Source organism: Ciconia boyciana, chromosome 6 (genome assembly GCF_034638445.1).
Source record: "Ciconia boyciana chromosome 6, ASM3463844v1, whole genome shotgun sequence".
Lineage (NCBI taxonomy): Eukaryota > Metazoa > Chordata > Aves > Ciconiiformes > Ciconiidae > Ciconia > Ciconia boyciana.
The window spans coordinates 69230139-69515340 of record NC_132939.1 but is presented as its reverse complement, the minus strand read 5'-3'; the positions used below and the strand labels follow the sequence as shown (position 1 = coordinate 69515340).

The 285202-nt window shown below is 46.6% G+C and overlaps 9 protein-coding genes and 1 long non-coding RNA gene across 22 annotated transcripts; 6 read left to right on the top strand and 4 right to left on the bottom strand.

Annotated features, from left to right (window-relative positions):
* Positions 1–119644: 119644 nt before the first annotated feature.
* Positions 119645–120249, bottom strand: RPS29 (ribosomal protein S29). Its single transcript, XM_072864476.1, has 3 exons — positions 120093–120249; positions 119850–119949; positions 119645–119765 (listed from the first exon to the last, which is right to left on the bottom strand). The coding sequence occupies exons 1-3, from the start codon at positions 120152–120154 to the stop codon at positions 119757–119759; spliced, it is 171 nt and encodes a 56-aa protein (XP_072720577.1). The 5' UTR covers positions 120155–120249; the 3' UTR covers positions 119645–119756.
* A 1965-nt stretch (positions 120250–122214) lies between these two features.
* LRR1 (leucine rich repeat protein 1) lies at positions 122215–131497 on the top strand. The gene is made up of 4 exons (XM_072864613.1): positions 122215–122664; positions 122774–122872; positions 127131–127858; positions 130490–131497. The coding sequence occupies exons 1-4, from the start codon at positions 122485–122487 to the stop codon at positions 130740–130742; spliced, it is 1260 nt and encodes a 419-aa protein (XP_072720714.1). The 5' UTR covers positions 122215–122484; the 3' UTR covers positions 130743–131497.
* A 5232-nt stretch (positions 131498–136729) lies between these two features.
* MGAT2 (alpha-1,6-mannosyl-glycoprotein 2-beta-N-acetylglucosaminyltransferase) lies at positions 136730–138264 on the top strand. The gene has a single exon (XM_072865520.1). It carries the CDS (start codon positions 136806–136808, stop codon positions 138135–138137), a length of 1332 nt encoding a protein of 443 aa, XP_072721621.1. The 5' UTR covers positions 136730–136805; the 3' UTR covers positions 138138–138264.
* A 1240-nt stretch (positions 138265–139504) lies between these two features.
* DNAAF2 (dynein axonemal assembly factor 2) lies at positions 139505–155776 on the bottom strand. The gene is made up of 3 exons (XM_072866008.1): positions 154113–155776; positions 143569–143715; positions 139505–141357 (listed from the first exon to the last, which is right to left on the bottom strand). The coding sequence occupies exons 1-3, from the start codon at positions 155763–155765 to the stop codon at positions 140785–140787; spliced, it is 2373 nt and encodes a 790-aa protein (XP_072722109.1). The 5' UTR covers positions 155766–155776; the 3' UTR covers positions 139505–140784.
* Positions 155777–156944: 1168 nt separating this feature from the next.
* POLE2 (DNA polymerase epsilon 2, accessory subunit) lies at positions 156945–178418 on the bottom strand. Of its 3 annotated transcripts, none has more exons than XM_072866009.1 (19): positions 178270–178418; positions 176087–176187; positions 173676–173751; positions 172179–172256; positions 170822–170915; positions 168738–168812; positions 167453–167536; positions 166825–166881; positions 166369–166417; positions 165279–165351; positions 164525–164697; positions 162309–162398; positions 162058–162112; positions 160796–160855; positions 160621–160698; positions 160103–160211; positions 158147–158323; positions 157943–158010; positions 156945–157079 (listed from the first exon to the last, which is right to left on the bottom strand). In XM_072866009.1, exons 1-19 carry the CDS (start codon positions 178335–178337, stop codon positions 157061–157063), a joined length of 1584 nt encoding a protein of 527 aa, XP_072722110.1. In that variant the 5' UTR covers positions 178338–178418; the 3' UTR covers positions 156945–157060. The 3 variants fall into 3 exon arrangements, with proteins under 3 accessions (XP_072722110.1, XP_072722111.1, XP_072722112.1); XM_072866010.1 differs by having other exon boundaries at positions 160796–160852; XM_072866011.1 differs by lacking the exon at positions 178270–178418 and adding an exon at positions 177720–178025.
* A 10-nt stretch (positions 178419–178428) lies between these two features.
* On the top strand, positions 178429–212463 carry KLHDC1 (kelch domain containing 1). Of its 3 annotated transcripts, none has more exons than XM_072866013.1 (13): positions 178430–178700; positions 185802–185872; positions 188439–188556; positions 189501–189619; positions 191399–191477; positions 192397–192480; positions 194499–194582; positions 200787–200845; positions 205604–205716; positions 206497–206569; positions 210883–210967; positions 211308–211360; positions 211493–212463. In XM_072866013.1, the coding sequence occupies exons 1-13, from the start codon at positions 178581–178583 to the stop codon at positions 211665–211667; spliced, it is 1233 nt and encodes a 410-aa protein (XP_072722114.1). In that variant the 5' UTR covers positions 178430–178580; the 3' UTR covers positions 211668–212463. The 3 variants fall into 3 exon arrangements, with proteins under 3 accessions (XP_072722115.1, XP_072722114.1, XP_072722116.1); XM_072866015.1 differs by lacking the exon at positions 178430–178700 and adding an exon at positions 181522–181918; XM_072866014.1 differs by lacking the exon at positions 200787–200845 and having other exon boundaries at positions 178429–178700; positions 205551–205716.
* A 438-nt stretch (positions 212464–212901) lies between these two features.
* On the top strand, positions 212902–228575 carry KLHDC2 (kelch domain containing 2). Of its 9 annotated transcripts, none has more exons than XM_072866250.1 (15): positions 213019–213037; positions 213421–213531; positions 214822–214989; positions 215839–215918; positions 216947–217064; positions 218431–218546; positions 221039–221120; positions 221209–221292; positions 223383–223463; positions 223552–223610; positions 223959–224068; positions 224543–224615; positions 225809–225896; positions 227128–227180; positions 227479–228575. In XM_072866250.1, the coding sequence occupies exons 3-15, from the start codon at positions 214834–214836 to the stop codon at positions 227600–227602; spliced, it is 1224 nt and encodes a 407-aa protein (XP_072722351.1). In that variant the 5' UTR covers positions 213019–213037; positions 213421–213531; positions 214822–214833; the 3' UTR covers positions 227603–228575. The 9 variants fall into 9 exon arrangements, with proteins under 9 accessions (XP_072722356.1, XP_072722354.1, XP_072722352.1 ...); XM_072866249.1 differs by having other exon boundaries at positions 213021–213093; XM_072866252.1 differs by lacking the exon at positions 213019–213037 and adding an exon at positions 213075–213093 and having other exon boundaries at positions 213451–213531.
* Positions 228576–229093: 518 nt separating this feature from the next.
* Positions 229094–254473, bottom strand: NEMF (nuclear export mediator factor). Its single transcript, XM_072866247.1, has 33 exons — positions 254314–254473; positions 252566–252634; positions 251793–251895; positions 250749–250874; positions 250515–250663; positions 250234–250301; positions 245893–245979; positions 244869–244945; positions 244262–244332; positions 244100–244175; positions 242976–243038; positions 242560–242637; positions 241979–242187; positions 240325–240510; positions 239751–239814; positions 239133–239221; positions 238368–238471; positions 237873–237935; positions 236980–237092; positions 236271–236328; positions 235812–235870; positions 235196–235316; positions 234779–235052; positions 233859–233901; positions 233724–233773; positions 233201–233348; positions 232788–232865; positions 232512–232706; positions 231854–231886; positions 230862–230968; positions 230724–230767; positions 230549–230628; positions 229094–229413 (listed from the first exon to the last, which is right to left on the bottom strand). The coding sequence occupies exons 1-33, from the start codon at positions 254370–254372 to the stop codon at positions 229336–229338; spliced, it is 3222 nt and encodes a 1073-aa protein (XP_072722348.1). The 5' UTR covers positions 254373–254473; the 3' UTR covers positions 229094–229335.
* Positions 254474–266204: 11731 nt separating this feature from the next.
* On the top strand, positions 266205–268838 carry ARF6 (ARF GTPase 6). The gene is made up of 2 exons (XM_072864109.1): positions 266205–266363; positions 266448–268838. The coding sequence occupies exon 2, from the start codon at positions 266833–266835 to the stop codon at positions 267358–267360; it is 528 nt and encodes a 175-aa protein (XP_072720210.1). The 5' UTR covers positions 266205–266363; positions 266448–266832; the 3' UTR covers positions 267361–268838.
* A 2450-nt stretch (positions 268839–271288) lies between these two features.
* LOC140652826 (uncharacterized) lies at positions 271289–274727 on the top strand. The gene is made up of 3 exons (XR_012042953.1): positions 271289–271946; positions 272040–272183; positions 272646–274727. It is a non-coding gene; the product is annotated as an uncharacterized lncRNA (long non-coding RNA).
* Positions 274728–285202: the final 10475 nt, after the last annotated feature.

Genomic DNA, 285202 nt, shown 5'->3' with positions numbered 1-285202 from the left:
CCTGGGATGTAACATTTAAAGATCAGAATCCCTGTTATGTGAATAGCTAGTATAAAGTTAATAAACACATTTCTTACTTAAGTCCTGTTTTGGGGACTTTAATTAAAGAACCACAAGTTTTACCATACAGTAAAGATATCAAAGTATAAAAGCAAAATTGTTCCTGAGCCCTATATTCACTCACAATATACATTTCTTCTGCCCTTTACCTTTCATCTGTTTGTGTTTCCCCATGAGCTTGCTAAAATAGCAGTATCTGGTGCATGTATCATTCCCAGCATAATAGATCCCTATTTTGACAGGACTCACGCAATCTAAGTAATGGATGCGTTTCATAATCATCCTCATCACAATTAGATAAAACTGTACTCCAGGAGGCTTCCACTTAGCAGGTGCAGTACGCTCTGGGAAAGCATTTCAGAAGCAATCACAACAGCTCTTGTGGTACAGATCCATTTGTCAACTTGAATTCTTGAAATTAAGAGACATCACTTTCAGGACAAGATGCTGAATCCTAACTCCTGTGTTATCTTTTCCTATTAATAGGATTCCTGCCATCAAAGCGTTCAAGCAAATCAACACACACCGATTGATTTCAGTGACCTAGGTCACGGACTTAGGGTTACGCATGTTTCTGGGACCCTTCCTGGCACAAATATCCGAGAAATATATGCGTATACTGATGAAAAACTGGAACAGATGCTGGGCACCAGTTTTTCCATGGATACATAATTATTACTAAGTTTAAGAAAATGATATAAAGTTATTTTTATCCCTTTGATATTTGCTTCTCAAAATCCAGTTTTCAGGTCTGCATCTCTATAAAGGGGTTTTTTTTCCAGACATGTTAAATACTGCTATTATATCCATGGAATGTCCACTAAGAATAAACCCCAAGCTAATGCACTTGGAGTAGTAATAGTGACCATAACCTCCACATGTCCAGAAAGGACACTGGCTAGTTTGCTGATATAGGAATATCTTGATTGGAAAATACGGTGGATCAATTTCACGCAATATTGACTTATTTTGTGTCATAAGACCACTGGTGCAGTTCTTTGCTCTTCAGATTTGTTATGATGGGATAATTGTGCTGATCTGTAGGCTATGGACATGTTGTGCCGACTTCTGACACTCCCTACAGACAGCAAAAAATGCTTACAGAAAGTCTGCTTTGAGACAGAGCGCCAAGTTCTGCCTTAATTTACACTGGCACCAGCAGGTACTGAGGTACCAGAGAGTGCAGGGAAAGACATAATTGAGCCCTTGAGTCTTTTCACCTTTGAACGCTCCAAGGTCATTGAATCCATCCCTTTTCTCTGCCCCATCCATCATTGCTAGTTTATAATCATTATCAGCAATTAGCCTGTCATGACATTACATTGCAATATATGCTACCACATGCTGAATATTTTGAGCTCCAAGCCTCAATTTCCTACTTAAATCTTTAAAACTAAACTAAAAAAAACCTCAAACCCAAAATTACAGGGACTTAACTGATCTTTTTTCTTGGTCATCACAAGGAAGCATGTCTCGAAAAACTTTCATTTCACTTTTTGTCTTATCTGGTTTTCATTCAACATCGTGTGGGCTTCAGAGAATTCACAAATAAAATGCTTCAGAGCATTCCCAGTTCACAAGGAAATTCCCAGTTCACAAGGGAAATGCTTCAGAGTCTGTTAACTGGAAATAATAAGAAGCAGAGTCCTCAGTAACTGTCTTTGACAGAAGCATTGACCATGCCCATCCTTCCTAGATCATGCGACCTACCAGCCTCAGCCATTCTCCTTTCCAAACAACAACTAATCTTCTACTGCCTTAAGTATCTTTGCTATTATGCAGTAGCTGAACTTGTTTTGTTAAATGTCACCCAGCCCCTCTGGCACCTTTTTGGGGTGCAAGTGCATGACAGAGGTGGCCTTCTGATCACATCTGGATGGGATTGTCCAAGTGATCCTCAGCCCTTCAGTGGGGAGCACTTCCAGAGAGCCAGATGTTATCACTGCAATAGAAATCGACCCAGCTCTGGAGGCTACGATGCAGAGGCTTAGGTGCTCCATAACCCTTCCCAGAGCATTCAGAAAACAAAATGCAATTTTATTGTCCTCAGGCTTCTTGTCAGCACTTAGGAGTGAGGTGATTGCGCTGAACTATTCTTCACTTGCACCTTGTGTTTCACACAAGCCAAGCCAGGTCCTTTTGTCAGGTCTGTGCAGGGACTAACTTCTTCCTTTCTCCCATAAATAGGTTTCTTGGCCACCTACCAAAACTAGCAATTGTACTATAATATCAGCCTTAGCTTTAGAACAGGTTTAAATAGCTGGGTTGATGCTAGACTTTGGCCTTCTCCCGCTCCTTAAATTTACAAAGGGAATACATACAGATACAGAAAACATTAGTAAAGAAAACAGTGTAGAAACATTAGTGTCTGCATTGGCTGGGTGATTTAAAAACATGCTCAGAGTTAAACAGTGACCTTCAAAGCCCATCTCAAGGTCAGGTGCAGTTTTCTTTCAGCTCTATCATCACAGGGCTGAGTCCAAGCATCAGGCAACCACCGTCAGGCAGCAAGGGAAAGGCAAGCCATCCTCTAGAAGGAGCTTTCAGGGATACACATGGAGCTGTGCAGCAGTAAGCAGGGATAGGCAGTCCCTGGTAGCACGATCTTGGCAACCTGCCATCTTGGGATCCTGAGAATGCTCCACTGAAGGGGTCTGTTTGGCTCTCATTTGCTCCAAGCGAAGGATCCCCTATAATAATCTTCCTAGTTCTTTGTCTGAGACTGGTAATGTCTCTGCTTACTCATCACCCAGCTGTTATGCTCTTTTCTTTATCTCTGGTATTGCTTAGGAATTTGAATTACCCCATGGCAGCTAATCAGATCATTCCTTGGTTTGCTCTGGGCTCAGTCACAGGTTACTCATGCTAACTGTTGCTTATTTCAATTATAGGCTAGGCAGCCCACAGACCCAACGTGGTTGAGAAAAAAAAACAAACTTTTACCAAGAAAGAAAAACACTTTGCTCATGAAGTCTACAGAGAACCCATAACAGGAGTTTTGTAAAAGAGGTTGACAGGTTTTCTTTTTCTTTAAATAATGCTATAAACTTCTGTTGGTGCATAATGCTACAACATCTGTGATTTTTATGGAATTTACACAAGAGGTAGGATGTATAACTATTGGTCATATGAAATTAGGTGATATATATCTAACTTGGCTGCTCTTCCTCACTCTTGGAGTTCAAAGATCAGAGAATCATTTAGGTTGGAAAAGACCTTTAAGATCAGCAAGTCCAACCATTAACCTAACAGTGCCTAGTCCACCACTAAACCATGTCCCTAAGCACCTCAGCCAAATGTCTTTTAAATACCTCCAGGGATGGCGACTCAACCACTTCCCTGGGCAGCCTGTTCCAATGCTGGACAACCCTTTCGGTGAAGAAATTTTTCCTAATATCCAATCTAAACCCCCCACCCCCAGTACAACTTGAGGCCATTTCCTCTCGTCCTATGGCTTGTTACTTGGGAGAAGAGACCGACCCCACCTCTCTACACCCTCCTTTCAGGCAGTTGTAGAGAGCGATGAGGTCTCCCCTCAGCCTCCTTTTCTCCAGGCTGAACAGCCCCAGGTCCCTCAGCCGCTCCCCATCAGCCTTGTGCTCCAGACCCTTCCCCAGCTCCGTTGCCCTTCTCTGGACACGCTCCAGCCCCTCAATGTCTCTCTTGGAGTGAGGGGCCCAACGCTGAACACAGCATTCAAGGTGCGGCCTCACCAGTGCCAAGCACAGGGACATGATCACTGCCCTAGTCCTGCTGGCCACACTGTTTTTGATACAAGCCAGGATGCCATTGGCTTTCTTGGCCACCTGGGCACACTGCTGGCTCACAGTCAGCCTGCTATCGACCAGCACCCCCAGGTCCTTTTTTGCCAGACAGCTTTCCAGCCACTCTTCCCCAAGCCTGTAGAACTACATGGGGTTGTTGTGACCCAAATGCAGGACCCAGCACTGAGCCTTGTTGAACCTTGTACAATTGGCCCCAGTCCATCAATCCAGCTTGTCCAAGTCCCTCTGTAGAGCCTTCCTACCCTTGAGCAGATCAACACTCCCACCCAACTTGGTATCATCTGCAAACTGACTGAGGGTGCACTCGATCCCCTCGTCCAGATCATTGATAAAGTGAGGAGGAAGTAGGCATAGCAGGAGGGAAAGGGTTAACAAGATTGGAGTACTGAGGGTCTGGGTTATGCCTGAGGGAAGGAAGCTGTGTGTCAGGAGCAGGAGTGGATGGGATTGGAGAGAGATAGGCGAGCGTGTGATTTTTGTTGTGAAGAAAGGAGCTGCAAAGTTGCAAAAAGATAGCCAATCGTATTAGCTGAAGGAACACATGAAGGACACGTGAACAAGACATATAAACCAATAAGAGTTCTCTCAGTAGCGCATGTACAAACAATTAGGAAGTATAAGCCATGTAATAGTTCAATAAAGGGTCTTCGATTTACCCCTTGATCGGAGTCCGTGCATCAATCCGCTACAATAAAGATATTAAACAGAACTGGCCCCAGTTGTCAGCCCTGCTGAGCACCACTTGTGACCAGCCACCAACTGGATTTAACTCCATTCATGACAACCCTTTGGGCCCAGCCATACAGCCAGTTATTTACCCAGCAAAGCACATGCCCATCCAAGCCACGAGCAGCCAGTTTCTCCAGAAGAATGCTGTGGGAAATGTGTCAAAGGCTTTGCTAACATCTAGGTAGACAACATCCACAGCCTTTCCCTCATCCACTAAGCGGGTCACCTTGTCCTAGAAGGAGATCAGGTTGGTCAAGCAGGACCTGCCTTTCATAAACCCATACTGACTGGGCCTGATCACCTGGTTGTCCTGGACATGCCACATGATGGTACTCAGGATGATCTGATCCATAACCTTCCCTGGTACCAAGGTCAGATTGACAAGGCCTGTAGTTCCCTGGATCCTCCTTCCAGTCCTTCTTGTAGATGGGTGTCACATTTGCTAACCTCCAGTCCACTGGGACCTCCCCGGTTAGCAAGGACTGCCGATAAAGGATTGAAAGTGGCTTGGTGAGCATTTCACCAGCTCCCTCAGTACCCTTGGGTGGATCCCATCTGGCCCCATAGACTTGGGTGTGTCTAAGTGGTGTAGCAGGTCGCTAACCTTTTTCCCCTTGGATTATGGGAGCTTCATTCCACTCCCTGTCTACCAGCTCAGGGGGCTGGGTAACAGTAACACCAGTTGTTCTTGGGGTAAAGGCTGAGGCAAAGGTGGCATTAAGTACCTCAACCTTTTCCTCATCCTTTGTCACCGTGTTTCCCCCCACATCCAATAAAAGATGGAGATTCTCCTTAGCCCTCCTTTTGTTGCTAATGTATTTACAGAAACATTTTTTATGATCTTAATCTGGCTACTGCTGTAAAAGATATAGTTGGGCTTTGACCCTTCTAATTTTCTCCCTGCATAACCTCATGACATCTTTGTAGTCCTCCTGAGTTGCCTGCCCCTTCTTCCAAAGGTCATAAACTTTTTTTTTCCTGAGTTCCAGCCAAAGCTCTCTGTTTAGCCAGATCAGTCTTCTTCCCCACTGGCTCATCTTTTGGCACATGGGGATTGCCTGCTCCTGCACCTTGAAGACTTCTCTCTTGAAGAATGTCCAGCCTTCCTGGACTCCTTTGCCCTTCAGAACTGCCTCCCAAGGGACTCTGTCAACCAGTCTCCTAAACAGGCCAAAGTCTGCCCTCTGGAAGTCCAAGGTAGCAGTTCTGCTGACCCCCCTCCTTACTTCTCCAAGAATCAAAAACTCTATTATTTCATGATCACTGTGCCCAAGACAACCTCCAACCATCACATCACCCACAAGTCCTTCTCTGTTCACAAACAACAGCCCCAACAGTGCACCTTCCCTCACCAGCTGTGTCAGGAAGTTATCTTCCACACACTCCAGGAATCTCCTAGACTGTTTCCTCTCTGCTGTATTGTATTTCCAGCAGACACCTGGTAAGCTGAACTCCCCCATGAGAACAAGGGCTAGCAATTGTGAGACTTCTCCCAGCTGCTTATAGCATATTTCATCTGCCTTTTCATCCTGGCTGGGTGTTCTATAACAGACTCCCACCATGATATCTGCTTTGTTGGCCTTCCCCCTGATTCTTACCCGTAAACACTCAATCCTATCATCACCATCATTAAGCTCTAGACAATCAAAACACTCCCTAGCGTATAGGGCTACCCCACTGCCTCGCCTATCCCTTCTGAAGAGTTTATAGCCATCCATCGCAGCACTCCAGTTGTATAAGTCTTCCCATCATGTTTCCATGATGGCAACTATATCAGTTTTTCTGCTGCACAATGGTTTCCACCTCCTCCTGTTTGTTGCCCATGCTGCAGGCATTGGTGTAGATGCACTTCAGTTGGGCTATTGATCCTGCCACCTTTTTGAGGGGAGAAGCCCCAATTCCTACATGGCCATTCTTAGGCACTTCCATGGTTTCCAACACATCCATAACCCTTGTGTCTTTGCTGCCGCATGGATCTCCATCCCCTACCTGCACTGAGATGGCGGACCAAAGGACCTCGCTAGCACACCGTGCCTTGAACATTGGCGTGCCACCCCCAGGCTTATCTCTAGCAAGCCTGGTTTTATCCTTTTCCCCCTTCAAATCTAGTTTAAAGCTTTTTCAATGAGCCCTGCTAACTCCTGTGCAAAGATTCTTTTCCCCCTTTGAGACAGGTGTACCCCATCTGTCACCAGCAGGCCTGATGTTGTGTAGACCAACCCACGATCAAAAAAAACCAAAATTCTGCCAGTGACACCAGGCTCAGAGCCAGGTATTGATCTGCTGGCTCTTCCTGTTTCTTCCCTCATCATTCCCTACAACTGGAAGGATAAAGGAGAACACTACTTGTGCTCCTGATCCCTTAACCAGTCATCCCAAGGCCCTGAAGTCTCTGTTCATTGCCCTCAGACTTCTAGTTGCAGCTTCATTGCTGCCTACCTGAAAAATTAATAATGGATAATAAATCTGAGGGCTGTACCAGGGTAGGAAGTTTTCTTTTCACATCTTTTACCCAGGCCCCAGGGAGGCAGCAGACTTCCCTAAGAAGTTGGTCCGGTCTGCATATTGGGCCTTCTGTTCCCTTCAGAAGGGAGTCTATGATAATGACCTGTCTTTTTCTTTATGGAAGCGGTTCTGACACAGGGCATAGGCCAACTTAACCTCAGCAACACCTCCAAGCTAGATGAACCATCATCCTCGTTATTGTTCGGTTCCATTTGCAGAGCCTTGTACCTATTATGCAAGGGCACCTGGGAAGGTGGGGAGGTCACAGAGGAGACAATCCTGCTGCTCTGGGCAGGAACTTGTCACTATTTCCCCCTATCCCTTAAGTCACTGTCTTCAGCCAGGTGGAGCGAGGCTAGGGAATCCTCCGTATCATGCATTCTGTCTGCCTGTTGGGCCTGTTGCAGGGAAGGTAGGGTGCGATTCCAGCAGTCGGTCTCTCTCTCGCACTCCCTGATACTCCTCAACCTACTCCCCTCCTCCTGGAGCTCCGTCAGTAAGCGGAGGAGTTCCTCTACCTGGGTGCACGTCCTACAGGCGTGCTCGCCATTGCCATCTGGTACTGGCATAAGAGCAGGGCACACCCTGCACCCCGACACCTGGGCAGCAGCATGTTCCCACCGGAGCTCTGTCTGGGAAGCTGCGTCAGTTGTGGTGGATGCAGAGCTTAGAGAGGCCGTGGCTTTCTGCTGGGTGGGTACCATTGCTCCCTGGTTGAGCTGGAAGAGCTTCAGCACCCTTGCCACCATGCAGCACCCCGGTCGCTAGCACTCCCCAAGGGCTTCTTTTATACATGTGGGGGGGCTTGGCCGCCATTGCTTCTGGCCCTGCCCAGGTCTCATCAGCCATTGTGCAAGCTGCGGGTTCCTGGCTGCTCTCTCAGCTCCCCTGAGGTTTCCCCAGTTCAGGAAACCCCCCTGTGCATTGCGCTGGAGCACTCCGCTGCAGATCCTGCTGGCACTGGAGCTGCTCAACACATGCAAAGAGTGATTCATCTGACTTACCTTAGACATCTGCCAGAAGAGATGAATCACACTTTGAAGGCAATGTTTCACTCCATTGGCTATAAATGAGCCCAAGGTGACTAGCCTACACAGAGAGACTAAAAACTTACCTGAGGCAGAGTTGGTGAATCCCACTCTATCTAAGGATTAAGCCCTGTTCACAGAGAAGTTGAGTCAGGAGGTTCAGGGCTGAGGTAAGGATTCTCTTGTCCACATTCAATGGAAAGCTAATTAGGAACATTTAAAATGGATCTCTCCAGCTGAGGTACCAGAACACTCACAGCAAACATGTACGTGCACATAACTGCATTTCACCTTGTCTCCTTCTCCTACCACCAAAGCCACACAGGGGACAGAGTTACCATTCCCATTCCCCAGGGCAGGCCCTGGGAAACCTGGTTGCATCATTTCATACTACTTCTAGCAAGAAGAGACCTGAACTACTTATCACATTGTAGACAGTCTTTTACATTTTTACAGAAGTGTTGTCAATTTGACCTACTCACAGATTATCAACAATCATATTTTTGTTCTCAAAAATGCTTTTAACAAAAAGTGAATGTGGTATTTTATATATATATATAAAGTAAAATTGTTGCAGGAACCATTGGACCATCACCTCCAAAGGGACCATCATGATGCTTTTCAGAGGGTATTTCTGCACAGTGATGTGAGATTAAGCTTGCCTAAACAAAGTTCTCCAACCTCTGCACAGCTGACAGCACTCAGCCCTTCTTTAGTTTGGGTCTCTACTTTGCCTCTTAACCAGGCCCAAACCCAAAGGAGATGTCACCACCCTTTGCTAGCATACATCTGAAGTCTCTGTAGAAAGGACCACCAGACCACATGACATGTCTGCTGCTAAATGGGGCCTCATCACAGCCCCAGCCCAGGCCACCCCAGCAAGCAAGAATGGGTTGATGCTGAAGAGCCTGAGGGGCTCTGTACTTCCAGCAAGCTCCAGAGCAAGAGGAAAGGCTGCCTTCCACTGCAGGCTTGGGGAGCAGCCAAGGCTGCGCTTGGGCACACACTCAAAGTGCTGTTTAACAGGGACTGTAGGTACCTCCGATGAAAAATGATACATCCTCCATCTTTCTGAAGTGGAAATAGATACCAGTAAATCACAGTTTGCCTGTGCTTTGCCAAAAACAATTCCATTTTACACAGCTCAGCCACAACTGACCTGAGTTTAAGCTACCGAGCTAGGATGTTCTCTCTCATAAGCAGTGTTGACCAATGCCACATGGAAAATAACACCATTCAGCTTATTCTGCACTGATAGATAATTAAGTGGTATTACTTTGATTTTGCTGCAAAGTAAGAACATGCATATAGGCTGTTATCATACCTCAGCTAATGTTTGGTAGTAGGTTACATTATGCTAACAATATTTTGCCCGAGTCTTGGGTGCATTATATGCTCTATAAAATTGGTAGGGGGTCCTTTTCCATACAGATCATCATAAAATCAGCAATACACCTTGCTTATGAGAAGCCACTGGCCTGCTGAAGAAGTCACTCAGCCTTCCTCAAGAAAGAGATGACCCATCCTGTCCCCCACAACTAAAAGCTTGGCTGCTAAACTACCACTTACTATAAAGCAGAAACTGGGCCAGAACATCTACCTATAGATCAGCCATGGCCCTTTACTTCCTGCAGGACTCACTCAGAATCTACACACATCCAGACACAAGATGCCACTTGGTTGTCTACGTTTTTAGCTGTCTCCCCGGCTTGTGTCTGTCTGGTTTAAAATTACCATTCTTATACTGCTAATCATCATATGTTTCATGAAGTCCAGATGGGATCACCGAGGTTGGAAGGGACATCTTGGGATCACCTCATCCAACCCCCTGCTCAAGCAGGGGCAGGTAGAGCAGAACCCCAGAAGAGGGGTCTCCATGCAGTCTTCTTTTTTGGGTCCATCTGTGTCACATGTCCCATTTCTCCATCCCCCAAGTTCTTCCAGGGCCAGCTCAGAACACAGCAGAGCTCAACGTAGAGTCATTTGAATCTCCCTGGGTGGGAATCTGTGTAGGATGAGAAATGAGAAGCACCACCACTCTCAAACAAGGTTATTTACAGCATGCAACAGGAGACAGGGGCATGAACTCTCCCGAAACGTTGAAATATAGATCTGACTCTGAGCATTATAGTGCCTCACCAACAGTGCACTCAATCAAAATCAAATAAGAAAGATTTCACACTGCTGCTGCTGCTGTTGCTTCTATTTTACAGTGGCATTACTACCTGGCCTGGAGCCTACAAGAAAAATCTCTCTGCTGTGAGCTCTCAGGTAGCAAAGAGTTAAGAAGATCATCTCCAAAAACTAAAAAGCTTTCCTGAAATGGAAAACCAGTGGGACTTGCAAGGCCAGTAGCCATACTTTTAAAGTGGAAAGTCTGATAGCAAAACAGCTGAATCCAGGGCAAACACTCCATATCATCCCAAAGGGCATCCCCATCACTTGGCTGGCTGTACTGATGTTGGATGGCCCCCGAGACCCCTCACTGTCCAGATGTGACACTTTGCTCACCACACACTGAGGGATGCCCTTTGCCAGCTGTGGGACAGCTGCTGGCGATGACTGTTGGATCGTGGGTTATCCCAAGGAGCTACCCATGGCAGAGATTAGAGACAGAGCTGAATCCAAAGGAAGGTGAAAGCTTTGGATGGGTAAGAGAAGCATCTTCCAAACCCGATCCTGCTGGAGCGCTGGCATTACGGATTTTGTCAACCGCCTCTTTGCACAGGCCCCTGGCAGTAGCTCCTGTGCCAGGTGAAGTTTCCAATTGCTCTGGAGATTAACATTACTCTTTCTAGTACATGTAGCAGAAAGACTCACAAATCCTCATCTCCAACCCTCTGGGTCTCAGGGAGGAATTACTTAAAAAAAAACAGCCCTTCTCTTGTGGGACTGCTCTATTACCAACAGAAATTTGTCTTTCAGCAAACTGCACTTTTCATCCAAGATATTCTTCTAGAAAGGGTACAACAGCATTAGGATGAAGGTGCTGAGACTGTACACGATGGTTAGTATGTCCTGTAAAATGCAGAATATGTGCAGAAAAAGTGAGTGAACTTCCCTAAAGTCTTTGCTAGCTGAAGGAAGAATTAGGCAAAATGCTCAGGAGCTCATGTCTGGCTTTGAACATGTTGTCCCAAGAGAGGGGACAGGGTAAAACCAAGCAGGATGTCCCACTGCTGGGCAACACAGACATGTTCTTTCCGAGGCAGGGAAGGGTAACAGGAGATTTCTTTGACTCCACAGGCATGTGTTAGCCAGGGAACCAGGCACACAAATGCAGGTCTACAGCTAGTGGCCATGAATTTGCTCATGCACAGCCAGCTCAGAGCCAAGACGAAGGCGTTCAGGTCTCTCTGGCCCATATGTGTTGTCACATGCCTCTTGCCCAGCCCATGACAAGTGAGATAATGTAAGCCATGCACTTTGGAAGTATAGCCACCCCCTGTTACACCAGGATTCAGTCAAAGTCAGCAAAAAAAAAAGCCAATAGACTCCTTTCTTCGGAGAAAGGTCTCCTACTGGTCTCTTTTCTTGCCCACCACGGACTTTCCCATTCAGCAATAAAAACCTGCTAAATCCAAAGCATCATTCTGCAGCGGTAACAAAATCAAAACTGTCCTGTAACCAACATTTGTCATGGAGGACCTTAGAGATCCTTCTCCAAGAAGAATGAGCACCTGGTCATGGTCTGAGCTTCTGGTTACTCAGAGTTGGAGATCATGAGACACTCCCTGTCCTCCCTTCCCTAACAGCAGGAAACACCACCAGAATAACACAGAGAAAGCCATTTTAACTTATTGAATTAAATACTTTACAGTACTGAAGTCCTTCTACACCATCTGGCTGAAAGACCACTGAGCACATAAGTGCAAGATTAACAGAGTTTCCTTTGTTGTTTTCCAGGCCACAAGAAAAACAGCCTTTAAGCTAGTTATTAGCCCATGTCTTATACCCAGCTCAAGCAAACACAAGCAGCATTTAATGCCCTGCACTTCAGTTCAACTGATAGAAGTCCCTAAATCAGCTTGCAAACAAGTGGACTTCAGACCAGCTGTATTCTTACATTTGTCCTCAGGTCACCACTATGTACACAGGAGCCAAGGATGCATCTCCTGTCTCCAGCTCACGTTAGGAAATCCAGGTTCTTTGCTTTCTACAACACACTTTTGCCAAACAGGGCTGGTTATGCTGTTAACTAATACATCAACAGAAGGGTGGCCTTTTGATCAAAGTTCACACAAATACATCATTAAAGCTCTAGTGATCAGCAGGCTGCTTTGACGACGTGTTACATTAATACATCATCAGGATGCAATCTGGGAATGATGAATTAGTCAGATATGCCATCAGAGCTCTGTTGTCATAGGGATGCATTACTCTCCAGCAGGCCCTGGCAAGTCCAAAAGCACTGCCAATAATGTTTTAAAAGATTTTCTTTAAAAACATATAAATGAAATGTGTGCCAGTGAGAGCAAGTTGCACTTAGAGTCAATAATATGTCTGAGGATCCCATATACCTTTTGTTCCATAATAAGCACTAGCATCTCAGCTCTGTTCCAATACGAGGCTGACAAGAGATCACAATCATTTGATCTGCTTCTTTTAATACCCAGCCTGGCCTTGCTGTTGGAGCTGCTGAGCATGGACTTGGTTGCAAACCTCAAAAGGCAGCTTTGCTTTCCAACCATCACCTCTTCATAGAGCCCAGCTAATGATGAATCTCAGGGATGGCTTAGCATTTTTGCATTATTACTCATTTTTATTTCACTGATTAAGCCCTCTCTCTCAGTGCTATGTGGCAGCAGCCCTGGGCTGTTATCCTTTAACACACCAGCGCTGGGAAGGAGGGCAGCACCATGCTGCCAGCTTCTTACAGCTGTACTGCCAGATGCTGACTGGGTCCGAAATGGGAAATGTGGAACAGGTGGATGCCTGATGTTATAACATATTTTTGGCCGAGATCTAAGTGGCAGGTATCAGAAAATGTGTTCCTGCTAGGATGATGCAAAAATCTTCCAGACTCCTGAGCCCCCAGTAATCACCCAAGCTGTGGGGAGTTATCCAACAGGACCCAGCTCTCAATCTGGCTGCCCAGAGCCCCACTGGAGCAGTGAGAAGAGCCAGCTAGAGGAGATGCTGGCAGCAGGACAGAGGGATTTTTATTAGCACAGTTGTTACTCAAGTCACAGTCCCACCGACTGCCTTTCCCCAGCCAAGGTGGCAATCTCCTGTCTGAGACCAGGATCAGCCACACCATCAGGCAACAAGATGCAGTCATTCCCCAGGAGGCACACTCATCCCCATGGGGCTGACAGACCACCAAGACACCAGGGAAGACTCCATAATCCCAGGATTCCCACAGGATTGGGAAATCAAGCAACCTGCCCGGTCCTGGGATGCTCTCACATGATTAGGACCTCATTTGGGGTCCAGACACAGCTGATGGGCAGGATCAGCCACAGCCATATTATGTCAGTACCCCAAAGACTACCAAGATTTAGATAAAAATCAGGGAAAAGGTGAAAATGCAGGAAGTGCTCTGATAAAATTATTTATGTCAAAAAAATATTTTAAATTAGTTTTAAAAGGGCAGGTAGCAAAACTTCATGACAGAGAAAGCTGAGCATCTTCCCCCCCTCCCCCAAATCTTATTCCAGCTCTCCCAGCACTGAAACTGTCGCCATCTGCATCCCCGAGATGTACCATAAACAGAAAAGAAATCCCTGCCCAAACTTGTGATGACCAATTCTCTATTTGATGCTGCTCACCAGAAATCAAGAGAGCTACAGAGATTTTCTCCACCCTTCATTTCCGTTTGATGCCAGTGTCCCACCAGGCTTATGGATGGCACACGACCTGTGGAGGCAGCTTTCCAGCTTAACATACCACCTCTCCAGCACTTCATTTAACTACTGTTGAAGAGAAATTAGATTGAAACAATTTTAATTTTGAAGACTCAGATTACTCACATAGCATTTCTGTCTTAAGCCCATGCCAAGCTCAGCCTCGTTAATTGCTTATTTGGTCATTATTATTAGAGCTGATAATCATAATCACGTATTAAATGAGTTGACAAAGAGTGCGTATCATATTATAAGCCTGCCAAGACTGAGCTTGTTTTCTGGATTTTGAGCCATCCTTGCATGTGAAACTGGAGTCAATTTCTAAGTTTTGATTTTCATAATAGGTTAACATTTATGTTGCTCGATTACTTAATACACAGGCAGAGGAGAGGGAACGTTGCCTGTACCACAAAGCAGCTTTCCTAATGAATCTCTTATTGTCATGTAGGACATGCTGGCACTTGTGAGCACAACATTCACAGCTCTGTAATTAAGTTCCTTCTCCAATGGAACAAAGCAAAACACCCATTTTTACAGCTGAGTATGGCAATAATTAGAGATCATCACTACAAGACTGTGTGCGAAATACTGCCTGGTGCTCTAGCTGTATCTATGGCAAAAAGAGGAGATGTTCCACTATACATTGCAATTAGGGTGACCGTGCATTCTTTAGGAAGTCATAAGGAACCAGGCAGAGACAATAATCCTCCCATAGCAGAGCAGCTCACCAGAGGGGGAATGTAAGGAGCCAATTAAGTGAGCAGGAGACACTTATTCTTCTAGTTCAAGTCAATATATCCTCATCTTTGTTAATGGAAGGTACTTTAGTTTGAAATCCAGGAACGCAGCAGTCAGCACCACTGTCCTCTTATCAAGTCAGACTGAAATTAGCAGCTTAATAGCGCACAGCCGCTAGTGGAAGCGGACTACTATAATTTATTGCCCGCTCTCCTCTTAGTACACTTCTCCAGTGACGGCAGTGCAGCTCAGTCCTCTTCTTTCTAGCCAGTACCAGTTCATTTCAGTATTGAAAGAACTGAAATTGTTGATGGCATCATATAGTCAATGCCATCGACAGGGCACTGACATACTTAGGAAGCGCTACGCCTAATTAACTTACCACCACATGATCTACCTTTTCATTTTGTTTCTCTTCAAAGCTTGCAACCTAGACTCTGCTTCTCAAAGCTAGAGCTACCTCCAACTCTGCTGGGGTTTTACCACATGCCTTCCAAGCTAATTTCTTTGCAAAACAGAAGTTGCAAACCAGAGATGTGTGAGAAACTTTCCCCAAAGCTTTTCCAGGTGGAATTGATCCAAGGAGCAGACAGCCCTGGAGCAGCTCCGGGACCAGCATGGCTGGGCCAGGGCAGCGCGAGAGCCACTGTCGCGTACCCAGGACAAAGGCAGGGCTGTTCAGCCTGGGAACAGCACCCGCCTAACGCACATCATCTGATTTCCATGGCCAGCAGCATTTCTGCTGAGCACTGCAAAACGCACTGGCTGCACGGCTGGGTGTGAACACATCTGGCTCCAGTGACATGCCCAGCTGTGGTCCAGCCAGCCCTGCCATCAGCCCCCTCCCTTGGAGAGGGATCTGTCCCTCCGATGCGTTGCTGGGCAGAAAGAGTTCTGCTGAAGCCTTTTTCCAGCAGAAAATACTTTTTCTACAGAGACAGAACCAGTCCAATATTAATTACATTTTGCTCTACAACAGAAAAACTCAAAGTATTACCTTCAAAAGAACTAGTGTCCCACCTTCTGATTTCTCATTAAGTGGCACATATAAAATAAACATTTCTTAATAAGACATCTGAAAAATGGATCAGTGATAAAAAGACATACCATAAACCAAACACTTTTCGCTGATAAATTTTTGCTCTTCCATTTCTGTAGTCTTTTAGTTTTCCATTTTAATTTCTACTGACAAAGCAGCCAAGGTTCAAAATTCCCCCTCCCCTCCAAAAAACTTTCACAAAGCTGAACCTCTGCTCTCTGCACAGCTTCAGTCTGGGACTCTAAGTTTTCCTTCTCTCCCCTTCAATTAATGAAATATTATTAACCCTCATCAGCCAGCCATGTAAAACTGGTAGAAACCCTTATAGCCATAGCTATGTCTTGAGTTTGGCATGAAACACCCACACCTCAGCCGATTCCAGTACAACCCAGATATTTGTTTAGTGATGACTCCTGACAGGTTAAATCAGGATCTGCAAAGGTAAGACAGGGTGGGAAAAAGCATCTGGAAGAGAGTAGAATTATCTGCAAACCCAAAGCAGTCACAAAACACCAAATTATCCCATCCTTCCTCCAAAACATATTCAAAGCAATAGTGCCAGGATGCAAGGAAGCTGAAACCGTTTTGCTGAGCCTGAGAGCTACTCATCTCATTAAATATGCGACCTACAATAAAGAAATATAGCCCCCATACATCAAATCATAGCCAGATAGGGCATGCAACTATTTCAAACAAGTATCTGATACAAGAATAAGGGTGTGCTTTAGAAAGTGATGAGTGCTCTTGTTTCATAGCATTGAAGAGTACTTCTGAAGAGAGCATGCTGTGAGCATAGGAGGATGTCATGTATAATAGAGCAGCCTGCTGCTGGTGGTGATCTGCTGAATTACCAGACCTTTGATGTGGGAAGAAAAAAAAAAAAACCACAACACTTCATACCTCCCATGAAACACTGATGCCTTTGTAAAGAAAGCATCCATTTGAGAAGCACAGCTGATAAAACACTGGGGTTCTGTGCGGCAAGGTTGTTATCATACATGAAATAAAGACTCACACAAATATCCATCATGGAGTGGTTGGAGTGGAGGGAAAGTAGTTACAGCTGATCTCGAAAGAGGATTTGAGTAAGCTGCTGACTCTGGCTAGGAAATATCTCCAAGGCCAAGCGATTTTATAATCTCACACTTACAGCCTCAAATCTTATCCGGCCAAAGAAGAAGTTAATCCCAAGTACAGGAAAAGCCACGTGATAAGGGTATTTCTGGAGCCATACCTGTCAGAAACAGGAATTAGTACAAGAGATGTCTGCTTCAAATCTCAGACCAAGAAAAGCTATTCCCCCCCCTCCCAGGTACACTGACCCAGACCTGCATCTGCAACCAAGTTGTGCAGAAAATACCTCAAAAATGGGTTGAAATTAGGTGAAGTCCCACAGGCAGCATTTGCCCCATCACCTGTGCTGGTTTAGGGTTGTGGTGCCTGAGCTGTGTTCTGCCCTTTGCTCTGTCCCAGGAGAGATTTGTTTGTTGTTTTGCAAACAAATATCTTCCCTGCAGACCTAACTACAGAAAAACTAATTTTGTGTAGGTTCCTGTAAACTTTCCTCAGCCTGCTGCTATCACCATCTCTCTAATGTGCCTCCCACTCCTTACCCAGTAATATATCCAGTGTTATCCCACCAAAACAATCCAGCTGCAGTAAATGCCTCTCTGAGTCATCAATCCATGTCCATAATTCAGCGTCACCCAGGGCTGGCCAGCATCCTTCCCGGATGGCCCAGTGAGTCCTACCAGAGGGCACACATTTGCCATTAGCCACAGCAGCCAGAGTCATTCTGACAAACAAGACAAAAAAAAAATCTACTCTTCAAAAGTGCAACTCGGCAAGAAATGTTACCAATGGCCATCTTTCCTTCTTGCCATTCTGTATTTCCACTGAAATTGGGGGGCTGGTTTGGGGAATATTTTGCATGGGATTACATTAGGGCAGAAACCAACCCTGGTATCTTTATTCTGGCAACAAGGAAATTTTGGGGGGCTGCTAATGATGTTTGAACACCCCACCTAGGTCTTCCCAACTGTACATAGGGATAGTAAAACTGATCACAATCAGCCCAGGATATGATTGTCCTTCTGGACTGTAAGCACACATTGCTGGCTCATATCCAATTTTTCATCCACCAATATCCCCAAGTCCTTCTCCGCAGGGCTGCTCTCAATCCATTCATCACCCAGTCTGTACTGATACTGGTGACTGCCCTGAACCCAGGTGCAGAATCTTGCACTTGGCCTTGTTGAACTTCATGAGGTTCACATGGACCCACTCCTCCAGCCTGTCAAGGCCCCTCTGGATGGCATCCCTTCCCTCCAGCATATCAACTGCACCACTCAGCTTGGTGTCATCCACAACCTTGCACTCAATCCAACTATATCATTAATAAAGATATTGAACAGCACTGGGTCCCACTATGGACCGCTGAGGGACACCACTTACTACCGATTTCCATTTGGACACTGAGCCGTTGTCTACAACTCTTTAGATGCAGCCATCAAGCCAATTCCTTATCAAGTAGTCCATCCATATCTCTCCAATTTAGCAACAAGGATGTTGTGTGGCACCACATCAAAGGCCTTACGGAAGTCAAGATAGAGGACACCAGTTGCTCCTTCCTTATCTGCCACCACAGTCACCCTGTTGTAGAAAGTCATCAGATTTACTCTTTGTAAAGCCATGCTGGCTGTCTCTAATCAGCTCCCTGTCATCTATATGCCTTGCTTGATGCCCTTTATCAAGTGCTTTGGGACTGGCAAGATGAAAAGCAATAAAGGGGAACTAGGCAGGAATCATCACTAGCAAAAAAACAAAATAGAGAATATGTTCAGAGCTAGTCAAGGCATGGGCTCTGGTGGCCATGGAAATGCTGAAAACAAACAGCACTTCCCAGTGGAAGGGGAGCTCCTACCATATCTGGGATTTTTTGTTTTAGGCAATTCCCAGATTCTTACAAGATATAGCTAAAGAGATACAGAAATTTCACATGGGAATTGAAAATCTAATTTTATCTTGTCCTCAGATAAACAGCAGTGTTGAGAAAAATTGCTGAGATTTGTTTGGCCAGGAAATCTGTGTTCTTATTCAAGTCTGTTATTGCAGCCCTCCATTACAAGGGGACATAAAATGCATACGCTAGAAAAATAGATCCTCTTGAATGTGCATATCAAATCCTTTTTTCACAAGATACAGCATATTCAACATACTATTACACTTGTTTAACCTGTACATTGATAGCTTGTCCTCCTGCTTGAAACAACACTTGAAAAGAAGCCTTCAGACAACTCGCAAAAGCCTGAGTTTAAGCAATTGCCAATAAAGAAGATATTGCAATATATAGCCACAAGACATTATGATCCCCAGACTAATGGGTTTAAGGAAATACAATAAATAAAATTAGTATCACAATCAGACTCTTGTCTGTGTTCAAAGCTCTGAAATTAAAAAACAGCTCAAGGAAAGCATGGCTTGGGACCCACAATTAAAACCTGGTCACAGAGAGGGCTTTTTGTCCTTTCTGCAAGAACAGAGCAACACCCAGAGGCTTTGCTTCGCACCAGCCCATGCAGCACAGAGGTACCACCAAGTCATGTAGGATTTAACCCTTGCATCCTACTTGTATCAGCACAGCATCAAACACCTCTCCACAGAGCCCACAGGCACCTACAGTAGCACTTCAGGACCACCACAGCTTTGAAGCAGACAACTGGAACATCTCTTTATAAGGAATCCCAAAATTAAAAGTGGGCTTATCAGAATATTAGCAAGGATAGGTAACACTTAAAGCAAAGAAGGACTAAGCAACTTCATCAACCACAACAGAACTGCAAAGGGCTTAGGAGTCCATGTTTTCCTACCGTGTGTCTCTGCCAGGGAGATTCCTGCTTGTAGGTTTGGTTCCCAGCATCTCTGTAACATCCCAAGATGCAGCAAAGCCTGTGCAGACATCGCTTGCTCCAGAAAGATGCCTAATTTCCCCCTTCCTAGCAATACCCAGGGGCAGATAACCCACCCTGGTGAGGAAGCACACCCACCCAGCTAGCACCAAGTCCTCAGGCCCCTTGATGATGAAAAGCAGCCCAGCTGGGGAAACCCATAACTACAGCTCAGGCAGAGCATACTACAGCCACAACAAGCTCCTACCAGATAGGAAAGCCCTGAAACCAATTTATACTTTCCCAGTGGGCCGATTCAGAGCCGTTATGCACCTGTGTCTTAGGCACAAAAGCCCTTTCAGACGTTTTCCCTGGTAGCGCCAAATACATGTCCACGTGGGCATAGTCATGTGGGTGCTATTTTATACCCTTCACTCACCATCATCTATAGATAACAAGAAACTGGAGTAATAGCACTTCTGTTTCTTTTTTGGTCTTTTATCACAAGAATATGTATTTCCCCCATGTGTCCTTTTCTCTGTGCGGTGTGCCATGTAAAAGAATGTGAATTAATAATAAAAAAAAGCATACCAGCTTCTAAAGCTAGCAGCCCACACTTTGAGCCTGCTCAGGACATGACAAATAACTGGTTTGTTCCACAAGCTTATTTGCTGTCATTTTCTCTCCTTACGGGCTGCTCTTTTCTTACTGAAGTGCTAAACATGATTTTTGCACTCTGATGATGCACTTTTCCCTGCTTTCACATGCTTAATTCCCTGTTATACCCAAAGAAAGTCTCAGAGGAGAGAAAATGGTGAAGAAGTGTGAGTAGTCCAACCCAAAAAGCATTATTTCTGGAGTTATTGCTTCTCAAGTAATGATACTGAAAACTCTCTGCACCTTACGGCCCCTTCACTCTTACCAGCCATGTCCTCATATATTATTTTGCTGGGTTTATATTACAAGTTTCAGCATACAAGCAATTCCGTTGTTGTAAATGCATCAGGCATCAAAATACAGAAATCATCATCCGTGGCAACTTGTATCACTCTCCCCCCATTCTTGACTTTCTTCTCTAACATTTAATAATAAATAATGAAATATAGATATTGGCCCAATAGCAACTGGCAGTAACCGACAAGTTGCCTCCTTTAAATTTGCTAAACTACAAACCTTTTGCAGATTATTGTACCATTTTTTATTATTTTGTCATGTGTGAGATTTTTTTTCTGTCCTTTCAGTGGTATATTTAAGAATAAGCTTTGATATTTTAGAACAAATACAGAGTGTCAATAATGAACTCTTAACATTCACCAGCTGCTTGGTGCAGATATGTCAGTACTTACCTGTATTGAGAAAAGGGGATCACCCCAGTATCTTACATTTATACAATTAACATGTCCAACTTTATAAAAGAAAGGCAGAGTCCTCCTGATGTTCCTGACAATTGCAGGAAGATGCATGACTAACTTACGTATAAAAACCTGGAGGTGGGTCTAATTAAAGCAAAAAGGAAACTGTGCATTTTTTTATTACAATCTAGCTTTTTTTTTCTCCCCCCTAGCCTTGAAATGAACACCAACTGCAACGTACTTGTATTGGGTTTGCATGGCAAGGTTTTGGTAGTGGTGGGGCTACAGGGGTGGCTTCTGTGAGAAGTTGCTAGAAGCTTTCCCTGTGTCCGATAGAGCCAATGCCAGCCGGCTCCAAGGCGGACCCACCGCTGGCCAAGGCCGAGCCCATCAGCGACAGTGGTAGCACCTCCATGATAACATATTTAAGAAGGGGGAAAAAAAAAAACTGTGCAACAGCAGCCGGAGAGAGGAGTGAGAAAATGTGAGAGAAACAACTCTGCAGACACCAAGGTCAGTGAAGAAGGAGGGCAGGAGGTGCTCCAGGCACCGGAGCAGAGATTCCCCTGCAGCCCATGGTGAAGACCATGGTGAGGCAGGCTGTCCCCTGCAGCCCATGGAGGTCCATGGTGGAGCAGATGTCCACTGCAGCCCGTGGAGGTCCACAGTGGAGCAGATATCCACCTCCAGTCCGTGGAGGACCCCACGCCGGAGCAGGTGCATGCACCTGAAGGAGGCTGTGACCCCATGGGAAGCCCACGCTGGAGCAGGCTCCTGGCAGCACCTGTGGCCCCATGGAGAGAGGAGCCCAGGTTGGAGCAGGTTTGCTGGCAGGACTTGTGACCCCATGGGGGACCCACGCTGGAGCAGTCTGTTCCTGAAGGACTGCACCCCATGGAAGGGACCCATGCTGGAGCAGTTCATGAAGAACTGCAGCCCGTGGGAAGGGCCCACGCTGGAGAAGGTCGTGGAGGACTGTCTCCCATGGGAGGGACACCACGCTGGAGCAGGGGAAGAGTGTGAGGAGTCCTCTCCCTGCGGAGGAAGGAGCGGCAGAGACAAGGAGTGATGAACTGGCTGCAACCCCCATTCCCCGTCCCCCTGCGCCGCTGAGGGGAGGAGGTAGAGAAATAGGTGGTGAAGTTAAGCCCAGGAAGAAGGGAGCAGTGGGGGGAAGGTTAAGATTTGGTTTTGTTTCTTATTACCCTACACTGATTTGATTGGCAATAAATTAAACTAATTTCCTCAAGTCAAACCTGTTTTGCTTTTGACAGTAATTGGTGAATGATCTCTCCCTGTCCTTATCTCGACCCATGAGCCTTTCATTATATTTTCTCTCCCCTGTCCAGCTGAGGAAGGGAGTGACAGAGCGGCTTGGTGGGTACCTGGCGTCCAGCCAGGGTCAACCCACCGCAATACTTCTCCTTAAAACTAGACTGACACTCAAACAGTGTTAAAAAAAGGAGTGCAAATATCTAGGAAGACTGTATTAGGGAGAAATTCAAGTAGGCTGAGTACAATTTAAAGTAATTCTCTGTGCTTTGGATGCTTTAGAAAACTCAAAAGCCCACACTGTATTCAGCAATATCCACTTCAGCCCTTGGAGACTGACTTCAGCGTGGGATGAAAGAGTCACTGGAACTGCTGTTTTCTCCATCATTGCATGGTCATAAATGTAGCAGAAAAGAGTCAAAAAATCTGAAATTCTTTCCATTTCACAAACTTGGCAAATAAACTGATTTATTTGGGGAAAAAAAAAATTGTCTCTTTTTTTAAGGAAAAAAAGCACACAAACAACAAATCTGTTGGAGAAATACAAAAAGAACAATTTCTGATAGACGTTTCAATAAAATCTTGTGAGCAATTCACAAAAGAAAATATTCCTTAAATAGCAGCTTGATTGTAATTAGAAGAGTCTGACATTTTTCCAAATTTCCTCCTCAAGAGACTGAGGCTAAAATATTCTGATTGTTCAACGGGGGAATATGCAATCTTAGATGGGGGCTTTGACTGTAGACCTTATGTCCATTCTTCCACGTTGCTGCTTCGCCAATAAAATCTGATCAGGGTTGAACTAGGAAGGACAGGGGTGTAGGAGGACATGGTCCTGGTCACACCATGCCATGGCCTTTCCCAGTGTCCTCTCTAATGGCTTCCAAGGGGACCATGACACCGGGTGCACAAGCCAGGGAAAGTCTCACTCCAAATGGGGCTCACGAAGAGAAATGGAGCTGCAGGCAAGGGAAGATGAGCTCCTTCGGTGCCCACATGCAGAAACAGGCAAAGCCAGAAGCTTGGGACAGCAAAACACCCTTCTCCCAGCTCTCCAGTTTGCACCCACACCCAGTTAGAGAGATAGAGAGCAGGACTGGGCTCATGGGGACAGACAGACTGCTGTTCTACTCTAGAGTCCTTCTGCGCATTATTTGTGCTCAGGACCCTTTAAGTCACTTTTGATGTGCCTCCTCCCTGCAAGAAAATGGTTTTCAGACTTACCTCTGCCCAGCCACTACCTCTTCACCTCCTTCTTAGCACCCTTTGGGTGTACAGCACAACACCCTCTGTGCTGGTTTTGGCTGGGATAGAGTTAATTTTCTTTATAGTAGCTAGGATGGGGCTACGTTTTGGAGTTGTGCTGAAAACAGTGTTGATAATACACAGATGTTTTAGTTGTTGCTAAGTAGTGCTTATACTAAATCAAGGACTTCTCAGCTTCCCATGCTCTGCCAGGTGCACAAGGAGCTGGGAGGGGACACGGCTGGGACAGCTGACCCCAACTGCCCAAAGGGCTATTCCATACCATATGGCGTCATGCTCAGCATATACAGCTGGGGGAAGAAGAAGGAAGGAGGGGACGTTCGGAGTGATGGCGTTTGTCTGCCCAAGTCACCGTTAGGCGTGATGGAGCCCTGCTTTCCTGGAGATGGCTGAACACCTCCCTGCCCAGGGGAAGGAGTGAAGGAATTCCTTGTTTTGCTTTGCTGGCATGCGTGGCTTTTGCTTTCCCTATTAAACTGTCTTTATCTCAACCCACGAGTTTTCTCACTTTTACTCTTCCGATTCTCTCCCCCATCCCACCGGGGGGAAAGGGGTGAGCGAGTGGCTGTGTGGGGCTGAGTTGCTGGCTGGAGTTAAACCACGACACCCTCACCCTGGAGCAACCCTTCAAGAGCACCAGAGCTACTGTCCATTATTGCTGGAGGTAATGAGATTTCTTCCTGAAAGAAGAAAATGACTTGTCAGCTCACCCTGACAATATCTGTTTAGCTACAGAGTGAATATAAGTCACTTCAGTGATATCAGAAAGAATGTCATTTTCTGACAATGCACGCTAAGAACAATCATTTCAATTACTGAAGGAAAGGCTGCTGCCACCTAAAACCAGATGTCAATCTGCCCAAGTACAAATTAGCTTTCTTTGACACAATAATTATGACTGGCTCAATAATGCATCAAAGCATGCTAGCAAATGGCACGTTGAGCACAGGTCAGTGCTGCCCTGCTCGGGATCATCCTGCTTAGAAAACCTTGCGTGATTTATGTTGTCATCGCACACAATGCTTCGGTAAGGGGCAGATTTACATAGCAGCTTCGAAGGCTTGAACTACCTGTGTCAGCAGAGCCGGCACTGTGGCAGGATGGTTTGGGTTGCATTTGCTCTGGGACTGGCCCCCTGGATCTGGAGCTTCCTTGGGCAGGGCGCTACCATCCCAGCATCGTCCGGTAGCGCCCTGCCCAAGCTGGGAAGCACTGGCAGTTTAAGGATGGAATTGATTTTATGCTACCTCAGACATTTAGAGGTAGACTTTTAAAGTAAACCAGTTGTCTCCACTTCCTCCATGGTCAACAGTGTGAGATAACACCTCAAAAGATGACTGCATCTATCTGAGATGCCTGAGATGCACAAGAAAATATCAATGTAGTTGGGCTTGAGTACAACCGAATTAACACCATTTTGTGCTAAAGACTCCATTTTGCATAAATGAGATCATGTGCCACAGTCTCTCATGCTCCCTTTTAATCAGCAACACAAAGAAAGGTAGTTTAAATCAGACCCTTGATTACTGTGGATGGGATACTGTAAACAAATAGGCACAAAACAATGCCAAACACTGCTGTGACAGATACACTGCCAAACAAGAGACAAGGAGCTCAGGATGCAGAATTTCATCAGAGGAGAAGTTAAACATAAGAGTGAATATAAACCAGCTTTACTTGGATCCCTACACAACGAAGACATTTAAATGTGGTCAGTTAGATGTTAATGATATTGCAGTTTGGAAGTAAAAACCCAATACAATGAGAAGCTGAGCACAAGCAAGACAAACCATCCTGTACATTGCAGGAATGACCCTTGTCTTGAAACCGGAAACCTGGCCAGGAGCTCAGGGGCAAGGAGTTGCTTATGCTGTATGTGAATCTGATTTAATCCAGCTGTAAACCAGTATGCCCCATATAACCAACATGACTGGGGTGCCTAGTAACATCTTCTGTATATGCATCTACAGTTGTTGGTATAACAGTAAGCTGGAAGGAACCACCTTTGCTCGTGTCTTTTCACCACCTCTTGTTGGAGATCCCAGAGGAGCAACACAGGCAAGACATCTAGTTGATGAGATATAAGCCACCCGCATGTCAATTTTTTGTTTGACATGAATTACATCATTGGCCTGTCCTTACCAGACAGGTACTGGTTAAGAGTCCCAGTGATCTCATCCACCTTTGCCTTATCTTCTAACAGAGCTATAAAAAGCACCTTGCAAAATTGTAGTTGAGAAGAATTTCTCCTCCCACACTTACTAAGCCCATGAAGGACTGACTTTTGTGTGCACACTAAGCTGGTTGTACACATCTTGGTTTCAGACTTGAACAGATATTTAGTCCCAAAAAATTACCCCCAGAGATGATGAACAAACTGCAAACTATCCCATGCTAAGGGTAAGGGATGCTTTCACGTCTAATAATTCTGTCTGCACACTGATGAATCAGATCCTGGGAAAACTCTCTATCAGCAGGGATAAAGTATTTGTAGAGACTGTAAATCTACATTAAATTAAATATAGTCATTTAAAAATCCCCTCTGAGAGCTACTGCTTTTCCAGACACAGGCTGAAGTGGAAAACACCTTTCAGCTCCCGCAGGGCTAACCCTCAGAAACCACCATCCCAGCTATACCCAGACACGGCTCATCCCATTTTCCCTGTTTTTTCTCGGGATTCAATAAATGACTATTGGCTGCAGCAGCACCAAACTACCCCTTCTCATGCTGACCACTACTGCCAGCTCATGGTCTGCAAAATTGCACCCAGCTGCCCAGGGATGCCCCGGTGCTGTTTCGTGTACCAGAGCCTTGGAGCCCAGGCCCACCACATCTTCAGGAAGAGGTGGACATGTTTTATTTGTCTGCACAAGGTGCATCATTTGAATCGCAATCCACCCCGAGACAAGTTTTGTATTCAAAGATTGCTCACAACTGGATTTTTTTTAAGATTTATTATTTGGATCAAGCCAGTCTGCGCTTCTTTAATGTTCCTCCATCACAGTCCGCTGCTGTATCCATTAGTTACACCAAGACAAAAATATTAATGGATGCAGTAGCAGAAATAATTTTATACAGTCAAATCTTTTTACATAAATAAGTTCCCCACAGCCAGGTGGATTTGCTCTGAAGATATTAGCTGGCTCCTTTTGCAGATGTTTCTGGAAGCCAGGAATTTCAGGTCTCTGCAATACCCTTTGAGGAGCAGGTTCATTATTTTTTTTTAAAAAAAGCTCTATGTGTGTGTCTATATGTGTGTGTCTGTGTGAAGGAACAATTTATCTGGATGACTAAAACTCCAATGTGAGTTGACAAAGGATTGACTGCTTGTGTATTTAAAACCATGACAACCCTGACATTTTATAAGTTTTTTGCTCCAGGCATAAGATAATTTACATTACAATTTTAATATTTTGAGAAATGAAGGCCTGAGAGGTTTTCCTGCTCAATTATTTTGTTCAAAGTATCTCGGAAAAACTTGATAGGCTGTGATCATATTTCTTCTACAAAGATCAAGCTCCTGTTTTGTAAAGACAATGCAACAAACTTTGTTCTTGGCTCATGGTGCAATTCCCCACCCTCTTAATGACTGATGGGGCTGGAATGAAAATTCGGACCTCATTTGGCCTTACCTGGCTCAATCTCTCTCAATGCACTAATAAACATACAGCTCAAAAAGGACTATTCCATCTAAGTCTTGCCATTGGCACTTTTTCTCCTTCCTGCTGTAAAACAACAGAGCTGCTGACCTGGACGAGTGCGCAGCTGTAATGTGTTTCAAGTAAACAAGTATTGCGCAGAAGAGAATAGTTCGTGAGGACTGGTTTTATATGGATTGACTTCCTCTAGAACCAGTGCAGCACAACCAGCACGACTCTCCCGTGCAGCACAACCATGTCATCTCCTGTACCATGGCCCCATGGCTGTAGGCAGCAGAGCCAGGGGAGCAGGTGAGGCTGTGCCTGCCCATCCTCCCGGCCCCTGTCAGAAATGGGGTGCTGGATTTTTTATCATTATAGACATTTCTATACATTTTGCACATTTCTGGGTGCTGAACTGGAGTGCTTAAAGTCAGCTCAGGTACCTCTACCATGCACTGTAGCAGGGGGCGTAGACATACACCCATGAGGTTCAGCGGAACTGAAACCTCAATAATAGCAGCAATGCCACAGAGCAGGATGTGGCAACCACATTACACCCCACAGCTTCAGTGCATGTCCAGCTTCAGATACTGCATGTTGCATTTTAATTTCTTCATTCAGTTTGTTTTCAATAATAAACAGATTTCAGAAGGATGCACCTACAAGTTTGCTCTGTTAGAAAACCTGCAATGAGCTGCTCTCGCTCTGGGTTTGTGTTGTACATTCCTGTCGATAAGGGCGGATGTGAAGACAATGAAAGATGCAACACCAGGATTAAACGCATATTTAGAAAACAACAGTGGCTTTGTGAAGGGATACAGGAAAAACAGACCCAACCTAATGTTTTGGAACACATTAGTGTTATCTGCTGTGATACCGGACGCAGAAACCTGCTGAGTGTTAGGGCTTTTGGTTACTTATTATACTATGAAAGGTCTGAAAATGGCATTGAACCAAACATCAGAAAAAAGCACTGAAATAATGGAGCAAGGACTTGCTGTGCAGTTTCATTTATGATGAAAGTCAAACAAGCAGTGGGCACTTTTGTGACATGCATGGATCTCAAGAACATCCAAAAAAAAAAAGGACATTTTTCACCTGGCATTGATGAAAAGCAATTGGAGCAAAGACTGGAACAAAACAATTCTCTAAATAGAAGGCTCCAGATGGATTCTGGCTAATAGCATGAGAGAATTTTCATGTTCTACATCATAAATACAAGAAATTTGGACATTCCCACTCCTGACACCCTCCTGTCCAGTCCTCCTCTCCTGGGTCATCTCCAAGGGCTGCTGCTGCCCTCTGCATCAGTGTGACTGGGACTCCCTGTGGGGAAATCAGGCCAGAGGCTGCATACGGTACCATCCAACTCGACCAACTAAAACAAGCACCACTGAAATCAACCAACATCTTAAAAAGTAATTTGAAATCCCCAGCAATATCTGCCTCAAGCAAATAAAATCAGATGAAAGAAAATGAAATGTTTGAGAAATGCCATGACTGTACAACCTAGTCAATGCACACCAAAGACAACAGCTCAGTGAGAAAATTCATCACCATCACTTGGCTCTCCACTGGAGCGAGAGCAGAAGAACAAGTTCAACAGCAGCAGTGTGAAATCGCTCCCTTAGAGCCACACACCCTCTCTCCATAGCACGCTGGTCCCAGACCCAGGGAGCTGCACCAGAGCATCAGTGCAATCCAGTGTTATTGAGGTAGGGCCACGGATCCTCAAAACCCTGGGCACGGTCTGGCTGTGAAGACACAGCAAAATTCCTCTGTGGATATGGTGATTCTTAAAGTGCTTCCAGAAATATCATCCAAAACTGGAACATAGCCCAGACAATTACTGTGGCAGACACCTTGGCGTGGTGACTGCTGCCTGACTGAGCCTGAGCACAAAATAAGCAAGGATAAAAAGACGTGTGTGTGTGTGTGTGTTAAACAGTTACAACTGGAGCGAAAACCCTGGCATAGGATATTGAATATTAGCAGAAAATTACACCAAAAAGGGGTAAAAAAGGCTATAAATGGGAAGCAACAACAGGATCGCTGAGCCTGTCCACAACACAGCTCAACGCTGGAAGTGGCAATCTGTAGGCTTGAGGTTGCTAAACCCACCCAAGTCTCTCACACTGGCAATCCAATTTTCCTAGCATTAAAAGAGAAGGTTTATGCAGAATACATAGAATCATAGCATCATAGAATGCTTTGGATTGGAAGGGACCTTTACAGGTCATCTACTCCAACCCCCCTGCAAGAGCAGGGACATCTTTAACTCAATCAGGTTGCTCAGAGCCCCGTCCAACCTGACCTTGAATATTTCCAGGGATGGGGCATCTACCACCTCTCTGGGCAACCTGTGCCAGTGCCTCACCACCCTCATTGTAAAAAATTTCTTTCTTAAATCCAGTCTAAATCTGCCCTCCCTTAGTTTAAAACCATTGCTCCTTTAGCAATACCATAATAGCTGAATTACTGCCAATGCCCTGAAGAGATGATCCAAAGATTTTGCCAAGTGTGACTTTCAGCATCAGTTACAGACGCAATTTCTGGTACCAAGTCTGTTGTGAATGTGACCTGGGCTGAATATGACTGATCTCCTGTGCTTGGGGTCCTTCGGTGTCCTGTGCAAATACATACCAGTTTCAGAGAGGCAATGGGCACCTCCATGTACAGTAAAATATTATATTTTAGTGTCTTTCTCCTACCTTTTGCCGTAGTGGTGGGAACACCCTGCTGTTCATAGGGAACAGAAGCGGAGCCTACTAGTGCCTCTATTTCAATGCGACGAAGTATGTAGATGGAAATGTGCATATTCAACAAATGAACAAAGGCAATGGCCTTTCTGCAGGAAAGCTCCCAAAATTCAGACGTTCACCGTTCCCTGGGAATGTTCCTTTGGAGCAAATGGGGACGGTGGCATGGTCATGGTGTGCGAAGGGAGAGACACATGAGAAAAGGCTGGTCTTGGCCATGCACTATGAATAAGGAGTAAAAACCCCACTGAAAAAAGAAAGGAAGGAAAATAGCAGGAGTGAATAAAAGGAATGAAACTGCAGTTCTGTGAATTTTCATACAGCAATTTTTTCTGTGGTACACTGCATTTGGTTGAATGCCATATTTCATGTCTACTAGCCACCTCGGCAGGACCAAAGTACTCCCGGCCCCTCACACAGTCCCCAGAGCAGCCACGTCCCACAGTTGCGGGAAATCCTTGGAGCATCACGAGGTTTTGAAATTTAGCTCAAATCCTCCTCCATGGGAAACCCAGGTTTCTGCGGGGAAGAACATTTGGCATAAGCAAATCACCCCAGATAAATGGAAAAGCCTCATTTTTGCAGAAATTGGAAAAAACATGTCTCACTGCAGTTCTCTATTTTGCCAGCACTGCTCCTAAGGAAAGCAGTGCGATGCTGTGCAAAACACGCAAGCTGCGCGTTTTGATGTTGGCCCTTCAGAGCCATTAGTTTCTCAGGTGAGATCCTTGGGAAACGGTCAGGTTCTTGCAACATGCTTTGACTTTTTTCTCACCTGCATGTAGAAACAGATACTTGTCTTCCAGAAATGATAATCCCATTCAAGAACAAATAACCACTGCGTGTTACAGCCAGCACAGCTACTTTTGGCTGATGAAGACAGCAAAAAAAACCCTTTATCTTCCATGGCATTGCACCATTTATGAAGGTCTCAGAAAAGCAGAGAGCTGTCAGGAGACCAGGGTCTCCTCACCTGAGTTCTGGTGGGAATTCAGGATGAAAAATAAAAATGAAAATTTGGGAAAGAGCTGAGAAATTATCTTTGCGGCAACATATCGGGCTGCTGATGTCACTGAACATATTGTTGTTAGCGGAGTTCCTCTGGGCTCTGTTCGAAGCCTTTTTTTATTTTCTATACAAACGAGCTAGACCTACACTTCCAGAGAGTTAATTTGCATTTTTATGGGGATGAAGCCATTTTGTATGCCAGTGGGCCTTCTCCGAATAGCGCTCTGGTTACTTTTTAAAAGGCATTTAACATAATGAAGGGTAGATTGCTGAATATTAAGCCACTGAGTTTATTGAAGGAAATGTCAGAGAGTGCGTTTCATCTAGATGCATTAAAAATGGCAAAGAGCGTACCATCCAGTTCTTTATCAAACAAAATACATTCAGCTTTCCTTTCAAATACGCAGAATATGCAGCCAGGTTTCCAAATTTCAGACTTTGCAGTGCCTGAGTGTATCAACGTCCTCGCTGAGCAAGAGCTCACCAGCTCCAGAGACCCTCTTTATAAATAAAACTCGGTGGTATTTAGAGAGGGACAAGAAGAAATGAGCAGAAGGGTGGGGACATGGCAGTCTGCGGGGCTGTGTGCATGGACTAGCTCCCAGCAGTTTTGCAGCTGACTCTCCCACAGCCCTTGTGTCCTCAGGAAAGGTTGCCTGGACATCTTCAGTGTTGTCCCAGACTGCTGGAGAAAGCAAGTCCAGGGCCTCCAAGGGCATGTTGTTCAAGTATCTCCAATGATCAACCTTGTATCTATCTATATATCTACCTATATATATCTATTGCACACAGTAATGTGCTGCACCATTTCAGTAAGCCAATGGAGTATAAAACTGGAGACCAGTTCACAGCTTTTACATTTAAATTGTTATTGCTCTTCAAACTTTCGATCTTTTTAAATAAAAAGTAGTTACTAAAGCCTTTGAGAAAAAATAAACACCACCTACAAAATTCCCTCAAATTTCAGTTATGTTTAAAAAAAAATGAAGGATTAATAATCAGTATTCTGGACAAAATGGGGCACTGCCTAAGTGGGCTGCTATGTAATAACATTTTCCCAGTGTTCAAACCCAAATGAGTTGATACCCTGAAAGAAGAAGAAACAGAAGGACTCTATTCTTAAACAGAAATGTTTTTTGAAGTGTCAAGAAAGCACCACAGAAAGCAAATATAGCAGATTCCCATGATCTCGGCAGTGACCAGCTCAGTCTGGCACCAGTAACAGGCCACTGGGCTGTGGTGGCCCAAGCATGGGAAAGGGCCAGATCCCCTCCTCTTCAGGGCCAGATCCCCTAAAGAAAAGAGCCTGCTCTCAAACACCGGCAGCAAGAGCAGTGCTGCACAGAGACCCTGGGAGCAGAGCTGGTGCCTGCTTGGGACCCCGGTCTGCTGCACGTCCAGTTAAAGCAAAGTGCTGGTGCCCCAGGTCATCACCTCCTTGGTTTTTACCTTCCTATGTGGGAAGACATCGGAATGCATTTTCTGCCTCCATCAGCTCCTGTTTCAAGTACAAATGGATGATCACATCTTCCTCGGGGCTCTCAAATATATTTCCATCGACTTCAGCAGAACCAGTTCAGATTTACTCCAGGGCAGAGGAGACAAAGACCACACCAACAGGGTTTCATTCCTGCCGTGCAGCTCATCAGGATTTTAAACCTGCTGAACAAAAGGGGGGACATTTTCCTCCTGTTCATTCTGTCTTACTCCCATGCTGTCACCCAAGACACACAGTGCCTCAATGCCGCAAACAGCTCTGAGCAGTCACACGTGGGTCCCAACACGGACCCCGGGCCAAAATATTGCTGCGTACAAGCCAAGTCATACCAGCCCCTGTATTTCCCAGGTTCAGCAGAACAAATAAGACCTCTGCACTTCACACCTAGAAACTTTAACTCAGACCATGAGATTGTTAGAGATGCAAGTTCCCCGTGGATGACAGGCACTGGGAAGAATTGAGATAGATCGGCAAAGAGCGGAGAGCAGCATGAGCTCGGTGGTGTTTGCAGCTCCGGCCCGGCGCATAGCGCAGTGGAGTGGCACAACCCACTGGCAGAAGCAGGTAACAGGTACATCACGTTCTTATCTACGGGATTTCTATGGCACAGTGCAAACAGGGGGCTGGGGGAGCCCCAGGAGTGCATCACCCCCAGGGAGCGGGGTGCTGCCTGCCAGAGATGCAACAGGCAGCAGGGTGCGAGTATTTGATAGCTAAATATTGGCTGCTTGTAACGGTGCAGACCAGAATGGTACGGGCAATGGGGAATTATCAGCATGGATCGTTTCACCGATGCCTGAGCAGGCCAAAATGCCCCCAGGAAACAGACTATAATAACTAAATAAGTCTTCATTCTTTTAAATTAGCATTGTAGATTATCCTGTGCAGAGTTAAGCTGGGCATCACCTGTTTCAAGTAAGTGCTAAAGGAGCACAAGTGCCTCGTTGGGAGAAGCTCACCCCTTGCAGTGGGACAGGATGAAGGCTGCATAACCTGTGAGGTTAACGGGTACCGAGTGCCTTCTGCTGGTGCATAGGGATTGATATCCTCCTCTAGGCACAGAATAAAAAACAAAGTTAAAACTCTTATAAAATTTCCAGGAAGTGTTTGCAGAGGTTTTCTTGCTGTTCTTGCTTTGGTTTGTTTTGGTGTTGGGTTTTTTTGATTAAAGAATTTGGGCTGTTGCACAAGGCAAGGTGGGATGAGACAGGACCAGCAGCTCTGTTCCTGCACGGGTCCTGCTTCAGCAGCAAAAGCCGGGCAGGCACCTGCCCCATGGTCAGCCTTAAAGCTGACTCTTAAATACAGCTCTTAAAAAGCTGATTTCTTAAAATACAGGGCACATTACATGAAGCGGCCATGTCAGGAGCAAACTGCATGGGTTTCCTACAGTTTGCACTGGGTTTGGGGTTCAGTGGAGTATCTCTGGCTCATGCGCTCAGGCCAATGGAGGAAAAGGCACTTCTATTTCCAACCAAGCAGCAAATGCATGGATGTGCAGTGCCGAGGCAAAAATTGGTACTCAGTGTATGCCCTAGGGATGAAAAGCTTAGCAGCCACGATTTGCTATGCCTTGCACTTCTACCCTTACTTCTGTAAAGCATGGGAACTTTATAATAAATAAAGTCCTCTCCAGGCTGCTGCAAACCTTACCGCCATGCCAAGACATACGTGATGGCATTGCGGCTCTGCCCGGCAGCCCCTACTGCAGTCTGCCTCACACCCAACTTCAGCTAACGGCATAGACCAAGGAGACATGAAGAGATCTCCTCTGAGCAGGAAGGCAGAACCCACCAAAGCTCATTAAAGGAAAGCCTAATTGGCATCATCGGCTTTGCAGCAGGCTTTGACGTATTGCAGGAGCTCAGGGAGGCTGAAGGGTGGCATCCCATGGAAAGGAAGCGGGTGCTCCCCAGTGTAGGGTGTCTACTCAACCCTGATCCTCTCCCTGCCTCTGACAGCAGATTTTGGGGTGGAATAGCTGTGGTCCCATACTCAGGGTAGCGCCTGGAAAGCAGAACGAGAAGGATTGTTGCACAGTGTTAATATTACACACCACCAAGAAGCGGGCAGGGGCCACGGCAGGAGTAAAGGAGACCAAGCACACACAGGAAGCATGGAAAAGAGGGGCTGAGTGCTGGCTTCCACCACAACACCCAGCAGGGTCCCATTCCTAGGGCTTTCCTTTACATGGACATCTAAGCTGAGCAAGATGGATAAAAAATATCTTCTTTTCAGCTAGAATTTAATCAAGAGCTTGGCCTGCCCCAAAGGATGGCCTCAGCTATATCCCAAAAATGCGCATATTGAGTACCCCAAAAATAAAAGTGCCATAAAAATTGAGCAGATTTTGGGAACCAGGAGGCATATGCGGCCTCATCTGTGCCCAGAGACAGGGAAACCACCAAAGGTATTCGGAGAGGCAGAAACCCGGAGGCAGAGGAGACGGTTCATTGCAGGGTTTCGGCAAGGTGGCACCGCACGCCGCTCCCCCAGCCGCTGGCATGAGGGACCCCAAGACCTGCGGAAGGAGAGGGACCACCCTGGAGAGGGAAGAAGGGCTGAACTGGGGACTGCAGCTTGCTGAGAAGGTGCCACCACCGACAAGCTGCAGCTTTGCAAAAGCATTGCAAAGCATCGCCTTTCCATGCATTTCAGCACACCGCTCGTTCATTCTCCTTTCTAATGTAGATCAATGAGCACTGCTTTTTCTGCTCTGATGTGTTAATTTCTAGAAAATAGACAAAAGTCTGTTTAATTTAAACTCCAGACTTGGTGGATAACTTTTCCACGAGAACAGAGGAAGGAACAAGAACACAACAGGAAGCTTCTGAGGGCCCAAAGGTTGTTTGTTTATCTTTGAACTTTGTGCCAAAACAACAAAACACAATTATCCTAATTTTTGCATGCAATTTCCAGCATTGTAAATCCTTTATGTAAGAATACATCAAAATCCTTCTGCCTGCCAATCCCTTTGTTGCTAAGGAACAGGCAGGCAGAAACCCTGAGCTGGGAGACTTGAAAGTCCTCATTAAAAGGCTTTGTGCATCACTATCAGTGAAATGCTAATTCAGTAAGGCTGATTGATACCCCTGTGTTATCAAGTTCCAGCGATGAGGAAGCCGCTCTGGCTCACCTTCAGTCACTGTTGTTAACAGCAAAAAAAGGTTTCTCACTTAAGCAACTGGAAACATTTTAATCCTAAAAAGCAAGCAAAGTTTTCATGTTCTGCATACCTCATTTCTGCCCAGCGCACACAAGGCTTGGGAAATTATTTACATACATTTTAAATTCACTTAGCAACCCAGGCTGCACACTTAATTAAAATGTTTCCAGTCGTATAATCATAGGACATCCTTTTGAGCACCCTACCAGGCTGATCAGCACTGACTCGGAAGGAAAGCTGCTGATCCGGACAGAAACTTTCCACCAAGCCCATGTCTCCTTCCTCCAGGGCTCCCAGTCTCAACATCAGTGTAAAATGAAAGTTCTTCAGCCATTATTAACTGTTACTTCAGTCTCACACCTCTCTCATAGCTCTCCTGGAATGGGGCTCTGTATGCACAGACATTATTGCCACGTTCCAAGAAACAGTATTTTAGCCTCTTTGTTAAACCTCCTCCTCCTCCGTTTTAAACCTGGACCACAGACCTGAATTGCCATACTTTTAAAGTAACAACGTACATGTATCAGGGAAACACTATTTAAAATCAATCACTTTGCAGAGCAGACAAGGGAGGTGCAGGGTCATGCTCTCCATGCACACCTAAGGAAAAGACAATTTACCCCAAGTGCTTATGTAAGGGACTTTTTTTTTCCACTATAAAAATGAAGGGGCTGCAGCAAGTGGTTTCCAAGCCCAAATACTCCAGCAAGTCATGATTTATCAGATTTCATGTCCTTTTCCATCTCCTTTTGAAACAGGGAGCGACTGTCACCCTACCCCCCCCCCAAAAGTGACAGCAGCAAATCATCACCAGACTGTGCACAACTGGTTATCCCCTTATTAATTTGTAAAGCTAAATTAGGAAGAGAACACTTTGCAGTTTAATCAAAGCTACAACACTGCAATTAATGCACTGAAAGGTTGGAAAGGATTGACCCAGAAATGAATTCCCAACAGAGCAGGCACGGCTTCGCACCAAAATTAAATGGAGGGACGTGTCAGTGGGAGGAAACAAGCGCATTTGAAAGAGCTCAGGGACATTTTTACATTGATGAGGTAAAGAATTTCACAGCAATGTAGTCAAACAACCCATATTTCACTATCATGCCCTGAGCAGAGGAAGTCATTGTTTGATCTAGGTTTTAAATGAAGCCATGATTTGACCCAGCTCTCAGTGAGAGTGGAGCATTATAGAGCAATTTATCCAGGATTTTCTCAGGTAGTTCAGTTCATCCAGCCAACCTCATAGCCATCCCTGCGTCCCCTCTTCGGGCGGTACAAGCCCTGTCCTGCCACATAGAGACTGGCATCAGACACACCAGCTTTTTCAGGGACATATCCCTTATTTAAGGAGCAGCAAAGCCTGACCAAGCCACCTTTCTTCTCTGCCAAGATGTACAATGAGTTTTCACTCTGGTTCCCATCACAGCAATGCTGTCCAAGTTCTCACCAAACCCGTCACAGGAGCTCATTGCCATCTGCAGCACGTGCACATGCTATATGAGGTTAAGTAGGGCTTTGATATCTAATGAGGCTTCTTTCTCGGGGTTTTGGTGATAGAGAACTGAACTAGGAGTTGGCCATGTTGGAAGCAGTCCTTAGATCAGCCCAGATCTCCTTATCTCATCCTCTTGTAGGGGGCATTTAAAGTGAGATTGAGTTGGGAAGGGGGATGGTCTCCTGCAAACATCAGTCAGAGAACAGATGCGGTGCTGCCATGCCCCACGGGATGCCAGGGACCCACTCGGCAGGGGGAGGAGGACAAGTGACCCTGTGGCAAAGCTGCTGGAAAACACTTCTGGCTCTCAGCATCACCCAGGGAGTCTTCTCCGTCCCACTGTGAGCGCTTTCTACCACTTTGCATGCAACTAATGCAGGAAATTCACAGTTCCCACTGGAGTTTGGGTAATCAGAGTTGTGTCAGGTTGTGGAGATGTCCAGCTGATGTCCAAACCTCCTGCTCACCCACAGCCGCCCCCATCCAAAATTCCATGGCAGCGCCCGGGAGAGCGCATCACCCGCAGCGTAGAGGGGAGGGGAAGGAGTCCTGGCACTGCACTGCCTGCCGCCACGCTGCTTCAAACTGTTAAGGTTTATTAATATTGCTATTTACCCTGGGTTTTTCCATCATCAGTTCATGCAAAAAGATTAATATTTACCTTGGTGTAAAATCCAGAAAGCTGTTTACACAGCTCTTAATGCACAGCAATAGTTCAGCTGGGAACTCTGACCTCGGGCGCTGTGCATATATATCTGGGCTGTTCTCCATACACTCGGTGACAGTAGTTTGAGAGGAACAATTAAAAAAAATCAGAGGCAAATATTACCAGCTAACGGCTCACCAGAGTTGTCTGCTGGAGCTGCAAGTGCCACAGAGCAAATCGCTCATTAGAAACACGCACAAAAGGAAGGTTTATTTGAGGCAATTAAATAACAACAGCAGTTGTGCAGCTCAGGGCCTCGAAATACATTTAATTAAACGTCTTTATGTATAAGGAAAAATCAGGTCAAGCAAATACAGGCACATTTCAGAACCGTTACCAGATTTTCGAAGTTTCTCAGTGACCCATTTTTTCGCAGCTCAGACTTGTTGAATAGTTCTTGGGGCTTTTGGCTGTAAGGAGAGAACAAGAGAGAAATGGGGAGCTCAATTCATTTTTTTTCCCTTAAACTAATATGTAATTTTGGAATCACTCTGCTTGCAATTGAAGAGTTAGAAAACAGCAGAAATTTGTCAGCTTTGTGAATTTTTATGGACTCCCAGGACACAAACATGGCAAGAGACCCATCGGAGACCTTGCACAGGGCAGACGTCTCATGGACATCGCCCCAAGATCTTCCAGTTGTGGAAATTTCTTCCCTGAGGACACAAATACTGCCAAATCCCTCAACCTGCAGTTGGGCCAAGCTGCATCTTTCAGAGAGCCAGCATATGTCCCATTTTAAGGCTCCAGGTAATGATGCATTTACCACTTCCCTTATAAAGTGATCCATATGATTAATTACTCCCACTTTTTAACCGTTGCCTCCTAACACCAGGTTCAATTTATCTAACTTCAGCTTCCACCTGCTGGAGTGTGCCACATCCCTCCTGTCTAAATGAAGGAGTAACATCATTAGACATGAAGTTAAATTAAAATGTCATCGAGTGAATAACCTCACTGATGAAGCCGTTGCATTTTGCCATGCTGTTCCCCTTCGCAGCGGCACCAGGAAGCCCTTGCACACAGCAAAGAAACTCGAGCACTTCTGGAGGCTGCAGGGAGGTCCATGCAGAGGCACTCCAAAACACGGTGACCTCCGGAGCTGCACCACGCTGCTCTGGCTCGAGGTGGATTAACAGGGTGCAACGTTGCATTAACTCTGCAGTGCAGTTTCAGGACCAGCGTCCTGCATGGCACATCTCTGTATGTTTTCATTTTTTCCTCTTGACCTATTTCTCAGGATAAAGCATCCAGGACCCGCTAATGCCTGAGCTGTGGCATGGCCTGTGGTCTGGCCCTGCTGGTCTGATTACTGAGGACTCAACTCACTCAGGCACATGGAAATATATACATATACATATATATATATATATATATATGAAATATGGTGCACTTTTCCAAACCGGGACAATTTAGTCTAACAAAAGTATAGTGATTGGTCCAAACTTCCACAGAAAAAAAAGTCATGTTCACTAATCTATGACGATCAGGGGACTGCCTTATAAATGCTGAAGCCCAGCTAGCTGTGAGCCCCTGCAACAACCTACCCTCACTGCCTCAGCTGAAAAAGATTTGTATAACAAAGTATAAAATGGGAATGTTATAAGGAGAGTAGCATATCTATTAACCAGTTCAAAATCCCAGGAAATAAATGTCTGCCTGTCCCCAAATTGCAGTGACCTTGAATCAAAGCCAAAGACTAAAACTGGCTTATGCATAGGGTCCCCAGGAGGCTTCTCCCATACCCCAAACTGAGCAAGTTCAGCTCTCACGGTTATCAGGCACGTTTCTTTCTGGTATATCCTAGAAAAAAAAAAAGGCCCTGTAATGATAACCAGACTGAAACATCAGATCTGAATTCCCTTTGCATTCCCCTCCCTATGTCAGCTCACCATGAACCTAGGGATTAAGAAACTCACTTTGGAAAGAAATACAACGGTACGAAAAAAGCTGAATAGTTTCACCAAAAGGGGATGGGTGGGGATTAAATATTCTGACCCTAATCCTTGCCTCGTACCTCCTTTCTTCAGGAGCAGTCATGGGACTGATCCTAGCTTGCACCAACAAGCTGGACCTCTCACAGCAACCCTCAAGGTCCTCCCAACCTCCCCCATAAATGCAGCTCATTGGAGCCCTCACAGTGTTTTTGGAGCAGCCAGAGAAGTTTGCACAGATTAATGTCACGGGAGGATAATTCTTTGCCACCTGTGAATATCTTGCTTCAAAACCAAACCATATATAACGTAGTCCCCGAAAATTGAAATGGTGATTTTAAGTCACCATTTAAATTTTATATCTGCTTGGTAGAGTACCATGGGATAAAGCCCTGGAGGGAAGAGGGGCCCAAAAAAGCTGGTTTATGTCCAGGGATCACCTCTTCCAAGCTCAGGAGAGATGCAACCCAACAAAGAGGAAGTCAGGCAAAAACGCCAGGAGGCCTGCATGGATGAACAAGGAGCTCCTGGACAAACTCAAACACAAAAAGGAAGCCTAGAGAGGGTGGAAGCAAGGACAGGCAGCCTGGGAGGAATACAGAGAAATTGTCCAAGCAGCCAGGGATCAGGTTAGGAAAGCTAAAGCCCTGATAGAATTAAATCTGGCCAGGGATGTCAAGGGCAACAAGAAAAGCTTCTATAGGTACATTGATGATAAAAGGAAGACTAGGGAAAATGTGGGCCCTCTCCAGAAGGAAATGGGAGAGCTGGTTACCCAGGATATGGAGAAGGCTGAGGTACTCAACAACTTTTTTGCCTCAGTCTTCACCAGCAAGTGCTCAGGCCACACCGCCCAAGTTGCAGAAGGCAAAGGCAGGGACTGGGAGAATGAAGAACTGCCCACTGTAGGAGAAGATTAGATTCAAGACCATCCAAGGAACCTGAAGGTGCACAAGTCCATGGGACCTGATGAGATGCATCCATGGGTCCTGAAGGAACTGGCAGATGAAGTTGCTAAGCCACTATCCATCATATTTGAGAAGTCGTGGCAGTCTGGTGAAGTTCCCACTGACTGGAAAAGGGGAAACATAACCCCCATTTTTAAAAAGGGAAAAAAGGAAGACCTGGGGAACTACAGGCCAGTCAGTCTCACCTCTGTGCCATGCAAGGTCATGGAGCAGATCCTCCTGGAAACTATGCTAAGGCACATGGAAAATAAGAAGGTGATTGGTGAAAGCCAACATGGCTTCACTAAGGGCAAATCATGCCTGACAAATTTGGTGGCCTTCTGCGATGGGTGGGTGGATAAGAGAAGAGCAACTGACATCATCTACCTGGACTTGTGCAAAGCATTTGACACTGCTTGACACAGGCACGACATTCTTGTCTAAATTGGAGAGACATGGATTTGATGGATGGACCACTCGGTGGATAAGGAATTGGCTGGATGGTCTCACTCAAAGAGTTGCGGTCAATGGCTTGATGTCCAAGTGGAAACCAGCAACGAGTGGCGTTCCTCAGGGGTCGGTATTGGGACTGGCACTGTTTAACATCTTTGTTGGCAACATGGACAGTGGGATCGAGTGCACCCTCAGCAAGTTTGCCACGACACCAAGCTGTGTGGTGCGGTTGACACAATGGAGGGAAGGGATGCCACCCAGAGGGATCTCGATGAGCTTGAGAGGTGGTCCTGTGCGAACCTTATGAAGTTCAGCAAGGCCAAGTGCAAGGTCCTGCACATGGGTCGGGGCAATCCCAAGCACAAATACAGGCTGGGGAGAGAATGGATTGAGAGCAGCCCTGAGGAGAAGGACTTGGGGGTGTTGGTTGATGAGAAGCTCAACATGACCCAGCAACATGCACCTGCAGCCCAGAAAGCCAACTGTATCCTGGGCTGCATCAAAAGAGGCATGACCAGCAGGTCGAGGGAGGTGATTCTCTCCCTCTACTCCGCTCTCATGAGACCCCACCTGCAGTACTGCATCCAGCTCTGGGGCCCCCAACATAAGAAGGACATGGACCTGTTGAGGCCGGTCCAGAGGAGGGCCACGAAAATGATCCGAGGGCTGGAGCACCTGTCCTGTGAAGACAGGCTGAGAGAGTTGGGGTTGTTCAGCCTGGAGAAGAGAAGGCTGCGGGGAGACCTTATAGCAGCCTGCCAGTACCTGAAGGGGCCTACAGGAAAGTTGGAGAGGGACTTTTTACAAGGGCGTGTAGTGATAGGACAAGCGATAATGGCTTTAAACTGAAAGAGGGTAGAGTAGATATAAGGAAGAAATTCTTCCCTCTGAGGGTGGTGAGGCACTGGCACAGGTTGCCCAGAGAAGCTGTGGATGCCCCATCCCTGGAAGTGTTCAAGGCCAGGCTGGATGGGGCTCTGAGCAACCTGGTCTAGTGGAAGGTGTCCCTGCCCATGGCAGGGGGGTTGGAACTAGATGATCTTTAAGGTCCCTTCCAACCCAAACCATTCTGTGATTCTATGATTCTTTGATAAATCTGGTACTGTAAAACAATGAGACACATGGGGATGGAGTTATTTTACAACATTGGCTGAATAAAAGTTTGGGAAGGGGCTCAGCTATTCCTCAAGCCTATCTGAGATTCTTTGTGGAATAGAAATTATGGCAATGACCACCAGAAGCTGTTCATGATGCATTTGATACTGAGTTAAATAACAAATTAATATTTTCCCATTTTTCAAAAATTTAGCCTGCCATAATCAGTCTTGCGTCAACTATAAAGAAGGCTCAGGCATTCATTTTCTTCCAATGCAATATATATTTCAGTTTTCCTACTTGAATAGTTAAGTATCTCAATAGTAAAACTCAAGGAATTTATGGTTTAGTTTAAAAGCCTATGTAGAATAAGGCAAGAGTCCAGAGCCACAAAGCTTTATTTAGCTAGTTATAGCTTTATTTCCTAGCTATTAAGAAGTCATTCATTATACTCAGCATTATTCTAACGTATAGATTTTTCACTAACCTATTTGCAAAGTCACTCTAGAGCCCAAATTTACAAGATGAATTCATGCAATGAGAAAAGGACGCTCCTGCAGCAGTCAGGTGACATACCTGAGAAAGGCCTTAAGATCATGACCCATTTCCTAAAAACCCTGGTTTTCACCCATCCATGAGCAGTTATGATTTAACAAGCAGTTTAGCAAATTGTCCATGCTGTAGAATTTGCCTAAAAACCTATTTCCCAGCTGGGGGATGCTGCAGTTGTGGGGCAGCTTGCCAGAGGAGCACTGTCCAGGTGTGTTGGGGGTCATTACTGCCTGCAGTGAGACCTGGGTGCTCACTGGGTTGGTTTTATTCTTGGAAAAGCAAAATAAAATTAAGTGTAACCAGAGATAGATGGTCTTCAGTGGTGCATTAGTGACTTCCTAAAGCTTACAACTCCACCTTGGTCCAGCAGGTTCTGCAGAGGTTACTGCCAACGTGCAGAAAAGTGCAGTTACTTAGCAATTGCAAGTATTTTTCATCTTCAGTGCTATTTATCAGTGTCACCTTCTTAATCCTCATGGCATAAATATTCCAAGTTTATTAATGGGAAGCTGACACAGTGCAGTTGTGAATATTCTCTGCTTGAACCAGAGAGTCTGTAAGAACACCAGCACCAACCCCCAGCTGCATCGGCTCTCAGGGAGACCAATGTTCTCTTTGCTCGTAAATTAGAAAGCAGAGTCATCGGAGAATGCAGAAATGGAAGAAATTGGGGATGAGGGATCAGCCTTGTGTCTCAGGTTTTCATTTTCTGTGTGAATATTTTTCTCAGCTTTTTGGTTAATTGAATGTTTCATCCACTTTTCATCCAAAATTTGTTTACCTATATTTTCAAACTGATATGTCAGACATTCCCCCAGCTCTCACTAAAAGGCTTTTCTCCAACTTCAACAGCATCAAAAGCCAACATCCGTCAGCGATCAAGCCACGTGCACTGCTATTAGAGAGGCTCCTATCAAAAATCTCAGCCTTTACTAATATACAAGCATTCCCAATCTTGTCTAAATCCTCTCTCAGGTATACAGGTAAGACCACATAGCCAAAAAAGACATCATCCCACAGAGGCCAGAGTCTCCCCCCTTGCAGGACACATTGCGAGGACAAGCAGCAGGGTTCCCCGCTAACAATTAACAGTAGAAAAAACACATCAGAATACAGCTATGGTGATATTAACAGGTCTATAAATGGACACCGTACGGAGCCTTAATTACTGCACCATGAGTCAGACCACTGTCTTTAATCTGAGTTTAAGTGTCTATAAATTGATATATCTCTTAGTGAATACGCCAAGTGAGTGACCACCCAAACGCAGCCCTGAGCTTATGGCTGTCTTACGGTTAGGTTCAGCAGGAGCAGAGACGAAAAGTAAATCATATTATGCAAGGTGAGTATTCAAGACATTAAATTCAGTAATAAAGAAAGAACTCTATAATATTCTCACAGGCTGGCTTTCAAGTTGACTAGTTAATGGATTATTAGATATTTTTTATAGAGAGTGGAAGATCTGCCAAAAGCATGTGGATTCTTAAAGCCATACAAGATGAATGCTTAGTGTCAGTTAAACCTTTGAATAAATTATGCAAGCCTTTGGATAATATGCAATTAGACAAGTTAGCGTATAAAACATTGCTTCATCTGATAATAGCTGTAAATTCCCAATACTTAAAAGCACCCATTGCATGTTGGGCAATGACTTTCCCGTTTGCAGATTCCCAGCTGCACATTTCCACCTTAAAGCTCCCGTGCCAGGCCCCAAAGACTGCAGATGCATACCAAGAGCAAAGCCCTACCAGCCCAGCTGAACTAATGCATTTGTCTCCTGAAATTTGGCATGAAAATGGATCATTGAAGTAAGAGGGAGAGACAGGAAAATTACAGGTTTTCAATGACACTTTTCACAATGGCTTTCTAATCCACCATGCAGTCTTTTCAGCCTGAACGCAGTAAAGTCCATTTAGCTGGAATGGGAGCATTAAATCCTTAATTTTACAGGGAAGCTGTGATCGGATCAAAATACCATGTTTGAACAGAACTTTTAAATTATGTACTTGAACTGGTCGATTTGTTTAATAAAGGTTGCTCAGCACTGAGAACGCAGGTTTGGAGATTTGACAAAGGTGAATTACTGTCAGCGGTGCGGAGTGGGCTGCTGCCGAGCATCCCACAAGCCACCGGCTGCAGGAAACTCACGCTTAGTAAAATGGTTGAAGTGACACATTAATTACTCAGGCAAATTTGAACTGCAAGCAAGCGTGCTGTGGCTGGCACTGGTCCCCACACCTTGCCTGCACTGTCAAGCAGCACTCAGCCCCAGCGGCAGGATGCACCCCACACCCACAGGCCCCACAGCTACACACCATGCAAGACCATCTTCCCCAGCTCCAGCAGGCTCCAAAGCAAATACACAACAATTACTATCCCATTTCATCCTGGGTTTATGCCATATTTTTGCATCACAGCAACAGGGTGTCCAGACCTACGCAGTTCATGAGTGATGCACCTGCACTCAGTTTTCATGTGCCCGAAAGGAGAGTGAGTGAACGGTATAGTCTCAATAGTGCACAATTTCAGGGAAAACGTGGTTTTGCTTTTCCTCCTTTGCTCTTCTGCTGTCTAATATATTTTGCACCTCCTAACAGGACCACATGACCGACACATTCAGTACCGTACCCGAAAGACTAAATTATCAGCTATGCAAAAAGAGCAGCACGCTACCAACCAGTAAGCGGAAAATTATTCATCAAAAGTAGCTGGCAGTTGCTTTCAAATAACAAATGAGTACACACAAATTATCAAACCTATGAGGCAGCTATTTCCAAATAACAGAAGAGCATGCAGAAGTTTGCTAATCAGAGAGGACCCTGGGAAACCATTGCAATAAGTCATTCAAAAACATACACAGGTTGCTCACCATGTTAATAAATGTGTATATTACGGTAGCATATGCAGCCAGTAACAGAAGTGGAGTCCACGTGTACTACAACGTTCCAACATCACCACCACACTACAGGTAATTTTAAGACTTTGCACAATTTCAAGCTTATTGGAAGGGTTCAGAGCCCCTGCTTTTGAGCCAGACTCGTTCAGTGCTGTGTGATTTACTGAGCTTAGCCCCTGACACACAAATCCAGGATCTCAGCCTTCAGTGGCAATGCATATTGCATCATGGTTTGTGTTCAGGAATGCAAGTGTGGAGCAAAGGAGGGTTGCAAAGCTCAGGCGTCTGCATCTGGTTTTGGATAGGATTCACATTCAGCCATCTCAGCCCAAAGTACGAGGTCCTCAGGTGCCAAAGACATTGCTCAGAAATTGCTTGGTACAAACACTGCAAGGCAGAAAGAAAGAAAACCCTTTTGAGGGGACTTCTTTAAAGGATATACTGAAGATTAATCCAATCTTTTTTTAAGAGAGAAGGGAAATTGATTCCCTGGACCTGAAGATTCAGCTCTGCTCCCAAGCACGCAGGCAAAGCTTTATTTAAGCTTTAATAAAATATGGCAAGCATTCGTGCCTTTAGCACTTCATCCATCACTCATGGGAGAGCAGGGGAACCTCTTCCCTGGGAAGCCCAGCCCTGAACTTCCCCAGAAAGCAGCACTGAATGAGCAACATCCCCCTTTTAGAACATTTCATCTCCAGGCAGTGGGAATGCATCGGCCATTGAGAGTTAATGGAGAAGGTATTTAGGAAATACAGATTACTAATATGCCAAAAAATGGTTTTTTGTGTAGGGCATCTCTTTTGCTCTGATGTAAAACCTGAGCTGGCCTTCCTGCTGCAGCCATAGTCACATCATGTGAGCTGCAGGACATGCCAACAAGGCCAGGCAATGGCAATGGGGTGACCACAAGCCACAGGCGGGTTGGCACTACAACAATGCACTCTGTAGTCCTACCCTGCTCCTGGGGAGACCTAAATCCAGACTAGATTAAGAAAGAAATTCTTTACAATGAGGGTGGTGAAACCCTGGTTGCCCAGAGAGGTGGGAGATGCCCCATCCCTGGAAGCATTCGAGATCAGGTTGGACGGGGCTCTGAGCAACCTGATCTGGTTGACGATGTCCCTGCTCATGGCAGGGGGGTTGAACTAGAAGACCTTTAAAGTTCCCTTCCAACCCAAACCATTCCATGATTCTATGAAATAAAGCTTTCAGTCAAAGGCAATCCTTGAGCCCAAAAACCAGCTGAGAGAATTAAAAGACAAAAATAACATGGATAACAAAGTTTTTAAAAAATGCAAATTACTCCAGCTTGTCCGGACTTTAACAGAGATCTGCTGTCATTGTGTTTATTTGTTTGCATGCTTTTAGGGGAGAACCAGGTAGACTAGAGACATAAAAAGGAGGTGACTGGAGAGACTGAACAGCAAGAAAACGTTTCCCTATCCTCCCAAGCCTTCCAAAACACAGTCTTTGAGATCTCTTTCTAGCTGACATTCAGACGAATCTGATGGATGTGAAGGTTTAATAAGCAGTATCCACTGCACACAAATCCCAAGTGCCAGGACACAGGGCAGCTATTCCTGCCCAACGACACTCGAGCAAGAGCACCTCGAAGGCAGAAAGCCAGGAGCAAAAACCCCAGTGGGATTTAACAGAGGCCAGTACGGATGCCGTATGTGCAGAAACGCTGCTTTGCCACCATGCCATGCCAACAAAATTAATTGGTGCACTCCTGGAAGCTGTCACTTCTGGGAACAGTACCAAGGTGTCTGGCCTCAAAATAAAATGCTGAGTTAGAAACCAGCAGCTCTTCTCCTCCAGGTCATTGGTTCCTCAGTGGTTCCTCTTCTACGGGCACAGCTCCCCTTGGGGCAACCCAGATGTGGCAGCTGGTTGCACGCCTTTCCAGTTCACTTCTCTTGTACGTAGCTGGGGCTGCTGTGAGCAAGCACAGAAGTTGCCACTGGAGTTTAAGGGGAAAAAGGACCCCCAATCCTTGGTGAGGACTGTTGTCCAGGACTGTGGATCATGGGACCTTGGGTACTGGAGCTCTCCTAAAGGGCAGTGATGGAGTCCCAAATCTCCTGCCTTACTTTCTGACCTTCCCACATTCAGGGCAAGACACACCAGCACAAAGCTTCACAGTGTTTACCCTCTGTGCCCAAAGCAATATATTTCCCGCAACAAGGAAAAGGCAGCTGCCCTCCCTTCTACCAAGTGGAGAAAAATTACCCTATTTCTGCTGCGTTAGAGACCAGGACCTCAGAATTATCCTATAGCAGAGGAACAATTCACTAAACCAACATAGGCAGCAGGAGGCTTGTCACATCCCAAACATGACTCCAAAAGCTAATGAAATGATTGTAAAAGCAAAATTATTCCATTATTTTAAAACTACAGCTGAGTGACCCTATATATAAAGAACCCATATATAAAGACCCTCAAGCAAATCAATAATGCAAGAATTTGCGTACTAAAAGAGCAAAGAAAACTAATATAAAAGCATTGAAGCATACACCCTGGGACCACTCTCAGACGACTACTAAGTGGTAAAGAGCTCTTCCAGCCCCGTTTCTGATCTTCCTCCCCTGCCCATCAGCCAGAGAAAGGTGGGCAGCCATCCAGGAAAACGATGTACCCATGTTAAAAACAAGGGCTTGTCTATACAAGTCATCCCAAAACAGCAAGGATATTAATCTAAAGCACGAAATTATTGCAGCTGATTTGGCCAAGCAACGGGCTAATGTCTCACCGCCAGCCCCTTCGGCCGTCTCAGCACATGGATGTGTTATGCATTACCTGGGATTAGTCATTGCAAGCGGTGTATGAGCTCTTAGTCTTAGAAGTGTGCTCAGATATAGTACATTACCCAAGACTGATTGAAGACAATTCCCTGTCCCGAATGTGTTGATGGCCTAATATGTCACACAAGCTCTCCTTTCGAGCAGCCTCATGGACTTTCCCTTATCCAAGCTGACACATCCATAATGGCACTGTTCTGCTAGAAAAGTCATCCGAGGAAGGAGATTTAGGCGGCAGAACGTGAAGCCATTGCTCAGTCATGCCAGGTGTGATGAGCTATCACCTGTCCCCGCCTCCTCTGCCCCTGCTCACGCTAGCAAGATCCACAAAACTGAAGGGAGTAAATGAGGAAAAAAAAATGTTTGTGAAACCCACTTGCAACCAGAAGCACAGCAGGGAAATTACATTTATCTGCTACCTTCTGCAATGTAGGTAGGATTTGTGCATCATTAATGGTTTCCTGTAATACCGGCATGGGGAATCAGATACATCTTTAATTTACTAAAAATTGTGATCGTTGTACTGGCCCTCTGTACTGGCCCGTCCACTGGCCCAGCAGCCTGCTATTGCAACTGCCTTTAGACAAAACAGCAGAGGTCCATGTTGCTGATTCATAATCAAGAAACCCAAAAAAGGAAGTTTTTCCTCAGACACATGCAGCATTGAAGGACTGCAAGACTGCTCTTAGGAAAGTGGGATTTCCATCACTGAAAGTTTTTCTGAACCTGTCAGACATCTGTCAGGATCAGTCCAGGATCTTTTCTGGGACAGGGTGATGGGTCAGAGACCTCTCTTCTTTCTGCTGGGGACACAATGGATTTCACTGTGTTCTGCACCATATACTGTATTTTATGTACTTCTACAACACTGTCCAATCAGTCTAGCTCAGGAGGTTTCTTCCTCTATAGTTATGGCAATTTAGCTATTGTGGCTGTGCTTTTACTCCAAATTCTTGAGTCTGACAGTTTAAAAGGAGTACTTTTTAAGGGTTTATTATTATTATCAAATAACTGCAAAGCTCTGGTTAGCACATGGCCACGGAAAGATTGAATAGTCCCAGGGGAGGAGGTAGAAACTTCTAGCTGGGAGGCTGGAGGGGTACAACTCCCACAGTGCACACACTCACTAATAGCGCATACTGATGGACGGACTGGTTTCCAGTATGTATCCCAGCAAGTCTGCAAGGGGACAGCCTAAGGGAGAAGCTGAGACCGAGGGCAAACAGGAAGCTCGAAGAGAAGAGGAGATTATTTGATTCATCCATAAATCCTCACCCATCTCCAGAGAAAACACTGTGTTGCCAAATAATACCAGCTCCTTTGTGCAAAGACTTTTTTTCACTGTTTTGGGATATAGTTGTTAAGCTGACAAAAATACCCTTTTAAATATGACATTGGAATACATTTCCAGAAATATTCCTCAGCAAAGAGAGCAGCAGCAGGGAAGAGCAGGACCCACAGGGACCCACCGCTAATACCCAGCCCCTGGTTTTCCCTTTTTCCATCCCTCAAGTTTGGACAATGGAGAGAGGAATGAGGACCAGCAATTTGATCCTTGATGCTAATTTCCTCACTTGGTCTGTGAGACATCTGTCTAACCTTTCCTTAACAAACTGCCACTATGGAGATTCCTCTCCTGGCTTGGGCAATTTGTCCTGATGTTGAACCTCACTGAAGTAACTCCAAGTAACTCTAGAGTAACTCAAAACTGCAGCCCTGTTTAAGCCTACTACTTCTTGTCCCATCTACAGCAGATGTGGAGGATGGACCATTCCCTTCCCCTCTGCAGCTGCCTCACCTCTTGGGTACATTGATGTCCCTTCAGTCTTTGCTTCTTTAGGTTAAACGATCCCAGGTCTTTCAGGACCTCTGTTTTCTACACGTTGATCATATTAATCATCCCCTTCTGCCTGGCATCCCTTTGGTCCATGACTCTCCTGCACCCAATGCCCAAAACTCGATAAGAGACCTCAGCCGCAGCCCCAGAGCTGAGCAGCATGGGAGGACTTGACTGCACACCTTGCAGGGGATACTCCTGCTTACACATCCCAGGACACGGTTTGCATTTTTCATAGCACTGGGGCATTACCAATCTGTGTGACTCCCTCACATCAGGGTCCTTTCTCCAAAACTGCGACCTTGCTGGCTGATCCAGTCCTTGTGCAGGACCTGGCATTTCTCCTTACAGAATCACCCTTTTTCCAAACCATTTCTCTGGTTTGTCCTATCCGTACGGTCTATCCCTATTCAGCCTCTGGCAGCATAGTCTCAATTCCAAATATTATAGTCCTTTCTATTCCATCATCCAGCTCATTCTTCAAAATCTCTGAATGCTGTTGGAGCCAGGAGAGACCTCTTCGGACTTCTAGTTACTATGTTCGCCCTGTTTGACAGTGAAACATCACAAATGAATCCAAGGACACACTTTGAGTCAATCTCCACCCATCTCATAACTAGTTTCACTCCGTTGTCTACTCTGCCTCTATATAAAAATGCCAATCAAGACCTGATGGAAACTCCAACCGTGGTAAGTGTCCTCACTCATGTAACATCTCAGTGCTTAAAGAATAAGTTTAAGATGTTGCTGGGCTTCTCAAATGACCGTTGCAAAATAAGCAGACATCCAGCTCAGCTTTAATGACTGACAAGAAGCACTAACACAGCAGCAGCAGAAAGTTGGTGAGGGTCAATTCACCCTACAAGAAGGCAGGCCACTGAGGTGACACCAAGCAACAGAGCCCGTGGGGACCACAACAGTCCCAGGGCAGAGCACGGCTCCCATCCAACCTCAAGTGGTTCAGGGTGTTTTACTTCTCCTCTACAAGCAACCCTTGACCCAGGTTTGTGGGAGGCTGCTTCAATCTTCCTGAACATCACATCACCTTTGTCTGATATCTCCAGAATAAGATATAGAAGGAAAAAGCTGCCCTCCTGCCCTCGTCAATCTAGTTTTCTTTCAACATAAATATGATCTGTTCTTATTTAAAATTACTTTGACCTAGAATGTTTATTTTCTCTCAATGTGCTGCAGCCAAAAGCCTTAAAAACACAATCTCCACTCTTATTACATTACCTCCCTTTATGATTCCCACAGAGATGGAAAACACCCTGGATTAGGACTTTTCCAACTGTTTGTGTGTCTCTAGGAGGAGAGGGCTTTTATGAAGCCACGAAAGCTCCTTGGCAGCAGGATGGGGAGGTCACACTTGCGTGCACTTGTACCAGAGACCACAAAAGGAGGAAAATTGCAGAACTGAAGGATTGTTCTTGGGAATTGTCTCCATCCATCCCTCAAGTACTCCAGTCCTGTGCAGGTGTCCTGGCTGATCCCAGCTGCAGAGATGAGAAATCAAGAAAAAGATGCTTAGATGCTTCTGAAGATGAAATAAACAGCTCTAAGTTTCCCCAGGAGTCGATCAAAACCACCATGTCCTACTGAGCACAGAGGCCACTTCTCTCCTGGGAGGGCTGAGGGTGTTTGCTGTGCTCCCCCAACCCAAATAGTCCTGACCACAGCCTAAGCCAGGCGAGCTGGAGGGGCAATGAAAGCCTGAGATGGAGTGGCAATGCAAGAGAAGAGGAGGAGCCCAGGCTAGGTGATGATTTGCCCTTGCCTCACTTTCTCCTCCACTCTTCTCCATGTCGATTTTACCCATCTGCTCTCTTTTGTCTGTGACATCGTCTCGCAGCACAGAGAACAAATTTAGTGCCGCAACAGAAAATGCTATTTATTAATTTCCACCAGGCACTACATCTGTGCTTCTTTCTTGTTGAGTTATTTATTTTTAGTACACTTCTGTTTCTCTAACAGGGCAAGTAGATAATTGTTATCTTTCTCTCTATAATTGCAGCAAATGCTCATTAATCAATACAATGCTGGGCAGAAATTTCCTGATGAAATCCTGGTTTTGTTGACACCTGGGCTTCTGAATGACTACGAGACAAACCTAATTACCTCCTTGGCTAACAGAAACCACACACTTTAAAAATGAAAAGCTCCTTTTTAGGTGAGACCGTTTTAACAATGGAAGCTAGCAAGCTGTGATGAAAGACCCAAACACAACACTTTAGACCACATCTTGATGCCTTTATAGGAAGCAAAGCATGGCTTACGCATTTAGCATTTTTAAGCCAAAGAATTGCCCAGCACTGCTAGAAAATACCAGATGGGGTAGGTTCGTACTTGAGAGCTGCTTGATGATATTGATAATACACACAGGAGTCTTCTATTACTTTTATAAGCATGGCATGCCTGGAAGAATTTTGCGCGTGTGTCACGCATTAACCTGGAGATTATGGGGCCACTGCAGTAAAAGGGCAGAGAAGCTGAAGTCCCTACAGCAGTCACAACTTTGCTTTTTCTCCTCTTCCCTCTTTGTTCCCACCCTGGTGCTGGCTCTTGCTGTTCATCCTCCCACTACGCAGGCTGGTCCTCGGTTCACATCCGCGACCTCAGCTGATGCTCCTGCCCAGGGCTCCGTCTGGTGCCCGCACCTGCCAGGCTCCTACTTCCAAAACACCCCTGAGATATCCCAGGGTCACTATAGCTTCAACATACCAAGTCCGGTTGGGTTTACGGACAGAAAGTCATAGCCAAAGCCATCGGTGTAGGCAGCATTTTCACCCCAGTCCATATTGTATAAAAAGACAAGAGAGCAAGAAAGCTTTTCTGCATCCATTTTGTCAGATACCTTTGCCCACCTGTGCAAGCACGCAAGAAGTCTGTGACAACCAGGAACCGTACTTAGCCCTGACAGCTAGCTCCTGCTTTTACCATGAGATGGCCCATCCTCTCCAGGGGAAAGCTTGCAATAAACACAGGTTTCTTCCAGAAATGAAGACCTTTTGCCTCAGTCATTTAACAAACTGGCAGCTAAATGCAGTCACATACATTGGGGTGTAAGTGGTTTGCTGTTGTTCCAGCTTATTTTCAGCAAACAAATAAAGTGCACTTCATCATAGCTGAAAATGAAAATGAAGCTGGGTTAGAAAAGCAACCAAATGTTTGTCTGATTTTCTTTAAAGAACAGCCATCATGGCCAAGCAGTAATTTCTTAGCAGCTAATGATTCCTATTTTTGGCTGCAGGTTTGCCTGTATCCTTTCTGATGGAGACAGGATTGAACTCACAGCAGAGTGAAGTCCGATTGCCACTTTAAAATTTATGTTAAAAAGGGATATATATTCCAGCATGGTGTCAGCCAGTTAGTTAAATTGTGCTGCATTTTGTATGAGCAGAAGACAGTTTCATAGTGCTTCTCGTTCAAAGTACTATAGGCAGAGTTCAGATATTTGGGCTGTACAGAGAGACTCAAGTCACATCTATAGAAGTGGTAAATCATTTGCCATTAAGGCAGAAAAGCCGTAAGTTTTAGGGAAGAGAGTTAGGAATCAGTGACAGAAGCCCACAGGCTCCTGTATTTGAGAAATTTTTTGATGATTTATTTTACAATAATAAGGGGAGGGTGGGATGCAGGGAGGAAAGGGAGGAGTTGGAGGGAGAAACCATATCTGTGGAGGGAATAAAGCGCCAGTGCAGGACCCTGAGGCATCTCCCCCAAGGCAGAGATTAAACTCTCAGACACCTTGTCCCTAGCTGGACACTTACTGAGCTGCTAGTTTGCGCTGGTGAAGGCATGAGCATAGATTTGGAGCACAGAGGCCAACGGAGCTGCAAAGCAGAGATGAGCCTGTGAATTCACCCATGTAACATAAACAAGTCCAAGTTCAAGGCAGATGCATCGGTTCCCAGCGAGAGCAGTAGGAACCAGAGTTTTATGCAGTTTGCTCTTTTGACACAATCATACGATGATTCATTTAGTGTGCATTACCTAATACCGATTACTGCAAAGCCTTGATTCATGGATCTAGACAAAAGAAATGAAAGAGCTGAGCCATAGGAAGAGATGCACAGTCATTCATCCTCTGCAGAGCAATGACATGTGAGGACCCATTAGATACAGAAGTAGAAAATAGAAGTGATGGAAAGAAGAGGGTGCAGAGAGAGTCCAAGAAACACATTCATTGGAAGCCCTAGCAAAATATAGGTCATTGTCAGTGCACATAAACTATCAGTCTGGAGAAGCAGGTATAAATCAATATTGTGCCATTGATTTCAACAGAGATGCAGCAGCTCTGGGCAGCTGATAGCTGACTGAGGAGAGTATGGAGAGGCTGCACCTTCCAGAGGTCTTCTTTAGTTGACAAAACAGGAAAAGCAGAGAAGAACTGAAAGTGCTTTGCCCACTTCCCAAACTCAGCTCCAAGCTTGAATCGTAGCAACAGCAAACCTTCACCGAGGGAAGTCTTTGAGACCGGAGCAAGAGAAGACAGGGTGATCCAGAGGAGCAGAGGTGCCTAAGGCTGGACTCCTGAAATGCCACCATCCAGACCTCACAAAAGAGAAGGAGTGGAGGTAGGAAAGACATCAGAAAGCGTGTGATATTCCTCATTCTGCAGGATAAGGACTTTCCCTACCTCAGCTCTGCAGAAGGTGTGGTTTGGGGGTGGTATGCAGACTCCATCTTCACACCCTCTTGTATTTCTAAAAAAATATTCTCCTGATGCAACCCTTACAGTTATAGGCACAGTGGAAATGTCACATAGACCATCCCAAGGGCTGCATAAACCTTAAGCCTTTAACAAAGGTAGGAAAGAAGGATATCTGGTGCTGAGACCACCGAGACTCCCCTGTCAAAGGGCCTGGCAGTTTTCGCGTGCTTTCCCTCAAGACACATATAGCTGTCAGAACCATGACCTCAACAGACTGGCGATTCCTAGTGACTGTGGTGCAAGTGGAAAAGCTGAAAGTGTGATGGATAAGCCATATCACAGATTTTAAAGCATCCTTCATTTTTATTGGAGGACAGGGGTCAGATCAATACGCCTCTGTAGTACACTCTCCAACTGATTTCAAAGGGCTTCAAATGAAACTCGCAACAGACAACTGTAAAAGAACAAGCTAAATGCACTTGGAGTACCCGGTTACTTACGCATACACCTATGGAAGCCAAGTACCAAAATAAGGTGTCACAGTGATGGAGTGTGTGCAAGACAGAGTTTCCATTCACCACGAAGAACGTCCTTCAGAAAATCACTAATACTCGAATGATCACTAAAGTTAAGCACTTCTGTTCATCTTGGCCTTCTTTCTGTGTTAGGAAATAACTATGAAAAACAACCTGAGCAAGCCAGCTAATAATTATACCATCACAGTATATCAACTCTTCGCATCCATAGGAGAAACCGCAGTAGGCTGCAATAGCTCTCTGAATGAGGTACTACTTAGGTCTTAGGACAGCAGCTGGCTGGGGTTTCCACGTCCTTGTCCATGCTCTCAGGAAGCTGTGCAGCAGAAGTTAGTGAAACACTGTTGTAAGGCAATAACAGGGTCTTCTCCCCACCCCAGAACTGTCTTGTTCCACTCAATAAAGAGAAAAGCGCAGAAAAGATAAGGACAAAACAGCAGCTGTCAGATGTTCCTGAGGCACCGTAATTATGAAAATATTATTTCATGTTTTGCAATAGTATTTTCCACGAGAGAGACACTTGCTCAGAGCTTTAAAATCTCATCTTATTACAAGAATTTGTGATCGTGATGCACTCCAGGAGATAGATGAATAAATAAGACCCTCCATAACTTTACATCTTAAATATCTTTCTCACTGCTCTCTTATGGAGCTATGGAACATTAGAAGGGGAGCATCATTACACACAGAAAAGCACCTACACAATGTAGCCATTTGTGCTCTGTCTCTTCCTTATCATTTCTCTTTTGTGACATATAGAGATGTCTATTAGGCACAGAAAACAGTATTCTCTGTTACCCAATAAATGAAAATACCCATGACTTTTAAATTACAACCAGATCACAGTGAAGAGTCAGAGCTTATTTAGGCTACCTGACAGCCCATTTGTCCTTTTCCAAGCCTGCCATGTTGCCACCGTCGAGCATGAGAAAGCCGATAGCAGACTAATGACACCTAACATGCACACTTAACTGTTGCATGCAATGGATTTGATGCTCCAAGGAAGAGACTTAAAATACTCTGTGCATCAGCATCCTCAGCCTCCACCCAACCCAATGGCCAGGCAACATGGTCTCCACACTGATACTGAACCACAGCATCCAAGCACCCTGGGTGTGCAACAGGGAAGCCCCCTCCATATGGGACCGGAATAAACAAACGTTGGTCCAACCAGAGCAAGAAAGAGATTTCCAGGCTCTGGTGCTCAGCAGGAAAAACAGCCGCAAAGAGGCCGGTTAAGGTTGGGAAGACAACTGGAGGACTGAGGCCACAGCTCCTCCTGTGCTGGCCACAACTCTTCCCAGCTACACCAGCAGCTTCACTTGGGGCCCAGCAAAGCTCCAGCTTCCACCAAACCTACCTAAGCTGGCAGAAGATCAGCTAGGAAGTGAGGGGAAGACCCTCAGCTTACCTACAAAGCAGGCAAGGCCAGAAAGGGAGACTGATGGCAGAAGAAATGGAGATACTTGGACAAGGGCACATCTACATAGCCAGGGACTGACAGTACATGAGCAGGTGGGATGCAAACAAAATCATTTCTAAAGACCAACCCCAGATCGTGCCAAGGTTAATATGCTTGGGGAAGAGCAGGGACATCAGCTTGGGCTCAGACCCACAACTCTGGCTGAGCACAGGCAGCTCCACCTTGGGTCTCCCCACACCCTACAAGGGCTGCACCCCAGCAGAGAAGTGCCATGCACAAGGTAGCACTACAAGTGCTTCCCAGCCCGGTGACGACTCCTCCAATAGCAGATCCAAAACTGATATTCCACAAGAAACCATCCAGCAACAGTTTAGCATATATATCATATCTCAGACTTTGTTTTCTGCTGCCTGTGAGAGGCTCCCATAATGACTACATTGCAAATTCAAGGGTGGACGGAGGAGATGAAAAAGGTGCAAGCAAAAAGGGCAACTGTAGTCTGCAAATACCTCCCAGAAAGAAACATCCTGGTCATCACACATCACGCTCTGCCCGTTTCTTGACAGGGTAACCCGACTACAGGGTCAGCCTAGGTAGCCAAGAGCACAAGCAAGGAGCCCAGGTGGGACCCCCACCACATGGTCGTGGAGGGAAAAGGTGCACCCTGGGGTCAGCTGCCTGTCTTGATTGTGGCTGCACCCACGGATGGAGCCCAGGTGGAGCCTCTTCTCATCAGCCATATCAGGCCTATTTGTGGCAAGAGGCAAGTGGCAAGAGGGAAATGACAAGATAATGAGAGTGACGCAATTAGAAATAATTAGCTGAGTGGGAAATCCATTCCCAGACAATTAATGGTAAGAGGCAAGGACTGCGCAATAACAAGTCGGGACCGTATTTAGCTGTTCTCAGTGCATCCTGCTTCCAGGAAGAAGAAAGCAAGGGAACAAATTGTTTTTCATTAAAAATAATCGGATAACAAGTGTTGTATCAGCCATGGGAACCTGAGAGGGCAACTGGACTAACATTCTTCTGGACAGCACAAAAAAATGCCCTGAAGTGGCTTTTTCCTCAGTACAGGAAAGAGGTGTTTGGAGCAGGGGGCTGCCTTCAGCTGCCTGCAATTACCCCTGCCTACAGCTGCCTGCAGAGGAAGGGCACAGATCCCACTGCAGCCTGAGTCAGGAATAGGATTTTGACCCTACTGACTTGTGTTATAAAGATATAAAAAGATAACCAGCCTGGTGGCAAAATACTCACATCAATCACATCCCTAGCAACTGTGCAAGCATATGTTTGGTGAAAGATTCCTGAAACACAGACATTTCTTCAGGCCTTTTTATGGGAGTTACATCCAACCGTTCAGAACATAGCACAGCCTCATGAGTCTTCGGGCGTCTGATCACCACAGACAGACCTCTGCGATCATCAGCTAAAGCAAGAAGTGCTGCCTCAGAATTGCTTGACATTGGTGTCTTCATGGAGTTCATCATCACACTGGAGAAGTAAATGTCTTTGTCAAAATATGCAAATATCTTGCTGGATAATTCACACGTGGAAAGAGAGACTAACTTCATCAAATAAATTGTCTACAGGGGACAGTTTCCCCAGAGCACAGGTAGAAAAAGCTGCTGAAAACAGAGAACAAAGTGTCAGCATCTCACTTTGAGATGTGAAACTGGAGCTGACAACACTGTGATTTATGGAGAACCAAGGCCTATTTGGGGAGAAAGCAGTTTACAGGAGCTGTGCCAGCAGAGGTGAAAACACGGGACTCAGCTCTGCTCATCATCCAATTGCAAGGGCTAATATTTTATAAGTGTAAGAGATAGACAATGGCCTTCCCCTTCAGTGTCTAAAATTGTTTCTGGGTTGAGCCTTTTAAAAACAAAAAGGTATATATTTGTCTGAGTACAATATGTCTAAGATCTTATCTACAACCTAGTAATTCACTGGGAGACTTGGGTGAAAAGATTTAAGAGCACTGCTCGCCTTGTAGGAGCCTGCACTTACAAATACTCATTTAGGAGCTAAGGGTTCACCTTGACTTAGAATATACAAGCACGATAACAAGAGATTAAATACAAGGCTGCTCCAGTGCACTACACAGCATGCTTCCCCCTCGGATGAGTGTGTTGAATAAAGATATGTCAAATATCCCACTTGCATGACATAATCCTGAAAATTATAGCCAGTTCCCAAATTCACTAACATCTCCTCCAAGCTACAGCTGTGCCATCAACATGGCTCTGGTGAGGTCCAACTAGAGGGGCAGTTCTGTTCTGTAGACTGTTCTGGGGTAGTCCTGGGGACAAGACACCCATGAAGACATTAGCATTGCAATTGCCTCACATTTTTTGTGCCAACCTGTTGTATTAACCAGCCTATTCTTTTGCCAGTGTGGTTTATTCCCAGCTGGGGACACAGTGCCTTGACATCACTGAGGCAAAGCAAACCACATTCAGATGTGATTTTAGTCCGCCAGCACCAGGGGAGGACTTCAGGGTGAGGAAGTCACAAATCCCACCTGAGGCTTCTTCCAGCTATGGAGGTCCAGACATTCATCTTGGATTAGGTGGTCTGGGACATGAGGAATGTTTAGATGCCATGGGCTTCACTGGAGGAAACTTATGATCCTGAGCACCTATGTGGTTGGACTTCATCTGCACAGGACTGAGGATGCTGGACTAGCACAAAAATGCTGTTCTGGCTGGCTAAAACATGCTACTGCAGCAGATACAGGTGTCTCTGGGCCAGCTGGTGTCCTTGTAGGAAGGAAGGAAAAGGGTGTTTAAGCAGCCTCTGGCTCCTCAAGGGTAGGAGTCAACAATCCCATTACCGGCTCTCTATGTTTGGCTGCTGTTGGAAAGCTCACAGATAATCATTTTAAAACCTCAGGTTATACCCACAATTAGCTTGCTGCAGTGGCAGTTTCAGTCCCAACCTCCCTCCTGTCCTTCCTGTCCTGTTCTCTGCAGCTTCGGTTCTTGGGCAAAGCAAGCTGCCCGTGAAACATTATGGTAGAAAAGGTGCAAATCTTGTTCTGGCTCTGCGGAGGGGATTTCTGCTTGTCCAAGCTGGGACATACCAAGCGTTATGTCAGGGTGGATGGCAAGATATCCATGCTGGGGGACTCTGTGATGGACGAGAGATGTAGTTCACATGCCATCACACACCATGATGACTAAGGTCAGGGTAGTTCAGTGGGGGAAACCCAAATATTCACAGACCATGGAAAGTATATAGAAACCAAGGGATACCATGGTGCTCCTGGTAAGATGGTGAGGATGGGCAACATCTCAAAATGTGGGGGACAGAAAATGGATTTGGCCATAGCACGTTGTGCCACCGAGTAGGTAGGGTGCTGTGTGGTCCTGCTGGCTGGTGGCAGGCTCCCATGGTGGCCTGTCCATGGGGCATTTATGGGACATGCTCCAGCAAGGTGGCAGAGGGTTGACTTTGTCCTGTCCAGACCCCAACGCTCCTACTTTTGACCTCACTCTGAGAGGAGGATGGAAGATCTGGCACTTTGATATTTACAAACTGGCTGGGAAACAGTATCACTGTTTCTAGTTCCTTAATCACTTAAGCAGTGACAAGAGTTAATGGTCCCTGAAGCTTTCCCAGCAAATGTTCCTTGACATGCCATTTTCTGCACATTGCAATGATAGATAGGGAGTGAGAAGTCACTTTATGACAAGCCTTCTCAATTATTTAATAAGGCAGATTCTAATAACTTGGGGAAGTCCCCTAGAGAAATGAAAGAATAAATAGAGTTTCCCTTTTATTCTGAATAGCTGGAGAGGAAAATGGATTGTCCCCTCTCCCGTTGCCCGTCAGGTTTGTTTCTGGGACAGTGATTTTCTGTATTTCTGTCTCCATATTTCTGGCTTTTCGAACTGCAAGTGAAAACAGTAATGAAAATGAGGGTTTATTTTTTTCTATAAACGTGGTCAAGAAAAGTTGCTATTGTATTGAGAGCAGGAAGAGGGCTGTGAATAATACAAAATGCTGGACCATGAGGGAGATGGGCTTAGCAAGTCTGATGGACACTTCCTTCCTTTTGGTGTCTTTCTCTTCAGATTATAACTTATTTTTGGATGAGGGTCACTGCTGAGGGTCTGTAAGGCTCTGAGCACAAGAGGACTTGCCAGGTGGAAGCTCTTCTGTCCATTGAATTATGCAGAACTGGATTAGCACTAGAACATTCAATAGTCTTCTCATGTAAAACCACTGAGTCAAAGGATTATATTAGGGACCAAGGGATTTGACTTCATGCCACAAACTTGCACCAGCAGTACAGCCTGCTTTTTCTCACCCACTACGCTGCACCAAAAAACATGCTGAATATGGTAGAAGAAGTACTCAGGCACTTCTGTAAGTCATGCAGGTCTTTATGCAGCTACATGACAAGAGATCTGCTCATTTGTGCTGGGAGCAGGGGTCAGACTTGGGACAGGGCAATTATACTGCTAGAAATGCACGTTTTGCTATCCTTTATTTCTCTTCTCATTCACTTTGGAGTTAGGTCCAATTTACAGCAGTAGCACGTGTATAGCAGAGTCACCGCTTTTTGCATTGCAAACGTACATGCATATGCATGGTAGAGAAAGTAGACTATGATATATGCTGGTCTCAGTCCAACATATCTGTAACATCCCTCTATATCTCTTGAAAGAAACACCAAGCCAGGCATGCCAAAAGCAGAGAACATAAATCTGAGTGTAACAAAGTCACTTGCATTAAGCCAAGGACACCTTCAGCCTGTTCCTGATGCCGGTCCAAAAGCCAGTTGCTGCCCAGCCTTCCCCTGCCTATTTAGAAAATAGGAACAGGAGCTGGGACTGTTAAATGGTTAATCCCAACTGTTTGTTGAAGATATGTCTCCACAAATGTTATACCATCTGGTGCTCTGTGTAAGCTGGAGAAGTGGGTGCTGTATTTTCATAACGATACGCCCTTCTACTCTCATTGATTAATAACATGAAGCTATTTTGTCTTTGTTCTTTTGTATTTTAAAATATTTGTATGAAGGCTTTTCAATGTGAAATCCAGTAATTATCTTAAGAGCTGAGTCAATAGGTTCTTTGGGCAGAGAAATTACACATTAAACTGAAGAGTAAAAAGCTCAATGAAAAACATCTCTGCACCAGGCCCAAGATCACCAAAGTCCTATTTTTTTACCCTGGTACAATTACCCCCATGAGCCTTTTACCAGATGCTGTTTGGAAGCAAGAAGGCTGGATGCCATCATTGAGGAGCTGCTACAGAAAACTGGATGCACAGTCGGCTCATGTCCACCCTAAATCATGGGAAGTTGGCTTACACCATCCCAGTGCCCACACTGAGGCCATGGCCACATCAAACCAAGGTGGGTACGTTGCCCTCAGCCAATACCTTTAACCTGCTCCAGGAGGGACAGAAGAGACCCACTGCTCTGCACCCCTCAGCCTCCTGCCCAAGCACCCCCTTTCCTACTCCACTGTCTTCCCACAGCAGCTGGGGGAGCTGCTGCAAACCCTGGGGCCATGGGGCATGAAGGGAGCTGAAAGCATCCCTTCAAGCCTCCTCCTTGGGCTGGTGGCTGCAGAGTTGCCCTCCCAGGAAAGCAAAGTTTCGGAAACACCAGGGAAGGAAAAGCTGCAGAGCGAACACCACACACGTCCCCGAACCAGGATATGTCGGTGCTCCACCTACTTCCAGCAGTCCCCAGCCAACAAGGGAATAAAAACTCCTGAATTCAGTTATAATGCAAAAAAAGCGGAGGAAAAAAAGGTCATTCCTGATATTAACTGAACTGAGAGTCAATGCGGTGTGCTTGCAGGTGTGTTAACACCAGCTCCCCTTTAGCTATTGATAAATGTAATGTGAGTGAGAGATTTAAACCTAACCACAGACACTTCGGTGTCAAAGGCAAAAATCCCACTTTAATTTAACATCTAGAAGACCCAGCTCATCGAGGCAGAGCCTTTTTAGTTCCAGCAGATGAACAGCTTATGAACAGGGAGCACAGTTAAAAATGTGCAACTGGAAGATGATTTAAATAGTGCAGTTTATAGTGGATACAATTAATAGGCAATTTCTCATAAAGTTCCCTAGAAAATGTAATTTTTTTTCCTGCAGGAAGCTTTATTTCACCAAGTGGTTCCAGTTTTACGCTGGAAAACCAAATTAAATGCTTTCACCCTTTCAAACTTTTTTCAGCAGCTGTAAAAGGTAGAAGTTCAATTTCAATGAAAGCAGAGTTTACCCCACAATTGCCCCATGCACCAGCAGAGCCTGGGAGGAGAAACATCAAATACTGGGAAACCTGTGACAAAATTAAGAGCCACCCCCCCCAGCATAACTCAAAATATGTTTTCACCCCTTCACCCACGGCGCCCATTGGATTTAAAGCAGAGGGAGGAATTCATGACAGAGCAGCACATCCAGCATCAAATTCGATCAATCCCTTGGTTTCCCATAAAATACCCATCCACCTGCCCCTTCAGCAGCAGCCCACCATTTCCAGCCTCTGCAGAATTCTCCCTTTTCTTCAGAGTTTCGTCTCCTTCTTCTACCTGTTGTGTCGTGACAGTTTCCAAGTACAAACGAAGTGACCCTCATCAAGCAATAAAGAAACAAATCCTCCAACAGCTATTTCCTATCTGACAGTTGGTATGTGAATGCTTCACTGGCTTTACTGTTTAGCCATGAAACCTTCATCATAAGTGTCATTTGGCTTTAACTTTGCAATAAGGTAATTATAGCACTGTGCTTATTAAAAACAGACTCCATCACAGCCGACGTTGACTGATGTTGGTTAGAGTTGGAACTTGACAGCCAAGTAGGATGAGCAAGTGCATCAGGGTGCTAATGACATTATATTGCAAATGCTGTTTATTTTCTGTCAGCTCTAAACTATGCAGTAAATAACACATTATAAAAAACAAAAAAAGAGATCCAGAAATAACAGTAGGTTAAAATGGAACCATCAATTATCCCCCTTTCTTCAGCTTTTAGAAGATTTCTCTCTTTTTAAAATTTTTCTTATTTTTTATCTTGAAGCATTTGTGCAGGTTTTCTTTTCTTTATTCATTAATTGCTTTCTTCTGACTCCTCTGTTCTGCTTCAGTGCCCATAAATCAATGTAAAAAAGATAAAATGCTACTATTATGAAATGAGTGTAAAACCATATTTAAATAAATTTCCTTTTGCACACATTTCCTCCCATCTCAGCTCCAAAAACATCCGCTCCCACTGGGAGTGAGACCAGTTTTCCTACCCCAAAGTGGACCTGGCCTGTCCCGTTTCAAAACCCTTCCAAAGCAGCCTGCTGGAGGGCAAGCCACAGTCCCATAAATAATTTTCTCCTAGCAGCCACAAAGGAGGCTCCAGCACCAACTTTCTTCAACACCGAATATTTGATGTATGGTGATGCCCACAGCTTGACCACTTGCACCTGCAGCCAGAGACAGCCCTAAATAATCCCTACCAAAAAAGTGGTTATTTCCAATCAGTTCTTTCCCAGAAGGACATTTGTTGTTGGAAATTTTTGTATGATTTTAAATTACAAGGGGTTGTTCCCCCCACACACACACACTTTTTAGCATTTCCCCTGTGGGAGAGGATGGGGTAGGAGCAGGGGGAACTGGGAAGGAAGCAATGATGAAGGTGAAACACCTTCCCTTCTCCCCAGACATCCAGAGAGAGAAAATACAAATTAATTTTAACTTGAAACCCAAAAGGAAGAGGGTGGGGGTAGAACTGAGTATTTGTTTGTTCTCAGAGTTTCATAAGAAAAAAATTAGACTTTGCAAATTAAACTGGGGGCAGTGTCCCTCATTTTGGGCAGCAGGACGGAAGTTGCTTTTGGTGAAACTGAGCCAGGAGGTTTGCATTTTGCAGGACCAGGTGCTGGAAGCATGGGACTTCTTGGAGAAGGAAATGTAAGCACAAGTACAACAGATTTCCCAGCTTTGAGAGACGTCTGTGTTTTCTGGAGGAAGAAAAAGGGCATTTTCATGGGACTGTGGCTCTCGAGGGCAGGAGCCATTGGCTACACGGTACCTGATGGTGCAGACACAGTCTCCTGATGAGTGTACAGACACACAAAACTTGGGTTTGGTTAGGAAAAGCTCCACCTTACAGCTTGCAACCCCACCATCCGACCTGGGAAAAGAGATCTGTGGATGTCAGGACATCAGGATGTCAATTGAATTAATGCTTTTGCATAATTTGTGAAAAGGCAGAAAGGACAGAAGTTGCTTTTACATGGAGACCTGCAGTTTGAGAGAACCTTTGAAGATCAAAATCTGCATCAGAGATAGGGAAATCAAATATTGTGGACTATCTTAATGCAAACTGGAGCACTTTATATGCCTCCCTCAACTGCAGTTAAAGGACTGAGACACTCACAAAAACAAATCAGGAAAAATGCACTTGTCACTTGAATTAGCACTGCCTGCAAATTTTTCAAAGTGCTAGGATGAACAGTGAGCATTTTCATCCAAGCCTGAATGTTTTCAAAACCTCACTAATGTCAGTAATATTTTATTTAGGCAAAAGCACTTCAATAACATTGATGTGCCCTATTCTACCATTTTCAAAAGTATTCAATTTCTCCTATGAACAATTTTTTTAAAATTAAATGCATTTCCTAAGAAAAAAAATAAAATTCCAATTTGAAATAAAGCTGTTCGGTCCCTCTAAAGCAAATGGGTTCCTGGAATTTGTATCACAAAATGTCACTTTTACTCCCTTTCGTTTCAGAATGGAAATATTTGAAGCAGCACAATTTCTTGGAAATTAGTTTTCTGATTGCCATCCAAGTGTAAATTAAATGCCAGCTGATCACATTGCCATTAATACACCTGATCTCTGCCCTGTGAAGATCTCCTGTTCATAGTTCAATCAGGATTCCCTTCCTGGGTGCGGGAGAGGTCAGGAAGGGAAGCATTCCTGCTCTCACACCTGAAATAAATTGCAGTTTTGATAATTGAAAGGTGAACACATTCTTCCCCTCCTAAGTGGTCTCCCAGGGATTTACCATTTTGGTGGCAAGGTGCTGTAAGGAGGTTTGCAGAGACTTTGGAGGGGGTTGACCCAGCCCTAGCAGCTCCTCCGTCCAGTTGTACCTGTCCAGGGCAAGCCTGTCCTCCTGAAGGGAGCAGAAAAATGGTGTTTAAAAATATACCTCACTTTCTGCATAGGTCCCAGGAAGCATCCTCCTTTGCGCATCCATTCATGGTGAGAAGATGCCAACGCCGAGGTGCTCCTCTCTGCGGAGACCCGCAGGGCACAACTCCCCACTGCTCGCTTCTCTAATGATCAAGATCAAAAGGTCAAGGATGCTAAATATTCATCCCAAATCAGGTTTGTTTGCACAGAAAATACAGGCCAGCGTGTTTTCAACATTACCTGGCGGCTTTCTTCAGAATAAAATGATGGCAGGGGGACCTCTTTGCTGTTAACAATACAGGGCAGAAAGGTCAAAAAGAAATCCAGCTGCAAAGTACCCAAGTGACCACAAAACAGACCTCCTTCAAGTCCCCGTTCCTGTGAATGGCTCATCATCCTCCTCCTCCTTCTATGTCATTTAAGATGAATCCAGGAGGACTTAAGGTCAAGCTCTCTGACCTTTTGGGGCAGAAGATGGGGAATAGTTAGGCTGGTGTTTGACAAGCAGTCAGCACTAATCAGAATAAATTACTACTTCTCATCTGAAGCGTCTTTTCCGCAGCTTCTAAGGGTCAGTTACTATTTTAACTTGGCTTATTCTGTCATGAACAGAATCTGGGATGAGATATATGCCAGTTCATCTCAAAACTCAGGGGTTTCATGGGCCCAGCAGTGCTGCAACAGGCACAAGGCTTGGTCCCAAGAAGTGCAAAATAGTTTTTGTTGAAAATCTCTTTTAGGAAAACTGTTGTTGTTTCTTGTGAAAGTGTCGACTTTCAAGCATACTTCTCGCAAAAGGGCTTTTGAAGCTACATTCTTCTTCATTTTAGAAACATTTCCAAGTGTTAACTGATGGAGGAACTTATTTTTAAATTAATTTTTATCTCATAAAGTAGATCAAGTTAAGACTTGGCAAACAAACACAGCTGCTCCTAAACTGTCTCTATATTGATTCCAACATGAAATACTTCAACATAAAATATGGAAGATATTCTGGAAGATGTGTTGTTTCAATGCATCTCAGATAGCAGCCAGGATGCCTGGGCTGAGTTTTCCATTCTTGATCATCCCCCCTCTTTTTTTTTTTCCCCCCCTTCAATCTCTGACAGCCAAAACCCTAGGTAGATCTGGAAATCACCAGACCAGCACCCAAAGATGGGATCCATCACATCGTCTCCTCATCCTCTTTATGCAAAGTTGTTTAGACATTTTGCTCGTTTTTTCACATAGAGAAATGATAAAATACCAAGCAATGAAAGCAGCATGTGAGGTTGTGCAATCTATTTCTCATCTTCAGAGACATTTAACTTCTCTGAATTCTTAACCAAGAGCTAACTCTTCATTCATCAAATTCAGCAGTCATTTCAGTTGATGCAAAATATCTTACACAAGTATATTTCCTTACTTTCTGTGGTTGAATTATTTAAAAAAAAAAAAATACTTTGAGGTGTTACTGATGCCTTTAAGTAAGAAAATCCCAACACTTGTAAGAAAAATTTCTCTTTCATGAATTGCATGATATTGTGGACTATTTCTGAAGCTGCACTGATAAAGGGGATGCACTCTGTCCAGTCAGGAGTCAGAGATTCACACAGATGATAGAGACATACTCAAAGGCACATGTGTCTACATCCTACCTGTTTGGAGATCACCTATTAGATGTCTCCGGCCACCTGGGACACTCCTTGCCACCATCCTGTCACATACCCTTTCAAAGCTGTTATGATAATTTCCCAGCTTGGGATAAAAATCTGTGTGACTTCTTATGCAAACAGTTTGTATCTCCTATAGACCATTAGTTTCTGTATATTTAACTTGAAAAGCATCCCTGTCATTTGGATCTCATTCAGTTCATTAAAATCTCATTTCACCTTCAAAACTGCCAAAACTTCTTGCAGTGGAGACCTGGGAGTCTCCTCCTGCATCCTTCCCATCATTGAACAGAATTGCAGAAGTACTGCAAAATCTTACTCTATTAGAGTTGTAAAGTAGTAATTCAGTATTTTTGCCTGACTTGCATTTAAAAATACGTAGGCAATTGAGAATACTTTCAAATATTTAAAGCAGGAGTTTGAAAACAATATTCATAGATCATCACTCTATTCTGCCATGCAACTACATTAGCACTGTCTGGGGAATATTCTTGGTCTATCGTATTTTTGATCATGAGCTTTTCTATATAACTATAGCTGTTTGCATTTATTCATCAAAAGAATAGATAAAGAGTTCAGAAAATTTGTATATTTTCTCCTTGTTGATTATGGCCTTAGAGAACACATCTGAAATTCCTTTTTCTGCAGGCAGTAATGCCACATATCTTCCACTGTCCCTATCACCTGTCTGCTCTGTAAGGTGATTAACTCTATGATCACTATAAAAATGTTTTATTTAGTGGATAATTGTAAGTACTGGTATCTACCATTTCCTAATCTCTTGCTTTATTATCCTTGTTCAAGAAGGTCTTAATATTTAAGTGATTTACTGATCACTTAAAATGCCAGCCTAGCCATTAGGAGGTACATTTCACTATGCATTGCCTAATTTTATAGTACATTATTTCTTTATAAACAGACACATTACTCTGAAGCATTAATTAAACCTCTTTGCCCATTATGAACTCCATTTGGAAGACAACAACATAACCAACTGCTTGCCTTGATGGATGGGTCTGCAACTCCACGTTTTGGCTCACACCAAAGAACTTCCCAAAGAGTGGTGCTACCGGGAGCGGGGAACATTATGCCATGGAGAGCAGTGATTTGTGGAAAGAAAGCATCTAATGAATAATACATGGCATTTGCACTTCAGCAACCCAGTTTGCTAAACTATTTTGCATCAATAACCTGGTACTAAAAAGCTCTGTTTATTATTGCAAGCCTCTAAGGCTTTTTGAAATAGAATTACATCAGCCACATTCATAATACTTAATGTTTGGAGCAAACTGCAGCTTGTTACATCACTGGAGAGAGTCCTCTCCCAGAAACTTCTCTTGAACACATGCCTGGAGTGACTTTGGGGCTTTTCACATTTCCGCCACAAAGACACGACATTTAGAGCACACACAGAGCAGTCCATCCACTACCCCCTTACTCTTTTCCAGTGCTCCTGGACTGGAAGCCCTCAGGGCACAAACACTCAAGATCCGGTCAGACTACCCCAAAAAGCCCTCAGGAAGGAGAGGTTGTCTTCTCATCAGGCTTTCTACACAAGAGAGATTAACTCAGCCTTCCCATCGTCTGCTAGCACCATCATCCTCATCACTACCGACACTCTTGAAGACCGCTTGTTTCCTGCAACATGGGTACCTGTCCCACGGTCTCTGCACCAAGGTCACACACATCCCCCCCCCAGTTTCCAACATTTTTGGACTCCCAAGGCTGGAGGAAGCCCCAGCCTCTGTGCCTGACCGCTCCCAAGTGATGCAATGACGGGTGGCTTTGGAGCATAGCTCCCCCTTCCGATTTTCACTCCAGGATAGTCAGATTTACAAGGCGGCCTGCAAAGAAATAAAACTCCAGTTCTCATTACTGACTCTACTGAGTATTTTGGTCTTTACATATTTTGTTCTCAGGTGTGCACAGCCTGAGTCGTTGTCTCAGCCAGCTCCCTCCTGCATCGCTTCGGAGGCCACAACAGCCACTCCACAATTCAAGTGTTCAGGACAGCATCGTGCCCTGCTGTCTCTTAACATCCCCATTAAGAAGTCAACATTTACCGACAGTAACCCTGCAGACGTATGCACAGATGTTCCCTATATTTAGGATAGGAAATATCAGTGGTTTCTCAGGTACCACTGTGTGGAGCTGACTGGGAAATGATTTAATGGTGCCCATTATAACCGAAAAAGTGAAAAAGCTATTAAAGGTTGTAGGAGAAGTGCTGTCACAGTTGGAGGACTCTTGGCTGAGCTGAACCAAAGGCCTCCTCATGGGGATTCGATTTATGAGGAGCACAGACAACTCCAGGAACAGCAGCACACGTGCCAGGCAACAGAGATCGGTGCTACGCATCAGAGGCAAAGCAAATCTTGACATCCACTTGGAAACTCCACAGCCACACAGGACACCCGCATCCTCCGCCCGCAGACAGCAGCCCAGATGGTTCCCAGTTACCAGAGCTGTGCCGCTTCTCAGCGACACCCAGAGCTCCACACAGACCTGGAAGAAATGCAGAATGCATTAAAACACAAAGGCAGTGCAAGAGAGCTGGCAGCTCATGCTGCTTCCCAGCTATCTGCAAGCACCGGAAGAAATGAGCTGACAGAGAAGGATGTGCTGGCAGGGCTTGATGCAGACCTTAAAGGAGGAGTCTGAACTTTTTCCTCTCACAGCACACAGACAGCAGGCACTGAAATGTGTGCACGGAGCACACAAAAGCCATCCCATCACCTTCCTCGCCATCCTCATTTCCTTGGGTCCAGGTGCAAGATCACTGGCTGAAGCGTATTCACAAACGCACCCTCTTAGCACAGTAATCTCCCCAGACGCGAAGGGAGCTCATTTGGATTCAGCAGAAGAGCTACAAAAACGGCTGCGGAAAGTGATAGTTCAGGAGGGAGTTGGAGGCTTGGAACAGAGATAACGCTGTGGGGACATTCATCTTCTGGCGATGGGAGGAAAGCACAAGGGAGGAGAGCCAGGCTGCCGCAGGGGTGGACAGAGCTGCTCCACTGCTCCAAGGGCCTCCCGCACTCGCCCCAACTGTTCAGACCCACACCAACAACTGACAATCCTACCAGCATCCCAAATCTTCCTCCAACCCCCCCCCAGTACGTATGACATACCACATCCAAACAACCTAAGGGGAATAAAACTACACTCCCCATTTTGGGGGTTTTTTTGAGCTCTATGCTTAGGATGCAAAAAGCCTTCAAATCATAAATTGCAGTCCTGTTTCATCAGTTACATAATTACTCTGCTACCGCTAATTAGCGGCTGACTGCAAACATAACTTTTATCCCAGAAGACGTCCCCTGTTAGAAGCACAGCTGAAAATGCAAGTCAGGCACCGCTCTGGCACTCAGTCCAGTGTGCTTAATAATCCTCAGGACTGGTCTTCCTATATTCAGAAGCTGTTATAGTGGCAAGCCAAGAAAAACCCAGAGCAACGTTCAATTTAAAATTAGGAGGAAAAGCAAATGCTTAGGGAAAGTATGCTCAGCTGGACTAAAAAAAGCTTACCTGGGCCAAACAGTGACAAATTGCTCCCACTGCTGTCAGACTTGGAGAGACCTTTTTAGCAGCGGTAGAGGAACGCACTGAAGAAATGCCACGTTATACTCAGCAGAAAGATCTGAGACTGATGCAATTAAATCCCCCAAAGGTCTAAGGGTAAATGCAGCTGCAGTAATGAAAGCAAAGAGGGTGATCTGACTCCAGATAATTAAATGTCCATTTTGATGCCAACAGGATCAGAGTCCAAAAGTGGAAACCTGGATCCCACCTGCAGCCAGCAAATGGAAGGACGGTGGGGAAGGCAGCAAGGCAGCAGAGGGATGGGGCCAGCGTTCCCCAAAAACAGCCTCACCCCCAAAGCATCCCCCTCCATGAAGCCCCACACCAAATACAGGACGGGGGCCAGGTGGGAGGAGGTCTGCAGGGATCTCACACCACGGAGAAGCAGCGATGTTTTAGCGGCAATGACAGAGGTGTCACAAAAGCCATGCAGCTTCATACCTCCAGCCAACACACCGAGAAGAGCGTAACTCTCCGCAGCACCCTACGAATGACTGCGGAGCAAATGGTCCACATGGAGAAGCTATTTCATCCCAAGAGACAGATGTTAGAGTGCTCTCATCCAGCCAAGACAGCAACCCCATGAGCAGGGCTCGTGGCCATGCCTGCAGAGCGGACAGCTTAGAAAGGCGTTTAGCAGAGCTGAGGGACAGGACTATCTTTCTCATCAGATATTTCAATCACAGACGCATAACTCCAAAATTTCCTGCTGGAACATTCCCTGTAAAGCTCAACATAACTGCAAAGGGTAGGTATCGTTTGCTACACAAAAAAGAAAGTGATATACATTAGCTTAGCACTACTCTCAAGAAAAAACAGCACAGTTAGAGTCCTGGTAGCTGGATAGTGGCATTGCTTGAACGTCCTGAATTAACCATTTGCTTAGGCCCAATCAAGCAAATTACTTAAGCGTGCACCTATCTTTAAGAAACAGGAGTATTAAAGTTAAACTTCCCAAGCAACTTGCTGAGCAGCAACTGCTGTAACTTGGGTTTCAAAACGAGCTCCAAGCACAGAGACTCATTTTCTTCTCCATCAAAAGCTGGGAGGCTTCTTCATTGTGCAAAAAAGACAGCCTATGAACAGAGCAACTGTAATTTCATTTGAAGGAAAGAACAGGTTAATCATCATTGCTGGATTCTGCACAAGCTTCCAGGAGAGGTTTTTTTGTCACTGCGTGAAGGGGCTCGGCCAGCCCTTGCCCACAGCACCTGAGCCCAAAGCACGTCCTGGTACCCTTGATAGCGTCTCGTCCCTGGACGCAAAGATCAACCAGTTTTCCAGAACTGCAGTAACCTGAATGCCTACTTCTCCCAGTCAGTCTTTATCCTGGGCTTGCACTCCAAAGTTGATTTCTAGGCTAAATTTCAGGAAGATTTAAAGTAATGCCAGTAAAAATTAAGATACTAATAAGAGAGGATTGCTTCCACTGCAAAAGGGCATTTTCATTGAACTAATGAAAACCAGAGGGAAAATCCTTTCTCTACCCGAGTCAAAGTTTTCAGCCAAACTGCAAGTGGACTATAAGGAAAGTCACTGAGGATTAGTCATTAGTGCCCACTTCAAGAAAAGCAAGTCATACAAATCACCCCCTTCTTCCCCAAACAATGCAGTCCCGGGCAAAGAGGGTTTTCCCTCCCCTCCTGATGGAAACACAAGGTCACTGAGCCGAATGCAGCAATGTTTTGGACAGGGAGGTCTGAAACCCTCGAGGAGACCCACACCAGCCCCAGCCCAGACCTGCCCCTCTCCAGGCTCCTCTGCGGGGTCTGCAAACCCCTGCGGCGGGTTGAGCCTGGATCTGTAGTTTATAACACAGTTTCCTCCCAAAACACCCTCCAACATCCCAGAGTGCGAGGAGCGGATCCTGCATTACAATTCTCTGCCGTTTCCGAGCACGGCTCCTGAAGCGACAGCTCCGAGAAGGGCAGTCACCACCATCGGACAGTGGTTTGAATATCAAAGGTGCTCCAGAGACCGGCCGAGTTCAGACCAAAGAGGGTGGACGCCTCCAGTCGGAGCACTGATCTTTTTTTTTCTTTTTTTTTTTTTTTTTTTTTTTTTTTACACACAAAGCGTGCTGGCGATGATTAATGAAACAACTTTGCGGCCTGCTACAGCCTCCTCTCAGAAGGTACGTGATCACAAGACGGAGCTTTCCAAGTCAGCTCTGAGGTCAAAAATGAAGCATCCTGAAATACCACTAAAAAGCGGTTTTCTCTCCCTTTCAAGAATTCAACCCCTAGAAATATGCACAGCAAAGGATTGTCCACAGCAAGGCTCGCAGTCTATACTTAGACTAATTATTTGCATCTTAACTATTTCCCCATCTGAGGTTTTATTTTATTAATGAAAGCGCTACCAGAAGAATGACATGTTTATTTTAATGATTCCATTCCCCTAATTTATACAGCACTGTCACTTAGGCACCATGTAGATCTGCAGATCAGCAAATGAACCTTGTTAGTGTGTATATGCAATTCATACATACAGGCAAAAGCACTAACTAGCTTTATTTGCTGATCAGCAGATTTGTAAGTTATTTAAATGACTGTACAGCTCTTATTCATTAAAATAAACTTAATTATTTTTCTCATCAGCATTTTCATACAATCCCTCACTCCCCTACAGAAACAACGGCTGTAGGGAGCGGTAACTCAATAGCGTTAAACTTCTGCCAACAGGGAGCCATGGGATAAAGATTTCAAATTGCAGGAAAGAAGTAATCCCTGAACCACCTGTACCCAGCCAGAAGCACCGACAGGCAAACGCGGACCCTGCACGCAGCTCAGCTCCACCACCATCTGCCAACTTCTGCAGAAAAGCTGAGTACCTGCTTTTGAAGATGCATCTCCCAGCTCATATACTGCTTTATATTCTTCTCTATTCCTTGCATGCCCTGCTCAAACCTCTTTGCAAGCTTATTCTCCTCCGTCGAACCTCTAAACTTGTATATTTTGAGTGTGCAGCTCTCTTCAAATATACAACTTCAGATGGTAATCTCAGCCCTCAACAGTTTACCATAGGTATATAGAGTATCTATCACTTGTATTGTGTGAGCGATGAGGGGGGAGACCCAGAGCCTCGCAGAGCTCTGATGACCTCGCATCAAAAGGCAGAAGATGATGAAAAGGGTAAAAGCTCCATGAGGGAAAGCAACGGCTTCCCAAACAGGCAGGTGGGAAGTCTGCAACAAGGGAAGAGGTACCACTTACAGAAGCTGTCAGGAAGGGGGTTTTTCTTCCCCAGGAAAAAAAAAAAAAAAAGAAAAAAATTAAAAATGCAGACACTGAAGATAACAGTAACAAATGGGAAGATGTTTTCCTTAAATTGTGATTACATTTTCTTCTGCTGTGATTTGACTCCCTCACTTCTCCAGATTTATTTCCCCCAAAAACCAAAAAGGTCAGAAGTTTTGAACAAGGAAAAAACATTTATCACATCTGAAACTTTCCTCAGAAAACTTCGCTTTTCAGCCAACGCAAACTAAAAACAGCAAAGTGGTCTCATTTTCTTATACATCTTCACGTGAGCCCTGCCTGAGGCTGCTCAGCACAGCAGCACCTTCCAAGAGCTCCCCCCAGCAGAGCTCTCCTTGGGAAATGCACAGTGCTTCAGGCCAGACCTGGGCTGTTTCACCCATTTCACAACCACAAGCTCACCAGGACCTTTCCAGGCCCCCTCTGCACAACATGTTTTCCCGCAGGAACCAGCATCTTCACCTACTGCCAATGGCCACGGTTACCCCGGGCGCAGCTCAGCCGCTGCCTCCACCCCAATGCAAGCAACGTGTTTCCCTATTGAGACCTGCGAGCTGCAGTCAGTACAATTCCCTCCTGGATCCCACCAGCAATAATCACCCTGAAAGCGGTGGTTTGCAAGAAGACCATGCACTTGGTGAGCACAGGTACAGATCATTCCTCCCACAGCTCGCTCACAAGCTCACCTGTCCCATCCAGGCTGCCTCTACCTGTCTGATGCTCCGTCTCCCCGGGCTCATCATGTCCTCCACAAAGGACTTGTGTCTGAGGTAGGGCCAGGTCTCACACTCACGTTGGGCATTTTCTTGGGCTGCTCTGGAGTCTTTGGAGAAACAAAAACCAATGCCTAACCCTCTCCCCAGCTCATACGCACAGGCTGCCTGGCCACAGCTTCCCACCAAAGTCACCCCAAGGTGGGCAGAGGGTGCTCAGCCCCCTCCCTTTCTCCAGCTGAAGCCCGTAGTTCCACCCTGTCATCCTCCCCCTCGCAGCCCTGCTGCCACTGGGATGATCTCCACAGGGAAGGACACATCCACACATGCCTTTCACTTGTCTCAACCCAGCTGGGATTTGCAGTAGGCTGTGCCTGGCTTGTACACACCACAAGGGCTTCAGCTGTCACCTTCAAACCATCACTTACAGACACAGGTCACGGTTGGGTCTCCCACTGTGGGACTTCTCTCCCATGTTCTTCAGCCAGCTCCTGCCTTCAGCCTTGCTCTGAGCTACAGGATCAGGTTATTTTTCCCAGACTCTCCCCAGCTTCAAGCATCTCCCACTGATTATTTCCTTAATTGCTCCAGAAGCAGCTTCACCTGCCACTGCACAAGAGGTGGTGCTCCAACATTACATCTATACACCAAGAGAAAGGTGCGTTTTGGCCATCCCCAGAAATAACAGACCTGACCTGTGGTCACTAGGGAAGGAAGAAGGGCAGGGACGTGCCTGCCCAGCACTGATGCATTTGGGAACTGGCCCGATGGGAGATGCTGAAGCAGAAGGTGAGGATGAGCAGAGGCAGCAGAGGCTGGCTGGGGTGAGCTCATGGGACTGAGAGGTCCCAGGGAGGTGGGATGGGATAGAAAAGGGAAGGGTGGTTGTGGGATGGACTCCTCAGCATTGAGTTGGAATTGCCAAATAAGCAAAGCACCTTGCAGAGACAGAAAACCACCCATCCCTGTGGGACCACAGCCTCAGCCCACATAGCCAGCGGGGACTCACCATAAAGAGGGCAGGGTATCATGGGCTGGAGGAGTGCGGCGACGCAGCAAGCTCCCTGGCAGGACAGGGGAGAGGACCTGGCCAGCACACGGGGAATCAGCAAGGACAAAGAAAGCATTTCCATTGTTTTACAACCAGTCCAATTTTTAAAGTAAGGGAAGACAACTCAATGCTCTAACACATCGTATCAGAGCAGCCTACAAAGGTTTCTCTTTGATGGGTTTTATGGCCATTCCCTTGGAAAGGCTGGCAGCAAGTTGAGCTTCATGCAGGAATGACAGCTCTGCGCATGGTGGCTCTCAGCAGCTCCTCTGCAACAAGCAGTAAACCAGTGAAGTGGTAACATTTGGCCAAGGTTTGATTTCCAGTACCTCCATTTTGCAGATATCTGGACAAACCAGGTAGATAAATACCAGTAAAGGACACTTAAACCAGCCTTTGCATAAGCAGTTATATCTTAGGTGCAGATGGCATTTAAGTTGGCTTATTCACACATGCTGCAGCACACAGTGGGAAAAATGCAAGTGAAGCAGGTCTGCTTCATGAGTTAACTCATGGGGACCCACCAAACCCATGAGTTAAACCTCAGCCCCAGGCTGACATACACCTTGGCACAGATATATTACAACAAGATTTTGGCCAGCTATTTTAGTGCCTTCAGATGGGCTGAATGCTCATCTGTGCCCTGCCTCCTTCCCTGCTTCACGCCTCTTACCTACAGCTATAAGGCTGCAGAGTCTCTCACTTTCTTTTAATTTAATTTAAATACCAATTTAATTACCAATTTAATTTATTAGATTACATCAGGTATCCTCACGGACATCCCCTCTGCAAACATTACCCAAATGCATGCAAAGTCAGGATGGGAAACAGTTTTACAATTCCCAAGAAGGAAAAGAAAGTTTCCCAGTTCCCAGCCAGATCAGGGAGAATATTCATGCACTAAAAATGTGCGACGTGTTCTGATAACTACTGAGGAATTCATCAGCACAGACAGTGGTATGGGCACTGCTCAAGACTCATTTCACAGTTCCCTGTGCCCTCTTCGATTTGCTAAAAAAGGGAGCAGGCACCTTGGAGAAATTAGTTTATACAGAGTATAAAAAGGGGGAAAATACCCACTAGAAGGCAACAGAGCAGCAAACACTGCCTGTCGAGACACAGGCACTGCAGTAAGAAGGTGCGAGGCAGGGAAGCCCCGTGCATGTTTTGCTCAGGGTTGACCCCAGCAAGCACGGCTCGGGAGGAGGGTTTCCACATGCAGAGCATCACCAGGCTTTAGGTCCAACCTGAACCACCAGCACTGCTTTTGCACTTGTTTTAAAACAAGCTTTCAAGTGAGCAGAAGCAATATAGCTAGTTGCACATCGCTGCTGTGAAATGCATTAAGCCATTTGATTTAATAAATGGTGCAATTACAATTATACATATTAAACATGAATGCCTGGTGTACAGCGAACTACAAACAGCATGTTTCAGAAAAGCTGCTCTGTCAGCTTATGCTGGGCTAGATAAATTACCCAGACATGCAGAGCATTTCTAAGGGGAATAACAGATGTGGTACATTCCAGTGTCCATCTCTATTAATTCAGCCTGTGCTTTGATTTCCACCTTCATGCCAGAAAATGGGATTCCTGCAAGGGAAGGCACAGAGCGCGTTGGCAGACATGAACCTCCTGGTGCATGCACATCCCTTGTACAAGACACACTGCTAATGAGCATGGAAAGTCTCATGGCATCCCTCCACCATCACTTCACTCCATCCTTTTTAGGTACCGATGTGCAAGAGACATCACTTGGATACAGATAAATGAAAAAAGTAACCAAAGACATATTCATAGAATCACAGAATGGTTATCGATGGTCTAGAACCTGATCTTCTCCTACATTCTCCTTCTGCCCCAAATATTATATCAGATATGAGCAAGAGCAAGTTTTTTCAAATGTTCTGAACTTTGCAGAGATGCATATATAGGTATACAGTACACACTCACTAATGCACCAGCTTCCTGCAAAATAAAGCCAGAAAAAAACTTGTACTATGCATTGATACTAGACTCTTACTATGTGTTTGCTGTTGTTGGGCGAGGGAACGTTGTCCCAGCAGTCAGAACAGGTTAAGCCACTTAAAAACTTTTGGGATGCTCTTCTGAGCCCCACAGCAGTCTATTCCCACACTGATAAAATGCACACACAACTGCTGCACAACGCTTTGCAGACAAGTGCTCTCCGAATTAGTCAGGAGCCGTGCTCAGAGCACTTGCATTCCTCCTTGCAAGGATGGGAACAGGCACGGCCACAAGTGCAGAGGAAAGTTGCTCTTAAATTTGCTTTGAAAACCATTTGTCAGGTTTCATAGTCAGCTGAATCAACAAATCTGATTTTAGCAGAGAAACAGAGTGATGAGGACTGGCTGATTCAGGCATTTTCCTCCTTGGGAGTCCTTGATGAGAACAGTTTTTCTTCGCAATTTTGTTTGCTTCAGCCTCACCCCTAGCCCCTTTCCTCCATCAGACAGTGACAGTCCCAGCCAGGGGTGTCCCAGGACCCGGAACCACAGGGATTCTTCAAATTCCCCCTTCAGCATAAAAATACATTTCCTGAACAGTGCAGCTGTCTCCAAACAAGCCCCTGACACTGAGAGCATGGAGAAAGCAAGAGCTGCCGCAGGGCCCGTTAATCAGGGGCTCCAGCACTGCAAGGGCTGTAATCAGAGAAGAAAACACCAGATAAGAGTTTCTCGATCATTTTGATAGTCAGTGGAAAATGGTCAAAACCCAAATGAACCAGCTGCTTTAATGAATTTTTTGTTCTTTTCTTCCACAGGCGATTTCTTCCTCTGGTGGGACTGTTCTTCTTGCTCCATTCAATAATTTCAACATTTCTGAGACTGACATCTTAATAAATAAGGAAACCCCAGAGTTTGCCTCTTCCTATAGTAAGTGTCGTGGTTTAACTGCAGCCATCAACTCAGCCCCACCCAGCCACTCGCTCACCCCTCTCCCCCCCCCGGTGGGATGGGGGAGAGAATTGGAAGAGTAAAAGTTAGAAAACTCGTGGGTTGAGATACAGACAGTTTAACAGGTAAAGCAAAAGCCACGCATGCCAGCAAAGCAAAACAAGGAATTCCTTCACTCCTTCCCACGGGCAGGCAGGTGTTCAGCCATCTCCAGGACAGCAGGGCTCCATCACGCCTAATGGTGACTTGGGAAGGCAAACGCCATCACTGCGAATGTCCCCCGTTTCCTCCTTCTTCCCCAGCTTTATATGCTGAGCATGACGCCGTATGGTCTGGGATATCCCTTTGGGCAGTTGGGGTCAGCTGTCCCAGCCGTGTCCCCTCCCAGCTTCTTGTGCCCCCCCAGCCCACTCGCTGTGGGGTGAGGAGCAGAAAAGGCCTTGACCCTGTGTAAGCACTGCTCAGCAGTAAAACATCTCTGTATTATCAACACTGTTACCAGCACAAATCCAAAACATAGCCCCATCCTAGCTACTGTGAAGAAAATTAACTCTATCCTAGCCAACACCAGCACATACAGGATAATTTTACCGCAGCCTTCCCTGCATCAGTGCATATGGAGACCTCTCCCAAAACCAAGGCCAACAAACTCTTCATGAGATCATTTGCAAAGCGCAAGTGAGATGGGGCAGCTGCTTTTCACCATTTCTGCCAGAAAAAGGCCACGCAGTGTTTGCTTCAACCGAGTGGTTAGGCAGAGCCAGTGCAAAGCACCAGGCTTCCCGCAAAACATCTGCCCTCCTGTTCCTGCAACACAGGGATCTAAAACCAAAAACTCTCCAGAAATCTCTCCTCGGACACCATGATCTCACGCACGCTTGCACAAGTCCGGGACAAAACCAACCATGTCATTTTGTGAGTCACTGTAAGCCTCCAACGGCGCGTTTCTGAGCAGCCTTAGAAATAAATAGCAATAAAATGCCAGCAGCTTTTGTTGTCCTGTTTGTTTAGGGTTTTATTTTGCCTTGTGCTCCATCTGTGTCACTTTCCTATTGCACCGCTCCCAAGCGGCAGCATGTCAGTGTGTTAGATTTAGGGGGGGGGGGAATGAGCAGCCTCTCTGGAATTCTTTCATTTGCCATTTTATTATCATCGAGAGCACCTACTTCCAGATGGAAATGCAGATTGGCATGAACTGTGAGCCTTCTCCACTACCTTCTGTTCACTCCTGCTTTGCCAAGAAAGATTATGTCCCCGGACAAGCTGGAACTCCATGCCAATGGCAGATAGTCCCATTGAATTAATCCTTCCCAGGTTCATTTTAGCAATTTGCATTAAGTTTTGCTGTTTGTTTACACAGCCCATGGTCTGGGTCTGTCAGATCTATATATACCATCCTGTGTTGTTAGGGTGTTGTTTCTTTTTTTTTTTTAATGGACAAATAGGATATTAAGATTCATTTTAAACAAGTGCCTTGACAAAAATATCACACTTCTTTTCTACAAGGAACTTCATGTGTCATCCCCTCGTGGCAGCATTGGAACAAGAGCGCTTTGCAAAGCAAAGTTTAGCAGAACTCAACTAAACCCGCCCTGATTCCAGCCTGGTATTCCAAATCCCAGTAATTACCGCCGCGTATTTCACCGTCCTCCGGTGCATTGCACAAATTGAAAAATATATTTCCGTCTCCCAGCTCAAAGTATCCTCAGTAATAGCCAACAGTGAAAATAATCATCATAGTGTGGCGGCAAAAGCAACACACAGGCAGCGCTTCAACATCATGTGCAAACGAGTGGAGAATCCAACTCAATCTTAAAGCGACTGGACTGAGAAACTCAAATCTAAAAAAAGGTAAAATAGACAGAGAAGTATAGCCAGTTGCCATGGTGACAGCAAGATATGAAAGCAAGAACTGATGGAACCTTTACAGTTATTTAAATGCTTATTATAGCATTATGCAAAATGTCTGAGTAAAGAAAGCAGAGAGGTTAACGTACTTATAAGAAAAACAGTCATTGCAGGATGAGCAAGGTAACAATTTATAAATCAGAAATAAGGCCTTGTTTAAATTGAGCCATTTGAAATAATGACATAATTACGCCCTCTTAAATTAACAAGGGAAATTTGTTTTGAAGAGCAGAGAAAGGAGGGAACTCTCGTTGGGCCACAGCGTTGGGTGCAAAATCATTTCTCACCGAGAGCTGCACAAGCCCTCCTCCAGCATCTCATCTTCATACCCCTCAGCCCCAGCCATCCCCAGGCTCCAGGGAAATGGCTCAGGGGCAAGACCTCAGCCATACCAGAGTCTCACCACGGTCCTTTGGCTTTGCAGTGTCTCCCATTTGGATCCCCCCCACTTTTCCTTCCAGTAGATGCTCTGCTCTGAGCAGTGGGATGACACAAGATGAGCACGGTCATATATAAGGGTGAAGCAGAGATCTGGAGCCAGAACTTCCTCTGAAACTCAGGTTTGGTGCAGAAACTAGATGTTCTCACCCATGGAGAAAAGCAAATCAAGGCACATCAGAGAGCAAGTTCAGCATCCGCAAAGAACTACCATGTCGCCCTGTCCCAAAAGGTTCACCCACCCCCTGCACAAGCTACATGGTGCTCTGTCTCCACCTCTCTGGTAGGGCCAGAAGGATTTATTATCCTTTTGCCTGTGAAAAAAGAAAAAAAATTTATACTTACCTCTTCTTGCCCCATCATTCACCCCCAAGCCTGGAGCAGGGCTGCCTGGTGTGGACTTTTCTCCAGAGAGGCTGGCGGAAGTCAAGTGGAGTAAATCCCATTACAGTCATGCTCAGGCCTTTGGGCTCAGCTCCTTCCTATAGTCATTTGTCAAGTGCTTTTCATCTGAAACATGATTCTGGGATTCAATTACTTTATAAAGTCAATATTTTAGGTCACAGCTTATGCATCAACAAAGACATCTCCAGGGATTAGAGTTTAGCGTAGTGGAGCTCTAAGTAACGTTCCCTGCACTGCTCCAGCTAAAAAAGTCAATAAGGTAGGTTTGTTTCCCCCACATTTCACTCTCCAAGGCTGCAAAATTATTGTTCACTTTTGTAAATTTAAGCCATCAAGAAGGAGCAAATGTTCCTGGCTTCATTATTTCCAGAGAGATAAAACAGGATTGCTCCACTGCCTCCTCTCTACGTTCTTGGCAATACTTTCCTCCCGCTGAGCTAATAAAGAGGCACGGGTCAAGCAATTCGGTCAGGATAGGTTTTGCCCATGCAAAGGGCCAACACAAGGTCTAGAGCATCACTTAACCCCCTGTGCAGGGGTGGATTTCAGGTATCAGAGATGGATTTTTGGTATTGGAGAGTCCTCCACTCTGTCTCAATTTTCTAAACCTCCCAACAAGGTTGTGCTCAAGCCATATTGTTAGTACCAGCAGTGTATTTCTAAAACCAGTGAGAATGAGTCCTAAACCCAGTGTCTAAACCCTCTGCAGTAGGCCACATGTGCACCCAATAAAACAGAAGGCAGTGCATTTTGGGGTAGATTCTGCAGTTAGCAGAGGTCTCCCAGGTACCTGCTAGAGGGGCCAAAGATAACCCAAAATCAGAGACTACAAAAACCTGAAGCATTTGGGCACGGGGTGGGGAGAAAGGAGTCACGCTGAAGACCAAACCTTGCACAAGAAACCAGAGCATGGGCATAAGGCAGCCCAGGTGAGAGGCAAATGCTTTCATGAGCTGGACTGGGAGAGAGACTTCCACCAGCCCTGGTGGAACAGGGCATCGTACAAAGCGCTGGTAAGAGCTGACCTGGGATGGTCTGCAATCCAGACCATGCAGCCAAGGAGATGCACTTGACCTGGAGCACAAGGGAAGGTTAGGACGAAGGCTGGGACCCAGAGGGAAGCCTCAGAGTTTGGTTCCTCTACCCTAGCAGAGGGCAGCCAGCAAAGGAAGAGGACAAAACCCCAACTATTTAAGCTGAAAGACAGTGTTACCAATGGAAAAATATCAGGATAAGCTGATCACAAACTCAATCAGGCTGGAAACTGAGAAAATTTCTAACGTTCAAAAGGAGAAAGTCTCAATGAGCTTTGTAAAGAGCAGTAGGAGAGAAGGAGGACGTCTGCCTGGTCTTTGGGTGGCTCTCAGTGGGTTAAGGAAAGGCAGTGAGTGCAGCTGTGCTGCAACAGCAGAGAACAGGAGATGGAGCCTCCCACCCTCTGCTCCAGTATTTCAGGCTCTTTTACGGAGCAGTACAAATGTAATTCTTCAGGGTTTTAATTAAAGGCTTCAGGCAATCTAAAGGAGAAAAAAAGTTTCACATTTGGGATGGGGGCTTTCTCCCTCCTTAGTATGAAACTTAGCTCAATACTAAATTAAATATTTCAAATTCTTTTTTCCCCTGAAATCATCCAAACAGTAAATTTTGAGTCTTTGTTTAACAGACTATCTATTGAACTTTGCCAAGGCCACAGCACTTCATAAATCTCCACTGAAGCCAGAAAAGCATAAAAAAAAAAAATTTTAAAGTTAATACAACTCAGATCACTTTCCAAGAAAAACCTCCAAGCCCAGAAGCGTGTTTTCAGCAAACAGACTCTGCAGAAGCCAGCCTGCTCAGCGCTCACTGAGGCACAACAGGGCCACAGTGCTCAAGATGGTCCAGGAGCAGTTATCTTGATGCACAAATGCATCCGCTGCAGACCCAGCCGCAAGGCCAGGACTCTCCCACAGCGTTATCGGGGTATTGCAAGCACTGCAACACCTTCCACATCAAAGCCAGCAGCTCAAATCTCTGCAACACCCACCGTGAACAAACTCTACAAGCAAACAGAGCCTCAGGACTTGTTTCTGCTCCATCGGGACATAGGCAGGAACTAATACCAGCGTGCTGAGCCACAACTTGCCCCAGGCAGCCAGAAGGTGCTTTCGTCCCATGCCTACTGGGCCAGCATTGCTGGATTTTGGCTAGCACCAACAGCCCCTGATCTCCTGCCTTGCAAGCTCAGTGAGGAGGAAGAAATGGGATGAAGGTGCCTTCAGCAAGAGAAAGAGAAGCTACTCCAAGAGAACCCATCAAGTATATTTAATTTAGGCTCATTAGAAAGGGAAAACAAGTCTGGCCAGTTAGCTGAGCAGCTAATCAGGATAACACACTGTGGGCATCTTAATGGGATTGCTTCAGCTGTGGTTAGGGCTAAATCACCTCCTGGGGCTGGGCATAGCATTGCAGGCAGGCCTGGGGCAGGCAGCTGGCCATCCAGGGCATCCACCCAAAATTACCCCAGCCTAAAACCACCTCCGAGGAGAAGAGATGGAAATCCTCAGCCCCTGCAGTGGGTCTTTGTGTCACTTTTCAGGAGTGCTTTAGCAGCGTGTTATCACCAAACACTCAGGGAAGACTGTTCAATTAACAGAAGTTAGTAAAATTAGAAGATTTAACAGCAGCAGCAACGTTTAATACCAGATAGCAGAAACACCCTCCTTTGACACTCTTTACCCATTGATAAGGTTTGATAAAGCTGTAAGCTTCACAGGCATTTTCTGGCAAATGAGCCATAAAATAGGATAGTTTAAGTATTATCCCTAAATGGTAAACCTTCCAATTATGCTTGAAGAAAAATTACTATACCCTGCTAATTATAGCATCCGTGGCTTGGATTTGTTTGAAGAGAAGCTCACTTCATTTAAAATAAATACCAACTTTGAAGGCAAGATGGGGGGGTGAAAAAAAAGAAGAAAAATTAGAAATGAAAGACCTGGAGAATGCAGAGCAACTGAGCACTCACATGCCATGGGTACGCGCTGCAGCTGGTGCACACCATCGCATCCATCCAGCTGTGGCCGTCCCATCTCCAGCAGCCACCTCCAACCAGGACCAGCCTGGTCCAGATCCAACTGCCAGCAGCGTGGTCCCACCTGCCTCCCAGATTACATCTGGCATGCACGTACATCACACCCAGCTCCATCTGCATCCCAAAAAAGGAATCCTTCCCCAGGCTCTCTGCCAGTTGCATCTCCAAGCTGGGACCCGCAGCCACCACAGAGGAGGCTGCAGCAGCAGGATGCTCTGCACATGTCAGGATCTGTTCCAGTTTGGGTGACTCTTCTTCTCCTGCCCTTTGGCTCCTGCCATCATTGGTAAGACGAGAAGCCCAGGTGGAAAGCAGAAGGAGGAACTGTGCATCTGCAGAGAGCAAATGGCTCTTGATAGCATTGCAGACCTGGTTTAGGGGTTCCCCAGGATGAGGATGGGCTCTCTCCTACGTGAGATGATAAAGGGAGCAGGATTAAATAGTGGGATTAATTCTCATTAAAAGAATATACCATTTAATAATAAAACTGGTTTTTAGAAAATGCCCAAGTCTGGCTTCAGTAGCTACTCAGGAGGGAGATCCCGGCAGCACAATTGGTGCGTTACAGGTGACCAGGACCCAGAACAGAGCCAGGCTCAAAATACCTGCATAAATACATTTATTTATCACAAACTCTATTTTTAAGGCCATTTCTTCCCAGACAGATCAGCAGGAGGTTTGGGAGCTGCTATCGGCTCTATTTACAGCAAGCTGGAATTAACCTTGGGACCTTCTCTGCTCTCCAGAAGGCATTGCCGTGTCCAGGCGATGGATCAAAATAAGCCCCACACTGAAATGCTGTCTGTGGTAGCTGAATTATGGGCACAGCCAGGGCCACCGCCAGCTGCCCAGACACAGGCATAAATAGGTCAAAACCAAAAACGCTATTGCCTTGATTCATTAAATCTGAGTGGACAACAGCCAGCGTTATACTGGGGACAAAGCGCTTTTCAGGCACTTTGGGTGTGCTGCTCTGGGGTTTGCTGGTTGTCACCTGCAAAATTTGTTGTACCACTTCACATTTAATTTTCCAGCAGGATTTGGTGTCCTTGAGCAAAAGCAGCCAAAGGGGTAAAGAGCAGTAGGCACGGGTGAGACACCCACCACTGCCAATAGAAGAATTAAAGCTGTGACCATGCCTGGACGAACCAAGACAGAGGTTTTGATTTCTCTCATTGAAACATCACCTCTGTGTCCTGCGCCCACTTTAGTCGGGGTTGCAGGGAAGCAGACAACATAATTTCATTTGCTGGACGGGCAAATCTAGACTCAGAGCTTTCTTTTCCAGAATGAGCAACACCAAGGTCTTTGACCCTTCTTCGCTGCTTTCTCGCAAATTTTATGGACCATCTGGTGAGGCCCGAGGTGTCAGGTACCAGCTGCAGGTCTGACATAGGAAAAGTGAGCAAAGCATGGTCAAAAAGAGCCAATTTTCATGAAACATATGAAAATATCATTTTGGGCGCCACATACTGGTCCTTTTGGGTTAAAAGTTGTTGCGCTTTGTCAGGGAAGTCACAGGAGAAACAGTAATGGGTTTTACCCCGTGATTCCTTTTACTCCTTCACAGGGCACAGGCACACTGGGGAGAGAAAGGGGAACTGATGCAGAAAAAGGCAATAAGCTGAGAAAAGCAAAAAAAAACCACAAGCAAGCCAGACTTTTTCCCCTTTCAGATTATTTTTGAATAAAAACCTTAAGAATAAGCTTTTAACCTCTTTCATTGTTCCACTTCAACCTGAAATGTAACTACAAAACTGACTCCTCTGCTTATAAGCACTAATATCGTAGTAGTTATGAAGGAGAGCAAAGCTACTGGGCTGACAGATACAGCTCACAGGACTAAAGGGCCGAAGGCTCAGCACCCATAACCACAGTCAACAGCCCCCTACGACTGGACTCGATTTTACGGTTGGACTCGATGATCTTAAAGGTCTTTTCCAACCTATACAATTCTGTGATTCTGTGATTCTGTGACTGCAGGGCCATATCCATCCCTGCACGTTTTCAGGAGCACAGATATCTCCACCCACCCATCCTGTATCCATCTCCAGTGGTGGCTCTCGGAGCAAATTTCTGGGCATTTTTATCTTGGCTGTGAAAACAACAAAAAAATTGCTTTCTGCAAGAATTCTGCAAAAAGCTCTGTTTTGACTGACAATCCTGTCCACAAACTCAGTTGCCCAAAACCAAAACAAGCAAGGTGTGCAAATGGAGCCAACAATAAATTGTTCCAAAATGGAAAGGGATGAATATTCATGGCAATATTTTGGTTGCATCTAATCTATCTTTATAACAGACATTTCACTCCAGCACACCAAGGCTGGAGCTCTAAACAGCAACAGCAAGAAGAAACATAATTAGCATAAGAGAGAGTAATTAAGGATGCAAATACAGTAGATGCCACGCAGTAATTTCATCAGGAGGGTGGAAGAGCACCGAAGCTCCCTGGAGAGTGGGTGATGTGCTCCCCTTGCCCGTTAAACGCTATTGCACGGTCACACATACTACACGTACAGACGTCGTAAGTGTTTCACTCTGCTTGCACAAACAGAAACACAGACCAGCAAACATAACGTGCCAAGAGATTTCATCATGCAGGGAAGGAGGGAGTCTGAGGTTTGTATTCCCAAAGCACATTTCCTCTTATCTGGGTTTCGGCTGGGACAGAGTTAATTTTTCTCTCCAGTAGCTGGTATAGTGCTGTGTTTTGGATTCAGTATGAGAATAATGTTGATAACACACTGCTGTTTTAGTTGTTGCTAAGTAATGCTTACACTGGTCAAGGACTTTTCGTCTTCCCATGCTCTGCCAGGTGCACAAGAAGCCGGGAGGGGGCACAGCCAGGACAGCTGACCCCCACTGCCCAAAGGGCTATTCCATACCATACGACATCATGCTCAGTATAGAAACTGGGGGAGTTGGCCGGGGGGCAGCGATCGCTGCTCGGGAACGGGCTGGGCATCGGTCAGCGGGTGGTGAGCAATTGCATTGTGCATCACTTGTTTTGTACATTCTTTTATCATTATTTTCTCTTCCTTTGCTGTCCTATTAAACCGTCTTTATCTCAACCCACGGGTTTTACTTTATTTTCCGATTCTGTCCCCCATCCCACCCAGGGGGTGGGGAGGGTGAGTGAGCAGCTGTGTGGTGCTTAGTTGCCGACTGAGTTTAAACCACAACGCCTCTGAATCACTGTGGTCCAAGAGGTGACAGTGACAGCTTCATACTGCACTGAGAGCAGCTCAAACAAAGCCCTGCAATGGTACACAAGATTCCCCCAGCTCATCTTTTCTGCAGAGCTAGATGCCTGCTCAAGCCAAATGCAATGTACGTCCCTGCAGTACCCTAATCCTGACATGGATGCATTTTGCTGGCAGCCAGCCCATGCCGTTAAGTCGTCAGGTTACGTGGCATCACACGTTGAAAGCGTCCGATCCCTTCAGTGATGTTCAGAAGCAATTACTTAAACAGCATGTACAAATTCCTCATATGGATGCTTAGTTAACTGGTGGGCATATAGATGACAGGTTTATGTGCTTGCACGGTGAGCGGAGTGTATAAACATGAGCTTCGGCTGGGCTGTTAAGGCAACCAGGTCCAGAAACAGGGCTCGTTACGAGAGGAAACAAGCAGGGAATGAATGGCACGTGCCAACGGAGACTTTTTAAAACAAAAACGCAAAAAACCCAACCCACCCTAAAAGTCAAGGTGGCTCAGCACACTGCAAAACCAGGCAGTTTGTGGGAATGGGTGGTTTTTATTGACTCTTGCAGCAAAACAGTGCAAAGAGTGAAATCAGGAGGAACCATCTCTTGCAAAGATTCATTCTGCAGTGCAAAATAGCAATATCCAGAGATCGCAGAGATCCCCTCCACGCCCAGGCTTAAACACTGCCAGTGCCCCTAAACTCTTTGGGATCTTCCCAATGGGCAAAATATTGGCTGAACAGGACAGGAAGCTAAATTCTGCTAAAAAGGGTTCTACGTATTTTAATATCCGCCCAGCCCTCTGAGCCAAGTGACAGCCCTCCCATATAAATGCATTGCTCTCATCATAAAAGTGCTCATACTTTCTTCTAGGATTTTCAGAACCTTTTGCACCATATATATATCACACAAAGACTGGCTATTTTGAAAGCACTGAAAGTGCAGACTGCTGATTTTTAATATGCATTGCATTTTATGGCTCAGCTACCAGGTTAATGTGCAGTGTCAAGGATTTCAATGGGACTATATTTATAAGCATCATTAATTCATATGAGTTCATAATAATCCCATAATATGGAATTAGCAGCATTCTGCTTTATCCAAGGTGCTATTAAGATATATATCATGCAAAGAGTAAGGCTATTCCACAAAGCAAAAATACAAAGGCAAAACAACTTCAATAGCATGTTATTATTAGATACTGAACAGTTAAAGAAGAAAAGCTTGTTGAACAGAGGTGGAAGCTGTATTTTATGTGCTTTCCAGTATCACCACTGCTGCACAAGGAAGAATGAAAAACCAGACTGCAAAAGCCAAGGGCACAGGAGGACCATCGAGCCTCCGTGGGGTGCTGGAGGGGAGCCCTGCGATGGGGATGCCCTGGTGAGCAAGGCATGGCACCTCCAGCCCCTCTGCTATCAACACCAAGCCCAGGCAGCCCTCACCCATCCCCACGCCACCCAGCTGCATCCCCAAACAGCACGTATCGAGCAACAGGAGAGTTCGGCACCTTCCTAAAAAGTTGTCCAACTCCGAAAAATAGGCTCCAGTCCTGCTTGGGATTACATTAGTTATGCAACATTATTCAGCCGGGAGCAAAAAACTCTCCAGTATGCTTTATTTCTTAACTGCCATTATGTACTCTAAGAGGGAAGTGTTCAGGAGGAATTAGGAAAAAAGCAGATAAATGAGCAGGGAATTTAGGACTGGGCTCCTGGGACTGGAAGTGAAAAAACCACGCGGCATTCACCATAAAACCTGCCTTGCAGGCTGAAGATGACAGCAACCAGCTTTGCTTTTCCAACTCCGGGAAAGGGATTTCCTTGGATTGTTTCACAGTTGTTCAGTTTGGGAAAAACTGAAGAAAGGATGCCCAGCACTGCTCCGGTTCCTACCGATGATGCTGAGCACCATCAAGCAAGAAAACTCCCGCAAGCATCACCATTCACAAATCACTGCTATGTTCTGTCCACAACATTGCTAAATAAAAAACAGAAAGGGGAAGCGAAATATTTCACCTACAAAATCTCGACAAAAGCTCCGTGAGGATGAACCTGCATCCATAGGTCTGAGCTCTCCCAAATGGGGTGGCTGCAGGAATTGTTTTAGCAGCGTACCAAAATAGGCATCGGAGCTGCAGTACCCGGGGCTGTTCCCTGGGTCTGGCTAATTCACCAAATCAGACATAAGTGCTGAGTCAGAGAGCAAATTTACCTCCAGCTTTGCAACAAATTAGCAGCATGCAGATCAAAACCGCACTCTTGTTATTCAGCTTTTGGGAAATGGATGGAAAAGTCGTTTTCGTTGACGGGCATAGGGACCGGTGAGCTCAGGCACGGTTTCTCCAAAGCCCCGTGCCACACCACTCGCTGTCCCAGGCAACTTGCTGCAACCCCCATGCTGAGCCCCCCCGGGCCATCTCAGGCACCTGGGCAACTCCCCCCTCCTAAAAACTTCCTCTCCACCTTGTTTTTTGGCTTTTTTTTTTTTTTTTACCTCCAAACATGTTGCTACAGCAACCCCAGCATTTTATCGGCGCTCAGGGGAATATTCATCTCCAGTTCCGCTGCTCCATGGAAACACGTCTCAGCAGCCCCTCTCTCTATCCCTGCTCAGAGGGGGAGAAGCTGACCCCACCACTCCGTGCCCACTGGAGCACGGGGTCCACACCAGCTGAGCAATGACAGGGGGGTGGGACGTGCTGTAGAGAGACCCTCTTAGCTTGGAGGACCACACAAAAAACCCCTTGCAATGACCAGCCCAGAGCCCACAGCCTCTGCAACGCAGCTGTGATGCCCACTGGGCAAAAACACCGAGTGTGCAGGAGTGGGGGCCCCGCACTGGCACCCATACCCACCATAGGGGGGATTCTGTTAGAAATAATTCCCTGGTTTGGTGAAATGTTAATACTTGGTCCATAACCTGCTGAACGCAGCAGGACACGTATCGTCTAGCATTTCCCAAGACTTCATCCTGCAATGTGCGCTGCACATCTGCCACGCATTTAGAGCAATCTCTTTGGGGACCAGCCTGTCCACAGGGCCATTGGAATGACACTTGCACTGATGTTATGCAGCAAAACCACATCATCATTTTCCATGGGGGTCTTTGAATATTCAAGTGATGGAAACGAGATGTCAATTCTGCATCCGGCCATGCCCGGCGGTGCACAAAAAGAGACTCGTACATGCACGCACACACCAGCACAGCTGTTGCAGCCCCACAACCATCTGCAGGACAGCCAGCATGACACGGGCAAAATGGCAAAAATTGCCATTTCCAACAAAATTAATTCGGTCCCTTCATGTGTATTCTGCAGCACCCACGTCTCTCCCCTGCACCACAGTCACGATGCTTTCCAGCAAAAGCAAACCCTGGAGCTCTAAAGGGCTCTCCAATGCTTTGGCTGGAAAAGACAATCCCAAAATAATCCAAACATGCCTCTAAACTGGGAAAGCTCCTTTGCCTTAAGGTGCCATTGCCCTTTCTGGCTGCAGAGCAGGCGCAAGACCCAGTCCCCCACCACCAGCACATCACAGCAGGGAGCCCTCTGCCTCTGACCCACCGCGGAGCGACTTGGAGGTGGGAATTAGCTAACCCATATAACATTATATTAGATTATAACATCGAGCAGATATGTAAGTAATTATTTAATATAAAATTATTAACACTAAGTATACTTCTTCAGACTCTAAAGGCAACTTGATAGCATCACGCAAAGGTCTCTCTGTGGTGGTGCTACCCCTCACTGCCAGCACAGCACCGGCAGTCTCAGGGTCACCCTTAGGCTCTGCAGTTTCCATGGCATTTTTTGTATATTTAAATGCAAGACACTGTTAAGGTTTCCTTGGCCAGGGCCAAAGTTCATTAATAGTCCAAGCAAAATACTCAAGCGCTTAAAAATAAGCAGAAATGAAGTGCTGCGCTGGCCTGCAGATAATAAAATAATATATCTGATCATGCAAAAGTAAAAGCAGAGTTCATCCTTTTGATTTTGCCTAATTTTTTTTTTTTTTGTATCTTCTAAGTTTTCCCTCTCCCAGTTTCTCAACTTTCTGCTTTTTTCACAGAAGAAATGAGTTCTCTCCACAAGACCTCAATGAAGGCAGGAGGACAGCAGGGGTACCTCCTTCCAGCCCTACTAGAATGGGTTTTCCTCTCTTGTTTTCCAGCTGCCTTACTCATATCTCAACATATTTCTTCTCTATGTTACTAATAAGCAGATTTTCAGCCTGTTGGAATTTAAGATAAAATTAATATATTGGCAGATATCCACAGCAGCTTCTCAGGTGTTCATATTGAAAATTATTATTTTCAACAGTTCATGGCTCATTTCTTTAAAATTAAAATTAGTGTTATGGCAGCCAGGGATAATTTCCCAGATGCCTGCACAGAGGAGAGCATAGACCTGGAGGATGTGAGGAATGAGGCTGTGCTGCTGTCGGACGTGTCCAGCTTTGGGGCATCCTGTGTCTGTACCACTGAGGATGACCTTGAACAGGGGCCCCCGACCCAGAGACCAGTTGCAGATGAAGCAGAGGTGGGCATGCTCTTCTTCACTTCCCCTGGTTGTCCGTGTTTGGCTGCCATCGGAGCAAGATGCTGAGCAAGATGCATGGTCTGAACCAGCACCACTGGTTTCACATCTTCATGCTATATACTTGAAGTCAAGCAGATTTCTCTCTTAAGCACTTAGATCTCACCATCCCATTGAACTCCAGACAAGGATTTGCCCTAAAAGCTACACTAGAACACTAGAAAAAGTGGGATCTGGCAGAAAATGTTGTAAAGGGCAGGACTGGAAATAATAGCACGTGCATGGACCATCTCCCAGTTACCCATGCTGGGTATTTAAGGAAAGTATGTAGGTGCATGGAGCAGCACACTTTGGACAAGTGTTTGGTTTTGGGGTGGCATCCTGCTGGGTGACCTGGCAGCAGGGAGGAGGATAGCCTCTATCTCCACTAGCTACTGGGGAAAAAACAAGTATTACGGTGACCACAGCCCTCTGAGGGGCAAGAGAGAGGCAGCATTTTGCTTTAATTCACTCCATCTTCATCCCACCATGCTGCACAGCTACCCTGTCATGTCACCTCCTGCCACGGCGTGGGGACCCGCGGTCTTCAGCAGGATGAAGCACCGGGTACTGCACAGAGCTCTTGGTTTTAACTGTGGTCCCGGCGGAGGGTCGATGCCACGGCCGTCCCTATGGCGTGTCTCTGGGACACCCAGCTTCTGCGTCCGTCTCAGGTGTCCCCAGGGGGAAGGTCCTGCTCTCGGCCACCCGCCCGGCCATCACAGCAGAGGCGGATAATCTGCTCTCCTGGGAAGTCAGGCAGGGAGGCACAGCCTTTGCTCTGTGCTCCCGACAGCCCCATGCAGCACGGTGAAACAGGGACGGGACGGGGACCCTTCCCAAAGGCCATAAATGCCTGCAGCCTCCACGCAGCACCGAAGCATCCTTCTGCACTGTAAATCACTGGGAAACATTAATAAACAGCTCCATCTACTGACATCCTCACCTCCGAAACCCAGACCCCCGCGGCAGCCCAGATTCATCATCCAGAGGCACTCGTGGAGTCGGCCACATCCTGCCCGGGCCAAGCACGCACGGGCTTTCATCCCAGGCACAGCCCAGGTACAACCCATCACAGCCCCATGGGTCCCCTGCAGGGGAGCAAATCTCCCAGAGCAGCTCAGTGCCTCCTCCTGACCCAGCTCTATTAGAATTCCCTTTGAATTTCAATCAATTGACATTAATTAAATCTATTTTCATCTTGTTGAGCGACATGTAATATCTCTTTAATATTGTATTTCAGCCAAGGAGATGAATATACATGTGATTAAAAAAAGCTAACAAGCCAAGGAGTTGAAAAGCAGCCTCGTGACACCTGTGTAGCGCTGGGACATAAAAAGACGTAGCCAAGCCTTCACCGCCCAGAAGCCACCCTTTTCTTCAACACCGAGCAGTGAGGTCCCTGCGCGGCCCCTGTTGAAGGACCAGAAAAGGGACAACAAACCTCCCTCTCACGCAGCGTCTTCCTCCAGGGGCTTTCACGCCTCTGAGAAACGAGGCCAAAATCGCAAAACCTCAGCCAGAGGCACCCAGAGACGTCGCTCCCTCCCCAAAGCTCGTTCAGTAACACGGCACACAGGCAGCTCTCCCTCACCTGCAAAGCAACTGGCCCTTCACCCCTGTTCTTCCCTATGCCTTAAGGTTAAAAAAAAAAAAAGAAAAGAAAAAAATACATAAAGCAACGCAGACAAAGAGGACAGACAGATTTACGATCAGAGCATTTGATGGAATTGCAACAGTGCATTCAGACTGTGCATTTATTTTACAGACCATTTATTTTCACATTTGTCGCAGGTCTTTGGGTTACCCTAAAAGCACCCCTAAAACCCCAAGCCCCTTCCCTGCCCCACGGAGACAAAAGGAGGCAGGACACCTGGATTTCTGCAGTTTCCCCTGTCCTTGAGAGTCAAATCCTGCTCTCTCCTCCAGCGCAGAGCAGGATTTAGCTGTGTCAGATGCCCAGAAGCATCACGGTGATCAGCGCACACAGGGATACAGTGACTCCATGTCCACTTTGCCACCACATCCGTCTTTCCTGGATTTTTATTTTTCATTGATCAAGTCCAACCCACCTCTCACATCCCACATTTGCAGGCAGGTTCAATGCAGAGGGGAGGGGTTTGGTCACTAATTCGCACGGGCAGCATCCCCAGGACACATCTATGTCTCCCAAAACCCTGGGCACCCCCAGGATCTCTGCTCTCCATCCGTCAAAATTAAAACCATGGCTTCTTTCCTCCACATCGCTGCTACCAAGCAGCAATTGCAAAGCACCCATGGGAGTAATGAGCTGCGCTCTGCACCGCTCTGCCAGGGGGAAAGTGTTATTTACAGCCAACAACGGGATTAAAGCTTCAAACTGCTTTTAAATTTGGAAGAAGGAGCTTGCACTTGGGGAGCTCAAGTGTGGAGAAGTCGCTTGCATGGAGGAGGAAGGAGGTGACTTGGAGCTGCTTGGATTGAGCATCGGGGCGGCTGCAGCTGCACCTTCCCTCACGCTGACCCGGGGATGGGAAACACGGGGTGGGAAATTAAGATTGAAGAGGAGGACGTCAACAGGACCACAGGCCACTCACAAAAAAATAACCTGTAAAAATCTGTCTTTAGGGTAAACAGCAAAGTGGTTGGAATAAAAGTGTCCAAGCGTCCGTCCTTCCCCACGCACCTGCAGGGATATTTGGGCAGCGGCAGCCACGCAGGGACTCGCATTTTTCTCTTTCAAAGGGGTGTGTTTAAAAATCCCAGCCCAATATATAGCTTGATGCAGTTGGATGGATCCTTATAGCTAGTCCTGATTTATTTATTAAAGCATTTGTGGCTTTTCCAAGCAGCTCAGGGACCCAAACTCCATCTTCCGACAGGCGTGGGTTGGGCGATAGCTGCTGCAGAGCGGAAACAGCATCCGCTCAGCTGCGCTCGCTCTTTCCAGAAAGCTTTTTGCCCAAAATCTTCAGCCAAACCAAGAAATGCCTGCGGAGCAGATGGTGAGTACTGTCTGGGGGATTTCCAGACTGCCTTTCCCCACTGTGCTGAGCAGCATAAGCTCTTCAATAAGTCTGTCGATGTCCACCACGTCTCCTGCCTCCCCCAGAAACCCCTTCCCACGTGTCCGCAGAATTAAACTAATTCAAAAACCCTTCAGAAAAGGGAAAAAACCCTTAGAAAAAGACCCGACTGTGAGCTGCCATCCGAGGAGATGCCCAACGCTCCCTGGCTGCAGGAGATACCTTGTGTAGGCACAGCGGGCTCATCGCCCTTGTCACCAGCGTCACCGACGGCAGCTGCGCTGCCAGCCCGAACACGTTTCCCATTTTGGCTATTTATGGCAGGATAGAGCGGAATGTGTCAGAGCTGTTAAGCCCCTGGCAGAAGCATTTTGAGCTAATTATCACCTTCTAATCCCTGCCAAAAGACCTGTAGGGACAGGGTTGCGTTAACAGGGGTGAGATACTAAAAGCACAGGTAAGTGGCGCGGTGTCCCCGATGGGCACCACTACCCCCCCGGGGAGCCAGGGCCCCCCTGCTCCTGCCACAGGGTCAGCTCACGTGTGTGCCTCCGCTTCACAAAACTCCACCAAAATATTTGGACCCAGGGAGATAATCACATTGGGGAAGCACCCGTGTCCCCAAGCTTGAGATAGAGAGAAAAACTGCTGGAAGAAAGGGAAAGAGGAAAGGTGGATCCCACGTTACGGCAGAAATCCTCCCAGCAGTGCTGTTGTGAAAAGGTGCTTTGAGCATATTTTCTCAGGTGAGGTGTCAGTGTCTGCACTGAAGCAAAAAAAACCTGAAACTGTGCAATTTTCCAAAACAAGCTTCAACTCACACCACCTTTGCTTGGAGCGGCATGAGGGGCAGGTGACTAATGGAGGATGCTCTTTCTCAAACCAAAAATCCCACTAAACTGAGATGCCAGGGCTGTATCAAAGCTGTCCAGGTTCCTATCCAGGGCTTAAGTGTTTAATCCAGGTTTCATCCACACACCAGCGATGTGGAGCAGGAGCTGGAGGGCCGTGCACCGGCGCAGGGCTGGCACACGCCCGAGGACCGCTGGGACACCCGCACCCCGGAGGGATTTTCAGCCAAGCAGAGATCACAGCAAAGACAGCAAGAAAATGTTCCTTATGCAATTTTAACTCCATTTCACAAACTTAGTTTCATTTTCTTGTTAAAGTTTAATATGTTCCTCGGAGACGGGGGGAGGGAGCTGTCGGCGCTGCTTTAACTCTCCCCATGGCTCAGCTGGCATTTTTTATTTGTGTTTCCACTCTCAACAGATAAATCTGCTTTTATCTCCTTCCTAGTTACCCAACAGCCTAAAAAAATGCAGAGGCGGGAGGAGGGGACAGACATCGTGTAGGAAATTCAATGACGCCAAATTTACTGCAAGGAAAGGAGGGGATCCTGCCTCTTTGTTGAGTGTGACTTGCGCATCGCAGGTCATTAGAAATATTAATTAAAGTGAATTAAGCGAAAGTTAGCATTAAGAAACCCTTGAGGGGTTTGGCCCCCTGTAACACCCAAACATAAGTTTAGGCTATAAAAAGCAATGGAGGCCCCCAGCTCCCAGGGTCACCACAGAAGAGCTGGGCTCTAACAGCACAGTCAATGAGCTAAAATGCAGAAAAATAGGGAAAAGATGTGCAGCAAAGTGGTACTGGATCTTTTCAGTAAAGGCTGTCATGGAGCACCTGAAATTCCCTTTGCCATTTCTCTCTATAAATGTCATCCTCAGGCAGATACTTTGCTATAAAGGGATGATTTTTTTTTTTACTTCTGCATGGAGTAGCTGTTTGTTTGAATGTATAAATAGTCACAGCCTCTGTCAGGGCTCCCGAGACGGCTCGGCTGCCAACTTCTGCTCCCTTGCCAGCGGTGTGCCCTGATTTTCTCTGCAGCTCACCCCTTCCCATCCTCCATCCCACTCTCCTGCCAAAGTGCAATGAGTTTCGCTGAAAAAGTTTAGCTTTGACCTATGTCTATATCAGGAGTTATTGCTTTTTGGATCCAAAGGGGTTTTTTAGGGCACTAATCCTCCCTGTCAGCAAGGGGGTACTCGGTGTGTTGGTCCGGGCTGGGAAAGGCTCATCAGGATTCACCGCACAGGGCTGGGGCTTTTTGGCAGGGAGAATTTAGGAAGCAAAGGAAAGAGCAAGGCAATAAACATCTCTCTAATGGGCACGTTTGCGACGGCAGCGGAGAAACGCACCGGAGGCATTTTCTTTTCCCCGAGATGGCAGTCTGAGTTTACCCTGTATGACGAGACCCTGCAGCCGTTAATGACTGGAAGAGCCACTTCCTATAATTAGATTTTCATAGGTGAAATGAATTTAGGCGGGCTGCGGTGAGTGATTACGAGACTTAATGACAGTCTCTTTCCATGCCCACGAGGATGCTCGGGGAAAGCTGCATTCCAGTTATCTTCACCAGAGGCAGGAGTGGCATAATTCGATATATTTTTACACAGTGAGGAGAATGGACTCCTGGTAGGCTTAACGTACCTACAGCTCCTTACGGGCACAAGTGGTGGGAGATGGCTGCGATGGGGGAGTAAGATACAACACGGAGAAATCTCCGCCATCCCCATGCGTACACACACATCCTCCTCCGCCACCACCCGGGCAGGCAATAGCAATTATTTACCCTCGTTAACATCAGCTTGCTTAGCACCAGCCTTATCCCTTGTCCACCTGGGATGCAGGATGCCCCCATCAACACTCCTGCTCTTAGAAACACCCTTTATCGGAGCAGATTTGGTGTCTTCTCTGCACACTGCATTTCCGATGGGGCTGTAGGAACTCCCTGGGAAGCCACACCAGGACCTGTCTGGGTTTTCTCCCCCAAAGAGTGCAGCCTGGGTTGGGGCAGTTTTCATCTGTGGGAAGATGGAGTTGATGGAGCATCATTTTTTTAGTCTCCCTCTATAAGCGGCTCTTAGGAAGAAATAAAGCAGAATCGCAGTCACTCCCACTCTGACTCCTTCCACAGCTGCAAAAGCGGAGTTTTATGAATGTTGCAGCTTTAATATTCCTTTCAAAACAGGCTGTGGACATAAAAGGCCAGTTTGTCAATCCGTCAATCGCCTGGGGCTAAGCCACTAATTCTGCTGCGTTGTTGTGGTTTGCATTGAACAAGCTGGCTTTCCAAGATCAAAAAATCTTCTCCATCAGCGCAGGGTTGCAGCCACAGCCCTCCCTGATGCCAGCACTCCCCCCTTCCCTGGGAGCAGGACAAGAGAGTGGCAAACTCAAGGTTTTAACACCCTTAAATACCCCCATTTTCCTTATTTCTTCTGGAGCTTGCAGTCCGCTTTTGCCAGCATCATGTCACCCAGCATAACACTATGATAGTGCTATATCGGACGTGCCAAAACCCCTTCTGCCAAAATCCATCCTCTGGGTCTGATTCATCCAGTGCGGGACAGGAGAACGGCTCTGCGATGTGGATTTTGAACTGGGGGGGTTTTGCATCCCTCGCTGCATCCCTGTGCCCCCCAGCTCCAGCTCGGGGACCTGTGCCCAGGCTGGCACCACGCTGCTTGTGTTTGCTGGAGGGACCCTCTCCTGGGGATGCTGTAACGTGCCGGGCGATGCCAGGTTTCCCATGGCTTTAGTAGCCTGGAGCTGTTAAACCACCCAGCACATCGCTACTTTGGGCTGCTTTTGTGCTCCCTGGTACCAGCTTCAAGCACAGCTTGGGAGATTTCCAAACTGCCAAGCAGAAAATGAGAAATAATCAACTCTCAGACCCAGTAACATACAAAAATTACCATTTTTCTTTCAGATCCCATTCTTGTTCCTTCTGTCCCAAGGCTGACTCCAGTGGGGTGCTCCCGAGGTCCTCCCTCACCTTTCCCCGCTCTCCCACCACCTCGTACTTGCTGTGAGTTTCTATCCCAGAGTAACTCTTCCAGGAGGCTGTAAAAAGCAGTTTTACATTAACCAGCCTAAATAGCTGCCCAGACTCCATCTTCCAGTGAATACAGCATTGTAGAGCTCCTGCTGGAAACATAACAAGCGCTTGTGGGGAAGTTCATGTCTGGGGGAGAAGGGGCCTTTAAAAGAAAGAGAGAAATAAAGAAAGAAACTCTCTTTCTGCAGTGGTAGTTGAATTAGACCCCTTCGAACGCCGGCATCTAAGTGTGGAAACCGGCGCTGAATAACCACAACAATCATCCGCACCTGCCTGCTGACCACTAACTTTTAAGAGAGAGCTATTTAAAAGCAAATTGTTGGATATTCCTTTGCCGGCAGCAGCTAGCTGGCATTTAGATGAAATGGCTGCCCTCCAAGAAAATAGCAAAATAATGACAGAAAAGCAGCCAGCTCTAAATACAACAAAGCACAAGACAAAGTCAAGATGAAAACTACTCTCATGCCGGGGATGTGGGCTAGGTTCATTGAAGTGATGTATTGCTGTTCCCACTCTTGCCCAGAGCAGCTGCTGAAGCTGTAATGGGCCACGTACAAATCTCGCAAGCCATGTCCTAGCAGGACATCTGTAATAACTGGGCTTTTAGATACAGGAGATGCATGAAATGGAGCGTCCCAGGCTCTGCGGAGAGCAAAGGACTCTGTTAATCGACAGCGATGCACAAAATGTGGAGGAGACCCTATCAGGCTGTTTATCCCCAAAAACTCGTGAGGGCAAACAACCAGATTTCCACTAATCCCAGGGCTGATCCCTGCAGGCACGAGCGTGGGAGAGCACCGGGGCCCTGTCAGAGGTGTCCGTCCCCAAAAAGCTTTCAGGAGGAGAAGTTTCCCCGTTTGACTGCTGCCATTTTTTTGTCAGCATTGGCTAAGCTCATCTCTTGCATAGCTTTGAGTTGCAAAACGTTAAAAAAACAGTATTTTCTCTGTTCGTGGTGGCCCTTGCTCTTCTGTGCAGTTTCTCTCTCTAATAAGGGCTTTGCACACACTTCGTCCTTTGCCGCAGAGGAGTGTTATTAAAAGGTCTCTCTCCTCTGCTCAGCCAGCTGTCCTCATAAAATGTGGGAATTTAATACCTCTAATGAGCTCTGCTTTTCTGTCAAATAGGGTAGGAATCGGCCAGCGAGTTAGAGAATTAGCACGAGCGTTAAACCAGCCAAAAGCATATCCACATGAAATACATCACCCACTTCTGTCTTTTGAGGGTTCAGATCCAAAGCCAACCCCAAACCATGGTGAGTTCAATGCCAGCTCACAGCCACACTTGGAAGCAGCCTCAATACATCAGCTGTGAAGGAAAGGTGTGATTTTCCCTCTGCCAAAGAACTTTGAACAAAAATAGAGGTAAACGAGTCCTCGGTGAGCACTGAAAACAGCTTCGGTTCCAGAAGCATCCAGCTCACAGATGGACCACCTTAAAAAAAAGAGCATTACCACTGAGGTATAATGAAAAACGGTGCCGTTTTATTTGGTATATCATGAGCTGCATCTCCCTGCTGTACCCGCTGTAACTGGAGTGCCGGCTGTAGCAGGTACAGCCATATCTGTAAAATCTTCAAACGTTGCCTCCAGGCAAGCAGTTAATCTTCTTTCCCTTTGTTGATAATATTTTTTCTGTAGGTTATATCTGTTAAAATGCAATTTGCACTCCCCAAATCGGAGGACAGGTTTCGTGACAAGGAGAAGCCTTGCACCGAGACACTGATGTGCTTTTTCCGCATCCCAGACCGGTGACGGCAGCCGCCGGTACCACGTATTACATCTCTAAACACAATAAAGTTTCATTGTTCATTAGGACGGCTGCAGCGAGGCATTGGCGGAGCGATCAAATAATTGTTTCTAAAAGCACGTCTTTATGATGCCTTAACGTGATGCTTTAAAGCATTGTTGGGAAATGAATTGAGCGCAGGGGGTAGGAGATTTCAGCCTTGTGAACAGCATTATGCTATAAATGTTGAAAAAAACTGGAGAGCCATAGGGCTGAAGGTGATCAAGAAGTTACTGAGGTCAACCACTTCCCCAGCCACAACCAACTTCATTGAGTCATTCCCATGAGGTCCTTGTCTGACCTGTCTTAAAAACCTGCTATGACAAAGAGGTCACAGTCTCCCTGGCCATCTACCCCAAGCGCTTGCTTCTTTCTTTCTTTCTCTCTTTCTTTCTCTCTTTCTTTCTCTCTTTCTTTCTCTCTTTCTTTCTTTCTTTCTTACTTTCTTTCTTTCTTCCTTCCTTCCGTTCGTCCTTTCTTCCTTCCTTTCTTCCTTCCTTTCTTCCTTCCTTTCTTCCTTTTTCTTATTTCTTTCATACTAATGCATAAATAAAACCAGCACTGCTGAGCAAACTTAAAGACTTAATTCCTGTTTCAACACCCGGTACAGCATGTGGGTCTTCCACAGGAGCCTGGCACAGGCGACCCACACCTGCCGGGGACTCACCCCCAGCCCTCTTCCCCAGCTCTGCTCCCTGGTCCTTCCCCACCCTGCATTTCTGCTGCTGATTGCTCCTGCTCCACGGTAGAACCAGCTGTTTCCCTCACTGACAGCCATTCTGGTTTTCTCAGACCATTTTTTTAGATGGTTTAGTTCCACATTAGTTTTCCAGTCTGGTTTCCCAGGCTGATGCCAGCGTGGTGGGGCCATCCTCAACCTACGTTGCTTCCAGTGCACCTGGTGTCCCTTGGTTTGTGTTTCAGCTTTTCAAATTTTGTTGCCATTTGTTTTCATCATTCTTTTCTGCTGATTTTTAGTAGTCAGGCTTGTTGTCTACTTCATATACACCTCTTTTTTGACTAAGACCAACAAAGATTTCTTTGAGGAGTTGCCTATACTCCATAGCACCTTCCGCAGAAGGTGCCACCTGCCATTCCTCATGGCCACTGTGCTTTGTCTCCTGGAAATGCATCATTTTCAGTTTGGGCTCTTCTTTCTTTCATTCCACAGTGACTTTCAGCCAGTTGGCTTTTCATCTTCATTAAGCCAGCTCACCCTCCCCTTTCAGCTAGGCCAAGTCTAGAAGCTCCACTTTTCCAATCACTTATTCCACCTTCTATTATACCTATGAAAATTAAAAACTCCAGCTTCTAATCACTTGCAGTTCTTGTCTTTCTCAGCCGACATCCTGCCAGATGGGGCTTTGCACCCACTGGACATGAGATGGTCTGTTAATTGTGTTTCCCCAACACACTAAGACAGAGCAACTCCTGAACCAGCACATGTCCATCAGCTACGTGGGTTATGTATAACATGATAAGAAGAGAACTGAAGCTACTGCTTGTCCAGAAAGAAGAAAAAACCTTAATGGCATGTGATTTGTCATAGGTGATCAGCAATGCAAGTTCATGGCCACTGCTCTAGCACAGCGCTAGTTACCTTGGCCAAACGATCACAGCACCTCAGTCTGGTTGAGGAGGCACCACTGTCTGCTCGAGGAGTCTGAGCAGTAAACCCTCTCAGACACATCTGTCCTGGCAGCAGCTGAAAGCAGCAGTACCTCAGAGGACAGGGGGATCCCAGAGCCTGTCGTTCACAACCAAGAACAGCTTTCAATACCACCTTCATGGAAGAGCTCAATTTTAAAACCAACAGCCGGGCTTTAAATCCGAGGCATGTCCTTTTGGATTATTACCATCCTTCAAATACTGCCAGGGAATCTGTGTGCCACACATACCCAACTTCAGTGTTTAGTTTGGAAGATGCCTTCTGCTCAGCTTGGGTTATTTTGGACGCTGCATTTTGGGCAATGAGCTACGTTGCGTTCTCTTTGCTCACGACGGGGATGAGACAGCCCAACCATGCAACCGACACAGACATACACCAGCGTCACACACGAGCAAGCCTTGACATCTCCCTGGAAGGGACAGTGCATCCTATTGACATGATCTCTCGTTTTGGTATTCACAGGAGCTGAGTCTCCATCTCAGGTCTGTGTGTGCTTCTCACAGCAGGAGATATGAAGACTTAACATCTCTTCTCCAAGAGCCTGCCACCTGAGAGCATGGGAAAAGGAAAAAGCAGCCAGCTCAAAGTCCAACAAAATAACCACCTAGAGAGACAACTAAGTGGACAACTTTAAGATGTATAAATTATCACCACTTGCCTCAGTACAGTTCAAAAAAAGAAATCAATCTTTATAGTTGGAAAATGACAGTAGCTTATTTAATTTATGACAAAAGCAAAGACAAGAGGAGAATAGTATTGAAGATTACACTTGCCGAGTGCGATGCTGTTCTGTAATGTAATGAAATGAGTTAAGAGCAAAGTGAATTAGTGCTACAGGCTGACCTCATCCCGCTAATCCTGGAGAGCAATAAGAAATGGAAGGTTGCATTCACCAGCTTGGTTTTCAAGGTCAGTGAGGACCAAAGTGGCCAGTCTCCTCTCCCTGTGATTTTAGCATTAACTGAGTGGCTGGCTGTGATCCTAATTTATTCTAACAAGAATTACTCCAGTGCCTTTGGCAGGTGGGTAACTCCTTCGGGAGCAAGGAGAGCATGAGAATGAGGGGCTGCAGGTGTCAAACCAGCTCCCACACTCAGGTACCTGGTCATCTCTTGGTATTTGGTACTTTGCACCAAGCAGACTGATAGGACTGCAGCAAGTGGTGGCTCACCCCAGCGCATCCTGGCTGCGTCACTCTTGGACCGATCCTGAGGTGGTCATCATCCATCCTGCTCTTGGCTCCTAAATGATTCCTGTCTCCCTCTTGTGCCCTTGCTCAGAAAAGTTATGGATGCTTTAAAATGAGTTTTGTTTCAAAACTATATTTCTCATGCCCTGACAAGAACTTACCCCTGAGCAAAGTGCATATAAAGTTTTGATGGTGGTAATTGCCCACCTGCTGAGCTGGAATTTTCTGCAGGTAAGATTGTCCTCCACAGGGAGAGACAGCTCGAGACCCTGGTACAAGACACCGGCCGATGAAATGTTTTGCAGATTTATGTATTCTGGCTGCAGCTCCAGCTCTGTCTTGGGACTGAATTTCACGGTGTGCAGAAGGCTGTATGCCACCGATCCACCACGCCGCCTGGGGACAAGCAGGCGCTGGTTACACCCGGAGAGCTGCTCCTCCCGCACACGGCACCGTGAGATTGCCCCGTAACCAGGAGCTAAAGGCAGAGAGAGGATGGGGGTCCGGCAGGAGGGTTTGTTCAGGGAAGGGTGCTGCCGCAGCATACCTGGTCTTCTGGATTATCCAACAGACAGAGAAGAAAGGTGCATGAGGGTGGGCACTGCGGCTCGTTTGGGGACAGATAAATTTACCGGATCAGACTGCCATCGGCTTTGACGGAGCCGATGTCAGAGCAGCTTTCTTGCAGAGAAAGGCTGAAGTACGCAGCATTATCTCTTTGGGAAGACGGACACCTGGGCTGGAAGCTGAGCTGCAGGAAATAGAGCAAATGCAGCATTTCTCTCTGTGATGCACACAGAGGATCCATCCTTCTCTCATTTTCATGACCGTAACTATTGATCTCATTGAGTTATGCCTGAGCTGTGATTGAAGAGGAAGGGAAAGGGTGGAGGTCATTTCAAAGTCAGTGAGAACACTGCTTTTTAGAGGCAAAATCACCAGACCCACCAAAGAGAGCCATGTCTCTGTATGCAATAGGGTGAGGTCTAAAATAGGAAAAGGCAGGATAAATCACCGATAGATATTGTCCTGTTTATAGCTGGGAGGGATCAGGCCCAGATGACTCTACATGGTGCTGTATGAGGAATAAAACCATTGCAAACAACCAGGGAAGCTGCAAATGTACCTGCAGGAGCTCAGCGGCTGCAAAGCAGCAAGTGTCATCAAGCTGGTGTTTAAGCACCCAGGTTTTCACTTGTACTCACGGTTCCTTAGCTTGCAGTGGAAAAGCAGTGATGACCTACCTCAAGGAGCACCCATATTGCCTTGCACATGTGACATTGTCAGCAATGGCAGAAAGCAAGCATTTCCAACTGTCTTTCAGCCCCTGTTTCTAAGCACTCTCCATTCATCCCATAGATTCAAAGAAATGACCACCATTCAGCTGATATCACAGCAAAAACCCGATAGGAGCAGAGTCCAGGACAAGCGTTCTTGCAAGACAAACCATCTCACTCTCAGAGCCTGCATCTGAGAGACTTTTACACAGGACGCAGGGTCAGGTTTGGGCAGGAGCCTTGCCACAGCTGCCAGCACACCGCCCCAAAGAAAGGCCACCAAAGTCCTGGGATCCGGCTGCAGGCACTGGGTTTGGGGGCCCTTGAGGAAGGGCATGCGTGGCTGGCCAAATTCCCAGTAGGAAACATGGCTTCAGTGCAGCTAAGATTTAATTTAATTGTAAAACTCATTATGTGCTGGAGCCTAGAGTCCTGGGTAGCTGTCATATTAAATATGAAGTGCAAATAAATTTTACTACCAGGGGTTTTGCTTGGTTTGGGTGAGCACTCGAGCCTATATACCTTTTGGAAACTTCTTAAATCCCCAGATCTCCGCAGCTAATCCTGTGAGATCACCAGCATGACTTTTCCAAGCCTGAGGCAACGGAAACTGTTAATTCCTGAGCGTTCATGGAGAAACTTGGAAGCTCCACAGGGAAGCCTCACAAGGAGCTCAACTAACCTGTACCCGTCTCCTTGCAGTGGGTCCAAAAGATGGGGAGATTTGCAATAAGACCTCCCAGCATATTTGCACCATTGCAAGAGTTCAGGCCATGGAAGGAGGTTAATTTGGTATCGCTGCTTTGTGCATGTACCTCCCAGACCACAGGGAAACGTCCAGAGATGCCTTGTGTCGTGAAGACCAAGGGCAATGCAACATCAAAGACACTGGGTAAAGCATGGCATGCATCCAGGACGGAAGCAAGGCAGAGAAGTGCAGATAAAATTTTCCCCTAAAAGAAAAGGTTTTGAGCCTGATCTTCACCCTACAACACAACCACCTTGTGCAGACAAGCAGAAAGCAGGGTTTGGAAAACTCCTGGGGGAGCATCAGCTGGGTGGGAGGCAGCCCCGTCAACACCACCCCGCACAGCCGGTTTAAGGCATTTTCCATCAGAATGACAATTAATGCAGCAGTAGGGCGAGGAAGCAGCCTGGTGGGACAGCACGACTGCCAACATGGCTTTTAATACACTCAGCCCTGGCTGGGCTGGTCCTGGAGGCACACGGACGGGCTTTTGCCCCCAAAACACCGCTTTTCTGGTGCCGATGTTCATTACCTGCCCAGGCGGCTCTGACCTTTGGCAGCGTGTGAGTTCAGCTCTAGAAATGTCACTGCTGCTTCTCATTTATGTGTTTCTATTAATCATTTTCTCCCTTCGCACGCAGCCTAATCAATGGGGACAAGCGCGCAGTCCCTCTAACCGATTCCTATTATTCCTCATTACGCCCTTTGTTCCAACCCTCTGCTTCCCCATCTGGTATTAAACCCTGAGACCCCCCATCCAAGCTGTCCTTTGACTGTCTCTGTAGGGACAACTATGCTTTAGTTGTGTAATCAATTAGCCGGGAACCAGACCACTGGCTCGGATACCTTCTTAGAGCAGCCTTAATTTTGATTAATATCTCTTCATGACTTTAAAACCATATAGGCATGATTCCCTATCCAGCCATGCTTGTTAAAATCATTAATCAATCTATTTCATTCCCTCCAGACGCACCGAGACCTTTCCAGTTGCAGCCATCCAGCTACCGCTGCTGCAGAGCGTTATTTACTGGGTTTGCTTCATCCCTCTGCAGAGAAGAAATCCACTCACTGAAGCCGAAAAAGCCAGAAATATGTGTTTATTTCAAAGTAATTAAAAGTTACCTCCTGCAGACAGTACACTTTTGAACAGCTCTCTCCGTGCTGAAGAGGCTGGGAGCAAACGCTTTGCTGCTCACCCAGAGGGTCACCCCAGCCACTGTCACCCAGAGATTTTGCCTCTCATCACGTCCTTAGCACCTGCCTAGAGGAGAGGCAGAGGAAAAATACACACACATGCATGTGCTCACATACCTGTATATAAAAAAGATGTCTCAGCTTTAGACACCAGCCAGTTTAGGTCCTCAAAAGCCACACGTCGCAGCCCAAGGGCCCATTTCAGAGCCCCAGACCAGCCCATTTTATGCCTTCTTGACGCTCAAAGCCCTTCCCATCCCAATTATACTCAGCCCTCTGGGAGAAAAACACCAAAGAAATAATGTTTCCTTTTACGTTTTCTGTCTGGGATTCCCTTCTCTGTCAGCCTAGCCCAAGGCACAGGTTTTGGGGGTCTGGACTTCACAGTGCGATGCAGGGCACTGTCACTGGTAACGGGGGAAAGTAAATGGGAAACCCTGAGTGCGGCCACACTATAGAAGTGCTCTGTGGGGCTTTCAGACCCACAGTCCCCCAGAAGGAGAGGGGACACCCTTTAAGGCGGAAAACTGCAAGTGGGAGAGACACAGCATCTTTTTGATATATCTTTTGAAATATGGCACTGGCAGGGATAAGATAAAACCACGCTGCTCTGTAATAAAAGATTCAAGGGTTATTTGTCAGTTCTCCACTCCTTACCCCAGAAATTGTTTTCAGCCAACCCTTTGATCAGTTCTCAGGCCAGAAAAGGCAATTTTTTTGTGTTGCAGGACAGACATCCACCCCCCTCCGGGAAAAGGGCATTGCTCCATCCCTTTCACCCACCCCGCTGGTACTTTTGGGACAGCCTCTCTGCAAACAAGACTGCTCACTTAAAGTATCTTTTCCCCTTGGTTGCAAAGATATAACTACCAAAGGTATAAATATAAAATTGCAAAGACACATCAGGACTGGTGTGGGTGCAGCAGGGACCATGGCCAAGTTCTGGGGCAGGCACGGATGGATGGAGGACCTCAGCTGCAGACTGGGACTGGCTCCAAAATATCCCAACGGGGCTAGGGGTCCTAATTTCAGGTTTTAAGCCCATATCCATCCAGCAATCTGGTTTATAGCCCAGCTGCAGCAGCTGTGCCAGGGGCCAGTGAAAATGCAGCATGTCTCAGAGGGACCCAAAGGCAAACTGAGACGGGAGGTTTCCCTGGAGCACCTGGACCACGATGCTGGAGCAGGTGTCTGCAGGTGGAAAAAGACCCAAAGCACCAGCAAAACCACTGCATCTTCCAGTTGTCCTCCAGGGAGGGAAAGTCTCTCCAGCACAGGGACAGCAAAAGGCACTGCCAAAGGGAAAGTCTCCTCCAGAGAGGACTACGTCTGGGTAGCTGAAAGGAAAAACATTGCAAACCCACTTGGCAGCCACATTTCAGTCTGGCTTTGGAGAAATACAAGGGTTTTAACCATCATCTGAGAACAAAGGCTGAGCATCTTGCCAGGGACAAGCGACCCAGCAGAAAGTGCCTTAAAGTTCATATGAGTCCATTTCTGCACCATCCCCACGAGGATCCCAAGTCTGCTTAAAACAGATCCCTGTGGTTTTTGCCACGGCAGAAGAGACACACAGGACCAGACACCCAGCAGCGCAGATGGGACTTTGTGAGCCACATAAAACCATGTGCCAATACGACTTCTCTGCAGTCATTTGTTTTAAATGCCAGAATATGCTTCGGGAGCTCTGACATTTGGGGAATAAAAGCAAGCAGTGACCAACTCACCTCTCTTCATTAGCTCCTGTAATTGGCGTTACCGGCAGAAGGAAGCATGGCCATCGTGCAGGGACCAGACCCTGCAAGCGCTGGGTGAGACAAGGTCCATTCGGGATCGGTTCAGTCACCGATGGGTGCAGCACCTCACCCTGTTCTCCATCCCCTCCGGCAACAGCAACCCCTCGCTTCTCCCCTGGGAAGTCCTGCCTGTGGCATGCTAACATATATATTAAAAAATATATATTAAAAAACTCCCCATTCAGCTCTCGGATAATAATAATGTGCTTTACTGCATTTATCACTGCTGTTGAATACGGCTTTCTGCCTACTAATCACCATTTAACATGCCCCGCACCGCTCTGTTTTAGCCGGTGTCTCAGCAAGCATCGCCTCACTGGGGAGGAATAATTGATATTTGTAAGCGGAAGCCAAATCTTCAACCACACGTTTGCACTAATAGTCCGAGGTGGGCTTCAAACCTGGCCACCAGCTAAAAGGGGAGGGACACATTTCTGGATGTGGGTGATCCTAAAATACCATCTCCCTTCCTGCTACTAAATGGGCTTGTATCAGAGGAAATATTGATTAGCCATAACTTCATGTATCGCCTCGCACAGGGGGAACGTCGGCATCTGCTCACGATCATTCAAGTCCAACCCAAACGCTCCCAAAAAATCTGGAAATGTCCCATATCCCTACAAAATTCATCATGAGCTCTATGAGTGATGCACAGTTGGACCTGAAAATTTTTTGCCTGAGAATATCCAGACTTGTGGGACCCACTTTATCCCACAAAATCTTTAGAAGAGCGAGCCACCAGAGGTAGCCTAAATCCCGTGAGCCCGGCACAGCCCCGAGCCCCCAGACACAGCCCTGCCGCTGGGACGAGCACTTGGGAGAAGCAAGTCGGGCATCGATTTTGTGCCACCGGCTGCTGTGACACCTTACATCAAACACTGGGAAAGAGCAGGGGAAACATAACAGAGTTTTACGGCTCGTGTGAGCACACCGGTGTCGCAGACAAGATGCCATAAACTCAGGGCATAACTCCAGAGGATTTTCTGCTCTTCTAAGCCACAGACCATCTATTTGCCAGGGTTTGTGTAGTGCTTACCCAGGGTATATGCAATCAAAGCGGTGATAAACAATGCCTGCACACACACAAAAAAGTATATATCTGTGTTCCTAGATCTTCAAGAAAATCAGCTAAACAAAAAGTGGTCCTGAGCAAAGCTAAGTCCCCAGGCAGGGGCTGGCTGCTGGGTTTCACCTGCTGCTCTGAGCAAGGTAACGTTTTTCCCATCATTGCAGGGGAGTTAACGGAGAAGTAAAAAGTAATTAAGCCATCAGAAGGCACTGCAGACACATTAGAATCCCAGGTGTTTGGTTCGGAGGGGATTTTTACAGCATATGTGAAATCCTAGTTAAAATTCTCACGTTTTCTGTACGAAATCCCAATTCTGCAGAGTTACTGCAGGCACAGGAGGAGGATGACAGAGAAGAGCACGGCAAGGAGACTGTGCTGAATAAGCAAAGCCCCCACTGCAAAGCGTGAAGCTTTAGCCAGAGGCAAGACTTCAGCTACGCTCTTTGTCGGATTGCATCCAAGAAATCCCCAGCTTTGGCACGGATTTCCCCTTGCAGAGCTCACCTACGAGCCCCTCCTGGCAGAGGGCTTGGGGGAAGCATCACGTCAGTGGTTTTGGAGTTGTTTTATTCAATGCAAGCACGAGCCGTCAGTGCCGGAAGAAGGGCCCCTCTCTCCCACGTGCCTTTATTCTGATGAAATATTAACTTTAAGCCACCATCATCACCCAACAAGCCTCTTTCAATCTGGTGCCAGAAGAAAATGATAAAAATCCACAGGCTGCGAAGGCAGCGACTCGACTCTGCTGCGGGATAAAGCTGGACAGCTGAAGCTGCACAGAGGGAGAGGAGGGGCAGCTTCAGCCCCTCAAGTGATGCAAGATAAGGAGTAACTCATTCCGTATCCTACAAGTAATTAAATCGCTCAGTCCTGCTCAGCGACATGGGTATTGGCATTCAGCTTTCAACCCCTCTCTGTGCAGAGCCTGTCACCACCCTGCGGTGGCCATGTCCTGGGGACCCCTGGCTGGGGTGGGACGGGCAGGACTCCCCGGTCAGGCAGCGGTGGCCGATGGCCCGGCGTGGCTGCTACCTCCGTCCCGGGGGGACGCAGCTCTGGCTGCACACCGGGCTGAGCCAGCACCGCTCTGTCCCCCGTCCCTGCTGGACCCCTCATCGCAGCGGGGAAGTGGCCTGAGTTATTTTTCCCCATGACAGAGCCCAGGCGGTCACCCTTGTACCCCTCTCAGTATTTCAGCTCCCCTTTCTGCCCCCCTCAAAGCTTTTTATTTTTTGGTTGTTGCAGGTTTTTTTTCCTACAAAAAAATCACAGACCTGAGCTGGATGTAACTGCAAATGCAGCAGACCTGATTTCTATCCCTGCTGCCACCTACCTGCCCTGCTGCTCAAAAAAGCAAGGAGAAACATGGCGCATATCCCAAAACAGCCCCAGCAGGTCCCAACAAGGACTTCACAGCCTGACAAGAGCTCACCTGGAAAATCACAGGTAGGGGCACACACACATGCGAGTGCAGGGTGATGTTCTGCCTCTGGGCAATTTTCAGCCACCGTGTGATCAATGGCACAAGGTGCCACAGCGGCTGCGGCTCCGGCACCTTCCGGCACCTTCCGACCGCGGTGCCGCCTGTGCCACGGGAAGCACACATGGAAAACGTGCAGGTTTCTCTGCAAGGCGTATAAAATCATCTGCTTCACAAGCTGCAAATACAACGTGCTCCCTCAGGGCAGAAATGCATTTTCCAAACTCTCACGCTTCCAGACTCATCCTAATTACAAGAATCTCCTGGACTCCACTATCAACAACGAGGCAGCGACCTGGAGTTTACTCAGCACACTATTATTTAAGACTTAACACTGAGCATTTGGTGCAATAAAGTGATCTGGCCTCGTAAGACCAAGATATTTGAGAAAGGCAGCAGCTCTGTTGCAAGTCTAGTCAGCACTCTGAGCATCAGTGCCATTAGAGGGTATAAATATACAGAGGCTATTTGAGCTGAAATTATAATAAAATATTATACATTGCTCAGCAAGCTGATGTCTAGAATACAGTGGAAATCCTGCTACCAGGGAAGACATCAATTTGATTTTTAAGTTTGTTTAAAGCAGTTTTAACACTAAGCAAGTAAACATTTATAACTGAATAAATAGTTTTCAGTTTAGTCAAGGAGCATTCAGTGGATGTTGGCATAAATATTCAGTTATGGAAATTATTTGATTGAAATAGATTTTACATGCCATAAATAAACATTGTCTGCGATGAACACACACTCCCAACAAGCGGCGCGAATTAGAGAGCCACTGATGCCTGATGCCAGTCTTTGAAAATGTTTTATTTAGAAGCACTTCTGCTCACCACACAGCCAGCCAAATCCCATCTGCCTGGGGTTTTCTAGATGTTCATCTCGTCACGTTATTAAACGCTGGGAGCAGAAGCACGGCGGCAGGGCCAGCACGGCGAGTGCTGCAGCCCTGTGCCCGGGGGCTCGTCCAGGCGCTGGGATGGGGGGGTTTAGCAGAGGACTGCGCCGAAGGAGCAAACAAAATTGTAAACCAGGAGCCCGCCATACATGAGCATCGCTGGGGAGCCAGCCTGTTTGGTCTTGGCCACCTGCAAGAAATCAGGGGTGAGAAATCTGTGTGTTTTACCAAAATCAGCTGTGGCTTCGGTGCTAGAAGAGTTACAGCTGGACACAGGCGCGATGATCTCCCTCGAGCAGAGAGCACCATCCTAGCACTCAGCCTGGCTTTTAGCACATGAAGTGACACAGAGATGCGAGTTAGACTTTTCCAAAATATATTTATGAATAAATGCCCTCAAGTTCAGGAGTATTCGTGGTGCTGGCCTGGATGGCGATAGCTCTGCACAGTCTTGTAAAGAATCAGATGAGCTCAGCATTAAGCTGGAGAAAATCAGGGGTGACCTGACCAGGGATAAACAGCATTTTCCTGTTTGGGGTATGTTTTTAAGCTTTCTCTCCAAACTGACAGCATGTACAGAACTAGGGCATGAGGCTGACAGTGAAGCTGAGCCAAAAGCTGGAAAAGGGGGAAAAAAAAACCACCCACACACATGCAGAAGGAAAGGAAAGGCGAGAAGCAAGAACTGGAATTTCGGTTCTGATGTCACACCTGTGACACCACCACGGTCACACAGGACCCAAGCAGGAGCGAGGAGAGGGGCAGAGCTGTGGACTGTGCCCCAGTCCTGCCGTCCAGCGCTGGTGCAGTAGCAAGGATCCAAAGCACAGAGATTTCACAAAAGCAAGCAAGCACAGGGCAGCTGCAGGACGATCTCCCCGTGTGCTAGGGCTTACCGAGAAAAGCCATGTCTTTCTGGACACAGCCGCTCAGGCACACCAGCTGCAGGACCGTGTCTCGCCCAAGCCCTCACGACAGCGGCGAAGCCACGGGCAGACTGTGCCATCTAGCTTCTACGCTCAGACACGGGCTGCTACTCTGGGTTTTCTTGCGCACACCGCTCAGCCCTACGCACCGAAACCGCATGTGTCCGGGGACGGCAGAAACCCCCGTACCTTTGGAGTTGGAAATCTGTACTCTGCCGCAAGCCTCTCGGCAGCACAGACCGCAGGGTGGGTGGATGGAGAGCCTGGGTAAGACCCTGCCCAGAGTCACTCTTGGAGAAAGCCTGCCCGGCATTGCACCTGAGCATCACCAAGTGCCATCACCCGTGATCTGCAGAGCCGGCGTGGGTGACCCACTGCCATACCACAGAGGAACATGTCCACAGCACCCTCACGTGGGCAGTAACTGGACCTCATCCCACGCCTGGACCAGACACCTCTTGCACCTCTCCTGGTTGACCCTTGTGCCACCTGACCAACGTCCGGCAGACACGAGAGCCCGGGGCGCTGGGAAAGCTGCGTTTGGAGCAGCAGCTCCCACTCTGCGCCTGCTCAAAGCAACCATGGCCAACCGTCCCGTTTCTTCGCAAAACCCCCAGGTCCCTTTCCCTCAGCTTGGGGCTGGAGTGATGAACAGCTTTAAGCTCAGCGTACTCCGCTCCGAGCATCACCTGCAGCCAACACAGGTTGGAGAAGCCTCCGAGCCACCCCGGGTGGAGCTTGCTCCTTGCAGGAGCTCAGTAATGTCAATATTGGGAATATCCACCTCCCTGGACAAGCTGCTTCAACACCTCGCTCAGTGCAGAAAGTGTTATCCCAGTTTCACAGCTGGGGAACTGAACGCCGTGGCAGAGGAGCAGCTTGCAGAAGGGCAAGGAGCCAGATCCTGATCCAGGTGACGGGGATGCACCTTGCTGGGCCTGGCACTCACCTCGAGATGCTGCAAGTAGGAAAACAGCCTGAAGATCACCCCCAGCCCGGTCCCACAAGTCACCTGCTGCAATAAACCAGATCTCAGCAAGTCAAAGACCACCTCTGCACGCAGGAGGGTCATCACGAGGCACAGGCTTTCACAGCACCCGTGCTGCCACAGCTTACCTGAAGGAATTACACTTTTTTTCCTATCTGAGCATGTCAGACATATTCATTTTCTAGCCTAAGGATGAGTTTAAGAGCCACTGTTTTACCCAAAGCCTTGCAAATTCTTCCTGGAGCCTCTTGACAACCGTACATTTTATCTGGTGCATAGTCCAATGCAATTTAGTGTTTTTTTCAACAGTCCAAATCCCCTATAAAGTCTATTTCAGCAATTACAGGTTCATCTCTTTGAAAGCTAAGGCATCACTATCTTTTACTTGGCTCCACGTAGGCAACGTTATTTCCCTACAGGAAAACATGTATTAGTTGTTCGCTATTAATGCAAAGTCCTTGAAGAGTATTTTGATTTTACCAGTTCTTTAGGGGAATCAGCAGCTCTTCATAAATCATTTTGCTTCCAAACAAGTTTTAGCTTCACATCTGTGCACCTTCAGAGTCTGTAACCGTTAGCTTTAGGAAGAAACAAAATGCAATTTTCACGATGAGCTCAGGAAATTCAAGGTTTTGGCACCTGGTCTTCATTGTATATTGGGCAATAAATACCTAGTTAAGGCAGCAATAAGGTAAAAAGGCATTACAGTTTGTACTACACCACCTTCCCACTAGACTTAAAAGATGGGAGCAATAGAATGGGAAAAAGGCAAGAACATTTAAAGCGTTTACAAAATTACAAGGTGACAATTCAGGTATTTTAATGTGTACGAAGTAATTCAAAAACATATTTTAGCTTTGTTTTCAAAGAGGAAGCTGCTTTTGAATTGCTATCCCTAGCTATTTGGTACAGAGGGGTTTTTTATTGTTATCGTTTTCCACCACATAGATAACACAGATGCTCTGGCACTCAGCTCTCGGGACCAGATCCTCAGCTGCTTCAGAGCGGCACAATTCACCGCCCTGCAACAGGACACATATGGGGCAGAGAAAGAAGGTGCCCCAAAGCCATTTTACCATCAGAAAGGAGCGTTGCTCAGGAAAGAGGGACAGATATCCACAACTCCCTGCCGGACTTGAATGTCTCTTGCAGCTCTGAGCGTCCAAATATTTCTGCTACCGCTGCCGTTTTCAAAGCTCTCAGGCTGGTACCCAGCACGGGGGCATCCTCCTGTCACCAACACGTTGGTGGGGACAGGAACCACACGGACATTTCCCACCGGGAAGTGCCACAAGCACAGCTGTGCACCTCTAGTAGGTAGCAGGAGGCAAGCCAAACACAGCTCTGTGTTCAGATTCCAGCAGTGGGAACGCAAAGACCCTCCCATTTTGCATCTTTCCTGATTCTGTGTTTCACTGAAATTTTACACTACGTTCAGTTATTAAGAGGTCTATGAAAAGAGTGCGGAGTAAAAATGAGAAGCATCTTTCATAGTAAGAGGCACGACTGGTTATCAGGATGAAGTGTTGGCAGTCGCAGTGACCTACCATCTTAACACAAACCCTTGGTGTAAGGCATCTGGTTTCTCCCTGGCGTCAGGACGCTGCCCCAGACAGCACGGCTCAGCACACGGAGGGAATTCGCTTCTCTGGACGCGGCCAGGTTAACACCACACCTGCAACTGCTCCCCCGCGCAGGCAGAGGCACTGCACAACTGCAGCGTGTGGATCACACCCTCCTTGCCAGAGGTTAAGAAGCTCAAAGCTCTCAAATACAAAGCTGGCATGACATCCACTCCTCGCGTTTCATGCTTCTGCCGTTATCCTCGTCCACAGAGCCCAAGCAACAGTTTAACCGAGTGCCACCAGCTCTGCAGCTCCCCTGCAGCACTCACAGCGATTCGCATCAGCTTTTGCACCACAGCTCCCCATCCTCCACTGGGGATCGGGAGCAGCCAGCAGCAAAGCTGACCCGTTTACTTGCTTCCCTGAAAAAGAACACATCTTCCTGATTGTAACACGGGTTAAAATAATGCTTAAGAACAAAAAAAAAAACTTACTCTTCCCCAGTGAGTGTCCCCCTAACATAAGAAATTCAGTACTCAGTTAGAAAAGCAATTAATGCTTTCTGATTTTTCAGAATCACACTGAAGCCAAACGCACCCCATAGGATTCACCTCCCTGTGTACATCAATGGAAACTGAGAAAAAAAACCAAAAACAAATCACCAGAGGAACTAAATCTTTTTCTTATTATTTATTTAGTGTAGAGGCTCAACTTTACACTGAAGAGTTTCCAGATAGGAACCAGGGATTTAACCATTTCTCATTCAAAGAGCAAGAGGCCCAACAACATCCTCAAGCTGCAGCAAAGCTGAGCCTTCCTCAGTTTAGCACCAGTGAGAACTCCCCAAGTGACCCCAGATCTGCATCCCTGCGTGCCACACAGGGCTGCCTGTGGTCGTGGGAGCAGTCAAAAGGAACTGCTTGCTCGCCGTCATCCTCCCAGGTTACAGCAGGCACGCCACGGCTGGTCAGCACCTTCACGCGCGACGGTCTACGTGGCATTTTGAGAGCTGGTGCATTGTTAGAATGTAGAAACCCTTGCAGAAATCTGCTCAGTCTAATGTTACTGCCTCAAGGCAACAGGAAGATGGAAATCCTCTGAGCGAGACAGCCCCATACAGTTATCTTCTAATTTTTGTATCAGGCTTTAATTATGAATTGGTCTTATTTAGCCTCCCAGGATTTGCTGTTGCTTCCCTGTAGTTAGCTGTGGGTTTAGTCCCCTTGCGATGAAGCCATAGTAGCAGTCCTTAGGATGATAACAGCACGTTTTCCCCTAGATCATAGAATGGTTTGGGTCAGAAGGGACCTTTAAAAGTCACCGAGTCCAAGCCCCTGCCATGAGCAGGGACATCTTCAACCAGATCAGGTCGCTCAGAGCCCCGTCCAGCCGGACCTGGAATGTTTCCAGGGATGGGGCATCTCCCACCTCGCTGGGCAACCTGGGCCAGTGCCTCACCACCCTCAGCATAAGAGATTTCTCCCTTATATCTAGTCTAAATCTATTATTTTAGTTTAACAGACCTTCCTCTTCTGGTTGACATACCTGTAGAAGCCCTTCCTATTATTCTTTGCATCCCTTGCCAAGCTCGGCTCCAGCTGCACCCTGGCCTTCCTGACCCCATCCCTACACAAGCAGGCAGCGTCCCTATGCTCTTCCCAGGATGTCTGTCCCTGCTTCCACTGCCTGCACAGTGGATGTAGGTATTAACCCTGCTTTAACTCACGTTTTCACATTTACTTTGTGTTACTTATCAAGTATTCTTCCAAGTTTCATTAAATTAGTTTCAGATCATTCCTAAACCACTGTCACCAACTGACTGGCCATGTCAGCACACAGGTCAGCGCAAGTTTATCCAGACAGCTGGGGAAAAAGCCGCTGGCTGAGCTCCACGCTGTTGCTGCCAATCCGCAGCGTTATCCCCGCAGCCCTTCAGCTTTTGCCGTTAACACCCCTCACACCCCTGCTCAGCAGCCGCACGTCCCCAGAGGTTCCTCGCGGGAAGTATGACATTAAAGCTCACTGAAGGCCAAAAGCTGTGACATCAGGCATGCCTGCCTGCTTCTGGCAGCCCAGTGCTGAGCTCATGCCCGCAGGATCCATTAGATCTCTGCTTCCATCACCACAGAAACCAGAACAGGGTCCATGACAGGAAGGTACGGCCACGCTTCAGCTCAGTGAGGTACTCACCGAGGACAAGGATGAGGGGACAGTGCCCTCTTTGCCTCAGGAGGCTTTACCACCACACAGAAGCAGCACTCTACGCAGCAGGCCAGTGTCTGCGTTTGTTCCCCTTCTCTCCTCAACTCTACCCCATCTTGTTCAGTTTCATTTAATAACCAGTAGGACAAAAATAAGAAGCCAGTGGGGATTCCCAAAGTAGACACAGAGCACTTGGCTGGAAGGGATCAGCCCATTTGCCATTTCAGGCATCATCAAATCGTTCACCCGGTCAGCAACCTCACACAGAGCAGTGCAGCCTCAGCAGAGGCACTCCAGAACCAGCCAGAACAGCAGGACAGCACCCCAACACCTTTAATCCCCTTCGAGGGAATTGCAAAGCCTAACTCCAGGCCTTTGGCACACCTGACAAGTGTTTATTTGCCCAACTCTCTTCAGTCCTATGATACCACAACCTGTAAGTGGCTAGAAACCTTGGAAAATGCCAGATGAAGTCGAAGGGGTGTGTGGCTCCAACCGTATTAATTCACTTGCTTCAGAGGAAGGAAGTTCAGGCTGCACAGCACATCACACATGGGCTCCAGCAGACATCTGCCCTGCCCAATAGCTGCCACTGGCTCAGGACACTGTTTTGTCTTGTTTTGATATCAGTTGTAACTTTCCTCACAGCTTCCCACACCCTGAGGCACCAGACCTCCCAACAAGCGAGGAAGGCTCGGGCACAAAGTCTGAGGTACAGCTCTGCACCACAGACACGATGCAACATCACCATTTTCTATGTCAGAAAGAGCAGTGTGCCAGTATCTCACCCAAGCAGCTCCAGCATTACCAGCAACTGCACACCAGCAGACTGCCTGGCCGTTCACCTACCAGTCATTTTAAGTAGACCACTCTACTGCTCTGCTTGCAAGCCTGAAGGCTCAATGACATCATATAAGCGTCAGCACTCGAGACCACCTGGTTTTGTGAGGGAAAGCTGAGGACACCAGAGCAGGCTCATTTAGGCCTGTCTCCAGGGCAGCACCCACCCCTCTGGGAGGACCACGCTGAGGGACTGGAAGCCTCGTAGCCACTAGAACCTTTACAAGAGGCGAATGCACACACGTCAGTCGGGCAAGGAAACTATTTATTAAGTTGGGCTGTGCCAAGACGCTGTACATGTGTCGGGGAGGACCAAGGAAGGCCCCGGAACTTCTGGCGACAGCCTCATCCTCCTGGCGCTCAGTCCAGCTGCAAGAGAGCGAGAAAGGCGAGAGGCGTCAGCGGGAAACGGCACACCCGCCCCTCCCGCACAGCCCCGGTGCCGGCGCTCACCTTAATGAAGCCGATGTCTTTGGCGTACTGGCGGAAGCACTGCCGGCACATGTTCAGGCCGTACTTGCGGATGAGGCCGTGGCGGTTGGAGCACACGCGGCTGTGAGGGGAGAAAAGAGCAAGGCCGGTCAGGGCGGGTAATGGCGGCGCGGGGTAGGAGGGAGAGGAGGGATGGAGGGAGGCAGCTGTCGCGGCCCAGGGACCCCGAAGGGAGCCCGGGCGGCCCCCGGGGTGCGCACTGACCAGGAGCGGGAGCCCTGGCCGAACTTCCTGGGGTGGCTCCAGTAGAGCTGCTGGTGGCCCATGCTGCCTGCCGCGCGCCGAGCTGCGAGAGGAAGATGGCGGCCGGCGCATGCGCTAATCAACCCTGCCCCGCATCCCGGCCTGCACCGCGGCGCGCCCGCCCGACAGGGGCTCCCCCGCCCCTCCGCGGCGTGACGTCACGGCGGTGTGACGGCAGGAGAGGCGGCAGCGCGGGGCCAACAGCGCCGGGCGCGGTGGCGCGCGCCTGTAGTCCCAGCTACTCGGGAGGCTGAGCCCGCCGGATCGCTTGAGCCCAGGAGTTCTGGGCTGCAGTGCGCTATGCCGAGCGGGCGTCCGCGCTAAGGCCGGCATCAATATGGTGAGCCCCGGGGAGCCGGGGGACACCAGGTTGACTAAGGAGGGGTGAACCGGCCCAGGTCGGAGACGGAGCAGGTCAAAGCTCCCGTGCCGGTCAGTAGCGGGATCGCGCCTGTGAATAGCCACTGCAGCGTAGCCTGGGCAACACAGAGAGACGCGGGCTCCTTTTGGCCCCGCGCGCACCCGCCCCACGCGCCTTTTGCCCCCCGACGCCCCGACCCGACGCCCCGCGCGCTACCGCCCCCTGCTGGCGGACGCCGCCACCCGCCTTGGCTACGCATGCGCCGCTGACACAATCAAACCCTCGCGTTCACGAATTAGTTACGCTGAAAATTTTACAGCCCAACTCCTCTCCTTACAAAATGCACGTGCAAAGACACTGCTGAAGGGCCGCCCTGATCTGGGGGGGTTTTGCCCCTCCTCATCTCATTCTGCTTAATGCCGTGAAAACGGCCTCTCCGGACAGGCAGCGGGCGAGGCCGCTGCCAGCAGCAGAGATGGCAGCCGTGATGGCAGCCGTCTCTTGGCCCACCGCGGCCCCGCAGGGACCAGCCCGGTCCCTGCACGCAGAGGGGATGGTTTCCACCTGCCTTGCGCCTTCGAGCCAGGAGTTCTGTTAAATTCAGTGGTATTATTCCGATTTCTACCACACCACACCCGAGCTTAAAGCAACTCTTCCCCAATGCTGAGATTTCACTATTGGAGATTCCCAACCTGCCCTATCTCTACCAATCCACTTTTACATTGCGAATTCTTTAATTTTTCAAAGTTTTCACTTTATCGAATTTCTCCCTGTTATTTTGGTAATGAGTGTTTCATAAGGCCCCGTGTTCTCCTGTTGTTGAGAAAGTCTGAGGTACCGTTACCAGAGTAATCGGAGGATAAAGGGTGGCACTGGCATCTAAATCAACCAAATGGCAACTGCACGTCACAGCGGATGAACGTGGCTTTTTACCCAAGCTTGGTTTCTGAACGCCCGCGACTCTTGTTTCTGGTGGTGCTACCTGAGCCTCTTCCAGCAGCACACCCACCCTTCAGCCGACCCAGCCCCGCCACACTGGGGGCAGGAGGCCATCACTGAGGTGATGCTCTGTCACTGGCAGTCGTTTCTGCTGTCACTGCGCTGGGCAGAACTTCAGAGGGAGCGCTGGTACCTTTGCAAATTAACACGCAGAGGGATTCCTCGTAAACCTTCTTGTATTTCTCCGTTACATGCCACAACTGTAGAAATCGTTCAAAAGATGTGCCTGTGGTGCTGGACCTGCAGCACAGAGCCGCTCGCCCCGGTGAGCAGCCACATCCCGCCACCGAGGCCGGGCAACCCGCCTGCCCTGTTCCATGTTCCTCGCACCCTGGCCTGGGCTCCTTGCTGCTGCCAGCATGGGCAGTGTGCCACCCCCGGTGTCCCCTGGTCACCGAGGGACCTGGTCATCAGGGACCAGCGTGTCCACAGGGCTGCTCCCCCGTGACCCCTCACACCCGCCGTCCCCTCAGCTCCTCCATGTCCGCTCACACCCGCCGTCCCCGCGGTTCCCTCCGTGGCCCCTCACACCCGCTGCCGCCCTCGACGCTTCCCGCCGAGCCGAGCCGAGCCGAGCCGAGCCGAGCCGAGCCGAGCCGAGCCGAGCCGAGCCGAGCCGAGCCGAGCCGAGCCGAGCCGAGCCGAGCCGAGCCGAGCCGAGCCGAGCCGAGCCGAGCCGAGCCGAGCCGAGCCGGCCGCCTCCTCCAGGGGGCGCCGGCGCACAGCCCCGCGCTGAGGGCCCCTGGCTCGGGCTGCCCGCGGCTGCTGGTGCTGCCGGTGCCGCCGCCGCCGCCCTCCCTTCCCGCCCTGCGAGCCCTTCCGCCGGGCGGCTCCGCGCCCCCTGGCCGGCGGCGGCGGGCGGCCGGCGGGAGCCGCGGGAGCCAGGCATCGCGGCGGGCGCCTGTGCGCGGAGAGCGCGGGAGGCCCCCGGGTGGCGCCGCGCCGCCCGGCCGCCGCCGAGCGGGCCGTTGGTCGGCGGCGGGGCGGGCGGCGATGCGGCTGCAGTGCGAGGTGGAGGTGGTCAGCCGGCTCCTGCCCACCTGCGGGCTGCGGGGCCGCGGCCGCGGCACCAGGGCGCTCCTCTCGCTCGGCCGCCCGCCCGGACGGGCGCGGGGCGGCGGCGTTTACCTCATGGTGTGCACGGCGCGGGACCGGGCCGGCGCTCGCTACAAGGTGGGGACGGCGGCGCCGGGGGGAGCCGGGGCGCGGGGGGGGGGGGGGCCGGGACCGGGGCGGGTCCCCTCGTCCCGGCGCGGCTGTTGAGCGCCCGCTGTGCTCGTAGGTGCAGGAGAACATCGAGCGGTTCTTCACCCGGTTCGTGGAGGAGGGCAAGGCCACCGTGCGCCTCCGGGAGCCCGCCGTGGACGTCTGCCTCAGCAAGGTGGGTGCGGCGGCCGCGGCTGGCGGCCCGGGACACCGACGAGGAGTCGATGCCGTGCCCGTGCTCGAAACCGAGCGGCGTGTGGAGGCGGCAGGGTGGCTCGCCGGGGTCTGCTCCGCGACCGTGCTGGACGGGCCCCGGTGGGTCCCCAGGCTGTCTGCTTGGGGTCCATCGACAAGTGCCACACAGCGACTAAGTCTTGCCTCAATAGGCGTCTTTGATCTGCCACAACTTTGGCATAGGAGATGTAAGCGAGGAAGCATGAAGGAGCTTGGCTTTGTATGCCCTTATCAGGCTACAGCAAAAAGGGAAATTTAAGGGACCTCACTCCTTTTCTGCCAGGAAGGGTGGGCCCAGCTTCTTTGCTAGGCTGTGTTCTGATTCTCCCTTCTTCTGCTCCCTCTGGAGAAACAGCAGGAGCAGAAAAGTCCATTTTTCATGTTGTTCTTCGTCGCTTGTTTAGAGAGAAGCAACTTTTTTCATCTCTCTGATACAATATCTTGCTCTTTAACTGTAAATTCTATGAAACAGTTATTGCTTATAGTCTAATGAAAAAAACTGGATAATACTCTTGTCTTAGTGGACAGTGTGCCCACTGTGGTTTTCAAAGCTGGAGACACATGGTATGGATCAGCAGTACAGGCACCATCTCGCCTTAATGCTTAGCTGATACTAGGACTCACCAATGCATTTATTTACAATTCATAGGATATTTGGAAGCTGTAAAGTGTTTTTAGGAATGCTAAACTCACGAAAGAAAGAAAATCACATATTAACGTTCAATTTTTATGTTGTTATGGTTTTTTTCTGTGTTTTTCCTGATTACTGTTCCAGTAATCTTTTGTAGCCTTGTAGAAGAGGAAAGCAGGACAGCTTTTCTAAGACCTTAGAGTTAGAATGTGTAAATAAAAGCAAATAATACTGATTTTTTTGTTTGGAAAATCTCTTTGACTTTCTGTTGCAACTCTGATTCTTTGGCCTGAAGGAGATCCTTTAATAATTTCAGTGATGTCAGACTGAGCAGCCATAATTATGAGTGGTGAACTTACTCCTTCACAAGCAGAATGCTTTCTCAAAGGGCCTGTCTAAGGAGAAATGCACAGGGTGTGTTTCAACTGCAGCTGCGATGGCCACCGACAACAGTCTTGCCAGAGTGGCGTGGAGCTCGGGGCAGGCTGCAAGGTCTGCTTGAGAAACAAGGTGGATGAATCTGTACTCAGGACAGTGACTTACTGAAAAGAAAACAAATATGACCCAGCAAGAAAGAAAAAGCACTTAGTGTATTGGGAATAAGACCAGCAACTGAATATAAGCCTGAATATAGTTGTGGTAGCCCAAGATTTTGCAGAATGTGGCACAGTGCTATGGGGATCTGGAAGTACCTTGTCTGTGCAAGAGCGAAGGCTGTGGTGGTAAGGAAAGCAGCCTTAACTTGATGAAGAGAGCAGTTTGCGTTACAGGGTTAAATATAAAAGAAGTAGTGTGTGTCCAAATCCAATTTTTTCTTGTCAGAAGCAAATGTGCTCTGTATCTTGCAAAAAAGAAAACTCAGGCGTGTTGCGTTAGATCCAAAATATCTACATCCTTTACCCCGAGCATTTCTGCTGAAGTGTGAGAAGTCAAAAAGTTTGTCTTGGAGCAAAGGTAGAAAAGCAGGCCTGTTGCAAGAAGATCTACTAGTAGTATAAAATTAGAGAGGAAAGGTCTGTGTCTTAGTGCTACAAGATCTAATTTAGACCCTTTATAGGGCCTGTAAGGAAACTGTGCAACAGACATTCCTTCAGCGTGGGTAGTAATTTAGTTAAGAACTACATCTGTTGTTTGCTGTTTGATAAGATAGCCCACAACATTGTTAGACTGAAATGAAAGTCTCAACCAAATCTAATGAAACAGGAATTAGAATAATGACCAGAGTTGCTCCGAGGAGGCTAGGTCCTCGCTCCCCATTTTTAACATAAGGTTCGCCCTCATACTGTCAAGCTCCAGGAACAAATCCACTGAATTCTTCCAAAGCTAGTGATAACATATATTCCTCTTAAATGTTCCAAATCCAGAAACCCAATTTAAGATTATTGATAATTTTTCCATAGTGTTTCTGCTAGTCTTTCATAATTTCATTACAGAAAGGCTTCTTAACTCTTACAGATGGACAAAAGCTTTGTAGAAAAGAGATTTCCAGGTGTGACTATACCGATTGTGTGCAACTACCATGCAAAACCCCACTCTTTGTATTCTGCCAGGCAGTGCGATTTGCTGTGTTCAGCCACATCAGAAACTGAGAAACGTTGGGCTGGAGCATTCAACCCTGGAGCAAAAATAATAAAGTCACCGTGGGGTGGGTTTTTTTTTCCTTCAGCAAGCCTGTGCCTGCTGCATTGCACACAAAGTCTGAAATCCGTGTAATCTCTGATTGCCTTGTCATCATTCATTGAGTTCTGAAACAAGGGACTTACAAGGCATCAATGCAGATTAATCTCTTTTTCCGACACCTTTTCTGTGGCTGAGATTTCAGACTTGCGGCAGAAAATTGTGTCCTGAGCTCTTCCAGCTAATTCTTTGCTTTTTTTCTTAGATGCATCTTAGTGTTTTTCTCAACATACTCAGGGTTTCTCAACAGCAAGGTTTACAGATACTACATTGCCTTTACAAAGGTATTGTGGAGGAAATTTGTCTCAAGGATCCAGATCACAAAGTACTCTTATTTTTGAAGTTATGTGAACAGCCCATAAACTTATTCTTAATAACCTCGAACTTTTGGCTACAAGAAACAGGTATCTGTTGCATCTCATGCTTTGAGATCAAAGAAATACCGCCTGTAACTCAATTCTAATGGATAGTTATGTATTTTACTTGGTCTTCACAGATCTGGAGGACTTTTTTTCTCCTTACTTCCAAATCTAGTTAGCTATTTATTACCCTCGGAATCATGACAAAACTGTGTGTAGTTAGGGGGAGTCCCATAGCTAAATGTTTTAGTTAGATTGGCAGAGATAATGAACGTTGGTGGTCTTGGATAAAAAAGTTTTTGGCATGCAACTTCCCCATCTCTGGAGGATCTCACATCAGGAGTTAAGAGAACAGATGTGCATGGGATGCTTAAGGAGAATAATCATTTTAGGTTACTGATGTAGTCAAATATGGTTGACCTTTATTGTCTTTATTTATATCACATTAGCTTCCAGAAGTCTCCAAGATCATTGCTCTGTTGTGCTAGGTGCTTACAGCATATTATGTAAGCTAGTTCTGGACACTCTAGGCTTTGGTATAAACAAATACATTTAGGAGCAAAATTGTCTTTCAGGTACAGAAATGGGTGTCACTACGCTTGGGCAAGTTACATCTGGGAACAGAGTGCAAACCCCTCGACTCTCAGAGCCATGCCAAAACTCCAAGTTTGTCCTTTCCTCAATGAGAGATGACTTTTACTTGTATGGATGCATCATGCTTTTTGTTTTATAATTCACCTAATTCACCTTGCACATCAGCTTGAGTAGAGACTTGCTGGGAAATTTAGAAGAGAAACATTTGGTCACCCTGTTATTCATAAAACCTAATTGTATCAGTACAACATATGTATCACAGCTTCCTTGATCTCTATTTAAAATACAGGTCATCTGATACTCCATTAATTTGACTCTCTGCCCTTACTGCCATTATATTATATCCCACCTAAAGCAGTATTAGTCAGTTGTTTGCAGAAGGACTGCAAATAATTATCCTCGTTTCATGCTGGCACAACCAGAGCTGTATGTGACAAGAAGCACTTACTTAACCTGCCTTGAAGCTTCCCACCTCCCTTTATGTTAAATTTAAACTCAGCTTCCATCCTTTTCCTTCCTCGCAACTTTCAGAAACGATTGCCTCAAGTTTTAGATCTCTGATTTCCCCGCGTGTGTTTTTATAAACTGTTCCTTTATCATGTTGCAGGTTAGGAAGATCACAGTGCATCAGGCTTTTTTTCTCTGCTTTATTTTCAGCTGTGAATTCAGTGCTTTGTTCCTTTCCTGAGTAATGCCACACAGTTTGTTTGATCTAGATTATTCAGAGAGGTCGTAACTTATTCAAATTGCATGCCATTTGTTCTTAAATACTGTAAACAGCACGTCAACCTAATAAGCTGGAGTTGTTTCCCTTTCCCATTTCATGGCCCTACTGAGTTAGTATCTCCTGATACATGTACAAAACAGTTCAGAAAGTGTTAGTACAAATGAGCAGAAGAATAATGACCTTTTAATTCCACATTTGTGTTTTCCTGTAGGCAAATGCCAGCAATTTAAAGAATTTCCTTTCAGCTGTGAGACTGGCTCACCAAGGGACCGACATAGGATCTCTCCCACTCTCAGCTTTGGTACCAGCAAAGACCTCGGAAGTTGAAAAACCTAAGACAAAAATGATCATCACTTCAAGAAGGGACTATCCTCTCACCAAAAACTTTCCTTACTCCCTCGAACATCTCCAAGCCTCGTACTGCAAACTTGCTCGGATCGACATGCGTGTGCTTTGTTTGAAGAAACTCCGAAAACTAGACCTAAGTCATAATCATATTAAGCAGCTGCCAGCTACTATTGGTGACCTGATCTGTCTTCAGGAGCTTAATTTGCACGACAATCACCTGGAGTCTTTCAGTGTGGCTCTGTGCAACTCCACCCTTCAGAAATCTCTTCAGTTCTTGGACCTGAGCCAAAACAAAATTAAAGCACTTCCAATTCAGTTTTGCCAGCTGCGAGAACTCATTAATTTAAAGCTCGATGACAATGAGTTGATTAGGTTGCCATTCAAGATTGGCCAGTTAGATCATCTACACTTTCTGTCAGCAGCTCGAAACAAACTTCCTTTCTTGCCCAGTGATTTTAGGAAACTCTGTCTTGAGAACCTGGATCTCTTTGGAAATCCTTTCGAACAGCCTAATCCGCTTGTTCCCAACATACAACTGAAAATACCATTGACTTTATTAGAGTGTGCTGCAAGAGCAACCATAAATTACAGGTAAGAGTAGCATGATGGGTACACATTGCACCTACTCCGTTTCAAACCTGTCGAGTCTAAACTTTCCTGACTTGTGGGGTTTTTTTCATGTCAGTGGCTATTGCTCTTCACCTATTAAGAATCATAAGGTTAAAGTTGCTTTGAATTCCACTTGTAAAATCATCGCTTTGTTATACAGGATAACGCAGTAAATTGGTGACTTGGAAGCACTTAGAGAAAGCTGTAGATTGAAATGTTTTTATCCACAAAATGGGGGCACCGTAACGGAATATTCTTGCCCCACCATGGGAAAAGAGAATCAGTTCTACAACCCTGAACCACTCTGTCATTTTGTACTGAGGAGCTTACATTACAGTGGATTTGGTGGCACCGATCGTATTTTGTGTTGGGCTCTAGCTTGGAAAATGCCTTCAAACATGGTTGCCCTTCATCTTGTGCTCACATTAAAGTACACTAAAACTGTCTGTAATACCCATTAGCCTGGGGCTATCCCTTCCTGCGTGAGAATAGCGTGTTGGAAAAAGGTTACCTTCTACGATACAGCTCCTAATTACAGACATGCATCAGTCTGCCTCTGCTTGACATGGGACAAGCTGAGTAGTGTTAGAAAGGTACCGCGAGGTGACTTCTCAGAGGGCGAATGTCACGCTGTAGTTGGCATTACCTACTGCAGGCTTCTCCCTTATCTTAGGTTTTCCTTGAGCTGTTAATTTCCTTTGGTGTTGGAGTGAGGGTGTTCTGTCTTATGCAGAGAAGCCCAGTTCTGAGGTAACTTTAAAATTATTATTTCACCAAGTAAACATCACCCTTGCCAGGCTGCTATTTGTTATCAGTTTTCTCCCCTTCCCCCACACTGCTTACATAGCTCTGCCTGCATGCTGCTGCCTGTGATCCTTCCGGTACCAGCTGCTGCTACTCCCACCCTGTTCTGGGTGGAAAAGGGAGCAAGAAGATGGAAAAGAGTCACGGGTACAGAAAGGGGGTGAGAGACAGACTTGAAGTGTTCCTAATCTACATTCTGTTCCCATTCCTGCCTTGGGGGTGGGGAGCGCCCTGTAAACCTGGGTTAATTGCTCAGAAGTCTGTGCTAAAGGTGTCCACAGGCACGCAGGGCACACCCTTGAAATGAGCTGAGCAGTCAAATGTTCTGGTTCAAATCTTACCCACTTCTGACCTTGCTGATTTTATTGGAGTAATTAAACTCCATGTGTCTCCTTTCCCAACTTTATATAAATTGCAGTGGTTTTGATATAAATATTATTAAGGCATGCTTTTTTCTGGAGAATACAGTCCCTCAACACTGGTCAGATTTTGGTGCTCAGTTGCATTACTGGAGTACCTAAGGATCCCTAGTCATTAACACAGCCCCTGGCCCCCACGCAGCAGGCTTTAAAAAAACAGCATCACACAGAGCGAAAAAGGCTTTCTGCTCCAGGAGTCTCAGTGAGACAAGGGGCAATTAAAACAGTCTGTGATTATTAGGAGACAGCGTTGGTCAGAGTGATCTCGATTATCTTAAATGGAAAAGAAAAAGTCTAACAAGTGGGCAACAGACACTCTGTCTGACATTCACTGGAGGTGAGAATTAACAAAGAATGAGAAACAGGAGTGATGATGGACTGTAAAAACCTCGAGAAAGGAAGAAAACAGAAGGAGGGAAGACACGAAAGCAAACATTTGGAAATCAATCTTCATAGTGGCATGCTGGGCAAGTACCAGAGCTGTGATTATGCTTGTCCTGACCAGAAAAAAGGATGTCCTGAAATTGAGGTGGTGAAAAAAAACCCCACAGGAGTCTTAGCTATGTGAATGATGGTATGTAGAAAGAATTGGCAATATGTAGGTGTAGTCAGGATGTGAGTCAGTGAGACCTATTCTGTGAGTTTTGAGTGACAGCTGGGCACTGGTGATACGCACACTCTGAAGTTAACTTGACAAAGTACTTCAGTGCAATTATTTATTTTGTACCCCAAACACAATGCCACTCTGCTGCAAACTTAAAAAGAAGCAATTCTTGTTCCTGTCACTGAATGTCATTATTGACATGATGGATAAAAAAAGAGGTTTATCAAGAGAACCTTGATTTATTGTCTGCAATGTAGTACTACTGTAAAAAGGCTCATTTTATCTCTCGTTTCCTCTGGATATGGTGTTTTTATGCTACTACCACTTCTTCATGTTAGAGAGTGAGGAGTAAATTGCAGGTGCCTTATCAGGCTGGGATGAAATACAGTGATCTTCCTGGCTAATGTGAGGGAAGAGCAGATGTGTGCCCAGTTGTCTCATTATTCTTAATCTTCTTTTTAATTCTCTATCTCTCATTCTCTATCGCTGTGGTACAGGCTGTTACGATTTGTGTGGACTCCCTAGTTGTTGTTGCAGTGTCTTCTGGAGTTCAGATCCTTGGTACTTAGGGGTCAGTAACATGGTTGCATGTTTTTAGTGACTGTCTTGGAAAGTGGCGTTTAATTCCTAACCAGTCCAATATTACAAGTGGCAACATTTCAGATTTGCCTTGTCTATCATCTCGGAAAGGTGTTTCTTCCAACTGGTGCATATGGCATGTCACTGTGTTTGAGTGACATTGGTTAATTTTGTAGTGAATTCACACTTACTCCTCTTGTTCAACAGAATCCCTTATGGTTGTCATCTCCTTCCTTCTCACCTTTGTGAAGATCTGGAAGTGGCTAAAACATGCCAGTGTGGAAGTGCCTGTCTGAGCAGCTTCATTCAGATCACGGTGACCATGAATCTCCATCACGTAGCTCACACCGTGGTCCTCGTGGATAACATGGGAGGTACGGAAGCACCCATCATCTGCTACTTCTGTTCTCTAGACTGCTATTCCCAGTTCCTGGATAGGTACCTGCAGAGTAACAGGTGATCATTAACGGGCTCAAAAGCTCTGCCTGAAGTTCTGTCCAGTGACGGAGGAGCCTGAAATTGTTTTCTGCCTGTTACCCACACATGCTGTCATAGGGCTTTTGCTGCAGATAGCAAATGTCAGTCCTGCAGTGAGGGGGCACTGTCAGCCTTATCCGGTGGCCTGACTCTGTTCCTCCAGTGCTAGAATCTCTCTTTGGTTGGAATAAAAAGCGATGCTTAGTTCAAATTAATCTTCCTTAAAATGTATTTTGCTTTCTTTTTCCTATTACTGTGACTTTTTTCGGAGTATCACAACAATTTTCTTTGTTTTGTGGCATAAGTGGTCTCTTGTTGCTAGAAGGAAGGTGAGCATGTATCAAACTGCTTTGCTTGCTTACACTTGAGGCTCTGAACTCTGGCTACAGAAGACAGCTGCGTTGACTTTATCACTGGACTGGACTCTTCCTGACTTGTTTACTGTAGAGCAACTTGGTAGGCTGCTATGAGAAGAAATTACGGTGTGAGCAGTTCAAAACTGGTCATGTAATTCCAGGTGCTTCTTTTTAAAAAGTTCTGTTACAGCATTCTCACTTCAAGCAGGGACCAGCATTGCTGGTTTTTTACCAGAGCAAATGTTTTTGGTTTTATCTCTTTGTTATACAAGAAATGTGTTTTCTAAATATGTGACCTAAACTTTGTTTCTCAACTCTCACATTTTAAAGATTAGTGAATTGTTCACTGTGTGTCAACTTATTAAATTTTGAAATCCTTCTATGTACATGTGAATTCTGTTTTCTCTAATGAGTTTTTCATCCAGTGTATTCTAGGGATTAGCTCCCAGCCTTTTTCCTGGTGAAGATACCAACATACTTGAGAGTATCCGCACCCTTATTTCATGTCTTGTCAGCTGGTCCCTGGCTGGGGTATTGAAACAGCATGGAACGAAAGTCCCTTGAGAAGTCTTTAGGCATCCACGCCCTGGAACACATGATGGCTTGGAGGGAGCATGTTACGCTGTTATTTTTGAAGTGGTATTGACTGCCCAGGAGTGAATTACACATTTTGCATCTCTTTGGGTCATAGAAAAACACATCACTGTGGCAATTATATGTAGTTTCAATGGGAAAACCAGACATCTGTAGTTACTGAGTGCAGAACTGATCTAGACTGGGCTTCAAGGGACAGCTAGGTACCATGTACAGCGTGAAGAGCAGCCTGAAAGGCAGGAGCAGGCTTTGGAAGAAGGTACTGGCTTGCGGGTATGACTTAACGTCTCCTACCTGAGTACAACCTTCATCCACGTTGTAAAAATAATCAAACTCTTCACTAATCCGAGACATTCACAGCAGAAATAAATACTGAAGCACTTGTGCTGAAGGGCTTTGCTCTGACAAGGCTAAGAGACACATTTTCCTGAGGAAGAGGAACCTTTATTCTAGAAATATTGAGTGTCATTGAAACTTTCTGCTAATGTCAAAATAACTTGACTGTGTTCTCTTCGTACAGTATTTGTAAAGCAGTAACTTTTACGCAACTACAGGAAGATTGGGATGAATCATTCCTTCTATGTTGCTCTTCAGCTACAGAGATCTTGTGAAGGAGGAAGCCAAGTGTGCCTGTTTACCTCAACACTGATCTTTGGAGAGCACTGCAGAGCTAACCCTGGGAGGTTTTAAATAGTCATGTGCTAATGCTGTTGTAAAGGGAGAGAGAGCTCGTCCTGATTGCAGCAGCCTGAAGATTACTCATTTGGAAAAATACCTTTTAGGTGGAGTGCATGATTAAGAGGAGGGAAGTGGAGCAGACACAGAAATTTAGGCTCCTGTGGGACTCCTCAGGAATTTTAGATGCAGATGCAGATGTGTGGGTATCTGTGCAGTGGCTGAGAGCCTTCCAGGGGAGCCAGCTGTGCTGGGCGGAGGAGGAAGCCACACCTGCGTGGCCCAGGAGGCGAGCAGCCTGCTAGCAAGGGGTAGGCTGTGAAGTCCTGTCCAAGCCCTGCTGTGCTGGGAGCAGGGATGAGCTGGGGGGTTAAAGGCCAACGTGAAGAGGAGTGCAACCTCCCTTGGCATGAAAGGGAGGCTGTGACCTGTGGGAAAGGGCTTTTTGTATGGGAATATTTTGCTGGCAGCTCTGGACATACTGCTGGATTTTTTTAAATCCCATGTGTGTACACTGGGCTGCCGTTGTCTCTGAAGCAAATGTCATCCCCCCAAAACTGACCTGGCTTCCCTTAATCCTCTGAAACTACAGCAGCTGACATGGCATCAGGGAGGGTGGTAGGGTGCTGGAGCCCTGTTCTGCAGGGGTTCTTCCCCAGCCATCACTGTGTTAGTACCAAAGCACCTTCTAGCAACATACCCAGGGTGCTGCAATCTCGCCGCCTCCATGGAGGTCAAATGTGCAGAGGAGCTTTCTAAACGCCCTGCTTTCCCAACTTCCAACAAAAGATGAGGAAAAGGAAAGTCTTGTGCAGCCAAGCAGAGGGGGCAGAGGAGCGTACACTATCCCCAAGTTCCCTTGGGAACCTGTTCCAGCCGATTTTGTTTTCTGTGTCTTGCAATCCCCATAAACAAGCTCGCTCTCTGCTGCAAAGCATTTGTCTCAGTAGGGTGAAGTTCTCTGATTGCAGCTTCATCCCAGAGACAGCAAGGTGCTTGATGAGTTAGTTAGGGTTTGAGTCTTGCTGGCTGCAGAGGGATTGAGCAGCCGAGGCAAGCGGCAGCAGCATTGCCGGGGCGGCTGCTGCAGCGCTCCGTGCCTGCACTCTGCTGAGCCGGCGTTGCCGGCTGTCAGCCAGCCAGGAGGTGGCGAAGGAGCCAAGAGCAAAGTCGTTCCTCAGAGTTAGGTAAAGTCAGAGCAGAAATTGTTCCTTTCAGGAGCATCTTCTCCAGCGGTTTTCCTTGCCTGCCAGCAAGACAATCGTGGTCTCTTGGATCTCCTTCAGCTCGCTTCTCATCGGCACGCTGGGCTCATTTGGGGAAAAGGCAGACTAGCAGGTGTGGATGCCGCTGTAGACGGCAAAAGACGGGCACAGTTCTGTTGTCGGATGTTGCAAGTGCAGGAGTGTGCATGACCCAACTGCTGGGTCTAGGGCTTTTCATAGAGAAAATGGGACCAGGCAAAAATTGTTCTTGTAAGAAACTATTCAACCTCATTTATGGTACTTGTGGGGAACTGTATGGTTCCTATGCAGTGTTTCCTATTTGTAGCAACGTGATCTGATTGAATCAAACCGACTTTGTTGCAGAGACCAGCCTCTCTCTTTTAAGGAGTGCTCTTTTTAAATGCCTCCCTTAAAAACCACCCATTGTGCCCGAGTGATTAGGAGAAACTTGCTGAGTTATGCAGAGCTCAGCTGTGCTCAGCAAAGGTCAAGCTGTGAAACTGTCATTAAAAATGTGTCCTAAACATAGAAGCATCGCTCCAGTCCCTTCTGTTAATGTTGTGCCCAAGAAGTTTGGTGTTTGCTTTGGACGCTGCAGAGTCGAGTAATGCGGGGCTTAGCCTCATCGGATTAAAGCAACTGATGGCTCTTGCCCGGAATTTGCGGACGCTGTCTAATGTGAGATGCTTTTAAATGCAATTGAAACCTATACTTACCCATCTCGTCTGGGGGAAAAAGCCTTGAAGGCGGATCTCGATTTGATATTCCTGAATGCTGCTGCAAGCTGGGCTAGCAGCAGATTGGATCATTCTTTAATTGGCCAGATTTTGCTGTGCTGATGCCACTTTGCATTAACCAAGTGATTTTTAATGTGTTTATCTGTATGCTGCCTGTGTGATGGGGAAACTCTGTTATCCCAGCTGGACAGTGTTTCAGTTGCCGGAGTTTTACCCACGGCTGTGCAAGATGTTAAATCTGGCTCTGTGGAGGCTGCCTTCTTGGGGCAAGAAATACGTAAAATTATGGAAATGAGTACGGACGTTAACCCAGACTGAAAAATAAAGAACCCCCAAACCTGCGTGTATCGGTACCACCTTGCACAGGTGGTAGCCTCCTGAAAACAGCGGTTTAGTGCTATAAGGGATGAGGCGCAGGGGAGACCCTTGTAAACTGAGCAAAACCCGGGGCAGAGTGCTCATGAGACACAGGGCGCTGCTGCAGGCAGGCAGAGACGGTCAGAAATTCCTCCTAGACAGGGCTGGGACGCGGCAGTGCTGCCCTTCGCTCCGCAGCGTGACAGTCCAGGGCCTCCTAGAAGCCTGCGCTGGGGCTGCCAGCCGCCGCCATCCCCAGACCCAGCTCAGGGACGGCTGCCAGGTTTGTAAAGCTTTTTGAAGCAAAACTGGCGCAATTTCTGAGAGCACAAAGTGGAGCTGTGGGGGGTAGAGCTCTCCTCCTCCTGCAGGCCCCAAAGACCTGCGTGGGTGGGCAACGGTATCTAACCCTCAGGAGCACGCCACACCGTGGGCACACTGCATTAAATTGTCACCAAATTTCACAGCTGGCCCGTGCCCACTGAGAGGGGCCAGGACACAAAGTGTAGAATTATGAGACTAGTTCTTGCTATTATTTGTAATTGTAGAATTATTTTATTACAGATTATTCTTGTAGTCTTAGAATGATTGTCGTATTAGAGATTATTCTTCTGATTCTAGGATGATTGTCTTCTTATATTCTTGTAATTCTAGAATTATTACGTATTATTCTTGCAATGTAGAATTATTTTCTTGTATTCTTGCAATTCTAGAGTGATTTTTAAATGTATTATTCTTGCAATCCTAGAATTATTTTCTTGTATTCCTGCAGTTCTAGAATTGTTTTCTCCTTATGTATTATTCTTGCAAATCTAGAATAAATTTATTATTGCGGTTCTAGAACTAATTTCTTATCCTTGCAATCCTAGCCTTAATTTCTTATTCTTACCATTCTAGAATTTATTCTTGCAATTCTAAAACTATTTTATTATCTTATTCTTTCAAATGTAGAATGATTTTGTCTTATCCTTGCACTCCTAGAATTATTTTCTTAGCTTATTCTTGCAATTCTAGAATTATTTTCTCACATCTTATTCTAGCAAACCTAGATTTGTTTTTGTGTCTTATTCTAGCAAATCTAGAATTGTTTCATCTTCTCATGTCTTATTCTTGCAAATCTAGAATTGTTTTCGTGTCTTATTCTAGCAAATCCAGAACTGTTTTATCGTCTCGTGCCTTATTCTCACCAATCTAGAATTGTTTTATCTTCTCGTGCCTTATTCTCGCCAATCTAGAATTCTCGCCAATCTAGAATTCTCGCCAATCTTTTTGTGCCTTATTCTCGCAAATGTAGAATTATCTTCTCGTGCCTTACTCTCGCACATCTAGAGCGATTTTATCTTCTCGTGCCTTACTCTCGCACATCTAGAGCGATTTTATCTTCTCGTGCCTTACTCTCGCACATCTAGAGCAATTTTATCTTCTCATGTCTTACTCTCGCACATCTAGAGCCATTTTATCTTCTCATGTCTTACTCTCGCACATCTAGAGCCATTTTATCTCCTTGTGCCTCACTCCCGCAAATCCAGGGCCCTTTTCTTACCTTCTCCTTGCAATTCGAGAATTATTTCCTCAGTTCTAGAACTATCTTCTCTTCCACCCTTCCACTTCCCCAACGACCCACCCGAAGCCCCATTCCAGCCCCCACCTCTCCTCACACCCACTTCTCCAACCCTCCGGCCACAACGCGCTTTGACTAATCACTAACACCCCCCCCTCCCCAATTACCGTTGACCAATCACCGTGCAGCTTTGCAAGGCAGCTCTCGGAGGAGACAGGCCGGGGCCGGGAGGCGGGCGACGCCGCGGGACGGGCTCGGAGAGCCCGTCCCGCGGCGTCGCCCGCCTCCCGGCCGAGGTAATGGCGGGCGGCGGCTGCGCGGTCCCCCCCTCCCCGACGGAAGCGGCGGCGAGTGACGGCGCCGGCGACCAATAGAACGGCGGCGGCGGCGGCAGCGGCGGCCTATGGCGTGCGGTGACGTGTGCGCCGTGGGGCGGTGGCAGCGCGCGCGCGCTGCCTGCGGGAGCAGCGGCGGCGGCGGCGGCGGGGGCGGCGGCGGCGGGAGGGCGGCGGGGGGCGGCGGGCGCCGCCGCCGGGAAGGATGCGGCTGCGGATCTACAAGCGGAAGGTGTTGCTGCTGGCGCTGGTGCTGGCGGTCTGCGCGCTGGCGCTGTGGGGAAGCGGTGGCGGAGGCGGCGGGCGGAGGCGGCAGCAGCAGCAGCAGCGGGGCGGTACCGGTACCACCGGGGAGCCGCCGCGGGTCAGCGAGCCGCCGCCGCGCCGCCCCGCCGGTAACGCCTCGGTTGCATCTCCAGCAGCGCCGTTGCTCAGTGAGAACGGGACGTTGAGTTACCGCTCGCTCGTTTACCGGTTGAACTTCGACCAACCGGTGCGGAACGCCGGGCGCTTCCCGGCGCGGTCCGTCGCCGCCGCCGACGTGGTGCTGGTGGTGCAGGTGCACGATCGAACCGAGCACCTGCGGTTGCTGCTGGAGTCGCTGCGGCGGGCGGCGGGAGTGGAGAACGTGCTGCTGGTGTTGAGCCACGACCTGTGGGCCGAGGAGCTCAACCGGCTGGCGGCGAGCGTGGACTTCTGCCCCGTCCTGCAGGTCTTCTTCCCCTTCAGCATCCAGCTCTATCCCCACGAGTTCCCCGGCCACGACCCCCGCGACTGCCCCCGCGACGTGGGCAAGGCGGCCGCCCTGCGCCTGGGCTGCATCAACGCCGAGTACCCCGACTCCTTCGGGCACTACCGCGAAGCTCGCTTCTCCCAGACCAAGCACCACTGGTGGTGGAAGCTGCACTTCGTCTGGGAGCGGGTGCGGGCGCTGCAGGAGCACGCCGGCCCCGTCCTCTTCCTGGAGGAGGACCACTACCTGGCGCCCGACTTCTACCACGTCCTCAAAAAGCTCTGGGCCCTGCGCGAGCGGGAGTGCCCCGAGTGCCAGATCATCTCCCTGGGCACCTACAGCCCTGTCCGCGGCGGCTTCGCCGGCCGTGCCGACAAGGTGGAGATGAAGACGTGGAAGTCCACCGAGCACAACATGGGCATGGCCTTCAGCAGAGACACCTACCAGAAGCTCATCGAGTGCACAGATGCCTTCTGCACCTACGATGACTACAACTGGGACTGGACTCTGCAGCACTTGACTGTCTCTTGTCTTCCAAAGTTCTGGAAAGTGCTGGTTCCCGAAATCCCCAGGATTTTTCACACAGGGGACTGTGGCATGCACCACAAGAAATCCTGCAGACCGTCCACCCAGAGTGCCAAAATCGACTCTCTCTTGAACAGCAACCAACAGTACCTGTTTCCCGAAACGATGAGTGTCAGTAAAAGGTACTCCATGGCACCCCTTTCCCCTCATGTGAAAAACGGAGGGTGGGGAGATATTAGGGACCACGAACTCTGTAAAAGTTACCGCAGACTTCAGTGAGGATCGTTCTTGCAGCCTTTTTCTTTTTGAGTTGTTCCATACTGTCTTTTACAGGCACACACGTGTATAAAAAGCATTTATGACTTGGTTTTTGCTTTAATATGAATAAACATTCTTGTAAAAGGTGTCCCAAAATAGTAATCTTTCATGTTCGGCAACCATGTTTTGGAAGTGGGTTCCTTGCTGCTGCTGGGCTGCTCAGAGCAGCATCACAGCCCCAGTGCAAAAAGTGACGGCCGCTGCGTTTACTGGGAGGAGGAGAGAACTTGTATTTAAGTGCATCTTTTCTGGTGCCGATAGTGCTCTGGTGTGGGGCTTTTCCCCCATCGTCAGAGCGGTGGTGCCCACGGTGCCGTGCTGGGGGTGGTGAGGTGCGAGCAAGGGGACCAAGCCCTCCCAAGCTCCGGCCCCGGTGGAAGCCGGGCTTTGCACGCTGCCTCCGCCGGTGGTACCGGCACCTCCTGCCATCCTGGTGGCCATCCCGCCCAGGATTGCCTCATGCCCGATACCTGCGTCCTGGTTTGGTTGCGATGTGTTGATGAATATATGAAGGAAAAAAAAAATCATTGTTTTTACTACAATGTAGATTATAAATATACAATTTTTTTAGTTCTGCTAAAATAAAATTCAGTTGTTTTGTAATACCAGAGAAGTTCTTGATTCTCACAAAAAGATGATGTCATCTCGTGTTGCCAGAAAGAAAGTCAGGACCGGGGCGGGGGGGTGTCTTTTCTTTAATCCAGAGGGCTGAACACATGCCATCACCTGCTCTAGTAGTGTGCATTTAACTTCATTAAATTTTTAATGATACTCACTAATTGAGGCAGAATAGAGTAACAAATGTGGGGCACAATACCTCTTTTGTTTGGATAAAAAAAAAGAAGTTTGCTTTCAAATTAGTCAGCTGTGTAAAGTGACCAGTAAAAAATATTGCTTTGTAATGGAAACATGCTGAACTGGAGCCGAAAGCCATGAACGGGAGAGAGCAGAGCCGGTCGTTAACATCGGACGCTTCCTCGCTGTGTTAAGTCTAGCGGTGCGGCTGCTTTAATGGCACTCCACTGTGAAGCACAACTGGTAGCAGCAGCACATAAGCAGCTTTTTTGTAGAAGGGAGAAGTATGTTGGAGAAAGGAAACGCTGTGCTAAGGTGACAGACACGCGATATTTAGAGGTAGATTTTATGCTGAGAGATTTGGAGAGAAAAAAAAGCTTTTTTTTAATTAGAGAAAATGGGGTTGGTGCTGTTAGGACTCTGGCTACAACACTTATGAACAGAAGGGCATGTAGCCAGGCTTTCCTTTTACCACCATTTGTCACCTACTTTATGGGTTGTGAATATATGGGTTAAATGTTCATTTGAGAGAGAGACAAGTTTTGTAAAATACTCCAGGTAGTATGCAGATGTTTATTTTTGACCGCAAGATGCTGCTTTTTTTTTTCCCAGGTGCAATTTAACTGCCACAATTTTGTACCAGCTTTGGTACTTGCTCCATTTTCATAGTTTTCACAAAGTCAGAGCTGATGCTGAAAAAGCCGTGCCTGTGCCTCAGCCCTTCGATACCTCCCACAAGGAGCTGTGCAACTGTGACAGAGCTGGTCGGGGCTAAACTTAACCCGGCAAACCTCTTGCCCTCCTTCAGCTGGGTCAGTGCTGCGCTGGCGTAGAGGGTAGGGCAGATGCTTTCGGCAGCTGTGGCTTCCGCTGAACTTATAGAAGTAAAGCTTACACCACATACCCCCACTCTAAGCATTCGCATTTAACATAGAAATGTAAGAGTAATCCCAGAGCAGCTGTGAAAGAAGTCAAATTTAACTTTCTTCTAAAGCACATTTGTGTCTTGTACAACTCAAAATAAGTTATTTCAGAAGCAGTGAGAAAGGGAACTGAAAGTTTATTATTATTAGATACCTTCTTTTGCTTATCGCACTTTAGAGAGATGACCCAGCAAACAGCACGCTGAAGCTCACGGGGAACTGTTTTTGAAAAGTAAATTAACCTGGATAAAGTGAATCCATTTTACAAATTGTAAATACTTAGTAGCAGACGTGCAACAAGAGAGGGTGTTTTTATTGTGCAACTGAATTTGTTCGGTTGATAGACGGGTATGTTTGGATGCTGTGTTCTGAAATACTGTACTAGGATGGAATACATGGTATAAATGTTGATTATTTCTAGGAGACTAATTAGAACTTCTCCATGTAATTAGAAATTTCAATTGATTGCTAAAGTCTAATCCTGCAGTTATCACAAAATGAAAGGTTTGAAAAATGATGAATACTGCTCATTTCTAGGTGGACTAAACACAGCAATTCCCAAGGGAGCCATTAGAAAAAGGATCTATACAAATACTCCCTGTAATGTGGCAAGGGACTAAGAAAGTTATACAAACAATAAAGATGCATTTTCTTCCACCTTCACCTGCATCTTTCTTGTAAGTAAAACTATTTGAGCCCATACATGTGATCAGAAAACTCAGACCCGTTAACTGCAAAAATGACTAACAACATACTTATTCTAAGTTGACAGGTAAACAAAACAGTTTCAGTAAGAACCTGTTTTCTGCTCTTAGCCCTGAAGTCACAAACCAGCACGTGGAAGTCACAGTAAGCCTCAAACAACAGAAGGAAATCCTAAAATAATTAAACTAGTCCAATTCATACAGCAAAAAATTCTGAAACGCAACCGGGCAGCGTGTTACGTGATCCCTAACGATCTGCACGCTCCCATCCTGCGCGTTCACTTCATGGAGAACCGGGGAGGCTGGTCTGCTGTCCGAGCTGCGCTGGCTCCCCTGTGCCGACCCTGCGGGCGCAGCCGCTTCATCCCCTTCTGCTTTCGCCTGCCCCTCCAGCAGAAGGCCCGCTTGTTTTTCAGAGTCTGTGGCCACGGCCGTTTCTCCTACTGTGACAGCACTTTCTAAATCTGGTTCCTTTCTCCTAGATTCGCCAGGAATCGCTGAACTGGTGTCAGAAGGTTCATGCTGCAAACAATGGTGTGAACTACAACCTACTTTTCCTATTGTTTCAGCTGTCGCAAAAGGCATGGAAGTTTTGCTGGTTTCTGTAGCACGTTCTCCTTCGACTGTGTCAGCTGCAGTACAGTTTGTTTCTGCCTTTGTTTGGGGGTAGTCGCCGTTTGTCTTTTCAGCGAGATCTCCTCCTGAGCTGCTAAGCGTTTGTTCTTTTCCAGCACGTTCAGAACAGACTGCTTCCTGCGGCTGTTGAGAAAATAAATGAATTGTTTTAGAGTTGGAACAGACTGGGCACACAAAACTGCTGTAAAGACAGGCCAAGACACCTGTTTCTCCAACGTCTACTTCCAGAAAGCCGAGTCAGTACGGTGCTGAGGTTTTCCTGATCTTGTACCACGCGTGGGAATGAGTGGCAGGGAGGTTGTTTGCCTCCCGAGGGTTTCCTCTGCAATAGGAAATGCTGCTGGGCCGCTGCCAAGTGGCCACGGCCTCTGTTGCAATTAACAGCAGGGAAGACCGCCGACTCACCACACCCTGGGCTGTTCTTTTCTAGAACTCAGGGGCCACAATATCAGCCAGGGGATCTAAACTCTCATTGCAAGAAGTGTGTTTGAACCTTGCAATTAGGAAAATTACCGTCCTGTTGTATGTGAAAGGTGTAACTGGTAAGTGAGCTGCCTTTCTCAATCGGCCTAAGTGAGTTAATCCAGGAGTCGCTGCGGTTTGCCTCAGGAGGGTATGAACTTTGAGACGTAGTGCTGTCTAAATAGCAGTTACCCAATTTCACCATTAGCTATTGGCTGCTTTAGCAAAAAAATAGCTGGTAACTCGTATGTCCCTATCAGTGGACAGTCAGGATCAGGTGGGCATCTGTCCAGGAGCAGCTGGATTCACGGATTCAAAGACTGAGTCGCGCTCTCATGCACCCAGCCCTCTCTGACCCCAAAACCACTGCTCACTCCAGCAAGAAACAAAAGAAACACTAGTAAGTCCTTCTCAGCACTGGATGATTCTCCCACATGAATGCGTGAGTAATTTAAGATATCTTAGCTTCCCTTTCTCAGGTACCAAAACATCCACATTTGCCCTCCAACAACCTGAATTCTAAATTTTTATGTACAGTCCACACTAGCTACAAAAGTTAAGCCTGTCAGGTAATGCTGGAGCCACTATCTTTACCGTAAACTCCTCGGTCCTCCAGCGTAGTTCCAGAGATCACATGCTTCATCTGAACTTGCCTTCCAAGAAGCTGTCTACACATTAACTTTATCTGCAGTCTCCAGTTTATGGCCACAGAAGTAACCTGATCGTCCCTGCATATTACCTTTCCATGTTTCCTTTAAGAAAAGTTTTAAATGGATTTCTGATGCAGCGTCTACCAAGAAATCCCAGTCGGTTTGGGGTTTTACCTCACATTTTCCTCTTTACAAAACTAAGGTTTTGTTTTCTTCATCTGTCCATCTCCTATTTTGCAAAGGGAGGTCATTTTAATCCTGTGGCAGACCTCAGAAACAGACCACCTTGCATCCTTTATATAGACAGGGTGACTGAGGAAGAAGGGTAGCCTGAATGAGACCTTAAACATTACAAGCAGTGAATTTGAGACCAGCATTTAAGATGAATCGTCCCACGTTTAATTATCTACACAACAGGAAACAACCAAGTATTCGAACACTTGGACCGAATAAAGATAATGAGACCCAATTCTTCACAGACAAAATCCTCAAGGTTTTCTCTGTCTGTGTGACAAGGCAGAGGGAGTGAAGCAGTGGCCAGGACTGAGCAGCCTCTGTCCATCCTAAGGAGCCCTTTCCGATCCCCGCTCCCAGCAGCCAGGTTCTTTGCCTCTCCACTCCCTCCTGACCCCACATCCTCCCAGGTTAAGTTCACTTCTGAACACCTGGAAAGGTGTCTGTGCAAAAGACGGCATGCTTTAACCCTGGGCTCCAGTACGTGAACCCAAACTTTTGGGTATTTGAAGGATGTGGATTATTCACTTCTTTATTCCGGTTTTGTTCTGATGACATCTGCGATGATCTGTTTGCAGCACATTGTCATCAGCTCTGACCTGAAAGCACTTAGGGTCCCTCTGAATGAGGGATACTAGGTAGTTACTTGGTAATTTTTTTCTTTTAATACCAGTGAGAGGTTTAGTGTGTGCGTGCCATGCTGTATTCCTGCAAGGAGAAAGCACTGTCTTTAATGATTGTATTGCAGTTCTCCATCTTCCCAATGAAACACAGGAGTTTTCAATCCCTTGCTCACATTAAATGGCACAAACATGAACCTATGTTTCTAAAAACTGACACTCATACTCGCAAATACACCCTGCTCCACGGTTTTCCCTGCTATATCAAGACAAAACAGGAACAAAGGTGTTTCAGTCAGATTTGATACAATCTTGCTAACATACATCAATCAGTCAGCAATATGTGCTACTGCCAGAGAGATCCTTACCTTCAACCTGATTTGAATTCTGTCCTCAGTAACATCAAGCACTTCAATTAATGGCTGACTTTCCAGTGCTGATTGGGAGCAAAGGGAAGGGCATAAAACAGTGCCTAGAAATCCATCAACGTTTTCTTCACTGACAAACGATCTTTCCTAAAGAAAAGAAAGAGCAGGTTATGTTCTTTTCATACTATACTTCAGCGGTATTGGAGCAAGAAACTCACTCCAAAGCAAGCCAGGACGCTGATTCACAACACAAGTTTCACAGCACACTCATGTCTCAATAGAGAAATCCTAAGTCAGACATTCGGAAGCGATGAGGTGAAATGAACTGAAGACCAGTGCTTAGCTCATTTCGATTTAAAGTACGGCTCTGCATCATACATAAAGATAAAAGAAACATATGTTTTCTGTCTTTCGAGATGTGACAGATAGATTTAGACTCCCTCTGAGGAATGGTTTGCACCAGCATTGTTCTGCCGCCGTCACCTCTCTTCACATCAGGAATGTGTTACGCCTTTATGGATTTGTTTCAGTGTCTTACTTTAGGAAAATGCAAACACCTCCTTGGACTGTCATTGCAGGATCTTTGAACCCTCGGGCTTCAAGATCAGACCTTCTAAAGCAAAGGCTATGAAACGTGCATGGCTATATCCGTTTCACATGCAGCCACGGAGGCTTCTCAGATCTCCATTAAGGCAAGCGTAAACACCAGTTGGAAGAAACAGAGAGGTATCCACAGTTAAAGACGACAGTCTGGGACATGTTTTGAGGCTGTTAATATGCAGGTTCACAAACAATGTGAAACACATTGCTACACGTTTAAAGATTTAAATCGGTTACAGGTAATTAAAGGTCCTAAAATACATCCTGGAGGGGCTGTTTCATAAGAACTGCAGAGCTTCCCTGTCCTCATGTTCTTCCTAAATCATCTGCTGTAGGCCGCAGGTAAGGACGGACGTGGGCACAATAAAAATGGTCTAACCTGGAGGACTATTCTTACGTTCTGTGAATTACCTTTCCTGTTTACCAATTACACAGTTCATTGTAAATAGCAGGGAAAAGTTGCAAACCTTCTACTTTAAGTCATACTTTTAAATGTCTCGGTCCAGTTCTACCCTCTTGTCATCCCAATGAAAGTTAAATTCAATTATCACTGACATCTTGCGGACTGAGAAGCAAAAAGGCAATTCTGCACATTTTTGGCCCCCTGTGGATGTAGCCTTATGCACAGCCAGATGCCGCACTGTGTCTAAGGTACAAAATTTAACGGTCATCTTAAAAAAAAAAAATCTGTATGGGAAAAATAAAACAGCATAGTATTTTTTCACTATTTAAATTAAAGATCACAATATGAAAAGTCATAACACACCTATTGCTGGTTTTCAAAACCAGAGGACTGAATTCATTTTCTATCCAGAAAGATTACAATCCAGGCAAACGTCCAACATGGGATGCTGAGACAGTTTGTGGAAAGATTAAACTACAGCAGGGTTGCCCTGACAGAAAACCCTCGAGTAACATACCTACTTCTTGCATTTTTGTGTGCAAAGCCTATAAGTGCTTATTCCCTCGTGTTACGTCCTTTCTTGCCTGCCAGAGAGCGACCCTGCCAGTGCTTTAGGCTTGCAGAAATATTCTGCAGAGTTGAAGAGAAGGCATCAGAGTAAAGAAACAAGGGAGGGAGCATAGATGCAAAACCCATGCAGCGCTGAAACTCCCACAAGCTCATGAACTAGATCGCTGGCAAGGCCTTGGGCAGCACAGGAGATACTTGCGGAGGTGGGAATGTATCGCTTTGCCCACGCATCACAGCCAGAACCGCTCAACTTCCCTTCTGCGGGGTTTTCGGCACACTGCCGAGTGCGATGGCGGTTCAGCCCATCCTGGTATCCTGCCGTCGCTTCGAAGGAAAGTGCAGCAAAGCACCCTCTGCTCCAGCACGACGACTTTCCTCCCCCAGCTGAGAAACTTAAGTCACCTGCCAGTAATTCACCCTGAGCTGACACCTCCACTCCTTTCCACTCCATGTTTTCATTTTAAGAGCAAGAACATTTTCCTAAAAGAGGCCAGTGTTTGTTACTGTTTTTCCTCCAAAATACCTGCAACAACATCTCCACATCTCAACACCCCGTTTGGGAAAATAACTACCGTGGGTTTTGGGGCTCAGCAATCTTCCTTTGATTCTCTCTCCTGGACTACTGAGACTGTGAGCAAATCTCTTTGCCTCCATTTTTCCTATATAAAATGAGGAAAATAATTTTTTTTTCCTCTGAACCTGCATTTGTTTTGTCTAGTTAGACAAAGCCTTTTGTGACAGGACTCTCTTACTGTGCATTTGTGCTCTCAACAAAGTTGGTACCTGACCTTGCTCATGTCCATAAGCAGCGTAACAATAAAAAGAAATCACAGGTACAGGAATCGGGAAAGGAGATGCTTGAAAAGCCAACAGGTAATGAAAAGTTTTCTGTTAGGTCTAAATATTGCATAGATCGCTTTGTCTGAAGCGACTTTAACCACAGGGTCACTTGCAGACGCTGCAGAGCCATTGCCTCGAAGTCAGCGCCGTGGTGAAACAGCAGCGAAGGCAGCACTCTGCAGTGGGGCTCAGCGCCCGGCATCGCACGAAACACAGGAACGGCTTCATGGAGGTATTTCTGAAATAGCAGGAAACAGTTTACACGCACCAAAGCAGAGATACAACGAAGAAAACCGGGAGGACCCTTAGGAGAGCTTGAGCTTGAAAGCTCTGTATAGAAACTGCCTCCCCAGGTCAGGGATGCAAGTGCCAGCGCTGCGCGTCAGCCGTGGCTACAAGAAGAGAGCAACAGCCATTCATCCTCAATGCAAAGATGACTTTGCACTTTGGCAGCAAACCCAATAAATCTTTCTGAAGGTTTTTTCCCCTGATTAAAAGCTAAATAATTTATTTTCTTCACAGAAAATACTGTTAAAAAAGAAAAACTGAATGGAAGGTCTATTGATCAGTACTTTACAGGAGGATAAAAAGCAACTGCTTGTGACAACGTTCCTACCATTTTGACTAATTACTACAAACCAATTTGACCAGGTTTCAGACCAGCTCGACACGGTATTCCCAGAGCACTACACTTACATTTCAAGTAAGTACTTAAAACTTCATCACAGCACTACCCAGCGGCCTGCCATAAATCACGGACCTTGTGCTGTACACACAAGCAATGCTGTTTGTTATCAATATAATGATTATCATTAGCCTGCTCAGACAGCCAGGGACTGTAATTCAGACTTTGCATTCACGGTGAGTATACACTGAAGCATTTATATTACTGCAGATGTTATCAAAGCACAGACCTTGGCAAAAAATGATTCAGGAATTTATTTTAAAGCCTGTTTGCTCTGGCTTGGAAGAGCAGCAAAGGACAACCATCTGCAGATGATTTCAATGACCCTGTAAAATAATTCTTCAGTTTAAACAGTTTATTTTCTGATATTTATGATACTCTCTTAGCAACTTAGAAGTAAATTTGTTTTTCCCTGCACATACTGTCATCTGCTGTTTGGTACACATTCGTTTTTCCCTGTGACTAAACTGAGACCAAATTAACATAAACGTTAGCAGGAATGACTTTGGTTTCTAGAACATTTCATCATTCCAAACCGTCCTTGTATCGCACAGCACTGATAGCGCATAGCGGCAGCGGCCGCAACACCGGCAGACACAGCACAAAGCCGGTGCCCCCACGGCTGCCCTTAGCACTCAAATAGTTTGTTCTGCATTGCTTTATCCAAACTCGTAGCCAGTTACCATCCAGGGTTACCTCCCACACAGGATGCAACAGTTTTAAAAGCGGGACAGATTTCAGGCTTAAATTATTTGCATGTCTTCTGTAATGAGAAGCTGATGCCAATATGAAAAGGGACTTGGATCTAGGGATCTCCTGGCCTCTAGGTTTGTAGGGTCCCCTTGCAAACCAGCTCGACGTGAGAATTTGAAGCTCAAAGCTTTGCTGAAGGAAAGTACCTGTACTGAGGGTGAAAACTTTTATAAGGTATTCATGACTGCAAAGATTAAACAGAGCTTAATCAGTAGGTTAATAATGTTTCCTGACTTAACTGTTTTGTCTAAGTACATTATTCCCATAATGCATCTACCAATTAAAGGCCTGCATCACAAGAAGCGTGGCCAGCAGGGCGAGGGAGGGGGTTCTGCCCCTGGGCTCCGCTCTGGTGAGACCCCCCCTGCAGTGCTGCGTCCAGCTCTGGGGTCCTCAGCACAGCAAAGACGTGGACCTGCTGGAGCGGGTCCAGAGGAGGCCACGCAGGTGATCCGAGGGCTGGAGCACCTCTGCCCTGAGGCCAGGCTGAGAGTTGGGGTTGTTCAGCCTGGAGAAGAGAAGGCTGCGGGGAGACCTTATAGCAGCCTGCCAGGACTTAAAGGGGGGCTACAGGAAAGCTGGAGAGGGACTTTTTACAAGGGTGTGTAGTGATAGGACAAGGGGTCATGGCTTTAAACAGAAAGAGGGGAGATTTAGATTAAAGGAAGAAATTCTTCCCTCTGAGGGTGGTGAGGCACTGGCACAGGTTGCCCAGAGAAGCTGTGGATGCCCCATCCCTGGAAGTGTTCAAGGCCAGGCTGGATGGGGCTCTGAGCAACCTGGTCTGGTGGAAGGTGTCCCTGCCCATGGCAGGGGGGTTGGAACTAGATGATCTTTAAGGTCCCTTCCAACCCAAACCATTCTGTGATTCTATGATTCTATTTAGTAATTTGTTTTATAGCAGAAGCAAACTAATTATGTTTCTCAATGTCGTTTGGGAAAGAGATTACTTTGAAAAAAAATAAAACAATAAGTTTGTTCTGTTCTCCTTTTCTGTCCTCCTCTGACCTCCCAAAAAACTTGCCAAGAGTCCTGAAATGCTGAGCACAGAATTAACTGAACCAAAAATAAACTTTTGTAGGATTAGAGCACAACAGTCCCAGTTTCTAACATCGTCTTCTAAGAAGTGACCCCTAACTATTACATTAACTCTTTATAGTAACTCGGAAGTTGAAAGTTATAACCCTGACTGAAGTGTTCAAAGAAAGCATGTAACACAACTCAAGATAGCTTGGAAATAAGGGCAAAACCTAGATGCAGCAGTACAGCTAGCTGGACTGTCCCAGCCGGCTGAGATCCAGCACCTCTGTTTGGATTCGTGAGCGTACCGCAGCATCCATTCAGCTCTCCGCTACAGATTTCTCCCTGAAAGGTGGCATAGGCTTAAAACATCAATGTATCCTACACTTCCCAACACAGCTCTCTAGGTTTCATGCTTGGTTGACTCTCAAACCAAGAAACACATTTATCCACAGAAGCACTCATTCTGAGATCACCGAGCACAAGGACAGCCCCACCGTGACACCAGGCAGCGTGCCCAGGGCAGCACATCTGGCCCACGGCCCTTTCCGCATGCTCTCAGTGCTGGGAGCAACGTCGCTCTGCCACCCACAGATGACTTCTTTTCCAGGGAATACGTGGCCTCTCGGCAGCCCCACGCCAGGCGCGTGTCCAGCATGGCTGGAGAGCACAGGATCTGTCTGGGCACAAAAGACCTGACAACACATACAAGACAAATACTGTGTTCAATTAGATAACAAGAGGATTAATTACAAAGACTGGCAGTCCCTCTGTTGTAAAGACAACTAAAAATAATATTGTTCCCATGGCTTTTTTTTTGTGTAAACAGGTCATAGCGGGTGTTTGTCTTGGAGGAGCTGCCCCGCAGCATACCTGTTGCCAAAGCAGACTTAAGTCCAGGGGTTGGAAAACACCACGTGCAGTCGGTGTGTGCAGCGAGCAGAGGTCACAGGGCTTCAGCGTTATTTACCGGCTGCTTTCTGAAGGAAAAAGCAACAAGAGCTTCGAAAGAATCTCCTTCACAAGGCGCTGGTGGCTGTGCCAAGCAGAAAAATCACCCACCTTGTTTTACGCTCAGTAACACGCCCATGTAAAACATTCTCCATCAACATTCACATAGAAGTTAAAGCTTTCTTATCGCTATGCAATTCCCCTTTAGATACCGATGTTAAGTATCCTCACAAACAGCGTAACTCATGCTTTGTTCAAACCATGAACTAATCAGGAATGTTTAGTATAATATTTTGCATACTGTAAATGTTAAAAAACCATAATCTCGATGCACAGTAAAGCAGAGGAGACACTGCTCCCTGCTGTCCCCTGGAGCCCCGTGGGGGTTTACGTGAGTTAAATCTTAATATTCTCCATAACAGAACATGGGCTTTTGTTATAAAAGGGATGGACTGACTGCAGCGGTTCCCTCCCCAGCGAGGGGGACCCCAGGAGGGAAGCGCTGACCAGGAGAGTGAGCAGACATGCTCTGAACAAAGTCATTTCAGTCCACTGAGAAGGGCAGGAAGGGCGTGGATCAGCATGAAAGGGAATTATTACTTTAACCAATCTTTTTCTAATCACATGAAAATGAGCACACACAACCCAAAAACTGCAGGCAGAATTAATTATCTACCAAATGCGTTTCACATGCTAGTATAACTGAGCCTCCAAGTCTCAGCAGTTCAGATACACCCACCAGAAAAATGGTTTTTATTTCTGTTAAGAATCGAGCATTTAACCCCAGGAGACCAAACATTAGAAGAGGGTGCTTTACGAAGGCATGATTTCATTAGTTGCCCAACTCCAGCTCTGACGTAAACCAGGACATTCTGGGACATGTTGTTCTCAGAAACCTTGCCTGGCAGGCTTACAAATTGTATTAATGGTCATTTAACTCTCAACCATTCTTTTTCATCCTTTACTTCCTGGGCTCTGTTGTCTTAAAATGAAGGAAGAACTCTCCAATGCAGGAGTTGCCTAAGCTTGAGCTCCCAGGATTTAAACAAATGGAAGTGAGAAACGTAGAAGGCATTAGTGGATGAACTGGGATAAAGAGTAATGGCAGGAGCACAGCCCACAGCTGGTCCTTCGAGGCAAAGAGCAGACAGTGAAGGAAACTTCCTCAGGTCATGGGTCTCTATTCCCCCTGGAAAAACAGGGCCTGGAGCGAGCCCTGCAGGAAGATCAACGCTCCGTGGTCTCTGGTACAGTGATTGAGCACGAGGCCAGTGACAAAAGATTACTTTTAAACCCCTGAAGTATGTGACCCTGGTCCATGAAGTCCAAAGTTAGAGGATATTTATTTTTATAGGATTTCTGCTCACCATAACAAGTGTGTGAATGTTAGGGTTAGCCAAGGAGCGAAACTACTCGGAGAGAAAGAGAAGCAATGGCTGCAACCGCTGATAAGAAGTTAGGGCTCAGAGTCAGCAGAGAGCTCACTATCTATTGTATGGGAAAGGGGTAAAATGAAAACAACATCAAGAGCTACCAAATGAAGGAATACTTGCAATGACACAGTTAAAGCCCGGGGAGGACTGTTGCACTGTAAAGACTTGCTCAAAATAAGCACTTGCTGGGGTGGGAATTCAGACTGCTCAGCATCTATGGAAACTGAGCTCTAAATATATCGTCTTTCAGCACGGGGATTCAAACGTATCTGACTACAAAAGGAAAACCAGTCCTTGAAATTCTGTTTCAAGAATGGTGTCCTAAGGACAGGCTCAACTCATTCTTCTACCAATAGCTGTATCAGACCAATTTCCAACAAGAAGAGAGGCCAGTGCGATAACAAGAACATCACAAGCACGCAAGGCAGGGCTGTGCAATTACCGGCACCGTTAACCATTCGTGTTGATCTGGGCAGAGGCGCACAGGCAATCAAAATCAAGCGATACGCGCTGCACTACATCACAGTCCAGGGACGGGGCTGCCGACGAGATGCGTTCTGCTCATGCGGTGAACAATTATCGTAACACATTTTCCTGGCTGTTCGGCAAGTTAATGGGAAACAATTACGCAGGCCGCCCAACGGGGTACTGTAACAGCCACTGTGGCACAAGCCATCGCCGAGTTGGGCAGATTTCTGAAGTATCTAACCCAGCGAGGAATCTGTTCCCTGAAACAACACAGAAACCCTTGGTCTCCAGTAAGAAGCAACTTCCCAGAAGACAGAGGAATAGGAATTTCCTATCTGTAAAAAAACACCAGCCTCTTCTTTTGCTGTGCACTATCCTCTGGCAATACTACTGTGGGGGAAGAGATTACAAACAAGCAGACAGCAGCGTGACTGGGAGGTGCAGGATAAAATTCCTGCTCACCTAGGCCACCGAAAGCTCCCTGAAGTGATTAAGCAGGGCGCTGCTACTGTGTGCGTTCCTAAAACACTCTTCTGTGACTGATGTAACTCCTTGCAGATGTCAATGCAAGAACCGTAGCTCTGATTTACAGAAAGAGATTCAAAGCAGAAAAACACCAGAGATGACAGCAGACAAATTGAAGAAATCAACATAAGTAGAAGAGAAGCTACCACGAGCAAATAGTTAATGGACAGAAGACAGCATATAATAGTAGCTCTAATTAAATATTAATTTTTCTCACTTCACTCTCAGTGAGTGCAGCTATCAGCACTGGCACAGGCACTTTTGGGAAATAGCACAGTTAAAAAAAGGCAAACAGAACAAATGACTTCAGACTATTTCAGCTGCTTCAATTTGCAGGCCCAGTATCCAAAAGGACCCCAGAAGAAATCAATCTTTTTTAGCCTGCTACATGACTGAATGGCTGGGAGGCCTATGACTAAAGCCAAATCTCCTCCTCCTCCTCCTCCTTCACCCAAAACATGTTGCAACATATAATAAATTCAGCGCATTCAAAGATTTTTTAACTCACAAAAATGTAATATTGACCAAAATCCCATCACTGCATGCCCTTTTAACAACTTTCAATCAAAAGATGTTCCCTCAATCATAACAACGACTGCACATACCAAACACTTTCAATCATTAGACCGAGATCAAAGCATGCAGACATGTCCATCAATCACAGTCCTAAAGAGATAGTGCAGCAGAATTTCCTGTTCCTGAACTGAATTTTCAGCTATATCCCCACATAGAGTCAACGAAAGCTGTCGTTTTCCCTCAAAACCTGCATTTAGGCCTGCATGCCATAAAACAAGCAAGCACAGGGACACGCACCACGGTGCGTGAGGAAAGAGATGGATATTCGGACTATCTGAGAAAGCAGATAAGCACCTGTAGTTCCTACCCCATGCCTCCTGTACCTATGCAGAAAACAGGCAGCAGTTTGCACGATGGCTTATTTGACATCGCATCGGCACCCAGTACTTGATCACACCAATTAAGAGTAGCGCCGAATGTTTCGTGGCCCCACTTGCACAGACTTGCAGGCTCCTGGTCCGGTAAAAGCAAAGGAAATGCACTGCAAACAGTTCCGTGTAGGTGGTTCTCAATAAATTCGTCATCTTCGATACTTATCCAAAATGATCAGCTCCTCCTTCAGAGGAGTTGCTATTACAGGAAGTGTACGCTGCCTGCTAAATGGGAAATACAATGTGAAGATGCAGCTGCACATATGCTAATTGGATAAATATCTTTTGGAATCCAGCAGTATTTTCTAATTGTAGGGATGGAGCAATTCAGATACTCCAAGGCACCATCCCAGCGGATATACTTTAAGCCTGCCAGTTTTCTGGACGTGCACTCCCATGGTACGTGATCCAACCTGCAAAGGATGTTATTGTTCTAAAATAAAGACAAACTCAAAATCACATGGCTGAAAGGTTACACAAGAATTGTGCAGCCTTAATCCCTGCTCATGATAAATTGTTTGAAGCTCTGAGCTTACAGAATAACGTAGTTCTCCACAAAACTTGTGTGAATGCTTCTTGACAGCAAGAGTGCTGAGCATCCCTTTGCGGGGACGCTGCTAGCTCTCAGCAGGCACGCCAACCTCCTCCCACCACAGGCAGCATCGCTGCCTAACGACCCATAAAATAATAAAACATCTCAACTAGAACCATATTCAGACTGGTGAAAAGATTAAGAACTAGCCCAGCAAAATAGCAATTGGCAGCAGTCCACAGCTGCGGTTTGCTGTACTACTCTGTTTGAACAAACAGGTGTTCCTGCGGCTGTAAGTGGGATTTCTGTCCTCAAACACAGACACAGGCACACGCCACTCACACGTCTGCATTTCATGACGCTGTATGCATGTGCGTGTACGTCTGGTGCATCATAAACATCTCCTTTCTTCATGTGAATAGGCTGCACGAGCAATTTAGCCTTAAAGGCTAACGTGAAGGACATTGGACAGGCTCCGTTTTCACCCATCATCAGAATTTCCCTTAGAAAAAAATCAGCGCAGGAGGCAGAAGTCATTTCAATTCCAAGGACGAAGATGTCAGCTCCGTGACGTGACCTTCACACTGCTCGTACAAGCCTAGCGCTAATTAGGTCATTCCACTTACATCCGGTAACAGCTCTCTGAGGGAAGCAGTTTCCGTCACTCCCAACTTCTCCTGAACTCAGACCGATAACCTAACAGCTCCCTGAGACATCATTCATAAACGAATCCAAACAGCAGAAGTCACACACCGCAGCGAAGCGGTGGCACTCTGGGGAGCGTGACACACCAACCCTGCCATTTTGAAGCCGTTACCTGCAGAGCAGAGGCGTCAAGGCCGAAGCAGAACTTCTCCCAGAGCCCGGTGCTCCCGGGGGCCTTGGCGAGCCCGACAGCAGCGTTGTGGGCAGACACGCTAACGCTGGTCTCGGGGGACGCCAGGCTGTTTGCGGGAGGAAACTGCAAGAAGAGGGCATAGGCGCCAGCGTCACTGGAGAAGCGCAGGCTGTAGTGGTTCGTGCCCACGTCCCCGCTGAGGCTCTGGGGCCGGATGCCGGGCACATGCAGGAGCAGGCTGAGGGAGGCCTCATCCTGCCGGCACTGGAAGGGAGGGCACACGGCGGCCTCGGGGCTGCCGGAGCCCCGGGGAAGAGCCATCTCGCCGGGGCTGCCCTCTGCGGCCGGCGGGGCCGGGTGCTCGGGAGGGCACGGAGGGGCCTCCCCGCCGGGCGCGGCCGGCTCGGGGCTGGCGCTCGGAGCGGGGGAAGCGGCGCCGGAGCGGGGCGGCGGCGCGGGGCGCTGGGCGGGCTCCCCGCCGCCGCACGTGCTCCGGGCCGCGCCGCCGGGGCCCGGGGGAGGAGCCGCGCCGCCGCCCGCCTCAGCCGCCGGCGGCTCGCCCAGCCCCTCCGCACCGGGTCCAGCGGCCTCCTCCAGCCCCTCCCCGCCCGGGCCCAGCGGTTCCTGCGGGCCGGGCCGCGGCACCACGGGCAGCGTGACCAGGAGCTGCCGCTGGGCCTTGTCGAAGGCGGCCCGCCCGCGGTCCTCGTCCACGTCGTAGGGGAGGCGGAGGCGGAGGCGGTAGGCGGGACGCTGCGAGTCGAGGCGCAGCTCCCGGCCGCGGATCTCCAGCGCGGCCTGGGCGGCGGAGCGCAGCAGCGGCAGCTCCACCGTCACCACCAGCTCCCGCGGCACCGGGCTGGGCGCCGCGTCGCGGCAGCACCGGTAGTCCTGCAGGTCCACGTAGGAGCGGTGCCGGATGCTCCAGCGCGGCGTGGTGGGGCCGGCGGGCCGGGCCGCCGGGGGGGCGGCGGGCGGGAAGGGGAAGGGCGAGGGCGGCAGCGGGGAGTCGCCGGCGGCGGGCGGCGGCGGGGCGCCGCCGGGCAGCGGGGTGCGGATGACGGGCGCCTGCGGGACGCCCTTGTACTTGGTGCCGCGGAGGACGGCGGCGTTGGCGCGGTCGAGCTGCACGGCGCAGTGGCGCTCCACGGCCTCCAGCGCCGTGTCGCTGAGCAGGCGGCGGAAGCGGGCGCTGCGGGCGGCCAGGCGGAGCGCCGCCGGGTGGAAGACCACGTCGTAGACCAGGCGGCGGCGGCCGCCGCGGCCCAGCTCCTCGCGGCCCGGCGCCAGGCTGTAGGGCAGGGCCCAGCGGTGGCCGCCGGGCTCGGCGCGGGCCTGCGGCGCCCCGACGTGCGGGTTGCTGCAGACGTTGAGGTAGCAGCGGCGGGAGCCGGCCTGGCTGGTGCGCAGCACGTAGCCCGCCGCCGGGTGGACGAAGCGCACCTCCACGCCGCGTTCCCGCTCCAGGGCCGCCACCTCCTCCTCGTACAGCCGCCGCTGCTCCGGGTCGGCCAGCTCCGCCGCGTACTCGGCGAAGAGCGCCCGGAACTGCTCGTCGCGGAAGGCCCGCTGGAGCCGCTCCGCCTCCTCGGCGCTGAGCTCCAGCTCCTCCAGCCGCCCCGCGCCCGCCATGGCTCCGGCCCGGCCCGGCCGCTCTCGTTGCTGTGGAGACGCCAAACAAGATGGCGCCGCCCGACCCCCCCCCCCCCTCCGGCCAGTTGCTATGGAGACGCCAAACAAGATGGCGGACCCTCCCCTCGTGGTCTCCCCCAGAGTCCGATTCCTCCCCACTTGAGAGCCCGTCCCCTCCTTTCTCCTCGGTGGCTTCGTGCTGGCTCTCAGCCCTCGCCCCTGTCTTCCACAGGGGTGGGTCTCCACCGTCTCCCCGTCATCCCTCTGCAAGGCTCACACTCCCCCGTCCCACATCTGGCAGAGGGTCAGGGAACGCACGCAGAAGTGCTGGCACAGTCTCTCCTGCGGTTTGGGTTTAGACCCTCGGCAGTTCAGCTCCCACCCCTTGTACCCAGCTTCCATCCCCAGCCCAATGGCCCCTCCAGAGCCTGCACCCCACTGTCCTCCTCTCCCTCCTGAGCCACGCTCATGTGGATGCCAGCACGGCAGGAAGGGGTCTGTGAAACAAAGCAGGGGGTCCCCTGTCTGTTCTACCCCTGACTTGGGCACTTTGGGTAGCACCAGCCCGGGCCCCTGGTCTCGATGCCCGCAGGTGGCTGGGGCAGGTTCTCGCTTAGTTTCCTCGAAAAGGGCCCGGGTTCACGTGCCGACAGGCTGCTCTCTGCTGTAAGCCAAACCAGCTGCTGACACAGAAGTTAGCACTGCCAGGCCCTGACCCTTTCCCACCTTCCTGATTGCTCCTTCAGCAAGATTTCCTCCTCCCTGCCTTCTGCAGAAGTTCCAAAGGACCATGTCCTTGTTCCTCTCAACCTCTCCTCGCCCTGCCTGCGTAACGCTGTCCGCTAACAGATTACATACTGCCATCGGTAAACACCACCTCACAAATCTTCTCTAGACCTTTCCTGTCCAAAGAAAAACCTTAGCCCACATTTCCAGAATCTCCTGTAGATAACTAGCTACCAGTTCCACTCAGCATGGTGAAAGACAAAGTCCTCCCTATCTTTAACTTCTTTTTTTAAAATAAAGGTATTTCCTGTTTGATATACATGCATTTGGTTCCTGCAGTTGCCTCCTTTTATTATGCTGTGCCAACTAATCTTCACTGTGACTCTACATTTTATCTAAACTAACACCAGTATCTTTTCCTGTAAAAGTCTGTGTACAAAATACACCATTTTTGGCTTTGACATTTATTATAAACAGTCTGTAATACATCATAAAAATCAATCCATCTCAAATGAGCGCTACAGTTGGCTTTACAAAGGCTCCCTCCCTTTTCGCAGTCTCGCAGAAATTCAGAGACCCTGAAGCTTGCTGAAAACACCAAACAAAAGCAATATTTAGTTCTTAAAGAGCTACTTCGCAATAAACAACATATTATCCTATTTCTTCATTTATGAAAGACTTTATGATGTTTTAAACTACGTGAAGACCTAAAGATCTCACGGAATGGTATTTTCTATATTCAGGTAAAGGTTAGACGGGTGGATGGGTTAGCAGTTCCCTTGGGAGGGCGGGGGGTGTTAGACACCCCCGTTTGAGAAACAGACGGCTTCTGCAACAAGGCGCGAAGCTGAATCAGACAAGGCAAGTTTGCACTTTTCCCATCGGGCTCTACCCTCGTTACTGCAAACAGGCACATTTCCATCACGGTTGCAAGCCCTGTGGTACTTCTTGATACTTTCTGGTGGTGCGGCTGGCCTTTTTTCCAGTCATTGGAAGACCACAGTGGGAATGAAGAAGTACAGACTTAAAATACATGAAACCAAAGCACAAAAGTGGCTTCTGGGCTTGATGGTGATCACAAAATGAACCAAGAATTGTTCCTATGTGTAATTAACCTATGTAACAAGCATTGTCTCCAGAAACGAGTCCGTTTCCCCATTATTGAACATCATATAGTCTCAATTATTGAACATCATATAGTATAATCTATCTTTCCTTTTACTTTTGGATCGTGCTTCTCATCATTCTTATTTGACTGTAATTTCTAAATTTATTATTTTAGTTGTAGGCATTTGGATTTCTTACACTGCCTAAGTACGAAGCATAAGTCTGTTAAACTGCTAGAACATTCACTCTGTTCATATAATCAATTTTCTGTGTTCCTCCTGATAATTAGAAAGTCAGCAAATAAGAAGATACTTCCTTTTAAATGAGAAACTGAGCATATTTACCTGTCTTCAACTGTCTTGTTGGAGGGGTAGAATACCTTGAATGAAAATCCACTTCTTGGAAATGAACCCTGTAAAGAAAAATGTATATACCACACTTGTGTAAGTAAAATACTGTACAAATAGTAAGAGACACAAATAGTAAGAGACACACTTGGATGTGACTGCACCCCCTTCTCATTTTGGTAAAGCGTAAGGAAATCTTACAGGATTTATGCAGAGACAGTCAGTGTTGGTGACAGTGAACGGGTCGTATTTATCTGCAATGACGAGCATATCTGGCAGAGGGTACACCCTCAGGGAGTAGTCATAGGCCCAGTACACAGGGCTAACGTACAGCGGAAGTGGCGTCAGATGTCCTTGCGATAATATAGTCTTTACAAACTGCAAGATAAACATAAATCATTAGTTTGAGCCATTTTCTACAAGCCAAACCCATTCCTGCAGATGCTAATGCCCTATTAATAAAGAAGCTTTGAACCTGGAAATGTTTTTTGTGTATCTCTCTTCCTCTGATTATTAATGATTTCAAGAGTAAAACAGCAACTCCCCGACAACAGTCGGCTGCTGGCTCGTTTGTTCTGTTGTTTGGGTTTTTTAATACACAAACTCCTCTCTCAAACATATCAGCCAACATTTGAAGATGTCAGAACTACTTCATCGATCAGACTCTCCAACAAACTGCAGAATCTGCTTACCTGTTCCTCCACCCCAGGAAGTACCAGCGCTGCCATAACTTTGATTTTGTGAGTTTTTTTCCCTCGGGGCTTTCCTCGCAGTACCACTTAACCACAAGACCCACGCTGGAACACAGTCTTTTCCCTGAACTGAGGAAATCACTTGATTCCCAAATGATTTTGATTCCTGTGGCTGTTCTGGGAGTTGCCCTGCTCCAGGCACCAGCTGCTCCCTTTCATTTGCTTTTTCATCTGGCAAATTCCAGCCAGGGTATTTCGGTTCCTGAAACTCCTCCTCAAGCCCCTTGAAAGCTTTTATTATCTCTAATCAATCATGGAGCTGCCATTAGGCTCCATTTTTCTCAAAGGGCCAAAATCACTACAGCGACTTGGTGAAAGGCTCTGCTGTTGAAAGAAAATGATGTACCAAGCACAGGCCCAGTTATTCCACTAACACTGTACAAGGCCTAAAGTCACTATTAATTCAATCTGATTTCCCTCTCTCGTTCATCTTTTTACACTGATGGCTGAATTAAAAAACTAACGACAGGCAGAAAAGGCAGAGAAAAACTGAAGTATGCAAAAGCAACCCAATACCCTTAGCTGCAGAAAGCGTTGCAACACTTAATTCTACCTTTCCTTCATGATTCCCTCCCTTCCAAGCATGAGAGCTGCGTACGAGTACAGGGAAGCAATGGCTCGCAGCCTATGGAAATGCGCACGCCAAAAACAAGGTGCATCCGTGCCCACATAGTGGGTTCCATATGTTCACAAAGAAACTCATCACTGTCGTGGTGGAGCGAAGGAAGAAAGAGCTAAAAGAAGTTTCTGAGTCAAACAAACAAACAAACAAAACCCCCCTATAAAATAAATAGAAACAGACACCATCCATCACTGCAATGAGCCAGTACTGCCTGGGTCATTCTCACTCAATTATATCCGTTAAGTCCCATCAACTCCTGCTGTGCATTCATTAACTAGAATCATAACTCGGAGTGCTGTGGCGATGTATCAAAAGCAGGATTAAGACTTCAAGTGAGAAGGCAGAAGAAGCAGATGACCTTTTGGAAAAGTGACATGCTGCTTTACCGCAAATGTCACTGGATAATTGATCAAATCTTAAAAAAAAAAGGTAATTTGTATTAAACTTTGCCTTTAGGAATCAATGTTTCTTGGTACAACATTCATTGCTGGTGCACATACACCAAGAGTCAGCTGCTACGAAGTTCTGCGTTCAGGGGCACCTGCAGTGGGACAGTTGGAAAGACTCAACACCATCAATCAGTATCATGGTTTCAGTTATTTTACTGTCAAGAGGGAAATGAAGGTAATAATACAAAAATTATAGATCTTTCTTACAATCCCTCATGGTTACTCTTGCAACGTGTCGTGGGAATGCAGATCAGAGCACCCTAAATGCAGACCTGCTGATTAAAAAAGAAGCCAAGGAGATCTGAGCAAGAAGTGCTGAATGCGGCTGACTCACGTGGTTGGGAATATCCATGTTGCTGCTGGGGAAGCGGACACAGTTTCTGCACATTTTGTTTACCAAATCTTCACGAAAGATTATTATTTCTTGGGTGCAATATTGAATCCTACAAAGAAAACATTAATGAAATTAAATAAATTGAGATGAAACTAAAAGATAGGGAGCTGCATTATAAAGTCGATCTCCCTCTAATACAGCAAAATGAAAGAGCACCTTTCCATTAAAATAATACTTTCCCATCTTCCCTTCATTCTCTCCAGATTGAGAAAAAAGATGATGCTTTTGATAGTCGCTAACAAACTTTTAGCACTACTTCCTTTCATCACTGATTTATTTATGTATTAATGTATTTAAAACTAGTTACAATTAATGCAAGTGAGGAATTCTAATAATTTGAAAAATTTAAGACAAATTTTTCCAAAATTTGTAATTTTTGAAAATTACGTCTGCACATAAATTAGTCATTCAGTAAAAAAAAAACCACCATGAAAAACAGCAGTAAGTTACACTGTTACCTGCAAGGGTTTGTGGTGAAAACTGAAAATGGCACCAACTGTCTGAATTCCTCAGTAATATTTTCAGCCAGGGGAGGTCTAAAATAAATAGCAACAGATGTATCAACCAAGACTGCTACCTGCTTTAACTATTTAACTCCAAATTCCAAAATTTGAAAAAGTGAAGCAAACTGACCTTGGTAAAATAGAACCAGGACCAGGGTCTTCAGGGCCAGGAACAAACACAAATCGACTACTGTAAAAAGTTCAATGTATCACTTTTATACACAACGATGATCCCAGAAGTATCTAAACATTGGTTACATACTGCCCTTACTCCACAGATGCATGCAAATAACCTATTCCGGGGCAGGGATGACAGCTCTTCCTGGCTTTATGAACCACATGAATCACAGCTAAGGCATCAGATACACACCCACTCCTCACTAAAGTGGAAGAAACCTTAAAAACTGTTCCCCGTGCAAGGGGGACTGACTGCGGAAGGGAGACGGACCAGGCATGCAGCCTGGCTCAGGACTCAGCGGCAATGGGCTCCAGGATCTCATGCAGGGACTCCGGATAACCCAGCAGCGGCACATCAGCAGAGCCCCACCGGGACACAGGATGGAGAATCAGTCCATGAGATACGCTTGCCTACAGCTCACACAGAGCTCAAGAGCTTCCTGCTTTTGGGGCCCATTCTAAGAACTAGCTCTACTTAGGGGCTGCTGTTTTGAATTCGAAGATCAGAAGCCAGAAAGGATAAGCTTGGCTGTCCCCCTTTTTTACTTTCCTTTGTATATTCAAATCGCTGTAAAAGGGATTGTGTTCTCCAGGCCTGGAATGGGGCTCCCACAGAGCAGGGACACAAGAACGGATAAATAAAAGATTCCTTTGCAGGATTGCGTTGCTTTGGTTAGTTCTCAAACTAACAGCCGTGGAGAACCGTGTGTGCAAGAATGGAAAAGACAAAAATGAGATGCCTCCATGTAGGCAGCAGTCAGTGTTTCAGGTGACATTTTCCAGGGCTGGTACAGAAAGCCTGTAGGTGCTTGTAGCAGCATCAAGACTTCAACATCAGTTTATAAAGCAGCACCGCTCGGGCAGAACCCTGCTGATCTCAAGGGAATGCCAGGGAAAAAAAGGGCTCACCCAAATAGCACTTTTGGGGAATCATGGGCCATGTTTAATCCACGTGGAAAATGTTCCAGGGAGACGCAGCTTCACCTTTGCTCACTCAATAGCTGCTTCCACGACCAAGCTATTTTAAGATAAAATCAAAACCTTACACTGCCCCCAAAACAAACTTAGAGGCCTGTTACAAGACCAGCTTGCTATCTGATCATAGTTGGCTCACAATAATGAGAAAACATGGTATCTGTTAGCTTCTTAAAGTAATTAAAGCAAAGGTTTCACAAAATAAGCAAATTTCCCTTTTCATAGCACTTTGCTGTGTACCTTTTATGAATACTGGGATAGTCACATATAATATCCGCAAGAGCCTTCAAAGAACCTAGAGTCAGGAAAAAAAAAAAACTGTGATACAACACCTGGTTAGGCAATAAACACACATGATATGAATCACCCCTATACTTCAGTACATTAAAAAATGTGTCACTTAGAAAATAAGGGTTTCTTTTCTGCGCTCGTTTTGCCACCATTATTTTAATTTAATGTACATGTCTGACTGTATACAAAGACTTCCCCACCTTTCAGTGACTGAATTTGACTTTTTCCATATGGTGCAGATGAAAAATTTCCACAAAAGAAAAAGCAGGTTGGAGGTGCAGAGGAATAACCTGGGAAAAGAGAGTATCTGTGAGTGGAACATCCATTCACTTCAGTATCTGTCACCACCCAGCCTCCAGTCCATTCCATGAAAGGCAGAAAGTGAAACAGCACTTCAAGCTCTGCTGCTGTTAATACACCTGAGCTATTTTCTTGATACAGGCTTTAAAAAGGGTGATGGCAAAGTACAAATGTCACTTCAAGGGAGCCCTCTGTTATTTACAGGCCCAGTTCCAACAACGTTGTGTGTATCCAACTAACTACTCACCCAGTCATATAATTACACAAAGTACAATTATAATAAATAATACAATTTAAAAATGCACTCTTTCCTTAAAGAGAAAAATAGCGAGTAAGTAGCAATGGATTACTATTAACCTCCATGCATCATTCCAACTCAAGGGCTCCTACCAGCATTTAATTCGCTCTTTGGCATTATAAAGCGACAGTAACTGGAATTGCCTCAGCATTTTAAGAATCTGATGAATCCTCACAATATCACTAATCACCCAGAAACACGTGCTTTATAGCAAAGAGTGAAAAAAGAAACCCGATTCCCATCCCTAAAAGAAAAATAAAAACATCTACTCAGGCATTCATCTCACGCTCCAGGTTACTCTCCATTTTCCTAACATGCAGTACCAGACTTGGATTTACTTCACTATTTTTCAATCCAGTTGGTAAATAGGACAGAATTGTTTATACCAGAGAAATGGTTCATCAATGTTTTTTCCTTGCTGTTCCACTCAGCTATTATTTTTAGTTTATCATTATGAAGCTTATTACTTGCCTATTAAAAAACAGTCTCAAAATAGTAAACGCAACGTATGCATCTTTGCCAGTTGAGTTCAGTATATTAACCTCACTGACCGAAGGCCCTTTATTACGTCAGCATATGCAATCTCAGGTCAAGTTCAGTTTGCTTCAAGGATCTTGCCAACTTTGATCAAGACAGTGAACTGCTTTTGTAACTTCTGGATGAATGTGGTAATTCGTCTCCAATTTTCTTTAAGTGAGTAGCAGTTTCCCACCCTTAATTTTATGTTGCTTATTTTTAAAGCAGCTACCCTCTCACACTTCCATTCTACCTAAGACAGACAGGACGAGCTGTTCCAAAACTGCTCTGGAATACAAAGAAGCAATTCACAGACCTCGCAGATGCTTGCTATCCAAATGTTGTCAACATTACTAATGTAATGATGCATGAAACAGTTCCTATTTTAAGAGTAACTGACATTTTTTCATTGGTAGAACCAGAAAGCATTCGAGGGACTGCTGATCTCCGATGAAGTAAGTTTTCTTTAAACTAAGCCCAGCAAGAACTTTCACAAGGAAGGGAAACATTCTTGTCACAGCACAGAAAATGGCTACTGCCCAAAACAATATTAGTACTAAGTGATTTATGAAACAGAAGTATCGGCTTGCAAAAATATAATACAATCCAATTTTTAAAACTGTTAGAGAAAGATCCAAAAGAAATACAACAGCAACCACGAAATGCAAATAGCTGTCACTAAAATTAGAGTGAGACTTCACCAGCTTTGGGCTTGGGTTCAGTGGGATCCTACCAAAAAAAAAATGCAACAGCTGGGCTTATTCTAGCTTTCTCAACATGGAAGTTCATAAAAAATGCATAATACAGTAATAACAGGACTCCTGACAATCGTTGCCTTTTTCGTTTAAAAGCATACTTTCAAAAAAAAGGCACACAAACCACTATTTCACAAAAGAGCACATTTAGATTACAGTTTGAGAATAAAGTTGGCCTAACACTTAGCAGATCCTAGAAAGAACAGTCTTGCTGTCACCTGTACGCTGTCCAGCTCCCTCTGCCCGGACAGGGATGCTCACGTGAGCGACCGTATGATGAAGAGTTCACAAAGCTAAACCAGCATAAAACTAATTCTCCAACAAAGGCAATTAGTTTTCTGCTGGGGTATTCCCTGAATTAGCTCACCATGGGGTCAGACTTCCCAGCCCATGCCAAGGAGGGGACACAGCCAGGGACCAAGGACTAGCTAGCCATCAGACTGCCTTGCTGCACTCGTCAGCTCCACCCATCGATGCTGCTAAGGACTAAGGAAAATGGTAAAAATCCTCTAAAACAAGGCTCAGAGTCAAAGCAGTTCTCACCTACCCGAAAACATTGTGTGAAGCTTTTCCAGTACTTCTGCTTGGTCCAGCCATACATCAGAAAGAAATACAAACATGGCATCTTCATTTTCATCCTCCAGCTGCTTTAGTTTTGCAGAAGCCTTTACTGAAGCTGAAGAAGGCCCTCCAAAGAAGTTTACATTCCCATAGAAGGCTCTACATCATTCAAATATTCAAGTTAGTTCTGTTTTCTCCCCAAACAGCTAGTAGTTTTCATTATGACTCACTTAAGCCATTTTAATTATTATTATGATGATAGGTAGCTCAGATGGTATCAATCATCTAGTACTTCATGGAGAAACCAAGGAAGAGAAATGGCAGTCACCTGGATATAAAGCAGGGGCGCTGCCCTGCCATAATTTAACAGATCATCTCAGGGTAATATTTATCCTCGGTTCTCTCCCCCATCCATTCCTTGAGCAACAAGGCATTTCTTATTCTCATGTAATAGTTATCTAGTTTTGCAGCTGAGAAGGGCTTAGATCCTAACTGTTATTATATGCAGAACCCAATGGCCTTTGGAAGGGTTTTTCTGCTAACACTACAGGCTTTAGTACTGGTCCAAGTAGACCAGCAAGTCCCAGAATTGCTTCCTTAAAATTGTATTTATTTTGAAGCATTTGGGGAGGGGGAAGAATAGCATACTTTAATGTCACAGAAATTATAAAATAATAACGCGCTTACTGAGAAACCCATAACAAAATATGGAGCGAGGCTGCCGAAAGTCAGTTTTATACCTAGTGGTAGCAGAAGGCTCAGTAGGCGGAAATCCAAAAGCGTTCACATGAAAAACTTCATCTTCATACCAACCTAAGAGATTTTTGAACAACAAAATAACCTTTAGTTTTTCTAACAACATCATGTCCTAGACATTAGTCAGACAGTTGGCAGCTGTGCTGCATAGCTAGTCCCAGCCTCCATCAATCCCTCTCCTGGGGTAGCACGAGTCCCTGTGCTGTTTAGCGGTGAACCAGACCAGGGAACTATCTGGCTGAAAAACAGGCTGAGCAAGAAAGCAACTATTTTTTTACTCCAGACACTTCTTTGAATGGATTTGCTGCACAGCCACATAAACAACCTTCTCAACCCAACCGAGTAAGAATGTAGGGGAACAGGAATCATTTTTGCTGGCCCTGCCCCAGAAGAGTTTCCATCAAACTGCACCCTTTCCTGGGAACTGTCCCACCTGTTAGAAGAACAGAAGTAACAGGGTGATACTTGTCCCCACTATCATTCTTCCTCTTGACTTCTATTTAGTTTATTTTACAAATTTTAAACATAAAATACATTAGAAAATAGACTGGGATTATGTATATTGCACAGAGTAGTATCCTACAAACAGAAACAACCATAATTTTGCTAAAACATGTCCAAGACTCCAAAACTGCAGGCCCTTACATCATCTTAATGAGAAGACTCACCAAAGCCTCTGAAGGACGAAAGCTTTGCCAACAGAAAGCAGCATTTTCGGATTGTTAAATCATACTGTTTCATTATTCTAGTCTGTCTTCCTAACCTAGTCATGTCTCCTCCAAGCCTGTTGGAGCCAGGCTAACTAAGGCCAATCCTCCAAGCTGCTACAGATGCTCACATCCCACCGACATCGCTGAAAACCACAAATTTCACAGAGCTCTGTTCTCTGCCTCCAGAGCCCACGAGGTAACGGGAAAGGCTTATGGCCAAAAATCTCAGTCACAAACTCAGCTTATGGTCAAACCTCATCAACGTGAGACTTGTCTGTTCAGCCCCATCTGGCAAACATGTAAGTGCAGCAACAGCCATTAACAGAATAACTTATTACAAGCTAAGAAAAATAGTCTGTTTTACCTTCTGCCAAAACAAAGCATGATTCAGTATATAAACCACTGTGGAACTGGTGCAGAAAGGTTAAGAAATATATTTTTCTTAGATCAGGACTCTTAAACTAGTTCTTTAGCCAAAGTTTGCTTTCCAGCTGGTGTCAAACATTTGGACACTACTGAAAGTTCACAGGCTGCCTTAAGAGCTAGGCAATCACCTGGTAGCTGAGCAGGTAAGCTCATAAACAGCCCGCAAACAGGAACATGCTCTGCTTCCGCTAGGAGGAATACTAACCTTGTCCTAACCGTCTCTGTGACAGGGCACTGAGCTGCAGCAACCAAGTCATTCAAAAAGAAGGAGAAAGACAGAGCTGCAATTCTCAATATGTAATTTTTAATGGTCAGTATTGATTTATTATTCAATCTGAAATTCTCCAGGTCTATAGGAAATTCCTTCAACTCTTACATCACAGAAAAAGGATATTGCTTTACTAAGGTCTATCTGGACGACTCCTGTAGGGTCTTCTAGGAAAAATTTCCCCTGAAAAACAGGATTAATTAATAAAGCAAAATATACCCAAACACATAAATGTTTCAATCAGAAGCATCTATCAGTCAGCACTTAAAATAATTTAGCCGGATTTAATATTGTAAGCTTAGAACACACTGGCAGAACTGAAAACAATGTAGTCTATAGTAAGTGTATCTTAGCACCTTCCCTTTGAGCTGCTGCAGTTTGGATTGCTGGTGCACCCCTCCCCTGCAATCACAGTCCAACGCAATGGCAAGTCCAAACACAGTCATTGGAAGCTCCAGCATTTCAAGAAGGGGCATGCCTAGAAAATGTAACTGGTTCTGGTTGCTGACATAAAGCATTACAAAATTCTGTAGTGAGAAGAGAAAGACATTTTCCCTCACACACTAGCATCGACTGCTTGTGGAAAAGGCTCTTTGTAGGGAATGGATCTTGCACCACTGACATTGATGGGACTTCTGCCGCTGACTTATATGACAGGATAAAGTGGTGAGATATTTAAGCCTTCTCATTTTCTAATATATTACAACACTGAATGAATGGTGACCTACATATTCCACAATAAAAAGCAACCTACCTCCTTAAGCTGAGTTATCATCCCAAGAACAATCACTTCTCCCACTTTAGCTGTATTGCCCAATAGAGTTTCTATTGTTTTAAGCTGTAACCAAAGGCAAAAAATCAAATAAAAATTAAATCAAATTCTCCATATATCTATTCTTATGCAACCAAGACAAAGCACCACACAGCACATGTGTTTACATAAATACACAAATGAGCTATGAGAGAATTGAAGCTCATTACAAAAATCAGGGACGCATTTCTGAATGTCAAATGTAGCACAGCCTAGGAAAAGATTTCCAATAATGGCTGCTAGCACAAAGAACTGCTTAGCAAGTAAATATTCGTTGTGATTATTTTGCTTACAAGTGGATTAAAACTGAAAAGAACAAGTGGCAATTTCTGCTCTTGCCTAAGAATGGCAATTGTAGTAATTGGATCCTCAGCATGATCCAAACTGAACCGCAGGGCCAGCCTGCACCCATCCAGTAACACTAATTACTTTAATCGAAGAACCTTAGATGGATGACAGAGAACACTCCAGAGTAATGCAGGTGACATTGCATAGGCATGCTGTCTGCGGTTTCTGGATGAACTTATTTTGGTCTGTCAAGCTGCAGTTAAGAGAGACAATCCTCCTGCAACACCAGCATAAGCAATGCATTTGCCACTGCTGACAGGGAGGATAGGAAGCAGTCAAGGGAGAAAGATGCTATACAGCCTGGATGGAGATGCAGGCTCGACTCAGCTAAGGTCAGCTGCTCTTTTCTACATGATGGCATGCTCTGAACAGGGAGAAACAGGAAAGTTGAGCAAAGCAAAAGCTGTTATGTGGTACCCAGTCACACACACACACACGGTCATCTTTTTTAAAAATATGTAATAACTACATAATACAGCGAGAGCATTTCATATGAGAAAGCTGAGATGGGAACAGAACAGACTAAAGTTATTACCTTATTCAGTTGTAGGTTTGTGAATTTAGTGCTTATGAAAGAAAGAAGCAGGGGAAAATATCCCCAAGCAGAGGGAAGCAAAGTGTAATAAGCTGAACAGCGAATGCCCTTCCACCACGTTTCTCTTGCACTTCATAGCTGCTTTTGAGTGGCTTGGTTGTCATGCTGATCTAAGCCAAATGACTGCATTTTTGACGCACAGGCTAAAAATATTCAAAAATAACTCATCTCCATTGATTACCCATATGGGACGTAAAACTAAGATGTCACTGGAGAACTATCACTGCATTAAAGTGTAACACAAGTACAGTTCCCTTTGCAAGAAGAAAAAACAGATTTTTTTACCTGGAACTTGCTCCTACTGTCATCAGGATGAGCAACGACTGCTGAAGGAGTAAACAACTCATGTCTATGAGTCCTCTGCAGAAACCAAAATTGAAGTAATCCAGTTTAAGAATAAATGAGCACTGTCAAAAAGCCAGTTCATTACGACTGCTATACAAAATACATTTTAAAGTTCTCTTACTCAATTTTATGCAGTGACATTTCACTTGTTAAGCATAATCAGTTCTTTTGACAAGAATTTGCTTCTAAGAAATAGACGATCAGTACTATTGGACAATAAAACTAAGCCCAAAAAGTAACAGCAAAGCATCTATAATGCTTTTAAAAGAAGTTATTTCTGACTACCTGGAAGGAAGGGGTGAGATAGCAAGGGAAGGTAAACTGTATTAAATGCTAACTATGTGGACAAGAGCAGGTTACCTCTTCAGGGCAGGGCCTATTAAAAGTAAGGCTTTTTTTTTGTTTAGTAACAGGAGCAAGCTACACTAACAGATAAACCACAGAGAGCATGAAGAAAATACACTGTAGAAATTTTCACTTCCTTCACTGTTTTTCATGCAGTCTGAAAGCCTCCTCTTGGAACAAACCCATCGCTACCAGCCCCTGTAACACACGCAGTAATTCCTATCAGCAGCCCGCACCCACATAGTGACATGAACCTTCACTTTTCTGGAGGCCAGAAAGGAGTACATATGACAACCAAACACAAACCTGTACAACAGAGAGTCTATGTGAAACTGTCAGGCAAAGAGGTGCAATAGCACAATACAGTCTAGGAAAAGGAGGCTTCAGGATTTACCCTATGAACACCTCCTGCTGCTGTTTTGTGTGAGTGTGCCAATTCCAGCAGGCTTCACTAATCCCGATCACTGTTTGTATGAACTAAAGCTTCTTCAGTTAATGGTTAACTGGTCTTCCAGGGCAGAGGTTCCCAAATTGCAGTACACGTACTCCTAGTGGCAGCAAATCCCCTGGTAGATAGAGAGTTGTTGCTGCTCTGGGGTATCTGACCCTGTGCTTGCAACTACCACACGGTCCAAAGGATGAGCAGTTCACGCAGGCACCTGGGTGCCTCCCTGCTGCCTACGGGGCAGCACGGACAAAAAGCCGTGCTCGCCATCTGCCTGTGTCCAGGCACTTTGCTCGCTCTTTGGGCCAGGGCTGCGCACAGGCAGTTAGGTCTGTGCAGTACCTGCCAGCACCGAGCGGGACCTGTGCTGTGGATCACCACTGCAGTTAGTGCAGACACATGAAAAATAACTACCAAGTCGTCCGATCAGCAACTCACTCCCCATCCCATCACGGCTCCCGCTGGGCTGCAGGACAGAGGCAGGGCGGAACACAGCACGGACAAGCAGGCAGGTGACGTGGGGCTGGATCCCAACTTACTGGGTGAGTGGAGGAAAGGAAAGAACAGGGTTGTGACCCTGTTCTGAGGGATAATCCGACAGTGAGTGCTGAGGGACTGACTCCTTCTGGCTGCGTGCACAGCCTGGTCCAGAGCCACTACCTACAGCTGCTGTCAGTACCTGCGGCTACTGTCACAGTGGTGCGTAGCAACTCATGTTGGGGAATCCTGCTCTGAAGTTGCTCACAACACAAGATGCTTGTGCCACCAAGAGATGACAAGGGGCGGCTGGCTCTCACTGGGCATTTTGAAAACTGGAAAATGAATAAATTAACTAAACCAGAAGCAAATTTCAACGCTTCAGGGAGAACCTGAATGAGAGCTTCCCAGGGCTTCGGGTTTGTATTATCTCAACAAGCACTACACACAATGACATGCTAATCAAACATAGCACAGAGCCAGACTACAGGAGGGAAAAGAGCAAGACACATGTAAAAATACATAATCCCCTCTTACTACATGATGCTAAAATGCAGAAACACATGAATCCATCATGCTGTATGGTGACAGTTGAGAAGACTGCTAAACCTTAGTAGAGATCCTGTTCTTATTCAGATTTTATTTAAACTGTACCTCACAAAAGCACCCCAACACAAAGCACTGTTGTCCATGTAAGAATACAAAAACCAGCATTTTGTTTGCATATTTTGTTAAACAAAGCAAAACTTTTTCTGACCTGTTGTAAGATGGAGTAGCGTTCACGAAACAACTCTGCTTTATCTCTGGCAGTTCCAAATAAATTTGGTACAGGGAAGTTGGTCATTGACAGACTGCAAGAAGTTTAACACAATCAAGATTTAAAAAGGTACATTCCACACACAAAAATGACTTATTGATCTAAAAGTTGTAGGAGGCTGCAAAAGCTGTACCACTACTGCATAATTTATTTACTCAATGAGGAAGATTCCTGCTAGGGATCCTGTGTTTCTGCATTTTGAAGGCTACATCCATTTAATTTCCCTCTAACTCACAGGCCTTGGGTTTTATCTTTCCACCTGAACGGGACTCTGCAGAAATTAGTTTTGAAAAAAGCAGTTACGTCTTTTAAATGGCCATGAACAAGAGTATTTTCTTCCTCTTGGTTAGCAGATTGTCTTCGTGGAGTTCTCTGCTTCCGACAGCCTGGAAATCTAGAAAGCAGCACTGGAATTAAACTCCTACTGCAAACACACGGATTGCTTTTGCTGGACTGGCAGAATCATGGACCAAGGCTAGAATATGAATTGCACGTTACATGAAGGTCACTGCAACCTCTTGCAATGAACACCACTCTCCATTCCTCAGCTAACACCACCACTATCCATTCCTCAGCTAACACCACTTCGAGCTTTTTAAAAGCATGGCCTCTTTTTGGCTTAGCAGTCTGGGCTACTTGCTGTTAAAGGTAAATTCTTTAGCTAGCAAAACATTTACAACCAATTCCTCCAATTACTTCTTCCTTTCTCCAACCTCCAGAATCACCAGTTGCTCCTAATATTTCTTTTTTAACTTGTGTAGCTCTCCTTAGAAATCCCCCAGGGCTTCAGGAGTTGCAAACTACAGTCTAAGAAATGAATACATGCAACAGACAGACCAAATTTATTAAAAAAAAACTAAACAGCCAAATGTGAAAAAAAAAAAACCCAAAGTACATTGAGTCATGTATGTCCTTAGCCTTACTGTCTCTTTTATTCATTAGATGGCATAAACATGGTTGGCCATTTTACTATCTGGTAAACACCGAAGTTTCAGAGCCAGTGACAACATAGGCAGCACAGAATACACTGCCGCAGGAGATACAGGTCCCCATTTCAGTTTCATCCTACTGGACTAGGAAAAACCCAATGGCACGTTTATTTATGAGCCAGCATTTATCATAGAGTCTGACTAGCTCTTTAGAGACCAAGAAACAAAATTGTCTCACTTTCTCACTCAGGCTTGAGATAAGCAGACCCAGGAGGGAAAGATTAGAAAACAGACTTTTAACCATATAGAAATAGAGGCTCTTGTTTTAAAACAAGAAGTGGTTGAAACTTAAAATATGCAAGACTTACGGTAGAAACTTCTTTCTTTCTGAATTGTAAATATAACGTGGAATATCAAAGGCTCCAATAATGTTGAAAACATTTTCTCTGAAATAAGAATACATTTACAATATTATCTGAAGTGGATGAAACAAACAGTAACAAAACATGTTGAATAAAATTATATTCATTATGTTCACTATCACCCTGCGTTACCACCATTTCTCCCACATCACTCTACCTACTGGATACTACTGTATCTTCTAATTCAAAAAAGGAAACTCTTCAGAAGTTCATTCAGAAATGGGAGAGGGATACATCTCCTTCCCTTACCATCCTCTGCTACCTTTTTTGACAACAGAACAGCTTTGGCATGGTTAATGGGAGTAGGTTTAAACAATGGACAAGCACAACTCTTCAGACTACTAGTCGAGTTGATACATCCCATTATATACTGGTTCAGCTCTCTCCTCTGATGCCTCCCATTTCCCTCTTACTGTAAGTGGATCAAATTCATCAGAGTAGATAAAATTATCCCATGAACCTTCACTAAGGCTTACAAGCACAGGACAACCACCATTGCCTGTCAGACACTGATGTCTTAGGCTTCAGAGTGCACTTCTTACAAAGCTTTGCGTTCAAGCTTTCTGCATCATAATTCAAGAGAGTTGTACAGGCTGGCCCTGTGATCTGTAGAGCTTTTCCCTTCTGTACTGAGAAACTGTGCATACAGACTTCTCTTCAATTCTGGAGCGAAAAATACATGAAGTATATGAAGCGACAAAGAAAAGTCACACTTAAACCATCTGCATCATAAAGGTTCCGACGACAAGGAGGAAAGTATAAGACAAATCTGCTTCATATTGAGAAACTGTCGGATCACTGTATCTAACTGACATGCCTAGCAAACCGTTGATTTTCATGCTTTGCATTACGATGTCAATACACAACATAAACACTAAAGGAAACACATTCCTGACAATCACAAATAAAGTTCTCAGAAACTCAAGTAATTGCTCTCCGCTTTGTTATCAGAGCATGAAAATCAATCACGGTTTTCAAAAAACAGCCCTCCTATACAAAAAAGCAGAAACAAGCACCATGGCAAAAAACTTTTCCAAAAGAAGTATCTTATGAAAGGCACAAAAATAACCTTAGATAATTTTGAACTAGAGAACAGGAAATAAAGAAAAGAACAGAAGTATCAAGTTCTCTCTGAATTGTAACTATTGGTTTATTTTATTGGTTAATATTCAACCTGTATCACATGTAACACATAACCATAGCATTTTCGTTCCAGAATGTCAGCATTATATTTAGAATCCCCTGGAGGCCTATCCACAAGAACAAATTTTCTAAGAAGGAACATTACTAACCTTCAAAGACAGTACCAGGAAGACAAAAGCACAAAGCAATTACCGCGTGTGTAGCACTGCAGAAAATGCCTGACATTTATTTCCTAAGAAGAAATAAGGGAATGCATACCAACTCCCATAAACCTCAGATAAAAAAATAATGTCACCGTACATAGTTTCATCTGATGCCTGGCTACATTCTTGGACGGCTGCTTCCACTGTGGGTTGTTCAATCATATTAGATGACACTGAAAGGAAAATTTCGAAGGATTAAAACTGCAGCCTATGGAAAGTAGTCAGAAAGAAAGAAAGTCGGTCTCAAATATTTTACAAAAAATGGTTTGGTCTTCCCAGAGGAATATATTACACAAATAAGCATATTTTCAGTAAGCTAATGACACATGCTGTTTTCTCTTTACAAATGGATCACTTAATATTCTTACCAGAAAGACACATCTCTAGCGAAAAAATAACCCACACACATACTGTGCCCACCATTAATTCACTAAACATGGAGAACAAGACAATTATAGTTTATGCAAAGCTGCCAAATATACTACAAATGTGTTAGATCTGAGCTTTCACATTCTGGAAGTTAATTTTGTTCCAGAACATTATCACACAGATTGCTGTCATAAATAAGTATGCAAACAGCTTAACACAATCTTGGAGACAAGCACATTGTTGTCTTCATGGATTTAAACTAATAATTGAAAATAAAAAATATTTCTAAACACTAATGTTTTGCTGAATTTAAAGGGAAGACCAATCAACGCAGATTCGCGAAAGGACTGGGTCAGCATTGCCAAGCCTAACTGCTGGGCTCCTGGAACAGAACCAGTACGTGAAAACCTGCCCTTGAGTTCTCTATTCAGGGCACAGGACTTAAAATCACAATTCCTGTAAGACAGTGGTGAATAGCAGAGCAAAAGGGGCACTAAGGGAGCTAGCAGGAATCACAGGAGAGACCAGCGTGTCTGAATTGCATCTCTATCCCTAACCTCAAACAACTCACAGACGTTAGCTGGACAGTATGGGAATTTATAGCACAAAATTCCGCCCTGGACAAAGACCGGTGTTGGCGAGTACACTGACTGCATGTACTACATTGGCCCTGGAGCTTCTTGTACAGACTCAAATTTGTTCAAAAATGTGGACGCATTAATTTGTACCAGCAGGCTTTATGTTAGATCAGGACCAGCTCTTCAAACTGTTTCTACTCCCTGTTTGATCAGCTACGATCTGTTATCCCATGGCTAGAGCAAGAATATAAAGCCATAACTTCTGTAGTCTGTGCTCTAGTAAAACTCCAAAGCAAGCATGTGCCCACCCTTGATTTAATTCAGTTTAAATAGGATAGGCTGGGAAGGTTTCCGGAACTCATCTAAGGCCTAATAGTTATTTTAGATCACATTTATATGGATTTGAATCTCCTCGGCCAGAAATGGGAAGTGAGCCCAAGTTAACTAGTTCTCATAAGCTCTGGTCAGTAAACACACATATATATCAGGCATCAGTGCCACCTCCGTCAGTCACATGCTTTAACTAAAGGTGCTACAACTCCTATGTTTTGTGCTGTCAGACTGTGCCAGGTATATTTTGAGCTACCAGCCCATGGTAGGAGCAGGGACACTGGATCTGTGTACCTCAGGACATAGTGTCCCAATTAAGCAGGAGATAAAATACTCCTGCCAAGATGATGGAGTTTCAGGCATGCTCAGAACCAAATGGGTCGTGAGAACTTAGCCAGCAAAAGCTCAGCTCTTTGAGTGTCTCATCTTTTTATGAGATTTCCCATGAGTTTTCTGGATTGCACTTGTGGACTTAGTAATTTATAGAATTTGATGTACTTTCACACGCCAAGCTGGTACAGCTTCTCTAGTTCTACAGTGCTCCAACTGTTACCAGCACCTTCTGCCCAATGTTAACATCACAAGATCAGGTTGGCATAACATAACACCAGCATCTGCCTTGCTGCTTCAGAGAACATCCAGGTGATGGTTAAACTCCATCCACAGTTGGTTTAAGTCAATAGGCTGGACCATTATACTGGTGCACTTGCATCTCCCACTCCACTTGGGTGCGAGGGCAGTGATCTCTGAACGGAGGAATGCAACTGTTTCCTTCTTGCAGTCACAGCTGGGCTTCTCGGATTATAGCCGTCAACAGCCCTAACCCTTTTCTGCACCTGGTCTACTGAATAACAAGTGAATTAATTTCTCATTATTTATTTGGTTTATTTTCATATTTAAAATCCTAGTTTCAGACGCAAAGGTGTCTATACAAACTAAGCTAGGTGCTTTTAGTAACTGCCATTGAAAAATTTCACTACTCTTGGAAAAGTCAGGAGGTACCAGGCTGCCAACTTTTTAAATGGCAAAATTATACTATCTTTTGCTGACATTACAAACTTCAGTATTTAGCAAAACAAAATGTCAACAAATACATTTATCTTGATCAAGCCGGTATAGACTAGAATGACGCCTTAGTGCATATGCTGCCAGTAACTCTGTCTTTGTCTAAATAACATTATAAGCACAAGATAAACTTAGCAAGCTTGAGAAAAAGAAATTGTTTACTTACAAGGCTGTTTTTCAATGGCATCAATGACATTTTCAATTACATCGTCAAGTTCTACTTCATTGATGGACTGAAGAGCTTCGGTAAGATACTTCAGAGCATCCCTAATTCCAATGAAGAAAGTCAGCTCAAAAAGCAATTAATATTCAATACAGTTTATACAAACTATGCCAATTTTGGCAGATGTGCACATCATCACTTAAAGGCTTGTGATTAAAAAAGTAGAAATAATTAGTACTGCATAATACTGCACTAGTTTCAGTCAAAGGAAAAAAAATCATCAGGATTGAAAACATTGAGGACAAGAAGCAGGTACAGAGAACTTCATACAGTCACAGGAAGATGCACGTCAGAAGGGACCTCTAAGGCCTCCAGCTTTCTGCTCCAATAGGCCAGTCACACTGCCCACAGCACTGTTCAGTCAAATTCTGAACATCTCCAAGGACGGAGATCTCACAACCTCTCTCGGCCCTGTCCTGGTGCTTAACTACTCTCCTTGTGAACAACTTTTTCATAGGATTATAGAAAAGTCCATATTAGAAGGGACCTCTGGAGACCATCTGGTCCAACCTTCTACTGAAAGCAGGGACTTATATTATGCCATCCAGGGCCCCATCGACCCAAGTGTTGAGTATTTTCAGTGAGGGAGATTCCACCACTTCTCTAGTCAACCTACTCCAAAGTTTAATTGTTCTGACAGCGAAGATTTTATTTTAAGCTTGTGCCCATTGCCTCTTGCCCTGTCACTGTGCATCCTTGAGAAGAAAGTACCTCTGTCTTCCCTATAACCACATTTTAGGAAGACTGGGATTAGATCTTCCTGCGCCTTCCCTTCCTGAGGCTGAATAAACCCAAATCCTTTGCATTTTTTCCACGGCGAGTTCTCCAACCCTCTAAGCATCTTCGTGGTCCTCCACTAGACCCTCTTCATTGTTTTAATGTCTCTCTTGAACCGAGGGGACTAGAACTGGACAAGTGGGATTCCTTCTGTTGCAATCTGTGCTTGCTGCCTCTCACCCCTTCTCTGTGCGTTGGCTCCTTCTCGCTAAGTCCCCATTAGGCAGTTGGATCATCTTCAGCCTTTTTTCTGACGACTGAGCAAACTCAGCTCTTCCCGCTTCCCTTACACACCATGAGCTCCAGCCCATGACCACCTTAACAGCATTCTGCAAGACCCGCTCCAGTTTATCAGTATCTCTGAGATTGGAGTTATTTTAATTCTAAATAACAGGAGAAATAGAAATTCACTTCTTCCCTCATCCTTAGACTACAGTCTCGCAGTTAAAGATAACAATTTTCTTATTAATGTCATCTGTCGGCCAATCAAAATTGGCATTTTGGTTAACAGCCTGACCTTCAAAACGTCTCAGTTGATTTAACCATGGGAGTCGGGAGCTCCAAACTCGGACTCCTCACTAATGAAATTGCCAGGACATTGTCCAAAACAATCACATCCCATCCATGCCAGAAACAAAATGGAATGAATATTAACGCACTATCTTGAAAGGAAAAATACGAGCACCAGAGCTCCAGGCACTCTTACAAATCATGACACCTTCCACTGCAAGCAGAAATCACTTTTCTTTGCCCTTGCAATCTCTAACTAATACACAGTATTATGTGCCTTTGGAAATACCATTTCTTCCTCTGGTAACAGATGCTGGACACAGAACCGGCAAGTGCAACTCAGGGAAGAGATCCCAGAGTTGTCAGGGACAGCGGCAGACAAAACAAAACCAACAAAACATCCAGCACCACCATCAGGGAGGGTACCACGGGGAGACCAAGGGCAGCTTTCGGTGCCCACGGCGGGCGCTGCAGTGGGTCGGGTCACGGGTGGAGATGGATGGAAGAGGCCCACAGCAGCAGGACAGGCAAAACAACGGGGCTTCGGAGGAGAGACTCCGAAGGCCTCAGTGCGGGGGCGAGGAAGAGGAGGGAAAGGCGTTACCACATCCCCGAGGAGGCGATGCGGGGGGTGCGGCCCTGCCTCTGACCAAATCCCACAACGCGAGACCCTGGGGCGCGCCCCGAAAGCGGGAAGCGGGCTTGAGGGAGGTATGAGGAGACGCCCCGGGCGGAGCGGGTACCGGCCGGGGGGCCCGGCCCGGGCAGCTTGTCCCGGCGGGCCGCCCCCGGGCGGGCTGATCCGCCGCGCCCCCCGCCCCTCTCCCGGCGCTACTCACGCCCGCAGCAGGAGCCCGCGCAGCCGGAACGCGGAGCCCAGCCGGCGCCGCAGCCGCTCCGGCTCCATGGCGGGCGGTTGGCGCCAAACGGCGCCGCGCCGCCCCCGCCGCCCTGGCCCTGCCCCGGGGCGGGCGGAGGCGCCGGGCCGGCCCCGCCGCGCCCCTCGGGCCTCCGCCCGGAGAACCGCGGGGCTGAGGTACCCCCCTGGGGAGCGCGGCCTTGCTGGGTGCCCGCGGGAGGCGGGGGGGATCCCCGGGCTGAGGACGGGCGGTGTCGGCGCCTCGTGTTTTCCGACGTCCTGGAAGAAAGGATGGCTGCCGCGTCGCCCACGCCGGGAACGGCACCGTTTTGTGCCGTGCTGCCCACCGGAGTTGAGGCACAGTGGTCTTTAGTGGATTTCACAACAAAAAAGCAAGCTAACACTAAGAAGGTAACATGGAACGTCCATCAAATATGGCCGGCTGTGAATGGGTCTTGCTTGTACTCCTGGGACTGAGCTTGTTTTCACCCGTTGATGCCTTTAGTCTGTGAGACGGCATGGGATGTTTCTCTCCCGTTCTTCATCTCTTCTCGCTCGTTGATCAGTCTCTCCTGAGGTTCACCGGCCCTGGAGCGGGGCCCTTCGCAGTCTGCTGTAGTTCTGCAGTCAGTTGCTTGGTTGTACAATATCTTTCATACCTCTGCCTTTAACTGCTGCTTCGTAGGGCTCTTCCCTAGCTGGACGGGTGCACTGGGACCCTGGCCCTTTCTCTTACACTCTTACACGCTGACAGGAACTGTCCTACCCGGGTGCCAAATTTCCTAGGACAGCTCTCCATTGCCTGCAAGTTTAGCATATGGCAGACTCTTAGTTCCCCAGTTCATTGCTACTCATGCGCCAGCACTGTCTGACAGGGATCCCTTCCAGTGGGTTCTGTCTTGGCCAACAAGCACATGACCATCTCCATGGTGGTTTTTACACATAACCAGGGAACCACTGTTGTACGCCATTTTTCCTTTGGCCCTGAGCAGTTGAGGTCTGTTGCAACATACCGAGTCCTGGTATAGAGCGTGATAAATAAATACACTGGGCCTCATACAGTTCCAGTCTTGTGGGACTGCTGCCTTCTCTCCAGATGAAAAATGATGGATATTTCATTCAAACACTCTGAGCCCCATCTCACAAAGTACAGCTTTATTCCACAGAATGCTCACAAAGCTACTCTGAAAGAAAGTTCCTTGATCAAAAGACTGCAGGGATATAAAGCCGGATAAAAAATGTCAGCCTATTTTCTATAGGCCATTCTCAACTGCATAGTTTATAATCACTCCTCCTCATCTGGGAGCAAGCTCATGGGTGAAGCTGCATCTACTTTCTTTAGACAAAAAGCTACCATCTGACAGGTCTCAGCTATTTTGGCAGGAAATATGATCCATTTTTCATCTCAGGCATGCAGCTAGGTGCAAATTATGAACCCAATCCTTACGTAAGTTCTTCTATTTGCTAAGATTACTGCTTATTATCCTTTAAAAAAAATCTGATTTTGACATTCAGCTCATGTCTCACCTGAAGAAGGAAGGTACACCTGGAGAAGGAATGTACCCCTCATCTAAAAAGAAACTAATTTTCTTTTAAGATATGACCAAACTGGGAATATAAAGCATATTCCTGCAGCATCCTGCTGTATTTGGGGTTCTGTTAGGTTGCCTGGAGCCTCCCACCAGAGATATAATAGTAGACTTCTGTTCCACTGAGCCATCTGTCTTGAGCTCTGGAAGCCATGCCCAGCTCCTCATCTCCGCTGCCTGCCACGGCTTTGTTGGACATCACAGTCTCCGTATGTGTGGCTTGAGAGCAGAGAGCCAGCTGAGACAGCCTAATGGTTTATCATCAGACAGCACATCTACCTCATGCCAAAGGTGAATCGATGGAATTGTTCTGTTACACCGAGCACAACAAATATCTCATTTTCATGTCCGTCACTGCTCTGCTGGCAAAAGCCATGGGCTGCTGAATTTGCACATCTCCAAAGCCTCTTTCTGATACATCACGTTGTAGCTCTACATGACCTATAGATCTATAGATAGAGTTTGCCTGTTACCCATGTTTTTCTTAACTCTTCCAATTCCTGTGTTTTAACCATCATCCCAGTGCATCATCATTACATTTCTTCATTTTAATATTAGCAGTTATTTACAGGAATAGTTAATGTCTTCCCTCCTAGATCCAACAGAGGAAGTATATGTCCCACTTTCACCAGAAAATCTTTACAATTACTTTTTGGTGTCCTCTTACAAGACACTAAAGTGCTCGTTTCTTACAAGCTCTACTCTACTACTCTTTCTGAAGAGCTGTACTCATTTTATTTTGAATTCCATTCATTCCAGCTGGATCCATAGTTCAGCTGGAATTCACTGGGTTGTTGATCTAACAGTGTAAGAGCTGGAAGGGCAGCGTAACAGGCTATTGCTTTTCCCAGCCTGCTGTTTAAGGGCAGGCCAACATATGGGAAAGACTATAAGTGGGGATAACAGGGATTGGAAACCCCTCAAATAATGAAAAAAGTGTGTAGTTTGGGTCATGATGGGAGATGACCCATTGAGATCCCAGCATCAGCTTTGTTCTATAGTTACCTCTAGCTCAGCACTGGCCCCGATACACAGGTCCTGTGCAGCACCTCTGGTATTCTGAAGTACTCTACCACACCGCAGGACGTAGCTACTCGCTTTGTCTGCTTCCAGGCTGCAGGTTAGAGGACAGCATTCACAGGATGTTTCTCTCTGGGGTCAACAGTTTGAACTCCTGTACAATTGTTTTAATTAATATCAGCTACTATTTCATAGCTGCTATTTCTGGCAGGAGCGTAACTTGTCCCACCTTCAGAGAGACGGTGACTTCTGCTGCAGTTGTTTTAAACAACCTCCCATGTTGAGACCCAGCTCTTCCTTCCATTCTTGCACTGGATTTGTGTTTAGGTATCCAATTCTCTGTGCTTTTTTCTTCCTCTCATGCTTTTTATTCACAGGCTTCTGCACGGTTTATTAGGCCTTAAATCTCACACCGTAACGTTCAACATGCCCCACTGGGCAGACGCTGTGTTCTGCCCCACGGCAGCAGTCTGTACCCACATCGACAGTGCCCCTTCCAGGAGCTGTGCAAGGACAAATCTAGCAAGGTGCATCCACACGGCCACCTCCGTGGCCCCCCCCAGGCTGCACCCTGTGGCCTCCTCCGGCTGCAGCGCCGAGGGGGCCGGGGTCAGCGGGAGGGCCGTGGCCCGCGGGCACCGCCGGACGGCACCGCGCCCGCCTTTAACCCCCACCCGGCGGCTCCGGCCGCGGAGCGACTCCCGGCTCCGTGCGGGGCCGAGAGGAGGCCGCGGCGGCAGCGCCCGCCATGGCCCCTGCGCTGAGGGGAGGGTGACGCCCCACACTTTGGACCCTCCTCGCTTCCCGTCCGCCTGAGGGGAGCGACCGGCGGAGAGCCGCAGCCTCTCCCGGAGGAGGCGGTGGCGGGACGCGAACACTGAGGCAGGCGAGCTGCTTCCTCCTCCTCCTCCTCCTAAGATGGCGGCAGACTCCGCGGAGCAGTTCTGCGTGGCCGAGGAGCGGAGCGGCCACTGCGCCGTGGTGGACGGGAACTTTCTCTATGTGTGGGGGGGATACGTGGTAAGGCGGGAGGAGGCGGCCGGAGGGCGCTGGGGGCGAGGACGAGCGGGGGAGGGAGGACGAGGGGGGGAGCGAGAAGCCGCGCGGCGGGGCGGCGCGCCGCCGCACGGGGGGAGCCGGGCTGAAGAGCCCCGGGAGGGGAAGCGGAGCGGAGCGGCGGGGGCTCCCCCGCCGCCCCGCCTCCCCCCGCGTCACCCCCAGCCGCCCCCTCCGCCGGTGCAGCCCCTCGGCGAGCCGGGAGCCGAGCGCTGTTTACCTCAGCGCGGGCGCCGATTGGCTGCCGGGGCAGCCGCCGCGCAGGGGCGGGCGTTTTAAATGGCGGCGGCCGCCCTGAGGAGAAGGGCGGGAAGGGGAGGGAGTTTCTGCGTGTGTTTCTCCTCTCTTGTCTGTTTGTCCCATTCTGTAAGCATAGGTGTCCCTGACCGGCGCCTATGGCTGCCTGCTGCTCCGTTTTCAGCTCCTCCATCACGGGGCACGTGTTGGGGGAAGGCCGGTGGAGCCGGTTTGCTTCCCCTGTCCTACAAACTTGTGGTTCCTGTGTGCTCTGGGAGTGCTTCTCCAGTCTCCCTTCCTCTGTGGGGTGACGGCTATAATTTGCGGCTCTGTTTTTCCAGTGTGTAATTGTTGTTCCTGAGTCCCTGCATTTTTAACTTATTAGTAGTTGTGTGTTATGTATAGTGCATTTTCTCCTGCAGAAAGCAGTTCTGTCACTTCAAAAACAATCTGGTGGCAGACTAGAAACATCTGTTTTTTTTCCATTGAAAGATCAGTACCAGTTCTGGCACAAGTAAATCCTTGTGACTCTTACGTCTGGATGAATTCTGTCCAAAAGAGAACTATGAATGATATTACATTATATGCAGCCAATTCATTTTATCCACAGTGTCTGCATGTGTTGGCCCTAAAATATATAATACCAAGCAGGTATTATTCCAGGTCTTGATAAGGTTGAAAACACATTTCTATTAATGTATTCCGTATTCTTCTATCTCTGTTTTTTATGGGCTAAGGTAAACTCTCAGATGTGCAGAGTTTGTCTTTCTGTACTAAGCAAAGAATTCTAGCTGGGGACTCCTGATTTTAAATTTGAAAATACATTATATGTTATGAGTGTGTGCAATAGCAGAGGGAAGGCCGTTTCTAGGGCTCTTGGGTACTAGTGGCTAGTTGTCTCTTCCTGAAGCACATTATAGTTTACTTTCTGGAAATTGGAATGTTCTTTTTTTCATAACTAAAAATGTTTCATAACTAAAAACATTGCTCTACCCGCCATTTGGGTAGAGCTGGGCAGCCTGTGGAATTTGAGGAGTTGCTCTGTTCCTAAGCTTGACTGATTTGACGTGGAAAGGGTTGTGCTGCTGGTGACTACTGAAATACTGAAAATACAAACAGATTTGCCTACTGAAATACAAACCCTCGGCTGTGGTAGGAGGCGAGGCAGCAGGGTTTCACTGTCTGGGCTACACTGGCACACCTTCTCTAGCCTTTTGCGTGGCCAGACTTGCCCAATACCAAACTAATGAAACTGAGGAACCCTCAGGAGCCTGTAAACTGTTTCCACAGCTTTTCTTCCCTTTGGGGGTCTTTGGTAGGTAGTGGTTTTTGTGACTGCAAGTCATGTAAGGATTTGAATACATATTTTGTAGTGTCAAGAAGTTAGCCACCTTTAGAATAAGCATATATTGAAATAATGTGAGTCGTCTGTGATGTACAGGAAGATTTAGTGTCCTTTCCTGGCCTTAAATCCCATAATACTCTGCATAACTATGCAACACCTAAATCACTGGTAACACTTGGTAGTTCTTTATGCTTTGGTCTTTAGAAACTAAGGTTGGACTGGCTAGCGCAGTGTTTTCAAAGGTTTTCTAATAAAGGATCTTGGGTTCATGGCACAGTTAAAACAGACAAGGTTAAGTTTAGCAGATAAACTTTGCAAACGTTTTTAGTAGTTTTACATAGTTATTTGTGGAGAGTATTATGAAAATCACTGCTACTCTTTAAGTAGCACTTTACACAGGTAAATAATTTTACATTTTTACTTTTCACATGTTGATGGTGGACTACTGCCCAGCTAACTTATTTTTGGCATCAGTGTATTTGCTCCGAGCTGGTTCCGTAGCAAACGCTCAGCCTCTGACCACTGATGTATCTAGATTAAATCGAGGAGACTTGCGCGCTTTGTGAAAGCTGCCAGCTGTGTGTAACAGCAGAGCCTACCTTATGAAAGGTACCTGGCAGGATAAACTGTACCAAACACAGTGCATAATGCCCAACTGGCACCTTTCAAACTCAGAAGGTAATAATAAAATATCTTTTAAAGGCAGGTAATCAGTATCAGTAACTGAATTGTTAATAATTAAATTTCAGGTTTGTATTTAACTTCTTTTCCTCACATTAATTTCATTTTGATCTACTTTTTTAAATTTTTTTTTTTATTTACTGAGTGGCTGCTTATTCCCTCACAGTCTTTCATTTCTTTCTAATGGTAAGACAATAGTTAATGGTGTAATTGTTACCCAGCCTGAATGCTGCAACTGCATTATTTTGGGCTTCCTTCTCCTGTTTGTTATTCTTCCTCATCATTATTTCCCAAATTATTTTTCTTTCTCACATGGCCTCTGTTTGGGAGTCTTCATAGATCTGTTTTCCACAGAGGAATTAATTTTCTCATTCATGTTATGGCATAGGTTGAGCTCTTTTATACTTGATGTTTTGTTCTTTCAAGTACCTTCCTTCAGTTGCTGCAAGTAACTGTTCTTTTTGTGCTTTTCAGTTACACTTTTATCTGTATTTTTACATTATGCCAAAAATTGCCTCCTAATTAAAAGTATCTCCCAAAACAAAAGATAATGAGTTTTAATTCAGGAGCTTCAAATCTGGTCTGGTTTATGTTGTTACACATTTTTCTTGGCGAACCGTTAAGTTGGTAAATCTGTGCCTTTAATGAGTGGGCCTGAGGAATTAAGCTCCTTATTTTTAAAATGAGTACTTTTTTCTAACTTTCTGTTTAGTTGTTGCTCTTTAGTAGTACTTCTAAAGTAGTTCTTTACCCATCTACATAGCGTGGCAAAGTCTCAGTTTCTGGAAAAGATAAAAAGGGGTTGTGGAATGAGGAAAAATCCTTCAGGTGAAGGAGAACTCTCTTTTCCTTAAAGATACAAAAAGCCCCAAAGAACAGCATTAATACTTTGCTCATCTTTGATGTTCTGTATTTGGAGGTATGAAGGCTAACAGTACAGCAAAACTTGCTTGGAGTGATCACATCAGTGACTGAAAAAATACTTCCTTTAGTAACAGAATTTTAATAGAGGAGGGAAGCATCTTTGACAGTCTCTCTCAAGATTTTTTTTTCTTAAATCCATGGTCATGTTACGGTACTGTTGTGCTACTTGTTAGTAGCAGTTTTGTATGTTTCCTAATGACTTAATTGTTTGCCTGTGCTATTTTCTTATTTTTATAAATTGGCTATTGTATTATATTCATCTTGCTTTTTGAATGTTGAAACACTTCTCTCCCTACCTCTGATACACCAAGATTACTTTTTTATAATCCTCACTCCTTAAAATGAGTGATTAAAGATGCCATTAACAATCACAAAGCTCAATGGCATCAGGAAATGCCTAAGTATTTTTCATAGCTTCAAAAAATGAAAAACATCTTTTTTGAACTTCGAGTATGAAATGTAAAATATTGGCATTATTGAGCTGCCTGTTTAAAACTGTAATGATCAGAGCAATAATGTTGGGGTATGACTTATGTTCCGGTAGATTACCTCCTTAAGATTATCTGTGTTGCTAAGTAACATGATTTGGTATTTAATTTTAAAACGTATGGTGTATAATGCATAATTGATTTAACATTTGCACTTTTTTTTCGGTTTTAGTCAATTGAAGAAAATGAAGTTTATCTGCCTAATGATGAGCTCTGGATCTATGAAATGGATAGCGGGTTATGGTAAGTTGCGTAATTTATATTTAATATATAAAGTTGATCTTTGCATAAATTACAATTAGCTGCAGTGAAAAGACTTACTTCAGTTACATGAGTTATTGGGCATGTTCCCTGGAGTTTAAATAGCAGATGTTTAATGTGAAGAGTGAAGAACAGACATATGTACTTGCAAATTGCTCTAGGAAACACAATGATTCCTTAAGCATCATTGTTTTTTTCAGGAGGATGTTTGAAATGGTCGGCTTAAGGCTCTGTTGTTAAAACAGGTGCATTTTATTTGTGCATTTATTTTGGCTTAGTTCTCCATACATTAACTTTTATGTTAAAAGGACCATTTAAACGCTGGATATTTGCATTCTTGATCTATTTACAGTTATGTAGTTTTTGTTATTACTTAATTGTGTTATGAGTGTATTTGCATAAATAAGTTACAACTAACCAGATCTTGCACATCACTAGCAATTTAATCTTTACATTTTATATTCATTGTGTTTACACATTGTACATGCGGAGAGATAACAATGCCTCTTTTTAAAGTTTTCCAGTGGTTTCTATTACGATAATTGCATTTAGTCTGGTAAAGTAGTATCCATTTGGGCTTATATGTGTTTTCTGCCAGCTGCCTTTCTAGTCTCCCACCTGTTTATATATTCCTTGCATACCCATATTCAAAGCAACAACTTGAAACGGAGGGGAAAGGGGAGACGAGCTAGATCAGGAAGGTGTCTTACAGTATATATGAAATTTCACAGCTGTGTGGTCAAGTCACTGACTTTGAAAACAACAGTTTACATATGGTTAGTTGTGAAGTTCTAGCAAGTCTTTTTTCTTTTTTTTTTTTTAAGATTGTACCCTCACTGAGACTGTGGTTTGCTGTCTGTTTCTTTTGGTGAAAGGGTTGGCTAGAACAACCTCATACTCTCTGGTTTTCACCCCTGATGTCCCCATATCAGTTGTACTGGTACAGCTGTTTATACAGTCACATGGGAAATTGGATCAGGAAAGTGATCTGGGTTAAATATAACTTTTCTTTTTTTAGGGTTATTTTTAACCTGGATCCATTCTTGCTCTAATTCAGTTTACAGCACAGGCAGTTGTACACATACAGCTGAGTGCACTGAGCAGGAACGAGAGAGCAAGAGCAGAGAAGGGGAAGGTGGGCTGGCCTGTGGCAGTGCTGGTGCCAGAACAAACTTATTTGGAAGCAGTGCCCTGAGCAGCTGTTAACGAGCACCATTTTCAGTAGGGACAGGTTACACATGCATCATTCACATCTGGTGATTTAGTGCATAAAAAGCTTTTCCTTTTAGTGGCTGCCTCCAGTTCTTTTAGGTTGGGGTAAGGTCAAGCATCAGAACTCAAAGCTGTAAGAATCCTTTTCTTCTGTATAGCCACCAGTGATAGACAATGAAGGCATCTGATCTAGATGTGGACGTATCGAAGAAGGGAATGAATGGAATTGACTGGGTCAACAAGTGAGGTGATACTAGACCTAGCAGAGAGAAGAAAAAGTGGAATCAGGCTTTGAAGGTGGGAGACCATGACTGAAAAGGGAGACTGGGCTGAGGACCCAGTTGGAAGGCACAGAGTCAGGTGGAAAGCTGAGAAAAATGAATGGGAACGGCAGGGGAAGGAAGCTTCAACCAGAAATGGTGGGGTGAAAGCAAACAAGATGTCGTCAGGAAAGCTGGGGCAAGGAGTTGGAGTGCCAGTACAGACAGGCTGGGATTTGGCTGCTAAATCTACAGACTGAAGATGTGGCAACAAGGTGGAAACCCTAAACAAATTGCGTCCTCTGTGCGTGTATGTGTGAGGGAAATGCAGGTCCCTATCTTCTGTAGAAATTTGAGATCCTAGGAAAGCTGTTTTCAATGTGGAGTAACGATTCAAAGTGCAGTCTTGGCCTAATGCTCAGCCTCCTGAGTTCAGCAGGAATTTAGTTTTGTCAGATAGTTGTGTAGTGCTTGAGACTCCTGTGATATAAATTCTAACATCACAAAAGTTTCTGGTTTGTAAGTGAGACTAGCAGGGAAAAGGCTAGGAACTGCTGCTGCTGAGGAACAGAGAACTCACTGATAAAATTGGCATTATTGAAGATTTTTTATTATGCTAAATACAGTGCAAAATGCAGTTTTAGGAGTGGCATACTGGGTACCAAAATTAGTGAGTACTTCTGCCCTTTATTTCTACTTCTGCCTCAGTTTTCCATTTGTAAAATAACAGCAATACCATGTTCTCATTTCAGGAGTTTTTGGAGTTAATAGTATTTCCAGGTTTTGAATAATTAATATTTCAGCTCTACTAATGCTCTTTTAATATGGGCTTCACCTTTGGAAAAATGGAGATGCTTCATAAACGTATGCACAATATTCATGTGAAAGTCCTTTTACACCACAGGAGCCTGACTTCATATATCAGCTATAGTTTCTAGTTCTAGTTATGGCCAAAACATTGCAACTGTATGTTTAGGTTTAAGTATAAAAATTATTAATACATCTGGTTTGGCTTTGTTAATTTTAGCAGGTTTGAAAGCAGCATTAGAAGACTTAATGTATGTGCTAAATTGCAGGACAATGCACCTAATGGAAGGAGAGTTACCAACTTCCATGTCGGGAAGCTGTGGGGCAAGCATTAATGGGAAGCTGTACATTTTTGGTGGATTTGATGATAAAGGATACAGTAATCGGGTATTGTATTCTTTTCTTTCATAACGTATTGTATTTGAATGAATAATAATGCTGACCTTACTGTTTTGTCTGGTTTGCATTTGAATTAAGGAGAAACTTAAAGAAAAGCTTTATTTTTATAGAAAAGGTATCCTTTTAAACTGACAAAAAACTTTAGTTTTTGTTTTAATGTTCAACTCCATATATTTTTCTGGGATTTTTCACTGAATCGTAGCTTCAGAATGAGACCCATTACATGAAACTTCTGTATTTATTCCTGAAAACTGCCAGGACTTTCCCAATTGCCTTTTTTTTTTTTTAATACGTTGGCAGCCATACTTGAAACTGATCTCAGAATATCACTTTTATTTTTGCTCTTTGATAGTGATTACCTTTCTTATATAATCAGGTAATAATATAGCTACCGGTTTTCCTTGTAACCAAAGGCTGGAGCAGCAAAATAGAGGAAATGAACTGTTTTATCATTTAGTGTAAGTGAAGGCACAGTTCAGTCCTGACTAGAAAATAACTGAAATGGAGCCTGTAATCAGATCTCAGTTTAGTACTCTGTTCCCAAGCCTTGTTGATTTTTGTGCTGTTACCTAGTTAGGTTAGGCAGAACCGCTGCCAATTCTGCCAGTAGAATTGAACCGAGAGCTGTTTGTCTTGCAGAAGTTTTTTTGCAAGGCTTCAGTTGACTTTGGAAGGAGAAGGATATTAGTGTTCTGGTCTGGCTGAGTGAATGCAAGGAAACGTGCTGCCAATTCTCATGCTTCTTGTGTTCTTGGGTATCAGATTCTTCCTATGTGTTGCTACATATTGTAAACTTCACTGACAGTTCTTTTTATTTTTTCCAAAGGAAGTAGCGTACTCTGGGGGTGGTGGGCTGTTCTTTTTGCTGGTGATTTGTGCTGCATTCTTCGACATCATTTATACTGAAAATGTTGTAATTTTTTTCTTTTAAGCTGTATTATGTTAATTTGCGAACAAAAAATGGAACCTATAGGTGGAAAAAAATTACAAATTTTAAAGGTCAACCTCCTACACCACGTGACAAGCTTTCCTGCTGGGTGTATAAGGACAGGTAACACATTAAGAATATTTAATATGTGTTAATTGCAGAGAGGAAGTACTATAAAGTGAAGAGAACACAGGTTTGGGATTCATGAAACTAATTCTTAGCTTGACTTGCTATGGGATTTTGTGTAACTCTCCTAACAACTTTCTACCAGAGTTTTCTCACATGTGAGCTGAATTAATGGTAAGTATAAACCCACTTTAGGAGAGGGCTGGGAAATTTAGTGAAAGTTTCTGGAATGCTTTGAGACTTCAGATAAAAATCATTATGCATCTATTACTTACGGTTTTAATTTTAACACGTTAAAAAATCAGTATAAAGATTACATTTTTTTGCTACATTATGTAAGCATTAAATTATTACCTGCAATAAAATCTATTTAGTATATTTTCAAGGATTTTAATAGCATACAAGTGCTGACAATTGCAAAGGCATTTCAGTGAGTATCTTTATTTTCTAAGAACCAAGTCAGCCTAGATATTTGTGTTGTAAAAGTTACTGAGTGTATTTAGAAAAAGTACTTGGCTAAAAATAAGTACTTCGGGGTTTGTGTTTATTATGGAAAGTGTCTGGATATTGTGGCATATGTGGTCACAAGAAAGTGACATGTCAGTGATTTGTCATAAAGCTACTGTAAACAAGAATATGATATACAGTGAACACTATAAAATGTAAATGATTTATCTGTTTCTGGACTCCGCATCTAAAGAGGTTTTGCATAAACTGTATAATGCCTCTCAGTACTATATCTTGGTTTTGTAATTCTAATTTAACTGCAAGACATGAAATTACATATATTTGAAGAACTTCTCCTTAGCTGTTAATACAAGATTATTCAAAACTAAATGAATCTATTTAGAGTACCTTGTAATCTGCATACTGAGAAAATTGCCTATTTTAGGTGGCAGAGTGTAACAGTTTCATTTAACAAAAGTATCTGGGGACAAGCTATGCACCTTTTCAGAAGTATACCTTACCATTTCACAAGATGTGAATTTGCAGATCAGGATGTCTTGGTGTATTGCACAATGCTTTCAGTAACTCTGTTTCCCTAGGAATGTCAGTCTGGAATGACCTTCACCATCCCATCATTTCCTAAATTGCCTTCTCCCAAGATCACTAACAACTATACCAAATATCCTCACATGTTGAAGTTAAACAAAACTTTAGGAACCATTACTTATGGATGGCCATTTCATGGGTGGAATATTAGGCTGGGAGGTGTGTAACAATACTTGAAATGCAATATGTTCAGTAGTGCTTAGTTGAAAGAATCTCTTTATAAGCTAGAGAAAGACTTTTGTGGGTCACAGGCAGTCTGTGGGCTGAACCTTGGGAACATTTGTTGTGAAAAGATGTATACAGAAGGCTAACAAATATAGCAGGAGCACAGGAATTTCAACAGAAAAGGGTAGGAATTCTAGCAGAAGCATAGGCATTTCACTGTCTTGTGTGTTATGTGTCATTTTGAGACTCGTGTCTGAAAATGTGCCTGTGATAAGCTTGTGGATGGAGGAATAGAGAACAGGGACTTTGAGGTATCCTGAACCTCCTTCCTTGCCTCTCTGGATTTCTGTCAGGCTTGTTGAGGAGTGTAACAGTATTACCTTCATCTCAGCAAGGTTTTCTGTGTAATTAGGTGCAATATGAAATATTTTAATTTGTTTGTATTATTAATAGTACAGTAGGTAAACCAAAATTTGAAATGAATTATTACCACTTATTCGTTTGAATGTTATTTACAAAACAGCTAACTGAACTTATTTTTTGTTGTTGTTCTTTTAGGCTAATATATTTTGGTGGCTATGGCTGTAGGAAGCATAATGAACTGAGTGATTGTTTTGATGTCCATGATGCATTTTGGGTAAGAGATTTGTCACAATTCAGAGTGATTTGTCCTTTCTGATTGTCAAAATGTGATCTTTTATACTATACTCAGTAAGTATGAAAATCTGATTTTTCTTTTATTTGTAGCATCAGCAGAAATGCAAATTAGAATCTTCTACTTGGATTTGAAATTTCAGATATTGCATGTTGGGAGCGGTGGGTGTTCAGTGTATTCCAAGTACCCAGTGCTAGGCTTTGAGTGCAATGAAACAAAATGCTGTCAAAGCAGGAACAAAGGCAGTATTTGAAATCTGAAGACATATTTTAAATATGAAACTCCCAGCAAATTTTAGAATTTATTTCCTTGAAGTAACAATAGGCAATTTATAGCTTCACAAGTCTAACTGACAAATACTTTCAGTTAATTTCCTTAATTTGTTATCCAGAGTAAATGCCATTACTTTAAGATGCCTGGATTAGCTAGTTTCCTATAATGATTTCTTACAGCTAATAGAAAGAAGGAGACCAATTAGAGTATTTAGTGACAGGAATTACTAAGAAATAGATATGCATTCAAGTGAATATAGATCTTTACATCAAACGTTAAATATTGACTTACAGAAATGTATTACTTTGTACAATCTATTTATTTCTCAGTGTGTTACACTCAGAATTAGAAGGCAGAATTTGTCTACTGCAGTGACTGGTGTTGGAGCCCAAAGCCCATTTTCAAAAGTGTCATCAGCCCTAACATTCCTGAATGCTGTTGACCTTCAACCAGACCGGAGCTGCTGCATCATTATTAAAAATATTAGCATATGTTTCTTTCAATAAAATTCTGTAATTTAGGTTATTTTCTGTTTTGATAGTTCACTTGTGGGTTTGTATCCTTTTATAAACACAAAGATTTTAAAATAGAATAAACTTATTTTTAATTTTTTTAACTTCTTTTTTAGGAAGGACAGATATTCTGGGGATGGCATAATGATGTTCATGTTTTTGATACAACCACACAAACTTGGTCTCAACCAGCAATTAGAGTGAGTGGATTTTTTTGTCTTTTGACACAGTGGTGATTTTACTGCATTTTGAATAGTTACTGTGCACTAGAAATTGATGTTGGGAAAAGTAATTTGAATATGCTTAGTATTGCTCAGGCTGATAACACTAAACAGGGGGACACTCAATGTATCTGAAATGTGGAAAATTCGGAGCTGATATGAATTTCTTTTCTCCCAGGATGTTATCAGACTGGTGTTTTTTCTATAATGCGGTTCTGATGCAAAAAAATATTGTAAGCTTCGGAGAGGTATTAGAAATCTGGATACATTAGAAGATGATACAGTATTCTGTATCTAGGGGATAGTTTTGAGATAAAGCTTTGTATTCAAGCTGTAAGACAACTGTTGGGAATATAAAATTACTGTCAGAGCTCCATTACTGGAAAGGCAAGGCACTGGAATACTCCAGAAAACCATGTAGTAGGAATACCAGAGTGGTGCTGAGGAGCAGGGTGTGGAGGTGTTTTGGTGGCTCCTCAGAAAGCAAGCTTGGGTCCTGCGGAATGGATTATGGCGATCATACCGACTTTGGGTGTCCTTGTAGGCCCTGCCAGGGCTTTGGATATGGAACAGTTTCATGGCTGGAGCACAGCCATTAACCCAGGCCAGCTCTGTCTTCATCCTGTGTCACACCTAGCGAAGGCCTTCTGGAACGAAGTGAAGGTCTTTGGGGAGTGCATGGTAGAAACCCATGAATGCTTTTAATGGTGCCAAACTGAGGTTAACAAACCTCGTTTATCTGAACTGTTTTGGTATGAAGCCATTTGGTTGACTGTATCTGTGTATAATTAATCTGCAACATGGATAACCTGTTACAGATAACTGAGAGTTGACCACGTGAGAGTTTAAGGTCTGCCTGGGGATTGCTTCCTTTCCCCTGCCTCCCCCTTTTCATAAAGCTGATAGATCAGCGTGAAGGATAGTATATCAGGCTGAAAGAACAATAGCGGTCTTGAAAGCTCGTCTTTCTTGATTCACTATTCAGTTTTCACAGACTTAAAGAAGGCAAGGGGAGAGATAGTAAACTCGCTGTATTGCTAGTTTAGGTTTTCAGTTTTTTTCATGAAGTAAAGATACATGTTTAGTATGCAAGGGTTATATGCTCATTATTTTGAGCGTTGTGTATATGGAGTTGCTGTATTCCCTTCAAGGGTTAATGTTGGAAAAATCTTTTGAACAAATATCTTCTGGTCATGCTATATTGTTAGAATAAACAGATCTAATATTCTTCAGCAAATATGTTATTTTAATAGTCTTCCAAAGGAGCATGTGTACTTACTTTCCCAGTAAAATAGTAATGCACACACTTCTATTTATTGATATTAATATGATAGTATACTATAAAGGTTCATAAAATCCTGGTGAGTTTACCTAAGAACTCAGTAGAAGTAGTATATTGTAATGAGTGTCTGACACTATTTTATGGTGTTTATAGGATGTTCTAAAATTCCTATAAAACTAAATGCAAAAAATGAAATTACCATTGAAAAGTAAAAGCCAATTTTGCTATCTTTATTTCTGATTTACACAGGGAATACTCTTTGGCATGTGGCGATTGGATGTAACATAAAATTTTAAGATCTGATTTCCAGAGGTTTTTGTACCAGTTCCTGATGGTTCGCACTTTGGAAAAATAAAGCTGCACAGGACATATCAACAATAACTGATGTGTTACTGTAACTTTATGCTTAGGAATTAAAGATAAATTAATTGAATTTCACTTAAGTAAAGCAATGATAAATCAGACCAAGAGGGAATATATTAAACATTAGCTACTAAGGGAACTCAATTAAAGCTGTCCTTGGCAAATATGTATATCTTGTAATGTCTGTGGAGTCTTGGACATGACTACAAATTATTTCCTTTTAAAGTTGCAGTTATGTCAGCATATTGATGCATGCTGGCCTTACTTCTGCAGTCTCTGTGATACTGACTTGCCAATAGCCTTGGCTGGCACTTTGATGATGTTCTGAAGGATCTTATTTTGGTTCTTTCAGGGTGGAGATCCACCTCAGCCTCGAGCAGCTCATACATGTGCTGTGCTGGGAAATAAAGGTTACATCTTTGGAGGACGAGTGCTGGTTAGTGTTTAATTAAAACATTTTATTGGCAGTAATATTATTTTCTTGGCAGTTATTTTTTTTTAATAGCAAATGATTTTTGTAGCAGAAAAAAATCCAAAATGTCTTTGGCCTAACCTGTATGTTAGGCCTGTTGAATCCAGGATGCTTCTTTTCATCCCCCTCTACCTTACAAAAAGAAGAGTCTGTCTTTCTGTCTGTAGTATTAATGATGAAGCACACATTGATTGTCCCAAAAAGGGAAAAAACAGGTGACTGTATGGTAAATGCAAATGTTTATAAATCAACAAAAATGGTTGATGTGTGCGTATCCTCTGTAGGAGATGGTTCTTTGAGAGTGGAGCAAAAGCAAGCCTGATGATAGACCAGGTTTAAATAAATTACGAGATGCTAGCATTCTGTGCTCACTACAGCTTAGCACATTTATACATCAAACCTGCTGGCTTTTTTCCCCCCCATTTCACTTAATGAAATGCTAGCGAGTAGTAAATATAACTGAGATTTTAGCTTGTGCTCTCCCACCACCACCACTAAAGGAAGAGGAAACGTGTAAGAACAGTCAGTTACTTACATACACATCTCTCATACCCTGATGTTTACCTTCTGGGAAAGTGAAGTTCAGAATAGCTTTTGGGATATAGTATTTTGTATTTACAGTTGCAACATGTGGTTCTGAATGGTAGGAAATAACAGATTTCAGTTGTCTGTATAATTTAAACTTTTGTCATTTTTTGCATGTAAGTGACTGACATACAGATGTCTGGAAAGAGCAGCATGTGATTATAATGTCTGGATACAAAGGTATTAGTCTCCGTACATTCAAGCTGGTACAGGATGCTGCAGCATGTTATCTGATAGCACAGGCCACTGCAGGCACAGGTCATTCACTCCTGTTAAGCCTCTCCTCTGCTCTCTGAATGTCAATTTGCAGTCTCAGTCTTTACCTTTAGCATGCTCTGTGCCCTTGATACAGAATATGTGAAGCACACCGTAGAGATTGCTGTTAGCGGCTTTATTCTGTGCAATCAACATAAGCTCTTTACCGCAAGAGTAAGGCTTGTATTTGCTTTCTTGGTAGCTGATCCAAGACTATACCATTTAATACGCTGTGGGAGGATCTTAAATCTGTTGTCCCTTAGGTAACAGTCAAAGGCAGCGTAAGAGCTGTCTGTATAGGATGCAATCGGTGCACAATTAAATCAACGCTAGGTTCTTGCTATATAATCTTAACTCTTCCTAGCTCTTTTTAACTTTAAAAAAAAAAAAAAAAAGAAAAGTAGTAGGCATCATCCCCCTGATTGTCTGTACCTAACAAACTTGAAGCCACCACTGGTAAGCAGGGAGATACTAAAACCTCTCAGCAACACACTTAATTTTTCTAGTGCTAGTCAGAGGAGATTTCCTCTTCAGTTCTTCTCTGCTGAAGCATTAATGTAAGAATTTAAGCCTGAGGCAGCAATCCAACACAAAAAACATATTCCTGTCTTAGGTCTGAAAATAAGGATGATAGTAGGTAGTCTTAACTAATGCAGGCTCCCCTATCGTTTGTAAATTTTTTGCAAGGATAGTTTCTTTATGGGCTGGGAAGTGTACCAACTCTTTTTAGAACTGTTGCAAAAGCATAGAGAAGATAATATTTTTAAAGGTCTCTGTATGAGCTGGAGTTTATCAGGAATGTGAGAAACAGATTCTGTAAGGCGAGTAAAAAAACCCTCCTAATTTAAGTTACTGTGTACTCTTCCATATTTTTTTTTAATTTAAGTTTTTAGCTCTTTTTACCTACAGCTAATTTAGAGCTTTTAATCACATTCCGCTAAAGGATGAGCCTTGATGCTTTCTATCTCTACTACTATGAAAAGTAACAGTGAAGAAGCTTTTGAAAGCCCTCAGTGCCATGTTTCTATAGTTTTGTTATATGAAAGAGAAGGAATTAACTGTTGATTGGAAATGTCCTACAATGAACCTATGCCAACTTCATCTTGGAAAGCTGCCATAACCTAAACCCTGTATTCTCAAGTACTTGCAAATAAAACAGTGTAAAATTGCACTTTGTTCCCTATCCCCTGTTTCTCATCCTGTAAAGGCTGTACTCTAATGCAGTGTTCTTCTCAGGGAAAGTCTACAGTTCTGTTACAAAATGGCTTACTCCTGCTTGCTCAGACAGAAACCAGACAGACCAAGGCAGGTTCAGAATGGCCACACAGTATCCAGCCAGTTTTTCAGTTTGAATCACCTCCCACAGCTGCAGGAAAAGTTTTTACCTAAGTACCTTTTCAGAGCAATCAGAAAAGAAAGTAACCAAAATTGATCCTGTTTATTCTTGCCATTCTGCATTATGTGTCATGTGGCCTTTCATACAGGCTCACAATCTCTGGAATTGTTGCTAAATCCCCACCTCTTGACTGAGAGAGAACTGTAGGCAGTAGGTTCCAGAGCTGTAGTTGGGACCAACTTGATTTGCAAATAACTAAGGAAATAAAGGGGTATTAGAAAAGATTGAAAAAGTATCTAGTCTTACTTGAATCTTGTGTATCAGGCTTAGCCATGCCAGGCTAAGCGAGCCCTATGCCTCTGCTATGGACTTGCTCTTTTGTGTCTGCTGTACAAATGAACTCTTGCTAACCACAGCTGAACTGAATCCTGCTCCTCATTTAGCAAGCCTGGAGGCATGAGGGGGAAAGAAACCTAGATGTGAAGAAGTAAACATGCAGCTCAGGACCTTCTGGCCTACCATTTATTTCTGAACACTTCCTCAGCCTTCAAAGCCTTGCTCCCTCTGGCTTTTTGCTAGCAAGGGCTATCTCTGTGTGCTGCAGAGGTCTTCACACCAGAAACAGAACAGCATTGAGAGTTGTGTCCAAGCTAGTTAGGATTGCTGCGCTGTGCCTATTGCAACTGAACTGCTTTGTAACTCAAGCTAGGATTCTCATGCAGCCTCTGCAAGTGAAATTATTAGTAGACTGGAGCTCACCTGTCATTTCTCCACTGTGCTGTTGCATGATTAGATATGCCCTGAGGGGTCACACCCTCTGGCTTCTATTTAACTCTGACTATTTGACTACAGGATTCAGAAATACAAGGCAGCTCTGATCTGAAAAGGTTTTTCTCTTTCTCATGTAGCATCAGCTTCCTTAATAATCATTTGCTAAATTTCAGTGAAACCGCTTGGGAACAATGTCAGAGAAGAGTGAAATTTTGGAAAGCTATATTTAATTTTGTAGGAGAGCAGCAAGTGTAATTTTCACTGTAGTGATACTCTAGTATTGATTCACTTTCTATCCTAGAAATAAATGGAAGGAAACTTACAAAGGTTAGGGAACATTCAATGGGGCTTGAGGAATTCATGTAAGTCATGAAACAGGAAAGGAAAGCTAAAGACATCAGAAAAACACTACATTTTCTGACAACAGGAGTAACTCCTCCCCAGAGGATGAAGTCTTGCATTTCTCCATAAATTAAGGAGCAAATACGGGGTTGCTCTGCGCCTCCTTCTCCTTCTAGTTCACCATAATACAAATCTTCCCAGGGAAAAGGCTCTACAAGGAACCAGAAAGGGCCAGGAAGTGTCATGAGGCTTCTCCTATTCATCTTTCTGGGAGGAAAGGGCACCTTTTTCCAAACTTGGAGCTAGAACTGGTAAAAGAAGATGATGATGGTGATCAAAATCAATTGTACCAGGAATCATTTGAAAACAGGCTCAGAAGTATTATGTGGACTCTGTTCCTCCAGGTAAGCCCCTGAAAAAAACAGAAATGGGAGAAAGTGGGAAGGAAGGAGAGTTAGTCCAAAAGTTGATGCAAGTCTCATGTTTGATTTAAGTGGAAAGTTTTCATGTAAAGAATGGTGAAGTAATAAAGTCTTTCCAGCAGCTCTTCGCACATCTGATGCCTTAATGTATGCATGTTTCTATTTCTTGTTATCCTTTCTGTCACTGAAGATCAGAAGATACATTGAACTGCAGTCCTTCTCTTACCAAGATTTGAGCTGTAATAGCTGTTTGATTGTAAATCTCAGAATGGAGAGCTGCACAGAGTTTACTGTAACAGCAGTGAGCTGTAAATATGTCAACCTTAATGCCTTTCATCATGCTAGAAAGCTAATCCTGAGACAAAGCAGATCCTGGTTAATGTTTACTAGGCTGCAAATAAATGAACACGCCACAGATAAGTAGGATGTCTAAGGAGTCCTTGTAGCTCAAAGGGAAATGCAAACCCTCTTATGAGGCTTGATGCTTTTAAGCCAATTAGGAATCATTTTAGGATTATCAGCTAAATGATTAAATATAGTAGGTAGCGCTTAGAAGTATATGAGAAACTGCAAGAAAACTTTGCATGTGGCAAGTGACGATACTATGACTGACTGTGTGCTTTACAGTTTCCCAAATACGGGTTGGGTAGAAAGGCATTTTCAGTTGTTAAAGCTATGTTAAAGGACTGAATCGTAGACACAAATGTCCAACTGATGCTGTGTTTTGAATTCAAAATGAGGTTGATGTAATTTTGCGTCTGTCAATCTGTTGACTCATGAGAATGTAAAGATTATAATACATTGATTTCCCAGGGACCGAGAAACTGAAAACTACTCCATCTTCTGCCTAATGCCTAGGAAAGGAAAGTCAGCGAGGAGGTCTTGAACAGAATCTTCCTGAAACCTTAATTTCCAACATAACAGCACCTTTCTTTCTTCCCTTTCTTTAATAGATGTCCTCTGTATCAAACTGTGTTATTCCAAGATGATTAAATATTTTTAGTTCCAGAGGCCAGGATGTTGCTTTTTCCCCACCCTACCCCCAAGTGTCTAGCTGTGTACAGGTACAGCAGAAGATACTCAGTAATTGCATTTTGCTTTCTGCTTGTATAATTTGTTCCTCATCTCCTTCAAAGCCATCTGAAGGAGCAGGAAACTGAATAGAATTGTCATGGAAGACAGATCTGTTCCATCAGCTGTCAGTTGGACCATACTTTATTGTTACATTCGCCCTCTTGCAGGGATAAAGTTTCTCAGGCAATGCACAAAAGCCCTCACATTCTGCTTTTCTTTAGCCTATTGGCCTCTCTGAAGGCGTTTCCAAAATGCTAGTTTAATGTTCTCTTCCCTTGTTCAGAAAAGGGCTAGCACATACTTGATCAGAGGAGGCCATAGCTATCCTGAAAACCTTGCTGTTTCCTGAAATACCCTGAGAGACTTTCCATAGCTCTGGTGGACAGCTTTGGAAGCCTCTCAAACTCCCTAACTGGCTGAGTTCTCAGGGGTCAAACTACTCCTCTTCTGACTTAAATGACAAGTCTAGTTTCTGCCTCAAAGGATCTGCAAGCTGGAGAAAGGCTTATTCTAATAGATCTATGGACTACCCTAGGAGAAAAGAAATTGTAAGGTAAGGCAAGATATATTTCCCTACTTCTCAGATACTGTTTTGTAGTACCTAGGGGAATCACAAATATCAGTCAAGTGTATTGCGAGCCATTGAAAATATTGCTACAATCTAAAGCAAAAAAATTCTTTCTTATATTCCCCACCCCCCCTTTATGTTTCTAAGGCAATTACTTTCTTCATCCCAGAACAGAGGCAGATATGCAAGTGTATTGATTTCCCATTGTTCTTATTGACACATTTTATTATTTTTATGGCAAATGCTAAAGGGTCATAAAACCTTGTTGTTGCTAGTAGTAACTTTGTGAAAGGGCTTGCCTTCTGGAAAAGAGAAAACACAGATGTGATGAACTTTTTGTGGGATGTCATGTACTGAGTATGGTACCTACTAGAATATTTCAAGGAATAAGTGACCAGGCAGGAGGATGCATAGTTCTGATCAGAACGCAAAGAAAAACAGTGAGGGGAAACTATATGTAGAGTATTACACCTTCTGCAATTACGTGCCATGAATTCTATGGATGAAAATGGAATACATTTGCAGGAACTGAATATCCCATAGTTTTTCACTATTAAAAGCTCAAAGTGGCCCCATACTGCTATTGCATTACTGTAAATATTCCTGACAGGTAGTTTTCTGAGAGTTGCATGGGTTTTTTGAGAAGAAAGGCTTTTCATCTTCCACTTAATACAGAGTTGTTTTAAGGCACATGGGTACAATTTTCTTCAAAATATTGTTACTTGGAATATTCTGTCCTGGGAAGGCCTCGCTGAAATAGTTTGCTCATTGTTTGCTTAATATAACACAACTGGGATTTTATTTATTTGTTTTAGCAAACTAGAATGAATGATTTGCACTGCCTGAATTTAGACACTTGGACTTGGTCTGGAAGGTAGGTTTCTCTCTCTAACACTTAAAGTTGAATGTAGCAGATTGAAACATATTGTTAAATAGTTCCAGTGCTAATTTTGTAGCTTTTCCAAGAGGAGAATGGGAGTTTGGGGACTATTTTAACAGCTGTTATATTGTGATTTCAATTTAATTTAATTTGATAGTGGTTACTAAGCTTTTTCTGTTCTGCACCAAAGCATTGATGATGCTATTTTAGGCACAGCATGTAGTGATTTAACATCCTCATTTTCAAGATGGCTACATTTATCCATATGGAATTTTAGTTTTGATGTCTCTTTGAATACTGTTTTTACTATCTATATTGGGCTTGTTATGCTACAGAATGGGGAAAGATCTCTCCCCCTTCCAAGATAAGCATCTTAACTTTTTTTTTAAATCAAGCAAAAAGCATGACCTAAATATTTCCATTTTAAACTAAATCAGATATTGGTATACTTCGTAAGTTTTGTTTGTTTGCATGTAGTGTTTATGATAGTGCCTACTGCACACGTAGAAGCAGTGGATATATTGTTAGCTGATAGATGAACCAGGAGATAAACAGTAACTGATGGGTGATAACCACTGTTCTGTTCCTGTTCTCAAGATAACCTAATAATTTTGTAAAAGGCCATGAAATACACCTTTCCTGAGTATGGGTCAGTACTGGTCCTGCTCCAGGGCTTTATGTGCTTCATGCACCTATGATGGGCATGGTTCATCACCTGTGACTGCTGATCTGATCCTGCACCAAGTGTGTTCCTCTGCCCTCCGAGCCGAGAGCAAAGCGAGGGAGTAGACACAATCCTCCATCCATTCTTTCTTGCTGCTGATGGCAGCAGGACAAAGAAGTCCCCCAGTGTCCTTTCAAAAAAACTTATATTTGAATATTTCTTTAATTACCACTTATGATTAACTAATCAGTTTAATTCCCCTTCTTCTTTGCTGGTTGTTTTAAAATTACAATATTCTACCTAAATGATAGCATTGCCCCTCTTAGACTGTGAACTTTGCCTCTGAGTGGATTGATTATTGGGATTATTGCTTTAGCTGCTTGCTTTTGTTGTTGTTGCATGAGCAGTTGCTGTTTGGCTTGCTTTATGTTGCTTTAAAAAAAGGAAACCTGTGACAGTTGAGTGACAAGTCAATGAGAGGAATTTCAAGCCCTGAAAGAGGAGTGTCAGTGTCAAAGTTCTGTCTTAGTCCTTGTCAGCCAGTGTTCCCTTTTGTTTAGCATATGAAAGCTAACACTGAAGTTTTTAAAAAGTTTTCTGTTCTTGACCTGAGTACAACAGGCTGACTTTACATACATACACACATCCTTAGACTAAGGATGGTAATACTAAATGCAGCCATCCCTGAAAACTGAAGATTGTTCCAATACTCAATTATTTCTATATTGTGATCCAAGAATAGCTCCCAAGACTTACCCATGATTTATATAGACTCTGATCATTATAAATTTAGGAGCCTACTATCCAGCCATTCTATAGCACCTCTGCAAAGAGTCTTTGAGAGACTGAAAAAAGAGATTTAAGAGAGACTAAAAAAGATTTAAGAGATTAGAAAGACACACTTTGCAGAGTGTCTGGTGCTGTGGTGGCACCTCGCAGGAGGTAAAGCGTTCGTATTGATTCATATCTAGAGAGGTAACTAAGCAAAGGCTGACCTTATAGGAAGCTTCACAGGCCTGAGCGCTGTTCTTCCCTTACTAAAGTGACTGATCTTGTGGAAACCTGAGAAATATAATTCAGACTATCACAGATGGCAGAATTTAGATTAGCCATTGTCAACTGCAAATCGGGGGGAGGGGAGGTGGTACTTTCCTAGAGGTAGATGATGTTTTCTCCAAATAATTTATTTGTGGCTATTAATTGTCTACTATGGTAAAATCATCTTATATTACCAGGCCACCTATCAGCATGCACAAATGTACAATACCTCTTAGCATGATTTCATCTCCTGATTACAAGAGGAGCAAAAATCAGTGTCTCTTTCAGGACAATATCAAATTAGTATTTACATTTTTACTCCAGTTTACTGTCTGTCTTTGCACAAATTGTTTGGAAAATTATTTCTGGCTACACATCTACTTTCATAACATCAGTAGCGGTGGCTGTATTAGAAATTGGGCATTTGTAGGGGTCATCTCCAATATAAAGAACTTGGTCCCAGAAGTCCCATGATTCCACACACAAACATTGTAAAACAAGACAGAGTAGATAAACAGGCTGGGGTTTTTGTTCTCTGGTTTTCTCTTTTTTTGGGTCTGAAACGTATATAGCGAAGAAATGCTTGCTGAGACCAATAAAGTTATGTGTTAAGAGTGTGAAATAAAGAAAAACACTCTATATTGAGTAGCAGCAATAGTTTTGAATAGTTCTAATCAGACAATCCCATTTCCAGCTGAAGAGTGCCTCTAAAAAGCCCTAGTATCATTCCAGTATTTTAAAGGTGGGGAGATTCCTTCAGACCTGTTTGCTGTCAGTGTGAGTATTTTCTCCTCTAGCTGTTTCTTGCAAGGAACCTTTCCTTTCTTATGACATAGCTTCAAATTCCTTTCTGCTGAAATTTCTGATCCGCTGATGAATTAAACATTGGGCAGGATACAGCCTTTCTGATCTTGGTAACAGAATTATTGCAGCTATTCTGCAGCTGCAGAAATTGCCTTTAATTGCCCAGGTGAATTATAACCAAATGAGACTCGAGGATTTAATACAGATTAAAAAGTTTGGCTGTCTGAATGCTGCTGACCGAGACAAGTTGACTGCAGGTGTTTGAAGTTCTTCTGTAAAGTACAGATCTCCTAGCAAGGAGGACTTGGTTTGTACAGTCCAACATTCAAATTCACTTGTTGGATATCTTCTCCTCCAAGAAAAATTCCAAATGCAATGATGATTTTATTTAAAGCCCCATGGCTTTTCCTTAACCAGTCATGTCAAGTTTTCTTCTTATTCAACTCTATGCAGGTTTCTTAAGGAATTGCTAATGTTAACCTGTTAGTCCAGGAATATCTTCCAGCATGAGACTGCAATATTTATTTTAGTTGCCACTACCCAGAAGTTACCTTGCCTTCCCTGAGCTCCACTGACCTGTGATTCAAAATGTTCAATATTATGTTCTTTCTGTTACTGTGATAATTTTTTGTATCAGTAGCCTGAAAGATTGAAGCATTATCACCCATCAGTATCTGGTATATATTTTTCTAAACATCAAAGCCTGTTGTATCTCAGCACAGTCTGCCTCTTTTGCCAATTTTAGAAGCATCTTATACAAGAGTTGTGCAAAGCAGGCACTCAAACATTGTGACTTGGCTTCAACTTCAGTGCCAAATTTAGCAGGACGGTTTTGCAATCACTGTTTAATTAGCTATGATTCTTCAGTCTCTGCTTCCAGATGGAGAACTACTTAGCAGTCACCAGTAGTGAAATTCCTCTAGCTGAACTGCAGATGCCTGTATTACTCACCCTAGGCTTCCTCTGTGCTCAGTTAAGAGAAATAGGCACTTCTCAGGCACGAGACAACTGCTGCTAAGGTAGACATCTAAAATAAATCATGAGTTGTGCTTTTCAAGGACCCGTTTCTCTTCATTGATTATAAAGGAAAGATAGATCACTGTCTCTTGTCTGCACTGTTCATATTGTAGCCTGAGCACACATCTGTGTATATTTACACTCACTTCAGCAAAGTGGAGGAAAGAAAAAAGTAACTGGTTCTTTGAGATATAGTCTACCTGGATTGAACATTCCTTTCTTAGCCGCTCTGGACAGTCTCCGACTAAGATTCTGACCCCGCAAGAGAGCTTACAGGTGTTTGCACCGCACCTGAGTGTGCGGTGGCCTAGATTGTTCGTGTCTAACTTTAGGTAGTTTACAACAGAAGTTGCCCCTTTGCTTAGTATCAAGATACTAGGTGGGCTGATGCCCTCTGGAGGTCCTTACTCTTCTCTCCTGGATTCTCTTGAGACAGCTGTACACCGGAGTGCCTAAACTAAGATGATATGAATTCAGGCCGCCCACTATAAGTAATCCCTTATGTTCAGGTTCTTTGCTGTTCACATTTTCATCTCAAGCATACCTAATTGTGCAGCTAAAATTAAATCCATAGATAAAATCTGGAAGAACCATATTTTTGTAACGTGACCAGATTTTTAGAATAGTAAACCTACATCTGTTTTGTACTTAGGAATTCCACTTTTTACTAAGAGTTATCTCTAAGTTTGGGTGACCCACCACTGTGTTGTTAAAAGGCACAATGGTTGAAGAAGTAGTAGCTTTTGGATAAAAGGTAAAGCCACAACCCTTGTATCATTTAAGATCATTTTCTGAGGAGTGAAGAGAGTGTAGCCCCTTGGGATTCATTAAATTTTATCTCAGATAACTGAGTCTGTTTACCTACATGTACTGTGCAGTTTATTTGAATATATAGGCCTTACTTTGCTGTCCTAAGTGCCTTCAGTTGTACATTAAGGAGTGGCTTTAGTGATCTTAAGAAAACAAACAAAGTAGCAATCAATGCTTTTGTCCTTACATCTGATATTTATAAACTGATTGTTCAGAGAACAATTACTACAAGAAATTACTTGGGTTAGATTTGAACACCGTGCTTCTCAAGAGTGAATTCAGGTTGTGTAAGTGCAGCTTTTTCACTGGGAAAATAGCCAGGCTTCTTCTAGGACAAACTAAATTAACTATTAAATTTTCTGGCAGGTTACTTTGCAGCATTCTTTGAAAAATTGTTTTTGTTTATTTGTTTCACCAAGAATTAATATCAGTGGAGAGAAACCAAAAGATCGATCCTGGCACACGTTGACTCCAATAGGAGATGACAGACTTTTCCTTTTTGGTGGACTAAGTTCTGATAATGTTCCTTTAAGTAAGTAATGTAGAGATTATAATTCTATTGTACACTTTAGTACTAACCTCATATAGTATGCACATTTGTTTTCTTTTTCAAACTACATAGACCTAAATCTTGTTACAGAATTTTCATGGCGCTTGAATATTTCTCTAGCTATCTTATTATTTTTATGGAAATGTAGGAGCACGTTGTGTAGTACAGTGAGAACATATGATAATAAATCTTTCATCAAACTGTCTATCATCTAAAAGAATAAAGGCAAGAGTCTCACACATTCCGATATGAACAAGGGGTAGCTTTTGATATCAATAGCAACTGCAGTAAGAAGATACAAATAATAATGTCAAGGTAACGTAGATTTGTGGATGAATAACAAATCACAGGTACAGAATGTTAAATAGGAAGTAGCATAGTCTATTATAGAGAGTTCCTTTTCTAGAAGAGGCAACTTCTTTCCATGAAAAAATTTGAAATTAGTGAAAACAGCTTTATGTGTCACAGATATATTCCACTGGGAGGGGGTGATTTTCAAAGGGACATTGACCTGTTTTCTCAATATATCTAAAAGAAGAAAAGTAAGTGTATTTTAATTCCAGATTTCAATGCAGTGAGCTTTCTGTGACTGAATGGTTAAGTTAAATGACAAAAACTGCCAAGATGCAAGTTAATGTAGCGATGATGTTACTGTTATCTTAATATAATGTCCTCTTGGAGCACAGAGCTTTTTGTATAAATAAATAAAAATGGTAAGACTTTGTCCCAAGAAAAAGTACTAATATATGTTCTTATTTGTAGGTGATGGCTGGATTCACAGCATTACAACAAATGGATGGAAACAACTTACCCATTTGCCTAAGAGTAGGCCTAGGTATACAGAAATAGATAACGTTTGCTGAAATTTAGGCATTTTAAAATATTACGTCATTTTAAATTATTGAACAGTATTTTTAAACTACATTATAAGAATATTTTAGAAAATTAATGCAGTGTGATTGAATAGTTTGCTTTACTAACTTATGTTCCTTCATACCTGATACAGCATTATTACTTTCTATATTTGTTATAGTCGATGCTTACTTGCATTATGATGCTTACTTGCATTAGAAGATTATTTTTTTTGTGTGATGAAGGATCTGGGTGTCCAACTAACCTGGTGTTCTATAGCCAAATTATTTCTATATAAGAAAATGTATATCACATAACTTTTGAGGAATTAATAACCTATGAGAATAATAAAAGTTGATTCATGTTGATACATTATCAGAAACATGGGGGAGACAACCATGAAAATGTTGATGCACCTTTCAGGATTCAAAATGATAAACAAAATGATTAATATAAAACACCTTGTTTGTTCAGGTTTTTTCCCCTGAGCAGAAGCAGCTAATTATGATTACAGTTTTGCAAAACTGAATTTAGTACTAAACAGTCAATGACTGTGGAGGTTTGTTATTTCGAGGACTTAACTGCCAACCAAAAAGGACCTACTTCTAGAATGTGTATTGTTCACACCGGGAACAATACTGTCTCTTCCAGACTCTGTTCCCCTTCCCTCTCTAGGTTAAGACTACAGCAAAAGATTGATTCTTTCTGACTGTAGAAAGCAGGTTTCATGTTCTAAACCTGGAGGTGATTCAGAAGCTGCCATTGAAAACAGGTGCTTGCTGTATCAGAGCACAGATTTTTTTTTTTTAACACAGTGTTTGAAGCAGTCTCTGTATTTATAATGTAAATGCTATTGAACTGATTTGCTGTACATAGTAAATATTCAGTTTTTCATGGAATTCATTCTATACATTCACCCAGGTACTCTCAGCACAATTTTGTATTCTTTTTAGCATAGTGTACAATTCTGGTCTGGCATTTGCATGCTTCCTGCCTTATGTTCTGTTTTCTATTACTGAAATATCTTTACCTCAATTCATTTTCTTCCTGTTTTATCCTATTCTAGGGTGTCTTTTAACTATAACAGCACTGTTAGACCAAGTTTTCTGCTTTCTTATATTTCAAACTTTCAAGCCCAAATAAACTTACACCTTAGCTTCATAGAGTATTTTCTGTCTTCTTACAATCAGTGAACTGTTGAAGGGACTGATGACTGCCTTAAATAACACAGCATATCATTAGCAGTCAAGGATCATGTTTGCCTTCGTGTTCAGTTCTTTACACAGATGATCTCATAAAAGTTAACTGCTGAAGTGGACTGCCTCGCCTTGTGTAATTATTTTTACTGGTGCATCATGAAAAAGGATCAGGAAGGGACAGAGTGTGCTCTTTCTACAGGCAGCAGCCCAGGGAGCTGCAGCTCAGCCTTTACTCTGCAATTAAGCTGAAATAGTGTTTGTGCCTCAGGTGGTGATAGTGCTGGATGTTGGGGACCTGTGACTCTTGAGCCCCAAGGGGCTTTCAGGCAATTCAAGGGCAGATCCCATACTGGGCTACAAAGTGAACTGTCACTTGGCTGTGCTGGCAGAGAGGCTGTTGAGCAAGCCACCTTCCTTGCTGCAGCAGAAGCGCCAAGGAGGGTTCCTGGGGTTGACGCTGCTAAATTTGCTGAGGACTCTGCTGCGCGCACAGCCCAGACCCTCCTAAGAGAAGAGAGTTTTTGGGTCATGTGCTGACAAGAGTCTCAGAGTTCCCTCAAGTCCAAACGTATCCTATGGTTCTCCACCATCTGAAGATTTTGGTGTGCAGTTTGTAGGCTGAGGACAGTTGCCTTTCATTGACCTAATTCTTTATTGAAGTAAATAACCTCCCCCCCTTTTTTGAAAAAAAGAAAAAAAAAAAAAGATACTTCAATAACCTTTTTCAGGAAGTCTTAGAAACACGGATAAAAGGAGCCATACCAAAAGCCTGTCTATATATTGAACTAGTTTGAGTGTGAACTATTTCCTTGTACCATAATTGTATCCCTGTTCTTACACAGGATTACTGCAGGATCTCTGCAGCTGAAAAAGGTTTAAGTCAGTTCTATCGCTCATTTACAGCAGGACTTCAAATGCACTGGCAATACTACGTATATGTGCCCTTCTTTTATATATGTCTGTTATTTTATAATAATACACGGTATATCACACATGCATTAGTGTATTTTCCTGATGCTTCTGCAAAATTGATTCCCTCCTTAAATTCTCTAAAGAATAATTTCCTTCAACCTTAATTTTTGGTAATTTCTAAAAAATTGTCTCCCAGGTTATAGATCTGTGATTCTGTATTGGTAGAAAATATTTTTCTTCTTTCTGTCCATCAATTGTACTTCAGCTAACATTTTGCATGCCAGGTTAAAATACAGAACAAACTGTATGTTTAACTTACAGATTCCCAGTGTTTTCATTACAATGTAATTCTGTTATTCTAGTTAGAAGAGCTGTGTAAAAAGGTTACATCAATTCAGCATCTGTGTAATGTAAATAACATGCTTTATTAGAATGTTTAGGTGATAAGTTAGAGCAGCTGTGAGAGGACATAAACTCTGTCAGTCTGTAGAAAAAGCATCAGGTTGCGAGCTAGGATGTCAACAAAGTCAAGGCAGGAAAGGCTTCCCAGTGTTCTTCGGTGACGAAGTCCAGGCCAGAGTTTCCCTAATGCAGATAAGGCAGAGACAGATCTATCTACAGGTATGAGGAAGAGAAAAGGTGGGGTACAGTTTAGCCTAAGGAGAACGGTGAATAATTACTGACATGAATGGAGTAAGAAAGTGAGAACGTTTACTTGTGCATGAAAGTTCTAGTGGTGCGTATTATTTTGGTTAACTAGACTTAAAGGGCCAGAGCTCTGTGGTGAAAATCCTCTTGTGATATTTACTTTAGTGGTGAAACACCAATAGAAAAGTTACCGATTTTGATCTGCTAATAATAAAAAGTGAATCTAGCGAGGTGTAGCTGCTAAAGTAGCAGAATCTTTGTTAAAGCAAGAGTATACAAGTCAGGGTTTGGATTGGGTTTGGGTTTTTTGGGGTTTTGTTTGTTTGTGGGGTTTTTTTAATACCATGTGCTTTTATATGCACAACACAAAACTTACTTGTGGGAGTGATGTAATTGACACACAGAAAATGATCCCCAGGAATCTTTGGGGGAAGTGTAAAACTGAAACAGGATATTCTGAAGCTCTCATCCTAGTGTTCAGGCATGAGAGTCAGTACTGAAAACCCCACAATCTTAAAGCCATTAGAATTGTAGTTATGAATTAAAGAAATAGTGGAAAATTTAGAAAGAAAAAAAAAAAGGAAAAGAAACGCTCTTCTTGGCAAAAGCTTGTTTTGTATAGTTTTTGTTTTCTAAAAATTTTCCACTAACTTTTTTTGAAGTAGTGATAAATAAGACAAAGTAAATATGAGTACAGAAGAGTCAAATAATGACAAAAATACATTGTTCTGTATGACATGGAATCAGTCAGCAAAATTCTCATGAGATGGATAGTCACATTGCTCTCTCCTTTTATATTGTTAAAGAAATTAGTAATATCGTATTTTAAGGTATTATTTTTTTTACCTCTGAAGACTTTTGAAATGATGTCTTTGTCTTGGTTTCCCAAGAAGTAAGGGTTACGTTCTTGTGCTCTGTGCATGCATGGCTGCCTCTCCTGCCCCTGTACATTTCAAACCGATTGACCCATTTCAGTACTATTTGACAGAGAAGTAGGAAGCTCAGAGACACTAAGTCCCAACATACTCTGTGCAAATAAATGGCCAAACAGAGAAGAGAGACTCTCGTAATTGTTTCGCTCCAGTGAGCGCCCAGTGCTTATTCTCCATTCTTCCCTGAGAACGGAGGGTCTGCCTTGAGACACAGGCTGATAAAGAACAGGCTTTATTGTTTCTGCAGCTCACAGAGCAACTTGTAAAGTACATTACTTAAAACTTAAAAATTCTTCTGGGTAAGTAGTGAGGCCCGTAAGACTTCAAGGCTCTGTGTGTAAGTAGCGGAATCACAGGATTAGAACAGTGACCTTTCCGTTGTAGTTAAAAGGAACTTGCGTCCTTATAGCGAAAGGGTCTTTTGAAAATAAACTTGACCATGAAGAATGGAGGAGAGCCTACGTGAGGTACAGAGGTTAAAATGCAAGGAAACGTACTCCTTCTCTGAAACCCTTAAAAACATTCAGTGTTTAGATTTGTTTTGCTGATAACACAACTGCTTGTTGTTACTTGGTCACTAATTCTATTTATAACTTTATTTCTAGATTGTGGCATACAGCCTGCCTTGGAAAAGAAGGAGAAGTGATGGTGTTTGGTGGAAGCAAAGATGACTTGCATTTCATGGACACAGTCAGTAAACTGAATAATGAAATCCTAGCACTATAATAATTAAAACTGAAATAAAATAAAGACAATACAATTGCTGATACTATTGGGTTCATTCATATCATATGGTGTTGTGAGATGTGACCTCAGGTGTTCTTGGAAAGTAATTTATGAGGATTTTTTCCTGCCCTTGTTAGGCTCATAAAAAGGAAGTTGTTATTCAGATTCTTAATAAATAATTATTGAAGTATTCTCAGATTTAAATTATGCATGTGGTAATACATGTGCCATTAATCTAGAAAGTAGCAGTATTTCTGAGATAAGCTGTATGTCATTTTAATGGGTCTTTTTTTCTGTTGATCAGGGTCACTGCAGTGACTTGTTGATATTTCAGACTCAACCTTATTCACTGCTCAGGTGAGTTGAGGTTATTGGCACAAGGAGTCTGGTGTGAATTATTATGGCACTGTGCTTTTTAGGGTCTCTAGGTTACAGACCTCTTACTTAAATCTTTCTCTCCCCCCCCCCCCCCCCCCCTTCCTTCTTCAGGTTGTGTCTTGACTGCATCGGTAAAAATGCAGCTCTCTTAAAGAATCAAATACCATGCTTGCCCTCGAAACTTTTGCAGCAGGTGCTGAAAAAAATAACCTTCTGGGCTGCAGTTAACCACCGGCAAGAGAGGAAAGCTGAAACCGAAAGACAAAGTCAGCTAAATACCACATGAACAATGGCAACAAAACTGTTGAACACTTTGGTTTATTTACGGCGTACAGCAAAGTCTTTTGTTAGTGAACTTTCCTGATGCTACAGAACAACTGTATGTTAAGCTGAGTTTCTAAGTGAAGTTTGAGAACAAAGAAATCCTTTTTATGGAAGTCTCTTTTGTTTTCTGCATTATAGAAAACTGATAAAACTTCATTTGTATATATTGTTAACTTCTGCTGTTGTGGTCTTAATGAGACAGTCCATACAACTTGTTCTTTTTGAAGGTGACAGATGATACAAAATGGTTTCCATTGGATAACATACGGCTTAAGCCTAAAATCCTGCTACAACCTTATCGCGTCAGCCTTTCTGACAAGGTAAAAGTAGTCCAACACAGTATTGTTGGAAGGTTCACACTTGTCAGTCTTGAGAAAGGTGGCTAATTTGCTAACACCAACGAACCTCATGATTTGATTCCACCAGACCCTTTCATCTGACCGTCGTCTAGTCCAACGATGGAGCCTGACGTCTTACTCGAAGTAGGAAAATCAGTAAGCTAACCGTGGAACTTGAAGAAAAAGTTACCGTTTGTATAGGAAAGCTTACGTGCCGTTCGTAATATGGTTTTATTATGTTTCTGTAATCAAGGAGTCCTTTTTGAAATAGGTTGTATATTGTATTTTGGATGTGTAAAGTTTCTATTTAATTCTTGTTTAAAAAAATGCTTATTTATTGTTTAAAAAGAGCATATGTAGTACTGGCTATTTTGGTTTCAAATATTTAGTTAACAGGAGCGCAGTCATTAAAATTTTATAGAGTTGAATCGAGACCCATTTTGACTACTTTTTGACATTTTCACAATCTGCAAAACTTAATCGGGAAAGGAGTTTTTGGAGCAAATTTATATCATAAAGGGAAGTTTTGTGATGGGGTGTTGTGGCAGAGCCATAATCTTATACGTGCTAAACTTTAAGCAACCATTTCGTATTAGTCCGGTGGCTTTTTTTTAACCGAGCAGCTGTCATCTCCCGGTTAACGCGGCTTTCTCTTCACAAAGAGACGCCCCGCGCCCGGTCGGTGTCAGAGCCGCCTGCCGGCGGCGGGAGCCTCGCCGCCCAGCCCGGCGGTCCCCGACCCCCGCACCCGCCTCGCTCCCAGGCGGTGCTGTCGCCGCAGGCCGGCTGTTGCGCCTCGGCTCCGCAGGCACCGCGCCCGGCTCCCGGCCTGGGGCCGCCCCGGCAGCGACCGAGGGAAAGCCCCGCTCCCCCGGCCCCGCTCCCCCGGCCCCGCTCCCGCCTCCCCGGGCAGCGGCGGGGCGGGACGGCGCCTGCGCGGCGCTGCCGGAAGCGGCCGCCCGCGGCGGATGTTGACGCTACGCGGCCCGCTGAGGTGAGGGACGGAGGAGGGGGCGGCCGCGCCGTCCGGCCCGCAGCCCCGCCGCCGCGGTAGGGCCCGGGCCCTGGGGGGACGGGACTGGACCCCGGGGGTCGGAGGGGAGGCGGGTGGGCAGGGCGCCGGGGGGCTCTGGAGCGCGGGTCTGGGGGCAGAGGCGGCGCGGGGGGGACTGAGCCGGCGGGGAGGCCGGAGCGAGGAGCGGGCGGCGAGGGGGCTGCGCGCTGTGGGGCACGGGGCGGGGGGGGTCAAACCTTGACAGAAAGCGGGGAGGGCCGGGGGATTGTTAACGGGTCCGGTAAGTGCGGTGATGGCGCATTGCTCAGCACGGTGCGGCTGCTGCTCAGGCTGGGTCGTGTGTTATGGGTATGTCCCGACAGATAAGATTTATCGGGCCTGCCTCAGCACAGGAGGAGACCACGTCTGGCCAGTCGCGGTGTCGTCAGGGATGTGGACAGCCAAGGCAGAGCCGTAGAGAATTGGGAATTACAGTGAGTTGTGGGAAGTGTTTCAGTATGGGACTGAAAAATTAATAAAGGGGGACAGAAGTTGTCCATTGTGTCTTAGGTTGTTAAAAAAAATAATTAAAGAATGCTGATCACTGGGGAGAGGTCAGTAAAAATCAGGTTAACTTGAAGCAGACAGATTTCATTGAGGTGTGAGTAAGGCTTTCTAACTTGAAGCATAATTAAAGCTCAAAAATAAACTACCGAAGGTGGTGTAGTGTCTCCATCATTGGAGCAATGCAAATTAAACAAAAGTCTGTCAGGAGTGATGTAGGTGTCGAGGATTTTGTGTGAGCGCAGGGTTTGATAGTCTCGGTAAGGTCCTTTTCACGTCTCGCTTTGCCTGGTTGCACAAAACCATTGTCTGGACTGTCCAACTTCCCTGGCCTTTTGATCTGCATCTGAAAATCTTTGTGTGGTGACGGTTTCAGCTCATGGCTGCAGGAAAGCTAAAGCAGAAGGGGACTTGGGAGTGGCCCTTAAATGGAAGGCGACTTTGGCTTGTCAGGGGTCCCCCTGCTTCATTACAGGCTGAGGCAGAGGGAGCAGACAGCTTCCCGGATGACCTGTCAGGGCTGACTTCAGCGTCTCCTCCTGGCTTGATTCCTTCCACAGCTGGGGCTTTGAATTACCAGTGACCCCAGTGACAGCATGGCCCTGGAGCTCCTTGCGTACCAAAGCCCTGGCGTGGAGGCTGCTCTTACCCCTAAGCTGCACAGTGCTCAGGAGCCGTAGGCTGGGTGCGCATAGTCGTTGTCTTTCCAGGACGCGCTGGGTTTTGGCCTTCTGCACATCAGCATGATGTGGGGCGAGGGGCTTTGTTTTGTGGGGTTTTTGTTAGCATAGGTAACGTCCTGCATTTAACAGCTACGGGAGGCTTCGTGTGGGGGAGACTTGGCTTAGGCAGCCCAAAGGGACTTTGCCTGAAAAGCTGCAGGAGTTTTCACTTCTGTGAAAACCATACTGTAGGCAAAGCTTTCAAATTTATTCCGTTGTGGGTTGGTTTTTTGGTCATCAACTGATGTATTTATAGATAAGTGTGATTTTTTCCAAAAAAGATAGAGACCTTGGCTTAAGTTGGAAACTGAAACAATTAAAAATTACACACAACTGAGGAATCCCCATCCGAAACTTTCTTGACTGATGGGATAACTTCTTGCGCTGAAACATCATTGCAAAAGAAACAACAGTGTGTAGTTTCTCTGGTTTTTTTCCTCTGGTGGTTCCCCTGATGGTTTTCAAAGCTCCATACTATATGTTATTCTGTGCACGTAGCACTGTATCGAAATGGCCGATGATAACGAAGACCTGCAGGCAGATGAAGAGCTCCCGGCTCCAGCTGAGGACAGCTTTGAGCAGCTGGAGAATGATAGCCCTGCGGAGCGCAGCGGGCACGTGGCAGTCACTGATGGACGCTGCATGTATGTCTGGGGAGGCTATAAGGTACGCTGTTCTCCTTGTTAAGTAAGCCTTCTGCCACCCCTGCTGCTGGTAATTACATTCTGTTAGTTTGGGAGTGACTCTGTAAAATTATCCCTCCCCCGAAAAAGAAAAGCTCCAGTTGTCAAATTAGAATATGACATTTAAGAGTTTTGAAATATTGAAATAAATCGTGAGTGTTGAATGCAGATCTTGGCAAACCGATAACTTCTGTGGGATGCTGGGTGTTGTTTGCCTTTGTCAGCTCACATGTCTGTTGTAAGAGAAGGAAATACTGTCTGATTTGAAATGCACACTGTGCGAAATGGTGCTTTTATTTACAGCATTATCAGCACAACTATATATTGCGTGTTAATGATCACGGGTTGGTTATTTATCACACTGGGGTATGTGTGTACTGCAAGCAGAACCAAGTGATTTTACAATTTTGACAGGAATGAGGATGAATTGTCAACGAACTCGGTAAGTAAATTGGTAGCTCAAGACAAAGCTTTGGTGTATTGTTCTGGTGGAGTCATGCAGGGGGTGGGGGAACTAAAAAGGATATTTTGGCTCATTTATGCACCCTAGATATCCTGCTTGGGCTATGAAAAGGAGGTTTAACTTCCATTTACCCCAGTCTCTGGCTCTGCTGGGAGCTTGTCTGGTTCCCAGCAGAAGCTAAAATAGGCTGATACCTGCTCCCCGAGGGCTGCTGTGCAGGTGGGAGGTACAGGAGTGCGGCAGGCACTGCTGCTGTTTTCTGTTCCATGATTGGATCTCTGAGGAGGTGTAAACCTTCGCAGGAGTCTGTAATTCAGTATGTCAAGCATCCTGCTGACGTTGCTTTTTCTTTTCTGACCTGTTCTGCAGAATGCCCAAGTTAGGGGATTTTATGACTTCTATCTGCCTAGAGATGAAATATGGATCTACAACATGGAAACTGGAAGATGGTACAGTAAATAATTAACTGAATTGTTTTTTGGGGAAAAAAAAAAAGATAAATTCTTAAATTGGTATAGAAAACATGCTGAGGGTCTGTGAACAGAGAGAGAATTCCCTGATCTCTTTGTTCCCACCTACCAAACTGTTGCATAAACGTGTAAAATAGTTCCAATTTTTTTTTTTTTCTGTGAAAACAACAAATATGTTTTCACAGGGTGAAGTAGGAAAGGGAGCTCAGACAGGTAGCTTGTACAGGAGTATGTGATCAACAGTGTGAAGTGTTTTGGGATGCCTGGTATAGGATATAGCACCTGAAAACTGTATTTGTACCACTTTTTGATTACAGTGGTACATTGGTGAGGGAACCCGTACTGAGTTTTTAATTTGTTGTCCTTTTAAGAAGTTGTTTTTAAATGTTGATGCAGCCAAAGAAACTACTGTGTCATCTTAGATCATTGGGAGCCTGGAAGTTGTGTGAAACCTGCGTGCCTGATGGTGCAAGAGAAGGGGATCCAGCGCTCCAATTCAGTAGCTAGCTCGGGCCTTGTGCTGCGAAGCCAAGTCCCCTCAGCGCTTTGCAGAAAGTGCAATTTCAGCAGTTTCCAGTCCTTGCTGTGGTTAGGGAGAGCCTTGGACATGGGCTGAAAGCTCATCTTTGTGGTTGTAATGTTTACAAACATTAAAAATCCAGTAGGGAGGCAGAGCCCTTCAGTTTAGATAGGTGCGTTCTGTTTGCCTGAGGATCGTTCTGGGATTTTGAACGTGAAAGGTGCACCAAACTCCTGAACTGGGCAGGCAGGATTCCTCCCCCACAAAACATGTATTAATTAATTTGCCTTTTCCCCACCCCGCTCTGTCATACCAGGATAGTATTGTAAATTGTTAAACCTGCAAGGGTGTGAAGAAGTCATAACTGAATGGTCCACAATGACCTATCGTAATTAAAAACATACTGGTAGTGTTATAAAATTCCACTCCAGATAAAATAATTATCATTCGTTTTTGTCAGATAAAATATTTTAAACTGTGCTTCTAGGAAGAAGAGTAAAACAGAGGGAGATGTTCCACCTTCCATGTCTGGAAGTTGTGCCGTGTGTGTAGACAGAGTGGTGTACCTATTTGGAGGACATCATGCACGTGGCAATACAAACAAGGTTAGTAATTTAAAGGTAAACCCCTCCTCACTAATAAGTTTCTCCTCATTAGCTTTTGTTCCCGTTTTTTATAAACTAGAGGCGGCCTTTTCAGTTAACTAAAACCCATCCAAAGCAAGAAATGTATAATCTTAACAAATTAAGGAAACATTTTCTTCTGAATGACTGGCCAGGTTGGATCTTGTTACAGAGCTTAAATGTTAATAACGGGGGATGCTGAGCGTGTATCCAGTCACTGTGCCCTCCATGGCTTCGGCAGCGTAATATTTTCATCTGCTGGCTATATCTCTGGTTCTTGGAAGCAGATAACCAGCTGTTTCATCCTGTCAGCAGTTTCCCCAGATGTGAACTAATTGAAGCCGTGTTCTTTTTGTGCTTGCCTAAGAAGTTTTGACTAACAAAATACAGTGCTTACCGCTTGGATTTTTTTTCCATGCAGGTGATTAGCTGGCTGACTTTTACCAGTTCAGTGTATTAATTTCTCTGCAACAGGTCAGATAACGTGACATTTGTAAAACAGCCTTCGGCTCTGCGTCATTTCACATGATGATTGTACTCTGGTACCTTTACACCACTGAAGAAACACCATGACCTATTACTTGTTTTGGTTGCAGTTGTCCTTGAGCAATTCACCCTATAAATTGTATTGCACTGGTGCTTTTGAGATTGCTTCTTTTGAACGATGGGAATTCCCAGAGTTCACTGAAATAATATCAGGAGGTGATTTGTTAACTGCTCCGTAGTTGTTTCAAATGTTATTCTTCTCTGGAGTCTCTGATAATATTTTCTCGTGTTCTGGAAGTGTGGTTCAAATTAAACAGTTTGTTTGGCCTTGCTCTTAAATATAAACTGAAAGTAGCTTGACGCAATGCTTGCAAACAGGCTGAAACAAACTACACTTATAAAGTATGACTTGCTTCCTTCCTGCTGTGGTATTCTTACATTTCAGTTAGTTTATATATGTGTATCAGCTATTTCTCTCCAGGTAAAAATGATGTAACACACAGAGAAGGGATGATACTGTAAAAAACCACATTTTTTTTAACAGATTTTTTTTTATTGTAAGACAATTGCGACTTTGTACAACCTTCATCGTATGCCATTTCAGCTTTTGGATGGTAACCCAATGTCCATAGTCCTGTTACTTTTGTAAAAAAGTGTTTGGGGCTTGAGTCTGCAACAAGATAAGGATCTTTGGATCCATATTTTATTCCAAACATTGTCAGTGCACTGTGCAGCTGGGAAAAGACCTTTTAAAGTATTTCTGTACCAATACATGCTAATTAAAAATTAGTATTTTAACATCAGTCAGACTTAAGCTTTAAGCTAACTGTGTGGGTAAAAAAAATCTTTTTATTTTCTACAGTTCTACATGTTAAATTCCAGATCCACGGACAAAGTGCTGCAGTGGGTCAGAGTAGAGTGTCAGGGGGTACCCCCTTCATCAAAGGACAAACTTGGCGTTTGGGTTTACAAAAACAAGTAAGGCTCCAGCAATGAAGTCAGCACAGCTATCCTTGCGCGTGTGTTTGCTTTTAATTGCTCTTAGTCTTGTCATTGTTGTGTCTGTTTGTTTGAACAAGAGCTGCAGAAGGACTTCTTGTCTGCAGCACATACGTGCTTCAGGAAGGTGCTGGATTTCTTCCCCAGCCAGCCTTTTAAAACAGTTCCCGTCCTTTAACGGTTGATAAACGAAAAACCTCACTCCCAATTTGGGTATATGTAAGCTGCAAAGTATCTGTGTGAGTCACAATCCAAAATGTAGGCACATTACAGGCAAATCTTCCACGGTGCGTTCTCAGTACATCGCTTTAAAGACACCACATCGTGGTTACTTGTATCAGCGTCATTCCTCTTGGCAATTGCATCAGGAATTATCCTTCACAGACGCCTGTTCTAGGATTCCCCGTATCCCGAAAATGCAGTCTTTTGGTCATGTCTTGTGGGACAGCTCGCGTTTCTTTGATAGTTGACAAGCAGGAAGCCGTTTTAATCTTAAAATTGTGTGTGGCTTTTTCAGCAATGCACATGCTTAATTCGGTGTGGTTTGTGCTGGTTACACAAAACAAGGAACGTGTTAGATGAACTGCTGTTGATGTTATCTGATTTAATGTGTTGGGGTAGTGTTCCAGAGATGCCAGAAGGCCTTTTGGCATTGCAAACCTTGGAAAAGATGAGGAAGACAAGGAGAAGGTGTTGAAGCCAGATGAGTTGACGTGCAAAACATCGTTGTTGCCTTGCACCCTCCTCCCCCGTTCAGTTACTGTAGTGCTAGTCCCTGAAGCAGGGAGCTGTGTGATGAGATTGTTCCAGCCTTCCAGCACTGGAGGATAGACTGGGGAAAGCCCCTGTTGTAGGTAGCTAGTCTCCTGCTTCCACAAGCTTGCTGTATCCCAGCTGCTCAGGACATTGGGGATGGAAGGGAATTATTGCAGGGGAGGTCAGGGGCTTTTGGCTCTCTTCTTGGAGCGTCTGCCCAGGGCTGGTTTCTCAGAGGGTTCCTGGCTTCCAGAGAAGAGAACTCCAAAATGCTCTGGCACAGGTGACACCTCGCACGGCCAGAATTGTCCCCTTGCAGGAGAGGCTGGAAGGGCTGATCCCCGCGGAGCAGGGCTCTCTCCGCTGGCTGTGGGCCAGGCACCCGGCGTGGGCGGTGCTGCTGGGGTACGTGATGCCAGGGGCTGAGGAGGTCTGATGCAAATATGAGGTGACAGTCAGGGGCCTCTAGTTCTTTAGTCACAGCTGGCAATGGTTACAGGTTCTTACTGTCTTGTCATGTTGGGGTAGGGGTTTAAGCTGTTGCCTGCAAAACCTTACCTGGACAGCACAGCCATCTTCTGCCCGTTAGCACAACTGGTCTTGACTGTATCGTCTCTGGCTCTACTGAGGTAGAGGACATCAGGGATGCCGTATGTCCTTGTGTTTGAACTATGTACCGTGATTTTGGTGTGTAACACTACAGTGACTGTGCTGCTTTGTCCATTATGTGGAGAGAAAGCCCACTGTTACGGTATTTGCTGTGAGATTTGCTGCACAGGCTCATGAAGGATAGGGAATTGCCCATGGTGCTAGTTTTCAGATTCTTGAGGTGGAGAGAAAGCTTACTGTTATGATACTTGATATGATCAGTTTAGATGTAAATCTGTGCAAGACTGGAGTTGTGGGTATTTAGTTAGCTAGTGTAGATTGTTTTCTGTTACTTCATAATTCAATAAGAATTTCTGGCAAAACCATGCCATGATTTTATAATATGTGCTAAAACCCAAACCTGAAACTTAAAGGGAAATTACATTTTAAAAAACAAAAAGAACAGTAAAAACAGATGAGTGACTGCTCATAGTAACTGTTCTTCAGGCTTTGAAACAAAATGCAGCAAGTGCAAAGGAAAATGTCTTCCTCCCCCAAAACTAAAAACTTCCCAGGCAGCTTCATTGGCAGAGGGTCTGCTGCATGTAGTGTCCCATGGTCTCCTCCTGCCCTGCCTCGCCTAGCACACAACTCTACAGTGACCGTGCCCAAGTTGTAATGCTTCCCCTTTGCTTCTTACAGGAGTGTCTGTGAACATTTTGGGCTCAGGGAAAACAGGCAGAGGGCTTGGAAAGGGTGGAGGCAGGAAACTGCGGGAATAAACACCTGTAGCCGCTGTGTGGGAGCTCCGACAGCAAAGGCTGAAGCGCAGCAACCAGGCAGCAGGCCTGGTAGCCACACACATTTGGAACCGGAGCAAAGCTTGGAAGCCTGAGGCCTGGGAAACAGCCACAGAGGGATTTAATGTGGGTGGTAGGGTCGATTAGGCAAGAAGCAGGGCCCCACACCTGGAAAACTTGTGTTGTAGACATATTGGAAGTAATGAAGCCAAAGGAGCTTCCCTGGTTTTCCTGTCTTCTGTTTGAGCACAACCTTTAGAGAACTTTAATTTGTAGCAACAGATGTGCTAGCATTTCTAACAGATCTTGATTCATGTTTTGTTTCAGGCTAATATTTTTTGGAGGCTATGGTTATTTTCCTGAAGGGAAACAACGAGGGACTTTTGAATTTGATGAAACCTCTTTTTGGGTAAGTAAACCTGGAAGTAATTTCTGTTTAAACTTTAATATTTAATTAGTGCTTATTAAAAATTGTTGCTTATTTAATATTTTTAAAGAATTCAGGTCTTCCTAGAGGGTGGAACGACCACGTGCATGTTCTGGACACTGAAACTTTTACTTGGAGCCAGCCTATAACTACGGTAATTATTAGTCTTATGTCAGTTAATTAAGTTACAGCTCTTAAGAAATACAAGCACTCTGTGCCATATCTCTTGTAGCATCCTATGAAAATAAGCATGACTCTGCTAGGCCTGGGTTCACTGCTTTAATTTGTGTCAAGTTAGAAGAGGGTGCTGATAAAATGGCCTCCTCGCGTAGCTGTGCGGGGTTAGTAGTGGCCTGTCCCAGCAGCAGTGGCTTTGGGCTGCAGATATTCCGAGTGCCTGGCTGTGTGCTCCGTTAACTTGCAGTACGAAGCTGTCTTAACTTGCTGCATCTCTTCGGGGGTCCTATCTCTAGCCTGTATCTCCCTGGCATTATTTTAGAAGATGTGGTTAAGTGTTTGCAAGCAAGAAGCACGGAAACTCACCCAAAATACATTTTTCTACTCCACCCTGCAGCCTTGTTTAGATGTCACCAGTCTTTAACTGCCAAGTGTTTAGTTGCCGGGTGCCCTGTGATTCTGTCTTCTTTGGGATGTAAACCAGTCCCTAAATGCCAGGAGTTAGAAAAGGTGGAAGAGCTCTCTGAAATACATCGTGCTAGATAGCAGGAGGACATGATAAGAAATGAGGTCGTGAGACTGGGACTCCACAAATGGACCATGTGGAGCTGATCGGGTCTCAGTGGTGTTTGCTAAGTTTGTTTTCTCCATGGGATGATTCACAGGCCGCTCGCTCTAGCTGTGGCTGGCAGGAAGCACTGCGTCTGCTCACTGCTGGTTTCTGCTCTTCTGGCTTCCCTCCTGGGACATGCAGTCTGTCTGATCCAGCCAGGGGAGGAAACCCGGCCAGGAGCTAAAGCTTTGGACTGTGTGACCAGGGCTCCCTTCCCTTCTCGTGCTTCCTGAGCGAGTGCTCTTAATTCCCTGCACTTTGCTCTCTTGCCAGCAAAGTGGGACTGTTAATTTTTCTCCTACATATGGACTCCGTGAGGTGTCATTAGCTTACCTACAACATCCTTGCAGGAGAAAGACTGTTAAGAGAGGGGTTTGAAACACTGTTGGTAGAACTAGCCTTGGAAACATCCCCTCAGAATAAAAATTACCTGCTGCCTATTCAGTAGCATTCTTGAGGCCATTTACACTGAATTTAAACCATTCATTTACCTAGGTCCTCTCTCCTCTCCGAAAATGGGAAACTTATTTTGATCTGTCTTTCTCTCTTCATCTTTTTTCCTGTTGACTTGCTTGCTTTCATGCTTCAGTGGCATCGTGCTCACGGGGAGCTCAGGAAAACGAAATGTATGGTTTCCTGTCCTCCTCACTGTAACGTGACGGTTTGGTACATTTCACTTGGGTGCTGAATTGTGGTCAAAACAAAACGAAACACTCCGTAATTGCAAATCTACACCACTTGAAGTGTCCCAGAAGTATTCAGGAACAGGCAAATGCAGTGATATTGCCACAGAATTGGAAGAAATTAAATTTGAGATAAGTAACTCCCTATTCAGATTACCAAAGAATTGCTTTGTGTTACTACATACAGATCTCAAATATTTCAGAAGTAACTCAAGAAAAATACTGTGTAAAGATTTATTACGTCACTGTCTCATTTACAGCCTGAGGTCTTCTGTGACAGTCTGAACCCTCTTCTAAAACCAAAATGTATACCTTGACGCTTAAAGGGGGGGGGGGAAGTCCCATTTTTAATGAGTTTTCTGATCGTCCATCCATCAAAGAAAGCAAGTGTCTGCACACAGAAAGACTTACTGGATGTTTTTCACTCTCTGTTCCTTGTCGGCCTTAAATCTGACTTTAGTTCAGCCTTTCAACTCCTCAGGTGACTGAGTTGTGGAACTGTGAGAGCTTGCTTTGCCCTGAGTGCGATGTCCAGGTGAGCTCTCCTGGGAGGCCTGAGAGGGCCCCTGCCCCACCGTGTCTGCTGCCGCACCGTGTCTCCCGGCGTGCCTGGTGTGGCCGTAGCCGTGCTGCTTCGTGTGTGCAATGGGCATCTTCAGCCCAGGTCCTCTTCACTTGATCTGCTGCAGGTTTCTGGTGAAATGGCATTTTCTTTCTTTTGTTAATGTATCAAATAAACTTACCTTCTTATTTCATGTTTTCTTTTCCCAGGGTAAAACTCCATCACCACGAGCAGCTCACGCCTGTGCTACAGTTGGGAACAGAGGCTACGTGTTTGGTGGCAGATACAGAGTAAGCCCCAGCCCAGTTTAACGATGTGTTACTGAAACCTAAACTGAACCTAAATGCAGTATTTCAGCCATGCTCTGCTTTATTGTAGGAGTCCAGAATGAATGATCTTTACTATCTGAATTTGGATACGTGGGAATGGAATGAAATGTAGGTACTAAAACTTGAGTTCTTTTGTTTGTAAAGCAGTATGAAGATGCCATTTATTCACTTCTAGTCATTCTAGTGAAACTTGGTAGGCTCCAGCAAGTAAGTAAACTCGGGTAGAACGGATCCTCCTGATCAGTTGCTGGCTCTTGCTGTCAGGCTTTTTTAAGGATTGATATGAGCAAAATTCTTTTACTGTGTCTAAAGAAGTTAAACTTGCTGCTGGGTCATGAGCTATGTGCAGTATGAAGCTGCATCCTTCAAATAACTGAAAAATAATCAGAGCAGAAGAGAGCAGCAGTATTTTATTGTAGCACTTGTGTAATTTATGGTGCTTTTATTGAAACACAGAATCACGCAAGGCATTTGCCCAGTTGGCCGATCATGGCATTCTTTAACACCAATTTCCTCAGATCACCTCTTTCTCTTTGGAGGATTCACCACTGACAAGCAGCCATTAAGTAAGTCATTCCAAAAGGATTTTGTGTTGTCTTTGTGTTCTTAAGCAGGTGTGCACAGAAGCTTGAATTATTGCCTAGTCACCTTAAATTCTTTCCAAATTCCTTCCATGCACTTGTGATCCAAGTCCTTGTGGTCAACAGCTGATTTCACAGAGTAGGAGTCACTGAGTGTGTTGAGACACTATTATTTATAGAAATTAATCTGCTCTAAAAATGTATCTATCTATCTCATGCAAATTGCAGCTAGTAAGAGCTTTACAGTTCTCTGTCTTTCCCTTCTGACTTCGCTCCCATAAACCATTACTAAAGGGCTGTTTTCAAATAGCCAGCCCAAAGTTTCGTAGGGTTTTTCCTAAAAGACTTGATTTATTAAAGAACAAAAATGGACTGTGTTACACCAGAGTACATGTTTATTGCAGCAAATGTCAAAGAACTGAGAGTACTGTTTGCATTTGGGGTTTTGCTTGTTTTCAGGTGATGCTTGGATTTATTGTATCAGCAAGAATGAGTGGATACAGTTTGAGCACAACTATTCTGAAAAACCAAGGTATGGTAGACACTTTCCTGGAAACTTATTAAAAAGAGTGAGGAAGCTTTTCATGTTGGCTGTCAGAGAGAGGACACGCGTTCCTCTTTACAGCACTCATTTTTCTTAACAATACAAATGCTAGCTTCTGCCCCAGAAATGCAGGTGTATCGAATGTGTGTGCCAAATACAAGATGAATAAATACCACTGCAGGACTGGTGCTGGAGGTAGCGTGTAGCTCGATGTTTGTGAAATAGCAGGAAACACGGGGACTCGGGGTTTGGTCTCCCGGCTGCAGAAGCATCTGAGCTGCGAGTGCCAGCACAAGAGCTAACTGGAACCTGTGTGTTCCTGCTCTGCCAGCAAACTGGACACAGGCAGGTGTCACTGTTTTGAGCGTCCTCGCTGGTCACTAATCCTGTGCACACCCAGGATATTTTTGTCTTCCTGCTGAGTAAATTAGAGATGACGACCTACAATTTAAAAGCATCAAAACTACTGTGATGCATGTGTATGGCATTGAAAACACTCGTGCCATGGGAGTTACTGTGATCCATCTCATCTGGGGAAGTGTTCTGATCCGAGGTTAAACGAGTTAAAGCAGCGATGCTTCCTGGCCTGCCCCCTTTGGCCTTGCTCTCGCTGCTGGGGGGGGTGAGGAGGGGTCTGTTTTGCTGGGGCAGTAACAAGGCTGAGCTGCTGCCCCCCACCCGCTTCTCGCCCCTTCAGAGCAGCAGGACAGTGCCGTGTTGCTGCTCAACGCACATGTGAGATTACTTGTTTTCCCAAGTCTTAGGAGAGCGATACAAAATCTGACTGACCGTGTTCGTTCAGTCTTTTGACTCAAGTGGGACATGACAATAAAGTTTGTGCAAGGTAGGACACGAAAATAAAGTTTGTGTAATGCACAATAAAGGTTGTGCATTACAGCCGTCCTCCAGAAGCGACAGCGCTGTGGGTTTCACACGTGCCTGCACTTGCAGGCAGCGTGCTGCTGAGCCCCGCAGCCCTGCTCTAACCAGGACACCTTACACAGCCCGTGGTTTGCTGACCAGCTTTCTTTCTCTGAACATAAGTTCCTGTTGAATTAGTCACGTCTACAACGTACTGGTGGAAGGGCAAACTTGCATGTGTTAACTTTAAATACAAATCCTAAACGTGCATCATTGGGTGGGGTGTTCTGGTTTAACGCAGTGCTGACTTCTGTTTCTAGGCTGTGGCACACCGCTTGTGCAAGCGAAGAGGGAGAGGTGATTGTCTTTGGGGGCTGCGCCAACAACTTACTTGCCCATACTAAAGCTGTAAGTTTATTTCGAGCTTTCCCTTCCTGTGCAGCCCGGCCCTTCCCACAGGAGCCGTGGTGTCTTATCACTCCAGCAAGCGTGAAATGCTTGTAGTCGGCAGCCTGATCTTGTGAGGACTGACAAAGGTGCATAAAGAAAGCTTGAAGGGGAAATGTTTTGATGCTTTTCTAGGAACCAGGTCATTATTCATTATTTAAACAAACTATGACTTACTTTCACACACGTGTTTTGCTTGGAGCCTGTTACCTCCCAACTACTTCTTTAGCTTTGCCCTGTGCTTCTCATGGGGGTGTTTTCAGGGAGCTCCTCCCAAAGTAATTTCTTCACTGTGATGCCTACAGGGAATCCTGGTGAGAACAGGCTGAACAGAGAGGGGCTCTTCAGCCAGGATGGGGGTGTCCCAAGGTCTGTAAAAACACCAGCTGGCTGGAAAGGGAGACCAGGAACAAGCAGCTTCTAGTGTAAGAACCAGTGGGCGTCAGCTGGAACGGGCGAGTGGCAAACAAGAGTGGGGCAACACTTCTTCATGCACCGGCAGCTCAGCTCTGGCAGATAATATGTTTACGTGCCTTCAAGAAGCAGGCATAACCATTTAAAAAAAAAAAAACAAACCAAAACCAGTGACTGCTGAGCCTGATGCAGTCCCCAAGTCCAGAGTCCCTCAGTGTGGCTCCCTGAAGACTTGGAAACTCTGCCCGCAGGTGGTCCTGTTCTCTCCCCCTGAGCATGGGCGTTGGCCAGGGTCAGAGCTGGGACACAGGGTTCACAGGGACCCCCCCCTGCACACGCATGCTGACCGTCTCTTCTAGCCCTCCCAGGCCAGGCCAGGGCTCCAGCCAGCCCCGTCCCCTGTCTGACAGCAACAGGAGACGCTGCACGGGGAGAGCGTGTGAGCCTGGCCACTCTGTGCGCCCAGTCCCCTCCAGCTGTTTGTATGAAGTGGCCCTAGATCTGTTTTTTGATTCATCTGTAGTTCCCCGAGTGCCCGTAACTTCCCATATTGTAAGATTGGGAGAGCAATTCTGCATTCAGCTCGTCTGCTGCCTTTGTGATTTACGCAAAGTCCAGTCTACTCCCCACCCTCAGCCTCTCCAGCCCCCTGAGCCATGCCGTTTGCTTGCCTTTCCAGGGTCCATCTGTGTGAGCCTTGGCTGGTTTGGCTCCTGCTGTAATAATGTGACTCCACATAACCAAACTGCTTCTCTCTCTCCCTCCTTCCCCACCCCAGGCTCACAGTAATGAAATACTCGTGTTCTCTCTACAACCAAGATCTCTCGTAAGGTAAGAAAGCAGAGACTTCAACATTAAACTGTCGTGTCTCCAGCTAAGACAAGTAGTGCAGGGTTACTGCAGGCCTGTTCCTTATGTTCCTAAAATACTTGAAAACATTTCTTCCCCTAAAGAATGCTGAAAGAACAGCAGCCAATTACGAGAGGATAGAGCGAGACTCCTTTCAGAAGCACGCGTTTGGCACTGACGATGAGAACAAGCCCTCGCTACATAGCTGTAAAGAATGAGCTTACCTTGCAGCCCTTGTTCCAAACCATGCTAACACCGGCCGTGTTTCCCTCTCCCCAAGGTTGTGCCTCGAAGCAGTCATTTGCTTTAAGGAGATGCTGGCCAGTTCCTGGAATTGCCTCCCCAAGCACTTGCTGCACAGCGTCAATCAGCGGTTTGGAAGCAACAACACCTCGGGCTCCTGAGCCCTCTGCAGCCATCTCTGAACGAGCTGTGCATGGATGAGCAGTTCTAAGAAGATGTAATAATTTTACCAAGTGTGGCAAACATTAAACTTGTATAGGTGAAATAGCTGTAGCCTTGTAGGTAGTTGCTTCTTGCGTTTAAGTTGCATGTGAATGGCCTAGAGAGAACCTATTTTTGTGTAAAGATGTTTGCAATAAATGTATTTAATGCAAGTGGAGATGTATCCTGTGCTTAAGCTAAAACTAGTTCTGGGTTTGTCCGCCTTGAAGTACGTGTGAGGGCCAGCCCCAAGCGAGAAGCCGGGGTGTGCGTGTGTGGAAATACCTGTTGGGGGTCCCTAGGCGAGGACCCGAGGACTTCAGTGGTTGTGCAGGAAACGCTGAGGCACACCATGACTATTGAGGAGTGTTGCTTTAGTCTAGGCTGAAGATTGCTGTGACGGATGCGGAGTCCTGTTTTAGTCTACAGTGTTAGGAAACTGTCTGCTTAACGTTTTGCCACAAATGCTTAAGGTCAGAGAAACGGGATTTGGAAATTGTACATTGTCAGTACAGATAAACTGTCGTAAACCCTCCGATGTTAAAGCACCACTACCCTCTGCTTGTTTGTAGTTTGGTTGTTTTGGAGCTCTTTATGTTGTGGAACTTCAATTGTGAACCTCGGGTAGCAGATATTCTGCCCTGAGAAATGTAACTGAAAGTGCTTGAGCCTGTCACCAGCTGTGTCAGGACCCTGTGGAGCTCACCTACCGCTGGAACAGCCTGAAGGACTTCAGCGTGGTGGAGGCACACCGCGAGTGGCTGCGGGATGGGTCAGCGCCTGCCTTCGCTGACTCGGCTCCGTCTGTCCGCAGCCCCAGCAGGTGACATCGGGGACAAGGGACAGGCTGTGCTGCTGTGGGGAAGGGGTGAAATCATGTTTGAGCTGTCCTCAAAAAAAAAATTAAAAACTTTGCCTTCTAGAACAAAATAATTCCTGTATTGTAATTCCTGCGCCGGTTTCTTTTGTAAGCTTTAGCTACGGCTTGAGTAAGTGCTCAGGGCGGTGCAGAGCGTCAGAGCGGAGCTGTGGTTTCACATCTCTCTGGGGTGTGCTGATACAGCACGTGGGGGTTTATTCTGACTGTCGCGCTCCAGCTCTTCTTCCCTGCACCTTCCTCGCCTCCACAGGGGTGACGCTTACACGGTCCGGCTGTGCTGGCGGGAGCAGGTGCTCTGGAGGGCTAGAGCTGGAACTGCTCCTGGCAGCCGATGGCATGTTTTGGGACAAATAAAATAAAATCCTGCCTTTTCTCCAAGGAAGCATTCTGCACTGAAACTCTCCTACCTCTACTAGAAACTCCAGTCCCTTCAGAGCAAAGCAGTGGGTATTGGGAAGAAACAACATCACAGAATTTTGCTGCAGCGAACTCAGGCACGCCTGTGCCCAGCAGCGCGGGGGATGAGCGCTCGGCTCCAGCATTCAAAGCATTAGAGAACGAACAGCGCGAGATCGCATCGCTGACCAAATGGCAGCCGTTTACTTGCACAGCTTTATGCTATTTGTATCGAGTTGTTAGAGTCCATCTAAACCACGATGCAGGAACTGGTCCTCCTCTGCCAGCTACCATGGAAGCTAAATTCAGTCACAGCAACAGCAGGCCGGGTAGGTCGGTCTGTCCGTCCCATCTGCAGGGGCTGCGTTCTGACTGCGCAGCAGCGGCAGTTTGGTGGTGAGAAACTCAAGTACGGAATCACTTCTTTTTCCTGTTCAGGAGATGAGGTGCAGACACTTTCACTTTACCAGGAATATTTCTTGACAAATCGGTATCCTACAAAACATGAAAGATGAGAAACTGAACACAGCAGACAAGCATTTATGCACATCTTCCTCGCCCCCGCTGGCGCTTCCGAGTCTGCTGGCAGGGACTGATGTGCCCATTTCTGCCAGCTTCCCCCAAAGAAAATGAGGCTGATGTCAGGCTTCTGCTCTCGCACCATGTTTTATTAATGAAAGACTCAACGTTTTCTGTGCAACTTCCGCACATCAGCTCCATTCGGATGGGCTGGCTGGGTCAGCAATTCCCTGGGCACTACCTGTTTGCTTCAAGGTCATTAACCATTAATTGTGTTTTTCTAGCAGAGTGCCACAAAAAGCCAACGTTAAGGCTGCTGCTATTCAATGCTTCTGATCAGTGAACTACGACAGGCCAACAAGCACCTTGTCAGAGAGCAGCCTGGGCTGCCTGATAAACGGGGCTCACTGATGCGGAATGAGAAATAAACACCTGAGGGACTGAACACCTGTGGGAGGAGTGAGGGGACTGCGGTGCCAACGGCTGACGGAGCCACGGCAGACGAGCACGGCAAGGAACCGGCCCTCTCCCCAGTGGCAGGTGCTGGAGCACGCAGCCTGACGTGCCAATTTGAAAAGGAAATGGAGGAAATGGCAAGAGAGTAGAAGAAAACTGCATCGGGCGGGCTAAGAGCTGCCTGAGCAGAGAGACGAGACGTTTACCCGGCCTGTGGTAAGCACCTTGCCGGGGGAGAGGGGCAGGAGGAAGCCCACCCAGAGCGGCACAGCGGGACATGGCCTCCAACCCCAGCCCAGCTGAACTGCCAGCGCAAGTACACTGCCAGCGGGAGTGGGGATTTCCCTTCCCAAAAACGAGAGGACTTTTTGGAAGATGATGCTTTTGTCAGCTACGTTACTTTAGAGCAAGAGAGACACACAATACAGAAACCAAAGGCCCAATGCTATGGATGAGGCTCAATTTCTGATGATTCTCTCCAGCCTAAGCAGTACATCTTCCCCAGCGGGACTGACAAACACAACACTGCTAAAAACAAAAAAGCAATAGCACACTTGGTTTTGGAAGTATTTACCCCCAAAATGGCACTAGTGGACATTTTGCTGCTGCTGTTGTTACATTTGTACAAGAGAAACGATGTAGAAAAACTAGTCACCTTTACGCTGCGGAACAGGTCTTTTTCTCTTGCACTAGCTTCTTTGGATTGCATAAAATTATGCAAGGCAATCTTTGCAGCTGTAAAAACACAGGGAAGATTTAAACAGGATGTAAAAACATGCTGGCTTCAATAGGTAGAGCACTGAAAAGGTTCAAGTGCCTTCATACAGTACCTTTTCCCTTCTTTTGGGTGCCTGGAGTGAGCTTGACTTTATACCTTCCAAAAGAAAAGGTTTCTGTTAGTACGCAGGCTCCCCTCGGCCAGCGCAGGCTGCCGCAAACCCTTCCCACAGAAAAGTGCTGCAACTTACTTATAGTTCGTCATCGCCGTGTAGGGAGCACAGATGGGAACAGCAAAGAGCAGAATATCCTCGGGGTGTGGCTGGCCGGTCAGGGAGTCCAGCAACGCCTCGCCTTCCTGTACGGGCAAAGGAGCTTCACTGGGAAACCAGACAGCACCTCTCCAACCCCACCTACCCGCTTCCCTGGGGGCAGGGGCTGGCGGGTCTCCCCTTCCAGCTGAACTACAGCAGCAGCCGCAGCCCCACAGATACCGTGGGTCAGACCTCGTGATGGGGTTACCAAAACACACTGAATTCAGCTTTATCGCTCGCTTCACTGGCATTGAATTACCAAGCCGTGATGCGTTACTGACCGTCCTTGATTACTAAAATCGTATCATTTGAAACAGGATGGATCTTAGTTTTAAATGACCCAAAGGGGACCCCCAAATGTAGTTACATCTCCACAGGGTCACCAAAAGCTTCCCGCTACGGCCAACCATTATCCTCCTTCATTAAAGAATTTAAACAAATCGACTTATTTCCAGCAACACCCACAGCCTCTAATTATAGAAAAATTTGAAGCAATTTTATATGTAAACAAACTTCTAAACTAAAGAACTTGCACTGCATCATATTGTGCCATCGTCCAGCCCCGAGCCACCGTCACTGCAGGGTGCAAAGACCTCCAGAGGCAAAGGCAAGGGATGAACTTCAATTTAGCCAGTCCTCAGTTGCTATAGGGACGTATGTGATAAGCAGGGTAGGAAGAAAAAAAGAGGTTGCGTTTTTTTAAAAACACAAGAAAGCTGGGTTCAAACAGTCATGGGCAAGAAGGGGACTTCGAACAGCAGAGCCGCGCCCTTCCGGAGGGCTCACACATGGACCAGCCCCAGCCCGCCGAAAGCCTGTGCCTCTGGTCCTGCTCACAGGGAGCCGTGCTGCAGCGGGGCCCCCCAGCTTCGAGCGGGAATAAAGCCTTCTCCTCAGCACTTAGCGGAGCTTCAAAGACGAGCATTTACCTCAGCTCCTGGCTGATCCTGGTCTTGCTCCTCCTGTACACACAAACAAAGGAGACATCAGAGCTGAAACGAGCACACAACTGCTTTTTTCTCCCCCGGCCCCTGGAGAAAATAAATTCTTTTATCAGCAGCACACAGAAAGCCACAGTCTCACTGCAAAGAGAATTTAACTTATTTTAAAGCAAAGGTAAGAACAGCACTTCTGTGTGGGTGAGGGGAGGAATATTTCTTTCAAAACTCTAATTTGCTTGGCACACGCCAAGCTGGGAGGAGAGAGATGGGCTGTGATTCAGAGATACTGACTCACAACAACAGATCTGGAGAGCGCTCAGTTATATTTCAGCTGCACCGAGTGGGAGGTATTGACTTAACTGGATCCTCGGCAGCCTGGCGAGGCTCGGTATTCCTCCGAGCCCTCGTTCTGGCTGAGCTGGGAACGCAGCGTGCACATAGATTGCCGCAGGGGGTTTTGCTGCTTCTTGAAACCAATGGGCTCCCAGAGCCATGGCACTAAGCACAGTGTTCTCCACAGTGCCCCCAAACCAGCAAGAGCTGCTCAGCTTCCCTGGCAGAATGGAGCTACACAGTGCCCGGAGAGCCACGGTAGAGGGCGAGAAGGGAGAGATGCGTGGACAGGAGAGGTGAGCGTGCTGCTCACCTTCTCATCCTGCTGCTCCTCCAGAGCTGGGTCCTGCGACTCGTGCAGCAGGACTCCTGCTGGGAGCATTTCCTTGTCCCCTCCAGCACCACGACGCACGGCCTTGGGTTTCTGCTGTTGCTTCTTTGCTGGCTCTTCTTTTGTCTTCCCCTTTTTCCCTTTTTTCCCTTTCTCCTCCTTGTTTGACCCTGCAGACTGTGGTTACATACAGAGGTGGTCAGAGCCAATGACCCAAGCGACCACGCCACAGGGGGAGGCAGAACTCCTCTCACTCACCCCCAGCAGCTTCATGATGAGCTCCCGGTCCTCCTCGTCCTGGTCCTTGTACTTCTCCTTCATCTTCTTCATTTTACTCTGCAGAAGAAAACACACCAACAGCTTTAGAAACAGTGACTTTTGCAGAGTTTTGCATCCACAGACAAACACTCAGATGCTGATCCCACATGCACTTTCTGTCCAGGTCTCCTGAACCTCTCGCAGAGCAGTTCACCAGTAACCCAGACACTGTGGTTTCAGTGAGGAAAGCACAGCGTGCTCAATGCTAACAGACCAGCACCGTCATCCTGAAACCACCAAGAGCACCCCCAAGAGTCTAAAACTATCAGGTGGCCACAGATGTCTGACAGAAACCTGGTATTTCTGTCCACACTTCACATGGCAACAGTTCAACCCCTGGGTACACTGCCTACCTTTTGGCCCCGCTTGATGGGCTGAGGGGCCGGCACGCCTTTATTGGTGTTGGGAGCAGGGGGAGGCTGTGTCTCCGTCTCTTTCTGCTTCTCTTCAGGCGGCTCCATGTTCTCAGAGTCGTTCTGCTGCTTCTTTTTCTTCATTTCTCTAAGGAAAACCATCACTTGACATACTGCCTCTTGTTGCGACAAGAGAGGCTGCTGCTCTCCTGCCGGCACTACCACCCTGCTTCCCTGCCATGGGGCGATGGGGAAACCTGAGGCACGTACACTGGAAATAACCCCTCCTCAGTAAAACCTCTCGAGCCCACGAGTACACAAGAAAGTGTTTGTTCACAACCAGCACTCCCAAAGGACAGGAGCAGCCGCCGTCCCACGGCAGGACCCGCAGTGGAAATGCAGGACGGACAATCAACATGGACCAGCCCAGACTGGGAGGTGCAAGACGTGTCCTGCGCCCAGGTCCGGGAGAGGGAATGGGGAGGAGGCATTCACCTCACTGCAAACACAAAGAGGCTCTCACCTCCTCTCCTTGGCAGACAGATGCCTTCGCCCCTGGGACTTGCTGTCACTCTAAGAAGTGAAACGCAGTTAGAGCACACCATGTCCAGCAGCAGTTCACACTGCTCTTTGCCAAACATCTGAGCTGGGACCTTACCAAGTTGGGTTCTTCCTCTTTGGGGATGATTTTCTGCAGGGATCTGTGGGGAGATCAAAATGGAGCTCATCAACAGATGTAGAGCAGCTCAACTGTGGAGGTGTCACCACAGCCCAGACATTGGCTAACGTGGTTGCACCGCTTTTGGCTTTCTAGTTCTTGAAAATCCCAGCTTTGGTGAATGGAAAAGGGCAGCAATACCAGGATTCAGTTTACAAAACAAGTCCTCAGATCTCTGCCAGCTTGCCTCACACACACACACAAACAAGCAACAAACACAGCCTGGGTACAGTGCGCACTAAAGGAACCCCTGATGTTCAGCTTCCCATGCACACAGCCCCGCTCCGCTGTGGTATTCCCTGCAGAGCTGTCCGTTTCCACCCACTCAATCCTGTCTCCTTGCACCCTCTAAGGAGCACCGTTTCCAGGGAGAACAGGGAGACGAGCTCATCTCGCAGCCACCTGCAGAGCAGTAACTCAGCATCAGCTTGGCAGAGCAGAAACAACTCATGACTGAGTTTCTCAGGTCTGAACAGCTCTCAAAAGAAAACGGGGGCAGCCATCTCCCGAGGAGCAAAATCAGTGCATGGTGGTCAAGGGACGCTTAGGCCAAAGTAGGGAAGAGCAGCGATGAGCGAGCCAGATACCCCTGTGTGCGTGTGTGTGTGTACTTCAGGAGGGGGGCAAAGCCAGCAGCCCACAAAGAAGAGCCGTGCAGGGAAAGGGCAGGGAATGGTACCCAGCGTGGCAGTATTCCCGCAGTACAGGCTTGCTGCCCTGAACTCTGGCAGCCTGCAGAGCTGAGCATCGAAAGAAGAGATGGCAACTCATCACAGCCCTTGTCTTGGCTGCATTTTAGCAGTATGGAGATCCTCAGAAGTGCCCACATTGCTGATAAGCGCAGCTGCTTCTTCACTTACCTTTGAGACTGGAGATGCGACAGGTCGATTGTTGTATCCGGGTAATTTACCTCTTCCTCCTTCACTTCACTCTTTGACTCCGGATGTTCCACTTCATCTTCAGATTCTCCATCATCCTCTTCGGAGTCACCCTCTGGTGCAGGAGGCATGTTTACTCTGCCCTGGTCAAGGTCAGCAACGCCCTCATCACGATTACTCTCAGACATGGCTTCCACACCCTCCGGTGCTTCCTGATGCTCTGCTTTTTCCTCTTCACTGCTGCTGTCTCCTCCTTCTGGGGCACACAGGTGAGGAAAACACAGTTCACATTAGAAACGCCAAACTGACCCATAACACAGCGCAGGGAACTAAACGCCAAACCCCGAACGGTCCTGTCCATCAGCAGTGCACGCAGCACCCCAGTCACATCTGCCGTACCTAATAGCTCCACTTCTTCGGACACCAGTTCACTGGCACTGCTGGAAACCGTTTCCAGATCCTCATCCTGTACTTTGATCTTCCTTTCTTCTCGGTGTCTCCAAACACAGCTTTCATCCACCTAACAACAGAGGCACCTTTACGTTAGGCCAGTACCAGCTCCAGTGATGTTTGCTAGCCCATTCAGAGAACACCTGACTCAGCTTTATTCTTTCCCTTTGAACACTTTTTGCCATTCAAAATGCAAGAAAACTAAACCAGCACATTTAAACCCAAGTCGGACAACCTAGAGAGTACAGCTAGTGAGGAGACACACATAGCTGCGCAACCAGCAGACTCCCTAAACATGCATATGCTTCAAACAGAGCTGGTATAAAAATCTAGCAGAGGTAGTAATGTTCACAGTGTCTGTTTGTTTTAAATTAAGACAGTGCAAACTGGGGAAAATTGGCAATGAAAGCAGAGTAATTTTCTGTGAGTAGCATTTTATGGGATTTGTCCCAGTGGGAAAAGAAGTAATTGGGAATATACTGATAAGCAAGAACCAGAAAATAAGCCTCCTACAGCTCAAACCAAATTACAAAAGCCAGCAGGAGCTGCACAGAGAAAGCAGTACCTTAAACAAGAAGCTAAAGCCCATCATCAGATATGAAGGTGGAAGAAAATTCTTCTTCCCTGAAAAACAAAGGCAGATTCTCATGAGGAGGTTTAACAGCTATGTTACACGATGTATTTTCAAAATTCATTTTTATTAGAGGCTTTAGGCTACCAAAAAATTACAGTGGGGCTTGTTCTAGCTCTTGGATGACAACAGAACAGGAGGAACTCAACAGCAGCCAGGAGAAACTCAAAAGCAGCTTAGCTAACAATCTTCTGCCCAGGGCCTCAGCTAGAAATGCTGCTGCAGCTGCCTGTATTCAGTCTAAACCACTCAGAACAGATTTTCAGGAGAAGAGCAGACTCTGTCGGCTGCCACGGTGAGGGGGGCAGCTCAGGTGGCTGCCACCGCAGGACGGCACAGCATCTTCACACAAAATGCCTGAAGTCAAATTCACACCGTTCCTTTGTGTCTCACCTCGGATCATGAAGCTTCCGGTAGTAAGGTATTCTCCTGTGGGTGCAGTTTTAGAAACCTAAAAAAATCATGATATACTATAAAGAGTATCTGTCATAGAAGGCCAGCACTGTGTAATAACAGCACTAAGAAAAGCAACATTCAAGCAAGCTGCATTTTTAACTTATGGGAGCAGGTTGCAGAAGGACTCCGTTTCCAAGGGGTTCTTCCTGTCCTTTGTAGGGTATTTTCCTAAGAAATGTTTCAATTCAATCACACACTACTGGCACTACAGGTTTTAGAAGTCCTGGGTCAGTAACTGGGTTATTCAGGAAATAAGAACACTAAAGGCACTGCGACCTTCAGTTTAATGTAATCTCTCCACCCTTACACTTGAGTTGATTGGAAGCACAGCAAGACTGCAGTTAATATACAAGCTAGAAGCCCAACTGAAAAGAAAAATTAAAACTTCACTTTTCAATAGAAATCCTTCCCCTCTGTAAGAAGCCAAGCCTGTGGCATTTCCTCTGTCATGTGCATGTCATGTCAGAGGTCACCCCTTCACCCCGGCCCTAAGTGCAGCAGAGCCAGGGAGAACCCACAAGGAACCGTACCAGAACACAAAAGTTTCGCCCACATCCACCAGTTCCCACAGAAACACTTTGTCTGCAGTCGCACACCAGTTCCTTCAGATGTTCTGTCTGCAAAGCTCATGCACGAGTGTCCTTACCTGGTTGTGGGAGACCCACCAAGCACTGGTGACAACACGGGCATCCCAGGCAGCACTGTAACACAAGGCCATCGTGCCTGCCTCTGTCAGGGTTCGTGGAGGGATTGGTTCACCTACAAAGTAACACCCAACACATCAGTGAACGCGATCCATGCACAACAGATTAAATTCTCCAACTTCCACATATGCCCTAATCCAGCCTGTGAGCTCTCCAGGGGCCGTGGGCAGAGACAGCGTGGCCTGGCTAAGCTTGAAGGCAGTATGGACAGAGCAGAAGCAGCGTCAGCAGCTGCTCTTCACGGCTCCCCAGCGGAGGCTGAAGCCAGCTGTGCTACTGCTCCTCCCTCAGCTCAGCTCCACAAGGGAGCAGTAACTGTGCTCCCCACAACACAAGGCCAACTTCCAGCACTTCCCAAGAACGGGGCACAGGCAGGGTGTGCAAAGCTGGTGTCCCAAGAGCTCCATCCCACCACGTTAACGCTTCTCTGCTGAGATCAGCACCCTCTGTCAGCACCCAAACTGCTTATGCCACCAATCAAAGTCCCAGCAGGACTCCAGTCCTTGCGGCCAGCAGCAAGCGCTTGCACCACCGCCTCTGCCAGTGACTAACGCTTGTCCCTGTGAGCACATCTCCGTTGCTCCTTCCCACCAGGAGCTCAACTGAGCAACTGCAAGCAGCCAGTCACAGCTGGGAAGCGGCAGCAGTCAGCGACAACCTGATCTTGGAAGGACTGGTGCCTCTCACATCCTAAGGGAAACGTCTGCTGGAGCTGGGTACCACTGCAAGGGGGGAAGGCAGCTCGCCGGGCTGGGCTTGGCCATGCAATGCAGAGGCTGCCAGTTCACAGTGCCCAGGCTTCTACGAGTCCCTGCATCAGCCCCATGCAAAGCACCTGATGGGTTCTTGATCACACAGCTTGTAGCTCCATGGAGATCGGCATGCACGTATATGTCCCCTGGAAAAGAAGTGTCTCGAATCAGTCACGCCCGTGGTAACTACACAGATCACTCGAGCTAAGGTGGATGTTTCTAACGTTAGCTGGTAACAGCTAATTTGGCTGCAAGGAGCAGGGTGGGAAGAGGATACAGAAGCCTTTTAGTCCATCCCAGTTGCTCCAGGGAGAATCAGCTCCTTTGCTCCTGACGGGACTCTGTCCAACCTACTCTTATCCCACAGTGCTGGAGGGTCCAGTCTCCCACAGCAGACCCCCCAGCACTGCACAGACAACACACACAGAGTCTCGAGGACTCACCATCACCAAAGTCCCCTTTTACCCAAGACCCAGCTTAAGAACAAACCAGACAGACCTTCCCACATCACTCTTTTACATTTACAAAACTGGAAAATAATAGAGAAACCGATATACTCCACTTAATCAGACTCTCACCTGGTTTAAGATACCGCTTCACAATCAGCTCATTCTGCTGTTGATCTCTTCCGGCAATAATAAGGTAATTCTCAGAACTAATGAACCACAGGAACTTCTCAAACCTGCCAAATTACATCAATCCATTGTGTGAAAAACACCTGTAACTAACAGAACATTACAAAGGTATTTTTTATACCAAACTCTACGAATATCCATCTTAGCATCTACTCCTTACAAAAGACACTGCAAAGAGTTTCACATCCACCCATGTGCCTGGGGCATAAAAACAAGGCACGCTACAAATATAACATCACTGCCAATGATATTTTGAGATGAAACAACAAGTACCATCACCACAAAGTCCAGCTGCCTCCTATTTATGTTTATTTTAATAATTCGGTTATTAGATTATAAAAAGCTTTAGGGTTTTGTTTTGGGGTTTTTGCCTTTTTTTTTCTTTTAATCTACTGTTACTGTTTCAGAGGGCTGCCAGAAAGTAACAGTGAAGTTCCCTATTTTTACCAAGCCCATATTCCTGGCTGTGTTAAAAGCAAAGAACTGCAAGTCCCAGTCCACTGACAGGAACTTTCCCAGGCAAAGGCACTAACAGGACCAGGCCAGCACCTTCAAGGAGCAACTGTAAGAAGACTCAATACAAAGTGTAGTGCTTTGAAATCATAATTAGCTCCACTTCTAAGCTAGTGAAAACTCAGCCTGACACAGTTGTTCTAAATTTGCGCGCATTCACAATACATTCGCTAACGACAATCAAACTGTACTTGCCAATAGACCTTTCTCGCTTTCTGAATGGTGGTAACTGTCTGAACTTCCCTCAGTGTCTGCTTCGTCTTCTTCTCAGCCGATTTAAATGCCTGTTTAGACAGAAAGCATGATCGCAATCCGCCAGCACAGGAATCACAAAACTGATAATGGAGCAGTAGGAAAGGTGGTAGGAAACGTCTCTGAACTTTTTCAGAGTGCAGGCTCTGCATCCTGCTATTCACAGCCCTGCATTCCCCTCATGCATATGTAAGACAGTTGTCCTAAAATCTTCATAGATCTCTGGCCGGGCTAGCTGCCCCCTGTGAAGATTATCAGCTCTTTGATCGTAAGGATTTCCATTGATTTTCCACTCCTGCCTCCATAAGTACTGGTCTGTCAGGATCTCCACCCAGCACCTCTCCTACACGTTCACAATGCTCCTGGTGGAAACCAGATGATACAGCAGGGATCTGCAATCCTCTGCTCGGTCAGCTTAAAAGCTCAAGAATGAAACAACCCTGGTTGGTTGTTTTTACCGTTCATGTCTCATTAGGACTGCCTAGACCAAGTTAGGATTTTCCACTGATCAGTGACAGGGACTTTGCTTTTAAATATCTTCTAAAAACAAGGAAAAAATACCTTTTCTGCAGCTTCTACTGTCTTCTGAGTTTTCTTAGCTGCATGTCTTTTGTGATCATAGTACCTGCAAAACACAAGTTTGTTTGCATCTGAAATCCCAGCAGATTCACTCATTTTTCAAATGTACTTATCACAGTCCTCTACTTTTGCCATTAGCATTCCGTTTTGGGAAGATATTTTAGCCCAGATGAAAAGAGTAGCTTAGTCTAGCCCAGGCTTAGTCTTCACCTGAGAAAAGCAGCCAGATGAAGTCAGTCCTCTCCTCAGACAGACAGAGCACTGTTTGGGTTGATGTGTGGCAAAAGTAGCCATTTTGTTCCATGTGTCACTGTGCAGAATTGTACTCAAAATTAAATTAACTTGACAGCTAGAGATTAGCTGCCATGCAACAGTGAGATCCTGGTTTTGGACCAAGAAAATGCAGGTCCTAGAGCTCAGGGCAAGTTCCCATTTCAATTTCTAACTTTTATTTTTAACAAGATATACACAGAGCTCTTCTTATGATGTTATCACTAACAACTGCAAGCACACAGAAACTTCGACTACCAAAGCACACATTTACTGTAAACCTTACTTTTTGGCATTGGCATATGCAGACAAACTGAGATCAACATCAACTAATGACGGTTTGTTTTTCTGAGGTTTCTTCAACTGTTTGGTTTTATTCTTTTTCTTTTTTCCCTTTGGTTCTTCCATTTCTTCTTTCTCTAAATCAGCATCCTCCTCCTCCTCTTCCTCTTCAGATAACACATATGGGTTCCTAAAAACACATTACATCATATGATTAAGATAAAAGAACTGGTTATTTTTTACCCTTAGTGCAATGCATTCCTACTTCTATTCTCTCATGAAGACTGGAAATGGCCTAAGGAACCCTTAAATCATTTTTGCTGTGCAGCTGCAGAAAGGCCCCAGGATGCCTTACGTGCAAGCCCGTTTATGTCTTGGAGTCAGCCAAAGTTGGGGGGGGGGGTGGGGGAAGAAAACAAAAGCAGAAGATAAAAAGCCCAAATTTTCCAATCCAAGGAAGTGACGTTTTCCAAGGCAATTTCTTCTATCAAAAGACACACATCCATGCTATCAACCTAGAGAAAAATCTAGACTTAAAACAAAGAACAGTTCTGAAGACCTACTTTCATAAAGTAAAAGAAACACAAGACATTCTATGCATGATCGCCTCATGAAAAGAGAATAGTTACATCATCATATGACTCACTGAACAGGACAGCAATGTGCTGGTTTAAAACCTCAAAAAATATCTGCTCCACTGTTTTCAAAGAGGTATGCTGAGCACACACTAGCTGGATTTGTATTTGCTTCTCGCCAGGACATTAAATCCTGCTCGATACAGCTGTACTAAGTCTGTGTAGCAAAAGCTGGTGGAGCAGCATAAAATAACGTTCTTCATAAAGGAACATCTATCTCCATAGTCCTCTGTGCTAAGGATGCATGATTCAACACTTGGTGGACTGACTGAGCAGTTTGATCAGCAAAGTGATCACTACTAAAAGAGACGGAGAAGAGAGACGGATGACACAGTTGCCAACACAGAACTCACTCCTGAAAACAAGTTTCTTCTGTACATTTCTGAAAATGAGGCAACTAAAAATTCATAAATTAACTTTGCCACATTACAGCTTTCATACCAAAAGTTCTAGCTATAAAAAATAAATTCTCACTTTTTTATCTCTAGCATCCCGCTACAGTGTCAGATAAGGTTTTAAAGACACTCCAAATACTGCAGTTCTCTCATCAGGACTTCTACAAGAACCAGCATCAAAACTTGCAGCTCACAACAGCTGCAATCCGGAACCATCAGCCTTTCACCAGACTGCCCTTAACAGTCAGCAGCATCAAAAGGGGCAGGATCTCAGGTGAATTTTAGATCAAAGAAGAGTGGATCAGAGAGAGTTAACTGCTGACTGACAGACTGGAGCTTTGGACCTCTACTGCTTTAGGACACCTTCCAATGATTTAGAATATAGTCAGACAGACTCTAAAAATACTAAAACAAAAGCTATTACGGTAACCAAATTAGTATTATTTTTGAAAGCAAAAAAGGCGGCATCCCTCTGCTCACAGAACTATGTTCTCTTCATGCTGCTGTAAGAAAAACTGAACAATTTAAATATCAATGCACAAGCTAAAAAGATACCTGTCTCCTATGGAGCTCACACAGTCAGTCCTACTTGCATTTGGTACAGGTGATCTCCAATGTACTCACTCACCTCAGCAGCATTGTGATATGATTTGTCTGAAGCTTTAATTCTTTGATCGCGCTTGCAACGGGGTCTCCCTGCGCTTGAGCTTCTTTAACGATCGCTCCAATCTCTGTCCAGTCGATCTGGTTGGCTAACGCGCTACGGACTACCTGGATGGCTCGGTCGACGATCTCCAAGTTCATTTCTATAAGTTCTCCTTTTATCTTATCAGCTTCCTTAAGGAAAGAAAAAAGTTGATACCCATTGAAGCTAAGCACACACTCAGCAATAGTTTAAAAAAAATAAAAGTAGTAATTAATATTGAGATGAAATCCAAGAATGGCATTGAAGTGATCACATAGGACAACGGCCAACCTGACTCCTGCAAGCAGAGCAGCACGAGCAAATTTTGGCAATGCCCTCATAAGGGAGCAGAGCCCCACTGGGCAGGCCTAGGCTCCCTGAGGGGCTACAGGGTGCTCAGTGACAATGGAAGGCTTCACTTTGGGATCTAACGCTGACCGTAGCAATGCAGACCAGCAGGTACGACTCTTCAAGAAACATTAGGTGTCGTCTTCGTTAAAAAAAAAAAAAAATCTCAGTCTTACCTGAGCTTGCTGAAGAGCTTCTAGTCTGTGCTCATGATCCCTACGGACATTTTCAAGTTTCTTCAATGCTTGTTTTTCCTTTCAAAAATAAGACAGACAGAAAAATATATCTACAAATGGCATCTTATCACCTAATCACTGCAAGACATTCAATAGAGCATTCCAGCACAGAAAAATACAGCAGCGTAAGAGATGCAGAGTCTCCAAAATATGGTTAACGCTACTACCGGTATTCCAGGCAGAACCAACCGCTACATTATACATCTTGAAATCCACTCCCTGACCACCACTGACTCAGCATTTCCACAGCAAACCCAAGGAATTACACCTCCCTCACCCCAGGCTGCAAGAACCCAAATGAAGCATTTGAAGCTCAGAGAGCCACCTCAGCTGCCCACTCTTGGATGAGAGCATACCTGCTGCAATGCTTTCAGATCAATTTTCTGTCCCTCTAGCTTGGAGTAGAACTCATCTACTGCCTGCAAGAGAAAATCAGTTTTAAGAATCTCCAGGTTGCACTAACTTATACCAGCAACAAGCAGGAAGAGGAGGTTCCGCTCAAGAGAGGTGGCTGCAAAGCACTAAAAGAGGAGACAGATGCTAAAATGGGGTTCAGTAACTTCCTCCATTTTACCTTTGCATGAGATGAGTTCAGCAAGACACTCAAGGATATGTGTCACTGCAAACCAGGGGCTATGCACAAGTCAATAAGTGGCCAAACTATAGCCCATGTTTTTTGCTAAGAAATTATGAAAAGGAAGCTCCTGTTTGACACAGCGTGCTCTTCAGATTAAATGATTGAAATGATAGACCTGTCTGCCCTGAATTCCTGCTGCTTCAAAAGGTCAGTTAAAAAAAAAAAAATCCACAAAAAACCTAGAAAGTATGCCTAAGAACTGCTCCTGGTATTCCAGCTGCCAGACACTGTGCTTAAAACAAAAGAAAAGGAAGGTTTTAGGCTGCTTAGATCATCAGTGCTGTGAAGGAGATGACAGAAATTCAGCCAAGAAGCAGGGTAGGAAAGTGAAACAGGAATTCTGGAGATCAAGGTCAGGAACAACACGCAGTTAATGATTTCAGATGTTAATGAGTCAAGGACCAGGAAGGACAACACTCAAGGAAATACTAAATCAGGTGCCTGAAGCTTTCAAAGTAGTAGCCGGAAAAGTATAAATGTGATGAATGTGATGACTGTTTCCCCCAGCCATAACTCAGCGTCTGAGCTCTCCACTAACAAAACGTTTGACCAGGACTGATGACAGCCACCTTCCTTACAGGCTCAATACACACCTCCACTCAGGGCCACGTGCCGTATTGCAGCTACAGGATCTAACTGAGTTAATAAAGACAACACTGCTCAGCAGTAGCCTAAAGGCCTCGTTTTAGCTGGCCTTTCCTGCATAAAACATTTATCCATAAAATTAATCACCTCTTCCAAGGCCTATGTTTTCATTAACAACTTCTGCACTATATTTTAACTACTCTTTTTAGCATCAGTCAATTAAAGCACTTAAGTACAGTATCAGCAAAAGCACTGTACCTTATTGAATGAGTCAAATTCCAAGTACGGACATTTTGAATGTTGAGAAAACAAGAAAGGATGAAACTCCTCATATCTGTAAAATACACATTTGATATTATCACCTGAAAACTAATTTATGTTATGCAGACTAATAGAAAAATAAATACTTCAAATATTTACGTGTAGATATCTTCTGCTGGTTTATCTGGTTCCAGACTTGGCTTTTTCTCCCTTTTCTGGATAATATAACCCTAAAAGAATACATAAATATGTCATCAGCATTTGCCTTTGAAAAGGATCCCCCTTATCTTGGCAAGGCAGCAAGTTCTAGGTGCTAACCAACTGATCAGCATGAGACAATAATTCATTCTAGCAGGGAGACCTTGTGGCAGAAGCGATGTGATTGACTGAGCAAAGCCCTGACCGCTTGCTTGTCTTGACTGCAACTTATTCCAGAAAAAAAGGTGAACTCTTACAAACCTCAGGACTGCCCTACAGCTTATCACACAAATGCACGGTTTACATGCAGAACAGTGTTACCTGCTATTAAAGCACAAGTGCAATTCTCATAGGACCTACATCATCTGCTTGTAAATTACTTAATTGCTGCACATCCAGTGCAAGGAGGCAATTTTTATTCCCCATCACTACCTGGAGCTCAAGCTCACAGAATAAAATCAGTAGCTGCTAACACCAGGAACAAGCATGTGCTGAACACTACCTGCCTACCGGTTTAATTCTGTAATTCCTGCGTAAGTGATAACCAAGGTGCCCAACTGAGACCCACCTTTCCACTGAAGTTGTCAGTTAGTGTCATATATTCTTCTGCTTTCTCTAAAGCAGTAAGCACTTTTTCAATATTTTCTAAAGAGAGAGGGGGAGGAGAGGAATATTTTAAAAACCTAGAACAGAAAGATATTTTTATATAAACACAGCACAAAAGCAAATCAACAAAATACCCAGGCAACTGCTCTTCCAATTAAATGCCTGAAACAACCTGTCCAACCTGACGACGTTAAGTGGGATTCTAGCATGTCTCAAAAATAAAAATGCAGATATCCTTTACCCCTGGTGCTTCACTACAGCAATTACTGTTCATTTTAAACAGGGGCCTTAGTACACATTTTACATTTGGGGCATTTTTAATTTAAAAATCTATATAGGTACTTCTAAGACATAATTATTCAAGTTTCATGGAAAAAAAGACCACACAAATGCTAGTACTTTATAAAAATAAAACTGCAGAGGCAAAGCATAAACCAGTAGCTGTGAGAAGTTATTTGCTTGTTACAAAGTTGGTTTATTAAGCACCATAATGCAGTAGGAAGTAACAAATCCTTTTGATTTATGGCAAATATAAAGCACACAAGAAAAATAAGACAACAGAAAAATCTATTCTGACTTTACTACCAAATTCATAATTTCCCAATAAATGTAAAGCTGCTACTTTATCAAATCCCCACCATGTTTGCTACAGATAAAGGAAGACTTTGATGCTAACTCTTCTGTACAGGATTCTTGTAAAATATCCCTTTACATAGCCAGAGTTCACCTGACATTTAAGGTAGTATCTCATTAAAAAATCATTTAGGCTATAGAAGGAGTACGATGTTTTAATTCCGATATATGCACAGTTCAAGAGCTTTAATGTGAACAAGGTTGGTCCCCAACCTAAAAACATTACAGTAGATAAACCTGTAGTTCTCACCATACGGTTAAGGATTACTCAACTCTTTGGAAAAAAAATACTACATAGACATAAAAATTACCATATATGTAGTACGGCCTTTAAAATATTATTTCCTACATACCTTTACTTTCCATATGCTGATCTATTTTGACATAACCAGAAAATCCAGCTTCTATAAGGCAATGCTCAATGAGAGTGGCTCCATAAGCTGTTAAAAAAAAAAAAAATCATCATCTGTAGAAAACATTCACAATTAAATTTGTATTCGCATTAAAATCATGAGAAGTGTTTCAACAAGCTATGGCCGTGAAACTACAGTCAATCCTTAGAGAGGCTGGGGAGAGCGAGGGAGTTGTGGTCCCAAATTCAGGAGGCAGAGCCCAGAGAGAGCAGGGGACCAGGACTCCTGTGGTGGCCCTCACAGAAGCGCTCGCTGGCTGGGCAGAGCAGCTGGGTCTCAGCTCACAGCTGATGAGATCTTACAAACTTAAGGATGCTTAGGTTCATCTGGAACTGAGAAAGGTCTAGGATAGAGTGAGGCTATACAGGAAGGATGGGCTTCATGTTGGCCAAAATGGAATGAAACCTTTACATTTAAAAGGGGTTAGGAAAGTTTCTGAACTGAAGAGTGTAGGAAACCCAACAAGGGTGGCAAACTGCCTGGCTTGGGATAAGGTATTACAAAGGGTGAAGCCGTACAAACTGTAGCTTCAAATAAAGAACTAGGAAAGAGCTGGCAAAGCCAAATGTGAAACATGAGTGACGAAAGACACAGATGCAGCCCCATTTGAACAGGGTGCAGAGAAGGAGCAAATTAAAACAGATATATAAGCTTCTACAAAGATGCTTAAAGACTAAGAAACAAGATGGGGCCATGGAAAACCAGGTTTAACTAAGAACACTGAGAACTAGCAAAGCAGAAACATGGAGGAAGGAAGACTACCACTGGGACAGTGCAGCATCAAGCTTGGAATGACGTAGGTGACCTTAGAGTAGGCGAACAGGATGTTAGAGTCCAAACAAATTAACAAGATAACCACTTGAAAAAAAACAGTACAATCCCACGGGAATGAAAACCCAGGCCTACATCTGGGACGTGAGGTATTAGGGCTACAGCATTAACTGCCTGAGCAGAGCTGCTGGTCACCCTAATGTGCAGAGGGACAGCCAAGAGATTGTGAAAGTAGGACACAGAACGGCTAAATCAGGTGTCAATCATCCCAGCCTGGCTGCAGAGATGTCATGTCATGGTACAAGGCTGACACTAAAATTTTCCTGGATCCATGCTAGAACAACAAAAGCCCAAGAAATCTCCTACAGGCATTCGCAGCTCAAAAGGGAAGATTACATAAAGCAAGGAAGCTTCTTAGAAGGAAAGAAATTAAGACAATCGATAAAAGGCAATGTCTGCAAACAGCCTGCAGGCTATTTAAAAATGTTATTTTGGAGGTTCAGAACAAATGCATATCACTTATTAAACAGTGTTTCAGAAAAATCCAAGGAAGGCTGGCATGACTAAACATCGGGTTAAGAGAAACTGTTAAAAGCAAAAAGTTATCTGAAGTCGTGTCACTTGTGGAAAATGGGAGACTGAACTCTGGCAGGTGAATGTAAAACACAGCAACACTGGCCAAAATTAACCTTGAGAAAATCTGAAGAAAAAACCCCCATCAAGATTAATAATAAAGCCTTTTCCAGATATATCATAAGCAGGAGGCCTGCTAGAATGAGTAGGTTCAAGAAACAATCAAGGTGCAAAAGGAACACTCAGACATGACAAGAGCAGGAAAATTAAATTAATGTCTTGAGTTTCATTCATAGTGTAGGGGCACAGCGAAGCTCTGGCTGGAACATTTCTCTGCAGGCAGCATGTCAGAAAATCTGCCTCAAATCCAGTTGTCAGAAGAGGTGATGGATCCAACAGACAAAACAAGCAGCAGTAAATCCTCAGGATCACGTGGTACTCAGCCAGGCCTTTAAAAGAACTCAAGGATGGAGATGCCAAACTGTTAGGTGTAGCTTGCAACGTCTCTCTTGCCTTAGCAGCAGAGGCACAAGGAGGTTAATGCACTGGCAATTTTAAAAAGGGACTAGAAAACTATCAAGTCTTTTTAGCCTATAGACTACAACTAGCAGAGAGCTTTGCACTAGATACAGAAGAGCCAGCAGTTTTGTATTTTGCGTCATAACTCTACAAGACAGTTAAAAAGCACAAAGACAAGGGAGGTCAAATAGATATGGTCTATTTGCATTTCCAGAAAGCATTTAGCAAAGCTCACCCCAAAGCTCTCAGAGAAAACAAGCTGCCACTGGATAACAGGATAGCCCCTGTCTGGATTAGAAAGTGGCTGAAAAACAGGAAACAGGGAGGAGGCATAAACTGTCAGCTTGGAGGGAGGGGAGGAAAGCTGAGCTCTACGGGGACCTGCTCTAGGGCCTGCACTGATCAACATACACCTAACTGACCCGGGAAGGGGGAAAAAGGGCAAGGGGCAAAGCCTACCGATGAAACACAATTCGTCTAAGCAACAAAAACAACAGCCAGCTGTGAAGAACTGGAGGAGAACGAGCAATAGTGAGTGATTACATAAAGAATCGACACAAACTCACTGTAAAACAATACAAAATGATCTACATGAGGAAAGACTATCCTACTTCTGCATATGCCCAACTGATCATTTCTATTTGGGAGCAAGACCTAACAACAGATGGTCCTGTGGAAACATAAGCTCAATTGTCAGTGAACACAAGAGAGTCAAGCTGTGTGTTGGGAATTATTAGGAAAGGAATAGTGAACAGAACAAGGGAAATCATGCCACACTATAAATCCACGGTGCACTTTTGTTATGTTATGTACACTTTTACTTACCCCGTTTCAAAACAGGTAGAGCTAGAAAAGGCACAGAGAAGGGCAACAAGGATCATCACAGGCTTGGAACAGATTCTGTACAAGGAAAGACTACGTAGGCTACGCAGAAGGCTGGTCAGCCTAGAAATGACTGAGACTTATAAAATGAGTGGTGTGGAGTTGATAAATAGGCAGCAACTGTTCACCTTCTCTTCAAATCCAATACTAGGGCACCACGTAAACTGGTGAGATGAGTTTCAGAACCAAAAAAGGGGGTGACTTTTCATGTGACATGGAAGCAAGTGGAACTCCTCACCACAAAAACATCGTGGATGCTGGAAGTTCATACAGGTTCAAAAAGAGATTTGGTAAATACATGGAAGGAAAATCCAACCCAAGCTGTTAAATACAAAGATGCCTGCTCATCAGTCATGGGAAGTCTCTAAAATGTAAGATGGCTGGGATTGAGAGACTCTTCCAGGGAAGTATCACTGTGCCTGTGAGGTCTGCAGGCGAATGACAGGGCTGGTGACCAGGTGCTGGCCTGAGGTTAAGCTAACTGCATAGGATGTGAGGAACTATAGGACACAACATGAGAAACTGCTGGACACGATGGTTACCAGCGTGAGAAGCGGCAAAAATTAGAGAAGCGGCAGGAGGGATGGCTGGGTTCCATGGGTGGTTAAGGAGGAACAGGGTGAGAAACAGCCAAACTCACACAGCAACTGAAGGGAAGAATTGTGGACCTTTTAGAGAGCGGAGCCTTGCCAGGCCAGCTGTGCCTGGGCAACCAGATCAGTAACACTATGTAAGGCCAAGGTCACCTAGATAACAGCATCAGAAATACCAACCTCGGGTGTGGATATAGCAAATCTGGGACCAATGGGGGAAAGTAATTAGCAGCGGGTTGTTTATTTAGGAGGAGACCGGGGTGGAGAAAGAAAGGGACAAGGGTGGTGAAAAAGAGAATCAAGAAATGGGGAAAGTAATACTTAGGTCTGCAAATCATGTGATTTGAGCTGTTCAGGGGTACCTGCCAGGCAATCCTCTGCTTGATCAACATTGCCAATCAGGAGGATAAACCAAACTTGTTCTGACCATGTCACACAAGCCAATTTTGCTTCTGTGGTCAGGAGAACTGGGGCACAGGGTGCTTTGCCCGGCTACCAGAGATCACCCAGATGGACCATCAAGCATCCTGGTATTACCACATGGGTACTTCCTCCAGGAGTGGCAGCACTGGCATACTCCAACTACTTCCTACCAACACCCTTGCCCTGACTGTACACTTACATCTCCTATTCGGTACCACTAAAGACAAGACACTGGACAAAATGCATCAAGTCAGAGCTCCAACAGAGCTACTCTCAGGTCCTCATCATGGCACGATCACAGCAAGGTTCATCTCTTTGTGCAGTTGGCTTGGAATCAAAAAAATCTACTCTGTTTTCAAAGGCTCAGGGTTTTTGTTGTTTTTCAAACATATGTAATAGCAGACTGTCATGAACAACATCCAAAAAAAAAGACTGCTTGAAGTTGTTCAAATTTTCAGCACCATTTAAACATAATGCGCATTGACCCCATTTCATTTTCTAATGAAACACAATTACTTACGAAGATGCGGGTTAAGAACCCTCTTCAGTTGCTCCCCTTTGGGTGCATTTGATATCATTTCAGTTAACCTACAAAAGATAATGGAGAGTTGTCATTCCAAAGAACAATGGGTTTTAAGACTACGTTGTATTGCTTAGAAGCTACAAAGCACTTTCAGTTTCCAACGAAGTAGTGCAAAATGGCCTGTAATTTGCGAAAAGACTACACAAAGACATGCTACCTTTCACAGTTCAAAGTAATTTGAGTTTATTCCAATACTTACACCACCTAAAAGCAATTACCTTTCCAAGGTCGGCAGAGGTGCAGGTGCTTTTGCACTGTCGACTGGGTATCGTTCCCGAACTGCAAATCTGACATCATCCGCTTCATCCGTCCGAAACCTCAGAATGTTTAAAATGATGTATTCGTGGTCTGTCAGGACAATGTTACCCTGCGAGCACGCCACAGGGGACCATCAGCAAAGGCCATACTCACGTGCTTGCTTACAGAGGAGATGCTTGGAGCTTTGCACTCACCCTGTCGTACAGCTCAATGATCAGGTGATAAGCAGCTTCATCGCTTCCAAACTGGAAGTCCACAATTCTGTCTATACCCAGCTGTTTTACACTGACAAGCCTTCTGGTCTTTAAATGCTTACGGCACTGTCAATAATGGAGAAAATGTCTGTGAGAGTGCAAACAGACCTGCTTGTGACATTTTATACTGAAATACATTCTTAGCTATAGATCCCTCCTGTGACACTGATCATTTCTTACTTAATACAAATACCATAAGGGTAAAAATGCTGAACTTGGTAATACTGAGAGAAGACAGCTCTTAGCAAAGTAATACCGTGATATTTATAGGTAATATAATTGTTCCAGATTCTTAACATTAAGCCATTTTTGCCATTAAAAACTGCTAATTTGTTTAGCTCAACAAGTGTGCAGCTAGTTAAAATCCAAAGGGTTTATATTACAAAGAGAACCAGGATTATCCCTGCATCCATGGATGACATGGAAAGCCACCCTGGAGAATCTTTGCTGAGTCATTTCAATAAGGCCGCATCCAGAGGTGGTAGGCTAAGCAGACCTCCGTGAGTCAGCGCTCAGGTTCCATCCCTGCACATCTACTTGCAGGAATAAAGCCTAGCAGCTTGCAGCAAGATCTGAACCCTCAAAGTCCAGCAGACTGAACAGCAGGACTCTATTAACATAGGGTGCTGCGTAAAGGGCCCAAAAATTTGGACAACCCAACTGGAATGACAAGGACTTTGCTGGAGTAAAATTCCAAAAGGCCTTGATGGCCCAGAAAACGTTCAGCAGCTTAGTATTAGTCTTCATAAATTTAAATTTTCATTGTTTCAGGCACTGAACATCAACGGTGCGACCCCAGGTCCACATTTGCTCCTCCCTTGTCTTCAGTTACCCGCTCGATCAGGATCCACCAAGCAAATCCTTTCACTATTTCCTTCCATCTCAAATCCTTCCACTATTTTCTTCAGTCTCCAAGGACAGAACATGAACGTTGCATTCTGATATACAGCCATCTTATTAAGAAGAAATTGTGGGTTAGTTTACCTTCATTGCAAAGCCAGATGGCATCATGTTTTTTGGCCACTCGAACTCTGTCGTGTGAATGCGTATGCCAGATTCAAGCAGCAGTGTGGCCTTGCAGTCTGGTCTGTTAACAAAATAAAGACTCACCACTTGGCACATGAGCAGCCACCCCTTAGCACACACCAGTTTGCGCTGGAATGAGACCAAAGCACCACAAACCAGCGGCACACTATCTACAGAAAACACTGTTGCCAAAACTAGTAAAGCCCGTAGTGCTGCAGCCAGGCTGACAGCGAAAGGATGTCCACTTTTTAAGTTTATGGATAATTTAGCCAAGCAAAATGCTTGGCAAGCAATGGAGTTAAATATTCTCCAACACAACCAGAGGCAAGCAGATGAGCAAGGGTCCATCTCAGACACCACCGGAGTGGACAGGTTAGTGACACGACACGAGCCCTACCTCCCATTTGGCCTGGGCACCAGTATCACTTACTAAGTGTTGCTCTTCAGTCCTCCAACTGCTCTCTTCCCTCCCCACAAAAAGAAACAATGCCAACTGTGCATTTTACACTAACACCTTTGGTCTTTTGTATATTTTCTGCAGTATTTCACACTTCATATACTATCTCCCAAGAACTTCTTGGGTAAAAATTACTGCATTTTATCAAAGAACAATAGAATTTCACTGAAAACTAGTCAGAAAGGCACACACCTGTCAACAGAAATTACATACATACAAAAAAATCTAGTTCTCATATGTACAATAACAGTATAAAGAAATTTAAAGTTCTTACTTTTGAAGGCGAATAAGATACGTCTTATTATCCACATCATAAACATTGTTTACTCTCATTCCCAATAAGCTGCCAAAAAGAAAATACATGCTTTGGAGAATACGATACACAAACGACACAAGTGCCTGAAAAAAATCCCAGTGATAATTAAAATATACAGAAGTGCAAGTTACGATAGATTACCAAACAGTAACCGAAGAAGCAGTAAAGAAGATTAATGGAATGAGCTGGAAGCCAACCAACCAAGAGATGATGAAGTTGCTATTAATGGATAAAGTGCAAAAAGCTAAACAAGTCAAAGCAAGAACAGCCACTGCGAACACCCCAACTGCAACCACACAGCTTCTGGATCTCCACCACAGGATGGAGGCCAGGCTGCCGGCTCCCAAAAGCACTCCTCTTTGTGGCAGGGATGCAAAATTTACTGGTTATACCGGAGCACTGTGCTCCTCCAGGCTAATTTCTGCATCACTGGGGGAGCCCTTTGCTAGCACGGGGCACCAGTATTCCCAGCACGAACACAGCAATGGCCTGGGGGGTCAGGCTCGTCATCACTTTGTTCAGAGTGGGGCCGAATATGCAGAGTGCCTTTGATATCAGAAGAGTATGAGAGCTCCATGGGGCATGGATGCGAGGAGCATCGGTACTTCCCAGTTGGACAGAAGAATGTATGACAGGCCATAGGACCTTCCCCACACAAACAGGAAAGGGAGAGTACTCAGCTGCTTCCCAGGGAGAGGCTGGGGAACAGGAGCAGGACATGACAGGGGGAGCAAGAGCACCAGGCCTTCCCTGATGGTGTGACAGGGGAGGCAGAGAGGACACGGTGCTCTGTGGACGGAAGATGTGCTAGGGGCCACTCAGGCAGCATCAGACGGGACCTGTGCTGCCCCACAGCACTGCAGCGCACGACAGAGAGGGGCAGCCCACATCCAGCAAAGCCTGGGGCTGGGCTCCCCAGCGGGGTCAGGCAGTCCAAGGGCAGTGGTGGTGGCATCACCCTAGAACAGGGCAGGGCAGGACTGCACCGTCCACTGCGCAGGGCTGCGCTCCCTACGATGGCAATACTGAGCAGCAGAGCACAGAGCTGCAGCAGAGCGCAGAGCAGCAGCGCAGGACAGCACAGGAGGCACGGCAGCATAGTGCAGAGAGGGGGTGCAGGGCCAAGCGGGGGGATGCAGAACTAAGTCATACAGAACAGTGCAGAGGAGCAAGGCTGGGCAGAGGCGGGCAGAGCAGAGGAGGGGGATCAGCTATGCCAGGGAGCGCAATGCAGAGGAGCAGGGCAGAGCGGGAGTGAGGCAGGGTGGTACAGTGAGGCAGGGCTATGCAGGCAGAGCGGGGGTGAGGCAAGGCTATGCAGGCAGGGCGGTACAGTGAGGCAGGGGGATGCAGGCAGGGCGGTACAGTGAGGCAGGGGGATGCAGGCAGGGCGGTACAGTGAGGCAGGGGGATGCAGGCAGGGCGGTACTACAGTGACGCAGGGGGATGCAGGCAGGGCGGGGGTGAGGCAGGGGTACGCAGGCAGGGCGGTGCGGTGGAGCGGGGGCCCTCACCGCCCAGCGCCGTGCGGAGCCGGGCTGCCGGCGGGGGGCAGAGCCGCCCCACACAGCCCCGGTGCCACGGCGGGGCGGGGACAGCCGGGCCTGGCCCCGCTGAGGGGAGAGAGGCGCTACCGACCGGGCCGGGCCCCACTCCTCGGGGCCGCACCGGGCGGGAGCGGGCCCCGCGCCAGGGGACAGCGGTACCTCTGCCGGAGCTCGGCGAGCACCGCGCGGATGTCGACGGTGCTGAAGCGGGACTTCATGGCGGCACCGCCGCCGCCGCCCGCTCCGCCCGAAAGCGCTGCCGGCCGCCCCGCCGCGCGCCCCGCGCCTGCGCCAACGCCCGCTACGGGTGGCGCCCCGCGCCAATTCTCTCCCCTCCGCGGCCGCGCGCTCTCCGCTTCCCGCGCATGCGCCCAGTGGAGGGGCTCTCCTCGCCCGCTGCCTGTCCGGAGAGGCCGTTTTCACGGCATTAAGCAGAATGAGATGAGGAGGGGCAAAACCCCCCAGATCAGGGCGGCCCTTCAGCAGTGTCTTTGCACGTGCATTTTGTAAGGAGAGGAGTTGGGCTGTAAAATTTTCAGCGTAACTAATTCGTGAACGCGAGGGTTTGATTGTGTCAGCGGCGCATGCGTAGCCAAGGCGGGTGGCGGCGTCCGCCAGCAGGGGGCGGTAGCGCGCGGGGCGTCGGGTCGGGGCGTCGGGGGGCAAAAGGCGCGTGGGGCGGGTGCGCGCGGGGCCAAAAGGAGCCCGCGTCTCTCTGTGTTGCCCAGGCTACGCTGCAGTGGCTATTCACAGGCGCGATCCCGCTACTGACCGGCACGGGAGCTTTGACCTGCTCCGTCTCCGACCTGGGCCGGTTCACCCCTCCTTAGTCAACCTGGTGTCCCCCGGCTCCCCGGGGCTCACCATATTGATGCCGGCCTTAGCGCGGACGCCCGCTCGGCATAGCGCACTGCAGCCCAGAACTCCTGGGCTCAAGCGATCCGGCGGGCTCAGCCTCCCGAGTAGCTGGGACTACAGGCGCGCGCCACCGCGCCCGGCGCTGTTGGCCCCGCGCTGCCGCCTCTCCTGCCGTCACACCGCCGTGACGTCACGCCGCCCGGACACAGCTCGGTCCCCTCCGCTTCTTCCCCTCCTCGTCCCCCTTCTTGCCGCCCCCCTCCCCCAGCACACGGTCACATCGTGGCCGGCAGGCAGGCTCTGAGGTGGCCGAGGAAAGGCAGCCCCTTCCCGGGCAGCTGGCACCTCCCCAGCACAAACCCCAGTGCGTTGTTCCTTAGGTGATTTTCTTACGTGATTTGGGGTCTGCTGCCAGTCACTCACGGTGGGATCTAGCTGGGGGCCAGCGGAGGATCAGGGGCATCTCTTCAATGAAGGAATTTCCTTAAACGAGTGTTTCTGAGCCCCCTCCCTCCCCTCTTAGAAACATCTCCTTTTTTCACCCCTTCCTCTCTCTTCCCCCACAGAACCCCCCTGTGAGATGTGGTCGCTGCTCCTCTGTCCCAGTTGGGATTCCCCGGTATGTCAGTGCTGCTCCTGCCTCAGCGTGAACAGATCCTGATCCCTCGCTGCCCCGTTCCCCACGCAAAAGGAAACTGGGTCCCGCTCTCTCGCCCGGGCTGTGCTACAGGGACTGTTCACAGGCGCCATCCCGCTACTGATCAGCACAGGAGCTTTGACCTGCTCCGTCTCCGACCTGGGCCGGTTCACTCCTCCTTAGGCGACCTGGTGGTCCCCGGCTCCCCGAGGACCACCATATCGATGCTGAACTTAGCATGGACACCCGCTCGGCACAGCTCGCTGCAGCCCAGAACCCCCAGGCTCAAGCCGTCCACCAGCCTCAGCCTCCCCGGCGCTTGGATTACAGGCACAAGCCACTGTGCCCGGCTGGTTTTCAGGCCTTTGCAGATTCCTCAACATCCATCTTGTGCGGGCTCTGCCTGTCTACACAGTGGCAGCGGGGAACTGAGAGAATGTCCTTGGGCTGCTTGTATTTTATGTTTAAAAATGGGTGCATGGATAGACGGGAAAGATTTCTGAGCACAAGCAGGTTTAAGCAGCTGAGAAAGCCCAGACTACTTGTTTTGAGCCAGAAGAGGCACATCATGATGCTCTATTTTCATTTTAAGCCAAGTGAGGCGCATCAGGGAGCTCTATCTCCAGGACAGCTCAGTAGGCTTCACTTACTGAAGAGCAGACAAGACATGTCCCATTCCCTGCTTTGAAATACTCCTCATAGAGAAAGGCTTCTTGATTCGCCAGTGTTTTCCTAAGAGTGTAAAGCTCAGAGCCGAGGACACAAATGAGCTGCGACAGTAAATACCCAACGGAGCAGGCTAATGAGACGCTCCTGGGAGCTGGAGCCCCGTCTCGGTCTGGAGCGGGCTGCCTAAGCCGGCAGTGTTTGAGGGACGCTTACCCACTCGCAGGTGTGCAGGGTCTCTGAGCCAGAAACACATTGGGAAACTCCGCTGCCCGTCATTTCCCATTTTAGTAGTTTCAACTATTGGGATCCCAAAGGTCTGTCTGGGTTCTGCGCTGTGGCCTTTCATCACTGCAAGAAATCACAGCACACGCCTCAAGGCCGGGGCAATGTCTTCAGTTCGAACGTCTGTGGGAGATGCTTTTGCCTTTCCCCAGTATCACTTGACCCTTTTGTGATTGCTCCCCGGCACAGACAGCTGACAAGCGCCGGGTCCTGCACAGAAAAGATGCCAAAAGAGGCTGGGTCCCGCTCTCTCGCCCGGGCTGTGCTACAGGGACTGTTCACAGGCGCCATCCCGCTACTGACCAGCACGGGAGCTTTGACCTGCTCCGTCTCCGACCTGGGCCGGTTCACCCCTCCTTAAGCGACCTGGTGGCCCGCGGCTCCCCGAGGACCACCATATCGATGCCAGCCTTAGCGCGGACACCCGCTCAGCACAGCTCGCTGCAGCCCAGAACCCCCGGGCTCAAGCCGTCCGCCAGCCTCAGCCTCCCCGGCGCTTGGATTACAGGCACAAGCCACCGTGCCCGGCTGGCTGCAGCTCCCGCTGCCTCCGCTTTCCAGTGCTCGGGGACCAGCTCCTCCGGCCTTGCCGTGGCAGCCGGGAACTCAGGCAGCGGGACGCATTAATGCTTCAGCAACACAGTCGGAACACGGGAGAGAAAGAGCATGAAACACAGGAAGCAAAATTTAGCTCTTCAAGTGAAGATTCAACACAATACCTTGCTTTAGAAAGGCCAAGTTAAGCTGTTGTAGGCCAAGAAAATTAAGTTCATGGTCCTGCTCTAGGATGTTCAGTGAGAGCTCAGAAGGATTTGCTGAAGAGCGTCTAAGAGGCAACCTACTTGCTGCAGTGAATACTTGCAGATGTAATGAAGTGTTTTGATTCCCAGAGAAGTATATAAAAGCAACAAAAATGTCATGCAAGGAATAAAATGCAGGAGCTTCTTGCCTTTATCCATTCACTGCTGCAATAGACAGCTGTCTAGAAATACTTTCATGAGTATTTGAGATCTTCACTGTGTGTTCGGCCTCTCTCGGAGGCCTGTCCAAGAGAGCTCCCCAGGACATCCCATGAGAGTAACTCTGCAGCTGGTTGGGGCTGGGGATGCTGCAGGCCCCTCACCTCTCTCTGGCTCCACGGAGACCTGGGGCTGCAAGAAAAGCTTAGAGCCAACGTGCTCAGATAGCCGAGGCAGCCTTTGGTCTAATCCAGAAGTGGACTGCACTGCCCCTTTCCTAGCAGAGCAAGCCAAAGCTGATCCCAAACCATGGACTGCCATTGCCCAAATGGCCTTTTTTTTTTTTCCTCTCCAGATACACATTATTTCTTCAGACATGGTGAGCACTAGCCTGGGGGATCTCTGGTGGGTGCACACATGCAGTGTAGAGCAAGGGTCCTCAGACTGTCGTGTCTATCCATGAAAGCCGTGCAGACCACCTCGGAGGGCAGCAACCATCCCTGACTCCATGCCAGCCGGGAGGAGAGTGGAACCAGCTGCTGAGATCGCAAACACTGCCGGAGAGCAGCACCAGCCCCGCCAGAGCCTCCTGCTGCTGCCTCCGCCTCCACGGACCCCCTCCGGGCTCTCCCCACCAAGGCTGTCGCTGCTGCTGTGCACAGAGCCAGCCTGCAGCCAGCTTAGCCCTGACCAAAGGGCTAAAGACACCAAAGGATTTTGCATTGCATTTCTTAAATGCAAGAGGTCAAGGCACGGGCATACCTCCTGCCCAAGCGCGGACATGCCTCGGTTCCAGGCACGGACATACCTCCTCCTCAAGGCACAGGCACACCTCCTGCCCAAGGCCAGACCCAGCAGCAGCCACTCAGGAGGTATCTAAGCATTTCTTCCAGACTGCCTGACTCCAGTTAGTGGAGCAAAGTCCAGGGCTACAGTACACACATGGCAATCCCATCTCAAAAAAGACAAACAAGATCTTCCCCAGTGCTGCACGAGCCTGAAGTCTTTAAGGGTGTCAGGGCTGCATGGGAGAGGGAGACATCTTGTTCTGGGCTCCTATTACCTACTTAAGGAAGAGCTGTCAGTGACAGCTGGAGTTTTGGTTAAAGGCATTAGGATAATGACTTAGGGGTCACGGGCATGAGGAGATGTAGGCTTGACATCCACAAACGGGAGAAAGGCAAGCCTTTCACAGAAATAACACTTAACGCAGGGCCGGGCATCCCTCTCCCATCCCCTCCTCCTACCAGTAACAACGGGACTATTTCTTCCAATACTAAAATTTTTCATCATGTGAAAAAACATAGCAGGAGTGGATCAAGACAGCAGGGGCGGGAAACTACCTGGTTTGCCTGAGAAAATCTGATGGGAATTAGCTTGGCAGACTGAGGAGGGACATTGCACAGCCAGGATGCAGATATAGAGGAGTCCTGCCAGCAGTGCCAGGCTGCTAGCACAGAGGTGTGCCCTGGTGTGGCTCCTGGCCACCAAAGCAACACCTGAAATAAAAACCAAGGCCACTCAGAGGTGGGGAAGCCTCAGTGCTCAGCTCTGGGCTCAAGGGGAGCTCTGCCCGGCGGTGCTCATCTGACAGCCGGTTGCTGCATCTTGCTCAGCAGGAGCAGCTGCTCCAGGCTCCTGCTGAGCTCCCCCACGCACAGGAGCTGCGGCTTTGTGCAAAGCGTTACGGGTAAGCTGGGCTCCAGCCTCCCGAAGAACCGGCTTTGGGATCCCACTGAGCTCCAAACCTCCACCCCTTGCGAGGGCCAGGCAATGCTCGCACTGTGTCTGGAACCAGAGACCCTTTGAATGACAACTAAAACTCACCTTACAGGAAAAAAGCCCTTGGGAACTGCCTGCAAAACCCACTCTGTATTAGAGTGTGGCTGCAGAATACAGCAGATTTCTGCTGGCCCGCAGCGCTGACTGCAAAGCATCCCCACGCTGAGCTTCTTGGGCATCCCCGTGTCACCGCCATGCTTTGGAAGACACCAGGATGGCTCAGAACATCTGGGCATCAGCAATGGCCTGGCTTGGGGTCCAAAAACCTGGGGATGCAGGTCTCCATGGGGTGAGCCAGCACATCCAGCTGAGTCCTGGAGGTCATTGGTGTATCTCCCGCTTTGTTGCTGCTGGGAAACATGGGGTGTGAAAATGCAAAAATCAGACAGGGAAGGAAAAGCCTCACAAATTATTTTTAGTCTTGTTAACGCTTCATGATTTTTCAGGCCGATATTGTCATGGCGGTGATTCAGGATTCTGGCATATGGAAATTTGGTCAGGCAGTATCCCCCACCTACATTTCCTCTGTCTGGTCCTGAAAATAACCTGCGAAGGGAGAAGCCAGATTGTTTGCCGGTAGTAACTGCAAAGGCATTTCGATGTACTTAAGAGACAAAACAAACCCAAACAGCCTGGAGGGCAAACTGTTTTTCCTGCTGGGAGGCCACTTTGGAAGAGCTCTTCCCCACTCCCACTGGAGGCTGGAGGGATTCCACGAGACCAGGACAGGGCTTTCTCCTGACGAGAAATGTGGGATTTCTAGCGATTCTGCAGGGTCCTCATTACACCATTTCAGCACACGTACAGGCTAACAGAAATCTGCTGCAGTCAGAATACTCTACAACACCCCCTTCCCACCTCTACTCCTTCCCTAATGCTGGTACGTTAACCTTATGGGAAGAGCCCAAGGATCTGTTCAATGCCACGCTGCCAGTAAAGCACACACCGCCGGAGACTGCAGGTTCAGTTTCCCGGCCAAGCCCAGCCGCGGTTGCACAGACACAGACGTGGCAGAATCACAGGAAACAGGGCTCAGATGCCCATGGGGGACCATCTCCGCCATTCCCTGCCTGGAATGACCAGGAATGACCACAGCCAATCGCTCACGGAAAGTCCTTCTCTAACCTAGCTCGTCCCAACAGAGGACACTTGGCCCATTGTATCAGACATCTCGATGATAAGAAATCTACCAGTGGGAATGCAACTGTAATATCAAGGGTATCGTTTGTTTTCACAACAGAAGAATTTATCTAACATAGATACCTAACATAAACCCAAAGCATTATTATATTCCCCTTTCCTTCCTTGGAAAGCCACAAAGGTCTTTGAAGGATCAATGCAACAGAGTCTTCTCCCATCTCCCTCTGCCAAAAGAGGAGAGAAAAGTAAGCAAGATGAGCTACACCATATTAAAATAGGTTTGGTCTGATAATCCAAATTGGTTGGGAAGGTAGTTACATTCAGAGAGATAAAAGCAAAGGGAGGTAGCGATCCATTTCCTTGAGGTTTGCTTATTCTGATGTGATGGCTATTACGTAAAGTTGAAGGTGTATCATTTTCGTTCACCACTTTACTGTGACAGCACTGGGATCACTGGTGGAGGACAGGACATGCAAACACAGCCTTAACAAAACGGTGAAAAACAATAGATGCAAACCTTGGTACCTGTACTGCCCATAAGTTCCCTCAGAGAAAGAGAAGATAAGGAACAGCAGGAGGCCCAGAGGAGTTATCAAAAGGTCCTACAGATATTTGCTATCTTTTTCCCCAGGCTTTAACCCATAATCACTTTATAGCCATAATTGCTTTTTATTCTCAGGGCTGTAAATCCCTACCGGTGTATAACAGGCACTCCATCCAGTGACACATTGTCAGCCAGTGCTTACTTTTAAAATATTTAACTTCTGCAGGCTACCCAGTAACTCGCTGGGTGTTGTCAAGGACCCGAGAAGGTTTTTAATTCTTAAGCAGGTATGTGAAACTGAACCCCTTCCAAGAGGTCACGTTTTTTAGGTAATCTAGAACATGTTCGGGTATTCTAAATGCTTTTGTTGGGTATTTGACCTTGAAAATCAACCAGCAACGTAAGAACCTACGCTATATCGGGTATATATAGTGCCTAACCTGTACTTCTTTCCCCGAGGGGTGGTTACCGGGTGTAGATTTGTATCAACTTTCTGCAGGCTGAGCACTGAGATTAAGAGTCTGTTCTGCTCACACCATCTCACTTCTTCATCCTCGATGACACATTTCCATCCCAGTTACTTAAGTCGCTATCTTAAAAAATAAGAACCTGTCTTTCAAAACATCTCGCACTGGGACAAATTCACATTTTAAAGGCTCGTAACACAAGCTATGTTATCTCCTGGCTTTCCAAAGTAAGACGCAGTAACTCTGCAGGGACACAGCAGTGGGGTTCCTCAGACAACGGAGCCTTTATTTGCTTTACTAAGTTATGCCATTTACGTTCTGCTTCCTGTTTACCATCCTTTCTGTTCATTTATGGAAACTAATATGACTCTACATAAAAATGTTTCAAAAGTAGGTGGTGCTCTCTCACCAGCTTCTCACCCATTCTCTGCGGGATTGGTAAATGTGAGCTACAAGGATTGACATGCACAGAGTTTATTAGTGACTAATTTGAGATCTTAACTATTGAAAGTGCTGAGTTCTCAAATGTCTTTTTGCTATGTTATCATCCTAAAGAGCAGTAATAATTACTTTAAAAACACATGCCAAACCATGTAAAATCATCTTCTAGTGCACAGACCATATGGACAGAAAGTTCTCCTGCAGGGCAGGGAGGATCCTCACAAATAAAGCCCAGCGCAGGTGAAGAAGCATTTGCCTGAGTGGATCCCATTTCTCTTCTACGGCACGTAGCCACAACCCCACGTCCTCAATTAACTTTTAGGTTTCCTGTGTGATGTAGTGCAGCATATCGCTTTTCCTTGTCAGGTTTTTAGACTTGGATGATGGCAAGATCAACTTTGGACACTTCGGCAGGTCACACAGTGGCAGCTGAAGAATACAGCACCGTGCTCCAGCTCGGGGCTGGTCCAAGCTGAAAAGCGCTGATCAGCAGCACAGGCAGCAGTGGGAGAGCTCGGGGAGCTATCAGGGTGCCCAGCCTGTCCCCGTTCCAGTTGCTGAAGGCCAGGACACGCAGCTGCTAAAGGCTCAGGGACCCGTGGGGCAAAGGCAGTTGAGCAGAAGCTGCCGAGCACAGCCTGGAGCAGCATGGCTCATCTCGGCCACAGGCCCACCCAGGATAGGGCATGCACCAGGAAAGGAGCGGGCCCGTGCTGGCAAAGGGGTAACACAGATTGGAGCACCCTCTCGTTTGCCGATATCAAGCATGGGCACGCAGGAACCCTGCGGGGAGAGGAGCAGCTCAGGAAGTGGCACTGCCGCTTAGTCAGCGGAAGGCCCCGTTGCATGGAGATCGGCTCCTCAACAGCTCCAGTGCAAGACCAGCTGCCCTCTCCCTGAAAGCAACTCCCTGCCTTGGCATGCACGCAAGTATTTCACAGGTCCCATCACTTCCAGTTTACCAGGAGGGAAAGGAGAGAAGGAGCTCAGGAAAAACAGAAGAGCCCAGCTGTTTGCCAGGTCAAATGGGCAAAGCCAAAGCTGGCCAAGCCCCATCTGCAGACAGTCCCCAAGGATGAGGGACAATGCAGTCACCAACAAACCTAAAAAAGCCATGATTCAAGAGGAGGCCCAAGGAACAGTAGGTCTGGGTTCAAAACAGAGGGAGAAGATGATAGAAAAGGCACTTCCCCACTCCGCAGTTACTCATTGCGGTTTGTGCCTTGTGGTACCCACCGGCGGGTGGCACAGCACCGCAGCACAGCCGTCCCCTCCCGCAGCCCAGACAGACAAGCGTCCCAGACGCCATTCGGTGTTTCACTGGCTGTGCTGGCTGCCGGGCGCTGACATACTTAATGCTTGAGATCCATGTTCCTCAACTGGTGGATCCCAGGAGAAAGCACCAAAGGTAACTCTCAGCTATTAAAAAGAAAAGCAGAAAAACCTCATGTACGGTCGCACCCTCCCCTTAATGCTTTACGCAGTCAGAACAAAAACACTAACAAAGCAGTCATTTCCTGAGACCACAAAATGCTGCTCTGAGGCCAGCGGGTAGAGCAATCGATACCTGCACAGGGACAAAGGCACTGCCTTAAAGCTCCTGACATCTCCTTTCCCAACTATTTTGGTCAAGATCCATGGTGTTGTACTACTGCCGCCTAATTTAATAAATTGCCGCTTGTGTTCACCAGCATGGAAACGGTCACATGGAACAGAGCCAAGTAGAGACCCACTAGCGTCCACATCCTGATGTTAATTTTAGCCCTGCTCAGCAGTAAACTCTATTTAGATAAATTTCCCGTGCTAGCGAGATGAGACTGAACTGACTGTATCCAGCAGGATCGCCATGGCTTGCTGTAAATCCCATGCCAGTACAGTACTTAGCAGTATTATCTGCTGGTTTAAACACCAGGGTACGAGCTCTGGCACTGCCTGATACACGCAGGGACACTCGTGAGCCCTGGTGTCAGCAGACTGTACCCCCGGCGCAGCCTGCACGCACTCATTAGGAGAGGCCACGGATGGTATGTTTTCCTTGGCATCCTCCCTCTTTGTTCGCTGCATGAAAGAGCAAGGCTTCCCCCGAAACTCTTATTGTCATCCCTGTAATAATTCTGTAGTCTAGGAAATCTCCCATTCTTCCAGACTTTAAAGACACCAAACAATTTCCCTTTTGCTGTTCCAAGGGGGATTGCTTTGCGTGTGCCACATAATTGCAAAAATGTCTGCCGTAAAAATCAACTCAAAACTTGGTATTTTTGAAGGGATAGAAGGATATGGTGAAGTCAGTCGTACACATGCAATCCCAAGTGAAAGCATGCCTGTGCTCTCCAAGAGCTGTGCAGTCCAAGTAACCACATCTCCTGGCCTTCCTGAAGACTGACCCCAAAGTGACCACAGCACGTTTTGCTGGTTTTGTGTTCTGCATGCCGCTTCCTACGTCCGCTCTATCAGCTCAGAAGCAACTACCAACACAAGCTTGCTTTCTCCTCACCTTCCTCCCCACAGGCCCTACCAGCAGGAATTGGGCAGGCAGCCCCCTGCTGCAGCATGCCAGGCCTGGAGGACCAGCATCGTATTGCTTACGTGTACTGGCCTCACTGGCACGTCACCAGGAGCATGGGGCTGCAACGTGTCGTGCCTGTGAAACCGGCAAAACGTGTGTCTACGATATATGTGCAGAGGGTGCTGCTCTGCGTCATGCAGGGCGTGCTGGGGCACCGCTCCCAGGGAAGGCAAGCGAGGACTGTGGGCAGGTACATGAACGCTGCGTTTCCCAAGTGGTTGGCTACAGCTTGAATTTCACTGATCTGAATTATAGGGAGTGACCCAAGACAACACAGAGCCATAAACCCAATGACACTATGCATCACAGAATGGGTTTGGGTTGGAAGGGACCTTTAGAGGTCATCTACTCCAACCCCCCTGCCATAAGCAGGGACATCTTCAACCAGATCAGGTCGCTCAGAGCCCCGTCCAGCCGGACCTGGAATGTTCCCAGGGATGGGGCATCTCCCACCTCGCTGGGCAACCTGGGCCAGCGCCTCACCACCCTCAGCATAAACTCCCCCCCCAGCATCCTAAGGTAGGGTTTTAGTTTTACATGGAGGAGGCTCTTTTTGGAGGGCTCTGGTGAGGGCCCACCCCAGCAGGTCACAGGTATGGTGGTAGGACTGCTCGAAGTTACTTCCCCACCTGGGTCCCCGGCTCCTGCTGCACGACACCTGCCGTCTGCCCTACTCTGCTTCATCACCACGCTGCCCTGAGGGTCACTCAGGGCCTCATACAACACTGAGCCCGCAGCAGCACTCAGGTCGGGTGAGAGGGGCCCTCCTTGGTGCAGCAACCTGCCCCGGGCAGGGTTTGAGCTCCTTCCCGGGGCCGACACCCTGCACCCGGCCGCCTTCTTCCATCGGCAGGCAGAGAGCCAAGGCCTCGCGGCCTGGCTGGGGACGCCGGCTGTGGCACTACGGGAGCCAGCCGGCTGGAGGGCACCTCAGGGACTCCGTAGGCCAGCACCACGCTCCAGCCCAGCTCCTGCGCCGCACCTCGTACGCTTCCCCACCCCAAAGCATTGAGGCGTTCGCCCCAGAGCCCAGACCGTCCCCACAGCTCCCGGCCCTGTCAGCCTCCTCCCCGCGGACACCAGCGGGCGGCTGTCACCGGTGGCCACCCTGCCCCAAGCCCAACGCCGCCCGCCGGGGCCGCCCGCCTGAGGGGCCGGGGCCGTCGGGGCCATCACACGGGCGGCGGCCCAACGGCTCCACCAACCGCCCCCGGGCGGTGCCTGGCGCTTTAAGACGCGCCCCTGGCGTCCTCCGCCTGCGTCTGCTGACGTGTGATCGCGTGGCGCCTCTCCTCATCGAGGCCCCGCCCCCCCGCTTGTCCGCATGCGCAGTCCCGGCCGCAGGCGCCCGGCTCCGCCCCGCCCTGGTGCGGCCGGCCCGCCGCGCAGGCGCAGCAGCGGCGGAAGAGGCACCCCCTCCCGTGCCGCGGAGGAGGCGGGGCTGGGCTGGCGCACGCGCGCCGCGCCTCCCGGGCAAACTAGAGGGACAGCTCCAGGCCGCGCTGCCCGCGCATGCTCCTTTCCGCGCGGGAGGGGCGGGGCTCCGGCCGCGCAGGCGCAGTCCCCGCCCGAGGCCGCGCGGGAAGCGGGATGGCGCGCACTGCCCTGGGCGGAAGGGGGCGGGGTGCGGCGCTCCGCGCCCCCCGCCCCGCCCTGCCCGCGGCCGCCGGCGGCGCATGCGCGGGCAGCAGCGGCGGCGGGTGGCGCCGTTGAGCGGCCCGGCGGGCGGGGCGGGGGCGCTGCGCGCAGGCGCGGTGGCGGCGGAGGGGAAGTGAGGCGGGCTCGTGCGGCGCCTTTTCCGGCGGTGCTGGCTGAGGGAGCGGCGCGGAGCGGAGCCGGCCCCGAGCCCGCGGGCGGCCCTGAGGTAACTGCCGGCGGCTGCTCGCCTCTCCTCTCCTTCCCCGCCCGCCGCGCCGCCCTGTCTCACGCTCTCTCCGTCCCTTTGCAGGCAGGACGCGGAGCCGCCGCCCCTGAGCCGGCATCCATGAGCTGAGGCGCCGGGGCGGGAGCCAAGGCAGGAGCCGGGCGGAGCCGCCGCCTCAGGCCCGGTGGAGGAGAGGAGCGGAGCGCGGCGCGGCCCTTCTTCCCGCGGCGCCCGGGCCGCACCGCCCCGCCAGGCCTCCCCTCACCCCCCCCCGCCCCGCTTCTTCCGTAGCCGCCCCATGCGCGGCCGGCGCTGAGCCCCGCCTGCCCTTGCCCTGACACCCTCCCGCCGGGCCGGCCCCGCTCCGCTTCGGCCCCCGCCCCGCGCGGGCTGCTCGGGTGGGTCGGTGCTCGCCCTCCGCTCCCCCACCCCCACCCCGGAGGCGCCGGGCCCCTTGGATGCCGCCGAGATGGGCAAGGTGCTGTCCAAGATCTTCGGCAACAAGGAGATGCGGATCCTGATGCTGGGTCTGGACGCGGCTGGTAAAACCACCATCCTGTACAAACTGAAGCTGGGCCAGTCCGTTACCACCATCCCCACCGTGGGCTTCAACGTGGAGACGGTTACTTACAAAAACGTCAAGTTCAACGTGTGGGATGTCGGGGGCCAGGACAAGATCCGTCCCCTCTGGAGGCACTACTACACGGGCACGCAAGGGTTGATCTTTGTGGTGGACTGCGCCGATCGCGACCGCATCGACGAGGCCCGCCAGGAGCTCCACCGCATTATCAACGACAGGGAGATGCGGGACGCCATCATCCTCATCTTCGCCAACAAGCAGGACCTGCCTGATGCCATGAAACCCCATGAAATCCAGGAGAAACTGGGCCTGACCCGAATCAGGGATAGGAATTGGTACGTGCAGCCCTCCTGTGCTACTACAGGGGATGGACTCTATGAAGGGCTGACATGGTTAACATCCAATTATAAATCCTAATGAGAGAATAACTATTTAGTCTACAAAGAATTAAAGAAAAAAAAATAACCCACATGGCTTTCCGGAAGAATGATTCTCTACTGAAAAGTAAAACAAAAGCATCCATAGGATTATGATCACCTTTCTCCAGTTACCACCCTTTCCTTCTGCACACTTGACTGGATTCCTGTTTTAACTCTTCTTGCTTGGCGTTAGGATGCTCTAATCTCTGAATGTGACACGAACACAAGCACTAGATGCTATGGCAGACTTCCAGCAAACAGGGGAAAGACACATTGTAGACTTGCTAAGTAACTTTTTTTTTTTCTCCTCTTGATAGTCCTTAAGATGGTTTGATTATTTTGGGGGATGGTTGGGGGAGGGGTACCATTTTCAGTGTATGCTTTCTGGTTCTACTTTTTTGATTATATTTTTTTTTTCTTCTATCACTTGCTGTAGATTGCTACTTTTTTGCATTCATGCAGAATATGTTGATAGATCTACTTCATCTAGTAAACTGAAAACTATTGCTTAAAATCAAACTGCAGTCTGTCTTTTTATATTAAGGACTTTTTTTAAAGTTCTGTTAATCTGTAACTAAATAGTGACTCTCAGTCTGTCTTCATATCTCAGACTAATAATGAAACGAATTCTTGCCTACAGTGGCAGATAGTGAGAATACCATTGTAACATGTTCAAAGTGCGTATCGGGCGTAATGCTAACTAGGTAATGTAAGAACTGCTTTGAAATGTCAGCTGTGAAGTTCTGAACCATACATCATGCATGAGGAAGGGATGCAAATAAGTTCCCCATACCACATAGCAACCATATAGCAAATAAGACATGAATGATGTAATAGTTCCAGGGTAGATACTGTTCAGTTCTTGTCTCGCATTGCAAACTGAAATGATGTTTAGCTGCAGTTTTTACTACTCGTGTCAGTCTCCGATTCAATGCAAGATAGGTTCCTTCCAGAAAAAGCAGCAATAACCTGTAAGCATTGCAACAAGTTTTATTTTCAATCACAGATGTTTAGGCAAAAAACTAGCACTGACTTGCCTGTCTTGCGATTGAGACAAATCGCTTTCATCTCAAGACAGTTGAAGCCATCTAAATCTTAAAAGGATTTCTGATTCTTTGACGTGCACGTAGTGGAGAACGAAATTTTACTTTTTTCTTTTCCATTTTGTAGACTTCCGAAGGGGCAAGTTCCGTGCTAAGCTTTAATTGAGCTCGGTCATTCTGACATGTGAATAACAGCCATTTTGAGGAAATCACTTATTGGTTTAGTTTTCCAAGACTCGACTGAACTCCTGCGAGTAGTTGCAGTCTTCGCCATCTGTCTCGGTAGCCGGTTGTTGCTGTAGTCCTGTAGGAAGGGAACTATGTTGGATGTCTGAAGCCCATTGAGTAACTACTAATGAGAGCGGGGAGGGGAGAGAGAGAGAGAGTATACGACTATGAATGTAAACTTCCATAATTAGTTCTTAAAGGGCAAGCAGCTCATTTGCCATATCACAGTTTGCAGATGTGACTGGCAAAAAAAAAAAACCAACAACCCACCCAGAAGAAGTATTAGTATAAAACCTCAATCAAGTGTTAATGCTGGGTGCAAAAAATGTTAAAGCAGCTGGTTCTTATTCAGCCTTAAGGATTAACTTCAGATTTCCTCAAGGAGTTAAACTCGATTGGGGAATTCTAGGAATGTATGCTACAAAACCAGAAGAAAATGGCTTTTTTTTGCTTTTGTGTTGGTTTTTTTTTCCCAGGGATACGAGTTTTACATGAAATTGGGGGCATTACACTACATTTCTGCAGTGTTGACTCTACGTGCTAAGTACATTGTATATGGAGCTCTTACCAAAGATGTATGGGAAGATAAAAATGCTGAATTCACTTCTGAAATTGAATGCTTTGGACCACTTAGAAGTTCCTTAGAATATAGTTCCAAAAGTCTTATCTTGATGTGGGTCGCAGATGGGACTGAGTGGGTTCTTGATGCCAGAAGATAGAGCATTGATTGCCTATAAGCCTTCCAAAGTTAAAGAGAGGCCGCAAAAGCTTTGTGCAGAATAACTCTTAAATCTCAGCTCTAAAGAAGAGGAGGGGAGATTTTTTTCCACTCAAGGCTTTTTGCCATTGGAATATCATTGCTCTATTTTCTAGCTTGGGGTTTTTTTTTCCTGTTGATGTAACTTAACAAATAACATGGTGGTATAAAGACTAAAAATACAAGAATATGGTTACTGTTTTCTTCTGGAGCATAAATAAAATAGCCAAGCACAAAGTAAATGCCTAAACTGGAAAACTTGAAGCTCTATTAATGGTTCTTGAACTTTCTTAAATCTATTCTCAGTCAACATGAAAACTTCAATAACTTCATTTTTCGTCTAAGTTGATTTACTGTGTTTTCTCTTCAAGCGCTGGGGCAGACTTCTTTGCTAGACTTTGCATTAAGTTGACTTCACAATTTTGTATTTCCTTAGTAACTTTGTTATTCTGTTTTTTGTAGGTGAAAGGAAACTGATTATGCTTCTGAATTTTTTTAATGTCTTTGGCGGGGGGGAGAAAAAGTTCCTGAAACATGTGGCAGAGACGTCAAAAATAAATGGCCATTGCTACTGAACAAAATATAAAGGTTTCACTTTGAACATGTCCTTTATAGGTTGTAGCTGAACCTCACCACGAACTAGTGGCTATCAGGCAGTAAACATAGCCTGTAGGATAAAGTGGCAATCTGTAAGAAATCCTGTGATTTAAAAACTAATCTGGAGTTGAAGTGCATCAATTTGTGTTCATGTGAATTTATGGAGTAAGTTTTGAATGGCGTTAATCGTGTCTGATAAGTGAATGAGTTTGTAGACTGTGATCTCCCTGACTAAAGTAAACAGGAATTTTGTGTTCTCAATATGGCTGTAGTGTTGGTAAAGAACTAATAAGCAGAAAATAAAGCAATTATACAGCGGAGCTCTCCTGGTATGTTACTTACATTTAATTACGAGAGAAACAGAAAGGAGCAATATGGTGCTGGAGTAGAGCGTTCTGCCGGCATAAAGAGGTCTCTGTTCTGTATCTCACAGTTTTGAAAGCCTGTCTGTAATTCCTTTGAGACTTAGATTAGCGACTATTTTTATAAGTGGAAAGGATGATACTTCTTTAATACTCCCACTTGCAGTTTAACAATCTTCAGCAAACTTTAGTGTGGAACTTACACTGCCTCGGTGCCAGCCCCGTGTAACTTGGGAAGGTGACCAGCTCCGTGAGAGGGCACGGAGGGACTGTCGCTGAGCAGGACGGCGCCGTGTTTCACAGAAGAAATTACTTGGTCGGAAAGGGAAGATACTAGGCCAGCATAGAAAACGCAGCGATGGACAAAAGGGTCGATGAGTGAATAGGGGTGCTTGTGGAGTGACAGATGTGAAGCTGGGACGTCTTTGGTGCCTGAATAGGACGCAAGCGAGCCGATGAAAGGCCCTGGGCAGGTGCAGCGGGGAATGCGTGGGGGGGCCGGGACCTGAGCGGCAGGCTGGGGCGCATGCAGCGGGCTACGGTTACTGCAACAGCTGCCGTCCTGCGGGCCCAAGGAGAGGAACCACCCACGGATCCCAGCCGGAACAGGGCTGTCGGGCTGCTCCTGCTCGGGCAGGGCCTTTGCTGACAGAGGGGACGGCGGAGGTTTTGAGGTAGCTCCCAGCACCCACAGCTGCAGGTGCGAGGCCGGGCGTCGGCCGCTCGGAACTGTCTTCTTGTTGCAAAGCTTTTGGGAATCGCCAGGAGACGTGATTCGGCCAGGTGGGAGTACCTGGGTGCAGGGGCGGGGAGCCCACCGCAGCTGCAGTCCTCCGCAAAGCCTTTTTATTCCAGGGTGTTTAGGCTAGGCGCTGTGTACCTGAATGTCAGTTAAGGGTGTGGCTGTGTAAATGAACTTACTCTGACTTAATTAAACGACATGGAGTTTGTAGACAAGGCTCCAGAAGAGTAAACTCATGTCTCTTTCATTGTAGTAGTTAGTCATTTTTCAAAATGTCAGCACTTATCATTTTAAATCGGACTATTGTTACAGCAGCAGTTAGCGTGACTCCCGAGAGCACCCTTCCCGACTCGTGCCGTGACTCACTCTGCAGCAGGGCTTTTTTCCCCAGTCACAGGGCCGCAGTCCTCATGGACAGGGTTTGGAAAAAACGTGCGTGCCACCCCTAATTGGAAATTAACCCTGCTAATACAATAGTCCTCCCAAAGGAATGTCTCTCGGTTTAAAAAAAATATTTGCATCGTCAAAACAGCTGCCTGCAAGATCTGTGATAGCCGGTGGCTTCGCTGATGGACCTGAGCGTTATTTCCCTTATCGCTGGGAACCGGGAACGGGAGAAGTGACTGCTGGGAGCGGAGAACTTGCTCTGGAGCGTGGAAGCAGCCTTGGTGTGGGCACTGTGACTCAGACTTCCCATTAATGCACGGTTGTGCTTTTTATTTTGGATTTGTTTCTAATATCTGTCCAGCCTGAAGGGCTCAGTATGTGGAATCTGAAATCACCTCAGCGTTTTCTGGGGGAAAAAAAAGCTTTCCCCTCGCCTTGGGGAGACACGTCAGCTTTCAGGGGCTGTTGGTGAGTTAGTGGCATCTCCGCTTACTGACTGTTCCTCTTCGATGTCCTAAGCACGACTCCGGCACTGATGCTGCTCACGTCTGTAAATTTCAGAATTACGTCTAAGCAGACGCTTTCAGGACTTCAGGCCGAGGTGGATGACTTGAGCACCGCAATCCATCTCGCTTTCAAAATTTGGAGCACCGCGAAGAGCAGTGTAATTTTAGCCCTGCCGTCAGTTCTGAAGGGGTGAAGCGGGTGAGTCAGAGCCCCGTGTGCTCAGCAGCGAGGGGTGCGTCCCCGTCAAGCGCCGGGAGCTTGCGTGAAAGGTGGCTTTTTATAGGCGGTAAACTGGGTATGTGGTGTATTGTCCAGGAAGTCGCTCTTCTCTTGCTTAAGAACAGGTATCTCTGGCCTCCTTAAAAAGGAGAGGAGGGGAAACAAAAAAAAGATGATGTGAGTCATCTGCCGAGTTCTCCAGCCTCAGAGTCTCACAGCAGTTTAACAGGCTCAGGCCCTTGCTTCGCCTCAAGAGAAATGTTTTGCCTTCCAGAGGATGCACTTCACTCCTCTGTTAGTGGCTCCTTTAGTCGCGTCTTCTAGGACAGCATTAGTTAGAAAAAATACTTACGCAGGATTTCATGGGCGTCTGTTTTGTGAGAGATGGAAATTGATAACGCTTGAAAATTGATAACACTTGAAACGCCTTTTTTTCCATAGGAGTATTCAGAGGAGTGCAGCCTTGAGGGAGAACCCCTAGCAACTCCTGGCTCAGTATAGGTGCCCTTCAGCTGCCCTTCAGACTTGGTGAAAACTCACTCCGTGGTTAAAAAGAGAAGAGGAGGAAGCCGAGGTGTAGATAACAGGCTGAACTCCTGAACTTGTTTCTGCGTCTGTGCCTAGAATGGATTCCTTGTTTGAAATATAATGGGGGTAACGCTGCCTGGGCCAGGCACCGGCTTCATCCCCAAGTTTCTTTCTGATGGAGCGGGAGGGGAGGTTTTCTCTCCCATCATTGCAGGAGATGAAAACTTGTGGAAAGCTGCAGCCAAACGCTGCGTTGCATGCTGACAGTTGTTTGGCTGTGTTACGGGGGTGCACTCTTAATTCACGTTTTGGAGAAGGGGGAGTAAAAGACCTCGAGGCAGCTTACGCTGCGCTCGGCTGTCCTACGCTGGCCCTCGGTCTCTGCAGTTACAGGAGAGTAGGACAGGCGGGGTGGGCTGGCTGGCAGACCTCAGTGGCGAGGGAAGCATTTTCCCAGGCTTAACTAGGACTATTTGAGAAGACTATATTGCTCTTCGCGTGCCTGAGCTGCAGCGCTGCTTGTCCCCGAGCGCGCGAGGGTCCGTCAGAGGAAGGTACATCGTGGGGAAAGGCGCAGGCGGCCAGCCTCCAGCACCCGCCTGGATGGTCGCTGCTGGGGACGGAGAGGAGTGGAGGAAAGCGTCCAGGGCCCACACCAGCCCTGAAATACCTCTGGCGTTCATTTGAAGCTGGTATTCGAAGAACAAACTCGTTACACAAAGGGCGGGAGCTATATGGGTTTGCAGCGCCGGGGTAAGGCTGCAAGGTGGACCCGACACCGGTCCCGGCGCCTGGTGCTGACAGCTTCTAACTTGGAAGTAAGGTTTGCTTGGCGTACTTTCTCAGAAGGAGACTTTGCACTTTGTGCGCGTGGAACGTGGGATTGCGTAGTCCTCGTGCTGTTAATATTTGCAGTTTTTGCCCTGAGGAGCTTTCTACATTTTCCTTTTGAGAGCAGGGGGCTGTTGTGGAGCAGGCACTAACCCCGTGGCTGTTAACTTTCAGCTGCCGCCCATCCGCGGACCAAGTTGCGCTCGTGCAGTTATCCCATTAGCTTAACATCTGCCAGAACGCCCTTTCCCCACAGGGGCTGGATTAGTCTGGAACTGACCCAGCTCTTCGGGAAGCTTTTCCTATCACGTACTTGTGGCTTTCAATCTGCTGCCCTAACTGTAACCATACCCAGTGCCCGTCTCTCACCCTAGAGCAGGAAGCTTTTGCAAGCAAGGCAGTGATTTGGCTCTACTTTTCCCTCCGAAGCAAGTCTGTCTGTTTAAGTGTACAAATTCCATCGTGTTTAAATGTTCAAATTACATCCTACATATCACATAGGTACTCGTATTTTTGATCTAAAGGATTGTTTCGGCTGCGATGACCTGCATTGGACTGGTTTTCACGTCAGCACTGAAAATAAAAGGATCTCAAGGGGGAGGCGAGGGGCAGCGGCAGGACAGACGCTGCTGGTGTACTTGATTTCTTCTTGCTGCCTGATACAAAGGTTCGGGACAAACTTCCCCAGCACCTGCTAGCTGGAAGATGAGCCAAGCTCAGCAAGGGCTGACGCGAAAGTCGCTGGCGACCAGCGCTGCATTGTGGAAGGCGTTGAATCGCTGCCAACGAGCTGTCCCTGGATCTCGCTCTGGCTCATCTTACAACCTTGGACTAGTTAATGAATTCAGAGTCCTCCAGCCTTTGCCTCCAAGCATCTTGAGTATGTGGCGTGTGTGAGCCAGGGTCACCGTCAGCCGGGCTGGGACGCGGCTGCCCGGGCACTGGCGATGTTCCTGGGCTGCTCCTGCCCGTCTCCTGCAGCTGCAAAGGCACATTTTTGCCTCAGACCTGCTTCTGGCCGCTGTGCTGCAGCTTTCTGGCCCTCTTTAGGGAGGGATGGAAATATTTCAAACCAGGGTAGTGATGTGTTCTCCCTTAAATAATGCTGTCTGCAGCCTTGCAGCTCCAATCTCAGGATCTCAGCTCCTGCCTTACCTGTTTGGCTGATACCTAATAAAGAAATGTTCTGCATTTTCCCCTTGGTATGAAGTTACACTCTTAAACACAGTACCAAAATGTCCTAACTTTTGTTTCCATCGTGGACCTTAATGATTTACGAAGGGGGATGCATCCCCCCCGTGAGGACAGGCTACAGCTTTTCACCTTGTTTGAAATTGCACATGGGTTTCCTTCAACCAAGGCCCCCAGGTCACAGCCTGAAACCCCTTGCTCCAATGCAATGCTTGCTTTTGCTCATGGTTGCTCTTCACCGTGCTGGTGTCCTCCCAGCCCCGCTGTGCCATGGCCGTGCTGGGGGGGAGAAGGGTCTCCGTGGCTTCTCCTTCCCCTCTCATGCGCTGCGGTGGCTCCCAGTCCTCCCGGAAACGCTCTAAGTAGTGAAACTGGTTAATCACGTTGACGCTGAAGGAGTGCTGGCATCCAAGCGGGATCTGTGGATTAACTCGTTCCACCCGGTGTTTGCCAACTTCTTGGCAGCCTGATGCATTATTCAGCGGCTGTGCTGCTTTCGGGCCTTCGGAAAAACTGGAGCTTCCCAACACTTGAGGGTTTTATGAATTGACGTCTCTCCTCCGAAGCTCGCAGCTTCCTCCTCTCTTGGATTGCTAATGAACCCCAGGCTGCTTCACGCCGAGACCTGGAATATTTTGCTGCCGGTTCCCATAGTCTGGAGAGGAGGCTTATGGCAAGCAGGCTTACTCCTGAGCTCTAACCCACCTCCCAGCAACTGCCTTTAAAAAGGAAGGTGCTATTTAAGGCATCGGATCTGTGGACATGTTTAACATCTGCCAACTCCCCGGCATCCCCAGGTTGCCAAAAATGTGCGCCGTGGCACCAAGGAAGGCTCCGGGACAGCCGCGCCGCAGCTGCGTGGGTACGAACCAGCCTGCTTACAAACCTGCAGTTCAAGCCAGGGCACTTGCAGATGACAGATAGGGAGGGTGAGGTGACTAATGAAGAATAAATATCCTGTTGCGCCCTCCTCGTAGGCAGCGATGTCTCAACGCACCGACGGCAGATACGGGGCGGTGGGAGGGGAGGCACAGCCGGCTCCGTCAGCCCTGGTTTTCTTTTGCCTCCAGGTGTAGGAGAAAATGGGGAAAGGCAGAAGCTGTCATGGCTGGGATGCTCCTGGGGCAGGCAGGGGATGGGGGAAGGGATGGGGGCTGCGTGGAGGGTGGCAGGGACGGGAGGGTGACAGGTACCGGGCAGAGAGGCAGAGCAGTGCCTGGGGGGAGGCTCTTCTTCCTCAAACGGGTTTATTTCCATTGGTTTCAATGGAAAAACTTGGATTGCTGCATCCTTCCCTGTACTGCAATGACACCTTTGAGTTTATGCCAGTGGAAGGCGTTTGCAGGACCATCAGGTCCGAGATGACAATTTTCCATCTTCTCTGATTTTTTTCAAGGTACTGCAGAGTTGCTGTTGTCAAAGCCTGTTCCCTGTTTCGGAAACATAATTGAAATTATGCAAATACCGGTGCGGCACCGGTGAGTGACTGATGCGCTTAACGCCCCGGCACAGCACCGCTCCGACGTGAAGCTGTTTTAGCATGAAAGCCCTGCGCCGGTCGGGGGGAGGCTGGGGGCTCACCCTGCTCCTGCCACGGCTCCTCGTCCCACCGGCGCCTGCGCCCAGAACCTGATCCTGCTCCAGCGATGCTCAGAGCGAAGCGCAGAGCTCGCTGCATTCATGCCGAAACACCCAATGCTTGGAGCAGCGACACTGTTGCTCGGCCACCCTGGTGTTGCCAAAAGCCACGGCGGTCGGGGCCCGGGGCTGTGTTGGGGGCACGGGGTGGCTGAGGTTGTGCCACGCTGACACAGGGCGCCGTTCGGTGGGACCAGAGAGTGGAAGCTGGAGCACGAGGCTTGAGGGACCAGAGCAAAACTCTCCCCGCGAGGCTGCTCTTTGGGTTGCAACCCTGCTGCCCTCCAGAAACCCCACCCTGCCCCGATACGTGGTGGGGTACGAGTGTGGGGATGGTGCCTGGATCCGGTTACGGTTCAGACCTGGGATATGGTTGCGGCATTGCCCTGCCAACCCGGCCCCGGGAGGGAGCGAGCCCCGGCTGGGTGAGGTGCTCTCAGTCACCCGTCGGCTGGGCAGCACCGAAGCTGCGCCGGTGCTTTGCACCTCAGCTGCGACGGTCAGCGGCGGGAGAGGTGATGAATAAAGTCTAGGCTTGTAGGAGAAGCTGGCTGGGTGGCATCTTGATAGTGCTCTTGGAGCAGGATGCTGGGAGCGGCTGCCGATGCAAAGGCAGGCCCTCGTGGTGCGCAAAGTCCTTCTGCAGAGAGATTTGCAAGAGGGAGGAGGATTTTGCCAAAATAAAAGAGCTTCCCCCCCACACCCATCTAGGCCTTTCCAACCACGCGTCCCTCAGCAGTTCCTCTTTTAGCACCGCGTCTCCTGAAAAAAAAAAGAAAAGTGTTGACTGCAGCTTTTCTGGAGGCTGCAGCGCTCTCGCGTCGGCTAATGCACAGCTTTTCCCCGGCCTCTTTCCCGCTGTGGTTCTTAGGCTGAATGCAATCTTTTCCGGTCTGATCGCATGGCCAAGGAATGTATGTGCATATACAGTGTGTGTCTGGAGTAAGTTAAGTGCCAACCGTGAGGCTTTTGCGAGCAGCACGGAGGAAAAAAAAATGATGCCCAAGTTCCTGCTTCCTCAGTTCCCTTTGGGTTTGGGACGTCGACCTGGCAGGCAACGGGCTGCTCCGTCCCGACCTCGGCGTCTCCGCCTGCGTCGCGGGTGCGCGGCAGCGATTTCTGCCTCTCCACGGTCAATAAAATCTTTGCCAACTGGAACAAAAATATTAAATCCGGTTGGCTTGGAAGGTAATGCCGGCTAATAAATAAACGGGGTTGAAAAAAAAAAACCCTGGGTGATCCAGCATCACAAACAAGCATGTCATTCAGCGCTCCCTGCGAGACACCACGGGAGGGTGCGGAGGGTGACGATAGTAATTAAGAAAGCAATTAATGCTAGACGTGAAGCTGCCTCCCAAAGACACAAGGAAAGCAAGACTACAGCTGTGCTGGCATCGCTTGTCCTGGCAAAGACCCTGCCCGTGCTGGAAGGGGGGGGTTGCACGTGGGGTGTTCGTTTGCGGGCTCCTGGTCCATATTCCGGGAGGAGCACCAGGTCGGGGGCTCGGCACCCCCCAGCGGGTCCAAAACCTCTCCATCAGCTTCGGTGGGATCTGTGCTGCCCACTCCCTCCCACCGAAACGTGGCTGGAAAATGCCAACTGGGGCATCTCTTCCCCGCTGCCAGGGCCGGGTGATCCAGCGCAGCGGTGTGAGCTCCCCGAGCATCTTTCCACACCAGCTGCTTTGTCAGCTTGAAGCTCTTGGAAAAAAAAAGAGCAGGGTGATGTTTCTGTAGCGGAGCCAACATCTAACGCGCTCAACTTGGCTGCGGTCCGCGCGTGGGGCCGTGGTCAGGCACAGCGCTGGATGCAAAATGCCTTTAAATGTAGATCTAAATTAGATCTAAATCTAATTCTGCACGCTGGGGGTGAGCTCACCCACCCCCTGCTCCGCACTGCTGGCGGCAGAACGTCACGCTGCTGGAGACGGCCGCTGGAGCCCGGCGCAGCCGCACCAGCATCGCTTTTGCCAAAAAGCATGTCGGAGGGTCTCCGTGCATCCCCGACCCAACCCAGTCCCTGCAGCGACAAATGAAACCGGGGTAGAGTGGCTGGGAAAGCCAGCGGCAGGGCAGCCGAGCGGGGACGCGGCGGGGGGACCTTTTCTGCACCCACTCCTGCCCGTGGGCGTCCGTCTGGTTTTTATATTCACATCTCCCAACCTAATGTCCTGCTGGCAACAACATGCAAACTGCCCAAATGCTGCTTTCTGCCTTTGCACGCTGTAAGTGAAAGCGAAAAAAATCCCAATGACTGCTGCTAGCTTAAATGGCAAAGGTTTATATATATAAATAAATTGCGAAGGTTTATCTACATTGGTGTTCGATGGATCCCCAGCTAAAAGCATCCCCTTCTTGAGCTACTTAACCACTGCCGGTGTCTGCAGGGAAGCTGGGACTGGCTAAAACCCTGGAGGAGACGGGGACGTTCGTGAGCCAGGACTGCAGAGCCCAACCTGGTCCTCCCCAGAGTTCCCAAACCTGGGGCTGGTGATGCCTGTTTGGACCCGGTGTTTTACTCCGGGGCAAAACCTTCGCACTCAGCACCCCCTTTTTTGCTTAAGCTAAAGCCCCTTTATGCTGCCAGATGCTGCTGGGGGGGTCATGGCAAGAAAAAAGGGCTCTGACGTGGCTCCTGGTGCGGTCGGGTGATCTTTTTGGGCAGACACACCATCCTCGCTTGGTTTGTGGGAGACGCAGGGACTGGAGCTGGGCGCTTCTGCCCTTTCTGTATGTGAGTGTGAAGCCTTGGGAGCACCCCCCCATCTCAGCAGCTCTGTCTTCCTGGCACCAGCCCCCGTCTTCCCAAAATATCCCCTCCACAAAGCTCTCACAGCTCCGACTGCCCCGACAGCGTTTGCAGGGCGTTGCCTGCAGGCCTTTCCACTGAATTATATATAACACTTGGGTTTGGGGTTTTTTTTTTTTTTTTTTTGGAAAGGAAATCTGTTGCCAAGCAATATAGCTGTGGCCCTGCTTTTTCCTCCCAAACCAAGAACCTAAAAGCGCATGTACGTCTGCAACTATCTGACACGTCTGAAATGGGGTCGCAGGAGGCTGGATCCCAGGTATCTGGTGGAAAAGCTGCTGGTGGGGTTGGGAGAAGGTTTCCCTTTCGTTTTTCAGAGGCTGCAAAGTTGGAAGTAGAGAGTTGTTTGAGCCTGGAGGGTGCAAGAGATATGGGGGATCCTGAGAAAGCCTAAGGGGTCCCGCGGGGAGGGCAGCAGCCAGCTCTCCCCATGGTTTTACACCCGGCGTGTGTACAGTCTCCTGGACAGCACGTCGGGTGAAAACATTGGGTTTTCCCCCAAAAGAAGGGTGTTGCGATGCGTGGACCAGCCCCGGCACGGAGCCGTTGGGCGGGGAGGAGGAGGGGTGTCAAATCTCAGCGCCGCAAAGCTGGAGAGCAAACGTCAGCACCCGCAATCACGCCGCTCCTCCATCAATGGCGCCCACACGATGCCGGCGGGTGTAGATTAACGAGAGAGTCAATATTGACCCAAGTCCCACACTTGGGAGGCCGACAGCGCCCGTTTGCCTCCTTGGGAAAGCTCTGGTGGGAATGACGGCACCGACCCCGTGATTGACTTTGGCCCTGGTGCTGCCGAGCATCGCCCGCGCCGCAGCCCTGGTTTCGCGTCAGGCACAGCCAGGCTGACGCCCCAAAACACAACTGCAGGACGGTTTCGCCTCGCAGCAAACCGGAGGGATACCACGTTTTCCTGATTTTTTCCCCAGCTGTTCGGCTTCAGAGGGAAATCACACCAGCGTGCTTTCCTCATTAACCGCTGTCATATTTTCCAGACAGCGCCTCAGTGTGCAAGGCTGTAAATTAGAGTTCTTCTCCTTTCTCAGCTGAGGTTGCTTAAGGAGCTTAGATTTAACGGGGTGCCAGCGAACCCCCGGTTCCCACCCCTGGGCCTGCAGAGGCACTGGGATGCCCCGTCCCCCAATGCCACCCGTCCCCCACCACATCTTCCCCTCTTTTATCTCTCGAGCGTGCCTCGCACACAACGCGCAGCTAAAACGAAAGCAAGCGAGGTCGGTGGTGCCAGCAGCCTGCGGGATGCGGCTCTGCAAGCTCCCCGTACCTGGGGCAGGCTGCGATGGGGGGCAAAAAGACACTGAGCCCAGGAGCAAACCCCAGTCTCGGCACAAGGATCAGCTGACGGTGCCGAGGGTTTCGCCAGCCCGGGTGTGTGCGCGAAGGCAGGCTGTGATTTGCATCACCAGATCACAAGTTGCTTTTAAAGGATGTGACCTAATTAAGTTTCAGCTCTTTTTAATATGATTTTCATAGTCACACGGCTTTTTTTGACCTGTGTAACCAGCTGTCCCAGCAGGCATGTTTTGGGTTTGGAAGTGGAAGAGGAGAAAAACATCTAAATTTCTTCTGGGAGTGGCTGGGACCCCAGAGGTGAACCCCAGAGTCCCTCCAGAGCCCCTCTCTGCTCCCAGATTTCACTCCCCATCGTGAAGCTGATGGGCTCGCGGGGCTCTCCCCATCCCTGCAAAACAGGGGGCTCTGCAAAAGCTTGGCTGGAGGGGGGCTCAGCAGGCAAGGGGCTCCCAGGGCTGGCAGCAAGCGCTTTTCTTCCCCAAACCAGCCGATTTGTGCAGAAGTTTGCTTCGCAAGAGGGGGTTTTTAAAAATTATTTATTATTCTACTACTTTTGGTGTTTAGGGCCAAAAAAGCGGGTTTCTCACTGCACCGTGCTCCCTCCCCATCCCAAATACCACCCTGGCCTTTGCTGTCAGCCCAGCGATAGGCTCAGTCCAAAGCTGGGCGACCAAGAGGCTGCGAGAGCTGGAAAAATAGATCACTTTGGTGGATCCAGCAGCACATGTTGGACTGCAAACCAGAGCAAGCCGCTTGCATCCCAGTTCCCATGGCTCATGGTGCAGAGGGCAACCCGGTTCTCCCATCCCTCTTCCCGGCGTGCCCTAAATCCGGCCATTCGGCCGGATTTAGGGCACGCCGGGAAGAGGGATGGGAGAAGTTGGGGTGAATTGGGTCCCCCCCCTGGGCCAAGCATCCTTCCCAGAGCTCAGTGTTGGGTCTTACACGAGATGCCTCCAGCCAAGACGGATCCCATCAGGGCTCCTAAGCACAAGGCGAAGCCAACCATCCCTTGCCACCTCCCCAGAGCCTTTTAAACCCCACCAAATATTGCTTTGAGTCTTCATTTTCCCCTCAGGAATGCCAGGGGAGGGCCCGTTCACCAGCGAGGGTAATGCATGTCCCTGGGGAGGGCATCCCGGGTGTTTTTTTGGCTGGATGAGCAGAATATCCTGCGTTTCCCTGTTGCTATGGCAAGGGTGAGAGCCGGGATTTTTGTGCATGGGTTGGTAAATCGAGCCCGTTCTGCACGGCTGATTTGCCCTCCAATTAAGGGCATTCTTCACTTCCCCTCGCAATTAGCATAAAGAAAACCAATTAACTCCTGCACCGTGGACGCTGAGCGCCGCTTTCCGCAGCGTAAAACCCTGCCGCTCTCCCACATTTCGCTACAGTCAAAAAACTGTTGGCGAAAGACATTTGTCAGGCTGAAAGCAGACCCCATGCTGACAGCCGGTGCACGCCGGCGTGCGGCACCGCAGCCACGTGTTGCAGCCCGGTCCCTAAGGGAAAGCCTGGTTTTGCCCCCGGTGAATCACACTCTTGGCTTTGCCAAAGCCCACTGATGTTGAGATTCGGCTGTGAACTGGGGATTTGGGTGTAAAAGGAGATTTCTTGAAGCTTCCCAGCCATCCTCAGGCATGCCAACACCTCCGTCTCCCCTCTGCCACCACTCCTGGGCTGTGGCGGCCGTGGGGCAATGCCGTGCCGTGGCGTTCACTTTGCCAAGCACCCGGAGCAAACCAGCGGCGGGTACAAAGGCCACCTCCACTTCCCCCTGACCCCTTCTGCCACTAGTCCTCCTTTTTTTTATGGCTGAAGCTGGCTGGGAGCGTGGCACGGGCTCGGCCGCAGGGTTTTACCTGTCCTGCCGCTGCTCTTGCGGTGTGCACGCCCCAGCGGCTACGCCCGTAATCCCTGCCATGAGGTGCGGCAGGTATTACCTGTTCCTGGACTGCTCGAACTTGCCCTGCATGGCTCGGGCTGTCCCGAGCAGCTCCCCGCCTCCCCCAGGCCCCCCCAAGATGAATTTGGGTCTTGCACGGCCAGCTTGTCAGCTGCTGCTTCTCCGGCCAGCAGCAGCTTTGCCACCCCGGGCAGCGGGACGGCGGCGGCAGGGACGAGCTGTGCTCTCTCTCCAGTCTCCCAAAATAAATACGGGAGGACCTTCCTGGTGGGAGAGGACGGCAGTGCCCTGCGGAGATAAAGGGTGACCGGCGACATGGTCTGACCTGGCTCCTGCGGCACCGCTGAGTCCCCGGGATTTGCCTCCGGGATTCCCTGTCACTGCCGCAACACGTTGAATTTGCCTGACCCATGCTTCATTGCAGGGGCCACCCCGGGCCACCCCAGCCAGCCTCTGAGCAGGGAGGTGACTTCCAGCTACCATACTACATGGCTCTCTCGGCTCCACCGGCTTCTCCTGAATTTCGGTTTCCCAAAGGAGCGGCCATGCTCGTCCCAGCCGCCGCACTCCGGCTGGTTTATCAGCTCCCAGCTGAGCCGGAGCGGAGCCGGTGTCCTCCCCAAGCCCAGCATTGCCCAAAATCCCAAGTGCCGGCACCGCTGTGCCCCCGCTGAGGGATGTGCCCTGGGCAGCGGGACAGGCGGCTGCCCATCATCTCCTCCCTCCATGGCAAACCCCAAAAGGGTTGCAGGGGGGGCTCTCAGGCCCCCCACGCCGTGGCTCAGGGCATTTGCTTTCCTTGGGCAAGTTTATCTCATCTGGCGCCAGGGGCGAAGCAAACCCCTCGCCTTGCTCAAGAGGAAAGGAAACAGCCGCCCTCGATGACGTGCGGCCTCATGCAGCCCCCTCCCTTTGGCACAGTTTGGGGGGGGGCTTATCCATGCCACGCACCAAAAACTGCAGCAGTGACTTGGGTTTGGGTTTTCTGGGGGCTATTTTAACATGAATTAGGTGCCCCTGGGTCTGGGGCACTGTGTGTCCCCCTGGGTTGGGTTGCCCCGATGGGTTCCTGCCGCAGGGAGCAGCCCTGCAAGCTCAGAAGCAGGACAGCCAAAGCCCAGAGTGTTCAGGGCGCTCATTTCCACCTCAGTCCCTTTATGGGACATTTTTGGTGTTTTCCCCCGACTGGGAAGCTCCGAGCTGCTCTTTGTCAGCAAGAAATGGGAGCAAAAAGCACAGCTCCTTCCCGAGGGCTGCTCCCCATTCTGCCTTGCCTCAGGGTCCCCATTTGCTTTGGAGACCCCCAGCCCCAGGAGCTGACCCTGTGGGTACGGTCAACACCAGCAGCTAAACAGGCTCAAAAAGGGCTGCACAGAGGATGTGCCTGGCTGCTATCAAATACCGCAGGACATCGCCGGGAAAGGACGGCTCCATCGTTGGTTAGTGGCTGTTGGGTGGGTTTCAGGAGCTGGCGCTCTGTTTGGAAGGGGGACACGGCCCCTTCCCATCGCTCGGCGGTGGACAGAACAGCTTCCTTCATGCAAAGGTGCCCAGAGCATCCTTCATCCCTGGCGCCGAGCCCTCAGCCTGAGCAGAGCCCAGAGGTTTGTCCATGGAGAGGGTGAACCCCGTGGGCCACCGCACCCGTCCCCAAGGGCCACCCGCGACGCTGCAACAAGCGCTCACACCGACTGTCCTGAACAGGACGTCGAACCCCGTCCCTCAGCCCCCACCAACAATCCCCCGGGACAAGAGACCCCAAGGGCAGCTCCCACCCCCGCCGGTAATTCCTCCCCTGCGCCCTAATCCCCAGCCCTTCTGTCACAGCGGCCAAATCCAATTAACCGTGCAACGATCACGCTCCACCCTCCCGGCCCAGCGGGCGTTCAAACAGAGCTGGCAACGCGTCCGCGGCGTGTGGGGACTCTCCGTGGGGTCCCTCGGGGACGGGTGCTGCAGGACGGCACTGCTGGGGCTGGAGAGGAGCCATCCCTGCCCTTTAGTGGGGTTTATCCCACTTATTTTGTATCAGGAATAGCGTGGCCAGCAGGCCTGGGGCAGTGATCGTCCCCTGTACTGGGCACTGGTGAGGCCGCACCTCGAATGCTGTGTTCAGTGTTGGGCCCCTCACTACAAGAGAGACATTGAGGGGCTGGAGCGTGTCCAGAGAAGGGCAACGGAGCTGGGGAAGGGTCTGGAGCAGAAGTCTTAGGAGGAGCGGCCGAGGGAACTGGGGTTGTTCAGCCTGGAGAAAAGGAGGCTGAGGGGAGACCTCATCGCTCTCTACAACGCCCTGAAAGGAGGCTGGAGAGAGGTGGGGTCGGTCTCTTCTCCCAGGTGACAAGTGATGGGACGAGAGGAAATGGCCTCAAGTTGCGCCAGGGGAGGTTTAGACTGGATATTAGGAAATTTTACTTCACCAAAAGGGTTGTCCAGCATTGGAACAGGCTGCCCAGGGAAGGGGTTGAGTCCCCATCCCTGGAGGTATTTAAAAGACGTTTGGCTGAGGTGCTTAGGGACATGGTGTAGTGGTGGGCTTGGCAGTGTCAGGTTTACGGTTGGACTCGATGATCTTAAAGGTCTTTTCCAACCTCTACGATTCTGTGATTCTGTGATTCTATCCCCCCAAGAAAGGACCTTCTGACAGCCGGGAGGTGCGCCTGGGCAAGGCAGTACGTGAGGGAGGGGAGGTGGTCTGGGGCTTGTGGCCATCGCTCCGCTTGGGGTGACTCTTTTGGCCCATTTTCCCAGTTGGCTTGGCTGCGGCACCGGCTTCCAAGGCAC

Excerpts from the sequence above, each read along its gene's own strand:
- RPS29 (XM_072864476.1), bottom strand. The coding sequence starts at position 120,154 with ATGGGCCACCAGCAGCTCTACTGGAGCCACCCCAGGAAGTTCGGCCAG. Across the intron at positions 119,950-120,092 it reads GGCCAGGGCTCCCGCTCCTG|CCGCGTGTGCTCCAACCGCC; the intron begins GTCAGTGCGCAC and ends CTCCCCTCACAG.
- LRR1 (XM_072864613.1), top strand. The coding sequence starts at position 122,485 with ATGCGGCTGCAGTGCGAGGTGGAGGTGGTCAGCCGGCTCCTGCCCACC. Across the intron at positions 122,665-122,773 it reads GGGCCGGCGCTCGCTACAAG|GTGCAGGAGAACATCGAGCG; the intron begins GTGGGGACGGCG and ends CTGTGCTCGTAG. Across the intron at positions 122,873-127,130 it reads TGGACGTCTGCCTCAGCAAG|GCAAATGCCAGCAATTTAAA; the intron begins GTGGGTGCGGCG and ends GTTTTCCTGTAG.
- MGAT2 (XM_072865520.1), top strand. The coding sequence starts at position 136,806 with ATGCGGCTGCGGATCTACAAGCGGAAGGTGTTGCTGCTGGCGCTGGTG.
- DNAAF2 (XM_072866008.1), bottom strand. The coding sequence starts at position 155,765 with ATGGCGGGCGCGGGGCGGCTGGAGGAGCTGGAGCTCAGCGCCGAGGAG. Across the intron at positions 143,716-154,112 it reads TTGACGCCTCTGCTCTGCAG|GAAAGATCGTTTGTCAGTGA; the intron begins GTAACGGCTTCA and ends TCTTTTCTTTAG. Across the intron at positions 141,358-143,568 it reads GAATTCAAATCAGGTTGAAG|CCGCAGGAAGCAGTCTGTTC; the intron begins GTAAGGATCTCT and ends TTTTCTCAACAG.
- POLE2 (XM_072866009.1), bottom strand. The coding sequence starts at position 178,337 with ATGGAGCCGGAGCGGCTGCGGCGCCGGCTGGGCTCCGCGTTCCGGCTG. Across the intron at positions 164,698-165,278 it reads GAGCCTTCTGCTACCACTAG|AGCCTTCTATGGGAATGTAA; the intron begins GTATAAAACTGA and ends TGAATGATGTAG. Across the intron at positions 162,113-162,308 it reads TCAAATTCAGTCACTGAAAG|GTTCTTTGAAGGCTCTTGCG; the intron begins GTGGGGAAGTCT and ends TCCTGACTCTAG.
- KLHDC1 (XM_072866013.1), top strand. The coding sequence starts at position 178,581 with ATGGCTGCCGCGTCGCCCACGCCGGGAACGGCACCGTTTTGTGCCGTG. Across the intron at positions 189,620-191,398 it reads TGCTGGGTGTATAAGGACAG|GCTAATATATTTTGGTGGCT; the intron begins GTAACACATTAA and ends TTGTTCTTTTAG. Across the intron at positions 200,846-205,603 it reads ACTTGGACTTGGTCTGGAAG|AATTAATATCAGTGGAGAGA; the intron begins GTAGGTTTCTCT and ends TGTTTCACCAAG.
- KLHDC2 (XM_072866253.1), top strand. The coding sequence starts at position 214,834 with ATGGCCGATGATAACGAAGACCTGCAGGCAGATGAAGAGCTCCCGGCT. Across the intron at positions 218,547-221,038 it reads GTTTGGGTTTACAAAAACAA|GCTAATATTTTTTGGAGGCT; the intron begins GTAAGGCTCCAG and ends GTTTTGTTTCAG. Across the intron at positions 221,293-223,382 it reads GGAGCCAGCCTATAACTACG|GGTAAAACTCCATCACCACG; the intron begins GTAATTATTAGT and ends TTCTTTTCCCAG.
- NEMF (XM_072866247.1), bottom strand. The coding sequence starts at position 254,372 with ATGAAGTCCCGCTTCAGCACCGTCGACATCCGCGCGGTGCTCGCCGAG. Across the intron at positions 250,302-250,514 it reads CCTCTGCCGACCTTGGAAAG|GTTAACTGAAATGATATCAA; the intron begins GTAATTGCTTTT and ends TATCTTTTGTAG. Across the intron at positions 230,768-230,861 it reads ACGGCGATGACGAACTATAA|GTATAAAGTCAAGCTCACTC; the intron begins GTAAGTTGCAGC and ends TTCTTTTGGAAG.
- ARF6 (XM_072864109.1), top strand. The coding sequence starts at position 266,833 with ATGGGCAAGGTGCTGTCCAAGATCTTCGGCAACAAGGAGATGCGGATC.